Below are 288,358 nucleotides of genomic sequence, written 5' to 3'. Positions count from 1 at the left end.
TTCCATCACGAGAACTGATAAAGTTAAATATTTAGACATTACACTTACGAGTAACTTCAATTGGGAACCGCATGCTGGATATGTCTGTCGGGATGCGCTACAGAAATTGTCATTTTGATAAGGAAACTGCGTAGTATCCCTTCTGTAGTGAAACTAAATGCATACAGAGCACTAGAACGACCAAATTTGTAGTACGCATCTCCTATTTGGACCCCTTGCCAACTATACTTGATTAGTAAAATCGAAAGGGTACATAATTTAGCTTTGCGTTTTATTATTCTTTTTACTCACGTCACTCCAGTGTCAGCCATTTACGTAATAGGGCCAAACTACAACAACTTGTGCAGCGCAGGATCATATCTAGGTTAACATTTGTTTACCAATTTTGTCACGAGAAATTTAAGCTATCATGGGAACGATGCCATCAGGATCCTTTCAAACAATCTTTGAGAACGCATCACAGTAAAACTATTATACAGCCAGTCAGCGACATTAATCTTCACAAGTTCTTTTTATTTCCTCGCGCAATTTATTACTGGAATAGGTTATTTGAGGAGGCAGTGAACTCCGTCTCGTTGGAATCATTTGTTCAATGTATTCGTAATATCAGTTTTTATTTAATTCGAGTCTAATAGTAGGGTATACTCTGATTTGATGATATTCTCTTGTACGAGCATTCATTTTCGTCCAGTGTATTGCCATGTTTTTCCACTTTTGTATGTATCATTTCTTTGCTACTATGCCAAGTAATTCATATAAATTTACTTCTCATGTTTGTATTCTATGTATCCACTCCTGCATGTGCCGTGAGAAGGGCCTGTAGTATCCCTAAAAGAAACACGCCACGCTTTCAAACATTTCTGATCTTCCGCAGTGATGTATAAATAACATGCTTGCCTCTAAAGGACAACGCGTTCAAGGCGTCGCTTAATATATTTTAGGCATGCAAATGAAAGCAGGTAGTTGTTGATGCGTAGTTGCTAATGTGTAGGTAGTTGTTGGTGCACCAAAATTTTTCTAAAGACCAGAACTTTCACCGTTCGCAAACCTTTGACGTCATAAATATTGTAAGGATGAAGAACGACACATTAAAAGTCCCGTCGCCGTCGCCATCGATCACCTGACGCGAAATGCGGGAACCGCTGCACTCCCAACGGCCACAGCGCATGACGTCGCTTTGTTCATTCTCCATCACTTTGTTATGCGCCATGGCGCAGCTCGCGAACTCGTGAGTTAACGAGGGTGCGTTTTTCTCTATGAAGATGTAAAGTCACTTCTTCAATGCAACATACTACACCTCAGCGCCACCACCTATCTCCCCCCAGTCAAACAAATGGTCGAACGGAACGGTCCAACCGAACTCTCGACGACGTGCTGTCCATGTGTGTCGCCTCGATTCATACCAACTGGGACCTCGTTTTATCGTTCGTAACGTACGCCAATAACAACGCCAAACAAGCCACAACCAGATTCACTCCGTTTTTCCTTCTCTACTGCCGTGAAGCTTCCTGTAGCATCGACACAATTTTCCCATACATTCCAAATGCTATATACTGTGCTCTGGTTTCCACCGCCGCGGAGCATGCCGAGGAATGTAGGCAGCTCACCCACTCTCTCCCACCGCAGACCAATCCCGCCAAAAGCGTCGACGTGATGACGCTCAACCTGCTCCCACCTTCCCGCCTGAATCCTTCGTGCGGCTCTGGGTCCCACTTACCAGTCCTGGGCTCTCTTCCAAACGTATTCCGGAATTTGATAGTCCTTATCGGCGTCATTGCCCAAATCTCGCCCGCCATCTACATCGTCGCGCCACTGACGCCTGCGTGCTATCACCGGCGCCGTGGACATGAAATTGTTCACATAGACAGGTTCAAGCCTTATATGTCTCAAGGTGAGGTCTCCGGTTCAAGGCCGTTTCAAAAGCGCGTTGCCGACGCGAAATGGTCCTCTTAGGATAAGAGGCGATAAAGCACACAAAACCGCGATTAAGGGTGGAAGATGATTAAGCAAGCCAACTGAAGTGTTAATGGGTCTACAGAGAGGTGAATTAGGTAAATTAAGAGTGTATTGATGGCAACTTAAAGGGGTTTTGTTGGCTGATAATAGTCAAACAAAAGGTAATGATGAGATAGAGTGAGGTAAGATAATGAAAAGTAAATGAGAGTGAATTCAGAGTGAATGAAGGTGAATCAAATGGTGATGGGGTTAATCAAGAATGATGAAAGTGGAAATTTGGATCAATAGAGCAAACCAAGTGTGATGGAGGTAAAACCGAGATGATATAATGAATGAAGGTGAACCAAACAGTGGTAGAGTAAATTATGAGTGAATCAAGTGTGAATTAGGAGTGAATCAAGGGATTAGGGAGCGAAGGAGTGACTTGGCAAAACTTATGTGAGATTGAGGGCCCAAGTGAGAGTGACTCAGAAAAAAAGTGCCAAGTCACAGTTCGAGTTTGGCCATCTTGTAAATGGGTCCCGGACCCCGTCCAGCTGGTTCAAGGCAGCTTTTTGTCCCGGGCCTTTTTCTCTTGGAGAAATGAAAGGAATCTTAAACCATAGGAAGGGTGACTTGCAAAAAACATGATGACTTGCAAAAATTACTGTAAATTGTGGTATCAGAGTGATGACTCAGCAAAAAAATGGTCGTCATGTCATTGAGTTAGCGGCGCTCAGGCCTCCGCCTTGAAGTCGTCTTAGTGGTAGCATAAGGCACCCCTAGTAATTATTATGAGTCCGTTGTATCGTCGTTGCCGTACGCCGCCAGGATGGCTCTGTATTCCGGGCCGCCATTGTAACGAAGAACACTACATTAGAAAGTCCCGTCTGCATCACCTATCTAGCGACCAGTTCATACATCCAGCTGAGCTCTCGTTGCTTCCGTTGTCTTTCTGGCTGTCGCTGAATGACTCCAATTAGCCTCGGCGTATCGCAGTGGTAGAGTTGGAGGCGGGAAACATGCACGATGTCGCTTGTTGGTGTGACGGTCGATGACTTGGATGCCAACGGAGATACTTCATAGGTGGCCGATGTTACATGACGCAAGACTCGACAGGGCTCAACATAGCGCGACAGGAGCTTCTAGCAAAGGGCAACACGACGAGATGGGAGCCAGAGCAGGGCGAGAGATCCCGGAGGGAAGAAGGCACCTCTGTGTCAAAGATCACAAAGGGACATTTGCTCGGCCTGCGATGAGAAGAGCCTATCGCGGGCTACCGTGCGTGCGATTGCTGTGATGGAGCCATGAGCATATGAAGTGCTTGACGCATACTCACACGGAAGCATGGTGTCGAAGGGCAAAATGGGGTCACGCCCAAACAGAAGATGAAAGGGCGAGTCGTTTCATGACGCAATAGTGAAGTTGACAAACGGTAGCGTCCCAATCACTGCTATCGTCGGAAACATACATAGAGAGCATGTAGGTCAGTGTACGATTGAGGCGTTCGGTAAGGTCGTCAGTCTGGCCATGATACGAAGTGGCACACTTGCGATCATGCGCACGAGAAGAGAAGGTCGTCGACCACGCGAGACAAAAAGCAGCGACCACGGTATGTGAGTAGCCGATCAGGCGATACATGCTGAAGGATGATGTCGTAGAGCAACATATCATTGACATCAACTGCGCAGCTGGTCGGCAGTGCTCAATTGATCGCGTATCGCGTGGTATATTCCGCAGCGCCCGCAACCCGTTTCTTTCCCGTGCTAGATGTGGGAAGCGAGCCTAGCAAGTCGAGTCCCATGTGATAAAACGGCGCGGTAGGGTCTTCTTATGGCTGAAGGTGACCAGCAGGGAGTGTCGTAGGTTTCTTCTGACGCTGGCACCGGTTGCAAGTGGTAACATATCGATGAAAGGAAGAATAAAGGCCTCGCCAGAAAAAAAAAAACATGGTCGCGCGAGGTCATATATATTGTTCTAGAGAGGCCTAAATGTCTGGAGGTTGGAGCCTCATGAAATTCTGTAAGGACATCCACAACGAGGATAAGTTCCGAGCCATTGGTGCATCCCTGCCGAAGAATGTGCCAAGGTCGCGGGGATGCAAAAGGGTGACCGCTGACGGAGCTGGTGTGGACTGCGCAGACTCTCTCCAGGCACCGTCATGGGACAAAGGTGGCGTCCGCTACAGAGAACCAGGACCGGGTTGTAATGAAGCGTACTCCACACCTCCACCAAACAATGTTACGAAGAGTAGTTAATTGGCAAGAGCTGGTAGGTACTTATCAAGCTATACAACACAAAACCTAGGCTTCCGCCTAACTCGAGCATTCAGTCATTCCCACATAGTCGTCGTCGTCATCAATCAACGGTGACAATATTAGCGATGATATGGCTTTAAAAAAATTAGTTTTTCTTCCGCACCCTAATATACAGAACAATGTCGCCTGTGGTATGCAAAAGCAACGCCAGAACAGTCTGGCTATCAATATTCTTCCACGATAGATAGTATAAAAACATACTGTAATATAAACAAACAATTCCACACTGAGGATAATACCGCAAAATCAGTGTTCTTGTCGCTATCGCAAGCAGGTCTCATGCAAGATAGTTTATGTTGGAAAGTATATATGTTCACACTGGTGTTCATGTTTACCCTTGTAGGCCGAGGTGCTTCCGATGGAGTGCTTCTAAAACAGGCGTTTTGCCGATAGCGCTACTCATCTGAAAGCCGGTATGAATACTGAAAAAGTTGTGCAAGAACTATTGAGGATAGTTGTCGTTTTAAGCGTGTAGTCCCAGGCTTCTAGGACGCAAAAGAAATGGCGTAATTGAAGACGAATGTTTATTTCAGTCCAGATCTTTCGGAGGCATTTGTTATTTTATTGCTTAATTCCGTAGTCCAGCATGGCACGAAACAGTGAGGCATTCCAGAAGCGACACACGCAGCTTGTGTGTTCCAGGCAAACGACAGCAACTACTGTCTAATACTTAAAGGGACACTAAAGCAAAACAACAAATCAACTTAGACTGATAAAGTATTCTTCGGGAACTCTGCTGTCGTTAATTTCACTGCAATAGGTAAATTATTAGAACAGCAAATGAAGCTCAAAGCTATTTTTTTTTTATTTCTCGCCGGAATCCCGACGTCAGCACTTCAATGTGACGTCACGACTTCTAAAGTTATTTTTCGTATTTGGGCAGCATTGGCTCAGTCAAAGTTCGCGAAACTTGCCACATTCAGTCTTGGGATCCTTTGGAACACAATGTAGTCAATCTTTACCGCTAAAGAATTAACTGAGACCTAGAAGACGCTGTCAAAGTCCATGACGTCACGGTGAGCTAGGGCGGGAACTTCAAGGCGGCGTCCCCACTCGCCTCTGTGTTTTTCGTTTCTTTCTGGCTTAGTAAGCGGCTTCTCGCGGTAAGAGTGGTGTTTTCGGTATTGTGGAAGGGTAATCCACTGATACAGAAAAAATAATTTTTCCTTTCAGTGTCCCTTTAATCTTATCACCATCGGGAATAGTCGCGCTGCATTCGTCCTAGACACTCTTGCCATTGCGCAGCGACCTGCTACAATGAAGTGGCACAAAAAACTCGGCAGTTATTTATAAAGGCTCACATATAACAGTACCATATATAAAAAGTTGGGATCATTGTATCTTTCAGTATTTGCCATCAACCCACTGACGTTGCGAAGGGTTGGTGTGCTCTAGCGTTGCTTTATTCTCGGCAATGAAGATGCAGCTTCTCGTTTTATCGTCTTAGAATCAAGAATGCAGTAACATGCACGACCTGGCCTTTAGGCTTGATTTACTAGACGGAAAGGAGCGCCGATTTTGTCGAGGACGAACGCGAAGCGGTTGGGCTGCAGCAACTGACGCCGGTAGCACCTCGTCTCCGGTGTTTTTGAGTGTGGCGTGCTTCGGCGATTCAGCGCCGCTGAGATACGTGATGCTCATCTCTTCACCGGATCGGCAATCCATCCTGTCGTGTGAATCCCGCTTCAGTCACAAAACTTCGTTGCCATTGACAGCATGACTATGCGAACATCGAAGCAGTGCGAGCTAAAGTCCCTATATAAGAAAAGTACCGCCATCTACTCTTTCCTCCGCCGCCTCCTCTCCTAAAGCGCTTGCTTTTTCTTTACTATTTGCTTGCGAAAGCCAAGTCGACGGTGGCGCACCTAGAAAGTCCACGTTGAAGCTTTCAGGCCGGGCGCGCGCCGCCGCGGCCGCCGGCGACTGCGGCTGCGCAGAGGACTTTCAACATGGCTCTGAGGCGGAAAAAAAGAAAATATTCTTCTTTCTGGGGTTTTACGTGCCAAAACCAGTTCTGATTATGAGGCACGCCGTAGTGGAGGGCTCCGGAATAATTTCGACCACCTGGGGTTCTTTAACGTGCACTACAACGCAAGCACACGGGCGTTTTTGCATTTCGCCTCCATCGAAATGCGGCCGCCGGGGCCGGGATTCGATCCCGCGACCTCGGGCTCAGCAGCGCCACGCCTTAGCTGACTGAGCCACCCCGGCGGGTAAAAAAAAAAAGAAAAAAAAAGAAAAAAATGTCACAGTTTCGCCCTAAGGGCGAAGCAATGAATGCGATAGCAACACAGCAACGTCATACGAAGTAAGGTGAGCGGCTTTGGTAGCAATATGAATTGTAGTAAACATGAGCTGATTAAGTAAGCAGGTGTGCTGCGGCGTAAGTAGACCGACATGAAGAGAGACTCGATGACCACGAGAAGGCGCGTGTGAAACGGTGGTGTTCATGAGAAGCGCTTCCCGTGGGCAGCGCGTGCGAAGGGACACACCTGTAGCGCTGCACTGCCGATCCGGGCAGCATTGCGTGTGTAGCGTGCGTTGGAAAATGTGGCCCGACTATTACGAACTGAATGAACAAGCGTGGTGTGAGCGCGCACAAACACGAAGAGATCACACTGAATGACAGCAGACAACGATTGTCAAAACGCTGGCAGCAAGCATACGCCGCAGCAGGCGAAGGTACGTGCGGTCTATCGCTTCAACGGAAACTGAGCGGCGAATGCACTTAAAGGTCAGAGCCGTGTGGAGATAAGAGACGGTGCGAGCGAGCGACGAGCGCGGTTGTTGGCAGAGAAGTGCGCCCCCCCCCCCCCCCCTTGCTCCCTCCGGCGCTGGCTTCCTGCTTCCTTGCTTGCGCGTGGGAGATTGAGTGCGTTCGCTCTCCGTGACAGCGCGCGTCTCCGCACACTTCCTCTCGGGCATACGGCGCGCGGCGAAGATTTTATCTATAGGGGAACCTCACGGCGACGGCGATGGCGACGGCGACGGCGACGGCGACGGCGACGGCGACGACGACGGCGACGACGACGCCGACGGCAGAAATCCGGTTCAAGTGTCCATATAATTGCTATCGCAATAAAATATAAAGAAGTGAAAAGCGCGCGCTATCATCGTCCAATCGGAGATACAAGATAACACAGGAGAGAGCGAAGCGGCATTTGTCAAAGGATGGCGGTACTTTTCTTATATAGGGACTTTAGTGCGAGCGGGAGTGGCGGTGGGAGGAGCTGGAGCAGACGACGCGCCGGGCACACCGCCTATGGCTTTGATTGTGTCTGCTCAGCAGCACTTCACGAGGCGTCGGTGGTGGCGCCAAGGTAAATACACCTGGTAGCGCAGCTTCCATAGAAGCCCATATGTTCAATACATGGCGGCTTATCGGCAGTTCATAGGGAGCCTACATTAAACGGCGTTGCATGTAGGCTCCCTGGCGGTTCATACGCTAGGGCTCACACCTTGGCTCACAAAAAAAAAAAAAAACTTGGCTCACACCTGATATACAGAATGACGAACTTTTGCACGAACAGCAGTCTTTCGCTTTTTTCCGGCGTGACAGATGTGGTCGCCGGGGAGGCGGCGTGATGGTTCTTGTTAAGGGCACCCTGGTTTCTTCTCCTGTTGCAATCAATAGTAAAAGCGAAATCCTTTGTGTAAACATTTCATTGGTTCATCGCGCCACTACCATCATTGCCTGCTACCGGCCATCCGATTCTGATCGCTCCTTCATTGACAACCTAAGTACCATTTTACTTGATATCAAAAGCCAGTTTCCCTGCGCTAACCTCATGGTTTGCGGTGATTTTAACTTTCCAGACATTGATTGGGACAACCTAACTGCATCTTCACGTCATTCCAAAGATTTTTTCGGTCTTATTCTTTCTTTCAACCTCGCTCAAACTGTCGGAATACAAACTCGTTGTAGTAACACCCCTGACCTTGTCCTTGTGTCAAATCCTGAGCTAATTCAGTCATTGTCATCCACCGACGGTCTTAGCGATCATACGTTAGTGTTGTTCCACCTCGCAATTTCAATTCCTTCGCACCAACGTTCAGTAAAGTACATTCGCGACTACAGCAAAGCAGATTTTCCCAAAATTAATGAGGAAATGGCCAAATTTCCTCTAGTTTCGTATAAAGAAAAAATTATCTCTTTAATGGAATTCTATGTACCCCTCGTTTGCATTCGCGGCGATGCCGGGAAACCATGGTTTACGAACTCATTAAGAAAATTATGTAACAAGAAAAAGCGGTTGTTCAGGGAAGCCAAGAGCTCCAATTCAGCACTAAAATGGGAAAAGTACTTAGAGTGTCTGCATAATTATACGAAGTTGCTGAGGAGCACGAAACGGCACTTCTGCAACAAGGACTTACTTGACATCCTCCGAAATAACCCCAAAACATTTTGGACTTTGTTAACTCCCAATCGCAGTGGCTCGCATAACATCTCTTTATCATATCAGGATGGTTCTGCCGTTCCGAAGGAGCTTTGTTCTGACGTTTTGAATGCGTACTTCACGTCCGTTTTCACCCAGGAACCAGCTGCTAATATTCCTATACCACTCAGCTCAAATTTCCCTCAAATGCCACCAGTTGGTATCTCGGCAGAAGGGATCTGTAAAATAATTGACAATTGGAAGATATCCAGTGCCCCTGGGCCTGACAACATATCAGCTAAAATCCTTAAAGGCACAAAAGTAATATCCAGTCGCGTACTACAGATCATTTTCACGCAGTATATTTCCAGTGGCCAAATCTCGTCCGAGTGGAAGGTATACGCAGAGTTGCCCCGGTTTTCAAGGCAGGAAGCCGCTCCGATCCGTCGAATTATCGTCCTATCTCGTTAACATGCATTGCATGCAAACTTATTGAACATATAATTTATTCCCACGTGGCAAAGCACCTAGATAATAACTTTTTCTTCAAAAACCAACACGGTTTTGGTCTGGCTTTTCGTGCGAATCTCAACTTTTTGAATTCACGACTGACCTGCACTTAAACCTAGACTCATCCTTTCAAACTGACGTCATTTACCTTGATTTTTCTAAGGCTTCTGACCGTGTTCCCCAGCAGCGCCTCATGACTAAACTTTCTTGCCTTTCCCCGGACCCGCTGATATTTTCATGGATTCAATGCTTTTTAACTGATCGTTCGCAGTACACCGTCATTGAAAGTCATCCTTCTGCCTCTACTAACGTAATCTCCAGTGTCCCTCAGGGCTCTGTTCTTGGCCCGCTTCTGTTCCTAATCTTTATCAATGACCTTCCTGCTGAAATTTCATCATCCATCCGTCTGTTTGCGGACGATTGCGTTCTGTGCTGACGTATCTCTACTATTAACGATCAGTCATTGCTGCAGGATGATTTAACCTTAATCCAAAATTGGTGTTCGACTTGGCTCATGCAGTTAAGTGTATCAAAATGTAAGTTCATGCATGTGTCTCGTAAAAGATCTAACCTACACTTCTCATACACGCTAAACACTGCCGTGCTATCACAAGTGGAATCTTATAGGTATCTAGGCATAGAAATAACAAGTAATCTAAGCTGGTCAAAGCACATCACGTTGCTTTCTGCAAGCGTCTCTAAATCACTAGGTTTCATCAGACGATCACTCACTTTTGCTTCGCCCACGGTTAGACTAATCGCATACGAAACTTTCATCCGTACGAAACTTGAATACGCTTCCCCTATCTGGAGCCCCCATCAAGAGTACCTAATCCAGGCGTTAGAGGCAATACAAAATCGAGCTGCTCGTTTTATAACGTCCAAATATGATTCTCGGTTGAGCGTTACTAACATCAAAGCTTCGATTGGTCTAACCTCCCTAGCATCCCGTCGTAAGATAGCAAGTCTTTGCCTTTTTCATCAGCTGTATAATAATTTTCCTCATTTAGGTGAGAGCCTAATTCTGCCGCCCATGAGATCATCAGGCAGCCTTTTTATTTGTGACAGTGTTCAACGCATTCGAGGTTCAACTAACGCTTTCAATAAATCATTTCTGCCGACTGCCATATCGCATTGGAATGTACTTCCTGATGTTATCGTCAATGAAACTAATTCTGTAAAATTTAAACAGTTATTATTACACCAGTGTTGTCTACAGCCCCACTAATAAGCCCTTTTTTTCGGCTTTCTAATTTTCATGTGTTTACTGTGTTTACCTGTTTTTGCAACCTGTATTAATGTCTTTTTTGTTTTTGTTTTTATGTGACCCGAGGTTACCATTTGTTACGCCCCCCCCCCCCCCTATATAATGCCCCATCAGGGGCCCTTAAGGGCAAATAAATGATGAAATGATGATGATGATGGGGCTTAGCGCCATCTGTGTTAGGAGGTAACACTTCCGGCGGAAGAAAAAATAATTTGACGTCATATCTGATAAAAACAGAAGTGACGTCATTTTGTTCTCATAGGCGCGAAGTTTGTTTTTGGAGGCCTGCCGTTAGAGCTGTATATTCAAATGCCCCGCCATTCGACTTGATGGGCGTTCCGAGCTTTCAGCGCGGAAAGCGATGCAGGAAAAGGTCAGCCGTACGGGTGTCAAAACCGCATCACTACACAGAACATATATTCTTTGGAGGCCGACGAACGCTTTGGGCGTAGATTGCTCGTCCTTTCGTCGGACGCCAAGCTCGTCGGCCAGCGCTGTCGCACGAAAATAACTAAAGTAAACAAGTAACTGACGGTCGCAACTCACTACTTTTGACTGTACTGGTTAAGAAACAATAAAGCTACCCGCGTCACCTAATTCAGACAAACATCGACTTGCAAAACAACACAACATGTGAGGGGGGCGTATTGTAACAGGTGAACTTTACGAGTGCCCCTTCCTGCCAACTTTTAAGACCTGCATTGCATTGTAAATGATAGCGGCGTCAACGCCTGCCGCTATCGATGGGCACTGTCACGGTGGGCGCTGAAAAAAGGTATTTATTGATAATGATCAAGTAAAATAGAGTTGTATCTTCTTTTCTGGCCATGCGTATATAAAATGGATTAGGAATTTTATTTTCGTTGAATGAATATAACTGCGTCTGGCTTTGATTAAAAACATTTTTTTTTTCTTTCACAGTGGGCTTCTTCGATTTTCGGAGTTCTGGCAGCCCGCTGGCAGCCAGACGGCAGCCAGCTAGTTCCGGTTGTGATAGGAAGACACGTGAGCTGGGATCCCAAGACAACCCGGAGCTGCCCGAAGTTTGCAAAATTGAACGCCGGGACAGCGCTGGCCGCGGGATAAATGTAAACAAGCTACCAACATGGCAGCGACCGGCGTGGGCGGCGCACGCGCGGCGTAGTCGGTCCATTTCTGCGTTGCCACCGTGAAAATATACAGCTGTATTCGGGAAAACAATCACCTTTGCGAGATTTCGCGCGACTGGGCATCTCACTTTGCACAGCGCAACAAACGGCATGCGACGCGTCCGATGCCAAGACGCAAAATCGCACGTAAATAATCGTGCAAAAGCGATCGCTCGAGGATGCCTCGAGGAGGTCGGCCACCGGCGACATTTGAAGTCATTTGACAAGACACGAAAAAGCGGGTAGGTCATTACACGTAAAATTTCGTGCCGATCGACATGCTTGAATTCGATTTCAGAAAGTTTGTTTCGGTTGACAGCGCTCCTTTCAACTCTGCTCCTGTTCTGAAGGAGCTGGGGGCTGCGGCTGGCGCATGAAAATGCACGCCACCTGTGACCATCGAAAAGCTTTATCATGAGAGCAATAATTAACCTAATATACGTGTGGCTACTACTCATCTCAGTGCATTCCTTTAGCATCAACGGCAGTTTCGAGCTGCCACCCAAGCATACGACGGATAGACGGAGCGAACGTGGGCTATAGCTGCGACGCCTTCGCTATATAACTGCAGAAAAAATATATCGCCGCATATACGCGAGCGATGTGAAAAGGGATACCACTAGAGAGAGACGAACCGAAAAGGCACCGCGATGTGTGGGAATTGAGCGTCTACAACTTCGTGAACAACTTGCGCGGAACACGATGAAAATACCATGCAAGCATAATCGACAGCGCCCACGGTGACAACGCTGCGCGCGCTGTTTACGGCGGGGAAGAATAATTCATGGCATACACAAACACACACCAAAGAAAGCTTCAAATGGTTCGCCGCCGCTCGTATGGCACCGCCTCGCAGGGCGGAACGGTGCGTTAGAATCCTAGTAAGATAACGCTAGAAGTAACGCAATCAGCGATCCACGCACCGCGCCGACGAGTACGGGAGACGAAGTCCGAAACCACAACAACCGGGGCGGCACTCACTCGACGCAAGCCAGGAGCGAGGTGAAAGTCCTCAAGCGCCCGCGCTGCCATGCGCGCTGCAATCCGTCGAGTCCCCACAAAAATGGCGGCGTGCGCTCATCGCCTCTTTTTGTCATCTGCTAGCCAGAGAACTTCCAGAGAGCAGCCAGAACAAAATCGTCCTGGCAGGTTCTGGCAGCCCGCGGATAGCCAGAACCGTCCAGCCCGAGTAAGACGAACGCGCGGCGGAAGTGCGTCACGCGGTCGGCGGAGCAACCCGAGAAAAAGCGAAGGCGCGCTGGCTGGCTCTGGAAGCCTTTCTAGGCCCGCTGACGAATTTGGGGACATTGTTGCTATGCTCTTTTTTCTTTATTACGCGTGGTTTTGTTATAGCTTTCGTGTTTGCTTGTAGCATTGGTGTGATGTTTTTAAGAGGACGGTATTGACACGTGTACTTGTGTATCTTTCACCGGTGACTGCTTTTCACAGGCTAACCGCCGTATTCTTAAACACGCCTTCACTCAGCGCTTCTCCTCGACTCAGCCAAGTCGAGGCGACGAGCGTTCCTTCACTCAAGGCGCCGTTGCGTTTCATGAACGCTACTTCACTTTTCCTCCGCCAAGGCACGCCTTGAAAATGCGCCCTTGACTCGAGTGAAGTGCACCGATCGAGAAAAGCGTCTGATATCGAGGCTATCCTTAAATGCGCTTAGCAAAAGCCCAATTATTTAAGACAGATATGTGTTTCCGTTAATTTGGCTTCGTTATAAAATGAGAACACGGCGCAATGCACAAATTTAGCTCGGCAGCGCTGCCCCTGTTAGCGTTCGACTGATAGATCAAGGGGGAGCTGTGTTTGAGGTCTGGCAACAATCGCACCCCAGCAGCTGAGCATGGCGCATGGCCGAGAAATAAGAAAATTTGCGCCCGCATTTTTCTGCTGCTCATTGTTTCCTTGTGCTTAATTTGCGGTTCACTTTGCAGTTGTTAATCGTGGTTATTATGGATGATATTGTCCGTGTGTTTACTGTGATCGAGCCGGATTGACTTCGAAGGAGGCAACGCATGGAACGGCTGATGGGCAGCTTTGTTTAACTTCAAGACCATGTGCTGCTGAAAGCTTTCTGAAAGCAACAGGACAAAAAATAAGGGTGAGTGAGCAGTTTATGCACGGAAGCACATTACGCTGTTGCGGTTCTCGTGAAATTGCCACCGCGCTATCGATAAAACGTGTCCGATGTGTCCAAGCATGACTGGCTCCAGTTGCTCATGCTGCGGGCATTAGCACCCGAAGCATACTATTCGAGGCAGCATGAGATTTCGCGAGACGTTCCTTTTTTTCTTTTTTTTTGCATTGGAGCTTGTGGGAGATTCGGCGCGACAATCTGTTATCGGTTCAGTTGTTTAAACATAAATGCACAAGGCACCGCTCCGCGACTGTGTCCTATGATCGTTCCACTATCGCGTAAGATATCTATCAGTAGAGAAGAAGCAGTTGTAGTATACATGTTCCAGAATGCATATGGTTGAGTGCTTAGCTCCGGCGGTTTTAAGGAAACGCTTTTCAGTCCCGTACTTTATTTTAGAAGCCATGGTGGTTAGTCGGTTTGTTCAAATTGTAGCACATATCGTCAGTGAACCAGCTCTGGTGCCTGCATTTCCAGTGCTGCTTCACTTCACATATACGCTACGCAATCTTTTATTTTTCCGAAAATTCACTTCTCAGTAGTTCATTACCAGCATTAGTGTTTTTTCGTCTTACCTTTTTCAATGTGCTATGTCGTAGCATCTCCTGCACTTTCCATAAACTGTGCTTTCAAGTTCACGCAACGCCCGGATTTTTTTTTTTTTTAGTCGTGCTATGTTTTTTTTCATTTCAGTTGCTTAGCTGCACTGAACTTAGCGTGCGAACGCCCTATGTACATACCATTTTTGGCATTCTGCTGCAGGATGTGGGCCTTGGAAAGATCAGCTGATGGAAAAAAATCAACGTCAGTATTGCACGGTAGGACATGTGACTGACGGGAAAGCATCGATAGATACAGTGTCTGCCTGTTGGAAATGCACCATCTCGCTTCCCTGAAAGAACTTAGGTGCTGCGGAAATACTTGACTGATCAGCCCGGTAGTTAGTATGTGCTTATTTTTCATACTTATCATTAATAATATTGATGTTATGTCTGGCCACATTGACAAAATGGTGAAATGCACGCCGTGTTATTTAAAACCGTAAGCATGAAACAGCTATGCCACAATGAAATCAAACTAATATTTCATTCCTCTTTAACAGTCATATATAATTGTTTTGAAGAGCATAGTCATGATTATGATCTGCGAAGTCATGAGTTGCCCATATTGTGTTACGGTTGAGACGTGATCTTTTTACTGGCCACAATTTGTAATGCAGCACTTAAGTATTTAGTGGAATGTTGAAGCTACTTTTGCATGAGCAAGTGTACATCAAGAAATATACCGTAATTTTAATGGTTCATCTCATCTTTGCTGAACTCATGGTAGTAATGCGCTCTATACTGTATTTTTCAGCAGCCTGTTGTGGGATCCCACAAGACACGCTCTGTTCCTCGGTCAATTACTGAACTTCTGCAAGCCCCATGGAAGCCAACTGTGATCTGCATCGAATGGATCAAATTCATTGTTCCGGCCTTCATAATTAATCTTAAGTTGAAGTTAGAAACGGAGCTGAAACAGCGTATATTCTTAAGGATTTACCACTGCATACCGTCGGGTGGCCACACCCGACTGTATGCTATGGTAAATCCTGCTAGTCTCCTGCTAAATCCTGCTAGAAATCCTGCTAGAACACTGCTAGTCTACTGTCTAGAACACGAATGGTGTTTTAGTATAGCATAGCTTTGTCAGTAATACTACTGCTTGTATTTGTAGGATCAGAGTCCACGCTCTTTTTGCAATCCTATCAGAACACAAAAAGACGAGGATAATTCTAATTTATTGTTTCAGAAATTGACACTTGGACTGACAAGAAATAATTCAGTGATACAGACTGCTTTATTAACTATGAAAAGAAACCTGGATGAAAAATACAGACTTAAGCTGCTAGGTGCCTATGAAGGCAGATGTATGCAAAATGCCTTTAGTGGTGATGTTTGAGCTGTTAGGATGTCAGAAGAAAATTGAGGTTTTAGCCAAAATAGTGCGACAACGACTACAGTGTAGCAGGACACATTAACTGGAGCTTCACTCTTCTCCGCTTGCACACCAACGCAAGCGCAGCACCCTTGAAAAGGCAGTTTTTGTCTACCGTCGGCATCAGGGTACCCTACCAGACTTGTGCAATTTTATGTATCTGTTGTGGACCATGTGTTGCTGCGCAATTGTTGTGCTCTTTCTCTTATCTTGTTCTGTAATATTCTGTTCCTAGTTATCGAAAAAGAAACATGTTTAAATGGTACAACGTAAACAGGCAATGATCATGTTGGATCGCCTCCTACTATACCTACAATTTTGCTAATCGATGACGCTGTATTCGAAAGAACACAAATTTTTAAGGCGCAAAGATCAAGCATGTGTTGACCACAATGATACTTACAGCGTCTTCCAGAGTCCATGCAACACGAGGTACTAAGTGGCTTCTGTCGTGCCAGCAAAAAAAAAAAAACGATTTTACGATGAAGTACCTGGTACAATTTTATTGCGATAGCAATTATGTGGACACTCAAAAGCAGATTTCTGCCGTCGCCGTCGCAGTGAGGTTCCGTATGACGTCATTTGGAGAAGAAATCGTCGCCGCGCGCCGAACGCTGTATGTGCGAGTGAAAGGGCGCGAGGGGCGCGTCTTTCACGGGGAGTGAACGCACGGCGGAGAACAAACGCGCGTTCTGCGCCGTGCTCGCTTAAGGGCTGCAGAAGTAGGCGTCTCTTTTCTCCTTTACAATCACCATATATGTAGAGCAAACACGCCTTCTTCCGACGCGCCAAACGCCGTGGGGGGAGGGAAGGGAGGTGACGTTTAGCTGTGGCACCAAGTGCCTATTTATATCAGAGGCTCCGGCAACAGTCACCAACGCCGCACGCATTTTGTGCGAATGCGGGCAAAACGCCGACGACGTCGACAAGTTCTGCGTGTGGCCGGTGCTGCTGCATGTCCAAGTTTTATACAGCTGATGAAGCTACTATCATTACACCGTATAGCTCTCTACAAATTTGCTATCGCAATTGATGCTTCGCCTTTCAGGTGAAACTGCGACTTTTTTAGAGTAAGGTTAATTAAGGTGGAGGTAATTAAGGCACTTGAACCCACGACCTTTTCTGCGAGAAAGAAATAGGAAGTAACGCATTCGAATGAAAATGTCAAGTAATGTAATGAATGTCTCGTGAGCGCACAGGCGATAGCCTACATTCTTTAGCTTTAACATATGCTAAAGTGAATGTCAACTTTTTATCAATTCTTGAATTTAATTAAGAACTACAGATAGTCCCTCGATTTCCTTTTCTTCTCACTACCTACAAAGTGAGGGTCTTGATTCGGACAGCTTTGATACTTTCAGGTAGCGTGTGTGTGTCAATTGGCCAGTTGCTTACACCAAAAAGTGTACTATGTGGTGCCTGTTTTTAGATAGGATGTTCTAAAAACACGGCCATGTCCGTAAGTGCTACACTGGTTAACACTCCGACGGTTATTTCTAGTATACAGACGTAATTACGCGCCAGAAGTGGATCGGAAAAAAGGCGACGCGGTGGCTCACTTCGTACGAGCATCGCATGCGTATTGCGAAGACGTTGGTTCGTATCCCATCTGCGGCTAGTTGTTTTTTCATTCACATTCATTTGCCTTTATTTATCATTTATTCAATTCAATTAGGAACTACAAATAGTATCCCCTATGCCATCCTTTGTGTCCTTGTTTGTTTGCTGCTTTGATTTGGCTTGCAAAAATCGAGCTGCAAGGTTTAATTTCTTCATGTTCATTACACAGCGACGGTCTATCCCTTACAAAAAAAATTGTTGAAAAGTCATTGGTCAATGTCAACAAATAGCATTGAAAGCACATTGAGGCTTTGTTGAAACATTATTGAGGAAATTGTTGACAGGTGTTGAAAATTGACCCGCGACATTTTGTTGAAACATCATTGGGTCTGAAGCATAACTGCGAGTCGGCCTAGTTGGAACAGATTCATTTTCTTAAATTTTTGCGCGCAAACAATAAACATCAGTTGTTAGAAAGCGCTCGTCCTTGTGTCTCCTTTTCTTCGTCCCTGTTTGTTTGCGCGCAAAAATTTAAGAAAAAAAAATCATTGGGTCGTTTCAATTTGTGAAGTCATTGATGAATTGTTGAAACCATGTTGAATTCAAATATTGAAAGCCCATTGAAGAACTGTTGAAGATGTGTTGAATGTCAATATTGAAAACCTGTTGAGACATTGTTGAAATATGTTGAATGCCAACATTGAAACCCCATTGACATAATGTTGGAACTGTGTTGAATGTCAATATTGAAACCCCATTGAAATATTATTGGAGCAGCATTGAACATCAATATTGAAACCCATTGAGATATTATTGAAGCATTGTTGAACATCAATATTGAAACCCCATTGAAGTATTACTAGATGAGCGTTAAACGTCAATATTGCTTGATGGAGGCAAAATGTGCTACGTATCAGAAACGGGACACAAGAGGAAGAACACAGACAACACACGCGTTAAGCGCCAAACGTGTGTGTTGTCTGTGTTCTTCCTCTTGTGTCCTGTTTCTGATGCACTACACCTTTTGCCTCCATCACATTATACCAACAACCCCAACGTGCAATGTTAGTCAATAGTGCAACACCATTTAAATATTATTGGAGCAGTGTTGAACATTACTATTGAAATCAATTGAGAGCCCACTGAAATATGCTGCATGGTTAGTAGTGTTGAAAACTGCACTAGACTTTTCTTTAAATACTGCTGAGCTACGTTGAGTCTCATAGCATTACCATTGATGCCACATTGATGTGGTCCTTGCATACTAGAGGACAGGGGCAAACTTAAATGCAGGCACTTCTGCATTGCAGGCCTGGGTCACCCAGGGATCAAAACCACACTTTTAGATATAGCCTGTAATAAAACATATAGAGCTGCTAGCAGAACCATTATGCCAGTTTTTGATTTGGCTTAACACACAAAATGAATACTCCTTCACGAAATCAACCACTCAAAATTGATGTGGACAAAAAGCAGTTTTTTCTAGATGAATTGTTTATTGAAGCCAAACATTTGTTAACTGTACAGCCATGTGTGCCATGAGATCAAAAAATTCCTAATGCAATCTACAAACTGCCAGCAGCTTGATACAATAACGAAATTGAATACTGAGAGATGTAAAGTTTGCGTCGCCCTAAAGTAAAGCATTTCTCAAAATTGAAATAAATAGAAAATAAATAATATACAAGCATTACAGTAAACAACATTTAAAATGTACTTGCTTTCTCTATTGGCAGCCAGTAACTTAATAATCATGACACAATTTGAATGAGCCCACTGAGACTCTTATTTATTGGTTAAATGGTGTGTGCCCATTTTACTAAACGTTATCTACCTCTGAAACGGCATGGTAATTACAATAAGTTGTGCCATGGCAGCAGTTTATTGTGCTGCATTGCTTGTTGCACGATCCAGTTGCGTTTTCTGCCATGATTACTAGGTTCCTGGGCAGGTCATTACATACCAAGCGATTTATTCACTTTGACTACTTAAGATTTTTATCTGATAGACAGTTGCCATTAGTTACCTGCTGGAAGACTGAAATGGAACTGGCATGAGGAAATTTTTTTTTAATTTTTGAGTGCCGCAAAACAAGTTAGAATGAATTTGCAAGAAATCAGATTTCATGCGTACATGAAAGAAAGCACATCGCTGCCTTGCCCAAGAACTGTTGTTGCACTCTGAACTTAAGCATACTTTTACCTCTTAATTCTTACTGTTTTGAAATAGCAAAATAACCACTACTACAAACATATGTTAATATGTAGTTTTTCTTAAACAAAACCACTCTGACAATAGCACAGATTCCACTTTCCGGTGTATTTATGAAACCCAATTTTCTGTAAAATTTCTCACTGTGCCTACTTTTACTTTATCAAACAAACTTGAAATGGTGTGCTGTCATGCAAGTCTTGGCATGAAATGACCAGATATCTATGAAATAAAATAGTCAAGAAACACTATCTTTTGTAGAAATATATTAAAAGTTTACGTAAAAATGTACTAAAATACAAAGCGCAACACTTGTGCAATTAATTATTAATCACAACACAGTACTTGTCTGAACCATCCAACCTGGGCTTTTCAGGTGACTAGAAACGTCATAATAAAAAAATGTTGAGGGCTGCAAGTGCACAACACTTGAACTGTCCACAGACTTGAGCTCTTCTGGACACTTCAGGTCCCTTGCGAGAAGTGAGGCCAGAGTGTTCTTAAGGTAGGCCATGTTTGTCCCAGAAAACTTGTGACAGGTAAAGCCTGTAAAAAAAAGGAAAAACCGCATGACGTTAAAGATCAATGTTCCACATGCAAAAGTGCGACATACAGTACGCCCTGTTATAATGAATCTGTTTCATTTGTTTTGTTTATTCCAAGTTTTCACGAGTTCAATTCTAGAGAATGACCAGCTTTCAAAGTGGAGTGGCACCGGAGGACTCCACTTAGTACAATATGCAGAAGGCAAACAGGAAAAGCCCACTGTGGCATAATAACTTCATAAATATCCTTGGTGTGAAAATGTGAACGTTGCTTGTAAGGAACAAAATGGCGGAAAAAAGACTTCATGCTGTTGGTGAAAAAACTTAAGACTACTAGCAATTAAAGTTAGTACTCTCAACAATCATGTTCAAAATGTGCAGCACTTTATTGCACTTTTCCTTGCAGGAGTTGCTCCAAATACGGTTATGCGGCCAGAATTGAGTATGGTATATCTGAATTTGTTTTACGAGCTCATATGCTACTGGAGTGCACTTCTCGCATCGTGATGACCATTATTATGCCTCTCTGCTGACAACAAAATACTGCTTATAACGAGGATTTACTGCAGTTGCACGCCGACCTGGTTACACTAACACAAATAAATGCGAAGAAGAAATACGAACAAATGCTCAGTCTTACAAGAGAAATATGCAAGTGGACTGGCTCTGCTAATCCTTTGAGAGTCACTGCCATGCATGTAGAGTGTTGGAAATAAATCGTGTGGTCACGACCATAAATATGAGGCGGCGAAAGAACATATAAATAAGCATACCTTTTAAGAATGAAGTGTACCTTTTAAGAATGAAGATTCTGTAACCTTCTGTGACTTCTACAAAAATCCTGATTGTGCTGTTGCCCCTTGGCTTCTTCCAAAACTGATCTTTCTCTTTATGGTGCCCATCACAGCAGTAGTTTGGGAGTATTCACCTAGTTTAATGTTTTGTGAGTGTCATTACATTTAAAAATGCGATTATGATAGTTTGCCCTGCATGCTACAATAAACATGGTGTAAAACAGCAGACACTAAGAAAGCTTTGTCACTTTGTGACCTAAAAATTATTTACCCATTTTTTTTCTCGAAAGGTCACTCTGAAGAACAATCCAGAATAAAAATACAACGCTTAAATTGGGGGACGTATTTCCTAAAAATATGTGATCCTCAAAGGGTTAAACATGAACACCTACAAAGCTCATTCAATCTTCGATAAATATAAACCCATAGTACTTGAGCACTGGTTTATAATAATGCTGAAAACAGGCAAGTGCGTCCTCGAAGTAAGAAAGCAGGAGACATTTCCAACAATTTCAGAGTGGGAGCTGTGGACATGCCTCATCTTCTGTAAGAGAGAGAGAGAAATACGTTTATTCAGTCATAAAAAAAATAGAAAATTGTACTTGTATGAAAAGGCAACCCCAGTGGTTTTTCAGGTGAGGTGCCTAGATTAAGTTAATGGTTTCGCTTCTTATAAGGTAGGTGAGCAAGCTGTCATATATAGCTTTGCGGTGTTGAGGGGTCCCTCTAGGAAGGATCCAGTCATTGAGAGTGGCGACTGAGCTCTGCAGCCCAGCAAGGCAGATTCTTCGCAGTGATGACAGGCCAGGACATGTCCATAGCAAGTGGTGGGCTGTGGCTGGCGCACCCGTGGTGCAAGTTCCGCAGGTGGGGTCAAGCGACTTGTCGATGTATTGGGCTTTGAACGCAGGCGTGACTGCCGTGCCGGTGCGTAGACGGCGGAGTGCCACGCGTTCCCGGCGTGGAAGCTACTCATCTTCTGTAAGAAGCTTTATGTAGCAGCTGCCAAGGGCCTATTGAGTACTAATAAATAGGAACGTGAAGAAAAGTCAAATAAATACTTTTTTTCCACATCCTAGAATACAATGTGATTGGATCTTAATAGGTTGAGTGCCTAGAATGAATGGACATTGCTAAACATAGCAATGTTGACAATGAAGTTGGCAACTGTTCCAATTGTTGCTTTGATCGAAACAACCAAACAATTATGCCCCGTAACTTGAGCTCCCTCTGCTGAAAGGCCACTGTCTGCCACCACATGGACCTCCTTCAAGACAGGAGCAACTTTAATTCAATGTGCTCTGTTGAAATAGATGAAACCACTATGTTTTGCATTACAGAATCTGGAGGGCCATTTTGATTGCTGAAATTTGGTGGAACTGCTGTCCCGCGAGTTGAGCAGTAACTGCACTTGAGCATAGCTTCTCCACAATTCCTATATTATGCCAACACTTTCAGGCTACTTAAGCACACCCGCTATACCACCAGACTGGTAGCATGCTTCACAGATTGATACTACAGATTGGTAGTTGCTTCATTGCAACTATTCATTGCAATGACAGTCAAGTAGTGCAACTAATGTGCAAATACACCTAACTTTGTCAGTTGGAGCCACCAATCACTTCTGGCTGTTAAGGCTGGTTTTAAAATTTAGCACTTCATTCAGAATGGAGGCGTTGGAGACTTGAGATCAAATGAACATTCATTCCAAATAGTAGGCTATTGTAGCACGTAGTTGCAGACACAGGCTACTTGAAGGTCATTTGTTGTGCTAATAGCGAGCTGGTAAATCCAAGTACAAAATGTGAATTCAAAAATGCAATGGGAAAAAGGATGTGCGGTACTTGCCTATAACAGTGTTGACCCTGATAAGGCCAAGATACTCTTTTTGCCTATTGGTGGTGTTGTTTCCGAGAAGTGAGTGGCCCATGAGGTTCTTCTCTGTGAACACATGGTGAATGAAGGCCCTTGCAAACTTGCATGGTCCACCATGGCAAGCTGTGCCAGGATCATCTGAATGAGCACTTCTCCAACCTATGTGAAACGGCACGTTTACGTAAATATTAGTGAGGTAGTTTAAGGATTTTAAGCACATTTACACAACAGCCACACTCCAAATAAATCACAGAAATACTGCGTGCTCCAGACCTAAAATGTCAACTAATGTCACTTATAAAAATAACTAAAACTAATGTCATAGCTTGTTATGCTGTTAGGATGCCATGTGCTTCAGAAAAACAAGGATTCACCCAGTACAAAATAAAATAGTAAGCAAACCAAAGCATCGAAAGCTTTAATGCAAGTAGCATTTTTAGGATACTTCACATACTTTCGGGTGTATGTGTCTAACTATTTTGCAGCCAATTTGTTTCACTTGGTGGTCAATGGCCTAATGGATAGGGCTGCTATGTTGAGGGAAGTGGGTTAATAACCATCTGATGGACCTGCTTAGATCTCTGGGTATGTGACTCAGAGTATGTGCCACTCTTCAATGAACCTCTTTCACGCCATCTTGGGCAACTGCTGCTTGTGTTGGCAAGTAGCAGTAGCAGCTCAAACAGGAAGATAACGGTCGACGTTAATGCGATTACCACTACACATCAGATTCGCTTGCTGTGTCCCAGACCTACTCAGCTGAATGTGTACATAAGACACAAAGAGCCAACTGCCCACCTCATCAAATAAATGAATCGACTCGTCAATCAAAGGCGATGCAAAATCGCAAAGGAGACACTTAATGCTACCCTTTTTACTAAATCTTAAGGAGAATACCTCCCGGCAATACATTCTCCTGGCAACAGTGCATTTGATCATGGTGACGCTAGACTCCAGGCTCATTTTGATTCTGAAAACAGATGTCAGTATTAAAATGTGATGCCATGATAACTCAAAACCAACAATCAAAATATCTACATGAACGATTAGGCCGGCATAAATGGATGGATATAAATGACTGATTGAAAACATTAAAGCATGGCTGCTCTTGCCACTGGCAGTGTGAGGTGGGCAAATAATTTATTTGTCATTTCTCTCCTAAATTTTAAAATTATTTTTGCTCATCTACTGAACTGTTGCGGCCACATCTTAAAGGTAGCTCGTTCATATAAAACCAGTGTTGCATTTTTTTACTCCCCGTCTAACTGCTGCTACTGCAGTTTGCTTACTCTCTAAGTATTCCACAGAACTGCTCCACCAACAAACCATTGTTCCAAGCTTATGTCAAAGCATCATTTAGTTCACAAGGATACGCTCCCCTTTCAGTCTCTCTCCTCTTTAGTGTGTAAATTCATAGCAAAAATAACTTATTGACATAGCTGTCTACTTCTAACTCATCAAAAGCCTTGCTAATTTTTTTACATTTGTCGATAACGCCTACATGCCACTGGAAGCACAGTGGGGACGACACGGCAAATATGCCCAGGCATCTCGTTCCTTTACTGATTTTCGAACTTACTTAAATCAATCAGTTACTGAAGGGCCAAAGGCTGAAACTTCACACGATGACATTATTTTAAATGTTTCATCCCACTAAAGCAGAACATAGAATCCCACAGAATCTGCCTTTTCCATGAATATAGAGCGCCTACGCGAAGGCGTTAGCGCGATGTACTCGATGGCGTCGAAGGGAGATAATGGTTTTAAAAAAAGTTCACCGCGCGCGTGCCGGCGGAAAACAAACCACATATAACCTGATGATTTCACAGCATTCGCTCGCATCAGCCCATTTTTATCTCACATATCACATAGAATTACATATACGCCCTTGCAATTCTCCATTATTATCGCGCCAAAGCGCGTGTCTACCGCACGGCGTGTCAGCGGACTGTGGGCACTCGATCCTGAAGCGAACAGCGCAGCTGAATACATTCGAACGGCAAAACGCTCCGCGCATATTTTCGCCAATCCCTACACGCCATGTAGTAGATGCACGTCAATGGACGGCGTTGCTCGAACGAAATATACATGATTACAGTACAGTTCAGATTATTTCACGTCGCATTGTTTCCACCAAAACGGCAAAGCACGAGCGCTCATTAATAAGGCTAATTTCAATCCGTGCTGGGACACCGTACCAAAAATTGTGGCGCGAACAACACGCCCAGTTTTAGCTGGCTCCACATAGCTGCTTTACGTCGCCGCAAGCGCGCTGTGAAGTTAAATCAGGACAAAACTTCACTCTCAATATCACAAATCTAGTGCTGCACAACCAATTCTCGCAACGGAAGGATAGTACTAGCAATGAAAACGAGCACAGAGGCGCGTGGAAGACACGCACGGGATCTGTACGCACTTCTGCTGAAAGCGTCGCAATGAACGAGCAAGTGGAATTCGAAACACTCACTCACCTTCGATGTGGCTGAGTCGGAGGCAATCATGGTGATCTTCGAGGCAACGTGTAGCCCATAAAGAGCGAGCAACAAGTTGGAATATACCAAAGATGTCACAGCGAGGCAAAGGGCACAGAAATCGCAGCAAACTCATCACGCAACCCGCACACATACGCCGCACGCACAAAGTTCCGGAATGCGCCAAAGAGTCAACAGTGCAAGCGCGCATTCACACAAAAACGCGCTACAAATCCATGCTTTCATAGACATGAATTGCAATATTTGATAACAAATCTCGCAATATAATATGGTATTTACAATAATACGCAATACATTAATGGTATTTCTTAACAATTTCTGTGGTTTGCAAGAGCATGAAAGATTTCTGCTTAGGTTCTTTGAGGAACTATTTTCTTTATCGCGGCGCAGTGCGCCGGCCCGTCACGTACGAGCGCGCGGGAAATAGTGCAAAATTCAAACGTCACAAATGTCGCGCCCTGTGTACGCGCACAGTTTTCATCGTTTGTATTAAAAAAGAAATATTTATTTTATTACGTGAAGCAACCGGCGCGAAATGAACTACGGACCAGCAACGTACACAATTGTCGCTGTTCGTGCTTGTTAGTTTGACATCATGACAAACGGTAGACAGCATGCCGTCCCATTGATTAAACATTTGTACCTGTGCTTTTGCGCTACGATTTGCCACCGGCAAAGTATAACAGCGTAGATTGTGCTTGGTGGCCAAGCAGTTTCCAAGCACACTGGCCAGCACCCCGTTTCTACGTGTTACCGAATAGACCTAGGCTTTCATGTAAAATATGGACACCACGTCGCAGAGATCACCCAAACTTGTTTCATTCTATTGTGCGCTAAGGGCTAACAACTAAACAAAACGCACTCTTTGAAAAACATATTTATTTATTATGCTTACATACTACTTTTCCCACCATCTTGCCCAAATTTAACATGGTGGCAATGACGTTTTCTGACACAGACAAGGCACTGGCCACTTACAATAGAAGCCGATGAGAATCTAGGAGGTGCCGAATCATCGGTCATTGGTCACTGCTTGTCGGGACATTTGTCTTGTGCTCCAATTTTGTGTCTATATATATATATATATATATATATATATATGTGTGTGTGTGTGTGTGTGTGTGTGTGTGTGTGTGTGTGTGTGTGTGTGTGTGTGTGTGTGTGTGTGCATAGAGGGTAGTCATTTTTAAGTCTTACGGAATTTTTAGAAATCGCCTGTGGCAGGTAGCATAACTATCATTGAGCTGGGTTAATCGATGAGGCGGACGTTAGTCGCACGAGCAATCGAAACATAGATTCAACTAATTAACAAGAAATCACTAATTAACTTCTTATTTTATTACTTTACGACACATATTGCGATTTACGAATTTGAGCCGGTGAGCTTATCAGGCGTATCCCCTTGGAATGAATTTCCAGAATGACACCAGTTTGGAGATATGCGCCATCAAACTCGCCGTAAAAATGCACTGTTGTTACACTTACTTTGTTACCAAAATGCTGTTTTATACATTGAAGCACAAAAGTAACTAAAACGCCCATGTATTTCGTCCCACACTTTGGGCAATAATATCTCGAAACTGGTGTTATCCTGGAAATTAATTTCAGGTGGATGCGTCTTGCAAGCTCACCGGCTACAATTCATATATTGCAATATGTGTCGTAAAATAATTAACCTAGAAGGTCATTAGTTTTTTTGGTAATTATTAGAATATTAGTTTCAATTTCTTGTGTTACTAATGTCTGTTTCTTCGAATAACCAAGCTAAGCGATAAGAATTATGGTACCTGCTACCAGCGATTTTGAAAAAATTTTTGGAAAGCCTATATTTTGAACACCCAGTATATACATGGTGTCCCAACTTTCTTGCACCGACACTTAAATATATGCAAATGCCACGTAGCTGGACAGAACCAACGTAATGTTGTTTGCCGTCGCTTACAGATACTCAATTTTTTGCATTAGATAAATAATTAGATAATTATTATAATTATTCATTATTAATCAAATATTAATAAATAATTAGCTGCTCAGCTATTATATTTAGATGACAAGTGTCAATCAGAAAATTATAGAGCAACAGGAAAAACTGCCGATACAGCTTTCTGTTGCCCAATACGTGGTCATAAAAGTGTTTTTCCGAGCGTGAAAGAAGCCCGCGGATACACGCATAGTGTCTCAAGCAGCTAGTTGTGCGGCAATTTTGCGTGTATTCGCGGGCTTCTTTCACGCTCGGAAAAAAAAGAATAAGAAAAAAATCACTTTTATGTTGCACGTATTGAGCAATAGAAAGCTGTATCGGGAGTGTTTAGTGGCAGGAGCGTCGAGTGCCATTTGTTCTTTGGACAGTACTTCCGGCTCACCTCCTGAGATGATCAGGAGGCGAAAATAAATCGAAAAAAATAGTACAGTACAAAATTCACGAATTTCTTTATAGATATGATATCAGAGCATAAGTTTAGCTATAGGTTTAGTTACTGAAGTGTCTGGAATAATTAGAATTAATTAGCTGAGACGACCGGGGACGCAATCCAAGTAAATCAGAAAAATAGAAAAAAAAATGGTTCAGTTCAGAATTCATGAATTTCATTATAGATATGATATCAAAGCATAAGTTTTGTTGCAAGCTGATTTGCTCAAGTGTCTGGGATAATTATAACTAATTAGCTGAGACGAGATTAAAAATAAATCAGGAAAAAATAAAAAAGTAGTACACTGCAAAATCCATCGGTTTCTTTATAGACATGATATAAAAGCATAAGCTTAGTTCAAGTTGAGTTACTGAAGTGTCTGGAATAATTAATTGATCAGAAATCACTTATTACTGCTTACCAAAGCACAGAACACCAACGACGGGATGCGAGTGCCAAAAAGAAACACCTAAGTCAAAGTTTAAGGTTGCCTACTCTTTTAAGCATGAAATGCTTTTAGCTCCCGTTATCGGCGATGTTCAAGTGACCTTGAGCCAAAAGCCAAAGCTGTTATCCGGGCACTCAAAACGAGAACATGCCGGCAAGTTGAAAATGAAATTTAGCCACCCGTAGGCACAAGTACAACTGTGGTATGGACGTAGAGTGCAATATGGCGTACCGTACATGCAATACATTGTACTTGATATAAACGAAACATAGCAAACAAAATAGTAAATGGAGTCTGCTTGACACTGGCTTTGCCGCACATCAAAAACCACTATGACAAGTTGCGAGAACAAAACGAGATCATCCGAGCAACCAGTCAAACTTGAAAAAATGCGGTCTCTGGCACCAACCCTTTACTACACATGCTAGTTACTCTCCAAAAAAATTACAAAACAATTTCTTGCGAGTTCTCCCCAATGTTTCTTGACAATATCACTCAAGCTGTAACTTCTATTAAGCTGAAGTCTCATTGACATTTCCAATAGCGACGTTCCAAAGGCAGATAGATACAGGGATAGATAAAGAGGGCCGATCCTGGAGGCAGTGCAGAAAGAGTCTAAGAGCAATGGCACCCCTTTCATGTGGGCCGATCCTGGAGGCAGTGCAGAAAGGGTCCAAGCTCAATGGCACATATCCCCTGTGGGCACGGGGACCTGTAACGCTTCCTTGAACTGCCCTTGTCATACGTGGGACCCAAAGAGACAAAATCAAAAGCCCTTCCTCTGTCGAGAAAATGGAGTATATCCCTTATAAAAATGACTATTGTTATGTTGTTGGCATATTGTTGAGGAATTGTTGACACAATATCCTTTCAATAATGCCTCAATAGTTATTGAACGTACACAACAATACCTCAACAATATGGTTGTTGAGCGCTTCAAAACAGTAAAGTCATTGACTAATTGTTGTTGACATATTGTTGACTAATGTTGAGTATTATTGAGAATTGTTGAGCAATATTGATATTGAATATATATCTGAAAGCAAAGCTTGTCGGCGTAAGCATCTTACGTAAGCAAAGGCATATCATAGGTAAGCAAAGCTTGTCGTCCGATTCTGGTAAGCGAAGCTTGTCGTCCGACTCTAGAATGCTGATTCTAGCGTGACGGCTTCCGAAGCCCAAGCGAAACGTGAGCGAAGAGCCGCCGAACCCTGAATTTAGGGCAAACGAAGGGGAACGCCTGCGGCAGCGTCGTCTTGCCACAAGCTCCCCCAGTTACGACTCGAGAGATAGGCCTTTGGTTCAAGTTATGTGACACCCTATATATTTAGTGGTGATTAAGTGAACAATAAAACAATATGTGTAAAACACATACACGTCTACGTGTGTGTGTTTTCAGATATATATATTCAATGTCAATATTGCTCAACAATTCTCACTAGTACTCAACATTATTAAACAATATGTCAACAACAATTAGTCAATGACTTTACTGTTGTGAAGCGCTCAACAACTTTATTGTTGAGGTATTGTTGTGTAGGTTCAATAACTATTGAGGCATTATTGAAAGGATATTGTGTCAACAATTCCTCAACTATATGCCAACAACATTTCAACAGTCATTTTTATAAGGGATATACAATCAGGCAGGTTTGATGCCTTGAGATAGGATGTGTGGGTACTTTATTAATCAATTTCCTTCAACCTAAAGGTTCACCTACCACGTGATGTCTGTGGTAGGTAGGATGTTGTGCATCCACCGTCATGTCCATAACTGGTGGCACTGGCTAAATATCCCTACTAAAAATCCTATTTAATTTCAAACGGGTTTCATCAAATAGGATTATGGAACGGGACTCCGTTTGAACCTGTTTAGTTCAGACCAGTTTGTCCCCGTTTGAACCCATTTAGCCCAGACCTGTTTGTCCCCGTTTGAACCCATTTAGCCCAGACCTATTTGTCCCCGTTTAGTCCACTCCCCCGTTTGACCCTATTCGAACCTATTTATTTCCCTATTTGAGCCAGGTTTCATTAGACTGGTCCGATGTCACTTAACATAAGTCACTCTTTAAATCTATTTGGTGCACTTATGGATGTGATGATGTGTGGTGTTTTGTGGCGCAAGGGCCAGTTATGGCCAAAGAGCGCCATGCCAGTGTTTGTGAGTGTGCAGTAGAGCGATGAATTCTGAGAAGTAGATGAAGCGTGGCTGTAAAGGGGCCTAAAAATAATCGCTGTATAGTGCGTAAAATATACATGTACTAAAATCATGGCAATGACTAATGAGGTGTACTTTGCAATGAAGAATGCATTGAGAAAGAGTGACACGATATTTAAAATATTTAAGATGCAGTAATTGGAAAGAAGCACTACTGCCTAGACAGAGCCCTTGAACCACAAGGGCCTGGAGGCATGCGCTATAAAAAATTATCACAGCGGCATCCTCTGGAGAGAGGATGCGCTACGAACTAGTTGGGCTAATAACATGCAGGACCACATCGTTCAAAAAATCTACGACTGCTTTGAGATTAAAAATCGGTTCTTCGCCAAGAAACATAATGGGGTGAAGCGGGACATGATATCGGTACGCTTGTGAAAAATATTTCTTTCTGTTTCGGCTTCCCGGCACTCCACGAGGACATGGAGGACAGTCAGCCTCTCACCACATCTACCACAGGTTGGTGGTTCACTACCAGTAAGCAAAAAATTGTGGGTGCCATGTGTATGTCCTATTCTGAGACGACAGAATAGGACATCAGTTCGTCGTGTTTTCATTACGGGAGGCCAGAAACCTAACTGTGGTTTAATGAGGTGAAGCTTATTGTTTGTTTCAGCGTCCCACAAGCGTTGCCAGTGGCTTCGCAGTTTCTTTCGCAGGAAAGGCTTCAAATCTGTTGCAGGAACAGCAGTTGTAGGGTTAATAGCCTGAGATGTAACTGATGTGGCCATTTGATCTGCTCGAACATTACCCTCAATGCCTCTATGACCCGGCACCCAGCATATAATCACATGCTGGTTAGATAGATACGCTTTACACAGAATGGAATAGAGCTCATTAAGTACAGGGTTTTTGTGTTTACAGAGTGATTGCAATGCTTTCACAACACTTTGCGAGTCCGTAAATATAGTTGCCTTTTGAAGTTTTGATTTCATTATAAACTTTACAGCCGATAATATTGCATAGGCCTCAGCCGTAAAGATACTTGTCTCCGGGTGCAGTACACCGGATTCCGAAAACGATGGACCAATGGCTGCATAATAAACCCCGGCATGTGACCTAGAAGCGTCCGTGTAAAACTCTGCACACGAGTACTTGGATTGAAGCTCTAGGAAATGCACTTTAATGTGCGCCTCTGGAGCGTCTTTCGTGACCTCTACGAACGATGTGTCGCACTCTATGATCTGCCACTGCCACGGCGGTAACAATTTAGCAGGAGCCATAGGACGATGTTCAAGCACTCGAACACCCATTTGCTCACTAAGATTCCTTACACGTAAAGAGAACGGTTTCCTCGCTGCAGGTCGGTTATGGAAGAGTGCAGCGACGGTCATATCGTTTATGGTGGAATAAGAAGGATGTTCGTTGTTTGCTTGTACTGTCAGAAAATATACGAAACTGCTATATGAACGCTGCAGATGGAGTGACCACTGGTTCGACTCTACATAGAGACTCTGGATCGGGCTTGTTCGGAAAGCACCGGTCGCGAGGCGGATACCCAAATGGTGAATGGGGTCTAGTATTTTTAATGCACTTGGCGTTGCGGAGTTACAAACTATAGCTCCGCAATCAAGGCGTGAGCGAACAAGACTGTTGTACAAGTTTAGGAGGCATTTTCGATCACTACCCCATGTTGTGTGCGAGAGAATTTTTAAAAAGTTCATAGTCTTCAGACACTTTGTCTTCAGATATTTAAGATGGGGGATGAAGGTAAGCTTAGAGTCCAGAATTATGCCCAGGAATTTATGTTCACTGCTCATGGATAGTTCCTCTCGATTGATCGTGAGATTTGGTACCGGTGTCACGCCTCTTTTGTTTGAGAAGAGTATGCATGTGCTTTTCTGTGCGTTTATTTTGAACCCATTTACGTCCGCCCATTTAGTCAATTTGTTTAATCCAAGCTGCACCTGTCGTTCACAGATAGCGATGTTACATGATTTGAAACCTATCTGTACATCATCGACGTACACAGAATAAAACATGCTGCTCACTGTATGCAGGGAGTTCATTTTTACAATGAAGAGTGTGCAACTAAGTACACCCCCTTGCGGCACACCAGCCTCCTGGGTGAATGTTCTAGATAAAACATTGCCCACTCTTACGCGAAACGTGCGGTTAGACAAGTAGCTTTCGACTGTGTTTAACATATTTCCGCGGACCCCCATCGCAGAGAGATCTCGCAGAATCCCGAAGCGCCATGTCGTGTCGTACGCTTTCTCTAAATGTATAAATACAGAAAGTAAAAACTGTTTGTGAATAAACGCATCTCTGATGTTTGCCTCGATGCGAACAAGGTGGTCTACTGTCGACCTACCTTCTCGGAAGCCACACTGGAAGGGGTCTAGTATTTTGTTATTTTCTAGGAAACTGATTAAACGCCGGTTTATCATTTTTTCATACAGCTTGCACAGGCAGCTCGTTAGTGCTATTGGCCTGTAGCTGCTGGCTAAGGACGGGTCTTTCCCTTGTTTAAGTATAGGGATGACTATGGCTTCTTTCCATGAGGACGGGATACACCCAGCCGCCCACATGGCATTAAACAGAGATAAGAGTGTTTTCAGTGTTTCAAGGTGTAGGTATCTAACCATTTCATACATGATACGATCGCCACCTGGCGCCGAGTTGTTACAACAAGCGAGAGATGCTTTAAGTTCGGCTAAGCTAAATGGTTGATTGTAAGCCTCACTCGAAGAACTTTTGCGGTTAAGAGGCTGCCGCTCTTCGCGTTCTTTGAATTTCAGGAAAGTGTCTGTATAATGCGATTCACTTGATACATATTGAAAGTGTTCACCTAGACAATCCGCCTGGTCTTCCAGGCTATCACCTTGGCTACTTACTAAGGGTAGAGGATGTGACTCCCGGCCTATTAGTTTATTTACCCTATTCCAGACTTTTGTTTCGTCGGTGTATGAATTTATATTGGAAATGTACCTTTCCCAACTCTCTCTCTTTGCACGTCGACGCGTTCTTCTGCCCTGTGACTTTGCTTGTTTAAAATTCATCAGGTTTTCAGCTGTTGGGGAGTTGCGAAACAATCCCCAGGCTTTGTTTTGCTTTTTAAGTGCTTTCTGGCATTCATCATTCCACCAAGGCAGGCGACGTTTATTAGCTAGTCCATTAGTTTGTTGTATACACCTTTCAGATGCGTCAATGATAAAACCTGTTATATACGCCACAGCATCGTCTATGTTAAAAGAGGCGATGTCATCACGGCTTAAATATGTTATTTGTCGGAAAAGTTCCCAGTTAGCCAAGTCAACTTTCCATCGGGGAACGTGTGGCGAGCATCTATCGTGTTCTGTTAAGCCTAGCATAATTGGGAAGTGGTCGCTCCCAAACGGGTTCTTGAGAACAGACCACTCCAGGTATGGCATTAGTGTACTCGATGCTATACTTAAGTCAATGGATGAATATGTGTTATGTGTAACGCTGTAATATGTAGGCTCTTTCTTGTTAAGTAACGATGCGCGTGAAGAAAACAGAAAATTTTCAATCAGGCGACCTCTCGCATCGCAACGTGAGTCGCCCCACAAAGTGTTATGTGCATTGAAATCTCCGACAACTATGTATGGCTCCGGAAGTTCATTTATGTAGTTTTGGAATTCGGTTTTATGTAGTTGATAATTGGGAGGGATGTATATAGAGCTGACAGTGACCAGCTTGTCAAACAACACCCCTCGGACAGCAACTGCCTCTAGGGGCGTACGAAGTTTTAGTTCCCGGCAGGCAATACCTTTGTCGACTACAATAGCCACACCACCGGAAGACACGACTGTTTCATCGCGGTCCTTACGAAAAATGGCGTATTGTCGGAGAAAATCTGTTTGCGTGTGTTTGAGGTGTGTTTCTTGGACACACAGCACCTTTGGATTATAATTATGTAGGAGTTCTTTGATGTCATCGAGATTGTGGAGGAGTCCTCGGACATTCCACTGTAATATTTGTGTATCCATGTTGAATGTGGGTTTTGTGCTGTGTGTTAAGAAAGAGGAATTACTTCACAGAGCCCTTTCCGGGAGCCGTGATGCGTAGTTTTTCTTGTTTGGAGCGATCGCGAGACTCTCGCGGCTCCTTAGGCGCAAGTGGCGCCGTCTGGCTGGTTGTTGTGTCCATAGCCTCTTGCGAGGCGCTGGACACGCGCTCTTGCGAGCGGTTGGTTTGACGAGAAGGCCTCACCTCGAGAGACGAGGCCCTCGAGGCCACCAGCCCGGAGGTCGATGGCCCCTTCTTGTGAGTTGGCAGAGCAGCGCTAGCTGCACCTACCGAGGGGGCGGATGGCGTCGCCGCCGGCCCACTGCGCGTGTGCCAGACAGCCGCCAGGGGCCGATGTGGCGCTGCCCCCTGTCGCGCCACTTCGGCAAAGCTGGTTTTTGGCAGGTACGATACCCGCCTGCGTGCCTCCTTGAAAGTTATGTTTTCTTTTACTTTGATCGTGACTATTTCTTTTTCTTTCTTCCAAGATGGGCATGACCGCGAGTATGTGGCATGCTCGCCATCACAGATGACACAGTGTGGAGTGTTTTCGCACATTTCAGAGGCATGGTCACCGGAACTACATTTAGCACATGTTTGTCGGCCTCGGCAGTTCTGTGAACTGTGGCCGAACCGCTGGCATTTGAAACATCGTAGAGGGTTTGGCACGTATGGCCTGACACGAAGCTTGGTGTATCCGGCCTCGATGGTTTCGGGCAGAACACTTGAGTTAAAAGTTAGTATCAGGTGCTTGGTCTGGATTTCCTTGCCGTCGCGCCTCATCTTGATCCGTTTAACATTGATTACATTCTGCTCACTGAAGCCCTCTAGGAGTTCAGCTTCGCTCAGCTGCAACAGGTCTTCTTCTTCTTTCTGGGGTTTTACGTGCCAAAACCAGTTCTGATTATGAGGCACGCCGTAGTGGAGGGCTCCGGATTAATTTTGACCACCTGGGGTTCTTTAACGTGCACTACAATGCAAGCACACGGGCGTTTTTGCATTTCGCCTCCATCGAAATGCGGCCGCCGCGGCCGGGATTCGATCCCGCGATCTCGTGCTCAGCAGCGCAACGCCTTAGCTGACTGAGCCACCCCGGCGGGTAGCTGCAACAGGTCATCATCTGATACAACGCCACGGGTGGTATTCATGGTACGGTGCGGGGTTACTGTTACTTGGGTGTCCCCAAATGATACTAGATTGGGCAGTTTCTCATATTGTTTCACATCACGGAGCTCCAAGAGGAGATCCCCGCTTGCCATCCTGGATGCTTTAAAGCCTGGTCCAAAAATATCAGTCAAAGACTTCGAGACAAAGAATGGTGACATTGTTCGTACCGATTTGTTTGAGGTTTCAGAGTGAATAACATGAAAGCGGGGGAAGTTATGCGTTTGGCGTCCAAAAAATTGGAAAACATCTTCGGTGCGCCCTCTTTTCTGACGGCGATCATGGAGTGGGGGGAAAGGTTCAGCCATAAGTATTGGTGCATTTTTCGGCAGCGACGCCAGCCACCCACCATGGAGCCCAACGAGGGGACGCTGCAGAAACTGGAAAAGCCAGGTCCTGCAAACGCCAGCTGTACGCCACTACTATAACCAAATATGGAGTATCCAAGGTTGGCTACCCACACAAGGTTAACCCTAGGTGCCTGGGAAAACGGAAGTAAAAGGGAAGTGAAAAGAAGACAGGATAGATTGAAAGTGAGAGAGAAAGACGAAGATTTAAGAGGAGGACAGGAAAAGGCGACTGCCGATTTCCCCTGGGTGGGTCAGCCCAGGGGGGCCGTCTATGTGAAGCAGAGGCCGAAGAGGTGTGTTGCCTCCGCCGGGGGGCCTTAAAGGTCCGAACACCCGGCATCAGCTCAACCTCCAGGATCCCCCTTTCCCCAGACACGGCTAAGCCACGCACGGCTACACGCGGGAGGGTCCAACCCTCATGTGCTCGGGTACGTGGTGGCGCAACTCACCAAACGCCTGCTGAAGCAGACGCCCCTGCGGGGACACTTATCGATTTGAGATCAGCCTTGAACGAGTTTTGTGTGACCTATGAGTGCGCTTGACATGTATGACCTATAAGAGTATGCAACCTGAAAAAGATCGGTAGCTCATTTTCATATGTACTACAAGTATGCAAATGTAATTCTTGCAGGTGTACTGCATGCTTTATCATTTGTACTCATTTTACTGCAGTGTTGTGTTGCTGTAATGGTTTGTGCATAAAACAAATGTACAGCAAAGCGTAATTTTAAGTTGGAAAAACGTCGGGTGAAGAGGACTTGTAAAAGAAAGACATAAGTATACTTTACGTGTGTTTTTATGTACACCCATCCAAACATTAATGCTGAAGCGCTTTGATTTTAAGACGGGGCATGTCGCACATCTGACAAGCATAGTTTATTCGAAATTCTATAATGGTACTCTGACAGAAAACCAGTGGAATGTGTTGCTTTGGTGAGAGCTTGCAGGGCGCCCGAAAAAGTAAAGAAAAGCCAACAATTTCTTTTCACTTATGCAACAGGTTCACACAAAGGCAAAAGCAGTTTTGCGTATGTTAACACAGATAAGAATGGGTAAGCATTCAGTATAAGCGAGATACTAACAAATCTCATTCAAAGGTAACTGGTTTCAGGCAATTTGGCTATGATTCCAAGGGAACATGCATTACTGTGGTAGAATAAACTGTCACAATTAGCGGGCCACTGAAACAAGTGTTATAATCAAAAAGACATCACTTATTCAATTAACAATAGTATTGATGCAACAGAAGTAGTACAAGCATAAAATGCACATTTAAAAAGCAGCTTGGATACGTCACGCTAATAAATTACTTGGAAGCTACCTTTCTGCCAGCAATGTAAACAGCGTTGTGGAATAGTGGCTTTAGCATCCACCGTGTTCGGCTGGTTTATCCCATAGTGATAATTATGAGACTTAGATGGGCTAGTTGGTTGCTGGCTTGATGGAACATGTTATGATGGTGTTTGTAGTAAATTCTGCTTTTTCTACGCCACGATCTCATTGGTAATCCGGACAGAGTGTACCTCTGACCCCTGACAAAGTGCAATGAGCATGAGAAGGTACCGCCTCCTGCTTTTTAACTATATCGCACGAGAACACTATAATATGGTACTGCGTCGTCCTGAAGGGAACATCACGTTAGACGACTCTTGCACAGGAGGGTGTTTGGTGCACCTGAGTACTTCTGCCGGTCTCACTGCTTATTGTCCCTTAAAGGCACTAAAATGACGCGTGATGGACGCTCGCGCGATATAGCTAGAAATGGGGGAGGCTGTACACCTGGCCTCCAAAACATGCATGTTCATGTGTATGCATAGAGTTGTCAGCTTGCTTATTTCCTGTGCTCTGTGTGGACCTGCGTGCTAGGCCAAGCCACGGACTGTGCCGAATGTTTGGTATGTTATTGGTACTTTCTTCATTAACAAGTTCAGGGCCACGATCTTGTAGCAATGCATTTTCTGATGCCGTTTCTAATAGTGCTTCGTCAGTTGTCATAGTGACACTGTGCCCATGTTGTCAGTATGTATTTGATGGAACATGTTATAACGGTGCATGTCAGGACGGGACATAGAAAGAGTGCACTGAGGACAATTGGCGAGCTTCAACTGAGGTTTACTGCAGCAGTTCCTGCACAGAAACATTGGACAAAACACCGCCATGGCGCACATTGTCAGCGCGATCATAACAGAAAGCCATCATGTCATACAGCACTACAAACGTTCTCATCTGCACAAGATTAAAGACACATTTGTACTACACGTTATGCCCCATCATCAATTTACGCTCTTCAAACCCGCGAATTTGAAAAGCTTTTCTTGCAAATATATGTCTTTTGTTTTTGATAAATTAAATGACGCGATGTTAATGCAACCTTCTCCATTCTTTTTTATATGAAATGCCCCAAACAATTCTCTCTCTCTTTGATCCTTAAAACTTCCAAGTATACAAGTGTCGTCGTACACTGAAGTGCAAATACACCTTTGCAATGGTCAGCCAAGCGACCCCCCGCTACAAAAGCCTGCACGGATGCTCGATGCTCCCTCAAATGGTCATTAACGTATCTACCAGTTTGGCTGACATAACTGCCACAGGAGAGCGGGATGTGGTAAACCGCCTCCGTCTCGCAGCGTACGAAGCCCTTAACATGCTGTTTTGCACTCTTTTGTGAAGTGCGTGCACTGTTCACAGCATAGCACATTCGTGCCAGTTTTTCCGAGCGGAGGAGACTATGGGACTATTGGAACTCAAAACTTGTTAAGAGAGACATCGCATTGAACAGTATCAGATCCGCGCTCGAATGGTGATGCGAGCATCAGAAAGCTCGGAGTGCAAACAACCAAGAGGCTCAAGCAGGCGGGTTTTCCTGGTGAAACAATCGCTTCTGTTGTTGAAAGCCTATTTGGTGAAGTAAGGTCTGGTGTGGGGAGCAGGGGAGCCGATAAAGAATGGTCAAGGAAGCCGTTAATGGTGCCTTATTTGCACAACCTCTCCCACCACTTGAAAGCGGCCGGAAAGTGCGGCCTTCCCATAGTGTTCTCCGCTCAGAAAAACTGGGGTAATTTGCCGTGCACTGAACAGTGGACGCACTTCACATAAGTGTGCGAAACAACATGCTAAGGGCTTCGTACGCCGCCAGACGGAGGAGGTTTACAACAACCCGCTCTCTTGTGGCAGGTGTTATGTCAGCCAAACTGGTAGATGCTTTAATGACCATTTGAGGGAGCATCGAGCATCCGTGCAGGCTTTCATACCAGGGGGTCACTCGGCTGACCATTGCAAAAGGTGTCCTTGCACTCCAGTGTACGACGACACTTGTATACTTGGAAGTTTTAAGGATCAAAAAGAGAGAGAATTGCTTGAGGCATTTCACATGAAAAAAAGAAGGAGAAGGTTGCATTAGCACCGCATCACCTAATTTGTCAAAAAGAGATATATTTGCAAAAGAAGGTTTCTAAGTTGGCGGGCTTGCAGCGCGTAACTTGATTGTATAACGTGTAATCAAATGTGCCTTTGATCTTGCGCAGATCAGGATGTTCCGTAGAGTTGTATGACATGACCATCTGTTGTGATCGCGCTGACACAATGTGGGCCATGGAGGTATTTTGTCCAATGTTTCTGCGCAGAAGCTGCTGCTTATGTAATTTTTCTGCTGTAAACCTCAGCTGAAGTTCGGCGATTGTCCTCTGTGCATTCTTTCTGTGATCCGTTCTCACACAGCGCTGTTATACGATGTTCCATCAAACCCGTACTGATAACGTGGGCACAGTGTCACTATGACAACTGACGAAGCACGATTAGAAATGGCATCAGACAATGCATTGCTACAAGATCATGGCCCTGAACTTGTTAATGAAAAAAACACCAATAACGTGCCAAACATTCGGCGCAGCACACGGTATGGCCTAGCGAGCAGATCCACACAGAAACACAGAGCGCAGGAAATAAGCAAGCTGACAACTCTATGCGTACACATGAGCATGTATTTTGTGGTGCTCAGGTGTACAGCCTCCCGAATTTTTATCCATATTGTGCGAGCGTCCATCACGCATCATTTTAGCACCTTTAAGGCGCAATAATCAGCGAGACATGTAGAAGTACTCTCAGGTGCACCAAGCACTATCCTGTGCAAAAGTCGTCTAATGCGATGTCCCGTTCAGGATGATGCACAACCATATTATAGTGTTCTCATGTAATACAGTTAAAAAGCGGGAGGCCTTATCATGCTCATTACATTTTGTCAGGGGTCAGAGAAACACTGCCCGGATTACCAATGAGATCTCTGCCGGTCGTGAACAATGGATGACAAGAGTGGCATAGAATGAAGCAGAATTTGCTACAAACTTGCGATCTTGCAACTTTTGGAGATATCGCGGCTGCGTACAACGTATGGAAACCTTTGCGTGATAACATTTTCCCTACAGTGTTGCAGTCAAGATTTCGAGATACCCGGAGCACAGCACAGAAGCATTGCTAGATAAGAGGTCAAATATACATAAAGTCGATACCGAGCTACTAAAACATTTTCGACTTAACTGATATGTTGAGATATCAAAGCTTCAGTTAACAAGGAATCAAGAGATAATCCGGAGTCCCCTGCTACAGCATGCCTCATAATCATATCGTGGTTTTAGCATGTGAAACTCAAGAATTTAATTTTTTTAGAGCAAACAGTATATGCATAAGACCAAATGACAATATAGAATATGCTAACAGCAGCTACATAAATAAAAATTTCATACTTTAAAGAAATTGTCAGATGGTCTGAGCAAAGATCTACTAATGCCAAAATAATGGCCATTAGTTATAAATGGCCTATTCAGCAATACCTTCTTTACATTTAACTCAAATTATATGTGCAGTGTACACACATGGTGCTAACTACAGCTGAAAAAGATTGGCACTATTCCTTGAAGTAAGAAGTGCATGGTACCTTTTTACGCAATAGCAGCAGTTTGCCTTGCGATTGTTAGCCTATATGCAAATGGATTTAAAACTTCTTGACGTCCCTGTCCCCTGGACAGGTTCAATAGTCGCATTTCGCCTCCTTTCATCAGTTTTTGGCCACAAAGTCAAGCAGATAAAAACATTACCCTGAGTTTGAACCTGTTAATGCATTCCGTTTCATAATAATGAAATTGTGGTCATTGAAATAAAGAAGCTCAAGTTGCGGAGCAGAAACAGATTCCAGGGTTACACCATGGCAGCTACGCATGTGGACCTTTTCTTTTACTTCAGAAGGAGCTGACTGCAGGCATGTTCCACGGTGCAGGTTACTCTTGCCAGGATATCGTGAAGTATCCTGCAGTGTTGAAGTTCAGTCCTTTGCACAAAATGGCAGTTTCAGGTTTAGTGGGCTTGCAGGAAGACAAGCTGAAGTTAACTTCTTGGTTTAAACAGGCTTTTTTGTTTTAATATGTCAAGCTTTCTTGCGACAGTTTGCACAGGTGGTCCCTTAGCATCGCTGTGAAGTGGACATAGAGCTGCTCTAGTTGGCATCTTGCAAATGTGTCAGTTTTCAAGCCCTTGATTTTCTGTCAGCATTCTTGGACTCTTGCTATTAGTAATTTCTGCCCGGCTGGCCGAATTATCCGAAGGCTCCACACTGACGCTACTGATTTCGTTAAAGTGCCGACTTTTCAGGACAAGGTTCTTAGCTTTGTAAGTCTGGTTGAAGGAAAGGTGGCACTTATAGATTTCTAATGTGGACACGAGTAAGACGAACCAATGTGCCTTGGCTAAAATGTGTTATCCATAACTTCTGTAGGAAATTTTGTCAAAGCTTCAACGAAAATTCATCTAATCAGGTAACATGATGATGAAGATGTGGTCAATGACCAAGTTACTGCCAGCATGCTACCACTGAGAGCAATTTTCTCAACCCTTGACTAACTGCTATACACTATGGACAAGACGTAACCGATTCGCTGGCTTGTTTCAATAATGTCTAGAATAGGCACCTGTAAGTGCCACCTTTCCTACAACCACATTTGCGAAGCGAAGAACCTTATCCTAAACAGTCTGCACTTGAAGACATCGATAGCGTCAGTGTGGGGCCTCAAGATAATTCGGCAAGCCGAGAAATTACTGCCAGCACGATTACAAGTACACCAACAGAAAACCAAAGGCTTGGTAGACGATGCAATCTTCACAGCGCTAACTACAGCAGGTCATTGTTCAGAAGTTCTTGAATGCACAACTCTATGCCAACTTGACACCAATGCTACTGAAGCACCCATGCAGACAGTTGCAAAAAAAAAAGCTTGAGGCCCCAAGAGAAATGCGCCCACTCAAACCATGGAAGTTATGTGTAACTTGTCTTCCTACAACTACAATGAACCTAAAGCTGCTGTTTTGCACAAGGGAACAAACACCAACACTGGTGCCTCACTCAACCCGAGTGACCTGCTCCGTGGAAGGTGCAGTCAGTCAGCTTCCTTGTGAAGATGAGGCCCGCACCTGCACTGTCAGTGAGCTGTACAAATTACAGAAGCACAGCCTACAAGCTTATATGTCTTAGTGTGAGCAAGGAACCCGTATGGGCTCCAAAACCCATCGAACCATTTAACCCAACCCAATGAGCCAAGCTAGCTTCGTTCCGAGAAAAGTTGCAGCACGTAGGCTTTTCCTAGAATTCTTTCTCGACCCAGAACAAGCTTAGCTTGTTGTGTAGGCTCATAAATAATGAAAAGGCATGCATCGCTACCTGTGAAAAAAAAGAATGAAAAAAAATGCATGTACAGTACACAGGTGCAGTGTCTATCACATACCATTATTGTGCAGTAGATGCTACATTGGCTAAACAAGCCAAATGTATAAATGACAGGCTGCGTAACCACGCAAACTTGATGTGTGTGTCAGTTGGCATTAGTATTGCACTGCTCTCAGTGCAAGTGCACCCATACTTAAAAACCACTTGATTGTGGCAAAATATAAGGACCAGAGTGCTTCAGAGATATGTGAATCTTTCCTTATTCAAATGATGGGGAACCAGTGTGTTAGCTCCCTATCAATAGAATTATTAGACATTGAGACTGGTTATCATCACTGTAAAACAAATCGCGCTAGCCATGCCATGCGCCCGTTTTGTATTTGTGTGAGCAACATGCATTCAGATTGATCCATTCCACCCCTTTCGTCCTTGGCACCATATTGCTGTGCGAGTAAAAACTGGACTTTTTCTTAGTGAAAGAGTGTAAGTTTAACACACAAACTAGCTCCATGGCAGTTTGTAATAAAGGAGTATAAGCATCCTCTGAAAATATGCCCATAAAGAACAGTGCTAAAAGAGCTCTTTAAAAAAGAACATGACTGTATCTGTCATAAAGGCCAACTCTTGTGTCTTTTACTTGACATATTTTTCAATACCAATATTGAGGTGCAAGCTCACCATATTATATTACCTTGCCAATGAAGCAAATCACAGTGGTGCTTGACTGTCGTGGAAACAACTCGGATGTGAAGATTGGCACCAATTCGCAGCATAGCATGTTCTGCTTACACTTCATCACCAGGCCCAGCCATACCTATAGCAGCATTAAAACAAGTGAGCTTAGTGCCATAAGAGAAACAATATAGAAAGTGACACTGTGAACAAAGCAACCTTCATTAGGCATAAACATTAATAAAATGCAGACATTGTACCCATAGCTAAGTTGATTTTGAGCAACATAGCATGCACAGTAAGAAAGATCTGATGTATGAGCCATCTACTTTAAGATTATTCGAAAGCCCCTTTTTGCTGCCCCCCCTCCCCCTCATGCACGGATGGCTGTCTGGCTGAGTAAACCTGGTTTATCTCAGATATAGTGTATGCAAGCGTCACTTGGGGGGGGGGGGGCAATCCTAATATCATTGCAGAACATGTATTCTTACAATGATGCTAATGTTTTTGTAACGCTGGCCATGCTGCAGACCCTGCAACGTTATAGCACCGATAAGGCTAATTGCATTACCCGATAAGGCTAACCAGTAAGTGTCCCAAGAAGCATAACTCCGGATTTCTACCGGGAAGCATTCACTACATTTTGACAAATATGCTTCTATAGCTTCAACTCTATTTTCATCAACAAAGTACAAGCTTCAAGCATCTGCACAAACTTAATGCAAAAGGGTGCCATTAGGAATACCACAATAGTTTCCTACCAATTCAGCCTTTAAAATAAACACTGGCAAGTTATTTACTATGCCTAGAACAAATGAAGCTGTTCTGGAATTGAATAAGCCTTTTCCATACATGCGAAAATCACCACCACTATGACTTGCTAATGGGCATTTTGTAGACAAAAAACACCAAGCACAAGAGTTGAAGCTTGGGCAAGTCGCTAACTTCATTTTGGTGGTGCTCGCAATGAACACGTGAGGGAAATAAGCGACAGACAGAGAGTGAAAGCGTGCTGTGCTCTATCGCTCTCTGTTTTTCATCCCGAGATCTCGTGCTTAGAAGCTCAACGCCATAGCCACTAAGCAACCATGGCAGGTATGCAAAAAAAAGAAAGCATACAGTCAACTCCACAGATCAGGCTAGGTATAAATAAGCAACAGTCAACAAGCTGAACCTTTTCATGATTGCTTTGCATAATGGTTGAGGTAAAAACAATTGCCGAAACATTCCAGATGCACTCAACACGATTTGGAGAAGACAGCATATGAGAGTTAAAAATCTTGAAAGGGAAATGTTTAGAGTAGTGCTTTGCTGCTGCAATGGTTTTTGTCAGTGCGCCAGTGAGCACAGTACGACTGAGGCAGCTGCTGAAAATAATAGATCCTCTTTATGGCTTTTTAGGGACTGATTTGCATGGTTTGTTGCATGCCTCAGGAATTTACTTCTTTATTTATAAACATACCTCATAGGCTCCAGTTGGAGTATTGCGTGAGGTGGTAGGAAAAAAATTCTGAACTAAAAAGGAGAACATTCAACAAAAGAACTCAAACAAAAGAAGAAAAAAAATGTCACAGTTTCGCCCTAAGGGCGAAGCAATGCATGCGATAGCAACACAGCAATGTCATACGAAGTAAGGTGAGCGGCTTTGGTAGCAATATGAATTGTAGTAAACATGAGCTGATTAAGTAAGCAGGTGTGCTGCGGCGTAAGTAGACCGACATGAAGAGAGACTCGATGACCACGAGAAGGCGCGTGTGAAACGTTGGTGTTGATGAGAAGCGCTTCCCGTGGGCAGCGCGCGTGCGAAGGGACACACCTGTAGCGCTGCACTGCCGATCCGGGCAGCATTACATGTGTAGCGTGCGTTGGAAAATGTGACCCGACTATTACTAACTGAATGAACAAGCGTGGTGTGAGCGCGCACAAACAAACATGAAGAGATCACACTGAATGACTGCAGACAACGACTGTCAAAACGCTGGCAGCAAGCATACGCCGCTGCGGGCGAAGGTACGTGCGGTCTATCGCTTCAACAGAAACTGAGCCGCGAATGCACGCGGCGCATAGAGGTCACAGCCGTGTGGAGATAAGAGACGGTGCGGCGAGCGACGAGCGCGGTTGTTGGCAGAAGAAAAGTGCCCCCCCCCCCCCCCCCGCCCCCGCTTCCTCCGGCGCTGGCTTCCCGCTTCCTTGCTTGCGCGTGGGAGAGATAAGAGACCGTGCGGTCGAGCGACGAGCGCGGTTGTTGGCACAGTAGAAGTGCCCCCCCCGCTCCCTCCGGCGCTGGCTTACCGCTTCGTTGCTTGCGCGTGGGGGATTGAGTGCGTTCGCTCTCCGTGATAGCGCGCGTCCCAGCACGCTTGCGCTGGGGCATACGGCGCGCGGTGAAGATTTTATCTATACGGAACCTCACGGCGACGGCGACGACGACGACGACGGCGACGGCTACGGCGACGGCGACGGCGACGCCGACGGCAGAAATCCGGTTGAAGTGTCCATATAATTGCTATCGCAATAAAAACATACTCTCTCACATTGTGGCTGCAAATCAGGCAGCTAGCTTATAAAAACAAAGCAATTAGAAACAGTTTCATACTGGTAGTGCTTTAGGAGACAGAATGTTAAATTCTGAGCTTCGAACATTTTAAGCCACCTTTTGTGGCCTTTTGGTCTGAGGTCCCATTCTCGCTAGTATTATGGGAATCAATAACCCCGCTCCCCCCCCCCCCCCCAAATTTTAAAAAAATGTAATACACAATTAGGTGAACTTACAGAAATATAATTAAGAACACAGAATTTGCACATGCACATATGTTTGAAGAGAGAGAAACGGAAGTCTACGAGAATGCGTAATAACGAAGGTAACCAAAGCCCTGCTGCTTTTGTTGGGCAAATCATAGCAAGACATGAAAGGATATGCATGCCTCACAAGATGGTCCCTAAAAAAATTGCCACAATGCAGTCAGTAGGGAGCACATCATGCATTTCTACAATATCCTCCAATTACATTTAACTCAGAAGAGGCTACGTTATGAATACAGCATATTCATAGCAACAGTGCTGTACATTATGTCATACATGCCAACCTGTGAACTTTATATTTTGTAAAAATTCTGCAGACAAAAATTTTTTATTGGCGAGATAGCACACATTTTTTAAAGCTTCCTCTCAGCACCCAGACTGTTGCATTGATACACACCTAATTAACCATTATTTACCAGCACACAAAGCAGCAGCGAACTTGAAACACCAGAACTGACAACACTGTTTTATATCACCAGAGCACATTTTCAGTGTTCTTGCTGCTGCCGATTTAGCCTGTTTAAGAAATTTATCTGAACAAACTGGCCTAAAGCAAGTGCCCCCTCTGGTATACTCGTTAGAGATCTTCACGAAAAATTCAGGAGAGTTGACAGGTATGAATTATACCAACAAAACCTACAGCTTGTGTAAGTGGCAGAGATCGTTTTGTACACACCTTGTCGCAGCATGCAGATCAGATGCTTTGCCGTGCTGTTCCGGCTGCAGAAATGTCTGAAGTTCCTATGCGGTGTAGGAACCTATGTGTTCATAGGTGTTCCTATGCCTCTGGTTCACGAAATCTTGACATCCCTAAACAATAAGAAATGTTCAATTTACTGTAATCCCTGCTGAAACTGCAATCTTGCAAGTTAACAAGATCATGCTACATCAGGCGCGTAGCCAGGGGGGGGGGGGGGGGGGCTGATGGGGCTTCAGCCCCTCCCCCCCCCCGAAATTTTTTCGTGCCGGCATGCACCGCCGACCAAAACTACCACCGACACCGGGAATAATAATAATAACAATAATAATAATAATAATAATAATAATAATAATAATAATAATAATAATAATAATAATAATAATAATAATTTATTTCCCATGAAAAGAATTACATGGTGGGGTTCGGGATAAAAAGTTGCACGCTGGCAACTTGACCAGCCCAAAAACCCATCAAAGGCAACAGAGGGCGTCGGGCGCTCACATGTGAGTAAACAGATGGGAAGGCGTCAATTTACAAAAAAAATAAATGTGTATACGAGACAGATAGTAATACACTTTAACAATTAGAAAAACAAGTAGTCTGCATTAACAAGGGAATATTCAATTTATACATGAGCATTATAGATTACATAAAGAAAGTCTTATTATACACACAGGAAGAAATATAGGGAAAAAAACTTAACATAGCACTATATTCAATGCAGCATAAACTAAAGCAAATAAAGGGGGGAAAAGTCATACAGTATTGCATATGAACGAACTCATTACACAACAAGGATTAGTTTGACTGAAAGTAGTTGTGCAGGCTGCATAAAGACAGAAGGTCTATTTCTCGTAAGGCGAGGTTATTGAGTAAAGTCGGAAGTGTATGTCGAAGCATTTGTTGACCATAATTCGTTCTTGAATGCGGAATGTTCCATTGTTCAGGTGTCCTAGTGTCATAGGCTGCGGCATGTTCGTGTAGGCGAGCTATGTTCAATCATTCTGCATTCTGTCTACAATGTATTTTTCACGCTCGAAAGACATTTCGGCACGAACATTGCGAACTCGGGCTGGATTCATGGCACCTGGGGTGGATTTCGTGGCACCTGGGGTCACGTAACGCAAGGAGCCCCATCCGAGCACGAACTTTCAAGGGCTTATCGATAGCGTGCGGGCGCGTTGCGGCATCTGGCAGCGGCCGCGGAATCTACGGAGCGCATGGATTTCAATTCCTAAACTGTATGGGTGTAACGTTCTCATAAACTTTTGACGCGAAAGGTGCACTGACATTTCCAAAGGTGTGCTTTAAAAGATTTTAAATTCTGGAACTTTATCGGGTTAATGCTGTTATAAACTTGGACCAACATGCGTGCACTGGAGCCCTCGTGTCCAAGCCGTTCCAGAAATGAAAGTGACTGTGAGCTAGCAGCTGATAAATTTTCTCCAAACATTTTCAGGACGCGTGCCCAAGGTGATCGATCAGCTGGACCAGGGCAGGCAAAATAAAATTTGAGAAAACAGGAGAAAAGAAATGGCCTATTATTGAGGAAATTCTTTTTACGGGCTACAAGGTCTGGCTCTCGTTGGCCACAGGGACAGTGGTCCTATCGATTTAAGCATAGGCCCCGCTGAAAGTACAGGTATTTTCAGAGCGCTTCTTCGCATACGAGCTAATTGTGGAGATACATATCTGAAGAACCATTTGGAAAGTTGCCCCAGTAATGCTTCGTATTTAAGCCCAGATGCACAAAACCAAATTATCGAAATTTGTGGCGAAATTATCAAAGAAAGCCTAGTTGCAAAAGCAGGCTGCTTCTCCATACGTCCTGATGAAACGACGGACATCGCCGGAATCGAACAGCCTACTGTCTGTGCAAGGTACCTAAACAAGGATGAAAACAACTTCGAAGGAGTGTGTTTAGGTTTTATCACCGGAATAGATGCCCTCTCCCTTTGCGACTGCAGGTTCTATGTAAATGTGTACAAACTGTTCCAGATTCTAGTCACCCTTACAGTGACCACTGCCAGCGCAGAGAGAATATTTTTTAACAAGAGTTTACTATAAAAAAAGTTGCCGCAGTTTCACCTGAAAGGCGAAGCATCAATTGCGATAGCAAATTTGTAGAGAGCTATACGGAGTAATGATAGTAGCTTTATCAGCTGTATAAACTTGGACATGCAGCAGCACCGGCAACACGCAGATCTGATGTCGACGCCGTCGGCGTTTTGCCCGCGTTCGCACAAAATGCGTGCGGCTTTGGTGACTGTTGCCGGAGCCTCTGATATAAATAGGCACTTGGTGCCGCAGCTAAACGTCGCCTCCCTCCCCCCCCCTCCCACACGTCCTTTCAGGCGTCGGAAGAAGGAAACAAACGCCTACTTATGCAGCCCTTAAGGGAGCACGGCGCAGAACGCGCGTTTGTTCTCCGCCGTGCGTTCACTCCCCGTGAAAGCGCGCGTCCCTCGCGCCCTTTCACTCGCACATACAGCGTTCGGCGGCGCGCGGCGACGATTTCATCTCCATTGACGTCATACGGAACCTCACGGCGACGGCGACGGCAGAAATCTGCTTTTGAGTGTCCGTATAATTGCTATCGCAATAAAACTACTTGCGCTCTACAATGTCTGTGGAACGCATGGTTAGACTGGTGCTTCTATACACCCACAAAGACGTCGGCATCAACGTGTCCGAAGTCATTGACCGCTTCGCTCAACTTCCCCGCCGAGAGAAGTTTGTCCTTTAGATAGCGAAGCAGCAAAAATTAATGCAAGTAAAAAGCTCTGTTCCTTCAGGTCCATAATCTCGTAATTATGAAAACGTATGAGTGTTCGTTAGCTTTTAAAACCGCAGACATTTTAGCCGTTTATTCTAGCAGTTAGCATGATCAAAATTATCATGCGAATACGAAAATTACGAGCACATCAATAACCAATTTTGACCGACCTTGCTCATTGAAAGCCCGGCCCACGCGACATTTGCTAAAAACACACTCGGATATTGGGTAGTATAACTTGCCGCATCATCTGTGGCTTTAGTTTGGCTTTTTCTTTCCTTTTTTTAGCTACCTGATTTTAATTCTTTTTTGAACCGAAGCAATACCCAGTTTAATTTTGAGTGCAGAATATTTGTTGCTGCTGTGCATGCAGTTAAATTAGACATATTCGTACTGATTTCTGCATTATTCCTTTATTATTCTACCCACATGGCGCTGTCGCGACCGCCGCATGGCCCGAATACATAACGCGGTTTCTGCGATCATAGTTTTGTTCTAGCCTAGATCATCTGTCTTTCTGTACGCAAAGTTTACTATCTCTGACTCCGCCACGTGTTTTTTTGTCTTGTTTGACGCATAATATACAGTGACGTTTGCTTAAATACGTAGAATAATTGGAGACATAGACGTATATTTAAATATCTTGTTGCGAGGTGTTGTGTATACAAGCAGCGAACTTTGTTTCCAGCGACTCGTTTTTGCCCTTTAGCGAGTTGTATCTTCGCATTTGTATATTCCATTCTGTCTTCGCATTTCTAATGTATATTTTGCAGAACTCCTACTTTTATGTGACTTCCACAGATAGGAGGATGAGAGGATTGCCCTTCGGACGGCTTTGGGGCACTTATACGACAGGCCTTTTACGGAGGAAACGATCTTGGGCGCCTGGCCTCGTGCGTCTGCTGTGTGCAGGGCTACAAAGGCGCTGCTGTGTTTTTTGAAGTGCGCAAGCCTGTATGACCGCCTGTGACGAAACTCAGCGATGAACGCTTAACTTTAAATGTGCAACGTGTGAACTGTGAACTTTGCTCTTCCTTCTCTTTCAATCCCTTCTCCCCCTTCCCGCGTGCAGGGTAGCCTACCGGGCTCAGCATGGTTAACCTCCCTGCCTTTCCCTTATGTCTCCTCTCTCTCTCTCTCCTACTTTTTATTTGTACTCACTGTTGCGTGTATAATCTCGTTGTAATTACAATACACGACCGGTAACAGCTGCTCCTGCGCAATCTATTGTAACGACGGACAGCGTCATTGAGGTTTTTTCCTGGCCATTGCATATGTTCAAAAATGTAAACAAGGTTCTTGAATGACGAAGATTCATGAAAATATTTGTCCTCAACTTATTCATTTCATGGCCTTTACGTTCTTCATATCAGCTGTATACACTGCTTTGCTGGTTTCGAACTGATATAGTTCTAATGTCTGTGTAATATTTTCTTTCCTTATTAAATAGACAAAAAAATAAACGCGGCCGCATTGATATAAGTTATTTCTGCCAGAAATTTTAGAATCTGGTTGTGCAAACATCTGATTGTTACATCACAAGCGGTTATTTAACATGAAATGAAACTGCAGCAAACATAAATCTACTATCAAAAGCTTCACACAAACGCTCATCTGTAGGAAGTGAAATGTGAATTTTACTACGAAGAAAATTCCTTAGCACATGAAAAGCGTTCCAAAATCGAATTTCTTTATGCGGTGGAACAAAGAATTGTCTCGAAGGACGATGCACTGGAAATTACAAGAACAAACGCCCTATTTTTCAGCAGAAAAAAAAATTCGATGAAAAAGAAACACTGCTGTTGTAATCTCGGCTTCTCTGAAATAAACATTTACAAGCACACGAAAACACACAGGACACCCAACACAAGAAATACAGCCTGTCTGACGACACTATATGTAGTAGAATTCGCATACAAGCTAAAATCTGGCCATGCGTCAGACACAACAACTAGTACCACCTCGCGCAGCCGTTAGCTGACGTACAGCCTCCCGCATTTTTAACTATATTGCACCAGCATACTATGAAATGGGTGTGCGTCGTCCTGAGAAGAGCAGCTTAGCAGATGACGCTTGCGCTGGAGAGTGCTTTATGCGCCTCTGCTTACTTATGTTGGTCTCGCTAAGTATCGCCGTTGAAGGCGCTAAAATGGCCCATGATCGACGCTCGCGCAATATAGTTACAAATGCGGAAGGCTCTACTTCTACAAATACCTATACAGAAATTACGTACACAAGCAGTAACTTTCCCTGCTTGATTTTTTTCTTTACCATTCAGGTCAAACAATCACCGTTAGCATACGTTATAGCAGAAAGCAAATACAGGATAAACTCCTGGCAACGTCCAATACGTTTCAGGACATTTTTTGTGAGACTGTTCGCTAAATGTGCACTGCGACATGAACAAACATTCGAAAAACACATTTATTATTATGGTCGCTTTACTAATCATCTCGTGATCCGTATAACAATTCACACTTCACGAACCATTGACTACAAAACTGCGCGCACGAGCCGGACTTACCTTTCTAGGCGTAGTCGGCAAACGCTCCTTCATGTCAGGTCGCGGCGTCGACCGCACGACGATCCTTCCGACGTAAACACTGTTGAATTGCGGATGAACTACAGCACGTAATAGCTCAACAAATTCTTCTGTGCACTGTGATCCGATGCGATATTATCAGAGGCCGGGAACAAAGAAAGCGCGAGCGGGCCATAACTACGATAATCGACATCGGCGAGCGACACGAAAGGTACTGCGAGCTACGTTACGCGGTCCCTGGGGTTAGGTGATCATCAAAGCACACAAGGGGCACGACATTTTTTCTCGGCACAGCGTACACACGATTAAACATCCACATCCACCTGCCTCAATACAGCGCGCACGCACAGCAACAGGGAGCAACAGCAGAAGACGGGAAAATAATATCATCTGTAATTTTACCGGTCATGCCCCTGCGGCAGTGGCAGCGCCTCCTGGGGGCACCGAAAGCGACCGTGCTTTCGTGCTTTCGCCCACTTTCGGCCCTTTGGTGACCGCATGTATCGTGACGGCGTAGTATGTGGTAGTTTGTATGGTTGATCTGTGGTAGTATTTCGATATTATGCGTCTTATACGGCGTATTCCAGCCACGTTCCTTTCAACAGTGAGGACAGCAATCTACGGAGCTGCGAGGCTGTGTGGCCGAGTGGTTACGACGCTTGCTTTAGAATCTGCGGTACGGGGGTTCAAATCCCGCTTCGGCTTATTTTTTTTCTTCTTGTTATTATTAACCTTTTCTTTTTTTTCCTCTGTGTTTGGCGGCGCCGTCGGTGGTGCCCCGGCGCCGACGCGAAGCGGCTGTCGTTAGGGTGTTGCGGAGCGCTCGGTCGTGTGTACCAATTTCAAATCGAATTTTACCGTAAATCTGTTCAAGCATTAAATTGCATGGTATGACTTCATCCAGCATGACAGCTACATGTAGACCTTTTTGGTGCCAGTGGGACCAGTATGAGCCAGTTTAACTGGTTTACCTACCAAACGGGTCCCCTGTTTAGACCCATTTATGTGTCGGAGATTCCTGTTTAAACCTGCCTGCGGGCCAAATAGGCCCCTGTTTGGTGCCAGTGCCCAGTATGAACCAGTTTGTTCGCTAAACGGGGCTCCTGTTTAGACCTATTTCTGTGTGGGAGGGTCCTGTTTAAACCTATTTGCAAGCCAAACAGGACCCCGTTCAGACCCGTTTGTGTGTAAACGGGTCCTGTTTACACCCGTATGTTGCCAAACAGGTCCCTGTTAAAACCAGTTTAAACCTGTATAACCCTGTTTGAATTTAAATAGGATTTTTTAGTAGAGATATGCACTAGATAAATACAGACATAAATATGCCAGTAAGTAGATAGGAACAAGGCGCCTATTAGCTCAATTCGTAAGAGCATCGCACGCGTATTGCGAAGGTGTGGCTACTTGTTTTTTTCATCCACTTTCATTTCCATTTATTTATCGTTGCTTCAATGCAATTAAGAACTACAAATAAATTACCATATGCTTTCCTTTGCGCCCTTGTTTGTTTCTTTTGATCTAATAGTAATCGGGTCCTTCGATTTACTTTTTATTTCGTTCACTACACAGCGAGGGTCCCGAATCAGGCAGGTTCGATGGCTTCATGTAGCATGTGTGCGCTGATTGACCAGTTGCATTCACCCATATTGTTTACCTAGTAAGTGATGCATGTGGTAGATAGAATGTTCTTCATCTAGTACCATGGTCGGAAGTGGTGTCACCTGTTCTTGTACACAGAACGCCAGTAAGTCAATGGGAAAAAGCAACGCGATGGCTCAATTCTCAAGAACATCGCAAACGTATCACAAAGACGTGGGCTCGTGTCCCACCTGCGGCTAGTTGGATTTTCATCCACATTCACTTCCATTTATTTATCATTTCTTGAATTAGGGCGAAGCTAATCAAGGCACAGTAAATTAAGACACAGTTGATTAAGGCACTCGAAACCACGACGTTTGGTGGGAAGCAAACCCTCGATATTTGGTGGTACTGGAAGCCGTTCGATCTTTGGCGTTATTTATGGCAAAGTTAATTAAGACACAGCTAATTAAGCTTAAGGTTATTAAGGCACTCAAACCCTTTATTCATCTCTTGATTGCAGTTAAGAACTACAGATAATTTCCCCTATGCTGTCTCTTGTATCCTTGTTTGTTGGGTTCTTGTGATTTGGCTAATAATAATCGGGCCCAGCCATTTACTTTTCTTCTCATTCACTATACAGCGAGGGTCTTTATTAGGGCAGCTTTGATGACTTCAGGTAGCAAGTGTGGGTTTGTTGACCAGTTGCCCTGATGCTAAAAGCCCCATGCAACGTGGCGCCTGTGGCCGATGTAGTGGCGCTGGTTAACACTACCATGTTTAGTTCTTGTAGCCAGACATACATATATACCAAAGAAAGTGGATGGTAAAACAATGCCGCGTGAGCGTATGGCACGCGTAATGCGGAGTAGATAGATAGTACGTTTATTCATGTCGTACATGAATAATTATGAGCGGGCAGCTCGGCCACAGCTACGGAATGCCTCCCAAATGCTGTTTCTTGCTTATGCCAGGATTTTTTTCCTCGGAACCACTATCGCTGCTGTGGCCTTCACGCGGCTGACTCCGCCATCACCGGTGTAACGGCACGTGACTGAGATCGACGAAGTTGCGCAGGTCTGCACTATCGTTCATATTTAAAACAGCGCCAAAAAACACGGGACGAGCACTCACTGCCAACAACACCTTTATTGAAGCCTAACGAGAGCCGGAGAACACTGTGCAATAAGCAACATGTCGCCAAGCCTGGAGATTGCAATACCAATGCAGTGTATTCCATTCCCACCTCTTGGGGCTGCACTTACATAGGGCAAATGGCACGTTGTATTAAAGAACGCTTGCGGGAGCATGCATACTGTGTCAAGATTAAGACTGGCAGTAATCTGGCTGTTCAGTCTGCAAAGTATGGCTGTTCACCACTCCTGGATGACACAAGTGTGTTGGGAATGTACAGCAATCAGATGACCAGAGAAATTTTTGAGGTCCTTTCAATGTGTCAGTTAGGAGCCACCTGTGTAAGTGCCCATTCTATTGCCTATTTGTGATACTGAACTTCCTTAGAAGTTCCTTAGAATTTAATCAGTTTGGCCTGTCTCCACTGTGTGTATTGTTATATCTGTATTGTTTAATGTTTTTGACGCATGCGCAGCAGGAGTTGACAGATGATGACTCACCTTCCCTGTCCTCTTTTTTCTCTCTTTCTGCCCGTTGCGAATTGTATATATCTGCGAAAGCTTCAGTGAAGGTGTTGTTGGCAGTCAGCGCTCGTCCCGTGTTTTTTGGCGCTGTTTTAAATATGAATGATGCGTAACAACTAGCTCGCATCCTTCTGCGCCATCGCCTATGTGTGTGATGAGTGCGGGCCATCAATCCACTCATCTCTAAATGAGCGTATTGATACCGCCCTCAACATTGCCATTCCTGACGAACCAAACAGCAACCCTCCCAGCTCAGTGACATCATCAGGCAATGGTTTAAAAGCTCTGCGTGTGGTTCCCCTCATCAGTGGGCAGCTCGGCAACAGCTACAGAATTCCGCCTCAATGCTGTTTCTTGCTTATGCAGGTATGTTACCAAAAAAAAATGCTCATTGTTTCAAGTCCGACGATCGCTTTTTGCTGTTGCTGTGTTGCCCACAGCCACTTTTTTTCATGATGTATGCTCTGTTAAGTTGACGGCCCTCAGCCGCCTTCTCTTGAGCGGTGATATTGAGCTGAACCCTGGACCCACTACGACAACCCGGTCGACTAAATCTGCTAAAAGGGCTCGCGCTTTTTTGGCTCATTCAAGCCGCTCTGCTAATTCGCCGAGTGCTTCTAATCCTGCTCGAGAGCTGGTGGTTGAGGAAGCATTGTCGAACTCCGATAACCCTGTGCTTGTTTTGAATTAAATATTGTGTAACAATAAGGACATGACTCGTGCCATTGCAGAGATAAAACGCTCTGTTGGTATGCGCTTCGAGGCAGTTCAATCGCGCATTTCTGCTGTTGAAAAGGTATTGGCCACTCCTGCTTCGCAGCCTGAAAATGGTAAGTTACATAACTAAATAGGTGCACTGGAGCGTACGGTTACTGAGTTCACTGGAAAAAATGAGGATCTAGAAAATCGCTCTAGGCGGAACAACATTATTTTGCATGGCTTATTATAAACTATTAATCAAACTCACTGTTAGGTTATTTCCAAACTACCTGAATTATTTCAACAGTCTTGGCGTTCAATGCCCTCGCATCGAACTCGTGAAAAGAACTCGTGAAAACAATCCAGGCCCGGTAATTTTAAAAATCTTGATTTCAATGACTACCTTACTTTGCTGAAGAATCGTTTTAAGCTTACGGATTCCGGACTTAGACTTTCTGAGGACTTTTCTCCCAGAGTTCGTGGCATTAGGAAGAAAATTTCGGAGGCGTCCAGTCAGCGTCGCACCAATGGGTAAAGATTAGATTTGGCCACATTTTCAATGACAACATTCAGCTAACTGGGGCGATGCCACCAACTCTCTTGTTAAGGTTTCTAGTCGTCGCAACTTTTCTAAGACAGCAGGTTCTGCCTCACAGCCAGCAACAGGCTGACCCTCCTCCACAACTCAAAGAGATGTTACGATTATGAACATCAACGCTAGAAGTATAGCTAATAAATTTCTTTAAAAACAAGTTTATACAGCTGATAAAACTACTATCCTTACTCCGTATAACTCTCTACTAATTTGCTATCGCAATTCATGCTTCGCCTTTCGAGTGAAACTGCCACAATTTTTTCTTGCCCTTCTTTTGTCCTGTTCACCTGCCATTATTGGTATCAGCGAAACTTTGTTACATGCGGGTATTCATGACTCAGAGTTTACACCGCCAGGTTACGTCACCGTGCGAAATGATCGTCATAATCAAAAAGGAGGTGGTGTTGCACTGCTTTGTCGCTCGCATTTCAAATTCAAAGTCCTCTTCTCTCCACTAGACATAAAATAAGTCTGCTGTAGACTTTACTACGGTAAACAATTCTTAAACATATGCATTTTCTATTGGCCCCCTCATAGTTCGTGGGAAACTCTTGACAACCTGGACCAAGCAAGAATACAATGGAATTTAGCTTCCTCAAATTTCGTTTTACTGGGTGATTTTAATGCTCTCAGAATCGACTGGACGTCTCTCTCATTTTTTGATCATGCTAATGCATTAAACAGGAAATTTGTTAAGTTCGCATTATCTCTTGGCTTAAAGCAGGTCGTTCACAGTCCCACCCATGGTGACGCACAGTTGGACTTGATTTTTCTCAGCGCCGATTTTGCCAAAACGGGTTACAAGTACGAAATAATTGATCGTATCTCGGATCATAACGCTGTTTTTCTTTCTGTAAACTGGTCGACCCATAACCAAAGTTTTACGCTGTCCACGTTTCGAGACTTTACCAGAGCTGATCACGTCCGTATCATAGATGAACTGACCAATAATTTCGACGCATTTTTGGCACTTGAACTATCTAGTGACGTTGATGCGCTCGTGGCGTGTTTTGAAAGCATTGTAAAATAATGTATAGATCGATTTGTTCCTTTGAAAACTAAGAAACAACAAACAATAACCTTGCCTGGATGAACCGAGAACTGCTGCACTTATCGTGACGTACTGGCAGACTTGGCACTAAACGCTCGAAGAATCCTCAGGCATGCATTTTGTACGTTCAGGTAAAAAATGAACTCAAGAAAAAAACCACCTCGGCCAAAATTGTCTTCTATAATGTTCTGTTGCCGAAACTGCTCAAATCTAACCCCCGTAAATTCTCGTCTTTCATATCTCCGGGCTCTTCTTCCACATCTTTTAAAATGAACAACAGTGTTATTAACGATCCATGGGAGAATCCAGAAGCGTTTAATACATATTTTCAGTCAGTGTTCGCCTCGGAGGATTCCAGTCTTTCAACACTTACAACTAATTATTCTTATGCAATTGATGATATCAACATTAGCCTGGAAGGTGTTTTTAATCTAGTACTGCACTTACGATACTAAAAAGCCAGCCGGACCTGATGGAATTCCGAATTCATTTTTAGTACAATTATCGCTATGGACATCTAAATATCAGTTAATTATATGTCAAAAGTCTCGTAATAGTGGCATTGTTTCTTCTTTCTGGAAACGAGCTAAAGTACTACCTCTATATAAAACTGGGGACCGACACCTCTTATAGGCTTATTTCTTTAACTCCAACCTCGTGTAAGATACTAGAACACATAATCTATAAGCATATAATAATGTTCTTTGAAAATAATAACCTCTTGCACAGCTTTCAGCATGCGTTCAGGCGTGGTTTTAGTACTGTAACTAAAACCACGTACTGTAACCCAACTTACGGAGTTCACTCATGACCTTTCTCATTATATCCACTTAGGTAATCAGATTGACACGATTTTCATTGGCTTTAGCAAAGCTTTCGACATTGTACTACACCCTAAATTGTTTTTGAAGCTCCATAATATTCTAAATAACCCTCAATTGGTGTCTTGGATTTCCAGTTTCCTTTCTTTGTGTTCCCAACTCATATGCTGTGATTCTGCGGATTCCCCTGTTGTCGACGTCACCTCAGGGGTCCTACAGGGATCTGTACTTGGCCCTCTATTATTCTTATTGTTTATTAAAGACCTTCCAGACCATGTTACTTCAAAGATACGCCTCTATGCAGATGATTTTGTTATGTACAGCCCAGTCGGCTCACTCGCTGATCATCAGCGCCTTAAGGATGCCTTTGTTATATTTTGTGACTGGTGTGCTACCTGGAAAATGAGCGTCAATTCGGTAAAACTGTTATAATGTATTTTACTAACAGACACATGCCCGTATGTTTTGATTATATTTGCAACAGTGTACCACTAACAAAAGTTTTTTCAATACAAATATTTAGGCGTAATTTCTACGCCCACCTTGTCTCGGTCCAAACATACAGATTACATTTGTTGTAAAGCGTTAAAAAAACTTGGTTACATCCGTCGGACTTTGTCTGCTGCTCCGAAGGAGCATACAAAACACTGATTCGCCCAATTTTAGTATATGCTTCCTGCGTATGGAACGCATATAAGCAATGTGAAATTAATTGCATTGAGTCGGTCCAGAGGAAGGCTATTCGTTTTGGTGTACCATCGCTTCGACCGAGACTTGTGACCACCAGCTGCTCTTGCTGAATTAAACCTCCAGTTTCTTTCTAGACGGCGGCACGTAGAATCTCTTGAAATTTTCTTTTCATATAAGAACTCTCTTTGTCACCTCTCAGATCCCTACCTTTTAACTCCTGCTTGCCCGACCTCAACTAGAGCTAATTATGCCTCTAATATCAGACCGCTCCTCAGACCGCACTAACACTTTCAAATAAGGTTTTTTGCCCCGCATCATTAAACAGTGGAATTTGTTACCTGCCGAAGTTCGTTTGTTACCCATTTCTCAATTTTTATGTGCTATTGATGGCGTATCGTTCTTTTACATTTTTCTATTTCTATGTTCTTGTTTCTGCATATCATAATGAGTTTTACTAACATGTACACCCACTCCTGACATAGCCCTAACGGGCTACAGAATGTGTAAATACATAAATAAATAAATAAAAAATAAATAAATAAATGTCAGTTTCTTATTCATTCAATTCTTCAGTTCAATTAGGAACTACAAATAATTTACTGTATGCTGTATTTTGTGTCATTGTTTGCTGGGTTATCAGGATTTGACTAATATAATCGGTTCCCTCTTCTTCTCGTTGACTACACAGTGATGGTCTGGAATCCAGCACATTTGATGCCTTCAGGTAGCACGTGTGTTTACCCAAATGCAGTACGTGGCGCCTGTGGTAGATAGGATGTTCTACATCCGCTGCAATAGCCGCAAGTGGTTGCGCTTGCTAACGCTATCCATTTTAAAATATTTTTGTTGATGCTAAGTCGGTTGAATTTATAGAGTAACAAGGATTGTGAGACGGCATCAGAAGCTTTCGCAAGAACAGATATACAATCAACACCTGAAGAGCAATTTAAATGGGAAAATATATCATTAATGGACACTAATAGTTGTGTTCCAGAGGAGTGGTGTTCGTGAAAACCATGTTGACAATGTGACAATAACAAGTTGGATTTCAAGAAACCGACAAAAATTGTTTAGATCACGTGTTCAGGCAGTTTACATGGGAGAACGAGAAAAAATGATTAATGACAGGCAGGAAGGTTAACCAGGACTGAGCCCGGTTGTCTACCCTACGCTGGGAGAATGGAAAAAGGGAGAGAAAGATTAAGAGAAGAATAGAAAGTCCGCTGTGAACATCGCCGGCGTAGGAAAGTTAGAGAAATAGGCCTGTAGCTTTAGTAATGAAGAACGTCACTTGATTTATTCACTGCAGCCACCTGCCCTACCTTCGAGTCGTCAGGTAGCGTGGTGCATAGAATGACTGCGGAAATAAACAAGGCAACATCAGGTAATAGTAGATGCCAGTACATTTCTGTAATTAATGTCGTCAGCACGCGTAGCTGATGAAACTTAATCTCTTTCAGTAAGCTTCAGAAGTCCTTCGGAGTGAATTGATACTCGTTCTATAGCTGCAGAAGTTCGTATAATCTTTGTCAGGAGGGCTAGTGTAAAAATATAATAAAAAATTAGTGGAAAGCCATCGTTCAACACGATGCAACTAAGGTGACGTGAAACGATATGGTTATTATCAGATTGAGCTTTTAGTCCTTCTTTGCGGGCGTTGTAAAGATGCTCCAAGATATTCGCGCATGAGCGGCGAGTAAAGAAGGAAGTGTTTCATGAAAAAGAAGAATGCTTGGCAACGCTGAGAGCACGTTTGCAGTCAGCGGCAGTTGTCAGGAAAGTGAACCAACCATCAATTGTTTTACGCGCAATAATCCAGCTGAAGGACTAGAATTATGTTTGCTGCTACAGGTGATGTTTAAAAACTTCGCCAAACTTAAACTTGATCACCCGTTGTATGTATATACAAATATATATATATATATATATATATATATATACACAGCGCGCTTTATATACAGGGTGTTTCAGCGAACACTTTCAAAATTTATTTAAGGTTGCCTGTGGCAGTTAGCCCAATTCTAGTTAATGAGCTGGTCTACTCAAAGAGGCGGACATTACTTGCACAACAAATATAAATGCATAATCGACTAATGAACAAAAATTTACTAATTAAGTTTTTAAATACCTGATGGCCCATATTGCAATTTACAAATTGTAGCCGTGGAGTTCGCAAGGTGGTTCCACTTATAATTATTTCCCAGGATGACACCAGTTTCGAGATAATAATTCCCGAACTTTGCGGAGAAATGCATTGGCGTTCCAGTTAATTTTGTGCTTCAGTGCAAAAAGCGACGTTTTGTTGAGAACCTAAGTGGAATGCCAATGCATTTCTCCGCAAAGTTCGGGAATTAATATCACGAAACTGGTGTTATTCTGAGAATTCGTTACAAGTGGATCCGCCTTGCGAATTCCAGGGCTACAATTCTTAAGTTGCAATATGGGCCATCAGGTAATTAGTTAAAAACTTAATTAGTGAATTTCTGTTAATTATTCGATTATGCATTTCAATTTCTTGCGCAAGTAATGTCCGCCTCTTCGAGTAGACCAGCTCATGAACTAGAATTCGGCTATCTGCCACAGGCAACATTTAAGAATTTTTGAAAGTGTTCGCTGAAACACCCTGTATATATATATATAGTTCAAAAAATAGAAGCACGTAGGAAAAACATAACAGGACACTACTGACGTTTCGGCCGGGGTCCGGTGTTCATCGTGAGGCCGGACCCCAGCTTATGATGCAGGCCGGACAGGCACAGAACTATTTCTGTGCCGGCTCCTGGGATTCTTTGCTTCACTGATTTATATATATATATATATATAGACACGTCTACATGTTTATCTTGCACCGGTGGCCCCTTTCCCCCGGCTAACAAATGTTAAACATTATCGCGCGGCGTAGGACGCGCCTGCATCGGAAGTTTCTCGAACCTTATCGATGCTTCTATCCGTCGCCTGTTGTCACCGACGCTCAGGTAATCTGATTGTATGAGTGACGCGAATTGTCTAGAACTTTCTGGAAGACACGCGGGCACCAGGGATTAATCTGGAACCTTCGATAACGCACGTATAAAAGCCGACGTATTTACCCGCTCAGATTTCGACGATCGCCGACTGTGTTCACCGCTATCGTTCTTCTTCGAGTGCAACTTGCTTTTGTGGGCACAGGTTCGCCCAATAAAAAGTCAGTTTCGTCATTCACAGTTTTCCGACTGTTATCTTCCCCGTCACTACGACGTGACAATATATATATATATATATATATATATATATATATATATATTGTCACGCTGCACGGCGCAGCCAAAGGAAGAGGAAAAAGAAGGGTGCGCGAGAAGCTGCCGCTGCGTCCTGTCCCTTGCGCTACGCTAACCATCCATCATTTTTGTAAATAAATCCATCCCATCCGTTACAATTTGGTGGAAGGTGCTGGGTACATCACACTGGACGACCGAGCTCTACTACCCCTTCGACGCAGCAAGCGGTTGGCCGGGCTGCCACCGGGAGACGTCGACATGAGCGATTCGGACGGAGGTGACGTTCGCGAGGAAATCGCGGCAGAAAACATTCGCCCGAGGCAAGCTGGTTACTGGACACCTCATCGAGAAGCACGCACATTCTCCGGCGAAGCGAATGAGGACGTCGAGGACTGGTTGAGACACTACGAGAGGGTGAGCCGCCACAATGAATGGAGCGCGGCTGCGCGGCTCTCTAACGTTGTCTTTTTCCTTGCGGGAACTGCCCTCATGTTGTTCGATAATAATGAGGGCTCACTCACAACTTGGGACAGCTTCGTCGAAGAGATAAAGAAATGCTTTGGTGATTCGCTTTTGAAAAAGAAAAAGGCTGAGCAGACACTTTCACGACGAGCGCAGTTACCGGGAGAGACGTGTACCACCTATATCGAAGAAATCCTGAAGCTTTGCGGAATTGTGAACGCAAACATGTCGGACGAGGACAAGGTCGAACACCTACTCAAAGGAATTGCCGAGATATGTACAATTTTTTTATCTCTCGTACAATTTTTTTTTATCTGTCGTATGTTGGAGGCTCTGAAGACACGCCGCATTCTCCCGAAGTTTGGTTGGCTGGACAACGTGACCAACATAGCAAGTGTGGACATATCTGTCTCTAACGACCTGGCTGCTTTGGTACGGCAAGTTATTAGAGATGAACTGGGTCATTTTCAAGGCCCAGATACCAACCGCGTGTGCCACCAATGCTCCGTTGATGAGCGCTACTTGGAGGTGCCGGCGGCCTGGCCGCGACTTGCCTGCGGTGACCGCCCCGTTTCTGACAACGCCCATGCCCAGAGCACCATGATCCAGCCACAAGCAAAGAGTTTTGAACGGCGACATGGCAGACAGCCTCGACGTGGGTCGTCTCCCATCTACAATACGCCTTGGAGGTTTGTACCCAACATCAATGAAAATCGCAGCCCACCTGTGTGCTACAGCTGCCGGGCTCAGGGACGCATCGTGAGGTATTGCCGCCGTCGCCCACAGCGTGCTCCGCGAGATCGCGCGTGCGCGCCTCGCATGCAAGAAGCTACATCCTGGCAACCATTTGTCTCTTTCCGCCAGCCACATCGAGACTACACGTACATGCCAAGGAATGGCTCGCCCGTGTCCGACCGCAGCCTGACCCCACCACCGACTCGGACACGTCGATCGCCATCTCCACGTCGCCGCTCGCCTACGCCGCCCCAGCTGGGAAACTAGCTGGTGCGACCGATGGAGGTGAGGTCGCGGGACGGTCACTTTTTCAAATGCCTCCGTCTGTCGTCATGGTGAAGAACAAAGTGTGTGTTTGTGTCGATGATGTTAATACTGGTGCTTCGGTGTCTGTGATGTGTCTTGCGTTCAAGAATCGCCTTGGACCGAAAGTGATATTTGCTTGGGATGGAAATACCACGTTTCGCGGAGTAGGCGGTGAACTGTTACGTCCTGTGGGAGTATGTTCCGTTGTGATATCCGTTGGTGGAAAGGCATTTCGAACGGAATTTATTGTACTAGCACGCGCCACGCATGACATAATTCTTGGTATTGACTTTTTACGGGAGTGTGGAGCCACATTAGACTGCAGGGCTGGTAAAATTTCACTCAGCAGCGATACCACACCACCCGTGCTAGATGACCTTCCATCCGATCTTCAAGAAGTATTTTCCGTGTCCACTGATGTACTTTTGCCTGCGCAGACGGCAGTGTTCATCCCTGTGACCTCGTCGCGCGTCCCTACTGGTTCCTGCTGTGGATTAATTGAAGCTGAATACGTCAAAACTCTAAAGAAGAATGTACTTGTCCCTCGGTCACTGATCGAAGTCAGAGAAGGTTGTGCTCACGTTTGGACGGTGAATGTGTCCTCCGAGTGAGTTGTTTTGCCTGCCGGACTGAAGGTAGCACGCTTTGAAGAAGATAGTGTTGCGAGCATTCGTGCGGTTGCTATTTCTATGGACGCAAGCTCGTCACTCAGTGACCACTCTTCAAAATTTAGGAGCATGATTAATAAATCGCTCCCCTCTTCCCACCAACACGCGCTCCAAGAGCTCCTTGCCCGCTATGCGTCAGTGTTTGACTTTGCTCAAGAGCATCTGCAGTCACCGCCACACTCCCGCGTACATCACCGCATCAATAATGGAACAGCATCGTCAATACGACAGAAACCATACCGCGTCTCTCCTGCCGAGCGCAAAGTGATTGCCGAGCAAGTTACAGACATGCTACAGAAAGGCGTCATCCAGGAGTCCAATAGTCCCTGGGCGGCTCCAGTCATATTGGTCAAGAAGAAAGACAATTCGTGGCGACTCTGCGTCGACTACAGACGCCTAAACGCAGTAACGAAGAAGGATGTGTATCCTCTGCCACGTATAGATGACGCCATTGACTGTTTACATTCTGCCTCGTACTTCTCCTCTGTCGATCTGCGCACAGGGTACTGGCAAATGTCGATGCACCCGCCAGACAAGGAGAAGACTGCATTCGTAACGCCGGACGGACTCTTCGAGTTTAACGTAATGCCTTTCGGTTTGTGTAATGCCCCGGCGACATTCGAGCGATTCATGGACACCATCCTGCGGGGACTTGGATGGGAAATCTGTATGTGTTACCTGGACGACGTTGTCATTTACGGCGAGACATTCCACGAGCACAGCCAACGACTCGAAGTTGTGCTTGACTGCATACGGCGAGCGGGACTGATCCTAAACTCCAAAAAAAACACCGCATATACACGGGGTGAATGATGATGAGTGGGCGAAGCTCCGGAGGGAATCATCGGTAAACCGTGAATGTTCCGTGTAATTCGCGCAGTCTCGCCGCACTAAATCGAACGATTGACTTCCACCAATGACACGCGCCACATGTGACGTCATTCCTATTTTATAACAGCGCCCTTCATTATAATTGCATCATCTCCCGCTTAAGGGGACGCTAGCACAAACGCGTTAGAAACTTGCAGTACTCTCTAGTAAGGGGGAGAGGCCACAGCGTCTTACGCAGCCGTTTACACATGCCGGAACGTGCACCGCGTTTGCCGACGCCATCAGCGTTTATGAATACGGGGGTAAGGCGGAGAGGCCACAGGGTCTTACACCATCGTCTTACACGGGCCGTAACGCGCTAGCACAAACGCGTTAGAAACGCGTAGTCTTTCGGTAATGTTGGGTATTTATTGCCATCGTGGTGCTTGTGTCCATGTGCGCTTCGTGGCGTAGTGGTTAGCACCGCGCGTTCGGAAGCGAGGGGTCCCTGGTTCGATACCGCTCCGGACACAACTTTCGGATTTTTTTTTCTCATAAAAGTAGACGTGGCTACCTACTACGACGACGACTACTACATACTACAGAGGAGGGACAGACCTACGCCCTAAGGAGCTTCGCCCCTAAAAGTGTCACTTTGGCGAACGTCAAACGCTTGTTCTGGGTTTCCTCGTCGACAAAGAAGGCATCCGCCCAGACCCCCAGAAGCTTGCGGCAGTTCGTGGCTTCAAACAGCCGAAGACGGTGAAAGACCTCCGCAGCTTCCTGGGACTATGTTCGTACTTTCGCCGTTTCATTAAGGACTTTGCACGCCTAGGCCATCCGCTCACGTCACTCCTTCACAAGGACTCACCGTTTAGATGGACTACTGAATGTGAGTCTGCATTCAGTCAACTAAAATTTCTGCTCACCTCAGCTACAATTTTGCGCCACTTTGACCCAGAGGCCCCAACTGAGCTTCATACCGATGCTAGTGGTGTGGGTGTTGGAGATGTACTCGTACAGATACATAGCGGACACCAACAAGTCATCGCCTACGCAAGCCGTACTCTTACCAAGGCTGAGCGTAACACCGTAACAGAAATGGAATGCCTCGCCACCTACAAGTTTCGACCATATTTGTACGGCCGCCACCTCACGATTGTGACAGACCACCATTCTCTTTGCTGGTTGGTTGTACTACGCGATCCATCTAGCCGATTAACTCGGTGGTCATTACGGCTTCAGGAATACGACTTTTCTATCACTTACAAGAGTGGTCGCTGTCACACCGATGCTGAATGTTTATCTCGCCTTCCGTCAGCAAGCACGCGAAATACGGACGATGACTTAGATGAATACCTCCTTGCCATCTCCGCAGAGTTTCCTGATGCCACCGCCTTCAAGCGTGAGCAACAGCATGACCCTTCTATTCGAGCTATTCTTGACGCCGCTCGGTCACCTGCACGCGGCTCACCTTTCATTATTTTCGAAGATTTATTGTATAAGAAGAATTATTCTGCTGAAGGCGCTCCACTTCTGCTCGTGGTTCCCCAGACGTTGAGGCCTATGATACTTCACCCCATGCACGATGACATCACGTCAGGCCACCTTGGCTTTGCTCGGACACTTCACCGACTGCGCCAGCGTTTCTATTGGCCCAAGCTCTGGAAGACGGTGAAGCAGTACGTTTCCAGCTGTGCCATTTGCCAACGCCATAAGCAGCCAACGACGCCTCCTGCGGGTGCCTTGCAGCCAGTTAAACCGCCGACCGTGCCATTTGAAAAAGTTGGTGTCGACTTGCTTGGTCCCTTCCGCAAATCTACTTCCGGTCGTCGCTGGATTATTGTGTGTGTGGACTATTTGACCCAGTACACTGAGACGGCGGCGCTCGCTTCGGCTACAACAGCAGACGTTTCATCGTTCCTGCTGTACTCCGTCATTCTCCGCCATGGTGCTCCACGCGTTGTGATTACTGATCTTGGACGGCAGTTTACTGCAGACGTTGTTGAAGAACTACTACGTCTTTCTGGATCTGATTACCGGCATTCGACCCCTTACCATCCGCAAACAAAAGGACTCACTGAGCGCACGAATCGTACACTGACCAACATGCTTGCCGTGTATGTCTCCACCGATCACAAAAAGTGGGATTCAATCTTACCATTTGTTACATACGCTTACAACACTGCCGAGCACGAAGTCACTGGCTATGCGCCCTTCTTTCTTCTCTATGCTCGCAACCCCCAAAGCTTTATCGACACCATCCTTCCCTGGTCCCCACATGATGACTGCTCATTAAGTCAGACTTTATGTCGTGCCGAAGAAGCGCGTCGACTGGCCCGCCTCAGGACTCTCTCCTCTCAAGATCGTGCCAAGACTCGTTATGACGCTCGATATGTGCTCGTCACATATGCTCCTGGGGACTTTGTTTTACTTTCGACACCTGTGCGGAAAAAGGGGCTGTGCACGAAGTTTCTGTCTCGATACCAACCCATACGTTATACTGAAACGACTGAGTGACGTGACCTACGTCATCGCAAGAGTGACTTCCCACAACCGGCGGTCACGTAACGCGCAAGTCGTATACCACCATCGGGCTATGTAACTCGCTCGGAGAACTTCGTCTGCCCCCACAGAAATTGTCACGCTGCTGTGTAACTCGCTCGGCGAGCTTCGTCTGCCCCCGGAGAGATTGTCACGCTGCGCGGCGCAGCCGAAGGAAGAGGAAGAAGGGTGCGCGAGGAGCTGGCCGCTGGCTGTTGGGCTTGGATGACCGTCCTGTCCCTTGCGCTACGCTGACCATCCATCATTGTTGTAAATAAATCCATTCCATCCGTTACAATATATACATATTGTAAGATTTGCAGTCGAAGTTTACACAAGTCGAATAAGAGTGTCGCCCGTATTTACATGGCCGCCAATTCACAATTGTGACTGACCCTCATGCCCTGTGTTGGTTGTCCTCCCCGCACAATTTGTCCGGACGTCTAGGCCGTTGGGTCCTGCGTTTGCAGGAGTACGACTACGCTGTGACATATAGGTCTGGCTGACAACACCAAGATGCTGACGCTTTATCTCGCTGCCCGCTGTCGCCAAATGCGCATGTCTCACCTTCCATCCGCTCGGCACCGCCCATCCAATCGACCACAGCGATGGCCCCGGTACGGTTCCTGACCTCTGTAGACATTCTGTCATCAGGAGACCTCGCCTCCCTCCAACGCGCAGGTACATACTGCCACACAATTATCGAGGAGGAGGAGGAGGAGGAGGAGGAGGAGGAGAGAAAGAGAAGGAAGGGATGTTAACCCGAAATGTGTCTGGTTGGCTACCCTACTCTGGGGGACGGGAAAAAGGGAATAGAAAGATGACATAGAGGAGGAGGGGGGAAGGACACGGTGAGCTCGCGCACGCACGTGGAGGGCCTGAGCAATTCAAAGGCGTTTACATAGGCCAGTCGTCCTCAAGAAAGACAACAGTGCCTTCACAGCTTTGTGGGCCGACGAGCGATGGGGACGGTCTTCAAGGAGCACCTGCACGGACAACGGTCGATCGTCAAGTCGTCGCAATGCGATCGATAAAATTTGTCTTTCCAACTGAAATCGATAGCAGTGACACAATAAATGTTCTATGTTCTCTTTATTGCCGCAGACATCGCACGTAGCACTTTCGGTCATTCCAATCAAAGCACAGTACGCCTTCGTGAAAGCCACTCCCAACCACTGCCGGTATAGAATCGATGCCTCACGTCGCGGTCAATCCCGGGTGGAGGTCGGAGTTGGAGCGAAGGGTTCAGTTCGTGTAGCCTGGTGCGCCTTATATTTAGGGTGTTCCACTCTGTTAAAGAGAGCTTGCGTGCCAGATGACGAAGCTGCCTTCCAGCGTCTGTCCTGGAAAGAGGAATGGGAACACTGTGTTGTTCTTGATGTGACTCTCGGGCAGATTTGTCAGCGAGATCGTTTCCACTAATCCTGCAATGGCCAGGTAGCCATTGGAAAACAATTTCGTGGCCTTTCTGTTTGACGTCGTGGTGAAGTTTGACAATTTTGTACGTTAGTTCGTGAGCTCCACGTCGTGCATATTTTGTAAAGCCGGTCTCGAGTCGGAAAACACGGCCCGCGTACCAGGACTCTCTGCGTCTGTAAATTGAAGTGCACTGCGCAGAGCCGTGAGCTCTGCAGCCGTGGACGTCATGACATGTGAGGTCTTGAATCGCATTGTTACTCCTCTTGTCGGTAAAAACACAGCACCGCCAGAACTGGTCGATGTAGTCGATCCGTCCCTATAGACGTGCACGTGACTGCTGTATCTCTCGTACAACAGGAGTAAGCTCAATTGTTTTAGTGCAGACGGTGATAAATCGGACTTTTTTTGAAGTCCTGGAATTCTAAGTTGGACTTCAGGACGGCACAAACACCATGGAGGAGACACCAGCCTGGCCGGAGGTGCGTACCCCGATGTAATCGAGGCATGATATGCACTGACAGTCGTGCTATATGACGTGCGGGGTCTTTCTACGGTGAGTGCGGCGAGGTGGTGGCAAGGACTCGGGGCAATGTGCCAGACATGTGCACGTATTGCCAAGATAGCGATCTGCGTTGTGATTGAATAATCTTGAACAATGGCGATAGTTTCAGCTGTTGACGCACTGTGTGGTACTCCAAGGCATATCCTAAGAGCTTTAAAGAGAAAAGGCGGTCCCGGGTTCGAGTCCCGGACCAGGACGAATTTTTCTTCAACTGCGAGGATTTCTTTCGAGGAACCCGTATGGGTTTCCTTTGTTGCAATTGCTACATTTGGGTGGATGTCTTTTTTTCCCTTTAATTACTTCTCTCCACCTAGCGGGTTTCCGCTGAACTATTACGTCAAACATCCTAAGAGCTTGCGCCTGAATGCTCTGATTGTACGCAAATTAGTTTTCCAGGTGTTGGATATAACAGGTAGGCTGTACCGGAGGAACCCAACAAACAACACCCTGTATAGCTGTAACATGGATTGTGTGATACCCCCCCGTTCTTTCCTGCAAGGAACTTGAACAGATGACAAATAGGCGCTTTTTCTTTTGGTTGACCTGAGGAGTCCAGGACAGATCTCTGTCAATCACAACTCTCAAGAACCTGTGACTCTTGCTGAACGATATCATTTGTCGGCTGATTGGTATGCCGTATGCAGACATTGGCTTCTGCGTAAATGCCACCACTGCGCACTTTTCCCACGTCCCCTCCAGTCCTTGTTTACGAAGGTAGCTTGGTGTCGATGAGGCCGCCTTCTGGAGCCGAGCGCGAGGCTGAAGCCGTGTCACCCCCGACGTCCAGATACAGATGCTGTCAGCGTAGATAAAGAATCGAACGGTGCTTGGCAGGTTCTCGATTAGTCCAATAAGGGTCAGATTAAAGAGCGTCGGGCTTAGTACTCCGCCTTCAGGGACTCCGCGGGTTCTGCAATACGGAGGTGTCGGTATATCCCCGGTGAGCACGTAGAATGATCGCATCTCTAGGTAGCTGCGAACCCAGAGGTATGTCTTGCCACCAAGTCCTATTACTTCCAGCGCTTTAAGGATGGCTTCATGGGTGATGTTGTCATAAGCTCCTTTAACGTCTAGAAGCAAGGCAGCAGACAAGCATTTACAGGCCTTCTGGAATTGGACATACGTTACCAAATCGACAACGTTGTCTATAGATGAACGGCCGCGCCTGAATCCTGTCAACGTGTCTGGGTAAATTTCATAGTGCTCTAGGTACCACTCCAGTCGCGTTAGAACCATCCGTTCCATTAATTTTCCTACACAACTTGCAAGCGCGATCGGACGGTATGACGAAATGTCCAAAGGCGACTTGCCAGCTTTGAGGAGCGGAACAAGGCGACTTGATTTGCCATTCCCGGGGAACGGTGCCTGTCTGCAATGAGTCGTTCTACAGGAGCAAGAGTGCCATTCGAGCTCGTTCACCAAGGTTACACAAAGCGCGATTTGTAATGCCATCTGGTCCTGGGGCTGAGGAACGCCTACATAAAGCGAGCGCAGCTTCAAGTTCGTCCAGAGAAAAACGGCACACCATACGGGGATCACGTGAGGATGGTGAGTGGTCAGGAGTCTGCATTCCAGTGGAACTGGCTACACCGGCAATCCTCCTACAGAAGGATTCTGCGACTTCAATCTCGCTGCATTGTAGGTAAAGGGCGAGGGAATTAAATGGGTGGCGCTGTCCAGTGGTCGCACGGAGGTCCCGAACAGTTCTCCATATAAGAAACAAAGGCTTTCTGGGATCCAGAGACTCGCAGAAAGACGCACATCGTTGTGAAGCCAGCTTATTCATTCGACGCTGTATTTTCTTCTGTGTCGAAGTGCACGAAGTTTCTCTAGCTCGATGTCGAATTCGTTGCGTTTCGAGCTTATTAAAGTCGAATGTGTGGCAACCTGAGTGGGCAAGGCAGCAGCAGCAGCAACACGATGCTCACGCGGTGCTTCTTTATTGTGCAGTTCCTTGCCAGCCTTCTGCAATCCTCGGTGCACTGCCCGGACAGTGTGGTGGTCCGGAATGCGTCAACTGACGCAAACCAACTTGCCGATCACGGAAGATGCATGCAGAGCGCCCTTCCTGCCCTTCTGCCGAGTGATAATCTTGGCATGACTGCTGCGCCTGCGCTGTTTCCAAGCGTCTATGCTGACTCACCATTTGGTCAACCAGTAAAACACGTTGTGGGGCTAGTTGGTGCATAGCTTTCAAAAGATGGAGCGCCAACAGTGACAACTCACTAAGAAGGAACAAAGACAGGACAAGGCGCTACTTGCAATTGTTTATTGTAGTCAAAGGTGGCTGAATATATAGCCATGGGGAGAGGGGGGACGAAAAAGGGACTTGGTCAACCAGCCGTCGGCAGGGCAAACTCTGTGACGCCATCAGTATTGGATATAAATGGCTCCCAGCCACAGAGCAGCTTCAGTGGGCGAGGAAGCAGCAGCAGCAACACGATGCTCACGCGGTGCTTCTTTATTGTGCAGGTATGTTACTTAGACAACGCACATTGTATCCGTTCAGATAACCGTCACTTGCTGCTGTTTACTTGCCCACAAACTGTTGTATCTTTATATGTTTCCGTTTATGCTCGGCTTGTGAATTGTATGAGTTGCTTGTGTTTAAGTGGAGACGTTGAAATAAACCCTGGGCCAAGGGGACGTAAGGGTACTTCCGGTGAAAATTCTGGCACTGGCTCTGGAACACCTGCGCTGTTACCGAGTGGAGATGTGGGCGGTTCTGATAGCGACTCAGCATCCACGGATAGCGAACTTTCCGTTTCTGCCATGTTTTCCAGACTGTTGGCTGGACAAAATAAAATAGCACGGGATATTGCTGAACTTCGCTCTTCTGTCAATTCGCGCTTCGAGGCTGTTGAGTTGCGTCTCAACGCTCTTGAATCTGCCAGTTCTGCGTCTAGTGTACCTAAAAAAATGATGAATGAATTAAAAAGCACAGTTCGTTCTCTTAACGAGAAAGTTATTAAGCTCACGGTTCAGTATGACGACCTAGAAAATAGACTGCGCCGTAATAGTTTGATTCTGCATAGAATTTCCGAATTCCCAGATGATAATGGGGCATTGGTCTACTGGGTTACAAATTTTTTCACGGAAACGCTTAGCATGGACTGCCTACAAATTGAAAGGTGTCATAGAATCGGCACACGTAACACAGGCCGCTCCCGCCCCATTGTTTTGACACTTCTGGATTTTCGTGAGAAAGCGCAAATTCTTAGAAGTGCGTCTAAGCTGAAGGGTTCCGGTCTACGCATGTCTGAGGACTATTCAGTCAACGTGCTATCTATCAAAGGAAAGCTATGGGAAGCAACCAGAACTCACCGAAACAGCGGCTCCTCCATGCGCATAGTATACGACCACGTGTTTATTGATAACGTGCGCTACAATTGGGACGCGATGACTAACACGATTGTGCAGTCTCGTAATCGCGATACAAGGGCGTCAACTTCAGCTACTGCTACTTATTCTCGTTGACGTCCACGTGACTTTCCCGATAATCTCCGCATTTTATATATTAACGCCAGAAGTTTAGTCAACAAGCTTCCCTATTTATTGTCATTACCTTTGTCCTACTTCCCCCATATCATTGGAGTCACGGAAACGTGGTTTCGTGGGGAAATTTCTAATGCCGAAGTGTCGCTACCTGGTTTCAATGTTATAAGAACTGATAGAACAGAAGGTAGAGACGGTGGCGTTGCCTTATATTGAAACTCTAACTTAAAATTTTCTGTGCTTGATGCTCCCTCTCAAACAGAGTCGGTTTGGTGTAAAGTTTATTTTGAGTCATTGACTTTTGTTGTTGGTGTCTTTTACTGCCCATCTAACTTGATCGCAGACCCTATGATTTTCTTGAATGCATTCATTCAAGAATTAGCATCTCATTCACCAAATCTAATATGCATGGGTGATTTTAATGTCCCCGATATTCAATGGCCGTCGTTATCTCCTGTAGGCCATGATTCCCTACTGTACAGAGAAGCATTGAACTTTTCACTGACTACCGGCTTAAAGCAAATCGTCAGGGACGTCACAAGAGGCACGGCGATTCTAGATCTTGTCTTTCTTAGCCCTATGGTCTGCAATTATGGTTACGCATGTTCTGTTGTTGAAGGCATATCAGATCATTAAGCGGTATTTGCATCCATTTATTGTCCTGTTCCGAGAACCCGATATATTTATTCTACTTTCCGGGATATGAGCCATGCTGATGATGTGGTTATAATTGATGCACTTGGCGCTTCCTTTAGCCAGTTTGAAGCGATTAGTCTTTTTGACGATGTCGATACTTTAACTACATTTTTAGTGATTTAGTTACCTTGTGTATCACGCGTTTTGTACCGTTAAAAACAAAGAAGACGAATTCAGAGCTGCCTTGCATCACACGGTAAATTTTGCACCTGTCGCGACGACTTGGACGCTTGCGACGTGCTAAACGTACCGGTGATTCTGTTCTTACTGCACAATTCATTGCTCTTAAGGAGGAACTTCGAAGCAAAACTAATGCTGCTCGGGATTTTTACTTCCAGGTAACACTTCCAAGTTTGCTTAGAAATAATCCACGTAAATTTTGGAGCTCTGTTCTGCCAAAGCAATCCGCCGCTGATACTTTTGAAATAAACAACACAGTTACAAGTGATACTGCTATGATGGAAAAGCATTTAATACTTACTTTAAAACTGTTTTTGCACTTGATAACTCCGTTGTTCCTCCTTTTATAGAACCGACGCATACGTCTATTGATGACATCGTTGTTTCGAACCAGGGTGTGCTGAATTTGATTTTGAAACTTGATACAAAAAAGAAAGGTACTCCCGACAATATAGATAATGCATTCCTCATTAGATACTCTTTATGAACTAGTCGATATTTACCTGTTATTTTTCAGAAATCTCTCTCGACGTCTGTTGTCCCTCTTGCCTGGAAATCGGCTAAAATTCTTCCAGTATTCAAATCCGCCAATAAGCAGTCCTTGCTGAACTACAGACCTATTTCTATCACATCTCATTCTTGTAAAATACTCGAACACATCATTTACAAACATATCATTGAATTTCTAGAGTCCAATAATGTTTTATCGGATGCTCAACACGGTTTTCGGCGCGGATTAGCACAACAACCCAGCTCAGTGAATTCACCCATGACATCATCCAGGCCCTCGATGCAGGTGATTAAATTGACGCAATATTTATAGATTTTTCAAAAGCTTTTGACACTGTGTCACACTCCAAGCTGTTGAAAAAGCTCACTGTTATTCTTAACAACCGAGCATTAGTTAACTGGCTTTTTTCTTTTTTATCCAATCGATCACAGTATGTACTCTTTAGATCTTCTCAATCCTCCACTTGCAGTGTAACGTCTGGCGTACCTCAAGGTTCAATATTAGGTCCGCTTCTGTTTTTGATTTTCGTAAATTATCTGCCAAGCACTATTCCTGTTAAAATCCGCATGTACGCAGATGATTGTGTTTTGTACCATACGATTAAAACTCCTCGTGATCACTTGATCTTTAATGATTCATTTGTATCATTTCAATCATGGTGTGAGACTTGGCAGATGCAAATCAATTTTCAAAAAACTGTATCTATGTCATTTACCAAACGTTCTTTTCCTTCTCGATTTACCTATTCGTTTAATGGCTGCCCTCTAGGATGTTTCACAGTATAAATATCTAGGTATTCTATTCACTCAGGAGTTATCTTGGTGGCATCACATCGAACTCATGTGCAACCGTGCGCTTAGAAGGTTAGGCTACTCGCAATGCACATTATGTTCAGCGCCACTTAGCACACGACTCCTCACCTACAAAACGCTGGTTCGTCGAATACTGGAGCATGGCTCTGTCTTATGGAACCCGCACAAAATATCTGACATCAAGAAAATTGAATCTGTCCAAAAGAAAGCTGTACGCTTCATTTATCGTCACTTTGACAGGTATTCCTCACCCAGTTCCCATCTTAGTCTTCAACTTACCAGTCTCTCTTCCCGTCGTCACGTCGAATCTTTGAAGTTTCTTTATACTCTAATTAACTCCACACGATTCCCCTTTCTTAGCAAATACATCGCACCCGCTAGACCTACAACCACCAGACATCACCATGAGTTGAATGTGACCACTTTTCACCATCGTACCGATGCGTTTAAATACAGTTCTTTTAGTCCGCACTATAGAATTGTGGAATGCTCTGCCTGGTCACGCAAGATCTTTACCACTCGATGAATTTCTATGGGGGCGAAATGCGAAAACATTCCGAAAACATCACATTTAATTGCACGTTAAGGAACCCCAGGTGGTCCAAATTATTCCGGAGTCCCTCACTATGGCGTGCCTCATAATCAGATCGTGGTTTTGGCACGTAAAGCCCTATAATTTAATTTTTAAACAAGCACTCAAATCGCTTATGCATCGCATCGGGTCACTCAGCATTTCGTGGGTTCGTTGCGTGGTCGTTGGCTTTGGACTTTGACTTTGATTCAGTTTGCATGGGATAAAGCTTCGCGTTCGACCATCTTTCTTTAAGAAAGGGGCTTTGATTTTTAATAAGTATGCCTATGTTTATAAGTCTACACGGCCGATAAAACTACTATGCTTCCTTCGTGTAGCTGTTCGCTAGTTTGCTATCGCAATCGACGCTTCGTCTTGCGGTCGAAACTGCGACTTTTTGAAAGTAATGATTATCAGTATGTTGTATGCGTGATTCCAAAGAATGTATGCACTTTTCGCTTCATTGTGCTGAGTGCTTGAAGCCTTCTTCACCTCCTCCGGCGCTCAGCGCGATATTGCACAGCCTCTGGGATCGGCGCACATTTTTGCTAACGGAGGCGCGCACGAAAAAAATTGGAGGACGCTTAAGCTTTGACTTGAAGAATGGAACGCCAGAGTGTAATCGGGCCCCGTCGTAAGCTGCCTTTCCCATTGCAACAAAGAACGTGAGAAAGCCAGCTTACAAAGACCAAGCTTACACCAATCCTCTTAAAGTCGGCTGCACTTTTAAACAGAAATGCATTGCTGGGAAGAAGTTTTTCCACGGGCAATATAAGTCGTGTTATATTAAAATGTGAAGGCCCTACCACTTTTTTTATTATTTCATGAATTGTTTGCTTTGTCCCGACGCGCGCGCGTGTCCAAAACGCATTAGGCAGGCGAAGTCCCAATTTGACCTGATGATGATTATTTATTGGCATCCCCTTTGAAACGGGGCGGCGACAAATAGTCATCTAGCCTGCTTGATTTAATCAGGCATACTATACATGTTTTATCTAGCATTTTTGTATAGCTCTCATTATTTTTCTTTTTAAAAATTTAGCTTGTACCGCTACCTATGATTTTAAGAGATCAGGTCATATCCAGCTTTTCCCTGCCTTTTTTTCCACCAGTACTCTAATCGTCGCTTGCTTATCTCTACGGCTGATCTGTTGATGTTTCCTTCCACTTTAAACCGAAGCGCTTCTGGGAGTTGCACGTTACCAACGGTTCTCGCTGGGTGGATCCCGTCGCATTCCATTAGGATGTGCTGAGTGGTCTCTGGATCTTTACTGCAGCAAACACATGCCTCATCTAGTTTCGAATATTTGTTCCGGTATGTTTTGGTCCTTAGGCAACCGGCTCGAGCCTCAAATAGCAAGGCACTGCCCTTTGTGTTATGGTACAGATTTTCCCTTCTAATTTCTTTCTTCTCATTCTTGTAGATCTCCATTGTCCTTTTTATTTCCATTCTTTGCATCCAATTCATGGTCTCTATTTCTCTCACTTTCTTTCTGATGACTCCGGGTTGTCTATTTACAGTTTCGATTATCCTGTACTTGGTTGCCAACTTCCTTGACCTCTTCCTTCATTCTGTGTCCACGCTTTTCATGTAGAGATACTTGTGCACTTTAACCGCCCATTTATTTTCATCCATGTTCCTGAGCCTTTCTTCCAAACTAATTTTGCTCTGTGCTTCTCTGACTTCCAACCCATGTCACCTTGCACTGCCTCATTTGTGGTATTACCGTGGGCTCCCAAAGCCAACCGGCCTACTGATCTTTCGTTACCTTCTAAACCCGACAAGATATCCGATTTTAAGCATATAATGGCATTTGCGAATGTTAGCGCTGGCACCAATACTCCTTTCCAGATTCCACGCACCACCTGATACTTATTGTGGCCCCACAGTGCTCTGTGTTTGATTATTGCTGCATTCCGCTTCCCCTTTATTTCCAGATAATCTTGGTGGTTGCTTGTGTAATTGTTTGCCTCGTTTATGTGTACGGCGAGGTACTTCACTATTGGTATTTCTTGCTGTTGAATTGACACCACGAAGTTACTCGTCTCTTCATTAAATATCATAATTCCTGAGTATAGTGTGCTAAACTTAAGGCCTAGAGTTGTCGCTGCATTTCCACAGATATTCGCAAGCATCTGTAAATCTTTTTTATTGTCCGCTAATGTCGTCTGCGTACCTGCCGAGGATGCGAGCGCCATCTGGATATTCCTTTCGCAAGCAAACTACCCACACGCGCAGCTGTAGGTTTGGTAGAAATGCAGGAAAAGGGGTTTGTGTTTGCGTTTCCTCATGACAGAATTATGTTTGCTCGTACATTCAAGTTACAATCCGACGCCACCATGTCTGTAGGCTGTGGTTAAGTCGTACTTTATTGTTTTTCTGACGGATTTAACTGGGAGAAATTCAATTTTTGTTCACCAAAACCTTGCACCTTGTATAGGGTCTGCGCGGTTGGGGTGGTTTTCTCCACCATGGATGCAGACATCTTCTGCAACACGGGGCCATGTCGCGTTAAAATTCTGACCAACTAGGGGGCTGTAAAATGAATAATTGTGTAAAGGCGACATGTCACTGTGAACTTGAAAGGCACGGTAATTTCACGATGTTTCCGTTAATACCACATGATAAAGCATTCAATTGTGTAATAAGTAAGGTTCGATGATTGTAACATAAGGTTGCGGTTCATATAACCAGCCGCGCTGTATCGTTTGGGCCATATGCTTACCATTTCAACATAAAACCGCTCTTAATTGAACTTCACATTAAGCACCAAAAGACGCCTTGATTGTGACACAACTATGTTAATAGCGTGTAGCATTGCGCGCAAACAACATGGACAGAAGAGGGAACACGTATAACACACACGAAGTGCAACTAACTATGAGTATAACACACACAGCGCTTCGTGTGTGCTATACGTGTTCCCTCTTCTGTCCATGTTGTTTGTGCGCAATGCTACACGGTCTTAATGTAAAACCAACAAGCCCAAGAGCAAACCCTACTGCAGTATGTTAATACCTTCTCGAATGCAGCGCGTATCAAGTACAGTTCATCGGACAGACAGCAATGAGTTTCATAATTCGCTTTATTGACCATAGTTCTCACGCGAAGAAGATCCCCCACCTTCCATTATAGAATCACCTAAACACAACAGGGCACTCTTTCGACAGTCTCAAAGTAACCATACTAGAATGTTTTTTCTCCTCTCAACCCGATCGCCTAGTCCGTAATTGTTATTTAATACACAAATTCAATGATTTTTCAGGCGGTAATAACAAAAGCATAGAAAAATTAACGTGCCTTTCGAATTCACAGTGACATGTTTATTTATTCATTATGTTAACGCGACAGCGTTAAGGGCCGATGTCGCAGAAAATCCGGCGTCGGCGTGGATGTTGGCGTCCGTGGCGCAAAAAATCTTCCCCAACCACAACAACCGCGCATGCCCTCCGCGTGGCGCAAGATGTTAGCGAAGGAGAAAATCATTTCGAACCACCCCGACCGCAGGCTCTCCACGTGGTGCAGGGTTTTGGTGAGCAAAAGATGAATTTCTCACAGTAAAATCCGTGAGAAAAACAGTAAAGTACAGCTCTTGAAACTCCTCATTACAAGTCACAGCGGTTGTACAATCGGTTCAATTTCATGCCCATCTACGGAAAGACTCATTTAACTACTCCGCTCTTCCAAGAGCCATTCGTCTTTCGAAAGACCTTTCTAACACCATTGTTTATGCAAAAGACCAAGAAAATTTACGGCTTCTTCTAACAACGCATTTTTCAAAGAACTCTACATAACCTGACATATTATTCTTTCTCATTGCTTTTCCCGTGATCAATGTGCAACTACGCCTTAAATACTGTTTTGTGATAGCCTAATTATGTCGTGCTTGTTCTGTAATTCTGTTGACTATGTTTTACTGTGTGACATTTCATTGTTAAATGAGCTGTCGCGCCCAAAGCGTTCGGTTTGTTTTCTAGGTTACATTTCTTACCCTATATTTTTGTATATGTATTCACATATGTATTCTAACTATTGCATAAGTAATCATTTTTTATTGTACTCACCCCCCTTACACAATGTCAGGGGCCTGTAAGGTATCTATAAATAAATAAATTACATCCTACAGACATGGTGGCGTCGGATTGTAATTTGAATGTACGAGAAAACATAATTCTGTTACAAGGAAACTCCGCAGTCGGCAACCCACCTGACGCACGGTGGTTTTCCTATTTCGCATGCTACTAGCAAAGCGCAAAATGTAATACGCGTGCCTAAATGCGCACGTGCGTTTAGGCACGCTTTGTTTCATGGCGTTGACTTATTGTGGCAACATTTCTACCAACAGCGGCACGCTCGGGTAGCCTACTTGCGAAAATCTTATCCAGATGGCGCTCGCATCCTCGGCAGGTCAAATGCGGACTTGGCCTGCCTAATCCGTTTTGGACACGCGCGCGCATCGGGGCAATAGCAAACAATTAATAAAATACTGAATTAGGTTCTAGGACCGTCACATTTTAATATAAGACGACTCACATTGCCCCTGGAAAATCGTTTTCTCAGCAATGCATTTACTGTTTAAAAGTGAAGTCGACTTTAAGGGGATCGGTGTAAGCTTACTCTTTGTAAGCTCGCTTTCCTACGTTCTATGTTACAGTGAAGCCCACTAAAAGAAAAATGCGATGCGAACGGGGCCCGACAACGCTATCGCATTCCAATCTTAAAGGCGAAACTTGAGCGTCCTCCAATTTTTTCACCAACTTGGACAAATTAGCTCGAACACCCAGTTTTCTCTCATTGATATTGAAACTGAATTCGACTGGGTTTGAGTCTCGCGTTCGGTATTACGGGGAAGTTGCCGCTTAAGGTACTAAACAGCAGGTGGCACGCGCAAACGAGCATTTGCGGAACGCGCCAAGTCACGTAAGATTTATTTCGCACACTTCACTCGTACGACCGAAACTACATTACGCCTCCGCTGTCTGCAACCCGCTACAAGCACGGCGGTTTTACTATTTTGCATGCTAGTAGCAAAGCGCAAAAAGTAATGCGCGTCCCCAAATGCGCACGCGCGTTTAGGCACGCTTTGTTTCGTGGCGTTCACTTAGTGTGACTTAGTATCGGATTCTGGATACGCTTTTTAAATTCTCTAACATTTATTAACCCAGAGCAGAAAGGGACGCAGCTTTTTGTTGTACTCCAGGCAAACTTTCATATTTCTGGATTCGTAAGAGTAGATTTATATTCATTCCAAGGGGACCACTTCTGTGTAGTTTCGTTTCCGGCGAGATGATCTGATAAAATGAACTTTATTGCAACACGTTAGTTACCACAGAATAGCTGCACAAGACTTTCATGTGTGCAAGTTACGCTTGCAGAACATGGTGAATGACACAAAGAATAAGCTTGATTAGGCGCGTTACGGTCAACAGCCGCACTAGACCTACGGCAGGCCAAACACCTCGACTTCGGCGAGCTGCAAAACGTTCTTGAGCGGCTCCTGACAGTCGGTGCAATTCTGGGTGATCTGTATGCTGACGTAGCGCCCTCTGACGGGGCACGGCTTGCACTCGAGGAACACCAGCGCCTCGTCCTCGATGCCGCCCTTCTCGTGGTAGTGGCAGCGCGTGTTTCCTTTGAATGGCACGTCGTTGTGCTCAGCCGTGATGGGCAGTGGGCCCACACGCACGTCGAAGTCGTGCAGCCGGTCACCTGCACATTGTCATTATACTCGATCAAGTTTTATATATATATATATATATATATATATATATACAGGGTGCTTCAGCGAACACTTTAAAGGTTGCCTGTGGCAGAAAGCACAATTCTAGTTAATGAGGTGGCCTACTCGAAGAGGCCGACATTACTTGCACAAAAAATCGAAATGCATAATCGACCAATCAACAAAAATCCACTAATTAAGCTTTTCACTAATTACCTGATGGCCCATATTGCAATTTACAAATTGTAGCCGTGGCGTTTGCAAGGCGGATCCATTTGGAATTAATTCTCAGGATGACACCAGCTTCAAGTTATTAATTCCCGAACTTTGCGGTGAAATGCATTGGAGTTCCAGTTAGTTTCTTAACAAAACGTCGCTTTATGCCTTGCAACACAAAATTTACGCAAGCGGTGACGTATTATGTCGCCCTCTGATTCGCTGAGCGCAATTAAATTTGTGACGACACTGCTGCAGCGACGATTCTGGGGTGAGAGAAATTGAGGAAGAGATATTTGGTCTTTGTTTACGAATTTCTCCGCTAATAACTGCTATTTTTGCACCCAACAAAAAAACGTCACAGTTTCGCCCTAAGGGCGAAGCAATGAATGCGATAGCAACACAGCAATGTCATACGAAGTAAGGTAAGCGGATTTGGTAGCAATATGAATTGTAGTAAACATGAGCTGATTAAGTAAGCAGGTGTGCTGCGCCGTAAGTAGACCGACATGAAGAGAGACTCGATGACCACGAGAAGGCGCGTGTGAAACGGTGGTGTTCATGAGAAGCGCTTCCCGTGGGCAGCGCGTGCGAAGGGACAAACCTGTAGCGCTCCACTGCCGGTCCGGGCAGCATTGCATGTGTAGCGTGCGTTGGAAAATGTGGCCCGACTATTACTAACTGAATGAACAAGCGTGGTGTGAGCGCGCACAAACAAACATGAATAGATCACACTGAATTACTGCGGACAACGACTGTCAAAACGCTGGCAGGCAGCAAGCCCAAACGCCGCAGCGGGCGTAGGTACGTGCGTCTAGGGCACTTTTGCAATTCAAGTTAAACAAGACCATGAGAACAAATATAAAAACATGAGCAAATCTAATAGCGAGTCATGTGACCACTTACAGCAACGACTGCAGCTATTCTGGACGGTAACGAGTCGTAAAGTGATCGAACATATTCCCGATCGGCTTTCAGCCTTTCCCACTCGTTGCTGACTTGCGCCCACAACTGGTCCGAAGTCGCGGAATAAAGGGGCTTCCTTGCCAAAGAAGCTTTCAGACGGCCCCACACGTTTTCTATCACATTCAGGTCCGCTCCTTTCGGAGGCCATTCCAGTAGCTGCATGTGCTGCTCCGCCTGGAACTCCTTGACAGCCCGCGCCGTGTGTATCGGTGACCGGTCCTGTTGGAACAGGTAATCACCGTCTGGGAATAAACTGCTCGCATATGGCAACAGCACATTGTTCAAAATGTTGGAGTATTGTTCCGACGATAAGTGTCCACGTATACGTTGCAGGGGCCCTAAACCATATCTTGAAACAGCACCCCACACGTTCACACTCGATCTCCCACTGGCAGAAACACCTTGCACGTTGTCCGGGTCGCTCCTGCGTGGCATTGTGACGTTAACTAAAACAATTGCTTTTCAAAGCAGGAAGTTTGCCTCACCGTGTGCCTGGTAGTCTCCAAACACGCAATCTTTGGTCTTGTCGCGTCGAAAACGTCGACTCATCCGAAAAGATGACGCGACCCCACTCTTCTGATGTCCATGCTTCGTGCAGCTCAGCGAACTGCCGTCGTGCGTCCTTGTTTACCGCCGTTAGTAGTGGCTTCTGCGCTGCGACGCGACTGCGAAGGCTCGCAGTACGCAGGCGACGTCGAACAGTGGTGTCCGAAACGTCCAAATCCAAGTCCTCGCGTATTGCTGGGGCTGGCAAGAAAGGGTTACGAACAGCAGCTGCAACCATGAGGGCGTCTTCATCGTCTGTGGTAGCTTTAGGGCGGGGCGCGCGGGGTGCATCCTGAATGCGACCTTCATACTTGTAGGCTTGAATTATCCTGTTCACAGTCTTCAGGGGCCTATTAACTAAAGCACCATTATACCGCTGGGAATAACCTTTCAGGGAAAGATCGACAATTGAGCGCCGTTCATCATCGGGAACCCTAGCCATAATACGATCTGGCGACAGAATGAACGGCTGCGAAAGATGTTTGGTTGTTTTATATACGGCGTTGCATGCACAACAACATTGAAGGGAACGAATAGACACGCCCCCATAGATATACAAGTTTTTTTGTCTTGTTCTGTTCAAGCACAGATGTTTAAAGAAATCTTAAAATGCAGGATGCATGGGCTTAGAAAACAAAAATGCGGCTAGCAGACGACGAACAAGTGCATTCATGACGTCATGCGCGCGGTGGAACAATTATTTCGCGGAAGGCGTGATGCGCATGCGCGATGTTTCCAGTGATGACCGTAACGGGGCGCTGACAGTGCCGTCGGCCACGCGCTCGCGTGTTCACCCTAACAGTGCTCACCGCTGTACGTGCGGTCTATCGCATCAACGCAAACTGAGCGGCGGATGCACGGTGCATAAAGGTCAGAGCCGTGTGGAGATAAGAGACGGTGCGGACGAGCGACGAGCGCGGTTGTTGGCAGAGTAGAAGTGCGCCCCCCCCCCCCCCCCGCCCCCTCCGGCGCTGGCTTCCCGCTTCCTTGCTTGGGCGTGGGAGATTGAGTGCGTTCGCTCTCCGTGATAGCGCGCGTCCCCGCACGCTTCCGCTCGGGCATACGGCGCGCGGCGCTGATTTTATTTATAAGGAACCTCAGTCATCAAAGGCTATGACAACGGCGACGTTTTATTTATCAAAATAAATGTACGCAAGGCGGCGCCCTGAAGTTTCCTCTCGCGGTGCGAGTAAGCAGCGGAGTGAGGTGGAGTGCCGACGCTTGCGTCGCGCAAGCGGATGCCTGTGGCGCGCGCAACGCTATCGATGATATTCGGTCGCTTCTCAGCCAAACGAGTCGGGCTGAGTCACATGCGTTTCTTGAGATAGCGATAACGCGTCCTAGAGCGTGCGCTCATCATCACTGGTAGGTCGCGTATGTTGTCTGAAGCAAGAAAGCAAGCGCCAATATACGATCACTCATTCCGTTTCCCGAGGACACGCATCCAAGCTAATGAAGCAGACGACAGCTTGTGCGCATGCAGACGACGGAACCTAGAAACGATTTTGATGGAATAATCGTATGCTTTGAGCTAGCTACTTTAATTTTATTGGGGAGGAAAACTGTTTTGCCTTATAAAGAACGCTAGGTTCAATGCCTACATTACAGTTTCTTAGGCGAAACGTCAAATGTGCGTCACGTTGCGAAAGCAAATTGGGGCTATCGGCGCGATTTTGTAAGCGTCAGGCCTACGTCGCGCCTCGAAAAAAATGGCGGAATGTCCAGAATAGCGGCTCTAGTAAACATAAAATACCCAAGTTAGTGGACGAATTGATGGCCGTCGGCCAAAGCACAATTGGTAGTGCAATCAATGCACGCGTAATGCGGAGGTTGCGGGTTCGGCTCCCGCTGGCGACAAGTTATCTTTTCGTCCACTTTCATTTCCCTTTTCTTCATTATTTTCTACATTCCAATTGCAACCACACTGAATTTCCCCGATGCTTTCCTTGGCTTCATTGTCTGTTGGCGGCTTTATGTGGTTATGATTAACAAAATCGAGCCCCCCGGTTACCCTTCTCAAATATGCAGGGTGTTTCAGCGAACAATTTCAAAATTTATTTAAGGTTGCCTGTGTCGGATAGCCCAATTCTAGGTAATGAGCTGGTCTACTTGAAGAGGCGGACATTACTTGTACAAAAAATTGAAATTCATAATGGACTAATTACCAAAAATTCACTAATTAAGTTTTTAACTAATTACCTGACGGCGTGTATTGCAATTTACAAATTGTAGCTGTGGAGTTCGCAAGGCGGATCCACTTAGAGTTAATTCTCAGGATGTAACCAGTTTCGAAATATTAATTCCCGAACATTGCGGAGAAATGCATTGGCGTTCCAGTTAATTTTGTGCTTCAATGCACAAAGCGACCTTTTGTTAAGAACCTAACTGGAACGCCAATGCATTTCTCCGCAAAGTTCGGGAATTTATACCGCGAAACTGGTGTCATCCTGAGAATTCGTTCCAAGTGTATCCGCCTTGCGAACTCCACGGCTACAATTCGTAAATTGCAATATGGGCCATCAGGTAATTAGTTAAACAATTAATTAGTGGATTTCTGTTAATTATTTGATTATGTCTTTCAATTTTTTGTGCATGTCCGCCTCTTCGAGTAGACGAGCTCATGAACTAGAATTGTGCTATCTGCCACAGGCAACCTTTAGGAATTCTTGAAAGTGTTCGCTGAAACACCCTGTATATATATATATATATATATATATATATATCAGTGAAGCAAAAATCACAGGAGCCGGCACAGAAATAGTTCACAAAATAGAAGCACGTAGAAAAAAACATATAACAGGACTTTACTGAAGTTTCGGCCGGGGTCCGGCCTTCATCAAGAGTGCGATTGCAAGCACACAGTGCTCAATTAATACATTTTTTCCCGTAAGAGTGAAAAAATACAATAAAAAAATAAAAATACAAAGTTAAAAGAAGGAATGCAACACGTGAATGGAAACTTGCGCGTACACAGAGTGGCATTATTTAAAAAAAATGTCACAGTTTCGCCCTAATGGCGAAGCAATGAATGCGATAGCAACACAGCAATGTCATACGAAGTAAGGTGAGAGGCTTTGGTAGCAATATGAATTGTAGTAAACATGAGCTGATTAAGTAAGCAGGTGTGCTGCGGCGTAAGTAGACCGACATGAAGAGAGACTCGATGACCACGAGAAGGCGCGTGTGAAACGGTGGTGTTAAAGCCCCTATATTTATAAAAGTAGCGCCATTCTTAGATCTTGCCGCCACCGCGCTCACCCCGGCGCTTCCTCCTCGCCCTCTCTTAGCCGCCTCCTGTCGCCCCAGCCTCATCCGCTCCCCCATTGGCCAATACGTGTCACGTGGAAGTTCGCGTCGCGCTTTTGTATATTTTTTTTTTCTTTCCAGCGCGCTCCGACTGCCATTCTCGGGCCTGTGCGACGAAAGTGCTGTACGCACAAACGGATCAAACGTGTTATGGACAAGAACTTCGTTGTGATGGCATGCTGCTGCGCCTTAAGTTGCCGCAACCGACAAGGCGAGGGCAAAAGGCTTTTTTTGTTTACCATCCGGCGTGCGCAAACGCTTGCTGCACACTTGATATTTGCGCCGTCTCGCATCGTCGCGTTGCTACTTCCAAAACGGCATTATTAAGACCAGTTACTGACTGACGAAGCAAAATCGCGCCTCAAAAACGTCTCCGCAGGGCGCGATCGAAGTTTTCCTCGGATTTCCTCTGGTAGCGCGTTAGCTGTCGTCTGCCACGGCAGGCCCGACGCAGGCGGCGCCACTGTCGATATCGCGCCTCGATCGCGCTGGTCGCGCCGAGCGCGATAGTGGAACGGAGGAGGAGGGAAGTGGATGGCGCTACTTTTATAAATATAGGGGCTTTAGGTGGTGTTGATGAGAAGCGCTTCTCGTGGGCAACGCGTGCGAACCGCCACCGCCAGTCCGGCCCAACGAGCAGCTTGCGTTATCTCTTTGCTGTTTGCGGCGTTGGCCTAGCGCTTCAATGCCGGCGGGCCGCCGAATTTACTTCGTCATTCCGTCGGGCGACAGGTTGAGCTGTAGCGCCAACCCCACTCCTTGGGCTTTTAGATACTACAGGCACGGCGTCATATCAGTTTGTAGCGTCGACAGCGAACGCCGCGGATAGCAAGGAGATAACGCAAGCTGCTCGCGGGTCGGACCGGCGCCTACCTCGGAGACGTGACGAAAGGCAGGGGGGCGGCGACATCGTCGACAACGACGCTCTTTTTGCGGCCAGTTTCGGTTTCAAGGAGCCTGCCAGGCAGAACTAATTGGTCGCGTAGCTCGCACATGAAGTACGCTATTGAAAATTTGATCGTTGGGATAGGTAGTGTCGAGGACGGGCCCCAAAGTATTCATTTGCTGTAGTCACCTATTGATGATAATTAAAAAGTTAATTTGCGTAACTTCACTAATTACGCACGTAAGTGCCGAAATTGCTCTGTATCTAGAGGCCGCCAATCAGTGCACTCGAATGGTAAAGATAACGTGACCAAGATACATATTTTTCTCATTTAAAAAATTTGGTGCAGCTAAAAAAAAAACACCCTGTAGATCCCCTGAAGAATAGGTGACATACCGATGGTGCCTGTCGTACCGTGCTTTGGACCGGTCTTGCGAAGCCAGAGTACTTATGCGGGCAAAGCGTCGAGCTCCTTTAGCGAGACACAGAGTCTCGGCGATGGTGAGATTGTCGTGGGTGGAGAAAGAAAATATGGTGTCCAGTGTGTGACGCGGCGGACGAGCGTAGAGTAGTAAAAACGGGCTGTAGCCAGTAGTCTCATGCTTTGCTGTGTTAAAAGCGTATGTAATGAATGGCAAAATGTCGTCCCAGTTTTTATGTTCCGATACGACGTTCATGGACATGTTCACCAGTGTGCGGTTGGTACGCTCGGTCAGCCCATTTGTTTGCGGGTGATACGGTGTCGAGTGACGAAAGCTGGAAGCGCATAATCGAAGAAGCTCTTCCACGACATCTGCAGTAAACTGGCGGCCGCGGTCACTGATGATTACTCGAGGAGGGCCGTGACGGAGAATGATCGAATGCAGGAGGAAAAAGTAAACTTGGCTGGCAGTGGCAGATGGCAAAGAAGCCGTCTCGCAGTACCGGGTCAGATGGCCGGCACATACGATGATCCAACGGTTCCCTTTCGACGAGCGGGAAAAGGGACCCATGAGATCAATACCAACTTGCTCGAAAGGAGAGCTCGGAGGCGTCAGTGGTTGTAGGAGGCCGGCTGGCGTCGTAGTTAGGTGCTTGTGAGCCTGACACTGAGCGCAACTGACCCCATACATTTCAGTCGACCGACGCATTCGGGGCCAGTAAAACTGTTCTTGGGCACGATGAAATGTACGCGCTGCTCCGAGATGTCCGGAGGTAGGATCGTCGTGCATAACCCGCAGAATAGTGGAGCGTAGCTTCTCCGGAACTACAAGAAGGAAGCGCGCACCAGTGGTTGCGAAATTCCTCTTGTAGAGGAGGCCATCACGAACACAAAATCCTCGGCTTGTTGTGGAATCATGCGCGTTGAAAAGTGGCTCTAAGCTGAAGTCTTCTCGCTGCTCCTTCTCGAGGGTCTCTTTATCAGGAAGTGCAGGTGCCAAAGAAGCAATCAAATGATCAAAGTTATCGGCATCACAAAGAGTGGTGTTTAGCGGCATTCGCGAAAGGCAGTCAGCATCAGCGTGTCGGCGACCACTCTTATATGAAACTGTGAAGTTGTACTCTGGAGACGTAGAGCCCAGCGCGCGAGTCGACCACAGGGATCACGAATATTGACAAGCCAACACAACGAATGATGATCTGTGACGATTGTGAATGGGCGTCCATACACGTACGAGCGAAAACGTTGCACAGCAAAAATGACCGCTAGGCATTCCTGCTCCGTAACGGTGTAATTGTGTTCAGGCTTACTTAACGTACGACTCGCATAAGCAATGACATACTCGTTCCGGCCGCATCGCTGAACGATGATTCTACCGAGCCCCACGCCACTCGCATCGGTGTGGATCTCTGTTGGTGCAGCTGGGTCGAAATGCCGAAGGATGGGACCCGTCGTCAGTAAGAACTTCAGCTGACGAAAAGAAGCGTCGCACTCGTGAGTCCACTCAAAAACGGCGTCTCTATGCAGAAGACAAGTCAGGGGATAGGCGACATCGGCAAAAGCAGGTATAAATCGGTGGAAATAAGAGCAGAGGCCTAGGAAACTACGAAGCTCTTTAACAGACCGAGGAGGCTTAAACGCTTCAACAGCTGCTGTCTTTTGTGGATCAGGCCTGATACCTGTGATATGTGAAGTGCGCGAGTGCCGTGATCGTAGTGGGCAAGTGCCAGAAGTGAGCAACAAGCAAGCAAGCGACAGCCATCTTGAGAGAGATGGAAGAAGAGGGTGAAGATGTTGACCAGGGTGCGGGAGCAGCGGCCAGTCGAGATCCTGGCCCAAGGCCGCTCCAGGCTCCCACCTGGGATCGACACGACAACCAACTTCTTCCTGCAGCCTGCGGTTGGCGAACGTCGGTAGGGCGTCCGACTCAGGCGGCCCAGCGTCTCCAGCGCCGTGCCCGAGCTCCGGCTGGCGAACGCCGCAAGGGCGTCTAACCGTTACCCGTCTCTACTACGAATGTCTTCACAGCAGTGTCGATCATGGCTGCCTGACGATGAGGTGCTGCCCGGCATAAGAAGAAATGATCCCCTTGTACCGGTCGCAGACGTAAAGCCCTTGGACTTGGTGTCCGGTGACAAGACCTCTACCGTAGTAGGGTGACCCATCCAGGTTCCCAACGTCACAGCGAAACTTGCAGAACTTCCTCCTGCATTATTGGATCCCTGGTGTTTGCCTGGGGGTGACCAGGATTTTCTTCGACTGCTTCTAGTTTCGTCACCGCTACTTCACTTCGAGCTCCGCCTCTGCCGCCGCTTCTAGCCCATCCCACAGCTCCAGTGCGAACCACGAAACTTTAGGCCCCCTTCCGACTTTTATGCTTTCTTTCTGGACCTATTCCATTTTTTTGGTAATTAGGTTGCTGAGCTTCTTTTTCTCTTTTCGCTGTATTTTCGTTAATGAATGGCTTGTTGTGGTAACGAACGGCTTCGTCATTTCGTGCGCTGAGGCTGTGCCTCAGTAGCGAGTAATTTATTGAAAGAACATCACAATACCATCCTTGTCCACAAGATGGCCAAGCACCAATGTCTGCCGCTCACCGAAGTGACATTTCTTAGAATTGAGTAGTAGGCCGGCGTGTTCGATACAGTCTAAAGGCCAACCTCCATGCAGAGAACTTTCGAGACGATTTTGCCGTGACGAAAAATCCAGCGCGAAGCGCCGTCGCGAATTCGTCGCACCACACTCCATGTAACCAAGAGCCGGCGAACGCCGCCGACCATGCGGTCGACGCTGCCCGCGAGGAGTCATTGTGGCCAGACGAGATATATGCTACGAAACCGACGTTGGCGAATGAAAGCAGAAGACAAAACAACGCCTAAATTGCTGTTTTTACGCGTAAAATAAGGCACCTGACCTGAAAAAGTGCGTGCAATAAGTGTTTGCTGGTTAGCCGGAATCTATTTAGAGTGTCACTTTTTTTTTTGAATACGCGGAACATCGGTATTTCGCTGATACTTATCTCTTGTCTAACACCTTGTGTTTGTTTACGGTTCTGTCCGCTCACGCGCAGCTGAGTTTTTCTCACGTCAGCTTCCGCCTTCGAGCCTGCCCTGCCATCGAGGAAACACAGAAAGCTATTAGACAGTTTTAGTATAGCGTACGCTATACGCTATAGTACAGCGTACGCTAAGCAGCGCACGTTTATTAAAACAATTTTAGTTGGCCTGCGAGATATTTCGATCTCAGAGGCCATATGGCATCGTCACGCCTATCTCTCGACTTTACCTATAGGTGGCGATGACATATCTTGAAGGTTCGTTGAAGGTTCCGTACAATAACACAAAGGGCACTGCCTTGCTATTTGAGGCTCGAGCCGGTTGCCTAAGGACCAAAATATACCGGAGCAAATAGTCGGAACTAGATGAGGCATGTTTATGCTGCAGTAAAGATCCAGCGACCACTCAACACATCCTAATGGAATGCAACGGGATTTACCAAGCGAGAACCGTAGGTAACGAGCAACTCCCAGAAGCGCTTGGGTTTAAAGTGGAAGGAAACATCAACAGATCAGCTGTAGAGATAAGCAAGAGACGATTAGAGTACTGGTGGGAAAAAAGCAGGGAAAAGATGGATACGACCTGATCTCTTAAAATCATAGGTAGCGGTACAAGGTAAATTTTTGAAAAAGAAAAAAAGAATAATGAGAGGTATACAAAAATGCTAGATAAAGCACATGTATAGTATACCTGATTAAATCAAGCAGGCTAGGTGACTATTTGTCGCCGCCCCGTTTCAAAGGGGATGCCAATAAACCATCATCAGCCATCATCGGTTTCCCTCGTTAGGCTTCGTGTCGTTTGAAACAAGAAGCGATCTCGAAAAATCTATAAGGTTATCCAATACACTGTCGTCGAAGCAGCGTGAGACTAAGCGAAAGCCATTCACGCAGTCATTTGCTACGAACGAAGCGAATTCTACAAAAGCCACGCCAAATTCAGTTCGAAGCCGCAGTGGGGACCACCGCCATGTTTTAAGTACGTGGCTTGCGAGAAGGCTTTTTTGCCTCTTAAAGTAGCGAGCCGCTCATATGCCGCTCCTACGCGATGCTTTAGCTCGCGTTTTTCTCGGATGTACCAGTGAACTACACCTGTAAGCTTCAATCAAAACACCTCTTTCCAAAACACGGCGGTACGCAAGGCATCGTGTTGCGGGTATGCATGGGCAGAGAATCATCGGGAAGCGAAGCCTCTAACTACATGGAATACACAAAACAAGCCGTGACCACATATTATTCACAACAAGCAACAATGAGGTGAAACAGCGCTGGAAAACAAGCGTTTGAAACGAAGGTAGGAAATGGCCGAACAGTAGCCAAACGTCAACAACCAAACTCCCGTCGACGGGCGACCGACGGAAGTCAACCTTTGCGCTGTGGCCCGATTGGTCAACGCTCTCCGCCGCGCGCTACGACTTCCGGCGGCGGCGGTTCGCTGAGTTCTCATAGGGTGCCTCGATGCCCAGCGCCACCGTCCAGGGTGGAGACAACCCCGCTGGCGCCGCCATATTGTGTCACACGAGCTGAGACTCAGCTACGCTTGCGTTCATAAAGTCTCCTCGCGGCGCGCTTCCAAGTGCTTTGCCTTGATGAGGATTTTTTTATCGGTGTCCCATCTGCATATCTTTATAACCAATAGCCGTTAACTCGTCGAAGGTCGAAGACGTAAATGTATGGCGCCGGGAACATGCCCCAAATTGCCTAATTCAATCACATTTATTATGCCGTGTGTATGTTTAAAATACGCACTATTTTTTTTGCGCTTCGATGCTTGGTATATAAGGTTTGCGACCCCCTGTGTGTGGAAGTTTTTCTTTTTCGCTGTTGTATTTTGGTTTACACGTCACGCCTCCTTTACCGTAGCCAGCCACTCGCGCACGGCGGTTAGTTTCCCTTGCGTTGCGCGTGCTCTTCGCGTTCGTTGCAATTATTTGACGATATCTACGCGCAATTTTTGCTTTTTTTGCCCACAAAACTGTGTGCTGACAGGATTAAGCTGGTGTAAAAATAACTGCGATGTGAAAATAAGGTTTAGTTAGTGCTGTAGAGAAAAATGTAACGTAACTTGTCTGTGTCAATCTTGCGTAGTACACACAAGAAATCAAACGATGCACAAAATACATTTACTTATAATGTCTAGTACAATCAATCATGAAAGAGATATGTACATGAAAAATTATATGTACTGTGTGGCGCCTGAAGGTTATGTTGAAAGACGAGATAAAAAAATTAATTCGCAAGGTAGGCTCGACACACAATTCGGGATAGAGAAGAGTTTTTTTTTTATTTATTCATTACATGGGGGGGGGGGGTTCAAGTGAGTACATCAACCTTATTACACACAATATAAATCGAAAACAAGAATGCAAACAAGAAAACGCAACCGCGGGTAATATTAATCAAGACATCCAGCCAGATATCCAGCCAGAATACATACATCAGCTACCATCGAATACGTCGCATCAGCCAAACACATCGATGGCGAGTACAGAACATTTCATAAATAACCATTAGAACACTGATAACTACATTGAAAAAATAAACAACACTGCATACATATCACGTACAAATACCGTAAATGAAACTAAGACAGTCAAATACAGATTAGCAATGTTTTTCACTTCGAAAATATAGTCCATGATGATGTAGGGCTGTTGACTTTAACAGACGGCGCCCATCCTGTCGATTTCCCTCGTACTGGTCCTCTTCAAAGTGTTTCTAAGTACAGGTAAAACAACAAAAGTGATTATTGATATGAAAAGTTGCCTTGTAAATACAGAGAACCCATTACAGTGCTTAAAAATAAATTTTAGCAGAAGCAATGCTGTATTACCTCGCTTCACACGTTTCGAAGAAATGCACAGGCTACAACAGACACCATGCCAGAAAGCGCCGAAACATTTTGGTCCCATGATGCCCCTTAACTCTACTACACCTGGGCATACCGTGCACAGGTATTTAAAGACCGTCACAGTACCCACTACGATCGGGAATGAGCACGAATGACCATCGGCTTACGATCACCACGCTACAAATATGTAGAAGTCTAAAAAATCAGCTATGTAACCTAACACCCTGAGGTCCGCAAGATATCTCCTGAGAAATCAGAGAAAATCACAATGTTTCGCTTACCACGTACAAAACAGCCGCTCTCCCCAGACGAAGCACTGCGTTCTTTAGTCCCAAATAACCAGTACCGAAAAAAAAAGAAACAAGAGACACACACGATGTGTGCTTCCCGTGAAAAAGGAAAATAGGTGGCTTACGTGACGATTCGTAGCTAATGTAAGACTATTTCGCGGCTAAGCATCTTCGTCAGTCCTTAAAATAAGGGTACAGACTGCGCCCATCAAAACGAAAAAAGCCTATGCGACGCGCGCTCGCAAACCATACGCTACTCAGACAGCATCGGTGCAGTGCTTACTTTGTTCGTGAGCGAGGATCAGAGAATACTTTCTTATTTAAATGAAAAACACGGTGCGGTAGTCTAAACATTCTTGACACTTACCTTGCAAATGCAGGAGTTATCCGTTGCCTTCCAGTGATCGCGCTTTACTTGGGCTTCCCATCTCTTCCGTCGCTCTGGGTCCCGGGGGAAGCGAAAACAACGCAGTCCTTTACGCACTTGATAGCTTGTCAATCATGCGGCTGAACACTGTCTAGCAAGTAGAAGTGTCCGCGAAGCATCCGCGCGCACTGTGCCTCGAACTCAGCACCGGCACCAAGCAATCGCAACGGCTCGCTGTGACACAATATGGCGTCGCAGCGAGAAAGCGGCGGCGCGGGTACAGTGCATATTCTAGGCACTATAGCGCGGGGGCGGTCAAAGGTTGGCACCACCCTGAACGGCGGCGCTGGCATCGAGGCACCCTAGAGTTCTCAAACTGCGGAGCGCCGCCCGACGCCTTTCCGTTGCGCGCCGCGAGGGGGCGCGCACGACGGAGTTAGCCTAGAGTCACTGGAAAATTTTTAGAGTATCGCATTTGTTTTCCGCGCGCCGCCGCCTGCCGCGGCCACCGGTGATTGGGGCGCTCGTGTCACGTGACCTTTTGCCGCCATATCCCTTCCAAGCCCTTTCAGTTGGCACGTCGAACCCGTAGCGTACGCACCGCACACGGAGAGCACTTGGCCGTTCCGTTCAACGCTTGCGTTGCGCTTGCGAACACAGGCGTCAGAAATAATCCATCATCATGCCTGGTTGCTGCGCCTTCGGGTGTAGCAAGCGAACGGAGTCCGGGAAGGCATTTTTCTGTATTCCGTGCGGGAAGGACGACGGTGAACGACGTTGTGCGTGGCTCCATAGAATTGGCCGCAAAAACTTCGCGCCCTCGAAGAACACCCGCTTGTGCGAGGTAAGTTTCTTGAATAACTAGTTTGCTGGACAGTTATTGCTTTCAAGTGACTGTACTTGCGTGTGACCGCTAAACTTTACCTGTCCGGTTCACGCTCATCGCTCTGGGTGCGGCTATTGAACACTATGTAGCTAGCACACGTGGTTTTGAGTGAGCTGTTCTGTTCGCGTGGCTCGCTTTGCTTCACGCTATTGAAAATCGCCCAGTACCTATCTTTCAAGTAGGGTCTCTGGTTCGCGCGACCCGCTCTGCTTTGTGCTATTGATTCCAGTAAACTGTTCGGTTTGCACGGCTCGCTTTGTTTTGCGCTATTGAAAATCGCCCAGTACCTATGTTTCAAGTAAGCTCCTCTACTTAGTGCTGTTGAAGACATCGCAGTACGAACTTCCTAGCAAGCTCTCCACTGTTTCATTCGGTTTGCGAGCCGCGTTTGAAGAAAACGTACATACATGTCAAGCAAGCTGCAGTGCTTGATTCGCGCGGCTCGATGGAAACAACAAACATGCATTTCAAGTGAGCGTGTTGTGCTACAGAGTAAAAGGAGGCGGTTCCCATGAATAACGTGTTTTGAACAAGCACCAGGTCTATACAGAAAATGTTGCTTCAAAATGTCTTCTATAGCTTTCCTGACTCTGTTTTTTGCGACTATTTACAGTTTAGATATTTTGAGCACTGTCACAGGGTAGGGTTATTAACATTCCTATTTTTCTTTGTTTTCTCCATGGACAAACTATAGGACCATTTCATTCCTGATGATTTTGAGAAACCAAGAGTTGAATCGGAAGACCGGTATGCTGTTGTCATGCTTGACGAAATAAATTGTTGTTGTGACTATTGTGAAATAAATATTGTTACGGATGAGGCGTGTTTATTTACAGGTGATGGATGAGAGTCTAGGAAAGCAGTCCAGCCGCAGTTTCTTTCTGCGCTCCGCACACCAAAGGATTCGTCGTCCTCCTCTTCTTCCTTTCGCCTCAACCAAGGCGTTACATTCCCCGTTTCGCAGACGAAGCCCACCACGGGAGTTAGGGCTGAGCGCTGGAGTAATATCGCTTGAGGCGCGTAACATGCGCAAGTTGAGTAGCGCTAGAGCGGCGTCCTGGTGACCTTACAGGGGCGACCACATACGTTAAATCGCTAATGCGGTCGATGACTGTGAAGGGACCGGTATACTGAGCCAGGAACTTTTGGCATAACCCTCGTCTGCGCTGAGGGGTCCACAGCCACACCAAGTCACCTTTTTCGAATGACACTGAGTCATGGCGGCGGTCATACCGCTCCTTGGAGCGATCTTGTGATGCCAGAGTACGCAGTCGAGCAATTTGTCGCGCTTCTTCAGCACGGCACAAAGTTTCGGCAACTGAGTCCGCTGTATGGAGTGTAAAGGGGAAAATGGTATCCAGACAGCTGCGTGGTGTCGGAGCGTAGAGCAGGTAGAAAGGTGTGAAGTCCGTAGTTTCGTGCTTCGCTGTATTGTAGGCGTAGGTAATAAACGGTAAGATGTCATCCCAGTTCCTGTGATTGGATGATACATACATAGCCAGCATGTTGGTCAGGGTACGGTTGGTACGTTCGACAAGGCCATTCGTCTGGGGATGATATGGTGTTGAGTGGCGGAACTGCAACTTGCAGAGTCTATGCAATTCTTCCACGGCGTCAGCGACGAATTGGCGACCACGGTCGCTGATGATAACGCGAGGCGGACCGTGACGAAGGATTACGTAGCGTAATAAGAAGGCAGCGACGCAGGTAGCGGTGGAGGAAGATATCGCAGCTGTTTCCGCGTATCTAGTTAGGTGATCGACACAGACGATGACCCAGCGGTTGTTGTTCGAAGATCGTGGAAACGGTCCTAGCAGATCGACACCAACTTGCTCGAAAGGTGTAGTAGGCGGCGCTACAGGATGAAGAAGGCCTTGCGGAGCACTTGTCGGTCGCTTGTGACGCTGGCACTTGTCACAGCTCGAGACGTATTGCTTAGTGGAATGTCGCATCTTAGGCCAGTAAAACCGCTCCTGTATTCGATGTAAGGTGCGAATGAATCCAAGGTGGCCTGAAGTCGGATCATCATGCATGACACGGAGAATGTCACATTGCAGGCTTTGGGGAACAACCAGCAAATACCGCGCGCCACTTGCTGAATAATTTGTCTTGTATAACAGTCCATCGCGAAGGCAAAAGCGACCACTGGCCTTGGGACTGCAGGCATCGGCGAAAAGGGGGTCCAAACATAAGTCGTTGCGCTGTTCCCGCTGGAATACGGTGGCGTCAGGAAACGCGTGAGAGACAGCAGCAAAGCAGGTGTCGAGGTTGTCCGCGTTATCCTCTGTTGTCGACAGTGGAAGGCGAGAAAGGCAGTCAGCGTCGGCATGACGTCTTCCACTTTTGTACGACACATTGAAATCAAATTCTTGGAGCCGCAAAGCCCAGCGTGCTAGACGACCGGAGGGGTCACGGAGGGTAACAAGCCAACACAGGGAATGGTGGTCGGTTACAATTTTGAATGGACGCCCTAGAGGTAGCAACGAAACTTTTGAACAGCAAAGACAGCCGCTAAGCATTCTTGCTCCGTCACAGTATAGTTTCGTTCAGCCTTGCTGAGAGAACGGCTCGTATAGGCAACCACATACTCTTGATTATGATGGCGCTGAACAAGCACTCCACCGATGCCAATTCCGCTGGCGTCACTGTGCACTTCAGTAGGAGCAGACGGATCGAAGTGACGAAGAATGGGTTCTGAAGTCAGCAGGAACTTGAGTTGAGAGAATGCCGCGTCGCATTCAGGTGTCCACTCGTATGGGCTGTCTTTTCGCAATAGGCTTGTCAAAGGATAGACAATGTCCGCGAATCTGGGCACGAACCGTCGAAAGTAGGAGCATAAACCCAGGAAGCTGCGGAGTTCTTTTAGTGACTGAGGTGGTTTAAAGGCACTGACTACTTCTATCTTACGGGGGTCTGGCCGGACACCATCTTTGTCAACCAGGTGACCAAGGACTAATGCTTGTCGTTCGCCAAACCGGCACTTCTTGGAATTCAAAACCAAGCCGGCCTTTTCGACGCAGTCTAAAACGAGGTTTAAACGGGTGCTATGCTCTTCGAAAGTACGTCCGAAAATGACAACGTCATCTAGATAGCACAAACATACCTCCCATTTTAAACCACGAAGAATGGAGTCCATAAATCTTTCAAAAGTAGCGGGGGCATTGCAAAGCCCAAACGGCATAACATTAAATTGATAAAGTCCATCAGGCGTCATGAATGCAGTCTTTTCCTTGTCAGCAGGGTGCATAGGGATCTGCCAATACCCTGATCGTAGATCTAGTGAAGAAAAGTAGGAAGCCGAATGCAGACAATCTATGACATCGTCTATCCGAGGTAGTGGATATACATCTTTTTTTGTGAGCGCGTTCAATCGTCTATAATCAACGCAAAACCGCCAAGAGCCGTCTTTCTTCTTCACCAAAATGACAGGTGCTGCCCAAGGGCTGCACGATTCCTCAATAACGCCCTTCTGCAACATATCCTGAACTTGTTCAGCAATAACTTTCCGCTCCGAAGACGACACTCGGTAAGGTTTTTGTCGGACCGGATGAGCAGAACTTGTATCGATTCTGTGCTGAGCTCGAGAACAGGGTAAAGATGGTCGCTTCTCCTTTTCGCAGAAGTCAAATACAGAAGCATGTCTTTCCAATAGCTCAACCAATCTTTGTCGCTCGTGTGACCGTAGGTTCTTACTAACCATCTTCAGAATCTGCGACTCGTAGGAGCAACTGCATTCGTCTACGGCCAAGCGTTTTTGATCGTCGTCGTCAACGGCAGCGATAGAATTTCCGTTGACACCATCAAAGATGGCGAGCTTCATTCCTCGAGGAAGTATAACAGGCGCTGGCGAACAGTTAAGTGCCCACAAAGACGTTACTCGGTTGTTAATCGACACAATACAGCGAGACACTAAGATGTCTTTCTTAGCACACTGACCGGTGAGAGGTTGAACGATGGCATCAAAGGGAGATACGGCAGAGACGGAAGCGAACACGGCAACTGACCGCATGCACCATGGTGGCACTGTCAGTTCATCGGAAACAACCAGTGTGTCTTCCGCGGGTGGCAGCTCGTCACAGAGGGCAGGAACAACTTCACTGCTGACTGAAAGTTCGCCGGTGCCACAGTCGACGAAAGCGCCACACTCTTGCAGAAAGTCAATACCGAGAATAACGTCGTGCGTACACCGCTGCAGAACCAGGAATTCAGTTGGGAACACCTTTCCGGCCAACAAGACGTGAACGACGCAAACTCCCAGAGAATGAAGTATTTCTCCGCCGACACCACGAAATCTTGTAGATTGGTGCCAAGAAAACATAACTTTTTGACCAATGCGATCTTTGAAGGAACGACTCATAACAGAAATGGTTGCACCAGTGTCCACTAAAGCCGTTGCACATACTCCATCTATTAACACCTTTATCTTGTTCCTAAACATCGTAACTGGCGGAGGCATCTCAGGTAAGTCATTTTGTGCGACCTCACCTCCATCGGTCGCGCCGGCTAGTTTCCCGGCGGTGGCGGTGGTGATAGCCGCCGTCGCGGTGAAGGCGAGTGGCGTAGTCGGGCGGACGGAGGTGTCAAACTACGGTCAGAAGCGGGTGAACTATTGCGCCGATTCTCTTGCCGTGAGGTTCTCCTGGAATAGGCGGACCAGGGATCGTGTTGTGACCATTGCCGGCGCGAAGAAACGTTGATGGCCGATCGTCTCGGGATGTTTCCCTGCGCCGACGACAGAACCGAGCTATGTGTCCGGTAGCACCACAACAATAACACACAGGAGGTTGGCGATGTGCGTTGTACTCCTGAAAAGCATTGTCGCGACGCTGTGGGACAAATGCATCTTCACGCGGCTCCTGGTGTGTAGCGGCCGGCTGACGAGGATAGCTGAAGCGGCGTTCGTACCGCGACTCTGGGTAATGATTGGGCTGCGGCCTCGGTGGCGAGCGAGAACTGTAGTTGTAGTCTTCTACGCCCGTTGCAGCGATGGAAACATGATGAGCGGGGGCTGGGATTGGCGTAGCATCATAAGGTGTCGAGTTCACGTGTCGGGTGAGCTCTTCCCGTACTATCTCACGTATTGTAGACGCGAGATCAAGGGACGTGTAGTCGTCAACACTCGCAACGGTAGTCACATTCGGTAACCGACCGAATTTAGGCGTGATACGTCGCATCTTCAGGGTCTCGAATGTACGACAATGCCGTATGACGTCAGCTACTGTAGCAAGGTTCTCTTTGCCGATGAGAAAGTGGTATACATCCTCGGCAATTCCTTTTAAGAGGTGGCCGACCTTGTCCTCCTCTGACATGCGAGGGTTGACGTTCTTGCAGAGCTTCAATATAGCCTCAATATACGTCGTGCACGTCTCGCCTGGCACTTGGGCTCTTTGCAGCAGCGTTTGTTCAGCCTGCTTCTTCTTCGCGACTGAGTCCCCAAAACACTCCGTTATTTCCGACACGAACCGATCCCAAGTCGTGAGGGTGTCCTCATGGTTGTCAAACCACACAAGTGCCGTGTCCGTTAAGAAAAACACGACGTAGGACAGCTGAGTTGCCGCATCCCAATGGTAATAGTTGCTCACCCGTTTGTAGTGAGTGAGCCACTCATCCACGTCCTCGCCAGACTTGCCTCCAAATGTACGAGGCTCTATCAGGTGCTGACGCTGCCAGGGACCAGCCACGGCTGAAGCAGGTACTGAAGGGGCCGCTGTAACCAGGGCAGGGGCTGCAGCTGTAGGAACTGGTACAGTCCGGGTTCCGTCTTCACCGCGAGACATCTCGACCACCAGCGGCAGCGGCGGCAGTCCAGCAAGGCGGCGACTTCGGCGCAGATCAGGTGGTTGCAGAACCGTGTTGCGTGGTTGAGTACCCAGCACCTTCCACCACAAAACTGTTACGGATGAGGCGTGTTTATTTACAGGTGATGGATGAGAGTCTAGGAAAGCAGTCCAGCCGCGGTTTCTTTCTGCGCTCCGCACACCAAAGGATTCGTCGTCCTCCTCTTCTTCCTTTCGCCTCAACCAAGGCGTTACAATATGTTGCTTGCCTCCACATCTTACTTTGTGACTGCATGCTGTTCTGAAAATGCGAATTTTGCTGACAGCATGAAGCAATTCGGGGACAAATGGTATGGTGTCCCTTATACAGGGAGGCTGTAAAATAGTAAGTTTTATTGCAAACCGGCTACAGCATGATTACGAATGCTTGTCAACAGCACAGCACCTCTATAAACACTGGCACCGCTACAGCGCGTCAGCAGTCTGGAAGGAATATGGCCGCCGCCACCCAATGTTGCCAGCATGCCGCGTACCTTTGCGGTACTCTGTTTTTCCAGTGACTCTAAGTTAGCCTAAAGCCCCTTGATCTTGAAAGTAGCGACACTCTCCTCCGCGCGCGCGCTTTCCTCCTCAATTCTCCTCGCCCGCCGGCTGCGCGCGCTGCGCACGGCACGCTATTGCGCCTGGGCTCCCGCGGACGGGCCGCAGAATTCGATGGAGGCGCATTATTTTGGGCCAGTTGCGCGCCCCAGTGGCGTAGAATATTTTGAAAAATGTTGATAACAGCATGGAGAATGTTGAAGGCAACGTTTATGAGGAGGCTGGTTTTATCTTAAAGCCGTATGAATGACACACACTGATGTAAAAGGAGCTTTGAGGCGAGTTCTATACTCCAGTTATTTTTTCTGCCACACGATACGCTGTTTTACTTTTTGCATCTGGTCTAGTATTGCTTGTGGCAGATCGCTCTATGTTTGGCAGTTTTTTCTTGTATGTGTGCGCATGTGCACCGCAGGTATTATATTCAGTGTGCCTTCTTATAATGAATTACTGGCGAGAGCATCGTCCGTCCATGTGTTTGTCTCAATGTCAAAGTAGTTTTTGCGCTGTGGTTTCTGCATTGAATAGGACGGTTGCGCAATTTCAGTGCGATGAAACGGTGCGGGCAGCCACTCATCACCCACAATAACAGCATCAGAGGAAATGTATTTACAGATTATATTTTAGGCGTCGGGGTCAATGAAGCTTAAATATAATCGGTATACCTATGGGAGAAGGCATTCCATATTTTTAGGCAAAAGAAACGCCTCTGGAAAAGATATTTTGATGGTTCACACCAACATACCATTAAATTGTGTAGTAGGCGGATAGTTAAAATTATGATTTTGATTAGACATCAGAAAAACATTTATCACACAAAAAACAAAAAGAATGGTCAGTAAGATGCTTTATTTTCGTGCACGCGCAAAAAACGTTATTTGACAACATACAGATAACGTAGAAGAGTATCATATAATATTCAGAATGAGAAACAATGCTAGTGTACAAATATGTCATTTCCGATTGAATAAGAGTTGACGAAGTGCGAGGTGATGGAGTCCCAGCAGAATATTCAGCATTATGAGGAGAACCCCATTTTTATGCAACGTACAAATTGCCGCCGCAAAAGCGCTAATGAGCAGGCCGGAAGAATTGAAAAAATGCAGCATTAGGGGATGCTTTGATACGAGCAATGAGAAAGGCGCCTTACCTCGCAAACAACACTGTTCCTTGTCGGAACAAAGTTCTTCCGGCCAATGCTGTGCAGCCACTGCTTCTTGCGCAAGCCATCATGCTTTCCTTGCGGTATCGTAAAAACTGCATAGCCATCATCACGCTTCTTGCTGCAGTTATATGCGCAGCAGCACGGCATAGCGCCAGCAGACAGTGCTCGAAACAGCGTGCAATGTTAGCGCGCGACGTTCTCTATACGCCGAGCCAGCCGAGATGAGGCGCAAAATGGCGCGAACGAAAAAGCAAAACACAAGCAAAACGCAAGCTCCGCTCGTTTCCAAGCGCAACGGCAGGGAGACCAATCATCGTGCAGGAAAACGCGCCCAAGGCTGTCTGTCGCGGAGGGGACTCGCGAGGGGCGAGCAGGAGGCGAGGAGGTCGCGCGCCGGCGGCAAAGTACAAAGAGTGGCGGTACTTTCCTACATCAAGGGACTTTAAGTTAGCCTAAAACCCCTATATAAGAAAAGTAGCGCCATCCACTTCCCTCCTCCTCCGTTCCACTATCGCGCTCGGTGCGACCAGCGCGATCGAGGCGCGATATCGACAGTGGCGCCGCCTGCGTCGGGCCTGCCGTGGCAGACGACAGCTAACGTGCTACCAGAGGAAATCCGAGGAAAACTTCGATCGCGCCCTGCGGAGACGTTTTTGAGGCGCGATTTTGCTTCGTCAGTCAGTAACTGGTCTTAATAATGCCGTTTTGGAAGTAGCAACGCGACGATGCGAGATGGCGCAAATATCAAGTGTGCAGCAAGCGTTTGCGCACGCCGGATGGTAAACAAAAAAAGCCTTTTGCCCTCGCCTTGTCGGTTGCGGCAACTTAAGGCGCAGCAGCATGCCATCACAACGAAGTTCTTGTCCATAACACGTTTGATCCGTTTGTGCGTACAGCACTTTCGTCGCACAGGCCCGAGAATGGCAGTCGGAGCGCGCTGGAAAGAAAAAAATATACAAAAGCGCGACGCGAACTTCCACGTGACACGGATTGGCCAAAGGGGGAGCGGAGGAGGCTGGGGCGACAGGAGGCGGCTAAGAGAGGGCGAGGTGGAAGCGCCGGGGTGAGCGTGGTGGCGGCAAGATCTAAGAATGGCGCTACTTTTATAAATATAGGGGCTTTAAGTTAGCCTTGATGTTAGAAAGTAGCGACACTCTCCCCCACTCGCGCGCTTTCCTCCTCAATTCTCCTCGGATTTCTCCCCCTCACCGGGCTGGCGCGGCGCTGAACCCTCCAGTGGCTCGCTGCAGCCGCATTAGAATCAATGTGCACGCTTGTTTATTCGGCCCTTTGAAGCGTTGTATGGGAATTTATTCCTTGTGAAACTGTCCTGACGAAAGTACGTTTCTGATAGAACGTCGTGCCATTTTTTCAGGACGCTTCGATAAATACAAGCGGAAGCGCTCCGAAAAATTAAGTACCAAGCAGTGGCTGAGCTGTTTACCTCTACGTCGCCACTTGGGTTGTCCGTAACGCGGAGGTGTATTGGGTGCATACAATAAGCAGCGTAGAGTATAAACGAGAATTTCGTTCACTATCTTCGCTCTTAAAAGGCTCAGAGAAGGTAACCAAGAAGAAATGTGATAGTTTACTTGAAGTGAATTCGCCAAAATGAGTGGGCCAAGAGCCTTTGTACCAATGCCACTGTCCGAAATACGTGCTGTGTTTGCGAAACAGCCAACATAGAACTTTACACACGCGCCTGTATTCCGTCACTATGAAACGACGAGACATTACATTCCATCACCTCTGGGAGTAACCTAAGTCTCTCTCTCTCAAGAAAAAAAAAAGCTGATTGCTTACACGGAAACTGCTAAGACTGGCACTTGATAATTAACTTACAGACTTCAAGATGTCAAGTTTATCAGAATTGAGGGAGATTATCAGACGCGCGTGGCTTGTACTTAATGAGCATGCGCTAATAATACATAATACCACTTATCTACCTATATATTGCGGTTCATGCCTTCGCAACGTAAAGTACACAAAGAAAAAAAATGCTCGCAGTATTGAAACTTTGCAAAGATACAATAAGCACGCAATAAGAGTAAAATAGTTCCTTGGCTTCACAAGTATCAGGCGCAAGGATCACACGCACACACACACGCGCACACACACATACATGCACACACATACGCGCACACAAGCACGCACATACACAAACACGCACACACACACGCACACAACTACAAAATATTAGTTACAGGCATTAACTCACAAATTACATACATTTGAAAACTAACGCACGCGCGAAAACACAAAAAGCTTTGTCACGGCTCGAAGAGTCAACGAAAATTTCAGCCGACTCACTTTAAAAAAAACTATATGCACAGTTATCGGTGCTCTGTATTAAACTGAACGAAGAGTCCGGCTATGCGAAGAGCATTAAAATCTTCATGCAACTTCATCCACAAATATGAGGAAAGCTGCAACATTCACCTCGCAAAGAACGGCGTGCTTAGAAGGGGCGAAATCCCTTCTCCCGATGTTATGGAGCCACTGCTTCCGACGCACGACAATCCGTTCACCTCGGGGGATATAAAATAAGGCTTGCCCTTTCTCTGGCCTGCTGCTGCATTGAAACGCGCAGCAGCAAGGCATTTTCACGGAGAACGAATCTCACCCCCGTATTCAGAAATGCAACTTCGCTTCAAGTCCGTGCTTGACTTGAATTAAGTGACGCCTATTGTGAACATGCCCTGGACGTTCTTTGCGTTTGCTTCGGCGTGTTCACAATAGGCGTCACTTAATTCAAGTCAAGCACGGACTTGAAGCGAAGTTGCATTTCGGAATACGGGGGTAAGATTCCTACGAAAGGATGGAAAAACTTGGGAAACACACGTTCGGAGCGGCAGGGCGACCACCACTTGGACTGCTCATGGCGAGCGGGAGAAACTAAAGGCGCGCGAAAGCAAGTTTCGCGCCGTTTTCGTGACGTCAGGGTCACCTGACGGGGTAGTCTCGAGCGCCGCAGCCATTCAGCGTGGCGGATGCGCTGCCTCCGCGAAAGAGGGGAAGAAAAAAGTTGTCGCAGTTTCACCTGAAAGGCGAAGCATCAATTGCGATAGCAAATTTGTAGAGAGCTATACGGAGTAATGATATTAGCTTTATCAGCTGTATAAACTTGGACATGCAGCAGCACCGGCAACACGCAGAACTATTGTCGACGCCTTCGGCGTTTTGCCCGCGTTCGCTCAAAATGCGTGCGGCGTTGGTGACTGTTGCCGAAGCCTCTGATATAAATAGGCACTTGGTGCCGCAGCTAAACGTCGCCTCCCTTCCCTCCCCCTCCCCCCCCCCTCCCCCACGGCCTCTCGCGCGTCGGAAGAAGGCGCGTTTGCTCTACATATATGGTGATTGTAAAGGAGGAAAGAGACGCTTACTTCTGCAGCCCTTAAGCGAGCACGGCGCAGAACGCGCGTTTGTTCTCCGCCGTGCGTTCACTTCCCGTGAAATCGCGCGCCCCTCGCGCCCTTTCACTCGCACATACAGCGTTCGGCGTGCGGCGACGATTTCATCTCCATTGACGTCATACGGAACCTCACGGCGACGGCGACGCCGACGGCAGAAATCTGCTTTTGAGTGTCCATATAATTGCTATCGCAATAAAAGAGGAGGATGACCGCGCCGGCGAGGGCGTTGCGGCGTAGATCAAAGCGTGTCGCTACTTTCTAACATCAAGGGGCTTTAAGTTAGCCCGGCAAAGCGCAGCGTAACAGCACGTTATGGGCAGGTCGCCGCTGTGTGTGTAGCCGTCGTTTTGTCACGTTTGCGCTCACGCTCGCGTTATTTTATGTTTGTGCATTGCGCTTCCAATTGCTTGAACTATGCCACGCTGCTTCGTTCCAGGCTGTAAAAGCGGCTACGACTCCGCGGGATCCGTGGACGACAAGAGACATTTTTTCAGGGCACCTCGCAATGCTGAGCGCCTTCAACAGTGGGAGCGTGCCATACCAGGGCTGGACAGAAAGCTTTCAAGTTCGTGTTCCGTCTGCGACCTCCACTTCGACAATGACGACATTTTCAAGGTCTTCGAACACAACATTCGTGGTGAAATTGTGGTCATACCGGGCGACAAATGGACGCTGAAAGAAGACGCCGTGCCTCGCCTGTTTCCTAATTGCCCAAGTTATCTCTCGAAACCCACACGGAAACGCAAAGCACCAGCTCACAGACGATCACCAGCAAAACAAAAGCGGCAGAAGAAACATGGTGAGTGTGTGGATGCTGCTGTCGGAGTTGCCGACGACGAAGCGAGCTGGTCTACAAATGACAGCATGCCGGTGGAGAATGTGTTTCACGTACTCAGTCGCATGGCGAAAGAGGGACGAAAAATTCGAGGTTGGTCCCTTGACGTTGTTGATGCAATGGTCGTTTTCTACAAGCTCGGGATAAGAAAGAATATCCCGCTTGTAGAAATGTCTGTGGTGTTGTCAGGCAGCCTCATTATAATTGTCAGTGCAGATGGTCGAGTTGTGCCACGCAGTGTGTACGCCGGGAAGCAGACCACTGAGTTCAAGTGTATGGAAGACTTCACATGCCTCTTGCTATATGTGGAACAGCTGAAGTTGTGTAAAGGCTGTCCTGCAAAGAAGTACCCCAAAATCTCTTCGTCAGTGGTGGCATCAAAGTATGGTGAAACATGGATACGCAACACATGCAAGGTATTGAGTGTTAATGCTACATGTGCTCAGTGCAGGACTCTCGAGAAGCTTTTCTTGGAGCGGACGAAGCAGCAAAAAGATGGCAAGAAAAAGCAGGCTGCTCGCTTGAAGTTGCTGCGTCGCAAAGCCATTCGTGCAACCTCAAGGCGAGAAAAAGTGAAGGAAGAAGTCATTCTGGTGAAGAGAAAGCTTAGTGCAATTACAGAAGAGACCATTGACAGCTCTCTTCATATTCTTCCGGCCAGGCAGCAACTACCTTTCGAGACAGCTTCATGCCTGCAAAAGCCAAGTCAAAAAATCGGAAGCGATATGATGATGAATGGCTTATGACATGTTTGTTACTGCAAATCTCAAGCCCGAAGGCCTACACTTTACTTGCTGATATGCAGCTGCTACCACTGCCATCAAAGGCTCGCCTTCGCCAAATAATAGCAGGAATACCATGCAAGTATGGATTCAACCAAGTTGCATTGAACAGCGTCAGAAGCCATTTCAGCAACAAAAGTCACTTAAAACGGCTAGGTGTATTGCTCCTAGACGAGATAAAGTTGAAGCGAGGCGTCTCCTTCAATAAGGCCTCATGCAGAATGGATAGATTTATTGACTATGGTGAAGTCATGGCACCAAGTGCAAATCATCTTGCTGATCATGCATTGGTACTGATGTTCGTGCCACTGTTTGAGGACTGGGTGCAGCCAATAGCAAGCTTTGCTACAAAAGGAGCGGCTCCTGGAAAAGTTCTTGCAGAACTGGTAATGAGCGGCATCCTGGAACTGCACAAGAACAATGCGTCAGTGCTGGCTGTGATCAGTGATGGGGCTGGCAACAACAGGTTTATGTGGAGCCAGCTTGGAGTGTCAGGGAAAATGGATGCGACATGCCACTTCATTGAGCATCCCTGGGAACCTTCACAAAATATCTACTTTATTTGTGATGTTCCGCATATTGTGAAGTGCATACGAAACCACCTGAGGAAGCACACATATGGAATGGTAAGGAAAAAAATGTGTGAATTTTCCAAACAGTTCAACAATTTCTTTTTATTACTTCCAGGCTGGCGACCTTCGCATCAACTTTCAGCATTACGTGACCCTATACGAAACGGAAAAAAAAAGAAGCATGTACGGTGTTGTGCCAAAACTCACCGAAGCAAATGTTTCCCCTGACAACCTGCGCAAAATGAGCGTCAGGCTGGCTACACAGGTATAACTTGTTGCTGTCCAAGCATGTTGCCTTTCTGTTCGTAAATTAAAAAAATTCAATCTCTCTCTCTCTCTCTTTTGCACAGCTCTTTAGCCGTGGAACATCAATTGGATTGCGTGTGTATAGGGAAGCAAATGTCCTTGGCTTGAAAGACTCTGAAGGGACTGAGACATTCACAAGAATGCTGAACGATGTTTTTGATGCACTCAACGTCAAGCTTCCGTGCAGCGGAATCAGGCATCATTCCAAAGAGATACAGGCAAGTGGCCAAATCTCATCCTAGAACCGAAGCTTGACCTTACATATGCTGTCGTTTTGATTCGTATTAGCGTGAACATGTGAAAACTTTTTCCAAACCATGAAGCAGTTCCTAGATGTCTTGAATGTGACTGAGCAAAATGCAGTCGAGAAAGGTACAAAGCTGTTCGCGTCGCAATGACGACGGAGTCCTTACGTGTCACATTGTTGTCGACACTAGATATTATCAATTATCTGTTCAACAAATGAGCGCTTTATGTGCTCACTGCGAAGCTCAACCAAGACCCCTTGGAGGTACCTACCACAATAACCTTGTTTCCCTTTTAATATGTAATTTATAGATGTTTTACATATCCACTTTAATATGTATATTTTTCTTTCAGCGGCGTTTTGGTCTTGCACGATCATTTGGAGGAGATGAGTCACACCCCACCGTCATGAATTTCTCGCAGATATTTCGTCTGCTGAGCCTCTACACACCCATCAAAACAGCACTACGTGGAAGTGTACAAGGCGAACCAAATGCTGTACTTGTCAGTGTGGAAGAGGCTTTGTACACTGCTCGAGCAGTCCATCGCTTGAACAGAGCTAGTTTAAGAAATGAGATTGAGGCTAGACTGTTAGCAATTACTTCTGGTCCTTCAAGCTCTCTCGAGCGAATGGACATCGAACACAGCTATTTCAGGGGCGGTGTAGATGATGCTGTGACATACTACTTATGTGGATATGTCATACAGAAAATGAGCAAGCACACAGAGTGTGAGTTGTGCCTGCATGACATCAGCTCAACTGTTCCACTAGTTGGTTCCGATGCATACTTGACAACATATCGGAGCTTTAAGGAAGGGAGTCTCAAGCATCCAACAATCAAGATGCTACAGTTCATAAGAATTGCAAATGACTCCATATCATTTTCCATTGATCAGGCAGGTCTCTGTGGCGACCTATTTTGGAAAGCCCTGGATGAGCTAGAAAAGTGCAGTCTTGCTCGGCTGGGTTGCGATGAGCACATGTGCGCGCTCACGTGCCAAATACTGAACTTTTTTATTGCCACGCGAATGCATTTCTATTCGAGAGATGCGAACCGCCGCCTAGAAACACGAGAGAAAGTAGCCATCGCGAACAAAAAAACTCGTCTTTTGTAAAGCCACGCTCAATGCGGCTCCTGTAATAATAACCTTTAAACTCATTGAAAGAAGCAAAGCTCTTGTCTTAGTTCTTTCTTTTTCAGTTACTAGTAACTAGCCACGGCCGCTGGATAAAAAGCGGCCGTGCTCTAGCAGACGAAAACGGCGAGCGCAGTGAAGCGTGGCCCGTCGCAGCTTTGGACGCAAGTGCTTTCCTTGTTCAGTTGGCTAAGTCGTGGCCTTTTTCCAACTTCGGAATACGTCCGTAATAAGCTGCGAATAGATCGGTGACGCGCTGTGCATATTTGGCAATTTCAACTAAAAGAACGGCACTCGCTAGGCGAGCTACAAACGCTTCGCAGCGTAGGGCGCCGAGCCCGGCCGGGCTAACAGTAGCCGCCGCGCCACCTGTTGAGCGGAAACGAAAAGGGGCCACGCATCGACGGCCGCCGCAAGGGGAGTTTGACAACTGAAAGGATCTAGAAGCCTTGGTTCGCTGGGCGGCGAATATCTGAGAGAGTGGATCGGCGGCGAACTGTCATTTTTTATTGCGATAGCAATTATATGGACACTTCAACCGGATTTCTGCCGTCGGCGTCGTCGTCGTCGTCGCCGTCGCCGTCGCCGCCGTGACGTTCCGTATAGATAAAATCTTCGCCGCGCGCCGTATGCCCCAGCGGAAGCGTGGGGGGACGCGCGCTATCACGGAGAGCGAACACACTCAATCTCCCACGCGCAAGCAAGGAAGCGGAAAGCCAGCGCCGGAGGGAGCGGGGGGGGGGGGGGCACTTCTCTGCCAACAACCGCGCTCGTCGCTCCGCACAGTCTCTTATCTCTCCCACGCGCAAGCCAGGAAGCGGGAAGCCAGCGCCGGAGGGAGCATGGGGGGGGGGGGGGGGGGGCGCACTTCTACGCTTCCAACAACCGCGCTCGTCGTTCGTTCGACCGCACCGTCTCTTATCTCCACACGGCTCCGACCTTTATGCCGCTCAGTTTCCGTTGATAGAGCGCACGTACCTTCGCCCGCTGCGCGGGCGAAGGTACGTTGCGCTGCCAGCGTTTTGACAGTCGTTGGCTGCAGTCATTCAGTGTGATCTATTCATGTTTGTTTGTGCGCGCTCACACCACGCTTGTTCATTCAGTTAGTAATAGTCGGGCCACATTTTCCAACGCACGCTACACATGCAATGCTGCCCAGATCGGCAGTGCAGCACTACAGGTGTGTCCCTTCGCACGCGCTGCCCACGGGAAGCGCTTCTCATCAACACCACCGTTTCACACGCGCCTTCTCGTGGTCATCGAGTCTCTCTTCATGTCGGTCTACTTACGCCGCAGCACACCTGCTTACTTAATCAGCTCATGTTTACTACAATTCATATTGCTACCAAGGCCGCTCACCTTACTTCGTATGACATTGCTGTGTTGCTATCGCATTCATTGCTTCGCCCTTAGGGCGAAACTGTGACATTTTTTTGACGTCGGGCGGCGGGCGGCCGTCGCCGAGTGGCCGCCGCCGAAAGTTCGTCGCTTTTTCGCTGCATGGAGGTTGGCCTTAAGACGACTTTCAGGCGCCTGTTGTGCTCTTCAAAAGTGCTTCCAAAGATGACAACGCCGTCTAGGTAACACATGCAAATATGCGATTTGGGGCGTCGAAAAATGGTGTCCATAAATCTTTCGAAAGTCGCGGATGCATTGCAAAGCCCAAACGGCATGACGTTGAACTCACAAAGGTCATCCGGGGATATAAACATTGTTGCCAAGTTTGGCTATATTTAGCCAAATTGGGCTACAGGAAAAACATTTTGGCGTCGACTTGGACGAGTTGGCTATGTGGCTATATTTGGGCTACTGAAAATCTCCGACTTGGCTTTGTCTGGGTTATAAGTGGCGCCCTAATGCATGCTCCAGAGGTAGCTTTGATCGGGTAGAAGCAAATATCGAAGGCAATGTTTTAGCTGGCTGAGTCGGCCGCGTGTCTGTGCGTGTGTGCGTGCGCGAAATGACCCCTCCCCCCTTCCCTTCCCTCTCTTCGCCGTTGTCTGAGCCGGTGGCTTTGATCTTTGATGCACTTAAACTTACACCCTTCTTGACCGTTATCCACCCGATCCCCGGGCATCGGAATGAACCTGCGAGTAGTGGGTTTTTCACAGTGCACTGTACTAACAATACTATGCTTTGGAAGGGAGAGCAATAACATAGGGGGTCGGGGCCGTCGGGCGATCGTGGCGCCGACATGAAAGAATGGACGCACGGGTGGATAACATGCTCCAGCGTGTTCAAGCCCATGTCTTCTGGGTGAAGTATCGCGCCGGGCACAACTTTCGACCTACTCCACGTTTCTCGTGCGAAGCTTTACTGCCATTTTCCTTCTCCTGCTTGATGAATTTTTGTTCGTGCTTATATTCGAGATTCTTTCCATAGGTTGGACGTAAGATCAGATCCTCCTCAGAGAGGAGAATCCAAGCATGGGGAAGTGGGCCAAGTATGTGATAACGTATTAAAAATGGGAGCAAGACCCGAAGCCAAAGGTGGGTTCTGGTGCTTTTACTTCTAGATGATTTGCCCGTAACCTCACGGATGCAGATACTCATTCTGCTAATTCAAAACACGGTTGCCACAATGACATCAGTGCACCACGTCACATGAACTTCACCCACCGTATTATCTTAGCTTGTGAGGTGTGCTGCTGGCTCGATGACGCGGGTTTGATTCCCGGCCACGGCGGCCGCATTTCGATCAAGGCGAAATGCAGGAACACCCGTGTACTTAGGTGTACGTTAAAGAAACCGAGGTGGCCAAAAATAATCCGGAGTCCCCGGCTGCGTCATGCCTCCCAATCATATGGTGGTTTTGGCACGTAAGACCCCAGCAATTATTAGAGTTTTAGAATAGGGGCCTCAAACGTATTGGGGCCCCAAAGAAATTGCGTCGAAGCCGCTGCGCATGCGCAAGACGGAAACCGTGTTTTGGTTTTGCGTCGGACACGTTATTTCGTCGATTTAGTGGGAACCCCAAAAGCTTTCGTCTACAAACATTGCGGCGCCCATCGAAGCGACGGCTCTAACCTAGCACAAAACTGGGCTCGTAAGCTAGAAGTGATTGCGGTTATCGCTTTCTCTTAACTAACATGTGTAATGAAGATTGATTCATCATACGCAGCTGATTCCAAATTCAATTGTCGATTTCATGGCTCCTAGGCCTATCATAGATTGACTTGGCTGGTTGAAAGTACGTAAAGTTGGTTAGTCAAAACTAAGCGCAGCAAGCTGCAAGCTGCTAATTGAATAAGTTCTAAATTGTAAATAAAGGCGAAAACACGAAAGTCTAAATTACTTTTCTTATCATAAAATTGTGCATTTTATTTTAATATTTATAACAGTTTTTCTTTGATGCCGTAGTGACGCTGCAAACGCAACACGCTATCCGCAAACGCAAAACGCCTATTCCAAAACTCTTCATTCCTGCATGCCCCAACGCTAACACCCGCAAAGCTCTTTGGGGCCCCACATTTTAGGGGCCCCTATTCTAAAACATTATTGGCCATCAACAGGGTTTGCATTTTGACAGTAACCGGTTTTCACAGCATTACCACTGTTATCAATTTGTTGTTTACCATTGCTCTTTGTGCGCCGTCGCGGCTTTTACCATTTCGAGCGAGTTAGTTCGGGACGTGCTCGTGGCCGAAAACGACTGCGCGCTTCTTACACCAGTGTGCCGGTTTGCGCAGTAATCTTTTAAAGCTCCGCTTACACCGATACAGACAGTGAGTGGCATCTGTTGCCGGTCCCTTTTCTTAATGCATTTTCTTGGCGTACTAAAGACCTAAGACCGGCCAAGTTGATGTAAATTGACACTATATAGGTAGTGTGTGTCCCAGCTAATCCGGGCCAAGCTAATTGCAAATAAAAACAAAAAACGAGAAAACAAGATTGGACGATGAGACAAATAACGCGAGATATCATAGCGCGAAAGACTTGTTTTAGCTCATCAAAAAAGAAGCCGTAAGCACGTCGCCGTCGGAGATTGCTGGACAGCTGAACTTCTACACCGTAGGCAGAGATAACGTGAGAGATCGATGAAGCTGAACATTATTTTGTGTTCACAACAGCTAAAAAGCAGAGTTTATAGTTAATATTGGTGTAAATAACTAAAAGTAATAACTTAGTACTACCTGTCATAAAATAAAAGCACTGATTTCGCCCTCTGCAGCGATTCGCTGGAACTTAAGACCTTCCGGGGCCAACCAAAAAGTGTTCTGCGCAAGCATGATGTCGCTGTTGATGTAAAAGGACGACCGTCACGGCGGCACAGACATTTTGTTACGACGGGTTGTGCAAAAAAGGATTGCCGTAGCCGAATGTGAAAATGTATACACAAATAAAATTGCAAATAAAGGTGGCTATATTTGGCTACGAAATATTTTGCACTTTTTTTCTGTTTGGCTACATTTGGGCTACAACTTCTCTAGCTTTTGGCTACGTCGCCTCGTCGGACCTGGCAACAGTGGTTATAAAAGCCGTTTTTTCTTTATTTTCTTTATCCGCCGGGTGCATTGGGATTTGCCCGTACCCCGATCGCAAATCTACAGAAGAAAAGTTGGATGCTGAATGAAGGCAATCCAATGCGTCATCAATCTTTGGAAGAGGGTAAACGTCTTTCTTGGTAATGGAATTGAGACGGCGGTAGTCCACACAAAATCTCCAAGTATCGTCTTTCTTTTTCACAAGTATAACTGGAGCAGCCCACGGACTAGATGATTCCTGAATTACTCCTTTCTGTAGCATTTCGTGAACCTGTTTGTCGATAACCTGGCGCTCTGACGGTGACACTCTACAGGGTTTCTGTCGAACAGGCTGCCCCGACCCCGTGTTAATTCTGTGCTTGGTTCGAGACGCAGGAATGGACGGCGCGTTATCCCCCTGGGCGAAGTCGAAGATGCTTACGTGTTTAGTCAGGACGTTCACTAATGTACGGCGATCGTCCATGCTGATGGACTTGCTAATCATCGGCAGAATCTTCGCGTCTTCCGAGCAGACGTCAACTCGTGTATGTGGAGCATCTGTGAGCACGGCGACTGGCGTCGATCTGTGCTCTTTAAAGGAAGCAAGCTTCATGCCAGCAGGTACCACTGCGTTTTCGCCTGTAGGGTTGACAACCCATAATTTGGAGCGCCGCTGACGAACAGACACAAGACAATGTGGCAGAAAGATATTCTTCTTCGTGCACGTTAAATACGCCGGCTCTACTGTGGCGTCGAAGGCCCGATGAGTGGTAGTAGCGCAGCCCACCGGCACACACACAGCTGAAAAAGCAGGCACGAGAGTCTCCTCACAGGCATGAAATCCGCCATCCTCGTTCGGAGCATCCTGCATGAGCTCGTAAGAAATGTCACCACTCACAAACATCTCCCCTGTTCGGCAATCAACGGTGGCACCGCACATCTGTAGGAAATCAATATCTAATCATGTGAGGAACGGGGGAGGATTGTAAATTCAGTCGTGAAAACTCTACCACCCAGTGACACTTGTGCAGTGCAAAAAAGTTGTCGCAGTTTCACCTGAAAGGCGAAGCATCAATTGCGATAGCAAACTTGTAGAGAGCTATACGGAGTAATGATAGTAGCTTTATGAGCTGTATAAACTTGGACATGCAGCAGCACCGGCAAGACACAGAACTGTTGTCGACGCCGTCGGCGTTTTGCCCGCGTTCGCACAAAATGCGTGCGACGTTGGTGACTGTTGCTGGAGCCTCTGATATAAATAGGCACTTGGTGCCGCAGCTAAACGTCGCCTCCTTTCCCTCCCCCTCCCCCCACGGCCTTTCGCACGTTGGAAGAAGGCGCGTTTGCTCTACATATATGGTGATTGTAAAGGAGCAAAGAGATGCCTACTTCTGCAGCCCTTAAGGGAGCATGGCGCTGAACGCGCGTTTGTTCTCCGCCATGGGTTCACTCCCCGTGAATGCGCGCGTCCCTCGCGCCCTTTCATTCGCACATACAGCGTTCGGCGGCGCGCGGCGACGATTTCATCTCCATTGACGTCATACGGAACCTCACGGCGACGGCGATGACGGCAGAAATCTGCTTTGGAGTGTCCATATAATTGCTATCGCAATAAAACCAACAGCCCGCAACGAATCCCCGCTCATGCTACGAAATGTTGACACTTGGTTCCATTGAAATACCACTTTACGTCCTAATAACCTTTGGGAAGCGAGACTCATCACAGAGACAACAGCAACTGTGTCCACTAACGCCAATGTAGACACACCATCAACGAGGACTTTCACTTTGTTCTTCATAAACACAGGCGGAGGCATATCTTTCAGCAGCGAATCTCCAGCGACCTCACCTCCATTGGCCGCGCTCTCTAGTTTTCCGGCGGTGGTGATCTTGAACGACGCCGTGTTGAAGGAGACCGGTGCAATCGAGGAACAGGAGGTGGCGTCACGCTGCGATCGGAGGCAGGTGAGCGGTTCCGTAAGTTTCCTTGCCAAAAGTTGCTGCTAGAAAGCGATTGCGCCATAGAAGGCCATTGGGCGTTGGGCGCTGGGGCAGCAGGTTGATCGTACGGAGACCTTTGGCGATGAGGACAAAAAAATGTCACAGTTTCGCCCTAAGGGCGAAGCAATCAATGCGATAGCAACACAGCAATGTCATACGAAGTAAGGTGAGCAGCTTTGGTAGCAATATGAATTGTAGTAAACATGAGCTGATTAAGTAAGCAGGTGTGCTGCGGCGTAAGTAGACCGACATGAAGAGAGACTCGATGACCACGAGATGGCGCGTGTGAAACGGTGGTGTTGATGAGAAGCGCTTCCCGTGGGCAGCGCGTGCGAAGGGACACACCTGTAGTGCTGCACTGCCGATCCGGGCAGCATTGCATGTGTAGCGTGCGTTGGAAAATGTGGCCCTACTATTACTAACTGAATGAACAAGCGTGGTGTGAGCGCGCACAAACAAACATGAATAGATCACGCTGAATGACTGCAGACAACGACTGTCAAAACGCTGGCAGCGAGCCCATACGCCGCAGCGGGCGAAGGTACGTGCGGTCTATCGGTTCAACGGAAACTGAGCGGCGAATGCACGGCGCATAAAGGTCAGAGCCGTGTGGAGATAAGAGACGGTGCGGACGAACGACGAGCGCGGTTGTTGGCAGAGTATAAGTGTGCCCCCCCCCCCCCCCCCCGCGCTCCCTCCGGCGCTGGCTTCCCGCTTCCTTGCTTGCGCGTGGGTGATTGAGTGCGTTCGCTCTCCGTGATAGCGCTCCTCCCCGCACGCTTCCGCTCGGCATACGGCGCGCGGCGAAGATTTTATCTATAGGGAACTTCACGGTGATGACGACGGCGACGGACGTAGACGTAGCATGTCGCCGCAGACGTAGCATGTCGTAAGCGGACGGCTTCTGCGGTAGTCTTCAGAGCTGTCAGACACGTCTGCACGCCTAAGACGAATGACTGGGTCGTAACGCGGAGCATTGCCAGTGGTGGGGCGTCTAGAGGAACGTGCGTAACGAGGGCGAGGTTCGAATCGGGTATCCGAAGAATAGTGGCCTCTCGATGCCGGTGCGTGTCAGTACTCTGATACATTCGCGACGTTGACCGACGTTGCCATCCATTCAAAGTTGGAGAAGTCACCGGGGCTTGCGAAAAGGAGGCATCAGAGACATCAGGCAGGCGACGTGTCGTCTCGGTGTGCCTGTCCAGCTCTTCGCGGACGATCTGTCGTATGGTCGACGCCAAGTCAAATGAAGAGCTCGTACCGACGCTGACCACAGTGGTAACATTAGCCAATCGGCCAAACTTTGGCGTTATTCGGCGCATCTTAAGCGCCTCGAACGTACGGCAGTGCTTCATGACATCAGACACTGAAGCGAGACTGTCCTTGCCGATCAGAAAATTGTACACATCCTCTGCTATGCCCTTGAGCAGGTGCCTGACCTTGTCTTCCTCGGACATTCTTGCGTTGGCTTGCTTACACAATTTCAACATCTCTGATTTAGGCAGTGCAAGTCTCCCCTGGTAGCTGTGCTCTCTGTGCCAGGGTGTGCTCTGCTCGTTTCTTTTTTGCGTCCGAGTCGCCAAAGCATTCCTTTTGGTCATGAACGAAACGTTCCCACGTTGTTAATGTGAGGGGGTTTAATTGCAAAACAGTTAGGGCTACGCAACAGCCTTGGTTCAAGAGCGTCGGTCGCTGTCTCGCGCTTTCTGGGCTGCTGGACTTCGTCATCCTCTCTCAATGGCTGCTGACTCTCTTCCCCACTACATTGGCCCCGGCGGCGAAGAGGAGCCATCCTGGCGACTCAAGGTGATGCAAGCACCAGAGGGTCGTAGTAGGGCTTTAAGCGGCTCAGGTGGACTGTTTCACGACCATGGCAGCGTCTGTCGGTGGGGGGTGTCACAGGCTCGACGACGTAGTTCACCGGCGATGTGCATTCTACGATCTGGTAGGGACCTTGATATTTCGCTGCAAACTTGCGGGAGAGACCAGGGGTGGGGCATGGAATTGAGAGCCACACGAACGAACCAGCAGGGAAGGTAGGTGTAGGTTTAGCCGGGTCAAGACGCTCATTTTGAAGACCTTGTGTCACGGATGTAAATGAGCGTGCGAGTTGGCGGCACTCTTCGGCACATTGAGCAAATTCTGAGGCAGGGCGGTATTCGGATGCATCTGGGCGGTATGGAAGTATAGTATCGAGTGAGGAAGATGGCTCACGTCCGTATAGTAAAAAGAAAGGGGAAACTCCAGTGGTGGCTTGCGTGGCTGAATTATAGGCATATGTCACAAAAGGAAGCACCAAGTCCCAATTAGAATGGTCGGAGGCACATGGAGAGCATATCACCGAGTGTTCGGTTAAAGCGCTCCGTCAAGCCATTAGTCTGTGGATGATAACTTGCAGTGGTGCGATGAATGATATTGCACTCACTGAGAAGCTCTTGGACGACTTGAGAAAGAAACACGCGCCCTCGATCGCTAAGCAGCTCGCGTGGTGCGCCATGGCGAAGAACGAAGCTGCGCAAGATGAATAAGGCAACATCATGAGCTGAAGCTGTTGGAAGAGCGGCGGTTTCGCCATATCGAGTGAGATGGTCGACGGCCATAATAATGCACCGATTGTCCGCAGGGGTGGAAGGCAGGGGCCCGTACAGGTCTATGCCGATTCTATCAAACGGGCGAGCGGGACACGGCAAAGGTTGTAATGGGCCAGGCATGTGACAAGTTGTTTTCCGGCGTTGACACTCAACGCAGGAACGAATGTACTTGCGGACGTATGTGTACATTCCACGCCAGTAGAATCGCTGGCGAAGTCTATCATACGTTTTCAAAACGCCAGCATGCGCGTTTTGTGGGTCTGCGTGAAAGTGCGTGCACAGATCGGAGCGCAAATGGCGAGGTATAACAAGAAGCCACTTTCGACCATCGGGCTGGTAGTTGCGGCGGTACAACATGTCGTCCCGGAGCGCATAATGCGGTACTTGGCGACGAAGGGCACGAGAGAGTTGTGGGGTTGGTGTCGTCGTAGGCAGAGAGAGAACGTCGATCAGCGCGGCGATCCAGGGATCCTTGCGCTGTTCTGAAGGCATGTCTGTGATAGTGATGTTAGCGCAGGAAGTTGCGGAAAGGGAAACAGGCGCGACATCGGAAGGCAGGGCGAGCGGGAAAGTGCGTCGGCGTCAGTGTGCTTGCGTCCTGAGCGGTAAATGATGCGAATATCGAATTCTTGCAAACGGAGCTCCCAGTGTCCAAGTTGACCCGACGGATCCTTCAGTGAAGCCAGCCAACAGAGCGAATGATGATCAGTGACGACATCAAACGAATGGCCATACAAGTAAGGGCGAAATTTCTGCAACGCGCAAACAATTGCCAAACATTCCTTCTCGGTAACCGAGTAGTTGCAGTCTGCCTTGGTAAGGGCACGACTCGCATAGGCAACTACGTACTCAGAGAAGCCCAGCTTACGTTGGGCAAGGACAGCGCCAAGGCCGATCCCACTAGCATCCGTGTGCACCTCGGTCGGAGCGGTAGGGTCGAAGTGACGTAGAATGGGCGGTGAAGTCAAGAGACGACGTAACGTTGCGAAAGCCTCATCACTCGCCGGCAACCAACCAGACAGACAGCTATCGCCGGTGAGCAGCTTCGTCAGTGGTGCTATTATAGAAGCGAAGTTCTTCACAAAGCGGCGAAAGTATGAGCATAGACCTAGGAAGCTGCGCTTTCACGGTGGTAGGCTTCGGGTATTCAGCAACAGCACAAAGTTTCTGCGGATCGGGAAGGACGCCGTCCTTAGAGACTACGTGGCCCAGGATGGTGAGTTTGCGAGCTCCGAATCGGCACTTCTTGATGTTAAGCTGAAGGTCTGCGCGCGTCAAACAGCTCTGTATCTCGTAAAGCCGATGGAGGTGACTGTCGAAATCAGGGGAGAAAACGACGACGTCATCCAGGTAGCAGAGGCATGTCTTCCATTTCAATCCACGCAAGACACTGTCCATCATCCTTTCGAATGTGGCTGGAGCATTACATAGGCCGAAGGGCATAACATTGAATTCGTACAGCCCATCGGGAGTTACGAAGGCAGTTTTCGGCCTATCGGATGGTGCCATAGGGACCTGCCAATAACCGGACCGTAAGTCTAGTGATGAAAAGAATTCGGCTCTTTGCAAACAGTCCAGGGCATCATAGATGCGTGGCAGGGGATACACATCTTTTCGCGTAACTTTGTTCAATCGGCGGTAATCGACGCAGAAGCGGATTGAGCCGTCCTTTTTCTTGACAAGAACAACAGGCGACGACCAGGGACTGCAGGACGGCTGAATGATGCCGCGTTGAAGCATGTCGTCGACTTGTTCGGCGATAACATGACGCTCAGCATAGGATACGCGGTAAGGGCGCTGGCGCTGAGGCGTGTGTGAGCCGGTGTCAATCCGATGGAGAACAGTATGCGTGCGGCCTAATGACGTCTTCTGGAAATCAAACGAGCTTTGAAACTGGCGGAGGAGTGCAAGAACTTTCTCGAACTGCGCCTCTGCAAGTTCGTCGTCGATGGCGGAGTTGAACATACCCAAAGGTGGTGGATCAGGCGTACTAGCAGAAGGTGTCAGAGCACTAAGGTGCAAGGTGTCCACGTCGTCAAGGCAGAAGATGGAGGATACGTCGAATGCCTGAATTGTGCCGATACACTCCCCACGGAGTAAGGTTGAGGGAACCGGCAACGGATTCGTAACAAAAATGTCACAGTTTCGCCCTAAGGGCGAAGCAATGAATGCGATAGCAACACAGCAATGTCATACGAAGTAAGGTGAGCGGCCTTGGTAGCAATATGAATTGTAGTAAACATGAGCTGATTAAGTAAGCAGGTGTGCTGCGGCGTAAGTAGACCGACATGAAGAGAGACTCGATGACCACGAGAAGGCGCGTGTGAAACGGTGGTGTTGATGAGAAGCGCTTCCCGTGGGCAGCGCGTGCGAAGGGACACACCTGTAGTGCTGCACTGCCGATCTGGGCAGCATTGCATGTGTAGCGTGCGTTGGAAAATGTGGCCCGACTATTACTAACTGAATGAACAAGCGTGGTGTGAGCGCGCACAAACAAACATGAATAGATCACACTGAATGACTGCAGCCAACGACTGTCAAAACGCTGGCAGCGCAACGTACCTTCGCCCGCGCAGCGGGCGAAGGTACGTGCGCTCTATCAACGGAAACTGAGCGGCATAAAGGTCGGAGCCGTGTGGAGATAAGAGACGGTGCGGTCGAACGAACGACGAGCGCGGTTGTTGGAAGCGTAGAAGTGCGCCCCCCCCCCCCCCCCATGCTCCCTCCGGCGCTGGCTTCCCGCTTCCTGGCTTGCGCGTGGGAGAGATAAGAGACTGTGCGGAGCGACGAGCGCGGTTGTTGGCAGAGAAGTGCCCCCCCCCCTGCTCCCTCCGGCGCTGGCTTTCCGCTTCCTTGCTTGCGCGTGGGAGATTGAGTGTGTTCGCTCTCCGTGATAACGCGCGTCCCCCCACGCTTCCGCTGGGGCATACGGCGCGCGGCGAAGATTTTATCTATACGGAACGTCACGGCGACGGCGACGGCGACGGCGACGACGACGACGACGCCGACGGCAGAAATCCGGTTGAAGTGTCCATATAATTGCTATCGCAATAATAAGGATGTGGCGCCATTGGTCATGTCGAGAACGGCAAAAGGCAAGGTGAGATTGCACCGTGTTTTCTTGCAAGGTTGGCAATCCGCAGTCTCAGGAATCCTCATTTTAGATGACGTTAAGATGTCATGCACATTACTAGACCATCTGAGGACTACCCGTGGGGGTTCTGGAAAGATTACTTTAAGGTGATCACTCTGGTGCTATTATATTTAAATGTTTTTTAAGGATTGACGAGACATATGGAACCGATGATGAGTGGGTTAGAACGAGGGTACTTTGTGTCTGAATGGACGATTGCTTTTTTGGGCAGAACAAATCCTTCCGATACAGCGCATCGGCCATTTTAAAGGCATCATCCACAATATGACGTGGGTATTCTTGCTGGAATAAAGCTTCGCGAAGTTGTTCACAGTTTTCATAGAAGTCCGACTGTTCCGAGCAAAGCTTTTTAAAGAGGAGCGCCTGACTTATACTGGTTTTCCATTGTTTACACGTGAGAACTTTTAAAGTGAAGATAACGATGCCTGTCCGTCGGTTTTCTGTAAAGTTTAGTGGTTGGTTTGTTGTTAGATAGGGAAACTGTAACGTCCAGAAAGCTAATCGTAGAACGAGAATATTCATGCGAAAAAAGTAATGGATGGGTGGGAAGGATTTGTTCCGCGCAAAAAAGCAATCGTCCATTCAGAAACAAAGTACCCTCGTTCTAACCCACTCATCATCGGTTCCATATGTCTCGTCACTGAAGGTTCCATACTAATTCCATACTGCGTATTCCTATTCGAATTTTGGCTTGTCTCACGTCTACCGAGTCTTTAGCAATGAAAATAGGTAGGCATGCTTCTTCTTGAGATGTAGACGAGGCCATGATAGATGTGATTAGTAATGCGGTATAGATAGGTTGCGCGGACGTCATCGCAGACGCCATCTTTGGGTACCAGCAGGTCGAGAAGGGGCGTAAGCAAGGAACATGACAGCATGACAGCAACAAAAAGCGCGTCTTGCGTCGAACGTCAGAGCGATAACAATGATAAACCGGTGAAACAGCAACAAAAAGCGCGTCTTGCGTCGAACGTCAGAGCGATAACAGTGATAAACCGGTGAAACAGCAACAAAAAGCGCGTCTTGCGTCGAACGTCAGAGCGATAACAATGATAAACTGGTGAAAAACAATCGCCGTGAAAAAGCAAAACAGTTTGCGCGTGATAATACGTTGCACTAACGTCATCGTAATCGCCATCTTTGGGTACCTAGCGGTGAGATATGACTGCGTGACGTCACATGAATACTGATACGTATACATGTTTATCTTTCACCGGTGAAAGATAAACGTCTGAATCTCTTATAGACCAATTAACCAGCTGAATGTTGCTGCTTTGTGTCAACGACGTTCAAAAAGACAACAAAAAAATAAAAAGAAACTCTCTTCCTTACACCGCCGCAAGTTACTCGCATACACCAATTCGAGAAATTAACGTAGGGCTCGTTATCTATAGTTCAGTCTCTTACTAATCGCGTCAATGCTCCTTGCAATATATGCGCTCTATACTAGAAAGGAAGCAAACAAATGCTGAGCTCTGATGCTCGAAATTGCTGTTCGTAACAGAGAACGCCAGATATCCCCACAATAAACAAATTTTGAGGCCGTGCTTTCTACTCTTCACCCATGGTGTGGCTACAAGTGTGTTAGCCTATAAGTGCTGAAAATAGCAGAGAAGCAAGTGTACCTTGGTAAGCATTGGAAGTTAGAATCAACTCTTCTTCTTGGAACTTGCTGAACAAAAAGCAAGAGAAAGAGAAACTCGACTGCCTAGGCATCGGCGAAGCACGCACACACGTACGCACACACACTTGCACGCAGACAAACGCATATGGGCGCACACACATGCACACACACACGCGCAGGCACGTGCACACACGGTACGCACCAACGTACATGCACATACACACATATCACGCTTGTAACGAAGCAAAAAGAACAGAAATCTACAATTCTTATAAACGATGACAGAAATATTCAAGAAAAAAAAAGACTAAAGCTCGTTGCATATAAATTCTTCCATAGAAAGGTTATTGAAGGGTGTTCTGTAGTTTCCCACGTGTGACCCCACTCGCACCAACGCAAATGCGAACGACGTAAATAGTAAGTAAAACTGCTTGTCGCTTCCCTTATCAAGTGATAAATCACAGACTCCGTGCCCCTACCATGACTGATATGAACTGGAAGATGTATGTGCGGATCCACTACATAAAACAATGTTGACTGCATGAAGTATCATAAAAGCCTGACGCCTGACTCAAAGACACAAAATTCGCTTACCTAGCTGTTGTGTCCGGCTTCATAAACTATGTAAAGTCATTAAATGAAGACGCATGTTCTTAATAAGCAAGTTTGTCTGCTTCGGTGTTTCCATGCGATGTTTCCAACGATGTTTCCAGCGAGGTCACGAGTTGCGACCTCATTTCTAGGGGGCGAAATGCAAAAGTGCCGTGTACTTAGATTTCGGCGGTTAAAGAACTCCACGTAGTGAAAATTGATTCAGAGGCCTCCACTACTTCGGTGTGCCTATAATCATATTGTCACGTACTAGTGGAGGCGTCTGAATCAATTTTCACCACCTGGGGTTCTTTAACCACCTATAAGAGAAGACGCTCAACATGCGGACAAGGCAATACAAGCGCTGAACACTGGCCGCCAACAACATCGACGTTCAAGCACTTGGCAGCAAGGACCTGCGCGAGGCCATCACAGCGGTCGTTCGCGAGGAATTGCAGAAGCTCTTTCCCAGGTCGCAGCGTCTAGTGGCATCTATCGTCGACATCGTGAAAGAGAAGTTCAGCGCTCATTCGGAGTTCCCGATGTGCAGCAGCAATGTCCATGAACCCCAGCCGGAAGCGCTGACCTACGCCGCCGCCGCCCTTCGTGAAGGCCCCCCTCCGCGCTCGTGCCAGGGCCCCGTAAGGCCGCAGTTCCGTCGTCCACTGCCGCCGCCGCCAGCACTTCCGCCCGTCGCCCAGCGCAGCTACCAGAAGAAGACGAACATTTGGGGCACACCCGACCACCGCCCGCTCTGCTATCATTGCGGGGAAGCCGGCCATGTCTACCGCCGATGCTCACACCGCAAGATGGGCCTACGGGGTTCGCCGTCAACGAGCCACGTCCACAACTTGGCGAGCGACCACGTGACATCGCCGACTACCTCGCCGGATCCCAGTGGATACCACGACGACCCTCACGCTCGCCGTCACCGGGCCGCTACATCTCGCCGCATCGCCGGCTGTACGCCGGCCCAACCCGGGGCCGATCTCCCAGCCCTTACCCGGGAGACTAAAGACAGCAACCGATGGAGGTGCCGCTGCCGTACGACGCAATGCCGAAGATCCTCCACCGCCGACGAAAAATATTCGCGAATCATCACGACGAGGTACCTGCACGCTGCCTGGAAAGAGCCTTCACAACAACACTTCGCCGCCGAAAGAAGACCTGCCGACGCGACGTAGCTGCAGCGGAGCAAGCCGACGCAGCCGTTATCCGACGCCACGACTTAACCGAAACGCCAGACGAGGGTCTACCGACCTAGACGTGCTCATCGATGGTCTTAACGTCACCGCTCTCCTCGACACTGGAACCGACTTTTCCGTCTTCAGTGGCCCATTCGCCGCCAAGTTGAAGAAGCTGAAAACGGCCTGGCAAGGACCCGATATCCAGACAGCGGGAGGCCACCTAATAACGCCGGCTGGAATCTGCACAGCGCGAGTACGGTAAACAACCGCACTTACCCGGCGAGCTTCGTAATCCTGCAGCACTGCTACAGGGATGTCATCCTAGGCATGGACTTTCTAAACCAACACGGTGCAGTCATCGACTTAAGGTCCAAGTCGATAACGCTTTCAACGCACAACGCGATACCACCAGATACAAACATCAGTTATCATACCTTTAATGTTCTTTAAAAACAAGTTACCGTTCCGCCTCCCTCCAGCGTATTGATTTCCATATGTACCGAAGTGCCTGCAGACATGGAGGGCGTCATTGAGGGTGATCATCACTTACTTCTCGACTGTGAAATTTGCGTCTCTAGAGGCATAGCTGAGCTACGTGAAGGGAAAGCAAGAGTGATGCTCACGAACTTCAGCCATGAATAGAAGCACATTAACAAAGGTACCACGGTCGCCTACATCGACGAAATAGTACAAGCCAGCAGTGCTTTCGCCTTCACTGATTCTAGTGCACCTGCAACGACGACTGTAGCACCTGAAGCAACTTTCGACGTCAATCAGAACCTTCCCAGGCATAAGAAAGAAAAGCTAAAGCTCTGCTCCTTCAATAGAAAGACTGCTTCTCAACGTCCTCAAACGTTCGACAACCCCTGTCGCCAAGCACCGCATCATAACCGACGAATATGCCCGCCCACTCCGTCAGAGCCCGTACCGAGTTTCGGCGCGCGAACGCGAGGCCATAAGGCAACAAGTCGAAGAAATGCTACGCGACGACATCATCCAGCCGTCCAAGAGTCCGTGGGTGTCCCCCGTGGTGTTAGTGAAGAATAAGGATGCAACCCTACGTTATTGCGTCGATTACCGTGGCCTCAACAAAATCACGAAAAAGGACGTATACCCTCTCCCACGGATTGACGACTCCTTGGATCGACTCTACAACGCAAAGTATTTTTCGTCGATGGACCTCAAAACCGGCTACTGGCAAATCGAAGTCGACGAGAGGGACCGGGAGAAGACTGCCTTTATAACACCAGACGGACTGTTCGAGTTCAAGGTCATGCCGTTTGGTCTTTGTTAGGCACCTGCCACTTTTCAACGCGTCATGGATACAGTACTGGCAGGCTTGAAGTGGCAGGCTTGTTTTGTCTATTTGGACGACGTCGTTGTGTTTGCCTCAAGCTTCGAGGAACACCTCCGGCGGCTTGAAACAGTTCTTCAAGCAATCAAGACCTCCGGACTCACGTTGAAGCCAGATAAGTGCCACTTCACATACGAGGAGCTCTTGTTCTTCGGCCACGTCATCACCACGTCTGGAGTGTGCCCTGACACACAGAAAACGGCGGCCATCACTGACTTTCCTCCACCCGTCGACAAAAAGACGGTGAGTAGATTTCTTTGACTGTGCGCCTATTACAGGCTAAAGCTTAGTCAAGGACTTTTCACTGATCGCCGAGCGGCTGAGTTCAAGTGGGAGACGCCGCAAGTTGAAGCATTTGAAGAACTGAAGCGACGCCTGCAATCACCGCCAATACTTGCGCATTTCGACGAAAACGCCGATACCGAAGTCCACACCGACGCAAGCAGCATAGGACTCGGCGTCGTGCTTGTGCAGAGGACTGACGGTCTAGAAAGGGTTGTAAGTTGCGCTAGCCGGTCGCTATCAAAGGCGGAAGCTAATTATTTGACAACAGAAAAGGAGTGCCTCGCCATCATCTGGGCATAGCCTCCTATATTTTTAATATAGGAGGCTATGCCCAGAGAATGATCTGGGCTACATCAAAGTTTCGCCCCTACCTCAATGGCAGGCGCTTCAAAGTTGTGAGCGACCACCACGCCTTGTGTTGGCTAGCTAACTTGAAGGATCCTTCAGGTCACCTCGCACGATGGAGTCTGAGACTTCAAGCATTCAACATCACCATCGTTTACAAGTCCGGGCGAAAGCACTCTGACGCCGACTGCTTGTCTCGCGCCCCCGTCGAACCGCCGCCACAGGGCGACCAGGATGACGATACATTCTTGGGACCCATCAGTGCCGACCAATTCGCCGAACAACAGCGAGCCGACGCTGAACTAAGGAGCCTTGTAGACTACCTGGAAGGGAAAACCGTCATTGTGCTCAAGGTGTTCAGGCGAGGATTGGCGTCGTTTTTCTAGGAAAACGACATTCTTTTAAAGACGAACTTCTCGGCTCTCCGAGCTAAGTACCTGCTCGTTGTACCCTCGGCATTGCGTCCAGAGGTTCTGAACGCTCTCCATGACGACCCAACGGTAGGACACCTTGGTTTTTCCCGCACGTTCGCGAGGATACTGGCATCGCCTCTCTGCCGACGTCGCCCATTACGTAACGACATGCCGAGACTGGCAGCGACGCAAAACACCGCCGACAAGGCCAGCCGGACTTCTACAGCCGATCGAGCCACCTCGCCGACCGTTCCAGCAGATCGGGATGGACTTACTGAGGCCTTTTCCGATATCGACGTCCGGGAATAAATGGATCGTGGTAGCTACGGACTACCTCACCCGCTACGCCAAAACAAAAGTCTTGCCCAAAGGCAGTGCCACCGAGGTAGCCAGATTCTTCGTTGAGAACATCCTCCTGCGTCACGGTGCCCCAGAAGTCCTTGTCACCGACAGAGGCACGGCCTTTACGGCATTACTAACTCAAGCCATCATGCGATACAGCCAGACAAGCCATCGCCGGACCACCGCCTACCACCTGCAGACAAATGGCCTCACCGAGCGCCTAAATAAGACCATCGCCGACATGCTCGCAATGTACGTGGACGTCGAACGCAAGACGTCGGATGCCATCCTTCCGTACGTGACCTTCGCATACAACATGGCCGTGCAAGAAAGGAAGCACAAGCCGCCGTTCAACCTGGTCTACGGTAGGAACCCGTCAACGACGCTTGACGCTATGCTGCCGGACGTCACCCGCGAAGAAAATATCGACGTTGCCACCTATTTGCAGCGTGCCGAAGAAGGTCGACAGCTCGCCCGCCTGCGCATCAAGAACTAGCAGAGGACCGACAGCCGACACCTACAATCTTCGACGACGCTACGTCGAGTACCAGCCCGGCGACCGTGTTTGGGTCTGGACTCCGATATACCGACGAGGACTTAGCGAGAAACTGTTACGTCGCTATTTCGGACCCTATAAGATCATCCGACGTACTGGCGCACTGGACTATGAGGTCATGCCAGACAGCATTTCGCTATCACAGCGGCGCCGCGCAGGACCTGAAGTCATACACGTGGTTCGTCTACGCCCGCTGACGAACTTTGGCACTTTGTTGCTTTTCTTTATTAGGCGTGGTTTTGTTTTCGCTTTCACGTTTGTTTGTAGCATCGGGACGATGCTTTTTAAGGGGAGGGTATTGACATGTATACATGTTTATCTTTCACCGATGGCCGCTTTCCACCGGCGAACAAATCTTAAGCGTTATCGCTCAGCGCAGGACGCGCCTGCATGGGAAGCTTCTCGAACGTTATCGATGCTTCTTTCCGTTGCCTGTTTTCACCGACACTTATGTTATCTGGGGTGCGATCGGGCAAACAGCGCGCTTTCCGCACGTTCGGTTTGACTGCTACGTCACAAAGTGGGGAATCTGCGGTACCCCCCCCCCCCCCCCCCCCGCCGCTGTCTCTGACGGCCGCTGACGCAACCACAATTCTGATCAATCCAGAGAGGGCAAGCGAAGGAACGGAAAAGCGAGCTGTTTGCGCGATCGCACCCCTGATTATATGACCGACTCGAATTGTCGAACTTTCTGGAACACACCGCGGGTACCAGGGATTAATCTGGAACATTCGATGACTCATGTATAAAATCAGGCGTGTTTCACGGCTGATCAGATTTTCGACGATCGCCGACTGTGTTCGTCGCTTTCGTTGTACTTCGAGCGTAGCTTGCTTTTGTGGGCACAGGTTCGCCCAATAAAGAATCAGGTTTTTTTCGAGAGCAATTATATGGACACATTTTTACCGTTGGCGTCGCCGTCGCCGTTAGGTTCCGTACAGATTCCAGGGGCGATAAAATTGTCGCCGCGCGCCGTATGGCGAGCGAAAGCGCGCGGGGGACGCGCGCGCTATCACGGAGAGCGAACGCACGGCCGGAAGCAAACGCGACCGTCGCGTGGAAGGCCGTGGGAGTATGGGAGGGAGGGAGGCGGGGCGACGCTGTGCTCCGGCACCAAAGGCGTATCTTGCCATCGGGTGTAAGGGGAACTTGCCACTCAATCTCCCACGCGAAAGCACGAAACCGGGAAGGCAGCGCGGGTGAGAGGGGGGGGGGGGGGCACAGCTTCAACTCCGCCAACTCCGTTCGTAGTTTGCCCGCACGGTTTCTTATCTCCACACCGCTCTGACCTTTGTATGCGCTATGCATCCGCCGCTCAGTTTCCTTTGAAGCGATAGACCGCACGAACCTTGCCCGCTGCGGCGGCTGCGATTGCTGCTAGCGTTTTGACAGTCGTTGTCTGCGGTCATTCAGTGTGATATATTCATGTTTGCTTGTGCGCGCTGACACCACGCTTGTTAATTTATTTATTTAATTATTTCACATACCCTCAAGCACCAAGGCATTATAGAGGGGAGTGGGATACGTGCGAATAACGATAACAATGATTACTACGGATTTATATAATGCAAGTGACATGTGCAGTGGACAGAATCATTAAGAAATTAAATAACAAGAATACTATGATATTCAAATTATATAAATCTAGCGACATATGAATGGAACAAAATAAAAAATAAAAAAATACGGCGCGACAGCGCTCGGTGCAAATACAGGGCATGTGGCCACGTGCATGGTCACAATTGAAAAAAAAAAGCAAACAATGTTCGGCGGAAAAGTGCGCTGTCTTCGATTGACACGATAGCATCAGGAAGGAAAACCGAGCGCTGTAAAACCGAGCGCTGTCACGCCCTTGGTTTTCCTTCTTCTTTCCTTGCGCCATAACTCATTTGTTCAGGAAGGTGGTTCAGTCGTTCGTTGTAAGGGGAATAAATGAATATAAAAACCTGTTTCTGTGACAAAAAGTGCCTCTTACTTTATCACGGTGATCAACTCGAGATGAGAGATAAGTAGGTGCTAGAATGAGAATATGATGATGAAATACTTTATGAAAAAGGCATAAGCGAAAAGCCTTTCTGCGCAGTGATAAAGATGGTAGACACAAGTTGCTTTTCATAAGAGTTATGCTAGTACTACGATCGTAGTTTGAGTGAATAGAACGCGTGGAAATATTCTGAACCATTTCAAGAGAATTAACAAGAGTAGCATTGTAAGGGTCCCAAATGGCAGCAGCGTATTCCAGCTTAGATCGGACTAGTGTTTTATACAATAGTAGTTTCATTGATGAAGGGAATTAGCTAAAGTTTCGCCGCAAGTAGCCTAACATACGATTTGCGTTATTGATTATGGAGTCGATGTGACATTTCCAGGATAAGTCAGATGATATAGTTACGCCTAAATAACGGTAGGATGAAACATGTTCTAACTGGACGTCGTTAAGCATATATGCAGGCACACACACGTCGCGGCTTGTAACAGTTATCATCTTGCACTTCTTGGGGTTTAGTTCCATGTGCCAGTTTTTACACCAAGCGGCGATGTTATTTAGATCAGTCTGTAGAATTTCCTGGTCTTTATCATCACGAATTTCACGATACAGTACAGAGTCATCGGCGTATAAGTGAACTGAAGATGACACACAATCGGGCAAGTCGTTAATGTATATTATAAAAAGTAATGGACCTAAAACAGAGCCCTGCGGAACTGCTGATGCTACTTTAATTAAGGGTGAATCATGACCGTTGACAGAAACATACTGTCGGCGATTCATTAGGAAGTATTCAAGCCAGGTAAGTACATTATGGTCCAGGTTTAAAGAGGAAAGTTTCTGCATAAGCAGGAACTTTCGCAGTCGAATTCAGTTAGTAAGCAGATGTGTCCAAGTTCATGCAGCCGATAAAACTACTATCCCTACTCCGAATAGCTCTCTACTAATTTGATATCGCAATTGATGCTTCGCCTTTCGGGCGAAACTACGACTTTTCGTCATACACAGTTTTACGACTGTTTACTTCAGCGTCAGTACTACGTGACAGTACTATCTATATCTGAGTAGGCTGACTGGTACTATTACATGAAGTACGCCAACGTACCTACATTAAGTCACGGATCTGAGAGTGTCTCTGCTAAAGAAATATAAGTTTAATAATATGAGGACTGGTTATCCTTCTGTTAAGCAGTTGGAAAAAATACCGTGTACGAAGTTCTACTGTGGTTTAAATTGCAGCGTTATCAGCGCTTCCAAAAGAAAGTGACTGTAGAAGTCTATCTTTCTCGGGCGTTCATGCCACCTACACTCTTAGTCAAGTACCGTATAACGTCCGGCACATAGGCGGTATATTTTCGTTCCCGCGCAAAGTACTGCATATGAACGGACTTTCAAGCGAGATTAAGCGTGACACTAGCGGCGGTGGCAGGCTAGGCCCGCTATATGCGGCCTAGCCTGCCGCATATAGTGGGAAGCCTGCCGCATATATAGCCTGCCGCATATAGCGCATATATTTTGAAGTTTATACCAAGTGCTTTATGTGTTCGAAATGTATTGTTTGCTTGTTGGTTCATTATAGCAGCAAATGGAGCTTGAAAAGAGGCAGGAAAGGAGAGTGGTATGATCACGAGGCGCCCTTTGATCATCGCAGTCTCCTTTCTTGTCTCTCATCTCCGATACCGTTTGCTGCTGTTTTATGTGACTACTGTGTTACTGACCAGCTGTACTGTCTGTATTGCATATTCAAATAGCTTATTACGTGGTACAATAAAATATGTACAGAAAGCTACTTAGAATTAATGCTCCTTTATTTGGTTTGGGTTCTAATCGTGATGCTGTGGTTCCATATTCTTTATAGAAGCCACTTGCAAGTGTCCAGTGGTCACCAGAAAACAAGCTGCCTGTGTTTTCTTGTGTTGTTGAACCACTTTTTCATGGAATGGACATTACTGAGAGTATTCATCGTCGTCTTTCGAAACAACTTCGTCATGAGTTGATTCATTTTCTTGAGTAAGTAATACAAGTGTTACATCTGTATAAATACAGAACAGGGCACTCACATGAGCATCACAAATTTTTATAAATTAAACAGCCTCCCAGTTCATGAGAAGACGTGTAAACCGTGTCTTGCACAAGTTGCATCAAACATGCTCAATCATATCCTGTTTTCAGTGGAGATTCTATAAGTTTCTGTTCTGAAAATTTAAGTCGGTATTGAGTTAATTGCTACAGCTTTTTTTTCTGCTCACAGTTGAAATTTGGAACAACTTGGATGGTTCGCTACGCACATTGCCTTTTTCAGTTTATTGAGCATATTGACCATATTGCCTTTTAATCTGTTTGTATAATTTTAGGGTTTGTTCATTTGTTTGTGCTAAAATCTTGTACCCACTCCTGCTGTTTGAATTATAGACAGCAGTATTTGTAACTAAAACAAATGTCACAGTTTCGCCCTAAGGGCGAAGCAATGAATGCGATAGCAACACAGCAATGCCATACGAAGTAAGGTGAGCGGCTTTGGTAGCAATATGAATTTTAGTAAACATGAGCTGATTAAGTAAGCAGGTGGGCGGTGCCGTAAGTAGACCGACATGAAGAAAGACTCGATGACCATGAGAAGGCGCCTGTGAAACGGTGGTGTTCATGAGAAGCGCTTCCCGTGGGCAGCGCGTGCGAAGGGACACACCTGTAGCGCTGCACTGCCGATCCGGGCAGCATTGCATGTGTAGCGTGCGTTGGAAAATGTGGCCCGACTATTACTAACTGAATGAACAAGCGTGGTGTGAGCGCGCACAAACAAACATGAATAGATCACACTGAATGACTGCAGACAACGACTGTCAAAACGCTGGCAGCGAGCCCATACGCCGCAGCGGGCGAAGGTACGTGCGGTCTATCGGTTCAACGGAAACTGAGCGGCGAATGCACGGCGCATAAAGGTCAGAGTCGTGTGGAGATAAGCGACGGTGCGAGCGAGCGACGAGCACGGTTGTTGGCAGAGTAGAAGTGCGCCCCCCCCCCCCCCCCCAGCTCCCTCCGGCGCTGGCTTGCCGCTTCCTTGCTTGCGCGTGGGAGATTGAGTGCGTTCGCTCTCCGTGATAGCGCGCGTCCCCGCACGCTTCCGCTCGGGCATACGGCGCGCGGCGAAGATTTTATCTATAGGGAACCTGACGGCAACGGCGACGGCGACGCCGACGGCAGAAATTCGGTTGAAGTGTCCATATAATTGCTATCGCAATAAAAAGATGCATTAAGCAATGTCATTCAAGGCAGTCCGTCCAGAAATCGATAGCACGTACCCCAGTAGAATAAAAACGCGCTTATGGCTTGTTCGGAATGAGTATGATGGTGGCTGTACATTTATGTACGTTGTCTCATAGCATGCAAAATTTGTTGACAGTAGATGTCTAGCCTAACTGGTGCCAATAACCTACAACAAACGTTTATTTGTATGCATGACAGTCAAATCACAAATGCTCTTGTTCTTTCCATTTCATTTGCTACTATTTCAGAGTCTATTTGTATCAAGGCTTGAGGAAGCGAGGCGGCATAGGTGGCTACGACAGGCAAGGCGAAAGGCCGCAAACAACGAATCAGTTGAGGCTTCATTTAATGTGGTCATTGTGCAAGATGTTGATCCTGAATCTGCATTAAAAGAGCTGGCAGTTAGTTTTGTAGCAATATTTTATACGGTTTCAACAGCTAATTCTGGGAAGACTGAAGAACACACACAGCAGGAAAAGGGCAAGATTAGCCACAAATGCCTGAAGGTATTCCATGAATATTTACACTTACAGTGGCATACACTAAACACTTAGGTCAGGGAGTAATGCCTTCTCTTGGCAGTTGTCTAAGCATCACCTATATTCTACATGAGATGTTCTACTCATTATTATATTCAATGTGTACTGACCTGTAATTATTTGTTGAAAGTAACTATTTCAACAACAACAATGCTGAGCCTGGTAAAGTTTATTGAATTAAGTGATCCTAATTCATATCTAAAACTAGTGAAACCATCAGCTAGTATTAAAAGCGTCCAGTACTTTTTTTTCGCTAGGTGTCATTTTGTCTGCAAATACTGGTGAAAATACCGCGGCAGTGAAATGCAGACCAGCTTAGCACTTCTGCCAGAATCCGGCACATGTTGAAGGGAAGAGCTCCGTATTGTGTCTTGTGATGCAGGCAGCTGGGTAAATCCCTTGGGTTTAACACTTGTCAATTTTTGAATAGTCATTCATCGGAAAAAATGACTGAAGTTAAAATGTATTTGCTTTTCTTTCTTTTTATTTCAGTCCATAGAAAACGTCCTTGGTCAAAGCGGTCCTTTTGACACTGAAAGGGTTGCAGTTCTTCTCCACAGTACATTGAGTCAGCGTGAAATTGACCCTCCGCTTAGTCTACCACGCTACTTCCTCAACGAGGATATTGTGAGTATAAAAAATTTAGACAACCCACTTCACATTGAATGTTGTTAATGTGATTAGCATTGAAACAATGTAGCGACACATTGTATTGCCACATTATTTGCTTCTGTGTAGCCTACTCCTTTGATTTGATTTTCTATTAGCAATATCCTCACTTGTCTGTAGATCAACGCTCCTCGCAGAATGCACACTCTCGTCCCATTCTGTTCACTTCACTGTAGCCAACTTTTTCAATTTTCTGTTGCTGGCATTTTCTTCACCTCTTGCCTCTTGTTTTGCTGCTCCATCAGTCGCACACACCGATTTTCGAGGATTGGCCAAGAATGTTTACATACCTAGTGTCAGATGCCCAGTTGCACATGTAAATGGCTAAAGTCATCTATCCAGGCACATAGCCAGTGTCATGTGCTCTGTTGCATCTATGCAGTGGCCCTGTCGTCTATTTTTGCACACACCCAGTAATATATGGCCAGTTGGACATATGTAGTTTGCAAAGTTGTCTATACCAAAATTGTCTATTCAGTGGCCCAAGTCAGCATTAAAGAGGTTCGATTTGGACAACATACCGAAAAGTGTGCAAAGTGCCCAGACACTGCTAATTGTATTAATAAAGTTATGTGTGTACTTTGTAGACCCTAATGCTGAACTGCCTTTTTCAGCTTACTGTGGAGGCTCAGCTGAGATTCAGAAGACAATTGATGAAGTCATGGATATCCTCTGCAAAGTCAGGGAAATTATAAGTGAAATGTGTAACCACCAGATGGATTATATCGACATTGATAACTACCTGCATGGCAATCACGCTAAATCTTCACTCATAAGTTCAGTAAGTCACCTAGTGCTAAAAACATGGCGCACCATTTTGTGCCCACTTTCAGTTTTCAGAAAAAAGAACTATCTTGTGTCCCATTTGTTAGCCCTTTAACAGCTCTCATGTTTATAGGATGAAGTGCTCTGAAGGAATTGTGAGAACAATTGTCACGTGACTTGCATTTTAATAACGACAGCTAAAGCTCATAACAATCCTTTATGAGAAACTTTATTGGCAGAAAGGCAGAGAGGTTGGCCTGAGTGAAGGGCTTCTAGTCTGCTACTCCATACTGGGGAAGGCGTTGAGGAAACAACAGAGATAGGATATTTATGATGCAGCACACTTAAAACACAAGTGCACGCGCTTGAAAGTGGACATACACAGGCACTGGACTGCAACTACTGCTTTAATGATCAAAGGCCCGTCTTTTTGTAGTGTTGCTTGAGAAATGCACGCGCTCTGACAGCAGTGAGGCGTGAACAAGACCCAGAACAACAAATAGACAAAGATGACATTATTTAGATTCCTATTCTACATATAACCAAAGTCTAAGGTAGCAGCGCGCATTTTCATCCATAAATGAAGTACCGTCCTCCTTTCTTTTTTTCCCAGCATTTTGCAGATGTCCATGAGTCACCAGGACCAACGATTGTTTGGAGCACATCGACAAAGGCCATTTTTGTGCTGAAGATGAATTGGTCTCCTTGAAGGATGATTGCATGCTCGAGAAGGCCCTTTTGCTTTGCTTGACAGTGTACTACGTGAAAGATATCACTTGCCCATCTGCCTTTGCCCAAACTTTGGGACTTGTACAAAGTGTGTTGTGCAAAGAAGAAAGCTTTCCTCGTTGCTGGGCTAATAGTAAGCTGCTAAAGATCCTCGACAAACTGAAGAGCATTCTCTAAGTTCTTCATACAGCTTTCTTTCATGTTTTTACCTTCTAATATGCAAATTTTCTCATTGCTGGGCTAGCATAAGCTTCTCAGGATTTTCTGGTTCAGTTCATGTTCATGCAAATTTTTTTCAATGTTCTTTCACTATAGAATACCTGAGAAGGTACACAAGCAATGTAAGCTGTGATATATCAATGCAACATTTCCTTTTATTTATAGCTCATCGTGAACTTTTTCAATTACATAGAATTACAATAATGCACAATACATTGTTTCATTTTTCACGCAGTGCTTACGAACAATTTTATTATTAGGGCAATATTATCTAGCACTATTTTATGCTCAGTTGACGCGCTTTTGTGAAAACATTGTGCCATCTTATTAGCCACTTCAGCAAGAAAAGGGGCTTTCTCAAACTCTAGGCCTACTGAAGCTGTCCTGTTGAGGTAGATATACTAAAACACCGAGTCCTGTTATTTCTTTCTTATTATTTTTTTCTCCCCTCATCTCATCATGCTACTTCTATATACCTTCACTGAAACATAGGGTAACTGATTATCCATTTAAACGAGTCACCTATTAGTGATAAAATATAGTAGGCGAGCCATGTAGTCTGTGATATCAAACTAACAATTTATTTCACTGTGTATTCTTGTCTTGTAATTTAGCACCAAAACAGACAAAGGTGCAAAAAACATTGCGAGCTCTTCGTTCTTGTCTTTTTTTAGCGCTAAATTTTGTACATCAATGAAAACCAACTTGCTCACTTTACTCTCGTTATTATTGCAGTCAGTGCCATGTCGTTATATTTGTCACGCTGCGCTTAAGGAAAGTGTTACGATTGAAGTTGACATGTAGCTAGCTCCTGTCCTTTATGCTTAGCTGATGCATCTTCATGCAAATTTGTCACACACTCCACAAAAAAAGTGGTCTCCTCAATGTGAACGCCTACTGAAGCACATGCTAGTTCATTATTGATTCATTCTAGTCATCTGAGAAGGCTACAAATTCCTAAGGCATAGCAAAGCAGCAATCTGCTTTCAGTTTTTGTATTACTTGCTTAATTGTTTTTGTTTTTTAACTTTGTTATTGGACTCAGCTATGCATTCATAATTCTTTAAAGGTGTGAACGCCGGGTGTTTTCATGCTTGATTGAAAATAAACTACTTTTAATTCTAAAGGTGCTGTGTGTGTATTTTCAAAGGTGTGTACAATGGGTGTTTTCATCTATGATTGAAAATAAGCTACATTTCATTTTAAAACTAAGTGCCTTGTGTGTTAGTGTGCAGGCTCACTACACAAACAGAGGTATGTCACGCAGTCTGGGAAATGTCCAGTTCAATTAGGCAAAACGTTTATAGCTCTTACAACGTGTAGCGGTCACGTACGATGTACAGATGGCTTATGAGAACTCGAGATGCGCTGGCAACTTTAGAAGCATCTCCAAAGAATGTCCACACTTCTGCACTAATAAAATTGACCATGCAATAAGCCCTCCTTCCATTCTCGATTTGATTAGCCCCCTTCCCATGTGCCTTTTTGATGCTACCCTTAAAATGTATTGTATACAACGGGCTGTTCTTGCTAATCATTTGTAATCATTCATTGCAGAGCAGTCCAGGCAGCTGAAACACGGCTCTGGAGTAATTACGTCTTCTTTCCTATGCAGTGACAACTGCTTCGTTCTGCCACGTCGAAGTCACGAGGACCGTTTGTCGCTGGTAGATCTGCTGGGCTATCACTGCCTCTTGGTCTACCCTTGGAAACGCCCAATTTGACGCCTGCGCAGAAGCTGCTGACGTCCTGATCCTCGAGCTATAAAAGACAGCAGCTTCGGTTCGCCGTCATTCATTGCAGAGCAGTCCAGGCAGCTGAAACACGGGGCTGGAGTAATCACGTCTTCTTTCCTATGCAGTGACAACTGCTTCGTTCTGCCACGTCGAAGTCACGAGGACCGTTTGTCGCTGGTAGATCTGCTGGGCTATCGCTGCCTCATAGTCTACCCTTGGAAACGCCCAATTTGACGCCTGCGCAGAAGCTGCTGACGTCATGATCCTCGAGCTATAAAAGACAGCAGCTTCGGTTCGCCGTCATTCATTGCAGAGCAGTCCAGGCAGCTGAAACACGGGGCTGGAGTAATCACGTCTTCTTTCCTATGCAGTGACAACTGCTTCGTTCTGCCACGTCGAAGTCACGAGGAACGTTTGTCGCTGGTAGATCTGCTGGGCTATCGCTGCCTCATGGTCTACCCTTGGAAACGCCCAATTTTACGCTTGCGCAGAAGCTGCTGACGTCCTGATCCTCGAGCTATAAAAGACAGCAGCTTCGGTTCGCCGTCATTCATTGCAGAACAGTCCAGGCAGCTGAAACACGGGGCTGGAGTAATCACGTCTTCTTTCCTATGCAGTGACAACTGCTTCGTTCTGCCACGTCGAAGTCACGAGGACCGTTTGTCGCTGGTAGATCTGCTGGGCTATCGCTGCCTCATGGTCTACCCTTGGAAACGCCCAATTTGACGCCTGCGCAGGAGCTGCTGACGTTCTGATCCTCGAGCTATAAAAGACAGCAGCTTCGGTTCGCCGTCATTCATTGCAGAGCAGTCCAGGCAGCTGAAACACGGGGCTGGAGTAATCACGTCGTCTTTCCTATGCAGTGACAACTGCTTCGTTCTGCCACGTCGAAGTCACGAGGACCGTTTGTCGCTGGTAGATCTGCTGGGCTATCGCTGCCTCATGGTCTACCCTTGGAAACGCCCAATTTGACGCCTGCGCAGAAGCTGCTGACGTCCTGATCCTCGAGCTATAAAAGACAGCAGCTTCGGTTCGCCGTCATTCATTGCAGAGCAGTCCAGGCAGCTGAAACACGGGGCTGGAGTAATCACGTCTTCTTTCCTATGCAGTGACAACTGCTTCGTTCTGCCACGTCGAAGTCACGAGGACCGTTTGTCGCTGGTAGATCTGCTGGGCTATCGCTGCCTCATGGTCTACCCTTGGAAACGCCCAATTTGACGCCTGCGCAGAAGCTGCTGACGTCATGATCCTCGAGCTATAAAAGACAGCAGCTTCGGTTCGCCGTCATTCATTGCAGAGCAGTCCAGGCAGCTGAAACACGGGGCTGGAGTAATCACGTCTTTTTTCCTATGCAGGTATGTGTGCAGAACACATTTATTAAATATTAAGTTTCTTAGCTTTTCTATAGCTCCTGGACTGCTCTGTCCTACAGTTGTACTGACCTTGTACCTACGTGCAAATATTGAAATATGGGTGATAAAGCACCAACGACCATAAAAGAGGTAGCTAAACTGCTTGCCAAACTTTCGGCTAAGGTTGATGCACACAACAAAGGCCTGAAGAATGAGATGCAAGAGATCAATCAAGCAGTCCAGTTTATGAATAGCCACTTTGAGGAACTAAAGAAAACACTTGAGACGCTAAGAAAAGATAACGCAACCCTAAAGAAAGACAATGCAGCACTGCGTGAAGGCCTTGATGCAGCACGCAGTGAAATAATAGACCTAAAACAGTACAGCAGACAGCAAAATCTTGAAATCAAGGGACTCCCACTAAAGAAAGATGAAGACCTAACTAACAGTATTATATTACTTGCTGAAAAGTTCGCAGTACCACTATCTCCGGATGAGCTTGATGTCGTTCATAGAGTGCCCTCGAAAGACAAAACAAAACCAAATGTTGTTGTGAAATGTCGCTCACGCTCAACCCGCAACCGTATTCTTCAAGTGGTCAAAAAGAAGAAAATAACCCCAGCAGATTTTGGATTTGAGGGCGATGGAATTGTATATGTAAATGAGCATCTATGTCCCGAGAATAAGGTTTTGTTGGGGAAGGCAATCTCGAAGAAGCGTGAAAAAAATTGGAAATTTGTCTGGTTCTCAAACGGAAAAGTTCTTGCTAGAAAAGCTGAAAACTCCAATGTCATTCACATTCGCTGTGAAAACGACCTATCTCTCATTTGCTGAATCAAGAAGGTTTGTCTAAAATGAATGTCCTCATACAGTCATCCAGTCGGTTTGTAGAAGCTAATTCTTGCCATAGCCTCATACATTGTAATCTTCGCAGCATCCATAAAAACATGAACCATTTCTGTACTCTTCTATCCTCGCATCCCTTTGTGTTTAATTACATAGCAGTTTCGGAAACTTGGCTTAAACAGGATGAAACATAGTATTCCTGGTTACAATTTCTTTTCAACTACAAGACACACCTCCAATAGAGGTGGCGGTGTGGCCTTATTTGTAAAATCTGATATACCTTGTATCCTTCTCTCCAATTACTCAAAATCTTATTCATCAGGGCTTGAGCTTATTGTCGCCAAATGTAAAAATGAGGTTATTGTAGTGGTTTATCGCGCCCCCAATCAAAAGCTATCAGCGTTCACGTATCATTTTGAGCGTTTATTAGAGCATGTAAATGCGCTCAACCAAAAAACAGTGATTTGCGGGGACTTCAACATAGATAGCCTAAAAGACTGTCATTCAGACTACTATCACATGATGTCATCATACGGCTTTCATAATGTTATTTCTGCACCAACGCGTGTTACCCCAACATCGTCTTCTTGTATCGACCATATTTTATGGAATTTTGACACTGAAGGCAGTTGGTGTGCTATTTATGACGCAACCATAAGTGATCACTCCCCAACTGTAATTTTGTTTCCAGTCACAGAGGTCCAGCACATTAAGTCTCGGGGCACTCATGGTCGCATTATCTTTCCTGCTCTTCGGGAACGTCTGCAGGGCACTGAATTCATTCGTTCATTAGAACCTTTACAGTCCGCTGAATTATCTGTTCCAGATGTGAATGCCCTTTATTCTAAACTAAACAAAACCTTAAGTGAGGCAATAATGCGGTCCACAGAAACTCATGACAAGAGATATTACAAAACACCAATTTGCCCATGGATGAATAAACACATTTTAGAACAAATTAAGAAGAAAGACTTTTGGCATTCAAAAGTAAAAATGCACAAAAACAATGACTATTACCTACAGCAATTCAGATTGGCTCGTAATAAAGTAACATCGCTCATTCGAGTAAGAAAGAAAGAATACTACACAAACCTAATAATTAAAAATTCGGGTAACTCGCGAATCACATGGCGTATTATAAACTCTATTCTTAGACCGCCTGCAAACTCTTACACCATGCCAGACTTCGAGGCTCTCGGAGTATCAGTGAGCACCCTCGTTTTGACGTTTAATGCCTATTTTTGCACAGTAGGTTCTCGGCTAATGGCTACGGCTATCAACGAACAATACATTACATACCCACCTCGCAATCCTAATACATTTAAATTTACAGATATAACAGCTAGTGAAATTGTAACTGTAGTCAGTGCTATGCCAGTGAAATTTTCAGTCGGTTGTGACAACATACCTTCTTTGGCGCTCAAGGAATGCATCGATATCCTTTGTGTACCTTTAGAAAAAATATTTAACTTATCATTTCATACATCTACGTATCCGGACCTTCTTAAGTTATCTAAGATAATACCGATTCACAAGGCTGGGGATATCCCAGAAAACTACCGTCCTATCTCCATCCTAAGTACCATAAATATTGTATTCGAAAAACTGATAGTCAAACGAATCATGTCTTTCCTAGAGGGCCAAAGCATTCTTACGCCCTGTCAACATGGGTTTAGAAAGGGAAGGTCAACTGATACAGCCGTCTTGTCTTTATCTGAACTTATTAACTTCCACTTAAATAACAACAGAACAGTTGTAGGTATATTTCTCGACATTAAAAAAGCTTTTGATACGGTCAACCACAGCATATTATTAAACAAACTAGAATGCTATGGCTTTCGTGGAATGTGCCTAGAATTCTTTAAAAGTTATCTAGAAAACCGTAAGCAGGCAGTGCAAGTAGCTGATATCAGGTCCGAGTTCCTTGAAACAACTGTAGGCATTCCCCAAGGCTCAGTTCTAGGGCCAATATTTTTTTCATTGTACATTAACGACCTTCCTTGCGTAGTAAAAAACTTTTCAATATTTATGTACGCTGACGATACAGCTCTCATATGTGCCCAAGACTCTCCGGACCATACCTTTATTTGCGCGAATTCAGAGCTTAACGATATCCACAAATGGTTCTCTTCAAACAAACTAACGTTAAATACAGAGAAAACTAAGTATATTGTTTTTAATTCACCGCGCAAACTTCTGCAAGAACACTCACGTACACTTACACTAAATAATTCTGCGCTAGAACGAGTGAATACAATAAAATACCTAGGCGTTATTCTTCATGAATCTTTTAACTGGAAACCTCATATCGACGAAGTGTGCAAGAAACTCAGTAAAGCTTGTTTTCTCTTGCACATTACGAATAATTACGACATTACGACATTACGAATAATTTATTTCAGTATATTTCATACCCATTTAAATTACTGTTTAGTTACCTGGGGTCACACATACCGCACATACCTAGAACCTGTTATTATACTCCAGAAAAGAGCAATACGCTTTATTACAAATTCAGACTATACTGCACATACGCTACCACTCTTCCGAAGCCTAAACATCATGCTGTTAACCATTCTAATTGATTATAGAACTGCCCTAATGGTCCAAGCTAGTATTAGCACCAACTATCCAGTCAGCTCATCACAATTTTTATGTTCTCGCTACGAAAGCCGTAATAAAATAAAAGGCAACTACCTTACTCAACAAACAAAAAATATTTACGGTAATAGAAAACTTGCAGCTAATGGAGTCGCTGTGTGGAATAACCTTCCACTAGAAATAAAACAGAGTAGAAATTTCTCTTTGCATTGAAAAGACATTTTCTAAGTAATATATAGCCACCTAATAAGTTGCTAAGAACCCCCCCAAAATGTTTTTCTTTTCTTGTTTAGAACGTGTAACCATTTTCAAATAACTACCATGTATACTTGTGTTGTACGTTATTATATTTACGTATAAACCCTCTTACAAAGTGTTATGCTTATCATATACGCTCTACTGTTAATTGTACAATTCTAACAATATGTATGCTAATGTTGTGAAACTTACTTATATAAGTGCAGGAAACGTTTTAAATTATATTGCAGCGTGATAATCATGTTATAATTAGTTTTCTTTAAGTATTATAATGTTAGTAAACTATTTTGTTGGTATAATTATTGTTTCGTTGCGTGACATGCTCTTTTTCATAATTATACTTGAATGAATCCCAACTAGCCTCTGGCTAGGGATTCAGATGCATTATTGCAATTAAATTTTTTGTAAATTGTTTCATGTCAATAAAATTCAATTCAATTCAATTCAAATTCAATGTTATCTTAATTCAAGTGCCTTTAATTAAAGTGTGTCCCAATTGAAAATTGTTTAAGAATTTTGTTAAATTATCTATTTCAATATAATTGTTGCACTAATGTTTCCATGGGTCTCTTACAGCTGAGATAGAGTCTGGTTCGCTGAATTGTGAGACATACCTGATATGGTTGGTACACATATTGTGAATGGTTGCAGGAGTTAAACAAATTGAACATTGAGGGATTTTGAGGTATCAATGAAAATATGTCAGTAATGAAAATATTGAAGGAACTACCTGCACTTATGTATATCTACCTCATTACAAAGCATTGCCTAATATTGGACTGAGCAATTGATTTGTAATATTTTCTTCAGGATACACTGTTTACCTGGCATTATCCTAATTTAAATTGCACATTAGGCATATTTATTTATTTTATTTGAACATACTGCTAGCCTCGCATTTGAGACTGTTGCAGGAAAGGGGCAACATTCTAGTGATTTACTACTTACAGCGACTAACAAATCAAAGTGTGCTTGTCACTGTGACTCTGAAGCCACTAGACAACTGGCTCTAATAATTGAATACCTTTTCATAATATTGTTACGGGGAAAAGAAGCAAGAAATATATTTACACTGTATTTACAAGTATGGCAGCGGCTGACAAGATCATAGCTCGCGAAGTCCAGAGCGTCGTCTTCTTCAAGTCATGACCAAACGTCTTCTTCGTCGCTCCGTAACATGACCCCCGGCGGCTGAAGCACCGACCCGGTGCTGGTTAGGAGGCAGTCGAATGATACGGCTTAAGACGCGCCACGTGGACTACATCGGAACGAGGCTGAGCCACGGTGGGGTCAAGAGGGGCGATTTCGTAGGTGACGTCGGTTACTTGACGCAAGACGCGGTAAGGGCCAGAGTAGCGTGAAAGCAACTTCTCCGAGAGGCCAACGCGTCGCGACGGAGACTAAAGCAGAACCAGGGCGCCCGGCGTGTAGTGGGCGTCACGATGGCGGGTGTCATATAAGCGCCGCTGATTTTCCTGCGAGTCCGCAAGTCGACGTCGGGCAATATGGCGTGCCTCTTGTGCCTGGAGTATGGCGTCCCGGGCGTACTCTGATGTGAAATGCAGGCTATCAGGCAGAAGGGTGTCGAAAGGTAGCGTAGGGTCGCGGCCGAACAAGAGTAAGAATGGAGAGAAGCCTGCGGTATCGTGGCGAGAAGAATTATAGGCAAAGGTAACGAATGGTAATGCAACGTCCCAGTCGCGATGGTCAGCGGAGACATACATGGACAGCATGTCAGTAAGGGTCCGGTTGAGACGCTCGGTGAGACCATTCGTTTGTGGATGGTAAGCAGTAGCAAGTTTGTGTTTAGTCGCGCACGAGTGTAGAATGTCATTAACAACTTTAGAAAGAAAGCAGCGGCCTCGGTCGGTAAGGAGCTGTCGAGGGGCACCGTGGTGAAGGATGACGTTTTCTAGCAGGAAATCGGCGACATCGGTTGCACAGCTTGTCGGAAGAGCCCGTGTGATTGCGTATCGGGTGGCGTAGTCTGTTGCGACAGCAATCCACTTATTTCCCGAAACAGACGTAGGAAAGGGGCCTAAAAGATCAATGCCTACACGAAAGAATGGTTCTGATGGCACGTCAAGTGGTTGAAGGCGGCCAGCAGGGAGTGTGGTCGGCTTTTTCCGTCGTTGACAAAGGTCACACGCAGCGATGTAACGGCAGAAGTCACGGTAAAGACCAGGCCAAAAAAAGCGCCGACGAACGCGGTCGTAAGTCCGTGACACGCCAAGGTGACTGGAAGTCGGCACATCATGAAGCTGGGCGAGAACAGTCCGGCGCAGATGCGAAGGGACAACTAAGAGTCGGTCGGGGCCGCCAGGGCGCATGTTACAACGGTACAATATGCCATCGTGGAGTTCAAACATTCGAAGGGAAGGATCGGGCGTCGTTGAAGTCAGCCGGTGAATAAGGTCTTTTAAGAAGTCGTCCCGCCGTTGTTCCGCTCCGATATTGTCAAAAGCACTCAAAGAGAGAACGGTGACAGGAATTTCGGCCATAGAAACGTCAGGTGGGTCGACAGGATGGCGCGACAAGCAGTCCGCATCTTGGTGTAACCGGCCGGTCTTGTATACAACTGAGTAGTTGTATTCTTGAAGGCGCAGAGCCCAGCGGCCAAGGCGCCCAGAAGGATCTTTCAGGGAAGAAAGCCAACACAGAGCGTGGTGGTCAGTGATGACTGTGAATTGCCGGCCGTACAAATAGGGGCGGAATTTTCCCACTGCCCAAACGAGAGCCAGACACTCGCGCTCAGTGATAGAATATTTGCGCTCAGCAGGGGAAAGAAGACGGCTGGTGTAAGCAATAACACGTTCTTGTCCTTGTTGTTTCTGGGCCAGGATAGCTCCAATACCGTGGCCGCTGGCATCAGTACGGACTTCTGTTGGAGCTGATGCATCAAAGTGAGCGAGAATGGGAGGGGAAGTAAGCAGCCGGATCAGCTCAGTGAAAGCAGCAGCTTGCTCACGGCCCCAAATGAAGGCAGCGTCTTTCTTGAGGAGCTCAGTAAGAGGGCGTGCAACGTCCGCAAAATTGCGGACAAACCGACGAAAGTAGGAGCAGAGGCCCAAGAAGCTGCGAACGTCCTTGGAGCACGTTGGCACGGGAAATGCTTTCACTGCCCGGATTTTATCTTGATCAGGACGTACACCAGAGGAATCGACGAGATGTCCGAGCACAGAAATTTCACGACGACCGAAGTGGCATTTGGACGAATTGAGTTGTAGCCCCGCCCGACGAAAAACAGATAGGACCGTCGATAGGCGTTCGAGGTGCGTCGCAAAAGTCGGGGAAAAACGATCACATCGTCCAAGTAACAGAGGCAGATGGACCACTTGAAGCCGTGTAGGAGGGCGTCCATCATTCGTTCAAGTGTGGCCGGGGCATTACATAACTCGAAAGGCATCACTTTGAACTGATAAAGGCCGTCGGGAGTAATAAAAGCCGTTTTCTCACGGTCCATGTCATCGACGGCAATTTGCCAGTACCCGGAGCGAAGGTCTATGGACGAAAAATATTGTGCTCCATGGAGGCAATCCAGGGCATCGTCAATGCGTGGTAGCGGATAGACGTCCTTCTTGGTTACCTTGTTTAGGTGCCGATAATCTACGCAAAATCGCCAACTGTTGTCCTTTTTCTTAACTAGTACAACAGGGGATGCCCATGGGCTGCAAGAAGGTTCAATGATGTTACGAGAAAGCATCTTATCAACTTCGTGTTGGATGATGTCTCGCTCAGTAGGAGAGACGCGGTAGGGTCGCCGATGGATTGGACTCGCATCCCCGGTGTTAATGCGATGTTTGACAACAGATGTTTGCCCGAGAGGACGGTCTCCAAGGTCGAATAAGTCCCAGTACGAGGCAAGGAGGCAACGTAGTTCATTGGCACACTGGGGCGGAAAGTCGGGCGCAATCATTTTCGTTAGGGCATTCAAGTCTGAAGGGGCAGGAGGCACAGCAAGAGTTGCACACGAGGAGCCGTCAGCAGTTAAACTCGAAATGTGGTAGTCTCGGGCCGGCGTGATTTGCGCAAGTGATATGCCGCGCCGGAGAACTTGTGCACAAAGTCCAAAGTTCACTAGCGGAAGACAGGACGTGTTCTCTGTAATGGTAATGACGGTGTGAGGAAATGCGACGTTATGCGAGAGCAGGACATCCGGATTAGGGGTTACGATGTAGTCACCGTCTGGAACGGGCGGAACGGGTGAAACACCTATGTAGGAAACGGCAAGGTGAGGGAGGCGAATATGCTCTGTGGAACATAGCCGGATCGGAGCACTATCGAGGGGATCAATAGCAACAGGTAGAGCGAGTTGCACAACACCAGCAGAACAGTCTATCAAGGCGGAATGGGCTGAGAGAAAGTCAAGTCCCAGGATTAGGTCGTGAGGGCAGTGTTCGAGGACATAGAATAAAACAGAAGTATGATGATCGGCGACACTCACACGAGCTGGACACATGCCAATAACGGCCGGCGTTCCCCCGTCGGCGACTCGGAGCACAGGCGACGGGGCAGGAGTGAGGACTTTCTTGAGACGATGGCGAAGCTGAGCACTCATCACAGACACATGCGCGCCAGTGTCAATCAGAGCCGTAACAGGTACACCATCCACGTTCACTTTGATGAGGTTCCGATGTGTGGGCAGGGTCAGAAGAGGATTTTGGCGTCGGGTCGGTATAGCAGCATCACCTCTAGGTGCTGCACCCGTTAGTTTTCCGAAAGCGTGCGCCGGAAGGAGCTTGGGGACGGTGACCGACGCGATGGGGGCGAGCGGGAGAAGCGGCGATGTGGCGAAGGAGAGCGGCTAGAACGGGTGGGCCGAGAAGTGTCGCCAGGAGTTACTGGTTGCGTGTGCGGTGGGAAGCGAGAAGTAGCACGAGGAGGACGGTCGGATGGGAGATATGGCCAAGGGGTCGAATTCCATGAAGAGCGGCAGTGACGTGAAATATGACCGATACGGCCACAAGTGAAGCATATTGGCCTGTCGTCTGGAGTGCGCCAGTCAGCCGGGTTGCGATACCGCGGAGGGGCATTCACGTTTCGAGGGCGCATGGCAGAGGTGGACGAAACGTAGTCAGGCCGATTAATGGAGCAGACGTTGGTCAAGCCAACGTTGGCCAATTCCTGGCGTACGACGGTCTGGATCAGGGAAACGGTGGCCGGGCAATTGTCGGAGCCAAGGGTTGGGGTTGGCATAGGAGATGCGGCTTCGATTTCACGCCGGATGATGTGGACGATGTCATCAGAGCGATTAGGCGTAGGCAGACTGCTGAGGTCTTCGCAGGTGGACGTAGCAGCCGTGTAGGGGAGGCGGGGAAATGGGTGGGCAATGCGACGGCTCTTGGCCTCTTCAAATCGCCGGCATTCGGTAAGGATGGCTTGTACAGTAGAACAATCCTTAAACAAGGAGGTGAAAGGCATCATCTGCTATGCCCTTAATGACATGTGCCACTTTAGCAGCTTCGGACATCCTCAGATCCACTTTGCGGCACAGAGCGAGCACATCTTGAATGTATGTGAGGTAGGACTCGGTGCACGTCTGGACACGCGAAGCGAGACGCGTGCCGTCCCCGCGAGATAGAATATCAAATTAGCCAGCATGGCGGTCTGGTTCCAGTGGTTGCTCTTGCTCACCCGCTCATAAAGTTGAAGCCAATCTTCAACATCCGTGTTGTCAGTGCCGGAAAAGGAGCCGGGGTCACGCGGTTGTGCCAGAATGACGGTTGGCGTGGGGGCCGACGAGCCCGAAGCATCCTCGCCTTGAGCTGGCATGGTAGATGCAGCCAAGGAGCGCCCGCTGCGTAAATCCGTCTTGTCCTTGAGCCCGCAAACTCCACCAAAAATGTTACGGGGAAAAGAAGCAAGAAATATATTTACACTGTATTTACAAGTATGGCAGCGGCTGACAAGATCATAGCTCGCGAAGTCCAGAGCGTCGTCTTCTTCAAGTCATGACCAAACGTCTTCTTCGTCGCTCTGTAACAATATCAACTGCTCTTTCCACATTGATGCATTGTGATGCAGTGCTAAAAGGCATACAGTGTGTGTTTTGGTTAAAATGGATGACATGAACTAGCGCATAAAATTTTTTGTCATACCGGACAATAATGGGAGGGAACTATAGAGTGTTAGATTATATCGTGAAGAAAATCATTACATCAGCCTATATTTATGTCCACTGCAGGACGAAGGCCTCTCCCTGCGATCTCCAAATACCCCTGTCTTGCGCTAGCTGATTCCAACTTGCGCCTGCAAATTTCCTAACTTCACCAGCCCACCTAGTTTTCTGCCATCCTCGACTGCACTTCCCTTCTCTTGGTATCCATTCTGTAACTCTAATGGTCCACCGGTTATCCATCCTATGCATTACATGGCCTGCCCAGCTCCACTTTTTCCGGTTAATGTCAACTAAAATATCGGCTATCCCTGTTCTCTGATCCACACCACTCTCTTCCTGTCTCTTAACATTAGGCCTAACATTTTTCGTTCCATTGCTCTTTGTGTGGTCCATAACGTGTTCTCGAGCTTCTTTGTTAACCTCCAAGTTTCTGCCCCATATGTTAGCACTGGTAGAATGCAATGATTCTATAGTTTTCTTTTCAACGACAGTGGTAATCTCCCAGTCAGGATTTGGTAATCCCTGCACTATGCACTCCAGCCCAATTTTATTCCATAAATTTCTTTCTCATGATCAGGGTCCCCTGTGAGTAATTGACCTAGATAAACCTACTCTTCCGCAGACTCTAGAGGCTGACTGGTGATCATGAATTCTTGTTTCCTTGCCAGGCTATTCAACATTATCTTTGTCTTCTGCATATTAATATTCAACCCCACTCTTACACTTTCTTGGTTAAGGACCTCAATCATTTGTTGTAATTCGTTCCCATTGTTACTGAATAGTTCAATGTCTTCTGCAAATCAAAGGCTGCTGATATATTCGCCGTTGTTCCTCACTCCTAAGACTTCCCAGTCTAAGAGCTTGAATACTTCTAAGCATGTAATGAATAGCAATGGACAGATTGTGTCTCCTTGCCTTTCTTGATACGTTACTTTCTACTTTTCTTGTGGAGAACCAAGGTAGCTCCGGAATCCTTGTAGATGTTTGCGAAGATATTGATGTATGCCTCCTGCACTCCTTGATTACGCAATGCCTCTACGACTGCAGGTACCTCTACTGAATCAACTGCCTTTTCGTAATCTATGAAAGCCTGTATAGAGAGGTTGATTGTACTTCACACATTTCTCGATTACCTTATTGATGACATGGATATGACCCAGCGTAAAATATCCCTTCCTGAAGCCAGCCTGTTCTCTTGGTTGGCTGAAGTCAGGTGTTGTCCTGATTCTATTGGAAATCACCTTGGTGAATATTTTATACAGTACTGAAAGCAAGCTGATGGGTCTATAATTCTTCAATTCTTTAACATCTCCCTTCTCATGGATTAGTATAATGTTGGCGTTCTTTCATTATACTACTCCATGCAAATAGCTCCATGCAAATGGATTAAACTGTTTGCTTAGGGAAGTAAACAGGTGACTTATCAGGAGGTAGTAGGACTAGTAATAAGCCGAATGGTTAAAAACGTTGTCAAATTCATGAAATTGTGCATACCGGTTGGTGAGACTGAAATTCATAGCACATTTAGTGATCATTGATAGGGAAACTAAAAATTTCAACCGAATACTTTGGTATGTAAGCGCTGTGTCAAAATGGTAAATGCATTACAATGAGGCACTGATGCACATGACACTGTTTATACAGAAGTTTTTGACTATTGAAACATGTCTGATCAGTGACTGTTCCTCACTAGACTATAATGCCAATCACTTATTCCTTTACCTGAATATCAAAGAAGTTTTGATAGAAGTTCATGACATTCAGATTTCATAAAACAGCATCTCTGAAAGTCACTCCAGAAAAAACTAATGCAGAGAAACTCTGAGGGGTGCATTAGGTACATAGCTGCTTAAATAGAATGCCTTGATGTTGACCATTGTGGTATTCAGCAATAAGATATGTGACATATCATTTTGATACCAACAAAACTACTACTATCATTTTGATACTAACATAACTGACTACACCAAAGAATACAAGTACTTAGGTGTCTTTCTCACGCATAATCTCTCGTGGACTAGTCACATCACTTCGATATCAGCTAACGCTTCCAGGTCATTAGGATTTCTACGTCGAAACTTAAGAGCTGCGCATTCCCCACTACGAAAACTAGCTTATTTAACTCTAGTCCGACCGCAAATTGAGTACGCCTCTTCCATATGGAATACACATAAAAATTTTCTCGTCGACCTCCTGGAAGGCATCCAGAATAGGTCGAGCTGTTTTATTAGAAGCTACTACAGCAATCTGTCAAGTGTAACCAAAATAAAGCTCGAGCTCTCTTTGCAACCACTATCTACTCGCCGTGACATCGCTCTGCTATTATTGTTTCATACATTCATTCACGCGGCTGGTCTGTCATTACCAAACCTGGAAAAAGCATCCTCAACGTCACAACAGCTACATGATAACTTTAGTTACACCAGAGTTTATGGCAATACATACGCATTCAGTTTTTCAGCTTTGCCTCGTGCGATACGTTTATGGAACGCTCTCCCAGATGACATTGCCTCCCACTTAAAACGCAGTGTATTTCGTGATCTTAAATTCGAGCATTTTTTTGACGCTTCAGCCGTATAGCGCATTTTTGCTTTCTTGTTTCGCCTGAATTCTTCTGCGTGCTTATTAAACATTTCAAGGGATCATTTGGATTATCTAGACGTGCACTTAGTGGCATTAATCCCATGTGATGTGATCACCGTAATATCACATTTTGCTTCCTGTGTTTTTTCGGCTATTTCTGTTTATTTTTACTGCCTGTGTTTTCCCGGCAATTGCTGTTTATTTTTGTGTTATAATATTTCTGATATATTTACGCTGTTGTTTACATCTTGTTTTACTAATGCCTTTTTTTATGCTTATATGACTATGTACATCCCCCCTTATCCAATGCCTTCTTGAAGGCCTGTAAGGTACTGTAAATAAATAAATAATAAATAAATATATTTTAGATGAGTTGGTGAATTTGTTTACTGGACCACGTATTGGGGTTTAACCTAAAGTACCAGCACATTGAATGATCTTTTCTTGAGTGGCAAAGCTTAACAAAAGCTGAAAATACAAATCCTTGCAAACGAAAAACTACAAAACTCTTCGTGATTAGTTATGAATGAGGTTAATGTTGATAGCTGACGTGTCTGTTTGTGATGAAGATGAATCTGAATGCTTTCGAGGTTTGAGTGTTCTTGCGAATGTATTTCAGGCAGTGTTTTGGGGAAAAATGAATATTAAAAGTGCTGCATTCAGGGAATAGAAAGATTCTGTGGGCATGATCATGAAAGTACATGGGTACGTCCAAGTACTTCTCTGGCATGTATTTTGCAGAGAACATGTCAATGCAAGTGCAGTTTCTCGTAAGTGCAGTGCTCTAGTTCTTACAATGTGCCTAGTTAAATGTTCTCTCCTAATTCTTTCTCTTTCAGAGAACTTAACGCAGAAGCACATTCCATTGCAGTGATTACAAGTGCTGTATGATTATTTTGCTGAATCTGTGGTAAGCAGCATAACAGGTTCCTATGCTATTTAGTCACTTTACAAAACTTGCACTAAATACTGGCATGGGTATTCGAGGAAATGGCACAAAACGAGACGAGCAATAGCGGTAGAAAATGAAACGGCTAAGTGTCAGTCTTCTACCATTAGTCAAGTGAAGGGCACAAAGAATAGCAGAAGATCAAAGAAACAACAAGAGGCCTAAATTGGTCCCTCATGTACATAATTAGGGTGACCTACAGTCTGAAAAATATAGCAAGTCGGCACGGTGTCAACGGTGAACTCGGTGCCTGCATGTGCCTTCACATCAATGTGAGGGAGGTTGCCCATGAGGCAGTAGAAATGCTTTTTTTTATGAATTATAGCAAGAAGGTGACAAACATGTGACACATCTATATTATTGAATGTGTGCGATATTCTGTATCTCAGAGAATGCTTTTATGTGATGAATATCTTGAGCTTGCACTTGCACTAGCGGGGGAAGAGAATGTTGTAGACTAGTCTTGCACTGACTCCACCTAATAAAAAATCCTTAGTGGCACCTGTCCCGTCCTGACTATGGGTTGTCCTGTTTCATGCCATTTTCACGAAAATGAATGTGTACTAACTAGGTCAACAAGATGCTTTAGACCTGGCACTCCTTTAGTAGCCAATACTAGGCATACAAGAATAAGCAATACAAGAAAAGTAGAAAGATACCTATCAAGAAAGGGGTCAGGCAAGGAGACACAATCTCTCCAATGCTATTCACTGCATGCTTAGAAGAAGTATTCAAGCTCTTAGACTGGGAAGAATTAGGAGTGAGGATCGATGGCGAATATCTCAGCAACCTTCGGTTTGCAGATGACATTGTCCTATTGAGCAACAATGGAGAGGAATTACAACAAATGATGGAGGACCTTCATCGAGAAAGTGCAAGAATTGGGTTGAAGATGAATATGCAGAAGACAAAGATAATGTTCAATAGCCTGGCAAGCGAACAAGAATTCAGGATCGCCAGTCAGCCTCTAGAATCTGTAAAGGAATATGTTTATCTAGGTCAATTACTCACAGGGGACCCTGATCATGAGAAAGAAATTTACAGAAGAATAAAATTAGGTTGGAGTGCATACGGCAGGCATTGCCAAATCCTGACTGGGAGCTTACCACTGTCGTTGAAAAGAAAAGTGTACAATCATTGCATTCTACCGGTGCTAACATACGGGGCAGAAACTTGGAGGTTAACAAAGAAGCTCGAGAACAAGTTAAGGACCGCACAAAGAGCAATGGAACGAAAAATCTTAGGAGTAACGTTAAGAGACAAGAAGAGAGCGGTGTGGATCAGAGAACAAACGGGGGTAGACGATATTCTAGTTGACATTAAGCGGAAGAAATGGAGCTGGGCAGGCCATGTAATGCGTAGGATGGATAACCGGTGGACCATTAGGGTTACAGAATGGATACCAAGAGAAGGGAAGCGCAGTCGAGGACGGCAGAAAGTCAGGTGGGATGATGAGGTTAGGAAATTCGCAGGCGCAAGTTGGAATACGCTAGCGCAAGACAGGGGTAATTGGAGATCGCAGGGAGAGGCCTTCGTCCTGCAGTGGACATAAAATATAGGCTGATGATGATGATGACTAGGCATATGTTTATACAACCCTGTTCACTGGTACTTGCATTCGACGAACATTTAACTCCATTAGACATATCCAGAAATACTATATACTGAGAGTGATCAAGATGAGTGGGCGAGTCGAGATAATGCCTCACCAAACAGCAGCCAGCAGCCATGCCTATTCAGAAGGGCAGGCAAAGAGAGATTCACTTTAATATTACCATGGAGCAATGAGCTAGCAACCAAAGGAGACAATGAAGATAAGGTTGTTTTTTTGTACAGGAGCACTATTTATTGACAAGCAAGCCCAAGCAAAGAGCAACGAATGAGACATATAGAATGGCTAGTGCCATTAATTGCAAGCTGCTAAGAAGTCAGTTGATGCAGAAGACATATAAAGGTGCCTGGGCACATCCATCTCAGAAATGAACATTATTTTACAGGTATTAGGCAGAGTGTTAGAACTGGCAAGGGTTCTTTCCCCAAAAGAGCACCAATCACCTGCAATACCTGTAATGCTAAGGACGCTGCAATACAGCTGGTACTTCACCAGTAGTCACATATATAGGCTGTCCCAGCTAACATTAGCAAACCTATAAAAAATATTAAAAACTAAGATGCGAAATACGATTTTAAAATCTTTGGTGTTCGGGTGTCAGACCTCTGATGACCACACGCCTTAGGTTTTATAATTGTATCTTGCACCATGTTATTAAACGTTTTACTGTCATTAAACAGCTTGGCTAACGTTAGCTGGTACACACCGTATAAAGCTATGTATGTTGGAATCTAAGTGGTGTCTGCTGTGACACATTGTATAGTTAAAACTTCATGAACATGTATTCTAAGTGAGTGAGTGAGTGAATGAGTGAGTGAATGAGTGAGTGAAACAACTTAATTCGGTCCACAATAGACGCGAGTAAACTCGACGTCACTTGGCTAGGCCCACTTAGGAACCATCAGGTCAAACCTGACGGCCCTCTCGCAGGCCCTCTGGACTGCCAGGAATTGAGAGGTCTGATCCTGGGCCTTAATAAGCTTCATCATTTCCTCTTGGGCGAAAAGGGGACCGCCAGAGGCGCAGCCCCACAGGACATGTTCAAAGTTCACATAACCACCACACAGGGGGCAGTCCGGCTTTGGGAACAGTTCGGGGTACATTGTGTGCAGTGCAGCAGGGCTCGAGTAAGTGCTTGTTTGTAGAAGTCTGAGAGTGACTGCCTGGGCCCTGTACTGCGAGGAGTGCGGCAGAGGCAGGAGTCTTTTTGATAGATAATTATGTTTGCAGGTCTTGTTGTACGAGTAGAGAGGCTCGGGTTGATCAGGAGAGGATGCCTTACCCTGCGCACGGTAAGTCAAAACTCGTGCAGCCGAGTGTGCCTCCTCGTTGGCGTTGAGCTAGGCACCCTCAATGTTTCCAAGCTGCGCAGGGAACCATGCCAATGAGTGATGTTTGAGGTCTTTAGCGCTTTGGATATGTAGGGCCTGGGGAGCAATCATTTCTATCTGAAAGGCCCTGATGGCGATCTTGGAGTCTGAATAAATCGTGTCATGTACACCATCCGTCAAAGCAAGGGCAATGGCAACCTGTTCTGCAACGCTGGAACTATAAGTGCGGATGGTAGCGCAGCTGATGGTTTTGGAATCACAGTCGATGACCACTAAGGAGAAGGCTTCTTCTTGAGCGCACGAAGCAGCGTCTACGCAGCATGTTCAATCCTTATCCAAGCGGGCACTGGCGAGCAGAGCTTTACCCCTGGCTCGTCTTCGTCCTTCGTTGTAGGCCGGATGCATATTGCGTGGTATCCAGTGTATAGAAATCTTTGATCTTACGTCGTTAGGCAGCTTCACAACGTCGGGACCGACGACCGTGGGGTTACGTCCCAGCATGCCAAGTATGACATGCCAAGTATGATTTTATCCTTGTAAGCCTGGAGATTCTTTGTAAATGCAAAATAACACTGATGTGGCCAAGCAAAGATGAGTGAGCACTTCATAAATTGGTGTATTGACTGAGATCAACAAATTGATTTGTTCCTTTCTTATTTTAAGTTTGCCAATTTGTCATAGCCCACTCAACCATGTACAAAGAACTTGTCGTCGCACATCCAGCTTTACTGCAAGTTGCATAAGAGTTTGGCATTTGTTGTGAAAACTTGCAAACCAATTAACCTCATGCTATCAGGCAGACTCATCTATGCAGTGACTAAACATGGACAGGTGTAGAACAAAATACCGTACATATATTGCACACAGCTGTGCAGTATACTGTTGCTGTGATGAAAATTGGAGCCTCAGAATGACTGGGCGCAGGTTAGAGAGATTTTGAAGGAACGAAAGAAAAGCGTAGTTTCCATCAGGGCCCCAAATCAAAGCTCACATTTAGTTACGGAGCCTTATGTATGTGGATCACCCAATCGTAGTTCATTCCATTTCAGCTTTTGCTATTTCCTACCTTTCTATGGTCACAAAGTGTCGCTAAGCAGAAAATGTTCTCGGCCAAATGTGAGCGAATTCATATGCGCCCTTTCGCCACCGGTCACACTTCGCCATTTGTCAGAACCAAGGAGAACTTCGCTTGCACAAATAAACAACGATTGTAGCGAACCAGTCCAACACAAGAACGAACTTCGACCCGCCGTTCTCGATCTACAGCTGGGAACTCCGCGGCCTCGCCCGTCTGCGCGCCAGCCTCGAGCCCCGGGAAGTACTCTTTCCCCGAATGCTCCGTTTTTTTTCGCCTTTGACCTGCGTTTTTTCGCCTCAATGATGTCTTCTACCTTTTGGGGTCAACAGCCACCCGAGTGAAACCTGGCGCGTACGTCGCCCCGTTGGCCACTCTGCGGGGCGAGTGATATCGAAGGAATAAAATCGGTTATTATTTCTCAGCGTTTTTGATGAGTCAAATTCACGAGTCAGTTGCGAACTAGATTCTTCATAAACTCTGCACCATGGCAGCGCTCAGCTATATTACACGCACGTTCAGTACGTCAAACGCGTAAGCTGAGCAGAGCGTAAGTATATACGTTGCAAGCAATCAAACGATATGCGCTACATTGCATTGTTTGCATGAGATTCCTTGAGAGGACAGGCATTGGAAGACATTCATCATAACAGGGCACAGCAAGGGCGCATTACAAACATTGGAATGCTGCCAGCGTACCTGAATCGACGTGATCGATGTTTGCGAGTCTGTGGAAGACGTAAGAACTTCGCAGAGTGGAAGTGCTAGGATTTGCCAGCTTTACCGATCACCGATATCTACGTGTATTTTGACAACCATTATCGACATTTCGTTGCCGGCTGGTTGCTTATCAGCGCGCGATTGGTTATTGCTATGTAATGCCGGCACTTGGAAATGCCCTCGGGACGTTTCGTTCACCTGCACGCGTGTTGCGCACCAGGGGACGCAAACCGCCGTATGAAAGCACGCCAAAGAACTAGAAAAGGACTCCCAAGTGCGTGGCGCTTTAGTTGCCTGTCGGTGTACGCAAAATCTAAAACTCACGTACTTGGGACTGCTTTTCCTATAAATCCCCCACGAATGCGGCAGCTGAAAACGCGATCCTATGATGGGAATGTGTACAATAACTGCGAAAATGCCAGTAACGTCCTTTTGAAACGTCGAGTAACGGAAGTGCTCTTTTTATTTTTCCCCAAAATTTGCCCGTAGGGCCGTATATATTTGGGCCGCATATTTATGAGCCGCTTAGTATGCCGGAAAGGTTTGATCTAGAATCCCGCCTAACGAAATTATCGGTATGTGGCCCATTATTAAGCGGCCTTTACAAGGCAACGAAGAGGGCCATTGAAACAAGCCGCATATCGAGAAGCCGCATATGCGTGGGCCTCATAAATAAAGGCCGCTTATTAGTGGGCCGCATATACAGGAGACGCGCAAAATAGGCCACTTACTACTCGGCCGCATACGCAGTACGCTGCTTATTACTGGGCCGTATACGCAGTAGGCCGCTTACAGTGAGCCATTTATAAGCGCCGAAATTTTGATCTACTATCCGCCCTATATGCGTTGTTTTAAGCCGGTATTTGCTAAGAGTGTAGGTACCACCGCCTGACTCATGACCTTTATATCTTTAAATCTCCCCGATGACGTAAGTTACGTTGCAGAACAAAAATAAATACCGTTTCTAAGGAATGAACCATATCAGCTTCCCGACAAAGCGCGGTACGGTGGCGCAAGTCGTCATTTGTGATAACGATAAGAGCGCAGCCCGTCGTTAAAAATGACTTGTCACTCCCCGGTTTTTCTTTTTTAGGGGCGAAGCTCCTTATAGCGGCACCCGTTCCGTCCCCGTCGTCGTAGCAGTAGTGTGTAACCAGTCTGAGAAAAATGAGAAAAAAAAATTCCGAAGTTGTGTCCGTAGCGCCGAATCGAACCAGGGACCCCTCGCTTCCGAGCGCGCGGCGTTAGCCCACTACGCCACGAAGCGGACAGGGACACACGCACCACGATGGCAATAAATACCCAACATTAACGAAAGGCCGCGTTTCTAGCGCGTTTCTAACGCGTTTGTGCTAGCGCGTTACGGCCGGTGTAAGAAGCTGGTGTAAGACGCTGTGGCCTCTCCGCCTTACCTTCAACGCGTTTCGAACGCGCTGCCCAAAGCGGTGGCAAGTCAAGTTCAAGTCGAGGAGCGTTTATGAATACGGGGGGTATACTCTCTCAGCAGTCATGTGATGGCGTCGGCAAACGCGGTGCACGTTCCGGCATGCGTAAATGGCTGCGTAAGACGCTGTGGCCGCTCCCCCTTACTAGTGAGTCCTGCACGTTTCTAACGCGTTTGTGCTAGCGTCCCCTTAAGCGGGAGATCCGATGATTCCCTCCAGAGCTTCGCCCACTCATCATCATTCACCCCGTGGTTATGCTGTGATTTTTTTTCTCAAGGATACGACTAACCCGTACAAGGGTAACCCCTCCCTTGGCATTATGCTCGCGACCTTTCTGGTTCCGGAAGAGCGTGTTCTTTGTGTATATTTCAGGCGCTTGGCATCGAAAGGCCTTTACACAGCGAAAGGCTGTCACAGTCACTTCGGTAGCTGCACGGAAAGCGCGGACAATCAGTCCACTTTCAGCACACGTGCTATCAACCAAGACACATATTTGCGAGAAAGGGGTGCCTATATTACCCATATCGAGAAATGTATCCACAAATTACACCTCATTATCCCGATGTGTTTATGAGCCGCACTTTGCTGCTTGTATTCCGTATTATGACAAAAATATCGTTTGTGCAATGTCAGTAGGCTAAACATAAACAGGACACTGAATTCAACACATCAACTGTGATATATCATAAATTGAAAGAAAGAAAACTGAAACTGTACTTCACAATACTCGCAATGCAAACTTTGATGCATGTGATTCATTTGAATTTCCTGTCTGTCCCAGGGTAAAAATAGGCTGTTCAGATGGTAAACACAGTTTATTTTGCAAAATTTGATAAACATTTTGTCTCGTCCAACATATGTTCCTATTGGTCATGCACATTTCTCTCTATCAAATAAGTGGTCGAAACATCACTAAGTCGAGTGGGGTAATCCTTTAAAAGTTAAACTGGCTTCTCCACATAGGGGAAATGCCGTAGGAATTTGAGAATGTAATAATACATTACAATTTGTGTGCATAAACTTCCTTGCTATAGGCATGTAATGAAAAGCTCAAATGTATTACACGGCTTCGTCTTTTCGCAGCAATTTTATCCACTGTATTTATAAAACATTGTACGCTTTTTTATTTTAGCGCGTGAGTCCAAATAGTTGGAAAGGAAATGGTTATGCGCAAACAAAAAACACGGACACAGTACTAGACGCGGACGAGCGCAAACTTTCAACTGACTTTATTTTTTCCTGCGTTGTCAATATATACTCTCAATGACGTAGGTACAACAGCGGTGATCACATGGCACACTTCAAAGATTACAACGTGCCGCGCAAGAACATCATCTCAGTTTCTTTTAAAGAAATGGATTCTCTCCTGTCGAATCCCTTTACCCCTCCCCCGGTACAGGGTAGCCAACCGGAGATAATGTATGGTTAACCTCCCTGTCTTTCCTTTACCTTTTTTTCTCTCTCTGATGTATCGCTTATGCAGCCGTGTCCTTTTGACGAAATATGAAAGGCTTCCAACAGTTCACGGGCAGTAGTATCACGGCTTCTTCCCAAAATTTTGATGCCTCGGAAATTTGGTACACACATGCAATGCCGGACGTGCGCAGGCAAATGCACATTCTCATTAATTTTAATCGACAGCTCATGTTCCCTTGCACGAACGTTGACGCACCGGCCAGTTTGCCCTACTTACGTCTTTCCACATGATAGCGGAATTTCGTACAAAACGCCAGCCGCGCATTTTACGTAGGGTGGCTCGTGCTTTTTGCCGCAACCTCCAGGATTCTTCTTAACAGCACAAATCCTCGGGCAGAGCCCAGCGAGCTTACGCGGGGCTGAAAAAACAATTGGCACAGCGTGCCTACTCGCAACCTTCTTCAAATTATGAGAGGTGCGATGTATGTAGGGCAACACTTCAGGACGGCTCCAGCACTGCAGCCCAATTTTAGCACCAGCGCGGGCTGCTTTTGACCGCTGTTGTACCTACGTCATTGACAGTATATATTGAGAACGCAGGAAAAAATAAAGTCAGTTGAAATTTTGCGCTCGTCCGCGTCTAGTACTGTGTCCGTGTTCTTTGTTTGCGCATAACCATTTCCTTTGCAAGTATGAACCAACTCGCCCAGTAGAAAGTTTTAATGAGTCCAAATACACGTAGCAACTTATTTAACAAAGCGATATAAGTTTCAACAGCTCGTTGATTAGGTTGTCATTTGAGCAAAGAAGACGAGAGACTTTCATGCACAGACAAAATAAGTGGTTAAGGGCAACAACTGATATATAGTTTTTCAGAAGGAAAAACTGAGTTTAGCTATGTAGTTTTTAACTATGTAGCTTTAAATTATGCACATATTTTTTACATCGACGGACAGGGGTCATTGGAGATCGCTGGGAGAGGCCTTCGTCCTGCCATGGACACAAGATAGTCTGATGATGGTGATGATGATGATGAGGATGCTGATGAAACATTGCCGGAGGTGACCGCCCCTCATCCAAGAAGTACTTTTTTATAGTTTAATAAGTTATTTTCTTGCGCCGTCAGCACTCGGAGGCATTGCGGAAGGAAGCGTGTGGAGTAGGCTAAACAAATAATGCAATTATTAAAAATTAACTTTCTAATCATATAATTTTAGCTATTGGTACGTGGAAAAAACTGCAGTGCGAACCAGGAAGGCAGCTTTACAGTTAGACCATATTACCTGATCTTACAAAGAACTTAAAAAGAACACAGTAAGTAATTAAAAAATTCATATTACACAACGTACGCTAGTTGATGTTCCATGAAACTTGCGTTTATAAGTACTCTTAAGAATTTCTTTGGGGAGGCGATACCATTCAAGGGCTGTGCGAGGCCAGAAAGAGCTTTTTTTTTTATTCAAAATACCCCCAAAGGCCCTCATTATGAGGGTATTACAGGGGGGGGGGGGGTCACAGGCACTGGTCATAGATTATACATCGTATTAAAGAACAAGACAATATAGCAAAAATAATAATAGAGTGATACATAGGTAATTTACAAAATGAGTCACAATTATTTCAGAGAAAACATTAGTACATATTAGGAGAACATAAGGCAACTGCAATGAAAAGCAACACAGCAACAAACATCGAAACCACTGTAAAAGTACCAAGATAATAATAATAAGATTAGTTGACAAGTCGTGAGCAAATGAAATCTTGAAATTTAGTCAAGTCAGGTTCCGTGGCAATGTCTGATGGTAAGGCGTTCCACTCAGTTATTGTGCGCGGTAAGAATGAATATGCATAATGGAATGACTGGCAGTTATAGCGTTTGACTGTGTATGGCTGGTCACGACGTGGAAAGATAACTTGTGGTGACTGAAAGAAATCATCATGAAGTGATGGATGGTGATAAAGCTTATGGAAAAGTGATAGGCAAGAAATTTTACGGCGTAGTGCTAAGGTGTCCAACTCAGCATTATTCTTTAACGAGGTGACGCTGGTGTAACGTGAATAATCTGAAAAAATGAAACGCGCAGCACGGTTTTGCAAGGCTTCGATGTTACTGATGATATAAGTTTGTTCGGGATCCTAAATGGCTGACGCGTATTCTAGTTTAGGACGGATTAGTGTGGTGTACGCTAGTTTTTTAACATGCATTGGGGCTTCCTTTAAGTTATGTTTAATAGGTCCGAGAGAAGGGTTAGAAGAAGGAAGGGTAAGATTAATATGATTATTCCATGATAAGTTTGACTGAACATTGATGCCAAGGTACTTGTAAGTTGTGGCGAGTTCCACAGCGTTGTTATCAAGAGAGTAGGTGGTTGGAATTCGTGCCCTATTGGTGAAAGACAAGAGTTTAGTTTTGGAAATATTTAATGGCATTAACCAATTGGAACACCACGAACCTATTGCCTCCAGGTCAGTTTGTAGTAAATGATTATCAGTGTTACTTGTTACACATCGATAAAGTACACAATCATCTGCAAATAGTCTGATTTTGGATAACACGGAACTGGGTAAATCATTAATATAGATTACAAAGAATAAAGGTCCAAGTACGCTGCCTTGTGGAACTCCAGACGTAACATCAGCATAAGATGAGTTAGAATTGTTAACTGATGTAAACTGAGTTCTAGATGAGAGAAAACCGGTGATCCATGCAATTATAGTAGGGTGAATGTTAAGGTGTGAAAGTTTAAGTAACAACCTATGGTGTGGAACACGATCAAATGCCTTTGAACAATCTAAAAATATTGCGTCAACTTGAAACCCAGCGTATATCAGTGCATGTATGTCGTTAATAAATCCGGCTAGCTGGGTTTCGCATGAGTAGTCCTTGCGAAAACCGTGCTGATACTTGAAAATAATGTTATGGTCTTCAAGGAAGTTGATGACTTGAGTGTGTATTATATGTTTGAGTAATTTACAAATAGTACTGGTTAAGGAGATGGGACGATAATTGAGCGGACAATCACGAGCAGACAAGCTTAAGCAAGTTAATGTGACTAAATATGATGCGTATTTTGTACAGCTGATCAATACGATGAGATATATGTTTTAATTGACGGGGATACAGTCGTACCCGGATATATCAAACCAACTTATAGCGAATTATTCTGTTTATCGAACAGCTGTAAAATCCCTTTGAAGAGTCCATGCAAATATATCGGGCTGGTGCACGCGTATATAGAACGCTCGTTCACCAGCACCTTCGATATATCGAACGCGGTGCCACGCAGAAGACCTCATAGTGAACTTCTTGGTGCACTCTGAGGTATTCTTGCACCTGGAGGTGGAGAATAGTGCAGTCAATTGAGCCCCGCCGAGCTGTTCGGCTAGCCCGCACGCTACCTCGGACGTCAACATTCCTTCCATCCCATTTTCGAGGCGTCGTCGTGTCGGTTGAGTGCCTATTCACGAGTTTATTTTCCGCAAGCGATGGCCGTTAATAGTGTGAAAAAAAGAATCAGCTTGGACTTTCCAATGAAGCTGAAAGTGATCCAGCAATTTTTTCCAGCAACAATAAAGTGTTCTTGCTTTTTTCCCCGAGTTGTCTGCAGTAAGTTAGCGGCTCTAGGATGCACTAATCGGTAGGATAGGATAGGAATAAACTTTATTTGTCCAAAGGTTATGGCTGTTGGTGCCCGGGGCTAGGTTGCCAGGGGTCCATCGCCGGATAAAAATCTTTCTAGATCCTCGGCAATGGCCCTGGCCCGCTGGACGGCCCACTCCTGGTCCTCGGGTGCCTCGCTGAGGAGGGCGGCTTGCCATCTCTCAGCGAGGCGCCCCGTTTCAGAGAGTCCTGCTGTTGTCTTCCCCCTTCCTCTTGGTCCTTCTAATCGGTAAGCCACCGTTTACCTGAGGGCCTATTATTTTATATGTAGAATTACCTATAGAACGAACTTTTTTGTGATCCCCTTCAGACTTGATATATCCGGGATCGACTGTATCAGTTTTAGCGTTGCAAATTCAAGTTTAGATTTATTTGAGGTTAGAGTAGCTATTCGATCATAAGTTGAACATATAAAATGAGTGGACTAATTTTGAGTTCTAACGAGGTAATAAATATAATAGATTTTCACACATTGGATGCATGCTCAAATGTTGTTCCTATTAGTGTTTTCTATAGTAGTCACTTGAAAGGGGATGGTGGCATTATAAGTGTACCGGAGCAAATAACCCAACGTTCGATCCGCATGGCTACTAATGTCGATAAAGCAGGTGAGATTAGCGGTAATAGGTTCGCCAGGTAAGATTAGCGGTACTATGAACACGTAATTACTTTCATGAATATACAGGCTCTAAGTCTGTGTTGTTAAGTAAGTACGTCGAAGCGTTGTTTTGAATGGGAGTTGTTCAGATGATGTTGCTGCTACGTCTGGTGTGCCGTAAGGCTCCATGATGGGGCCGATTCCTTTCTATTTTTTTAATGCGAAAGCATTATATGCACCATTACGCGAAAATTTGATGTTATAGTCGACGGCATGACCGAATGACGCTACCAAAAATGGCCGACGGCACAGAGTAAAAACGCGTAGAAATGCTCGAATTGACGACAAATTTAGAAGGGGGGTTCATGTAAACAAAGTAAATTATTCCTTTTGAAAAGAAAAATATGTTAACTTTGATCTGGGTGCGAATCGAAACCGGGCCTCCGGGACGTGGAGGAGACCCGCTTCGTCTCTTGTGGAGAGCGGACGTGCTTTACATGCACTCCGCAAACGCCCCTACGACCGGATCAACTCATCCTAGCCATCCGAATTTAGTATCGTCAGCCTACGCTCCTCGCCTGGAACCTGCCGATACCGACATTTCCCGCGTTGGCGCCTCGACGGCGGCATGCAAGCAATTGTAGTAGAGGGAGAAGATATATAAACCTCGGAACTAACCTCTAACAACGGCTGGTATTCAGCGCACGACAAGAGAAGCTCGACTCGCAGCTCCCGCCCCACCACTATACTCCGCATTCCGCCGCTGCCGAGAAATGTAAGCAGCCATCTACGCCTCAAGCTCTGGCGGGGCACCGGCCCCGGCCGCCCCAACTCTCTGCCCTACGCCACCCCAAGCCACCAATCAACGATCACAAAATCCTCCTCCGTCCCCGTGGCGGCCTCAACCTTCGGACCGTGAACGGCGTTGCGCTTCGCGATGCCATTCTACAAGCAGCCCGCCTCGGTCACCAAGAGGCCAAGCCACACACCGTAATCATCAAAACCCTCCAACACCTCGTCCACATCAACACTTCCAACCCACAATGCCAACTCCACTACCTCGCCAGCAAGTCCGCACTCATCAAAGACACTGCCTACGACTACTCCTACCAAGCGGCCCCGAAAGACTACGCCCGCGTTGTGGTCCACGGGGTCCCTCTCGCCCACTCTTACGAAGACATTCAGGATGCCTCAATCAAGAGCGGAGCCCTCCCATTCTCGACTTTAGACTGTCTGTCTCTCTTTTTCTCATTTTCTCTTTCTCTCTCCCGAGGATAGCACGCGACGCGCGCACTCTCTCTCGCTCTTCTCTTTCTATTCAATTTTTAGCCTGGCATGTTTTGCGTACGACACGCAAATTTCCTTGGCTGGTATACAGCTTCGCTGTAAAAGGGGCTGCAGGAGGAGCCAAAGCTGTCGCCACACTATTCGCATCAGATGATGACGGTCGTTGCATTACGAGCCTGTCGCACCTGTGTTCGGAAGACGGCGTTGCAATGCGGCGGCTCTTGGCCTGCCCAAAACGATGACGCTCTTTCATGATGTCCTGTAATGTTGCACAATTTTTGCACACGAGCAGGCTGAAAGCATCGTCAGCGATCCCCTACGGTACAACTCCAACCTTGTCTGACTCGGCCATATCGCTGCCGGCTTTACGGCACAGAGCCAGCACCTCCTGGATGTAAGAGACGCATGATTCTGTGGACGTTCTTAGCGGCGCTCTTCCGCCCAGCGGGACGGCTCAACAAGTCGCTCAGCTTCGGTTTGCACGTGTCGCAGTCGTTAAGCTCGTGGTTGTCATACCACGCCTTCGCCGCGCCTGGTAGAAGACCAAGTTAGCCAACATAATCGTCGGATCCAATTTGTTGTGGGCACGCTCGTAGGTGGCGTCGTCCACGTCGAGGTGCTCGGTTCTGCAGAACGTTCCTGGAGGACAACCCTCGGGGTTTGAGGCGTAGATGCGGGCCACGCCATTTCGGGTCCTGTTTCGTCCGTCATGTTCTCTCCAGTCCGAGGTGACGACCGCTGCGGAGCTCCGTTGTTGTTTCTCGTGTGTACAGCGCACCTCCACCTATTTGTTTTTCCTTAAAATTAATATCTAGTCACACATTGCCAACTTATAGTGTGACAGGTATTTCCTTAAATTTAAGATCCAGTTACTCGTGCAATCGGATTTAATATGTGGTTATTGGCGACCATCACTCGTCCTGTTATACTATTAAACACGGCGTTTCTCAAGGTAGCCTGTTTGGTCCTTCGCTATTCATTATTTTAATAGTGATTTAATAGAAGTAGATAGTGATATTCAACATATTATATATGCAGACGACAGGAGCCAAACAAACGAATACCATCGTAGATAAGTTGCACTGTTGGTGTATTAAAAATTGTCTCACAAACTCCAACAAAACTAAAGTGACATGTTTCAGAGCTAGAGATCAAGCCCTCTCTGTCAGCGCTGCTCTTATCTTAGGAGGAAATGCCATAGAAATTACAAACTCAGTCAAAATGCTGGAAGCACATTTCAATGAATTTATTTAATGGAGTGCTCACACCGAGCGGCTGCAAGGTAAACTTGCCCGTATATTTGTAATCCTTAGAGAATTTCAACATTCATGGCCTCTAAAGGCAAAGCTTACGTTGTACCACGCATTACTTCAATCGCAAATCAAATACTGCATTTCGTGTGGGGCCGCACAACAAAGAGAAACATGATGAAGCTCTCAGTTATGCAGAAAAATGCGCTTAGAGCAATTGCTGCCGTGCGTTACAGAACACATTTTGAACCACCGTTTACCGCATATCGCATTATGCGCTTATCCATTACCGTCTTTTACAGCTACACAAATCGCAGATTGAACACGGCATAATATTTTTATCCGAAGTTGCTAATCTCCACACCAATATTAACTACTACCCTACACGACACCGTCAATACTAGTCTGTCTCGCCCATGTACGAACTACAGTTTTCAACGTCTAAAATATACTTTGCCTATAGTACTAAACACGTTTGACTTGACCCTACACCTCGATCCGTGAAATTTCTTGTAATTCCCTTCGAAACATCATTCGTTAATTCTCGTTTTTTCTGTGCATTGCCCTGCCACTATTCCTACCTTATTTACAATAAACGTCTTCAATGAGAAGTTATTGTATTTGTTGTATGGGTAATATTATGCTGCACCACGTGTTCTTTATTTTTCAATGCTCCTTGTTGCCCCATGCTGTCTGTTTTTGTGCATACCGCTCTACTAATTGGGGAAGGAGCACCTTTCTCTTCAGCCACGTATGCTTGTCTGCAATAACGGCTGAGAGTGATTGCTATTGCAATAATTTATGCGGAACCTGTCACCGACGGCGACGACAAATATTCGCTCGGGGTGTTCATATAATTGCTATCGCAATAATATCGATTCCTAATTACCGAGGCAGCGAAATTCCTTATCACTAAATTGTAACCCATTCTTAAGTATACAATGAACATGTTATACAAAAAGCACTAACGTGGAAAATAAGCGTAGTATGATGAAGAGTGTCAGACATATAAAAAATTGCGATATCTAAAAATTATTGTAAAAGTTCAGATGGAAGTGTAACTACTTTATTTACTCAATTGAGCATTTTGATTCCTCGTAGAAGTAATAGCTGCCTCACCGAGCAATTCAGACCAAGGGTTAAAATTATGCTAACTTCTACAAGCCGTCAAAAAAGATAGGTGCAGCTAGAAAAACACTTTATACAGGTTTATTTTCGAATGAAAAAAGTTTTAAACCTTGGAAACTGTTATATAGTGACGTTGCATGTCCATTTTATCGCTTATCACCCACGCAAGTAGCAGTGGCCTTATCACCGGTGCATCCATATACACATGTTATTGACGCACCCATCCCCATGTTATTCTTCTTTCTTTCTGGCATTTTACGTGCCAAAACCAGTTCTGATTATGAGGCACGACGTAGTGGAGTGCTCCGGATTAATTTTGACCACCTGGTGTTCTTTAACGTGCGCTACAACGCAAGCACACGGGCGTTTTTGCATTTCGCCTCCATCGAAATGCGGCCGCCGCGGCCGGGATTCGATCCCGCGATTTCGTGCTCAGTAGCGCAACGCCTTAGCTGACTGAGCCACCGCGGGCATTTCCCCATGTTATTGACGCACCCACCTATCTCGAAGTAAAGAAATCACCTGGACCGGACTACATACCTAATGCCTTTTTGAAAAGATATGCACAATGGACTTCTAAATATTTGTTTGTTTTATTTACAAGGTCCTTGTGTGAAAGTCAAATTCCGAGAGACTGGGGGACTGCCAGAGTGAAACCGCTTCACAAACGTGGAGACAAGCGATTGATCAAGAACTACCGCCCAATTTCGCTAACATCGACTGCTTGTAAACTACTTGAGCACATAACTCATAATCACATATCGAATGTCCTCGAAGCTAACATATTTTTGTACTAAATATCAGCATGGATTCAGGAGGGGTTACTGAACTTGTGCACAGCTAGTAGAAGGTATACATGATTTTTTTCTCTTCAATTAACAATAGAACACAGATTGACGCCATATTTATGGATTTCTCAATAGCTTTTGATAGGATCACTCACGAAAAGTTAATTTATAAGTTAGACACAATACTTCATAACAAACAATTAGTAAAGTGGATTTCAGCCTACCTTTTAAACAGAGAACAATTCGTTGTTTTTAACAATTATTGTTCTGACAGGCTTAAAGTTCATTCTGGTGTCCCTCAGGGCTCTGTTCTTGGGCCTCTATTGTTTTTCATATATATTAATGATATTGTGTCTAACATTCCTGCGAAAATTAGGCTTTACGCTGATGATCGTGTCATTTATACAGAAGTAAGAAGTGTCTCAGATCAAGTACTACTGAATATCGTATTGCAAAAAGTTTCTGCATGGTGTGAATCATGGCAAATGTCCAATAATTTTGAGAAAACTGTATTGATGAGGATTACTCACAAAATGAATGCCTTACCGTTAGATTACAGTATTAATGATGTGACACTTGCAGCAGTAACAGAATATAAATATCTAGGGCTCTGGGTCACTAACAATCTCACCTGGAACAAACATATTGATTTTATTACGTGTAACGAATTTCATAAATTGTTTTTCTTAAGACCGGGAATTGCGGATATCCACTCCATCTGCCCGCCTCCTTGCTTACAAATGTATTGTTTTGCCTACCTTAGATTATGCTGCTGTCATTTGGGACCCATTAACTAAGACTAACATGTAGTCAAGAATTCGACGAAAGTTCGTCTGGTCAGGTAACATGATGAGGAAGAAGATGCGGTCACTGACCAAGTCAAAGTAATACACAGAGACGTTTCGGGACCCGTACGGGTTCCTTGTTCACACTAAGCAGGCAAGAGCCGTAAGTCGCTTTTTATACTAAAATGTGACGTAATGAGCGGGTGTAACTGGCAGGGAGATTGCCATCTGTCCTGTTGATAGTGTCCTCCGTGGTCTGAATAAAAACTGATTCTAATAGTAGTCTTGTGGCCGGATTCTTCTCCTTGGCTATTATAGTGGCGTTATCCCAATTGATGCAGTGACCGTGATTATCGGCGTGCTCTGCCAGTGCGTTCGACGCTTTCTTGTTGTTGCAGACGTCCCTCCGATGTTCCTTTAATCTTCTGGTGAAGTTGCCAGTTTCGCCGATGTAACTGCAGCTGCAGTCTGCGCATGGTATCTTGTAGACAACACCAGGGTAGCTCTTCCTGTCTAATCGATCTTTCACGTTAACAAGCTGATTTCTCAGTTTGTTGGAGGGCATGTGTGCAACGCGAAGGTCATACCTTGAAAAGATACGGCTTAGAGCTTCGCTGACCCCAGGAACATATGGAACGCCGGCGCGTCTTCGGAACGACTTGCCCTGGGATGGCCTGGGATGGAGGACACGATCTTCATTAGTCTTAATAAATTTCTTTGGGTACCCGTTCGTCATTAATTCGCGATGGATTGTCTGAAGTTCTTTCCTGATTTCGTCGTCACTTGAACAGATGCGTGTTGCCCGCGTCACCAGAGAAGAAACAACGGATTGCTTGTGACAAGCTGGGTGGCACGAATTAAAATTTAGGTAGTGTCCGGTATGCGTCGCTTTCCTGTGCACAGCAAACGAGAGCTTATTTCCGGTTCGGCCCACCTGGACGTCGAGGAAGGGAAGGCCGCTGTCGCACTCGTATTCTGCGGTAAACTGTATTGCTGCCTCTATCGAGTTGAGAACACGCAGGAGCCGTGGGGCATCATTCTTATTTAGGATGCAGAAGCAGTCGTCCACGTAGCGGACGAATATCTTGGGCGCGGGAGCGAAGTCGGCAAGGGCCTTCTGTTCAACTAGCTCCATGACCAAATTGGCCGTAGTAACGGAGATGGAAGCCCCCATGGCAGTTCCGTGGATCTGCTTATAACACTGCTTGCGGTAGGTGAAATACGTGTTGCTTAGGCAAAATTCTAGCAGCTCGCAGACGTCCTGTACCTCCAAAGGTGTGCGCTCTGCGAGCGTTTCGTCCGCCAGCAGGACCTTCGTGCACGCCGCTACGGCCAAGTCGACAGGCACGGAAGTGAAGAGCGCTCTGACGTCGAAGGATACCATCACGTCTTCTTCATCCAGGGAAATGTCGCGCACTTTTTCCACGAAAGCTGACGAATTGGCAATGTGCGTTGCTGTTTTTCCGGCGAGTGGGCCCAACACTTGGTGTAGGTAACCCGAAAGTCGGTGCAGCGGCGACCTTGTGAAGTCGACGATACACCGACTAACATAAACAAAGTAACATAAACAAAGTAGAGAGGGTTCAAAAGAGGGCTGCTCGATACATATATAATAATTACCGACATACATCGGTAACACATCTTTTAATCAAAGCTGGTCTGCCGACAATAAATGACTGAAATCATTCTGCAAGATTTATATTTATGTACCAATGTTCATTTTCATTTATTTATGTTCATTTTCATGCTTGCGTTTAAATTTACAGAATAGGCTCGAAATCGGCAGTATTCGTAGCCTGAGCTAAGGGCCAAAATTGCTTTCGGAACCTCATGAATGTGAGAATGCCAGTGCCAGTGAACCATCCCACCGGGTGGCCGAAAATCAGCACCTCGAGGGCATCCCACTTCAAGTATCACATTCTTGCCAAGGAGACGACAACTGCCAGACTGAACTCAGTTGCGACGAAGAACAGCGCTCTTCTACGTATACGTTCAGCTGCGCAGCGAGTGATGATGACCCTTCGCGACCGTTGCCGTGCGACGACCTTCACACTGACAGGCGCACAAGGCTTATGCCAGGTCCTATTGTTGCGTCCCGAATAGGCCGGGCGCATTCTTTGATTGTTCCCTATCGTCATCAGCGTCAACCAGACGCCGACAGTGCCCGACACCGACGAGACTGGCAAACAAGCGCCCCAACTCGGCATTGTGCATTCTTTGGGTGCTTCCCCCGATGACACCCCCTTCATCAGCGACCTGGTGACGTGGCCCGACACCGGCAGTGACACGATGGCAAAGAAGCTCACTTAGAAGCGACCGACCACAACCGCCAGCCTTCGTTAGAAGCGGGGATTAGCGCGAAGACCATTCTCCCGACCCTGGCAAGATGACCGTCGGAGGGCAAGAAACTAAGCCACCGACTTTCGTGGAAGGAGTGTGAACTCCCTGTTTCCGGATTGCCTCGTCCTTGATTCGAAGGTGCAACATTAAAGGCGGAGTTCAGTGAACAATACGACCCCTCTGATTGGCCGCATCAAGGTCATCTGATTCGCAAGTCGGGTCAATTAGGGAAGACGAATGTTTTATAAGGAGACACCATGGGTGCAGTGGTGTCCTGACGTGTTCTGATATGTGCACAGTCATGTAGTCAGCTGAGACTTTCAAAGTGCTCTCCAATGGAGTGGGCTTCCATATTTGGAGCCACTGTAAATATGTAGAATAAACCCTCTTTTTCTCTCGCTATTACTCCCGGACGTACTCATCCCTTTGGCTGAAGGATCACCGGCCTAAACGCTACCCGAGTCCCAACACTATTCAACCGCGTTTGAATTGCTACTCGCAGAAACAAAGGGCGAACGGAACGCGAAAGTTTTGCGTGCGCTCGTACGACGAGTTTAACTGGCTGGAATAGAGCATAGAGGAAGACGCTGAGTTTTGCTCCTACTGTCGCACTTTTCCGCAGCAGAGTTCAGCGTGGAAGGGTCATTCAGATCCAGCATTCGTCTCCGTGGGCTTCCACAGATGGAAGAAAGCCGTAGAGAAATTTAGGCTTCATGAAAAGTCAAACAGTCACTTAAATAGCATCCTATACTGTAACTCTTACAAAAAAGAGGAAATATGTAGGTGAACTGCTAGATGAGAATCACGAGACGCGTGTAGTTAATTTTGAGAGAAGATAAACGAAAAAGAAACCGACAACTTTTACAGCGTTTTGTTGATGTTGTAATTCTACTCGCGAAGATTGGCAGGCCCTTTAGAGGCCATGACGAAAGCGAGGAAAGCACAGGAAAAGGTTTGTTCCTAGAGATCGTTAATCTCTTGAAGTAATATGATCCTGTCTTGCAAGCTCACCTTAATTCTGGACCGAGAAATGCTTTGTACACCAGCAATTTAACGCAGAACGATCTCATTGAGGCACTGCATGCTGTGATGAAGCAATCGATTATTCACTGCCTGGAAGGCAAAACTGTGTCTCTCATAAGCGATACTGTGGGACAGTAGCAGTTGTCTGTTGTAATAAGGCACTTCAGTGAGGACAATAACCGGCCCGTAGAAGTGTTCACCACACTAGAGCGACTTCCTAGTTTTGACAGCAGCTCAATATTCTCGGCACTGGAGCGAGTTCTAGGTGTTCTCAAAATCACGTGGACATCAATGAACTCAATGGCGCTGCTTCCATGTCAGGGCACATTTCAGGGGTGCAAGCCAAATTCAAAAAGAAAAACAACAGAATATTATACGTCCATTGTTACGCTCAATGTTTGAATCTGGCTCTCGTTGATGCCTGTTTGTCAAGGGCCGATAACAAAATTCTTTTTTATTTCTTCGGCACTTTGTTACAACTTCATAGAATGTAGCCCAGTGCGTCGCGCAATTTTTGAGCATATATCTTCGGCGTTAGGCACAGGTCTAACGACGCTGAAATCTTTGTCCACAACCAGATGGGCTTGCCCGGCAGAAGCCGTCAAAGCAGTGCGGGATAACTACTGCACGTTGGTAGACGCCGTAGAGGAAATCATGGAAAACACGCAGTATTGGGAAACGCAAGCAAAAGCAAAAGGACTTCTCGTGCAACTGGAAAGCTTCAAATTTCAAACCTGTATGGAAATGGCCCATCCTGTGCTGCAGATGGTCCTCAAGGTTAGCCGCATGCTCCAGGACCCAAAAATAAATCTTCTTACTGCGTTTCAGGGAGTGAAAAATCTCCAAGATGCTCTCAAGGAAATGAGGCTGGACGAGAGTGCAATTACAAAGGTGCCACAGAGATATGCCAGACTCGCGGGATCCTGCTGTGAGGAAAGTGTCTAGACGCGCAGATGTGAACTTCGCCAGTCAGTTTTTTCACGAAACAAAGGAGGAAGAACTCCGCGTTTTTTACCCCATGCCTGATGCTTTCGTTGAAGGAATTGAGGCAAGATTGACGCAGGAGACCGTCGTTCTCATAGCTGCGATAGTGAACATTCTGCGCCTCACTGCCAATGATAGACGTTGTCACTAAGTATTTTGACGTGGAGTCTGACAGCTTGCGGGATGAGCTCCGCTTACTGAAGGCACAGGTTAGCACAGAGCACATAAAGCTCGGTGTCTGTAATGAATGGCTAGACTGGTTGCAACAACACGGCCTAGGAGCGTTAGTTTATAAGGATTTTTTTTAATCCTTAAAGGCTTTGCAGTTGTCGCTGTCAGTAGCTGCTCATGCGAGCGCACGTTTTCAAAGCTCGCCATTGTGAAAACAAAGCTTAGATCAACTATGAGTCATGACTGACTTCGGTGCCTGGTTTTACCGTTCGTTGAGCAACAGACTGCATTGTCAACAAGTTCTGAGTCGGTAATCGAACATTTCGCGACAAAATTGCGTAGATTTTTGCTTTAGACTTTTCACGATGGGTGAAAAGTACTATATCTCCCACGTGCTACGCATTTTTAGTAATCTAGTCATAAGATATTTTTACCACCACGTAACATATCCATTAGTTTGTATAACGTTTTGAGCATGACATAATTCGTGCGTGTTATCTTGTGCAAAAAAGTAATTATGGCCATTTTTCTATTACATGTTTCTATGAAGCGCCAGAAAGTAAGATTATCGACTGTACATTTGGATGCTCAGAAGATAAAAATTGGCATGTCATAGCGTTTATCTTCACTAATTACTAAATATTGTAACTTGCTCTTTCTCGTATTTTTAAGCAGCGGTATATTCTCGTGCTTTTAAGCGTTGCCATTACGTTGTGTATTGGGTGACGTTTTTCGTCCTCTGGGTAACGTTGCAGACGCCATATGACAGCTTTCGCCATGTGTAGGTGCACCCATGCGTTTTCCCTGTATGTATACTATGTTTTCCATACTGGCAGAGTCGGGTTGAGGCAATATTTTTAAATATTCTGTGCTGTTAAAGATGGCATATGTGTCGTATCTTTCTCTGGTTTCGAAAGAATAAAACTTCTTTGTACGCGTGTTGTCTCACTGCCTTTCTTTGCGGACGTTTCACAAGAAACTGAAACCAACTGCTTAATAATATTTTGTTTATGTTACACTTCAATATTGTTGAAATAAACGTTTCATAACCATATCTCGTCTCAGCCCTACAATATGAGCGGAAGGACATCAGTGGGAGTGCGTTGATAGAAAGGGGGGGGGGGGGGCGCTCTGGGGAAACTCGCCCCCCCCCCCCCCCCCCCCCTGGCGAGGTTTGAAAAATCCTGCGCACGCCTATGACAACGGACGAGCAGAAGAGAGCAGTTCTGCTGAGTTATTGCGGCAAAGCAGCGTACGGACTCATCATAACCATGGTGAAGTCAGTAAGACCGACCACTGTGAGCGCTTGTGTATGTTAGTGCCCGTATTAGCTTTACTCATCATTAGCGCTACCTCCGGCATGACACCAGGCCGAGGCGAGGCCAGGCCTGGTGTCACGCTCGCTCTCTCGACGTAATATCTGCCCTGGGATGCATCAAGCTCTTGTGCGACCATTATGGACAGTGTACTAAACTTACTGACCACGGGACTTGGTCAATCAGACTGTGATGGGGTGTGAGCACCTGTATATGTTAGTGGCCGTATTAGCTTAACTGATCACTATACTCGGCGACAGCTTTTCTTGACAGCAGTGTGGAAGCTACAGAGCCAAACCGCCTGCATGCGCGCGCCAGGAAATAGTACCTATTTTATTTTCTGATTCTAAGAGTTACTTGGCCCGAATATATAAAGCTTTCTTAATTATAAATATAGAACAAGTATGGGAAGCTGTTCATGGAAAAAAGTTATCGTGCGCCTTAATTTTTTTTCTTTTTTATTTCTTGGACGGCACCACGTTTTCCGCACCGCCTGCTGGTTGCTCTCGCAGTAAACATGTCATCCCCGGTGCCGCCGGTACCGTGTGTGGCCGCAAACTCTCCTTTTCGTTCTCCGAGGAGGCATAACTCTAAATGTGACAAGAAGTGGGTCTCCAAACAAACCAAGCAGGTTATCTGCAATGTCTACGCTGGAGTAAGGCGCCGTCAGCCCGAGCTCTCGACGAATTCTGTGTGCCGGACTGTCGCCGAGCTCACCCGAGTGAGTATGCGAACGGTAACTCGAATCAAGGCTGAAGCTCTGCGGTCTCCACTCTCCTCTCCAAAACGTAAGAAACTGGATTTCTCGAGGGAAGCTGGGAAGCGCATGACCGCCAAGACGAGGCTGCTGCGTTACGACACGTTTGCGTTGGCTGCATTGCGGCGCAAAGTGCACAGTTATTTCATGCGCAATGAACTGCCTACGTCCGAGAAGCTACGCAACGAGGTGATCAGCAACCCTGACATGGACATGCCGACGATCAGCACTCGCACGATGCAACGAATGCTGAACGACTTGGGATTCGTCTTCCGAAAGAGAAAAGGAATTCCGCATTGCTCGAAAGAGATGACATCGTTGCTTGGCGTCGAAAGTAGCTCCGAACAATCCGAGAAATGCAGAGGCAGCAGCGGTAAGTTCTTGCGTTCTTTTAATTTATGCAAACTTTCGTTGCGCGTGCTTGTTGGTAAAGGTGTAGACGCGAATGTGTAGACCAAACGGTGAGCGAAAACGAGAGGTATGCTTTGCATCAGTGATCGCCAAACGTTTGCTGTTTACGCGAGTGATCGAAAGCCTTACATAGTCCTAACTTAAGTCGCAGCGAAATTCCCCATTAAAATAAGGTAGCTGTTCATGTTTGCGCTTGTACGGTGGAAAATAGTATCAGCCGAGGATGCGATGATCTGTGCCGAAGATGTAACTGAGCGTTTCGCTATTGCAGAATTTCCCGTCGCATTGTTTGGGAAGATTTACTGCCTTTTTTTCTGCGTAGGAGCAAGGAATCTAAGTGACTTAAAAGAATAGCTAATTTTATTCAGCGAATATGCTGTGCACATAATTGGGGATGTGGTTTCATCAGCTTTTATGAGCAGCCTGAAACCTGTTTTGTAAACATTCGCTTCAGTCTTTCTCAGGGGGAGTTTTGCCTGGTCATTTTTGTTATATGTATTCACATGGGTTTTGTCAGTGTATTCTTCGCGCTGTAACAGAGGCATAACCTTGAATCAAGGCCGCTGGTTTATTAATGGGATGTTGCCAGTAAAGGTAAGCCCTTAACTATACGACCGATTTCTTTTCTTTTACAGGACCATATACTACCTTGATGAGACCTGGGTAAACGCTGGCCACACTAAGGAGATCGTATAGACAGACACCAAAGTGATGTCCCGGCAAGACGCATTTCGTCAAGGCCTCTCAACAGGTCTCCGTGCACCGAGCGGTAAAGGAGGGCGCCTAATTGTTTTGCATGCTCGCAGTGCGGAAGGCTTTCTTGATGGAGCCGCCCTAGTGTTTCGTGCCAAGAAGGGTGCTGGTGATTACCACGCAGAAATGGATGCTCCGCGTTTTCAAAAATGGATTGTTGAACAGTTGCTACCGAACATCAAGGCACGCAGTGTGATTGTGGTGGATAATGCGTCGTATCACAGTGTTCAAGTTGAAAAGGTGCCAAGTTCATCATCAAGAAAAGCCGACATCCAGTGCTGGTTGAAATCGAAAAGTATCCCTTTTTCGGATGACCAACTGAAGAGCGAACAGCTGCAGCTCGTTAAACAGCATAAGCACGTGTTCCTTGTATACCAGATTGACACACTTGCCAGCGCTGCCGGTCATGAGGTTGTGCGCTTGCCTCCTTACCACTGCGAGCTCTATCCAATAGAGCTCGTGTGGAGCCAGGTCAAAGGCTATGTTGCTTTGAAGAACGCTGACTTCAAGATCGATTCAGTCGAGAAGCTGCTGCTGGAAGGAATTGCTGGTGTGACCCCGCAGAACTGGTTCCGAGACTGCACTCATGTGATAAGGCTTGAGGATGAGGCATGGCAGCGGGATGGCATTATAGACAACCAAAGAGAAAGTCTCATAATTTCTTTGGGCACAGATTCGAGTACTTCTGATGAGTCGAGAGCATGAGCGGAATTGGTGAACTGCCATGAGCACCTCTATGTGTGCTTTTTCAAAGCATCAACCAAAGGATTACACGCGTGCTTAACCAGAAACTGTGATAGTGCTATTGAGGTCCATCAGTCACTGCTTTTTATTTACACTTTTATTGCTTATTGACTTCATTTTAATTTATTCTGCTGATATATGTTTCGTTGCACTTCGTTTATGTTCTGGTTACGTTACCGTGATGTGATAATAATTGTTGGGATATTGTGTGCCAAAACGACGATTATGCGACATGCCATGCTAGAGGGTTGCACAAGTTTTGACCGCCCGGTGTTGTTTAACATGCACCGAAACATATGTACATGGGCGTCTGGCATTTCTGATCCATCGAAATGCGACAGGCTCAAACCTATGCTTTTTGTGTCAGCGGCCGTGTACTGTACTCTGTACTGTCACCTTATACATTATACGCTGCATCAGCGAGAACCACATTTCTTAGTTGAGGATTGAAGTGTTCAAAGTTGTGTTCATTTTTCAGTGTGATCTCATGCCAATAGTGTTTGATGCCTTGTTTCATTGCTGTCTCAATGGGACCTGAAAGTGTGATACCGCTTCTTGTCATTGTTTTGTTTGTCATTTACTCATTTCCTAATGTATTCTACCGTCTCATTCTTCGTTATCAATGTGTTCCTGCTCTTACCTATTTTGATTTGTTTATTATAAATGGTGCTTATGGCAAGCAATGCTAGCAACGAGTTATGGCTATCACGTTCTGGTCACAAGTGCAAAATGTTATGTCGACATGGAGTGCCAGCAAAAAGTTATGGCTATCACGTTCTGTGCCACAAGTGCTAAATGTTATGTTAATAATAATGGATGGGGTTTACCGTCCCAAAACCACGCTATGATTATGAGAGGTCGTAGTGGAGGGCTCCGGAAATTTTGACCACCTGGGGTTCTTTAACGTGCACCTAAATCTAAATACACGGTCCTGGAGAATTTTCGCGTATGATGCCATAAAAGATATGAACTGTTTTTATGCATTCTTTATTTTTTTTCTACCAATAACAATTGGTATTATGGACAATACCTGTTACATACTGCATGCACAGCAATGGAAAAAACATCGACGGCCATCAAACTACATGAAGGTGCTTGACCAGCGAAGCTCGATAAAAGAATCTGTATCAGTCTCTATTCAATCAATCGTAATCTCTCTTAAAATCTTCCAATTCATCGGCATCATGGTGCTTGCGTATTTTAGCTGCGGTGTGTGCTTGGCGACATTCGTCACCTTTCATAGTTTCCATAGCTATTATATTGTCACGGGGTCGTGTCGTTGACGAAGGCAGCAGTCGGCCCGTAAACGGAAAGTCAGATTACAGCAATACACACTGGCATTGATAGCGGCGAGTAGAGCACCGGCCGTGGAAAAGCTGATCATCGCTGGGACGCGCCGTCTTTTACACATCACGCATCGAACTTTCCAGCTTTATCACTGGTGGTCGCGCAAGCTCTGAAATAAGCTTGACTGTTCGCGTCTTGCGCGCAATCTTAACAAAACGATGTACTACAATTGTGAAGCTTCTCGAACAGTGAGGCGCAGTCTGCGCCGATCATTGCTGACAGTCTTTGAGGGCGTAAACCGAATACAGCAAAACTGAGACACGCGTGTGGCAGGATCGTGCCGCAACCGGCCTTCCTTTTTGCCTGTACCAGGGCTTAATACCGTAAACGTTAACATTCGATCACGTGTGGCGCGTACCCGTATATCCTGGGCTGCCACACTTTTTGTTGACTGAACACGGAACCTAAGCTTGACTGTTATAAAGGCTGAATAATGCTTGGAAACCCTTCTGAACAGCGCAAAATTTTCTGTGTACCAGTATATATACAGCACAGTAATTAGCTGCATGTATGCACACTCATCAAAGTTTAACTCTGACGTTTCCATTTTACATGCATACGTTTTGCTAAACACACTAGCGCTGCGAGCTAGCGAAAACCGAAACTGGAACTGAAACCGGCTGCAAGCTGCCGGACTACTTGCGTAGTAACACAAATGTGCGGAGGCCCCGCCTCCGTAGCCTTCGCTCCAATGTCGAGAAAAGCTGTCGCCGAGTGTAGCGCCACCTCAGGCGCCTCCTTTAGATCGCCACCATCCGGGCTGCTAGCGTCATGGACATGTTAAACATGAACGTTTGAGTGCGGTGGGGTCGCGCGGGGACCCAGGGGACCTGCGAGGTCCCAAATGCCCTGTCAGAATAAAGTTTTTTCCTCCTCCTCCTCCTTTACGCCCGCATGACACCAGGCCCAGGCGACGCCGGGCTCTTACGCTCGCGCGCTCTCTCTCTCTCTCTCTGGTTCCCGCCGCCGACGCGGGTGGTCGCGTTTCAGTTAAGCAATGAAATAAACGCGTTCTATTCAAGCAGTTGTCTCGTCTCGAGTTGCTATGCCACGCTACTGTCCGTAGCCTTCACGTCCGGCGCTCACATCTGGCGCATTCGACACCCGAGCCTCTGCTAAGCCACTCAGCTAGGCCAGTACGCAAACGACCCGGTAATAGAGCCCGCTAGTCGGTCTGCCATTGTCTCCTTCCTGGCCGACGCGTTTCCCGCCGTTCATTTGCTTCATCGTGCGCGCCTGCGTGCGCTTGCCTGTGGAAGCGCTTATATCTAATACAAGACAACAATCATTTCTCCGTTCAATCCTTCGAGCGCTAGTAAGTTTTCTCAAGTTCAAGGAACGCCAACTGTGTTTCGCCATTGAACGCCTGCGTAAGCCTACTTTACGGAATAGGATGCCTGGAATTGTATGGGAGCATCTCGACCCAGTGACGATGCCGCGCCTCGGCATCGACCTCATACGGGACGAATTGTCGCGTCGCCAGCTGGACACCTCTGGTTCGATAGAGGACCTACTTCAGCGATAGGAAGCCGACATTCGGCAGCAGCGTGAGGTAACCCCTCCAGCCGAATCCAAAGCGTCCGCTTCGACCGGGGCACCAACCATTGACCAAGCCACAGTACAGAGTCTTGCCTTGCTGTTTCAGCAGCTATTTCGCCCTGCAGCAACGGTGACTACAGTACCGGATTTGTCAACTTCCATCCCGCAGTTTGACGGCTGTCGCAACCACAGTGTTGATGCATGGCTTGATGACGTGCGATGAGTGCAGCAGCTTGCTTCGTGGGACGATGCCACCACACGCCTGATAGCTGCTAGCAAGCTTAAAGGTACTGCACGAAACTGGCATCTCGCGTTCTGGAACGAGTACGCAACCTTGGCCACGTGGAGCGCGGCCCTCAAGGACATTCTTTGCACAGAATTGTCCCTCATCGAGTGGCAAGAGCAAGTTATGAAAGTATCCCAGACACCATCCGAAAGCTTGTACCAGTATGCCTTTGCCAAGTTGAGAGTAATTGAGCGTTGCCCCGTCAAGCTCGGCGATGCTCAAAAGATCGACTATCTGCTGCATAGCTTACGCGAACAACACATCCTTGCCGCCATAGCAGTGAACAGGCCGCCCACGGTAGCTGATTTTATTACCACCTGCACTACCACAACAAGAGTGCACAGCATATCCAAGCTAACGTTACCCCGTCGCCTTTTGTCGGTTCTATTGAGCCGCCGCCGCAGTCATTTAGTACCTCTAAGCCTGTAGAACGTCAGCAACCTCACCCAGAATCATCGGCTCCACTATCCTCCCGAGGTGCAACATCAGAACCACGCATTTTAGATCTGCCCACGGATCAACAAGAAGCTACGTATGCAGATATTTCGGCACAGTACGGCGCCCCAGCCTTTCCTAGTGGCCAAGACCTAGCTCAAGCTGTCTGCTACCAATGTCATGGATTGGGACATCTGGCATCGAAATGCCGTACACGTGCAAGCCGCTTACCAAAGACACCATCGTCAACAACTCCAACCATGCCCAAAGCACAGCTGCATCTCCTGCTTTGCACAGTTCGCCCGTTACGCTCGACGGCTCGCAACAGCAGTGCCCTTTTTTTCCACGCAGCTGTCATGGGAGTCAGTGAATGCCAAGCGTTTCCTCACTCGGGATCCAAGGTGACACTGATATCTGAAGCCTGTGTGCCTGCTAGCATGGTCATCACGTGGACTGAGCCCCCTCTTGCTGTAGCCGGAGGAGGCACAGTGCTTCTTGTTGGTGCTGCGTTTTTAAAAAATATCCATTGGCCCAATCACAGGACTTGTTGAAGCTGCTGTTGTGGAAGAAAATGTACTCCCTCTCATTCTTGGTGAGGATTGGTTCTCGTCAGCACAGGGACGTCCCATCTGCGAACCACCAAAACAAATGCAGCTGCAGCATCCAGCCACGAACGCCACCATTACCGCTGGCCAAAAACTGGTCCCAAGAATGGCAAACGCTGTAAACCGTGGCTCGGTCAAGCCTTTTTCCACAAGCTGCACTCAATTTCAAAGACTGGTTGCAGCGAGATCCCTTGCCTTCGCCAGAACAGCCACCATGGCAAGCCTTAGCAGCCCAGACATTGCCCTCGAGTACGTCTAGCACATCAGATGCCTCCCTTCTAACCAGTGGCGTAGCCAGAACTTTTGTTCGGGGGGGGGGGGGGGTGAGGGGTGGCTCAGGTTGCAGCGCGGCCTCCTCCTTATAGAATATATCGAGGGACCAAATACATGAAAAATAACTGCATTGCCAATGACATTGTATATTAGATGCTGCAACCGCATTACTGAACGCTTCGCACTGTCAAGTAAAATATGTATTGTTTCATAAAAGAATATATTCGTATGGCAGAAGAAGAATATATTCGTGGCAGAAACAACTGATATCAATGCTGCCGCGTTTTTTTTGTCTATTTAATAAATAAAGAAAATATCACACGAACTTTAGAAATATATCAGTTCGAAAGCAACAAAGCAGGGCATGCAGCTGATATGAAAAACGTAAAGGTCATGAATTGAATAAGTTGATCGAGGATAAATATTTTGATGAATCTTTGTCATCGAGAACCTTGTTTACATTTTCGCACATATGCAATGGCCAGGAAGGAACCTCAATGACGCTGTCCCTTGTTTCAATAGATTAGGCAGGAGCAGCTGTTACCGGTCGTGTATTATAATTACACCGAGATTACACTCACAACAGTGAGTACAAATAAAAAGTAGGAGTTCTGCTAAATATACATTAGAAATGCGAAGATAGAATGGAATATACAAATGCGAAGATACAACTCACTAAAGGGTAAAAAAGAGTCGCTGGAAACAAAGTTCACTGCTTGTATACACAAAACCTCGCAACAAGATATTTAAATATACGTCTAAGTATCCAATAAATCTACGTATTTAAGCAAACGCCACTCTATATAATGCGTCAAACAAGACATATAAACATGTTGCGCAGTCACAGATAGTAAACTTTGCGCACAGAAAGACAGATGATCTAGGCAAGAACAAAACTATGATAGCAGAAATTGTGATATGTACTCGGGCCATGCGGCGGTCGCGACAGTGCCATATGGGCAGAATAATAGAGGAATAATGCAGAAATTTGTGCGAAAACGAGCATTTTAGCCGCCTGCACAGCGGCAACAATTACTATGCACCCAAAATCAAAGAAGGCTATTTGCTTCAAAAAATAAGTAAAAGCAGGTAGCCAAAAAGGAAAGAAAAGGACAAACGAAAGCCACTGATGATGCGGCAAGTTGAACTACCAAATATCCGAGTGTGTTAGTTGGGAAACGCCGCGTGGGCCGGGCTTTCAATGAGCAAGGTCGGTCAAAATTGGTTATTGATGTCCTCGTAATTTTCGTATTCGCATGAAAATTTTGATCATGATGCTAACTGCTATAATAAACGGCTAAAAGGTTTTAAGAGCTAACGAACAGTCATACGTTTTTATAATTACGAGCTTATGGACCTGAAGGAACACAGCTTTTTACTTGCAGTTATTTTTGCTGCTTCGCTATCTAAAGGACAAACTTTTCTCGGCGGGGAAGTTGAGCGAAGCGGTCGATGACTTCGGACACGTTGATTCCAACGTCTCTGTGGGCGTATAGAAGCGCCAGCCTAACCATGCGTTCCACAGACATTGTAGAGCGCAAGTAGTTTTTTAGTAAACTCTTGTTAAAAAATATTCTCTCTGCGCTGGCAGTAGTCACTGGAAGGGTGAATAGAATCTGCAGCTGTTTGTGCACATTTACATAAAACCTGCAGTCGCAATGAGAGAGGGCATATATTCCGGTGCTAAAACCTAAAACACTCCATCGATGTCGTTGGCATCCTTGTTTAGCTACCTTGCACAAACAGTAGGCTGTTCGATTCCAGCGATGTCCATCGTTTTGTCAGGAAGTATGGAGAAGCAGCCTGTTTTTGTAACTAGGCATTCTTTGATAATTTCACCCCAAATTTCTATAATTTGGTTTTGTGCAACTGGGCTTAAATACGAGGCATTACTGGGGCAACTTTTCAAGTGGTTCTTCAGATATGTATCTCCACAATCAGCTCGCATGCGAAGAAGCGCTTTGCAAATACCTGTATTTTCAGCGGGGGCTATGCTTAAATCCATAGGGCCACTGTCTCTGTGGCCACGGAGAGCCAGACCTTGTCGGCCGCAAAGAGAATGTCCTCAATATTAGGCCATTTACTCTCTTCTGTTTTATCATACTTTACTTTGCCTGCCCTGGTCCAGTTGATCGATTACATTGAGCAGGCTTCCTGAAAATGTTTGGAGAAAATTATCAGCTGCTAGCTCACAGTCACGGTGATATTTAGTATTTTCGTGTGTGTGGAAGATTGCGAGCGCGTGCTTTCATTTCTCGAACGGCTTGGACACAAGGGCTCCAGTGCACGCATGTTGGCCCAAGTGTATAAGAGCATTAACCTCATAAAGTTCCACAATTGAAATCTTTTAAAGCACGCCTTTGGAAATGTCAGCGCACCTATCGCGTCAAAAGTTTATCAGAACTTTACACCCATAAAGTTTCCTAATTGAAATCCATGCGCTCCGTAGATTCCGCGGCCGCTGCGAGATGCCGCAACGCGCCCGCACGCTATCGATAAGCCCTTGAAAGTTCGTGCTCGGATGGGGCTCCTTGCGTTACGTGACCCCAGGTGCCACGAAATCCACCCCAGGTGCCATGAATCCAGCCCGAGTTCGCAATGTTCGTGCCGAAATGTCTTTCGAGTGTGAAAACGACATTGTAGACAGAATCCAGAATGATTCCTGGCGTCGGTGGTAGTTTTGGTCGGCGGTGCAGGCCGGCACGACAAAATTTCGGGGGGGGGGGGGAGGGGCTGAAGCCCCATCAGCCCCCCCCCCCCCCTGGCTACGCCCCTGTTTCTAAGACGGTGTTCACACGCATTCATCCCGATATGGCACCAGCCCAAATTGGCAGCCAGCTCACTTGCAACCAGCGGTCAGTTATAAAATATACAGGGTGTTTCAGCGAACACTTTCAAAATTTATTTAAGGTTGCCTATGGCAGATAGCCCAATTCTAGTTAATGACCTGGTCTAGAGCACTGCACGGGCCGATTTTTTCAGCCCGGGCCCGTTTTTACGTTGGGCTGCCCGCCCGAGCCCGATAAAAACTTTTGTGGCAAGACCCGGGCCCGGCCCGGGCCCGAAAATAATCTACGTTACCCGCCCGGCCCGGCCCGCCACCCCTTTACTTTAGGCCCGAGCCCAGCTCGAAACCGGCCCGAAGCCGGCCCGAGACCGAAAAACACATGTTTTTCAGAGTTCAGACGCCCGAGAATAACTAGCTGCACGTTACGTGCACACCACCAGAAAGCCCGAACCCGGCCCGGGCCCGCGTCAAAAAACCCGAGGCCGGCATGGGCCCGGGTCAAAAAGCACACGCCGTGCCCGAGCCCGGCCCGAGCCCGTGAAAAAAAACTGCTCTACCCGGCCCGCTGGCCGGGCCGGGCCGGGCCCGGGCTTTCGGGTAAGCCCGAGCTTGTGCAGTGCTCTAACCTGGTCTACTCGAAGAGGCGGACATTACTTGCACAAAAAATAGAAATGCATAGCGACTAATCACAAAAACTTCACTAATTAAGTTTTTAACTAATTACCTGATGGCCCATATTGCAATTTGCAAATTGTAGCCGTAAAGTTGGCAAGGCGAATCCACTTGGAAATAATTCTCAGGGTGACACCAGTTGGAGATATCAATTCCCGAACTTTGCGTTGAAATGCATGCGTTCCAGTTAATTTTGTGCTTCAACGCATAAAGCGACGTTTTTAAAGAAATTAACTGGAACGCCAATGCATCTCCTGAAACACCCTGTATATTAGCTGAACACAACGCTGTTTTTGCTCGCCACAATGATGATTTTGGCCATTTCACTGGCATGCAGCACCGCATTGACCTACTACCCGACACTTTGCCATACAGTCGAAGCCCCTACCGGTACGCTGCAGAAGACAGGCAGTTCCTGCAAACAGGTCAAGAAGTTGCTCTGCCAAGGTTCGATCAGTGAGCATGGCTTACTGCGATTCAACGGCTCACCAAACAGCCTACGGCAACGCGGCCTACGGCCCCACGTCATACGGCACACTGGCATATGGCCGGACGGCGTATGGTCAGACGGCGTACGGCTTGACGACGTCCAGCACAGAGACGATTATCCTTAAAAACGGAGCTCCGCCGCGTTCGCAACTGTGGTGTGTGCCACCATAATCTTCTTGATACTGGTCAGCGCACTGATCACGATATTCGCCATGGGCTACGGTTTCATGTGACGACCGACACCGTGGAACCCAAGGTCATTTTTCGAAGTGGTGACGTTGACATGAGGGTGTTGTCACCCAACACTCCGACGACGCCGGTGGCAGCCACCAAGAAAACGACCACGACGACCACCACGCAGATAACTGAGACCCCTATTGCATCAACGGCCGCACCCTCGGAAATGATGGACTACCAGCCTTTGTTGTGCCTCAACTCTACGCAAATGTTCCCGCCGGACGGCCTGTGCGATTTCATCTTCTTAGACTCGTTGTACAAGCTGGGCCGCAACTCGTTTGTTGCACCCTATCTTTTCGAGCCCGATTTGCTTATCTTCATCGACGCCGCGAAGCTGCACCAGATCACGGCGTTCGGCATCGGCATCACCTTCGATGCTGCATATCACCAGGAGTTCTTCCTGAATCAGAGTGCTGCGGATTTAAAGCCGCTGCAGCCGTTCTGGGCTAACTCTGTCTACCATTTCGGTGGCCTGAACACAGCCACCGTGAGCCCGAGGGAAATGGACGTAATACCTGCCCTGGGATGCATCAAGTTCCTGTGTGACCATTAAGGACAGTGTACTGACCACGGGACTTGGTCAATCAGACTGGGGTGGGGTGTGAACGCCTGCATATGTTAGTGCCCGTATTAGCTTAATTGATTGTAAAAGAGGCGCCACCTCCGGCGCCTCTTTTACGCCCGCATGACACCAGGCCCAAGCGAGGCCGGGCTCCTACGCTCTCTCTCTTGTTCCCGCCGCCGACGCGGGCGGTCACGTTTCAGTTGAGTGATGAAGTAAACGCGTTCTATTCAAGAAGTTATCTTGTCTCGAGTTGCCATGCCATGCTAACGCCCGTAGCCTTCACGTCCAGCCCTCACATCAGAGCAAGTGACGACGAAATTAAGATGGCGGTTCGCAAGCACCTGCAGTTCGGAGCTGTACGCAAGGTTTTTGTGCTGCAGAAGAAACCAGGCGGCCGAAGAATCGGTGGCAGACTACGTTGCTGCTCGGCGAAGGCTAGCCGAAGAGTGGTTTTGGTGACAAGCAGTTACCGCTGGACGTGATGATGCCGGATCGTTTATTATGCGGCATCAAGAACGAAGCAGTCCAGCAGCGGCTTCTCGCAGAGCACAACTTTACGTTCCAAGGGGCGTACGACATGGCCGTGATAGCAGAAGCTACGGCAAAACAGCAGCGAGACATACGCAACCAGAGACGAGACAAAAGACAGTCAGGGGCTAATACAAACAACTCGCAGGAAACAAGACACCGCGGTGGACGATTGCAGTTGCCACTGCTACAACGGTAAGCACGCTCCGCATGTATGCAGTCTTAGAAAGGTGGCATGTTTTAAGTGCAAGAACGTTTTACACATAGCAAAAGCCTGTCATTCAAAAGACGAAGGTAGAACTTCTCAAAAGAAGGCTCTACATGAACAGAAGAGGAAAGCATGTAAGAGCAAGGGTGCCTACAAAATGAGCGAATTATTTACTCTCTGCGAAGTGAATGAGCATGAACAAAAGTTTATGGTAGAAGTACAGATTCACGGGCAAGATGTCCCGATGGAGATCGATTCCGGAGCATCGTGCTCAATTGTGAGTGAAGAGACGTTTCGATTAATCGAGGGAAAGCAAAATAAAATACCCCTTAAAGAATCAAGCGTAACGCTCGTAACCTGGTCAAAGGAAGCACTGACTGTGGTGGGTCACGCAAGCGTTGTGGTGGAATTCAAGGGACGGAAGGTAAAGCTGTCTTGAAGTGGTGAAGGTAGTGAAGAGGCCAGGTAACAGTTTGCTTGGGCGGGACTGGTTTTGGCCGTTGGGCATTGGGTTGCATGGAATTCAGCAAATGAAGGAGGACGAAGTTACTTCACGATTTTCCGAGGTGCTTCGTAGTGACCTTCCGCCGTCGCTTTAATGGACCGCCAGTTCACACCGAATTGAAAGACGACGCGAAACCGGCGTTCCTCAAGAGTGGTTCAGTTCCACCTGCACTGAAAGACGACATGACCAAAGAAGTGGACCGCTTGTTGCAACAGGGAGTCTGGGAACCAGTCGACTACTCCAAATGGGCAACGTCACTGGTAGTGGTAAGTAAAAAGGACAGAACCTTACGTCTCTGCGGTGACTACCATAGCAAGGTAACCAAGACAGTTAATACAAGCGGGTATCGTTTGCCCACTACCGTGGAAATACTCTCGACCCTTGGATCAAGCAAGATATTTACCGAGAGAGAAAGAAAGAGAAAGAAAGACAAGGAGGTTAGCCAGTGTAAATACCGGCTGCCTCAAGCTTATCAACAGCTTAGTCTGGATGATGTGTCGGCGGAGGTGCTCACTGTTAACACCATAAAGGGGCTGCATAAGGTCAGGCGGCTGCCGTTTGGAATTTTAGTCGCGCCATGGGTGTTTCAACGAGTCATCGAAATGTTGATGGCAGGAATTCCTGGCGTTAAAGCTAACCTTGGTGGTATCCCGATGTCTGGACGTAACGCGGAAGAGCACGCAGAAAGACAGGAGACTGTGGTGTCGTGTTTGCAAAGGGCACAGTAAGAGTCAACAAGGACAGGTGCGGTTTCAACCAGACGAGCATTGAATTCTTGGGACACAGGATTGATGACACGGATGCACCTCTCCCGAAGCAAGACTGACGCCATGCAGCAAGCGCCAACGCCTACTAGCAAGAAGGAGCTGCAAGCCTTTTTGGGGCAACTGAACTTCTACAGCAGTTTCCTCAAGGGCAGAACTGAAGCGGCGGAACCTCTAGCGGACCCTGAGCACCAAACGTTTGACAGACTGAAGAGGCTATTTAGCTCCGATGCCATACTCCTTCCCAATAACCCCAAGCGTCTCTTGATGCTGTGCTGTGATGGATCCCCAGTGGCGGGGCTGACCCAAGGGTAGCTGACGCGAGGGAGCAGCCCATAGCTTATGCTTCACGAGCTCTTGTTGCAAGTGAGCGTAACTACGCCCAAATTGACAAAGAGGGTTTAGTCGTCGTCTTCGGTGTAAAAAGGTTTCATCGGTACCTCGCTGAGCGAGAATTCACGGTGACAACAGATAACAAACCACTTTTGGGTTTGTTTACCACGGAAAAGCGAGTGCCGGAAGTACTGTCGCCTAGAATGCTTCGGTGAATTATGTTGTCTGCTTATAATTATCGCACCCAGTACCGGCGAGGCGAACACAACTCCAACGCCGATGCATTCAGTCGCCTGCCAGCCCTCCGGGACGACGACGAACCACAGCCGCCGGGAGATGTGCTTCTGCTGGAAGCTGTCGAGTGTGCACCGTTACAGGCAGCGGACATTGTCAAGCTGATCAAGAAAGACAGCGTCTTCGCCACGGTAAAGGACTGGATCCACAGTAGCTGGTCGTCGGTACAACTACACAGCACATTTGAGCCTTACGAGGTGTCGAATACTCAGTTGTAGCACCGGGATTGGAAATCACGTGGTCATTCCCGAAGCCGCACGAGAACGAGTGCTCCATCTTCTGCATGCAAATCACCCGGGGATGAGCGCCATGAAAGCAGCAGCTAGCGGGCTCATGTGGTGGCCACAAATGGACCACAAAATGGGAGAGAATGTACGGTACTGCTAGTATGTCTGAGTAACCGGCAAAGCGACCCCAAGGCTCCCGTTCATTTTTGGATCAAGCCAGACCAACCTTGGAGTCGTCTGCACATTGCTTCCGCAGGCCCAGTCAAGGGAGGTGTATTCCAAGTACATCGGAGACTTCGTCATTCTTCCTGAATGTTCAAAGGACCTTATGCACGGCATGGATTTCCTTCATGCGAACGGTGCCATCATCGACCTGCAAGAGTCTATAGTCAGCTTCGCTACTACGCAAGCCATAGCGAACAGTAATGACAACAACCGGGACATCACGCTTCGCGTAGCCGACGATCACGTCAAATTGCCACCCAAGAGCAGCGTGCTTACCGTTGTCCGATGCGAAATGGAGGACAACGCCGACGGAATTGCTGAGGCAAACATTCCCTTGCTTCTTGAACGCAACATTTGCATAGCTAGAAGTATTCTTCTGGTGTGAAACAAATGTTGAATCGTTTTGCTAACAAACTTTAGCAACGACAATCGCCTTTCTTCGCGAAATCATTGATGTTACTGACATTGGTACATTGTAAATCGCATCGTCTCAACAATATGATTTACCCAGCGTAAAAGAACGGATTCACGTTAACGATGCTCTGCCAGACCATCAGAAAGACCGTCTACTGAGTCTCGTGAAAGAGCTTTTCGACATTTTTTTCAACGTCGTCCATTGTACGGCACACGTCCATCACAAAGCACCGCATTATTATGGATGAGTCAGCACGTCATTTTCTCCAGCATGCTTACAGAGTGTCTCCAGTGGAAAGGGAAGCGATCAAGCAGCAGGTGAAAGAGATGCTCCAAGACGACGTGATCCAGCCGTCCACAAGCCCGTGGACCTCACCTGTATTGCTAGTAACAAAGAAAGACAACACGCTATGCTTCTTTGTAGATTACAGAAAGTTGAACCGTGTCACCAAATGATCCATTGCCACGAATCAACGACGCATTGGATCGTCTACAACATCCAAAGTTTTTTTCTTCCTTGGATCTTAAATCTGGGTATTGGCAAATCGAAGTTGATGGACAGGATCGTGAAAAAACAGCGTTTCTGACATCTGACGTGCTTTATGAGTTCAAAGTTCTCCCCTTCGGATGGATGGATGGATGGATGCTATGAGCGTCCTCTTTGAAACGGGGTGGAGGGTTGCTTCATCAAGCTCTTGTTCTTATTTCGCCTAATGTCCCATCTTTATTTTTGAGAAACACACAAATACAAAGAATTTCAGGCACCAACCTTTTTGAACCATTACTGGGAACTCTGTTTCTGTACGTCTCCGTTGTTTGTGGTCTCCCTACTTTTCTCCCACCAAACCTCCAACCACCTCATACTAATCTCTACAGCTGACATGTTTACTTTGCCCGTGCTATCCCCGAACCCAAGGACTTCAAGGAGGTCGGAGGAGCCTAGACTTGCAGCTGGGTAGATTTCTTCACATTCCAATAAAACATGTTCCACCGTTTCTCTAGCCTTACCACAGCAAGCACATGCGGCTTCGTCCTTGGGGTACTTCGCTTTATAACTGCGCGTTCTAAGGCATCCGGATCTCGCTTCGAAAATTAAGGAGCTTCCCCTTGAGTTATCATAAATTGTTTCTTTCCTGATTTGCCTTTTTTCTTTGAGGTAGTTAGCCATAGAAGATTTCTTTTCCATTGCCGCCACCCATAACCTTGTCTCAGCCTCTCTCACTTTGCGTTTGATGTTCTTTGTTGCCATGTTGCTGGCCATACCGGTCGCATATTTGCTGGTAAGCTTCCTAGTTCTTTTGCTCCACTGTGAGTCAATGTTTTTTGCCTGTACAAATACCTGAATACTCTTGCACCCCATCTACTTTCTTCCATTCTCTTCAGTCGTTCTTCAAACACAATGTTACTCCGAGCCTCGCTTGCTTCAAAATTTGTCCAGCCCATGTCACCCTCCACAGTTTCATTAGTAGTCTTCCCGTGGGCGCCTAACGCGAGGCGTCCCACTGACCTTTGGTTGCCATCCAGTCCTGATTGTAGTCCTGACTTCAAGCAAACAAACGCATTTCCAAATGTAAGCCCTAGAACCATTACAACTTTCCACATGCTCCTGAGCACCTCGTACCTATTGTATCCCCATAGCGCCCTGTGTTTCATTATGGCCACATTTCTCTTCCCTTTTGCTGTTGTTGTTTTCTCCTGTGTCTTCAGATATCTATCGCCTTCGTTTATCCATATACGAAGATATTTGTATTCTTTTACCCGAGGCATTTCCTGGCCCTGAATCAAGACTGTCTGTTCACTGTTTTCATTGAATACCATAAAACCAGATTTTTAACGCTAAATTTTAATCCTAACTTCTCATATTTTTCAGATATCAGCCAGACGTTGCATATCACTTCGCATGTTAGCAAGCAACACACTGTCGTCCGCATAAAATAAACCTGGAAGCTGCTGCTCAACTGTTGTGCCCGCTTGTTTCTGTTTATATCGGGTTAAACCCGATATTGATTCCTTCTAGCGCTCTTTCCATCCTTACCACGTACATCATAAATAGCAGCATGGATAAAGGGCAGCCCTGTCTCAGTCCCTTGTTGATATCAACTTTATCCTCGCTCGTCATCTCTTCCCATTCAACGCAAACAGTATTTTCTCGGTAAATGTCCCTCAATAGCTGTATACAGTCGTTGCCTATACCTTCCCCTTCTAGAATATTCCACAAAATGCTGCGATCTACGTTGTCATACGCTCCGGTAATGTCAAGAAAAGTCACATATAGTGGTCTCCTTTCTTTTCTGGATAATTCAATACACTGAGGAAGGACAAATAAGTTATCATCGAGCCACCTACCGATTCTGAAACCATTCTGAAGTTCTCCGAATATGCCGTTATTCTCTGCCCATGCTTGCAGCTTCAATTTAATCGCCTGCATTGCTAACCTGCATATTACCGATGTAATGGTCAGCGGTCGATAAGAGTGAATTTTATCTTTTTCCCCCTTACCTTTACAAATGAATTTCATCCTACTTTGTCTCCAACTGTCTTGTATTCGCGTATGTTGTAAGCATTTTGCTACTGCTTTCAACAGAGCTTCCTTACTTTTTGGTCCTAGCTCATTAATCAGTCTAACGGGAACCTAGTCTAAACCTGTGGCTGTGCGCTTAGGAAATTTCTCTTGAGCTTTCTTCCAGTTGAAATTACTCAGCACCAACTCCTTTTATGTCTGGTTTTCGTTCATTCTCTTTCCTCAGAAACCACCTCAGAAACCACCTCGCTGGTCTCTGTGCCGCACCTGCCACCTTTCTGTGGATGATGGATACCGTGCTTGCTGAACTCAAATAGCAAACCTTCCTTGTATACTTGGACGATGTCGTCGAGTTCTCGAGCACGTTTGACGAACATCTTGCACGACTCGAGAGCGTCCTCGCTACGATCCATACTCCCGACCCCATCATCAAGCCTGAAAATTGTTATGTCAGGTTCCCAGAGCTGGCTATATCGTTGGTCCTAAAGGCGTCCGACGAGACCTCGACAAGTTAGCTACCGTTGCCAAGTTTTCACCCCCCGCAGTCAAGAAGGCTGACCAAGGCTTCCTTGGTTTGTGTGCATATTATAGGCGCTTCGTCGCGGGATTCTCGAGAATTGCTGAGCCTCTGGCTTACACGCGACGATGTGCCTTTCATTTGGGCGAAAGAGCAACAGCAGTCGTTGAATGAATTGCCGCCAGCGTTTGCAAGCTGCCTCAATACTCGCTTATTTCGACGATGACACTGACACAAAAATTTATACTGACACCAGCAATGCGGGTCTCTGCGCAGTTCTTGTCCGCGCCATTGCTTATGCGAGCCGCAGTCTCACCAAGACGGAGAAAAACTACTCAACCACTGAAAAAGAATGCTTAGTGGTTGTGTGGGCAATTAGCAAATTCCGACCCTACTTCTACGGTAGACCCTTTAGGGCTGTCAGCGATCACCACGCCCTGTGCTGGCTTGCCAACCTCGAGGATCCTTCAGGCAGACTAGCCCGTTGGAGCCTGCGCTTACAAGAATACGACATTACCGTTGTCTACCAATCTGGAAAGAATCACGGCGACGCTGACTGTTTGTCACGCGCACCAGTCCCTACGACATCATGGGACCCTGACCATGATTTACTATTTGTCGGTGTTGTCGATGCCGTAAAGATGGCTGAGCACCAGTGCGCTGACCCTGAGCTACCGCTGCTGATCGAGCACCTTGAAGGAGGTGAAACTGTTTTACCTCGCTCGCTCGTGCGCGGCTTATCCGTCATACTGTTTGCACAGCAACATCCTTTACAGGAAAAACTGCGGAAGTGATCCAAATAGGTACTATCGACCAAAAAGTTTACGGACCAAGAGATTTAACAAAAATCTGAATATCTCCGCAGCCTCAATGCGCAGCCTGGTATTCTCATTTCCAGCCTGTACAGGTATATGCGAACAACATTGTGATGTACGGTTTTACTGGCTACTTTTAAAGGCTACTCTAATATTTAGCATTTTCTGAGATACCGTGGTCCGTAAGCTTTTTTGGTTGATAGTACCGCCTTATATATCGTGCCGTCGGCGCTGCGGCAAGACATTTTGAAAGCCTGCGATGATGAGCCAAGCGCGGGACACCTGGGATTCGCTAAAACATTAGACAGTTTTAGTATTGCGGAAATGGCACCACGCTAAGCGCAGAAATATTGCGGGGTAGAACTGCGCATGCTGAGAAGGCTATTTCAGTTTTGCGCGTAGCGTGCGTCCGCTATTTTTCGAATTTAGTGGAGACGCTCAACGCTCGCCAAGTTTTTAGCGTTGCAAACATGGCGGCACCCTCGGAGTTGACAGCTACCCGCTTCGCAGAAATCTGCTCGTCCTGCGGACTTGTAGGACTTGTTGATATACAAATAAATGGTGCAGCTGGTTTTCGCTTCGGGTATTCTTGCTTTGGTAACGGTCTACGGACGATAAGACAGCGTTGTTTTTGCTGTCGATTAAGCACACTCCACCCGCACAGCGAAAGCGGAACTCTGCCTGTAAACACTCGTCATACTGAGGCAAGAAATCTTACAATTATTGCTGCCCGATTTATTTTCTTAATAATTGTTTACGTGCTTCAATTTTTTGAACTTACTAACAGCGTCCGATCTGTCTCAAAGTTGTTACCGATTAATTTCCGTGCCCGAGCGCTTGACCATGCAGACCCTTTCCAAGGATTGGCGTGGATTCAAACGGCTAGTTTGGTTGTCGAGCTGCTCAGTTTGCTGCATTGAATACTCCCAGCTAGATGGTGCGGCGAAGTGTTTTGCGCTTAGCAGCGCATCGTTGTCTTACGCTATACTAAAACTCTATCGAACAGCGTTCCTCAAAGATTTAGCGTGCGTAACACGGTAACGCTAACGCAAGCATTTTCCGCAATACTAAAGCTCTATATTTGCAAGGATACGACAGAAGTATTAATTTTTAACAGCGGAGCTGCTTATGCCGAGCGTCGCCGTCAACACAAAATGTGGGCCGATCCTCGCGGCAGTGCAGAAATGGTTCAAACCCCTGTAAACTAGGGAAGCTGAGCCTCGCTAAGTCTAGCTAAGGATGGTTGGGACTACTTAAGCTTAGGTAGTCACGGATAGCCAATCGATAGCCAACGAATTGATAATTGATCAATAATCAATAAATTCCGGGAAATACTGGGGATGACTTGGTAGTGCTTAGCCTGGCCCAAATACGTGGCTAGTACCTTGCGATAGCTAATCAATAGTTAATCGATAATCTATCAGTAATCAATAAAGTCCGGAAAATGCTGTGGATGACTTGGTAGTGATAGCCAGGTGCCCATCAGTTGCGCTCTCTCTTTAGTATTGCGCCTCCAGTGCAAGCTACGCTAGTTTTTTTCTTCTGTGCAACGGTACGTGAAGACCTGCCGCGATTGTCAGGGCCGCACGAAACCGCCCGTTAAACGGGCTGGCTTTCGAGGATGGTGTGGCGAAGTGTTTTGCGCTTAGCGGCGCATCGTTGTCTTATTCTATAATAAAACTATATCGCTTGAAGAGGGTCCACTCTTCAAGAACCATTACAACAAATAGGAATGGATCTACTTAGTCCATTCCCAGTGACCTCCTCGCGCAACAGATGGATAGTCGTCGTTACCCACTACTTAACCCGATGCGCCGAAACGGAAGCTATCAAACTCGTATGAAGTGGCCACGTGCTTTATCCGCCACATCGTTCTACGACACGGTACACCATCTGTCCTCATCACCGATCGCAGTACAGCATTTACAGCCTAACTTATGCTGGACCTTCTGCATTTGTTCCATTTGTTGGAACAGCTGACGCATAGCTCTCACCGCAAGAGCAGTGCGTATCATCCTCAAACAAATGGATTAACGGAACGACTCAACAGAATGCTGGCTGATATGCTCTCCATGTATGTCGACGTGCAGCACAAGACGTGGGACGAGATTTTGCTATATGGGAAATGCACCCATAACAATGCTGTACCACACAGTTTACGCTGTTCGAACAGGAGCGCCACGTCACGTCAACACTTGAAGCCATGCTACCGGTGGCTGATAATAGTCCCACCAGCGAACACGTGTTCGTACCAAGAGCCCAAGAAGCACGCCAGCTTGTTCGGCTTCGTATCCGGAGCCAACAGCGTACCGACACTCTTCGATGCAACCAGGGCCGACGCGACATCCCTTACAATACCGGCGACTGCGTGTGGGCTTGGACGCCCATCTGGCGCCGTGGACTATCGGAAAAGTTGCTCCGCTAGTGTTTTGGTCCCTACAAGGTTGCACGCCACCTCAGTGGCGTAACCTACGAAGTCATCCCCTGCAGTTCTGACCACGGTTCGCTCCGTCGTCGTCCTCGCGTTGAAGTTGTTCATGTAGTGCGCAATATAGCACGCCGCCTGTCTATAATTCACTGCAAATAAAATGATTTCTCTGTGTAACTGACGGCTCTTTAGTACTAATATTTATGCCTCGAAAACCACACAAACATGTTTCGCGCTCCAACAACACCGAATGGGGTTCGCTTTACGTCAACGTTACGTTTCTGGCAGTGGCAGCGGAGAGGCATGCACACTGTCTAAACCTGCTACGACCTTCTTGCAGATGCTGCCTGATCAACTGTTTCGGAGCCGGAACTGCTGCGCAGCCTCAGAAGACCTACGGGAGATTGCTCGTCTACGTCAACAACCACATGATTGCCGCTGCGACGGAAGCGCCGAGGAAGCCAAGGCATAAAAAGGCGTCCCCACAAGCTTGCCGTCATTCTGGCAGTGCCAGCGGAGAGGCATGCACGCTGTCTAAACCTGCTACGAAGTTCTTGCAGGTTGGTTGTTTATATTTTACTGTTTTATGTAACAAAACACTCATGTTGGCCTACTCCGCCGCTGCTGCTGTCACGCTGGTTCTTTGATGTTGAAGTGCTCTTAGCCGTTGCCCTTCCCAGATTGTTTTTCTGTGTACAGATAGCTGTGCTCTTAAATTGCCATGAGCGAACTCGGCGATGAAACGTGTGCGAAATACGCGGAAGATATATCAACTTATTCTCAGCACATGACGTGCTGTGCATGTTCGGGGCTTTTCCATTTGGGCTCTTGCTCTGGAGTCTCAGAGAAATCTTTTAAGTCGAAAGGCGAAGATTACAAGAAATCTTGGAAGCGCCCACAATGCTGAAAGGCCGAATCAAATGCACAATGTCTCAAGGATGCTGATGATACTTCTGTCGCTGCTCTGCTTCTCGAGATGAATAGAAAGCTTGACGAGCTACTACCTCTGAAAAAGATGGTTCACGACCTGGAAGCATCGGTCAAACTCATGTCTGACAAATACGACGTCGTGCTTGCTGATGTAGTTAGGCATGATGGCGAGATTAATTTTGCCGACAAGGTTTCAAAGCTCGAAAAAACGGGTGGCTCAGCCGCCGAACTGGAGCGCACTGCTTCTTCTGTAAATGATCTCGAGTATATGAGCAGAAAGCTGAACCTCGAAGTTCATGCGGTTAGGCATGTTAGAGATGAATGCCTGCTTACCGAAATGAATGCTATCGCTTCCAAGCTCGATATAGACATGCTGAACGATCGGTCGATATCTGCAATCCACAGGTTGCCAGCTAGGGCGGATAAAATTCCTGGTATCATCATACGTTTTGCGAACCAAATGGTCCGAGATAATTGGTTAGAAAAAAACATTATTCCCTACAGTTTAATCTGGCCTATACGTGATGGAAAACTTGACAACATATAACAGGGTTCTACTTAAGAAGGCTAAGGAATGGGCGAAAGCAAACAATTTTCGTTTTGTCTGGCACCGCGGTGGAAAGATCCTTATTAGGAAGGAAGAAGGTAATACGGCTCATGTGGTAAAGAATGCAGCTGACCTTAACAATTTGAAATGATGAGTCAACCTGCCTGTCATCAGTTCACCATGTCTAGTGCAGATTGGGTATCTCCCACAGAGTTTCTAATTACACCGGTTCGGAACACAGTCTATCTCCTAAATGTTTTCACTTAAACTGTCAATATGTTCGAAGCAAACATAATGAGCTAGATGTGTTCTTTAGCAGCCTTAATTTTCAGTTTGACTTCATTATGTTATCTGAAACATGGTACAACCGTGGTTCACTTGTTTGGCATCTACCTGACTATCAATGTTTTAATCAATGCAGGACAACCTCTCGCAATGTTGGTCTTAGCTTACTTGTTCACGACAGTAATAATGTTGACTACATCGAAGAATTCTCATGCATCACCGATGATTACGAGGTCCTATCGTTTCTTTGTGGCAGAAGCGTTTACTCAGTATTTTATCGTCCACCAAGTGGTAATATCCAGAGTTTTTTCTGTTTCCTCGAAAACTTTTTTATGTATGTTTCCATGTATAAGTATGACTCATCTGGGGTGGCGACTTTAACATAGATATGTTAGCTGACACTCGCTTGACTCGGGAATTTCATATCTTGCTTCAGTCCCATGGATGCTCAAGTGTTATCTCCGTGCCAACGCGAGCAACCCATGGCGCGTCTACTTGCCTGGATCGTTTATAACTAATGTTTCTACAGTAATCACAAAGGCCGGCGTTCTTTCGTGCAGCCTGAGTGACCACATGCCCATTTTTTTCTGTCTTAAACGACACACAAAAAAGAAAACACAGCGTCTTTCACTCAGACAACTGATTAAACCAAATCGCCTTGAATCTTTTCGCCCTCGGGTCCAGTTACTCAACTGGAGCGATGTATACGTCACACGGTGTGCCGAATCAGCGTATGAGGAATTTCTGTGGATTTTCAGCACGTGTTACCAAGAAAACTTTCCTCTGCGAACGAAACGCAAACGATCTTCGCATATTCGTAAACCAAGGATCACAGATGACCTGTTTCGCAAAATAAAGTTCAAGAACATGCTCTTGAATAAGTTTGTTAAGTAGCGTAATATAACTGATCTGCACATATTTAAACGCTACAGTAATAAGCTAACAAATGAGCCTCGGAAAGCTAAAACCTCCTATGAATATGAATATTTCATGTCTTGTCAAAACGATAGTCACAAAACTTGAAAAAAAATAAACAGTATACTGAATCGTGCATCGTCCTCATATGCAAGTATTGAGATTTTGAGAGACGGAATTAGTAACGAAGTACTACCCGATTGTTTTAATAATTATTGTATCAGTGCAGCTGCCATATGTGTAGATAAACATGCCGACCACTATATTCAGGTCCGATGCTCCGATAGCATTTTCTTATATCCCACTACTGATCCTGAGTTAATTCAATTATTTTCAGAGTTACGTAATACAACATCGTGTGACGTTGACGGCATACAGATTACACCTGTAAACACGTCTTTGAAACTATCGCATCTGTTTTGGTATACGTTTACAATCTCTGTCTGGTATCTGGGGTATTTCCTGCAAAAATGCAGATCGCTAATGTAATCGCACTGTTTAAAAAGGGTAATAAAGCTGAAATATCTAATTACAGACCTATCTCTACACTTCCAACATTTTCAAGGGGACTTGAGAAAATAATATTTCGGCGTATCTCATATTTCTTAGAAAAACACAGCCTGCTAACAGACTGTCAGTATGCTTCCCGAAGTGGAAGGTCAACCCAGCTTGCCTTACTAGAGCAAAAGGAATTGATATTGAGAAACATTGAATTAAAGCAACCCACGCTCGGTATGCTAATCGACTTAAGTAAAGCGTTTGACTCTGTTGATCATGAACTTTGATTAAAGAAGCTAGAGTACTACGGTGTTCGCGGTATTACGCTAGATATAGTCAAATCTTATTTAAAGCAGCGGAGTCAACTTGTTGAAATTTATGGCATCTGCTCCCAAATCAAACAAGTTGGAGTTCCCCAAGGGAGCATACTAGGCCCCCTTTTTTTCAACGTCTATGTTAACGACCTTGTTCTCGTAGATAGTGAGCCATCGACGCAGACGATACTACGGTGCTTTTTTCGTCGAACAATATTGCAAGCTTAACTTCAACTGCAAATTCTGTCCTTAATAAAATACATAGATGGTCACAGGATAATGGCTTAAAAATTAATACTGACAAAACCAAAGCTATTTTATTTCAAGCCAAGAATAAATCCTTCAACTTAGTCAGACATTTTTATAGGCTCTTCAAAAATTGAGCTTGTCCGGTCTGCGAAAACGCTTGGTGTGTTTTTTGATAGCCGTATGTCATGGAATGATCACATAGACTTCCTTGCAGGTAAACTTGCCCAAGTAGATGGAATACTGTTCAGTTTAAAACCGCTACTATGCAAGTCAAACTTGTCTTATATAATGTTCTTTTTCTGAGTCACATACACTACTGCTGTCTGGTGTGGAGTATGCTTTTCAAATGTTACATCATCGCTTACCACGCTTGTTAAACACACTCATGCGCAATAACATAGATGTCATTTCTTGACCTGTTTCGCGTTTGTATGAGTTTTTCAGTGATATTTGATCATGATCAACTTTTTCACCGTTTTTGTTTGCTCATGTATAAAACTTATTTTTTCTGTTTGTGGTGTTTTTTTATATGTTGATTTTTTATGGCATAAGTTTAAGCCAACGTTGCATTGTATTCAAATGTATTTTTGCTGTCAGTCCTGAATTAGCGCCTGTGCCTGCCGCTGCTGCCCTCAGACTGGGTTTTAAGGCCCGTCTAGTTGCTGTGCGCAACTTTTTCCTTAAATCTCCTATAAATTGTACATTTATGGAAATAAAGGCAAATTTCAAATTTCAATTTCAACCGGCCTGCCGCGGTGGCTATGGTGTTGCGCTGCAAATCCCGATGTCGCGGGATCAAATCCCGGCAGCCGCATTTCGATGGGGGCGAAAGAAAAACGCCCGCTTCCCGTTCATTGGGGGCACGTTGAACATCCCCTGGTGGTAAAAATTACATTAGTGTTGAGGATTGGGCGATTTGGTGTCGCATTCTCAAACAGAGCGCTCTCTTCCTTCTTTTGGCCGGCTCGGCTGTTTCTTGATTGCCTTATTGCCCCGGACCAGTTCGAGGTCAAAATAATCCGTGTCCCCCATACTACAGCGTGCCTCATATTAAATCGTGAATTTGGTATGTAAAATCCCAGAATTCAATTCGTGGATGTCAACTTCAGTTGAGTCTGTCTGTTCTTCGTACAGCGAACCTTTATATGGGTAGGGTTCCATGTATGTTTCGCGTCTGTGCATGAAAAAAGTTGTCGCAGTTTCACCTGAAAGGCGAAGCATCAATTGCGATAGCAAATTTGTAGAGAGCTATACGGAGTAATGATAGCAGCTTTATCAGCTGTATAAACTTGGACATGCAGCAGCACCGGCAACACGCACAACTGATGTCGACGCCGTCGACGGTTTGCCCGCGTTCGCACAAAATGCGTGCGGCATTGGTGACTGTTGCCGGAGCCTTTGATATAAATAGGCACTTGGTGCCGCAGCTACACGTCGCTTCCCTTCCCTCCCCCCCCCCCCCCCCCAAGGCCTTTCACGCGTCGGAAGAAGGCGCGTTTGCTCGACATATATGGTGATTGTAAAGGAGGAAATACACGCCTGCTTCTGCAGCCCTTAAGTGAGCACGGTGCAGAACGCGCGTTTGTTCTCCGCCGTGCGTTCACTCCCCGTGAAAGCGCGCGTCCCTTGCGCCCTTTCACTCGCACATACAGCGTTCGGCGCGCGGCGACGATTTCATCTCCATTGACGTCATACGGAACCTCACGGTGACGCCGACGGGAGAAATCTGCTTTGGAGTGTCCATATAATTGCTATCGCAATAAAAACAAAAGATGACCGCGGGCCTACCCCGGAGATTGTGCAATACCGCGGGCCAACCCGCGGCGGAGGTGAAGCAGGTTTTGGCGTTGGCGTTCCAGTTACTTTCTTAACAAAACGTCGTTTTATGCATTGAAGCACAAAAGTAACTGGAGCGCCTATGCATTTCTCCACAAAGTCCAGTAATTATTATCTCGGTACTGGATTCATCCTGAGAATTGTTCCCAAGTGGATCCGCCTTGCGAACTCCACGGCTAGAATTTGTAAATTGTAATATGGGCCATAGGGCAATTAGTTGAAAACTTAATTAGTCGAATATGCATTAGATTTTTTGCGCATGTCCGCCTCTTCGAGTAGATCAGCTCATCAACTCGAATCTACCACAGGCTACCTTTAAAAAATTTTGAAAGTGTTCGCTGAAACACCCTGTATCTACACCATGCCACTTACGCAAGTTTTGAATCCTGTTCCCTGAGCACAAAAGCACGACGCGTTACCCAGACACCCAAATTTTTGGGAAAAGACTGACATGGAGATAAACATTTAGCTTCGACAAAGTACCCTAAGAATGCTGATGTCATACTCGTATGGCTGAGTACCCAAATGTGCCTAATATAGAAGGGAAGAAACAGTACCCCACTCCTTGCGGTTCCGTATGCGTATGCCGGTGACGGTGATGTCCTGCGCCAGATCCACCATCCACCAGGGGAACAGCTCATTCCAGTAGGAGTCTAGCGTATGGGCGAAGTAGGGTGGCTTCAAGCCATCCGTGTTGTGCGATCCATCGACCGCTTTGTCCGACGTGTACTGGATCCCGTACAGCTCGTACGTCGAACTCTGCTGCGTCTTCTTCTTGTACGCGTAGTTGGTACCCGTGCCGGTCTCTGTAAAGCAGACGAGACCCCATGCAATAGACGCTCAGCAGTATTTGTGGCTGCAACCTAGGTTTCGGCGTAGCTGCACGCTTGAAGCACTCAAATAGTTTAAATGGCTGCTTTCATGATTTTCTCAACAAAATTGCTAAATCATGATTTTCGGCACTACGAGGCTGCAACGCCTACAAAGCATCCCCGCTTCCTTGGAAGGACCACAGACGGCAGCGATTGTTGATTCATTGTCGCTTGAGCTGTTACCTGGTTGTCGACGTAATGAGGCGACACATAAGAGCTCGCTTTTCGACATAACAAACTGAAGCGAGAGGTTCCGGGGTGGATTCTATAAATTGTGTTTTGCTTCGTTGTGCGTCACTCATTACGCCATGACGGGTACTGCTTAAGGTAAATACGCCTCACATGAAGAGGGCACAGGACGTCTACAAGGTATGCACTGTGGTGTGCTTTTATAGATTTAGTCGGATGTTACATGTGTCAAAATTTTCATCTGATAGTGAGACAGGTTCCAGTGGGGGTCTCTGGCTTAGATTTTATCCTGGGGGGTTCTTTATAGTTTAACAAAAGCATCTTCGCATTTTGTCCCCACAGAAATGCGGCCGCCGGGACACGCATCGATCTCGCGATCTCAAGCTCAGCAGCGCAACACCCGAGCCACACGGCTACCGCTGCGGGTACGCGTGTGCTTTTTCGCGCATTGTGTTGTACCGAGGACACAAGGTTCAATATAAAAGGCACAAGATGGTCGGCAAACACTAAGCGTAATCAAATGAAAGCTATTGCAATTAATAAAACACTGCTAAAAATAACGCCACAAGATTTCTTATATTTCTTTTAGAGATGACGTATCTTTATTAGTGTTTCTACCTATTGATGCGCCTAATGTGCCCGTGACTGAAGCCATTCACCGTAGGCAAACATGTATTAGTCAAGCATCATATAGTGGTTTCTTTATACTGTGCATTTGCATTGTACATTTTGTATTAGCTTGTTTACCAGATAAAAAGGCGAAGTATCAATTGTGATAGCAAATTAGTAGAGAGCTATACGAAATAAGCATACTAGTTTTATCGGCTGTATAAACTTGGACACATTTGCTTGCTGACTAAATTAACAAGCATGGTGTCAGCGTGCACAAGCAAACATAAATAGATCACACCATATGACCGCCCACAACCGCTGTCAAAACGCTGGCGTGAGCAAGCGCAGCGGCAGCAGCAAGCGAATGTTCGTGTGGTCTATCGCTTCAACGGAAACTGAGTGGTGAAGCTATGAGCCGTCTGCAGATAGCTTTCAAGATACGGTGCTAGAGCACTGCACGGGCCCGGCCCGGGCCCGTTTTTACCTTGGGCTGCCTGCCCGAGCCCGACAAAAAGTTCTATGGCGGCGACGCGGCGGCATAAATCCGCTTGAAGTGTCGATATAATTGTTATCTCAATAAGAATTTACTTGAACGTAAGGCATAAATCTCATATGCGCTCGTGCAGATCTGGCGCAGCGCATGGCCACTGGAGAGGCACAGCGTGAATGATGCGGCTCTGCATTTCAAACAATAAATTAAGCAGAAAAGACACCCTATGGCTGTGTCTCCTACAAATGAACTTCATACACTCACCGTTGTACAGCGTGTCCTTGTAGCGGTTCTGAAAAAAAAACAAAAATGGATAATTCAGTCATATACCCTTTAATTAATGGCATTTAGGGCGCTGATTTTCTGCCCTGACTATCCAGCGGCACACGTAGATGAGAAGAATTGTGGATGCCTTCGGATCACTAGTCAGGAGTATCACGGTCAGAACCCGTCTGACCATGACTCTCAATGTTAATAGGATTACAGCGACACCGTGGAAAAATATCCCGTCGCCATCTAGCGCAACCACCAAGAAGCCTGGGCCTCCGAAATGCTGGGCGTACCGGTGCACTCAAACGGTGAAAACACGCAATGCGGCAAACAGTCTTTGTGACACGCTGCGCTATCTGGGGACCGCACCGTCCACGCGTGGCCTTCAAGACCTGCGAATGCTGAGAATAGATCTTCCCGTACGCCCAGTGACCGGTCTGGCGGTTGGTGTACAACTCTGCGCCTTAAGCACAGGTAGGGAGGAAACATACATCGATATCCGTCAAAAAGTGCCTGGGAGACCCTAAGAATGCACACGCATTAAAGCAATATTGTTCAATTAACTCATTCCAGCCGCATCGCATTAGGGCGCTGACTTTCCAGCTCGACCATAAGCCACGTTTACATGAATGCGACAGTGGCGCATCGCATTTCTAGCGCATAACATCCATGTAAACAGTGGTAATGCGCTTAGGCGCATCACATTAGTGCACGGGCGGGAGTCTACTCACGCATGTGGCGCTACCATCTCGGGAGTCATGTAAACGGCGTCGCATCACAAATGCGCTTGCAAATGTGCTTCTGTCGCATTCGTGTAAACGCGGCTATATAGCGGCTTAAATGGGTGGACGTGATAATAGATGCGTGGGCTTCGCTGGAGAGAAACATAATTCCAGAAGCCTCATTTGGTTCAAAACGAAACGCAAATTTACCAGTTTTATTCTATTTAGACCATAACGACGCCGGCTGATGCATAACCAAGTTTCTAACGTGAGTTGATGCGAAGGGTAGCGCGATAAATGAGTATTTATTATTGCAGCGTCGTCGATAAAGCACACTTGTGCACCCGAGTTCCTTATTAGCTACCAGCAAGAAGTGATATGCTCGGCCACAGCGGGTGTCGCTGCTCACGTGTTTTTCACTTACTTAAAGTTCAAGTGCAGAGCAATAAACTGCGCAGTATTCTTGTCGTTACTGTGTTGCGTCCTCTCAGTGGTGACGAGGATGGGATCGAGGCCACCCGAGTTTGACGAGACAATAAGCAGTTGGGATGCCTAACATGTTCGCCTGGAGGCTTACTTCGAAGGCAACGATATTAAGGACTCATCGAAGCGCCGGAAACTCTTGGTAGCATCGCACAGTGACAACGTAGTTCGAGTTCTTCAGGGACGATGCCCGTCAACGCCCGTGAACAGCTTAGAGTACGACGAAGTTGTGAAGGTGTTAGAAGAGCACTACAGCCCACAAGTGAACGAGACAGCGGCAAGTCACGCATTCTTCATACGGAAGAAAGAAGATGGCGAGACAGACTTTGTGACCGACTTACGACGTCTTGCGAAAGATTGCAACTTCGGCAGTTTTCTGGACAGAATGTTACGAGACTGGATCTGGGCCGACGACGCCAGGTGGTTCCTGCTAACGCAAAGGAAGCTGACTCAGCAGGAAGCTGAGGAATTCGCAATGTCTTCAGAAACCGTAACGTTAGTTCCATGACGAATGCAGACGGCGAGAAAGACGCTGGCAATGTGCTCTTCGTTCAACGGCGTCGTGGCAGCAGACGAAATACTGACAGCGGGTACGATAGACGAGACCAACGCCCTTCGTGCTGCGGCTCAAATCACACGGCACACGAATGCCAACATGCCGGGAAAGCGTACAGAAAATGCGGCACTAGAGGACACTTGGCGAGAATGTGCCAGCGCCGGCGCACCAACCGACAGGGATCATACGCGCTCAACGAACTTTCCGATAGGGAAGACAACGAGGAACAAATGCTTTTCGCCCTAATTACCCAGAACAATGCTGACCAAGCGAGGACGCGACCAATGGAACCCAACTTGGTCTGCGGCGGCAGCACACTACGGATGCTGATCGACACAGGGTCAACCGTCAACGTTATTCCTAAAAAACGTCTTTAAGAGGCACCGCCTAGGCTAGAAAAAACGCCACTTTGATTGGTCTGCTTCTTGGGGCCTCTGCCAGTGGTCGGCCGAGTCGCCATGAGTGTGGAGCACGGCAAGACGCAAGTGGACAGTTCGCTCGTGGTAGTCGACTGGGATGGTCCACTACTGTGTGGTAGAAACACAATTCACGCTTTCCGCGAAGCTGGCTTGTCACTGTTCGAAGAATAGGCTCTACCGGGCGTTCATGCGATGCAGTCTGAAGACGGCATAAAAGAGCTGCTTGATGAGTTCTCAGACTTGTTTGAAGACCGGCTGGGCTGTTGCAACGGTCCGCCAGTGAAACTGCACCAGAAAGAAGGTGCGATGTCACGGTTTTTGAGGGCTAGTTCGGTGCCGTTCCCGCATCACAAAGCCGTGTCCGCTGAAATTGACCGCCTCGTTCAGCAAGGCGTTCTGTCGCCGGTGAGTGTTTCCGAGTGGGCTGCGCCTGTTGTATCACTGGTGAAGAACAATGGGAACATCAGGCTGTGTGGCGATTTTAAACTCACCGTGAACCCCGCCACTCACCTGGAGCAGTACTCTTTACCAAAGGTGGATGAAATTTTCGCTGCGCTCTACGGGGCAGACTGGACTTGCGGAATGCTTATAACCAGCTCCCGCTTGACGAATACGCTAAAAAGATAACCGTCATCAACACGCACCAGGACTTATACTCGTAAAACCGATTAGCCTTCGGCATCTCGTTTGCTCCCGCACTGTTCCAACTGCGCATTGAGTCGTTATTGCGGGGCTTACCAAGAGTGCGCGTATACTTGGACGACATCATAATCGCCGAGAAACAGCGTCGACGCGTCGACAAGTGTTGCAGAGACTGCGGGACAGTGGCCTCCAGCTGAACAAAGCCAAATGTTGGTTCCGAGAGAAAGAAGTGCAGTTTCTGAGCACAAGATTATCGGCCTTCACCCGCTGCGTGACAACCTTGAAGCCACAACAGCTGCACCAAAAACCAGAGTCGGTGAGCCAAGGTCGTTTCTGGGGCTAATAACGTATTACTCAAAGTTTTTGCCTAATTTGGCTTCGACCCTGGCTCCGCTCTATCGATTGCTGGCGAAAGGCGAACGCTGGAACTGGAAAGACGAGCATGAAAGAGCTTTTGAGGACGCAAAGCGTGCCTTGTTAAAGGCCAATTTTCTGGTTCACTATGATCCGCAGAAGAAATTGCGGCTAGAGTGTGACGCTAAATCAGACGGTTTAGGCGCAGTATTATCTCACCGCATTGTGGGCGTGGACCATACGATAGCATTTCGTTCAAGAACGCTGACGTCAGCAGAACTCAATTATACGCACATAGAGAAAGAAGCGCTTGCCTTGGTATCCACAAACCCTTAGCGTCCACAAACCATACTGTCTGAAATGATTCACCATAAACAGGCTAGTCATGTAACCAATAGATAGCGCTCACACTTTCTAATGCCATATATATTTCTATTTTGCGCTATGTCGTCACGAATGTTACGATCCGAAATTATTCTATAAGAATTGAGTAGCGCAGTAGCATGTACATAGCACTCAGATTGTCCCCTCCTCTTTTTATTTCCGCATCACACTTAGAGTCCGCAATCCCTACTGTCTGAAATGATTCACCATACACAGACTAGTCATGTAAGCAATTGATAGTGCTCACACTTTCTAATGCCATATATATTTCCATTTTGCGCTACTTCGTCACGAATGTTATGATCTGAAATTATTCAGTATGAATTGACTAGCGCAGTAGCATGTGCATAGCACTCAGATTGTACCCTACTCTTTTTGTTTCCATATCACGCTTAGCGTCCACAAACCATATTATCTAAAATTATTCACCATAAACAGGCTAGTCATGTAACCAAGAGATAGCGCTCGCCCTGTCTAATGCCTTATGTATTTCTACTTTGTGATATGTCGCCATGAATGTTTTGATCTGAAATTATTCAGTATGAATTGACTAGGGCAGTAGCATGTTCATAGCACTCAGATTGTCCCCTCCTCTTTTTATTTGCATATCACGCTTAGAGTCCACAAACCCTATTGTCTAAATTGACTCACCATAAAGAGAGTAGTCATGCAACTATTAGCGCTGACCCGGTTTAATGCAATATGTATTTATACTTTGCGCTATGTCGCCATAAATGTTATGATCTGAAATTACTCAGTATGAATTGACTAGCGCAGTAGCATGTGCGTGGCACTCAGATTGTCCCCTCGTCTTTTTGTTTCGGTATCACGCTTAGAGGCCACAAAACCTATTGTCTGAAATGATTCACCATAAACAGGCTAGTCATGTAACCAATAGATATCGCTCACATTCTTTAATGCCATACATACTTCTACTTTACGCTATGTCGTCACGAATGTTATGATCTGAAATTATTCCGTATAAATTCACTTGCGCAGAAGCATGTACTTAGGACTCAGACTGTCCCCTCCTCTTTTTATTTCCATATCACGCTTAGAGGCCATAAACCCTATTGAATGAATTGATTCAAAATGAACAGACTAATATTAGCGCTCACCCTGTCTAATGCCATATCTATTCATCCTTTGCGCTATATCGCCACGAATGTTATGATCTGAAATTATACAATATGAATTGACAAGCGCAGTAGCATGTGCATGGCACTCAGATTGTCCCCTCCTCTTTTTATTTCCATATCACGCTTAGAGTCCACAAACCCTATTGTCAGAAATGATTCACCATAAACAGACAAGTTATGTAAACAATAAAAGTGCTGGCCCTGTCTAATGGCATATGTATTTCTAGTTTGCGCTTTGTCTCCTTGAATGCTATCATCTAGAATTATTCAATATGACTTGAGTAGCGCAGTAGCATGTGCATAGCACTCAGATTGTCCCCTCCTCTTTTTGTTTCGGTATCACGCTTAGAGGCCACAAACCCTATTGTCTGAAATGATTCACCATAAACAGGCTGGTCATGTAACCAATAGATATCGCTCACACTCTTTAATGCCATATACTTCTACTTTGCGCTATCTCGCCACGAATGTTATGATCTGAAATTATTCCGTATGAATTCATTGGCGCAGGAGCATGTACTTAGCACTCAGATTGTCCCCTCCTCTTTTTATTTCCACATCACGCTTAGAGTCCACAAACACTATTGTCTTAAATGATTCACCGTAAACAGACCAGTCATGCAACCAATAGATAGTGCTCGCCCTGTCTAATGCCATATGTATTTCTACTTTGTGATATGTCGCCACGAATGTTATGATCTGAAATTATTGAATATGAATTGACTAGGGCAGTAGCATGTGCATGGCACTCAGATTGTCCCCTCCTCTTTTTATTTCCACATCACGCTTAGAGTCCACAAATCTATTGTCTCAAATGATTCACCATAAACAGACTAGTGATGTAACCAATAAAATAGCTCACCCTGTCTAATGCCATCTGTGTTTCTAGTTTGCGCTCTGTCTCCTTGAATGTTATCATCTGTAATTATTCAATATGAATTGTGTAGCGCAGTAGCATGTGCATAGCACTCATATTGTCCCCTCCTCTTTTTATATCCATATCACGCTTAGAGTCCACAATCCGTATCGTGATAATTGATTCACCATAAAGAGACTAGTCATGCAAATAATAATAGCGCTCACCCGGTCAAATGCCATATGTATTTCTACATTGCGCTATGTCGCAACGAATGTTATGATCTGAAATTTGTCAGTATGAATTGACTAGCGCAGTAGCATGTGCATAGCACTCAGACTGTCCCCTACTCTTTTATTTTCATATCACGCTTAGAGTCCACAAATATATTGTCTGAAATGCTTCACCATAAACAGACTAGTCATGTAACAAATAAAAGTGCTCGCCCTGTCTAATGCCATATGTATTTCTGGTTTGCGCTTTGTCTCCTTGAGTGCTATCATCTGAAATTATTCAATATGACTTGAGTGGCGCAGTACCGTGTCCATAGCACTCAGATTGTCCCCTCCTCTTTTTATTTCCATATCACGCTTAGAGGCCACAAACCCTATTGTTTGAAATGATTCACCACAAACAGGCTAGTCATGTAACCAATAGATATTGCTCACACTCTTTAATGCGATATACTTCTACTTTGCGCTATCTCGTCACGAATGTTATGATCTGAAATTATTCCGTATGAATTCATTGGCGCAGGAGCATGTACTTAGCACTCAGATTGTCCCCTCCTCTTTTTATTTCCACATCACGCTTAGAGTCCACAAACACTATTGTCTTAAATGATTCACCGTAAACAGACCAGTCATGCAACCAATAGATAGTGATCGCCCTGTCTAATGCCTTATGTATTTCTACTTTGTGATATGTCGCCACGAATGTTATGATCTGAAATTATTCAATATCAATTGACTAGCGCAGTAGCATGTGCATGGCACTCAGATTGTCCCCTCCTCTATTTATTTCCACATCACGCTTAGAGTCCGCAAACCCTATCGTCTTATATGATTAACTGTAAACAGACCACTCATGCAACCAATAGATAGCGCTCACCCTGTCCAATACCATGTGTATTTCTACTTTGCGCTATGTCGCCATGAATGTTATGATCTGAAATTATTCAGTATGAATTGACTAGGGCAGTAGCATCTTCATAGCACTCAGATTGTCTCCTCCTCTTTTTATTTGCATATCACGCTTAGAGTCCACAAACCCTATTGTCTAAATTGACTCACCATAAAGAGAGTAGTCATGCAACTATAAGCGCTGGCCCGGTTTAATGCAATATGTATTTATACTTTGCGCTATGTCGCCATAAATGTTATGATCTGAAATTACTCAGTATGAATTGACTAGCGCAGTAGCATGTGCGTGGCACTCAGACTGTCCCCTCGTCTTTTTGTTTCGGTATCACGCTTAGAGGCCACAAAACCTATTGTCTGAAATGATTCACCATAAACAGGCTAGTCAAGTAACCAATAGATATCGCTCACATTCTTTAATGCCATACATACTTCTACTTTACGCTATGTCGTCACGAATGTTATGATCTGAAATTATTCCGTATAAATTCACTTGCGCAGAAGCATGTACTTAGGACTCAGACTGTCCCCTCCTCTTTTTATTTCCATATCACGCTTAGAGGCCATAAACCCTATTGAATGAATTGATTCACCATGAACAGACTAATATTAGCGCTCACCCTGTCTAATGCCATATCTATTGATCCTTTGCGCTATATTGCCACGAATGTTATCATCTAGAATTATTCAATATGACTTGAGTAGCGCAGTAGCATGTGCATAGCACTCAGATTGTCCCCTCCTCTTTTTATATCCATATCACGCTTAGAGGCCACAAACCCTATTGTCTGAATTGATTCACCATAAACAGGCTGGTCATGTAACCAATAGTAGCGCTCACCCTGTCTAATGCCATATGTATTTCTACTTTGCGCTATGTCGCACCGATTGTTATGATCTGAAATTTGTCAGTATGAATTGACTAGCGCAGTAGCATGTGCATAGCACTCAGATTGTCCCCTACTCTTTTATTTTCATATCACGCTTAGAGTCCACAAATCTATTGTCTGAAATGGTTCACCATAAACAGACAAGTTATGTAACCAATAAAAGTGCTCGCCCTGTGTAATGCCATATGTATTTCTAGTTTGCGCTTTGTCTCCTTGAATGCTATCATCTTAAATTATTCAATATGACTTGAGTAGCGCAGTAGCATGTGCATAGCACTCAGATTGTCCCCTCCTCTTTATATTTCCATATCACGCTTAGAGGCCACAAACCCTAGTGTCTGAAATGATTCACCATAAACAGGCTGGTCATGTAACCAATAGATATCGCGCACACTCTTTAATGCCATATACTTCTACTTTGCGCTATCTCGTCACGAATGTTATAATCTGAAATTATTCCATATGAATTCATTAGCGCAGGAGCATGTACTTAGCACTAAGATTGTCCTCTCCTCTTTTTTTTTCCACATCACGCTTAGAGTCCACAAACCCTATTGTCTGAATTGATTCCATATAAACAGACTAGTCATGTCCCCAATAAATAGTGCTCACCCTGTCTAATGCCATATGTATTCCTATTTTGCGCTATGTCGCCACGAATGTCATGATTTTAAATTATTCAATATGAATTGAGTAGCGCAGTAGCATCTGCATAGCACTCAGATTGTCCCCTCCTTTTTTATATCCATATCACGCTTAGAGGCCACAAACCCTATTGTCTGAAATGATTCACCGTAAACAGACCAGTCTTGCTACCAATAGATAGCGCTCACCCTGTCTAATGCCATATGTATTTCTACTTTGCGCTATGTCGCCACGAATGTTATGATCTGAAATTTGTCAGTATGAATTGACTAGCGCAATAGCTTGTGAATAACACACAGATTGTCCCCTCCTCTTTTTATTTCCATATCCCGCTTAGAGTCCTCAAACCCTATTGTCTGAAATGATTCACCGTAAACAGACCAGTCATGCTACCAATAGATAACGCTCACCCTGTCTAATGCCATATGTATTTCTACTTTGCGCTATGTCGCCACGAATGTTATGATCTGAAATTTGTCAGTATGAATTGACTAGCGCAATAGCTTGTGCATAACACACAGATTGTCCCCTCCTCTTTTTATTTCCATATCCCGCTTAGAGTCCTCAAACCCTATTGTCTGAAATGATTCACCGTAAACAGACCAGTCATGCTACCAATAGATAGCGCTCACCCTGTCTAATGCCATATGTATTTCTACTTTGCGCTATGTCGCCACGAATGTTATGATCTGAAATTTGTCAGTATGAATTGACTAGCGCAATAGCTTGTGCATAACACACAGATTGTCCCCTCCTCTTTTTATTTCCATATCCCGCTTAGAGTCCTCAAACCCTAGTGTCTGAAATGATTCACCATTAACAGGCTGGTCATGTAACGAATAAAAAAGCTCACCTTGTCTAATGAAATATGTATTTCTACTTTGCGCTATGTCGCAACGAATGTTATGATCTGATATTTGTCAGTATGAATTGACTAACAGAGTAGCATCTGCATAGCATTCAGATTGTCCCCTCCACTTTTTATTTCCATATCACGTTTAGAGACCACAAACCGGTTTGTCTGAATTGATTCACCATAAACAGACAAGTCATGTAACCAATAATAGCACTCACCCTGTATAATGTCATACGTATTTCTACTTTGCGCAATGTCGAAACGAATGTTATGATCTGAAATTATTCAGTAGGAATTGACTAGTGCAGGAGAACTTTATTAGCACTCAGATTGTCCTCTCCTCTCTTTATTTCCATATCACGCTTAGAGGCCACAAACCCTATTGTCAGAAATGATTCACCATAAACAGACTAGTCATGTAACCAATAAAAATGCTCACCGTGTCTAATGCCGTATGTATTTCTACTTTGCGCTATCTCGCAACGAATGTTATGATCTGAAATTTGTCAGTATGAATTGACTAGCACAGTAGCATGTGCACAACACTCAGATTGTCCCCTCCTCTTTTTATTTCGCTATCACGCTTACAGTCCACAAATCTATTGTCTGAAATGATTCACCATAAACAGACTAGTCATGTAACCAATAAAAATGCTCACCGTGTCTAATGCCGTATGTATTTCTATTTTGCGCTATCTCGCAACGAATGTTATGATCTGAAATTTGTCAGTATGAATTGACTAGCACAGTAGCGTGTGCACAACACTCAGATTGTCCCCTCCTCTTTTTATTTCGCTATCACGCTTACAGTCCACAAATCTATTGTCTGAAATGATTCACCATAAACAGACTACTCACGTAACCAATAAAAGTGCTCACCCTGTCTAATGCCATATATATTTCTACTTTGCGCTATGTCGTCACGAATGTTATGATTTGAAATTATTCAATATGAATTGAGTAGCGCAGTAGCATGTGCATAGCACTCAGATTGTCTCCTCGTTTTATTTCCATATCACGCTTAGAGTCCACAAAGCCTATTGTCTGAAATGATTCACCATAAAGAGACTAGTCATGCAACTAATAATTGCGCTGGCCCGGTCTAATGCCATATGTATTTCTAGTTTGCGCTATGTCTCCTTGAAATTTATGATCTGATATTATACAATATGAAATTAGAAGCGCAGAAGCATGTGCATAGCACTCAGATTGTTCCCTCCTCTTTTTGTTTCCATATCACGCTTAGCGCCCACAAACCCAATTGTCTGAAATGATTCACCATAAACAGACTAGTCATGCAACTAATAGTAGCGCTGACCCGGTCTAATGCCATATGTATTTCTACTTTGCGCTATGTCGCCACAAATGTTATGATCTGAAATTTGTCAGTAGGAAGTGACTAGCGCAGTAGCATGTGCATAGCCCTCAGATTGTCCCCCCCCCCCTCTTTTTACTTCCATATCACGCTTAGAGTCCACAATCCCTATCGTGTGAATTGATTCACCATAAACAGTCTAGTCATGTAACCAATAAAAGTGCTCGCCCTGTCTAATGCCATATATATTTCTAGTTTGAGCTATGTCTCCTTGAATGCTTTCATCTGAAATTATTCAATATGACTTGAGTAGCGCAGTAGCGTGTGCATACCACTCAGATTGTCCCCTTCTCTTTTTATTTCCACATCACGCTTAGAGTCCACAAACCCTATTGTCTTAAATGATTCACCGTAAGCGGACCAGCCATGCAACCAATAGATAGTGCTCGCCCTGTCTAATGCCATATGTATTTCTACTTTGTGATATGTCGCCACGAATGTTATTATCTGAAATATTTCAATATGAATTGACTTGCGGAGTAGCATGTGCATGGCACTCAGATTGTCCCCTCCTCTTTTATTTCCACATCACGCTTACAGTCCACAAACCCTATTGTCCTAAATGATTCACCGTAAGCGGACCAGTCATGCAACCAATAGAGAGTGCTCGCCCTGTCTAATGCCATATGTATTTCTACTTTGTGATATGTCGCCACGAATGTTATTAACTGAAATTATTCAGTATGAATTGACTAGGGCAGTAGCATGTTCATAGCACTCAGATTGTCTCCTCCTCTTTTTATTTGCATATCACGCTTAGAGTCCACAAACTCTATTGTCTAAATTGACTCACCATAAAGAGAGTAGTCATGCATCTATTAGCGCTGGCCCGGTTTAATGCAATATGTATTTATACTTTGCGCTATGTCGCCATAAATGTTATGATCTGAAATTACTCAGTATGAATTGACTAGCGCAGTAGCATGTGCGTGGCACTCAGATTGTCCCCTCGGCTTTTTGTTTCGGTATCACGCTTAGAGGCCACAAAACCTATTGTCTGAAATGATTCACCATAAACAGGCTAGTCATGTAACCAATAGATATCGCGCACACTCTTTAATGCCATATACTTCTACTTTGCGCTATCTCGTCACGAATGTTATAATCTGAAATTATTCCATATGAATTCATTAGCGCAGGAGCATGTACTTAGCACTAAGATTGTCCTCTCCTCTTTTTATTTCCACATCACGCTTAGAGTCCACAAACCCTATTGTCTTAAATGATTCACCGTAAACAGACTTATATTAGCGCTCACCCTGTCTAATGCCATATCTATTTTTCCATTACGCTATATCGCCACGAATGTTATGATCTGAAATTATACAAAATGAATTGAGTAGCGCAGTAGCATGTGCATAGCACTCAGATTGACCCCTCCTCTTTTTATTTCCACATCACGCTTAGAGTCCGCAAACCCTATCGTCTTATATGATTAACTGTAAACAGACCACTCATGCAACCAATAGATAGCGCTCACCCTGTCCAATACCATGTGTATTTCTACTTTGCGCTATGTCACCAAGAGTGTTATGATCTGAAATTATTCAGTATGAATTGCCTAGCGCAGTACCATATGCGTGGCACTCAGATTGTTCCCTCCTCTTTTTATTCCCAAATCACGCTTATAGTCCACAAAGCCTATTGTCAGAAATGATTGACCATAAACAGACTAGTCATGTAACGAATAAAAATGCTCACCTTGTCTAATGAAATATGTATTTCTACTTTCCGCTATGTCGCAACGAATGTTATGATCTGATATTTGTCAGTATGAATTGACTAACAGAGTAGCATCTGCATAGCACTCAGATTGTCCCCTCCACTTTTTATTTCCATATCACGTTTAGAGACCACAAACCGGTTTGTCTGAATTGATTCACCATAAACAGACAAGTCATGTAACCAATAATAGCACTCACCCTGTATAATATCATATGTATTTCTACTTTGCGCAATGTCGAAACGAATGTTATGATCTGAAATTATTCAGTAGGAATTGACTAGTGCAGGAGAACTTTATTAGCACTCAGATTGTCCTCTCCTCTCTTTATTTCCATATCACGCTTAGAGGCCACAAACCCTATTGTCTGAATTGCTTCACCATAAACAGACTAGTGATGTAACCAATAAAAGAGCTCGCCCTGTCTAATGCCATATATATTTCTAGTTTGCGCTATGTCTCCTTGAAATTTATGATCTGATATTATACAATATGAAATTAGAAGCGCAGTAGCATGTGCATAGCACTCAGATTGTTCCCTCCTCTTTTTGTTTCCATATCACGCTTAGCGTCCACAAACTCAATTGTCTGAAATGATTCACCATAAACAGACTAGTCATGCAACTAATAGTAGCGCTGACCCGGTCTAATGCCATATGTATTTCTACTTTGCGCTATGTCGCCACAAATGTTATGATCTGAAATTTGTCAGTAGGAAGTGGCTAGCGCAGTAGCATGTGCATAGCCCTCAGATTGCCCCCCCCCCTCTTTTTACTTCCATATCACGCTTAGAGTCCACAATCCCTATCGTGTGAATTGATTCACCATAAACAGTCTAGTCATGTAACCAATAAAAGTGCTCGCCCTGTCTAATGCCATATATATTTCTAGTTTGAGCTATGTCTCCTTCAATGCTTTCATCTGAAATTATTCAATATGACTTGAGTAGCGCAGTAGCGTGTGCATACCACTCAGATTGTCCCCTTCTCTTTTTATTTCCACATCACGCTTAGAGTCCACAAACCCTATTGTCTTAAATGATTCACCGTAAGCGGACCAGCCATGCAACCAATAGATAGTGCTCGCCCTGTCTAATGCCATATGTATTTCTACTTTGTGATATGTCGCCACGAATGTTATTATCTGAAATATTTCATTATGAATTGACTTGCGGAGTAGCATGTGCATGGCACTCAGATTGTCCCCTCCTCTTTTATTTCCACATCACGCTTAGAGTCCACAAACCCTATTGTCCTAAATGATTCACCGTAAGCGGACCAGTCATGCAACCAATAGAGAGTGCTCGCCCTGTCTAATGCCATATGTATTTCTACTTTGTGATATGTCGCCACGAATGTTATTATCTGAAATATTTCAATATGAATTGACTAGCGCAGTAGCATGTGCATGGTACTCAGATTGTCCCTTCCTCTTTTTGTTTCGATATCATGCTTACAGTCCACAAACCCTATTGTCTGAAATGATTCACCATAAACAGACTAGTCATGTAACGAATAAAAATGCTCACCTTGTCTAATGCCATATGTATTTCTACTTTGCGCTATGTCGCAACGAATGTTATGATCTGATATTTGTCAGTATGACTTGACTAGCAGAGTAGCATCTGCATAGCACTCAGATTGTCCCCTCCTCTGTTTATTTCCATATCACGCTTAGAAACCACAAACCGTGTTGTCTGAATTGATTCACCATAAACAGACTAGTCATGTAACCAATAATAGCACTCACCCTGTATAATGTCATACGTATTTCTACTTTGCGCTATGTCGAAACGAATGTTATGATCTGAAATTATTCAGTAGGAATTGACTAGTGCAGGAGAACTTTATTAGCACTCTGATTGTCCTCTCCTCTCTTTATTTCCATATCACGCTTAGAGGCCACAAACCATATTGTCTGAAATGATTCACCATAAACAGACTACTCATGTAACCAATAATAGCGCTCACCTTGTCTAATGCCATATGTATTTCTACTTTGTGATATGTCGCCACGAATGTTATGATCTGAAATCATTCAATATGAATTGACTAGCGCAGTAGCCTATGCATGGCACTCAGATTGTCCCCTCCTCTTTTTATTCCCAAATCACGCTTAGAGCGCACAAACCCTATTGTCAGAAATGATTCACCATAAACAGACTAGTGATGTACCCATAAAAATGCTCACCGTGTCTAATGCCGTATGTATTTCTACTTTGCGCTATCTCGCAATGAATGTTATGATCTGAAATTTGTCAGTATGAATTGACTAGCGCAATAGCTTGTGCATAACGCTGAGATTGTCCCCTCCTCTTTTTATTTCCATATCACGCTTAGAGTCCACAAATGTATTGTCTGAATTGCTTCACCATAAACAGACTAGTGATGTAACCAATTAAAGAGCTCACCCTGTCTAATGCCATATCTATTTCTAGTTTGCGCTATGTCTCCTTGAAAATTATGATCTGATATTATACAATATGAAATTAGAAGCGCAGTAGCATGTGCATAGTACTCAGATTGTTCCCTCCTCTTTTTGTTTCCATATCACGCTTAGCGTCCACAAACCCAATTGTCTGAAATGATTCACCATAAACAGACTAGTCATGCAACTAATAGTAGCGCTGACCCGGTCTAATGCCATATGTATTTCTACTTTGCGCTATGTCGCCACAAATGTTATGATCTGAAATTTGTCAGTAGGAATTGACTAGCGCAGTAGCATGTGCATAGCCCTCAGATTGTCCCCCCCCCCTCTTTTTACTTCCATATCACGCTTAGAGTCCACAATCCCTACCGTGTGAATTGATTCACCATACACAGACTACTCATGTAACCAATAAAAGTGCTCGCCCTGTCTAATGCCATATATATTTCTAGTTTGAGCTATGTCTCCTTGAATGCTTTCATCTGAAATTATTCAATATGACTTGAGTAGCGCAGTAGCGTGTGCATACCACTCAGATTGTCCCCTCCTCTTTTTATTTCCACATCACGCTTAGAGTCCACAAACCCTATTGTCTTAAATGATTCACCGTAAGCGGACCAGTCATGCAACCAATAGATAGTGCTCGCCCTGTCTAATGCCATATGTATTTCTACTTTGTGATATGTCGCCACGAATGTTATTATCTGAAATATTTCAATATGAATTGACTTGCGGAGTAGCTTGTGCATGGCACTCAGATTGTCCCCTCCTCTTTTTCTTTCGATATCACGCTTAGAGGCCACAATCCATATTGTCTGAAATAATTCACCATAAACAGACTATTCATCTAACCAATAGATAGCACTCAGCATGTCTAGTGCCATCTGTATTTCTACTTTGCGCTATGTCGCCACGAATGTTATGATCTGAAATTATTCAATATGAATTGAGTAGCGCAGTAGCATGTGCATGGTACTCAGATTGTCCCTTCCTCTTTTTGTTTCGATATCATGCTTAGAGTCCACAAACCCTATTGTCTGAAATGATTCACCATAAACAGACTAGTCATGTAACGAATAAAAATGCTCACCTTGTCTAATGCCATAAGTATTTCTACTTTGCGCTATGTCGCAACGAATGTTATGATCTGATATTTGTCAGTCTGAATTGACTAGCAGAGTAGCATCTGCAGAGCACTCAGATTGTCCCCTCCTCTGTTTATTTCCATATCACGCTTAGAAACCACAAACCGTGTTGTCTGAATTGATTCACCATAAACAGACTAGTCATGTAACCAATAATAGCACTCACCCTGTATAATGTCATATGTATTTCTACTTTGCGCTATGTCGAAACGAATGTTATGATCTTAAATTATTCAGTAGGAATTGACTAGTGCAGGAGAACTTTATTAGCACTCAGATTGTCCTCTCCTCTCTTTATTTCCATATCACGCTTAGAGGCAACAAACCATATTGTCTGAAATGATTCACCATAAACAGACTACTCATGTAACCAATAATAGCGCTCACCCTGTCTAATGCCATACGTATTTCTACTTTGTGATATGTCGCCACGAATGTTATGATCTGAAATCATTCAATATGAATTGACTAGCGCAGTAGCATATGCATGGCACTCAGATTGTCCCCTCCTCTTTTTATTCCCAAATCACGCTTAGAGTGCACAAACCCTATTGTCAGAAATGATTCACCATAAACAGACTAGTGATGTAACCAATAAAAGTGCTCACCGTGTCTAATGCCATATGTATTTCTACTTTGCGCTATGTCGCCACAAATGTTATGATCTGAAATTTGTCAGTAGGAATTGACTAGCGCAGTAGCATGTGCATAGCCCTCAGATTGTCCCCCCCTCTTTTTACTTCCATATCACGCTTAGAGACCACAATCCCTATCGTGTGAATTGATTCACCATAAACAGACTAGTCATGAAACCAATAAAAGTGCTCGCCCTGTCTAATGCCATACATATCTCTAGTTTGAGCTATGTCTCCTTGAATGCTATCATCTGAAATTATTCAATATGACTTGAGTAGCGCAGTAGCATGTGCATACCATTCAGATTGTCCCCTCCTTTTTTTATTTCAACATCACGCTTAGAGTCCACAAACCCTATTGTCTTAAATGATTCACCGTAAGCGGACCAATCATGCAACCAATAGATAGTGCTCGCCCTGTCTAATGCCATATGTATTTCTACTTTGTGATATGTCGCCATGAATGTTATTATCTGAAATATTTCAATATGAATTGACTTGCGGAGTAGCACGTGCATGGCACTCAGATTGTTTCCTTCTCTTTTTCTTTCGATATCACGCTTAGAGGCCACAATCCATATTGTCTGAAATAATTCACCATAAACAGACTAGTCATCTAACCAATAGATAGCACTCAGCATGTCTAATGCCATCTGTATTTCTACTTTGCGCTATGTCGCCAGGAATGTTATGATCTGAAATTATTCAATATGAATTGACTAGCGCAGTAGCATGTGCATAGCACTCAGATTGTCTCCTCCTCTTTTTATTTCCATATCACGCTTAGAGTCCACAAACCCTATTGTCTGAAATGATTCACCATAAACAGACTACTCATGTAACCAATAAACGTGCTCACCCTGTCTAATGCCATATATATTTCTACTTTGCGCTATGTCGTCACGAATGTGATGATTTGAATTTATTCAATATGAATTGAGTAGCACAGTGGCATGTGCATAGCACTCACATTGTCTCCTCCTCTTTTTATTTCCATTTCACGCTTACAGTCCACAAACACTATTGTCTGAACTGATTCACCATAAAGAGACTAGTCATGCAATCATGCAACTAATAATAGCACTGATCCGGTCTAATGCCAAATGTATTTCTACTTTGCGCTAGGTCACCACGAATGTTATAATCTGAAATTTGTCAGTATAATTGACTAGCGCAGTAGAATGTGCATAACACTCAGATTGTCCCCTCCTCTTTTTATTTCCATATCACGCTTAGAGGCCACAAACCCTATTGTCTGAAATGATTCACCATAAACAGGCTGGTCATGTAACCAATAGATAGTGCTCGCCCTGTCTAATGCCATATATATTTCTATTTTGCGCTATGACGTCACGAATGTTATGATCTTAAATTATTCAATATGAATTGAGTAGCGCAGTAACATGTGCATAGCACTCAGATTGTCCCCTCCTCTTTTTATTTCCATATCACGCTTAGAGTCCACAAACCCTATTGTCTGAGATGATTCACCATAAACGGACTAGTCATGTAACCAACAGATAGCGCTCACACTCTTTAATGCCATATATACTTCTACTTTACGGTATGTCGTCACGAATGTTATGATCTTAAATTATTCCGTATGATATCATTAGCGCAGGAGCGTGTACTTAGCACTCAGATTGTCGCCTCCTCTTTTTATTTGCATATCACGCTTAGAGGCCACAAACCCTATTGAATGAATTGATTCACCATGAACAGACTAATATTAGCGCTCACCCTGTCTAATGCCATATCTATTTATCCTTTGCGCTATATCGCTAAGAATGTTATGATCTGAAATTATACAATATGAATTGACTAGCGCAGTAGCATGTGCATAGCACCCAGATTGTCCCCTCCTCTTTTTATTTCTATATCACGCTTGAAATGATTCACCATAAACAGACTTGTCATGTAACCAACAGATAGCGCTCGCCCTATCTAATGCGATATGTATTTCTACTTTGTGATATGTCGCCACGAATGTTATGATCTGAAATTATTCAGTATGAATTCACTAGCGCAGTAGCATGTGCATAGCACTCAGATTGTTCCCTCCTCTTTTTATTTCCATTTCACGCTTAGAGTCCACAAACCCTATTGTCTGAACTGATTCACCATAAAGAGACTAGTCATGCAACTAATAATAGCACTGACCCGGTCTAATGCCATATGTATTTCTACTTTGCGCTAGGTCACCACGAATGTTATGATCTGAAATTTGTCAATATAATTGACTAGCGCAGTAGCATGTGCATAACACTCAGATTGTCCCCTCCTCTTTTTATTTCCATATCACGCTTAGAGGCCACAAACCCTATTTTCTGAAATGGTTCACCATAAGCAGACTAGTCATGTAACCAATAGATAGTGCTCGCCCTGTCTAATGCCATATGTATTTCTACTTTGCGCTATGTCGCCATGAATGTTACGATCTGAAATTATTCAATATCAATTGACTAGCGCAGTAGCATGTGCATAGCACTCAGATTGTCCCCTCCTCTTTTTATTTCCATTTCACGCTTAGAGTCCACAAACCCTATTGTCTGAACTGATTCACCATAAAGAGACTAGTCATGCAACTAATAATAGCACTGACCCTGTCTAATGCCATATGGATTTGTACTTTGCACTATGTCGCCACGAATGTTATGATCTGAAATTATCCAATATTATTTTAGTAGCGCAGTAGCATCCGCATGGCACTCAGATTGTCCCCTCCTCTTTTTATTTCCACATCACGCTTAGAGTTCACAAACCCTATTGTCTTAAATGATTCACCGTAAACAGACCAGTCATGCAACCAATAGATAGTGCTCGCCCTGTCTAATGCCATATGTATTTCTACTTTGTGATATGTCGCCACAAATGTTATGATCTGAAATTATTCAATATGAATTGACTAGCGCAGTAGCATGTGCATGGCACTCAGATTGTCCCCTCCACTTCTTGTTTCGGTATCACGCTTAGAGGCCACAAACCCTATTGTCTGAAATGATTCACCATAAACAGGCTAGTCATGTAACTAATAATTGCGTTGACCCGGTCTAATGCCATATGTATTTCTACTTTGCGCTATGTCGCAACAAATGTTATGATCTGATATTTGTCAGTATGAATTGACTAGCGCAATAGCTTGTGCATAACACTCAGATTTTCCCCTCCTCTTTTTATTTCCATATCACGCTTAGAGTCCTCAAACCCTATTGTCTGAAATGATTCACCATCAACAGACTAGTCATGTAACCAATAAAAGTGCTCACCCTGTCTAATGCCATATATATTTCTACTTTGCGCTATGTCGTCACGAATGTTATGATTTGGAATTATTCAATATGAATTTAGTAGCGCAGTAGCATGTGCATAGCACTCAGATTGGCCCCTCCTCTTTTTATTTCCATATCACGCTTAGAGTCCACAAACCCTATTGTCTGAAATGATTCACCATAAACGGACTAGTCATGTAACCAACAGATAGCGCTCACACTCTTTAATGCCATATATACTTCTATTTTGCGCTATGTCGTCACGAATGTTATGATTTGAAATTATTCAATATGAATTGACTAGCGCTGTAGCATGTCCATAACACAAAGATTGTCCCGTCCTCTTTTTATTTCCACATCACGCTTAGACTCCACAATCCCTATTGTCTGTAATGATTCACTACACACAGACTAGTCATGTAACCAATAGATAGTGCTCACACTTTCTAATGCCATATATATTTCAATTTTGCGCTATGTCGTCGCGAATGTTATGATATTAAATTATACAATATGAATTGAGTGCATGTGCATAGCACTCAGATTGTCCCCTCCTATTTTTATTTCCATTTCACGTTAAGAGTCCACAAACCCTATTGTCTGAACTGATTCACCATAAAGAGACTAGTCATGCAACTAATAATTGCGCTGACCCGGTCTAATGCCATATGTATTTCTACTTTGAGATATGTCGCCACGAATGTTATGATCTGAAATTTGTCAGTATAATTGACTAGCGCAGTAGCGTGTGCATAACACTCAGATTGTCCCCTCCTCTTTTTATTTCCACATCACGCTTAGAGTCCACAAATCTACTGTCTGAAATGGTTCACCATAAACAGACTAGTCATGTAACCAATAAAAGTGCTCGCCCTGTCTAATGCCATATGTATTTCTAGTTTGCGCTATGTCTCCATGAATGCCATCATCTGAAATTATTCAATATGACTTGAATAGCGCAGTAGCATGTGCATAGCACTGAGATTGTCCCCTCCTCTTTTTATTTCCACATCACGCTTAGAGTCCACAAATCTACTGTCTGAAATGGTTCACCATAAACAGACTAATCATGTAACCAATAAAAGTGCTCGCCCTGTCTAATGCCATATGTATTTCTAGTTTGCGCTATGTCGTCACGAATGTTATGATCTAAAATTATTCAATATGAATTGAGTAGCGCAGTAGCATGTGCATAGCACTCAGATTGTCCCCTCCTCTTTTTGTTTTGATATCATGCTTAGAGTCCACAAACCCTATTGTCTGAAATGATTCACCATACAGAGACTAGTGATGTAACCAATAGATAGTGCTCACCCTGTCTAATGCCATATGGATTTGTACTTTGCGCTATGTCGCCACGAATGTTATGATCTGAAATTATCCAATATTATTTTAGTAGCGCAGTAGCATCCGCATGGCACTCAGATTGTCCCCTCCTCTTTTTATTTCCACATCACGCTTAGAGTCCACAAACCCTATTGTCTTAAATGATTCACCGTAAACAGACCAGTCATGCAACCAATAGATAGTGCTCGCCCTGTCTAATGCCATATGTATTTCTACTTTGTGATATGTCGCCACGAATGTTATGATCTGAAATTATTCAATATGAATTGACTAGCGCAGTAGCATGTGCATGGCACTCAGATTATCCTCTCCACTTTTTGTTTCGGTATCACGCTTAGAGGCCCCAAGCCCTATTGTCTGAAATAATTAACCATAAACAGGCTAGTCATGTAACCAATAGATATCGCTCACACTCTTTAATGCCATATGTACTTCTACTTTACGCTATGTCGTCACGAATGTTATGATCTGAAATTATTCCGTATGAATTCACTAGCGCAGGAGCATGTACTTAGCACTCAGATTGTCCCCTCCTCTTTTTATTTCCATATAACGCTTAAAGGACACAAACCTATTGAATGAATTGATTCACCATAAACAGACTAATATTAGCGCTCACCCTGTCTAATGCCATATCTATTTATCCTTTGCTCTATATCGCCACGAATGTTATGATCTGAAATTATACAATATGAATTGACTAGCGCAGTAGCATGTGCATAGCACTCAGATTGTCCCCTCCTCTTTTTATTTCCATATCACGCTTAGAGTCCACAAACCCTATTGTCAGAAATGATTCACCGTAAACAGACCAGTCATGCAACCAATAGATAGTGCTCGCCCTGTCTAATGCCATATTTATTTCTACTTTGTGATATGTCGCCACGAATGTTATGATCTGAAATTATTCAATATGAATTCACTAGCGCAGTAGCATGTGCATGGCACTCAGATTGTCCCCTCCTCTTCTTGTTAGCCTCCACAAACGTCCACAAACTCAGCGTCTTCATACCATATTGTCTGAAATGATTGCCCATAAACAGGCTAGCCATGTAACCAATAGATAGCGCTCGCACTTTCTAATGCCATATATTTCTCTATTTTGCGCTATGTCGCCATGAATGGTATGATCTGAAATTATTCAATATGAACTGAGTAGCGCAGTAGCATCTGCATGGCACTCAGATTGTCCCCACCTCTTTTTATTTCCACATTACGCTTAGAGTCCACAAACCCTATTGTCTTAAATGATTCAGCGTAAACAGACCAGTCATGCAACCAATAGGTAGCGCTCACCCTGTCTAATGCCATATATACTTCTACTTTGCGCTATGTCGGCACGAATTTTATGCTCCAAAATTATTCAATATGAATTGAGTAGTGCAGTAGCATGTCTGTAGCACTCAGATTGCCCCCTCCTCTTTTTATTTCCATATCACGCTGAGAGGCCAGAAACCCTATTGTCTGTAATGATTCACTACACACAGACTAGTCATGTAACCAATAGATAGTGCTCACACTTTCTAATGCCATATATATTTCAATTTTGCGCTATGTCGTCGCGAATGTTATGATATTAAATTATACAATATGAATTGAGTGCATGTGCATAGCACTCAGATTGTTCCCTCCTAATTTTATTTCCATTTCACGCTTAGAGTCCACAAACCCTATTGTCTGAACTGATTCACCATAAAGAGAGTAGTCATGCAACTAATAATAGCACTGACCCGGTCTAATGCCATATGTATTTCTACTTTGCGCTATGTCGCAACGAATGTTATGATCTGATATTTGTCAGTATGAATTGACTAGCGCAATAGCTTGTGCATAACACTCAGATTTTCCCCTCCTCTTTTTATTTCCATATCACGCTTAGAGTCCTCAAACCCTATTGTCTTAAATGATTCACCGTAAACAGACCAGTCATGCAACCAATAGATAGTGCTCGCCCTGTCTAATGCCATATGTATTTCTACTTTGTGATATGTCGCCACGAATGTTATGATCTGAAATTATTCAATATGAATTGACTAGCGCAGTAGCATGTGCATGGCACTCAGATTATCCTCTCCACTTTTTGTTTCGCTATCACGCTTAGAGGCCCCAAGCCCTATTGTCTGAAATAATTAACCATAAACAGGCTAGTCATGTAACCAATAGATATCGCTCACACTCTTTAATGCCATATGTACTTCTACTTTACGCTATGTCGTCACGAATGTTATGATCTGAAATTATTCCGTATGAATTCACTAGCGCAGGAGCATGTACTTAGCACTCAGATTGTCCCCTCCTCTTTTTATTTCCATATAACGCTTAAAGGACACAAACCTATTGAATGAATTGATTCACCATAAACAGACTAATATTAGCGCTCACCCTGTCTAATGCCATATCTATTTATCCTTTGCTCTATATCGCCACGCATGTTATGATCTGAAATTATACAATATGAATTGACTAGCGCAGTAGCATGTGCATTGCACCCAGATTGTCCCCTCCTCTTTTTATTTCCATATCACGCTTAGAGTCCACAAACCCTATTGTCAGAAATGATTCACCGTAAACAGACCAGTCATGCAACCAATAGATAGTGCTCGCCCTGTCTAATGCCATATTTATTTCTACTTTGTGATATGTCGCCACGAATGTTATGATCTGAAATTATTCAATATGAATTCACTAGCGCAGTAGCATGTGCATGGCACTCAGATTGTCCCCTCCTCTTCTTGTTAGCGTCCACAAACGTCCACAAACTCAGCGTCTTCATACCATATTGTCTGAAATGATTGCCCATAAACAGACCAGTCATGCAACCAATAGGTAGCGCTCACCCTGTCTAATGCCATATATACTTCTACTTTGCGCTATGTCGGCACGAATTTTATGCTCCAAAATTATTCAATATGAATTGAGTAGTGCAGTAGCATGTCTGTAGCACTCAGATTGCCCCCTCCTCTTTTTATTTCCATATCACGCTGAGAGGCCAGAAACCCTATTGTCTGTAATGATTCACTACATACAGACTAGTCATGTAACCAATAGATAGTGCTCACACTTTCTAATGCCATATATATTTCAATTTTGCGCTATGTCGTCGCGAATGTTATGATATTAAATTACACAATATGAATTGAGTGCATGTGCATAGCACTCAGATTGTTCCCTCCTAATTTTATTTCCATTTCACGCTTAGAGTCCACAAACCCTATTGTCTGAACTGATTCACCATAAAGAGACTAGTCATGCAACTAATAATTGCGCTGACCCGGTCTAATGCCATATGTATTTCTACTTTGAGATATGTCGCCACGAATTATATGATCTGAAATTTGTCAGTATAATTGACTAGCGCAGTAGCGTGTGCATAACACTCAGATTGTCCCCTCCTCTTTTTATTTCCACATCACGCTTAGAGTCCACAAATCTACTGTCTGAAATGGTTCACCATAAACAGACTAGTCATGTAACCAATAAAAGTGCTCGCCCTGTCTAATGCCATATGTATTTCTGGTTTGCGCTATGTCTCCATGAATGCCATCATCTGAAATTATTCAATATGACTTGAATAGCGCTGTAGCATGTGCATAGCACTGAGATTGTCCCCTCCTCTTTTTATTTCCACATCACGCTTAGAGTCCACAAATCTACTGTCTGAAATGGTTCACCATAAACAGACTAGTCATGTAACCAATAAAAGTGCTCGCCCTGTCTAATGCCATATGTATTTCTAGTTTGCGCTATGTCTCCATGAATGCCATCATCTGAAATTATTCAATATGACTTGAATAGCGCAGTAGCATGTGCATAGCACTGAGATTGTCCCCTCCTCTTTTTATTTCCACATCACGCTTAGAGTCCACAAATCTACTGTCTGAAATGGTTCACCATAAACAGACTAGTCATGTAACCAATAAAAGTGCTCGCCCTGTCTAATGCCATATGTATTTCTAGTTTGCGCTATGTCGTCACGAATGTTGTGATCTAAAATTATTCAATATGAATTGAGTAGCGCAGTAGCATCCGCATGGCACTCAGATTGTCCCCTCCTCTTTTTATTTCCACATCACGCTTAGAGTCCACAAACCCTATTGTCTTAAATGATTCACCGTAAACAGACCAGTCATGCAACCAATAGATAGTGCTCGCCCTGTCTAATGCCATATGTATTTCTACTTTGTGATATGTCGCCACGAATGTTATGATCTGAAATTATTCAATATGAATTGACTAGCGCAGTAGCATGTGCATGGCACTCAGATTATCCTCTCCACTTTTTGTTTCGGTATCACGCTTAGAGGCCGCAAACCCTATTGTCTGAAATGATTAACCATAAACAGGCTAGTCATGTAACCAATAGATATCGCTCACACTCTTTAATGCCATATGTACTTCTACTTTACGCTATGTCGTCACGAATGTTATGATCTGAAATTATTGCGTATGAATTCACTAGCGCAGGAGCATGTACTTAGCACTCAGATTGTCCCCTCCTCTTTTTATTTCCGTATAACGCTTAAAGGACACAAACCTATTGAATGAATTGATTCACCATAAACAGACTAATATTAGCGCTCACCCTGTCTAATGCCATATCTATTTATCCTTTGCTCTATATCGCCACGAATGTTATGATCTGAAATTATACAATATGAATTGACTAGCGCAGTAGCATGTGCATAGCACTCAGATTGTCCCCTCCTCTTTTTATTTCCATATCACGCTGAGAGTCCACAAACCCTATTGTCAGAAATGATTCACCGTAAACAGACCAGTCATGCAACCAATAGATAGTGCTCGCCCTGTCTAATGCCATATTTATTTCTACTTTGTGATATGTCGCCACGAATGTTATGATCTGAAATTATTCAATATGAATTCACTTGCGCAGTAGCATGTGCATGGCACTCAGATTGTCCCCTCCTCTTCTTGTTAGCGTCCACAAACGTCCACAAACTCAGCGTCTTCATACCATATTGTCTGAAATGATTGCCCATAAACAGGCTAGCCACGTAACCAATAGATAGCGCTCACACTTTCTAATGCCATATATTTCTCTATTTTGCGCTATGTCGCCACGAATGGTATGATCTGAAATTATTCAATATGAACTGAGTAGCGCAGTAGCATCTGCATGGCACTCAGATTGTCCCCACCTCTTTTTATTTCCACATTACGCTTAGAGTCCACAAACCCTATTGTCTTAAATGATTCAGCGTAAACAGACCAGTCATGCAACCAATAGGTAGCGCTCACCCTGTCTAATGCCATATATACTTCTACTTTGCGCTATGTCGGCACGAATTTTATGCTCCAACATTATTCAATATGAATTGAGTAGTGCAGTAGCATGTCTGTAGCACTCAGATTGCCCCCTCCTCTTTTTATTTCCATATCACGCTGAGAGGCCAGAAACCCTATTGTCTGCAAAGGATTCACCATAAACAGACTAGTCATATAACCTATAGATAGCGCTCACCCTGTCTAATGCCATATGTATTTCTACTTTGCGCTATGTCGCCACTAAGTTTTTCATCTGGAATTATTCAGTATGAATTGACTAGCGCAGTAGCATGTTCATAGCACTAAGATTGTCCGCTCCTCTTTTTATTGCCATATCACGCTTAGAGCCCACCAATCCAATTGTCTGAAATGATTCACCATAAACAGACTAGTCATGTAACTTATAGGTAGCGCAAAGTAGAAATACATACGGCATTAGACAGGATGAGCGCTATGTCACCACGAATTTTTTTAACTAAATTATTCACTATGAATTGACAAGCGCAGGAGCATGTGCTTAGCACTCTGATTGTCCCCTCCTCTTTTTATTTCCAGATCACGCTTAGAGGCCACAAATCCTATTGTCTGAAATGATTCACCATAAACAGACTAGTCAAGTAAGCTATAGATTGCGCTCACCCTGTCTAATGCCATATGTATTTCTACTTTGCGCTATGTTGCCACTAAGTTTTTCATCTGGAATTATTCAGTATGAATTGACTAGCGCAGTAGCATGTTCATAGCACTAAGATTGTCCGCTCCTCTTTTTATTGCCATATCGCGCTTAGAGGCCACAAATCCTATTGTCTGAAATTTTTCACCATAAACTACTAGTCATGTAACAAGTAGATAGTGCTCACCCTGTTTAATGCCGTCGCGATGAACACGATGCCTGTGAGGCTCATATAACGGATCCGAATGTTGAATATAAATGCTTGCAGTGTCAAAAAAAAATGTCGCAGTTTCGCCCGAAAGGCGAAGCATCGATTGCGATAGCAAATTAGTAGAGGGCAATTCGGAGTAGGGATAGTAGTTTTATCGGCTGCATAAACTTATACACATTGGCTTACAAACTGAATTTACAATCGTGGTGCCAGCGCGCACAAGCAAACATGACTAGATCACACTGAATGACCGCAGCCAACGACCGTCAAAACGCTGGCGGCAAGCGCAGGTTCGCGCGGTCTATCGCTTCAACGGAAACTGAGCTGCGAATGCACAGAGCATACAGAGGTCAGAGCCGTGTGGAGATAAGAGACGGTGCGGGCGATCGGCACCGCCGGGCAAAGGAGAAGTTGTTGGCAGAGGAGAAGCTGCCCCCCCCCCCCCCCTCTTCCCGTTTCTTATTTTTGCGTGGGAGATTGAGTGGCAAGATACGCCTTTGGTGCCGGAGCACAGCGCCGCCCCGCCTCCCTCCCTCCCATACCCCCACACCCTTTCGGGCAAAGGTTGCGTTCGCTTTCCACCGTGCGTTCGCTCTCCGTGATAGCGCGCGTGGGAGTTCGCCATCCGTGATAGCGCGCGTCCCCCGCGCTCTTTCGCTCGCGCATACGGCGACGACGACGGCGACGGCGACGCCGACGGCAGAAATCCTGTTGAAGTGTCCATAATATAATTGCTATCGCAATAAAACAAACCGAGACCTGAGACACCTTGCTACTTCTACACGATCCTCATGTAACTGTTTTAACAGTGACCTGGCTGAACGAGGAAATATGCGATAACGACATTTTTCCTCCTCCTCATAAAGTTTATCGTAAGGACCAGCCCACTAGTGGTGGTGGTGTAGCGTTTTTAATTAAAGATAGCGTTCAGGCTGTTTTGCTGGATGACCTTACCGACCTCGAATGCCTGCGCGGTAAAATCTCTTACTGGGGTCATAGTTTTACGTTATACGCTTTTTATAGACCTCCGGATGCCCCACCAGATATATTAGAGAGACTGAATATTGAATTGATGTACCAAGATATTGTTAACCGCGTGTACCCACTCCTGTCTTGGCTACCAAAAGGCGGCCGGTAGTATTGAATAAAATAAAATAAATAAATGTCCATGCCTGAAAGAAGCAAAATATTTATGCTTGGGTGACTTTAACCTGCCGGGAGTCGATTCGGAGCGCCTTATTGCCAGTAGTCAACATAACAAACATGTTAACCTTATATTTTGAAATTGTTTTACGATACAACTTGGTGCAGGTAGTGCGAGAACCAACTCGTGTACAAAATGCATCAGTCGAGATTTTTCTGATTATAATGTGAAAGTCGAGCAAGGGCTCTCCAATCGCCATCTCGTAAACATATCGCTACCGCTAGTAGCGATATGTTTACGACACTGATATTCAATTACTTTGGAATAAGTTCAAGGAAATATGCCATTATTGTGTGGTTAACTTCATCCCAAACAAACTCAAAAAATTAACAAACAAACGCCTTTGATGAATTCGAATATGAAACGCAGAATAAAAAGATTCAAAAACAAGCATGCGCAGTGCAACAAAATAAAAGAGATGCAAGACAACCTCGCACGTGCAGTTCACACCACGAAAGATTGCTATTTCAAGATATCGCTTCCTAACTCCATAAAAAAATGACCCTGCTGAGTTCTGGCAGTACGTATAAGGAAAGAAGAAACCAGTTTCGCAAATATGAGTTGACGGTAATGCAATGACAGATCGGAGTGTTATTTCTCAGCACTTCAAGAATTACTTTCAAAGTGTCTTCTCTGGTTCAACGGTGTGCGCGTGCGACGTCACATTGCCCTACTTAACAGAAATTTTATATCTTATGCTGGTGTATCTAATATGCTGCTTAGCTTGAAAACGAAGACCGCATGTGGTCCGAACGAAATTCCTAACGCATTTCTCAAGCGATATGCTGAACTACTTGCCAAATTTCTTGTGATTTTATTCCGTGTCTCACTCATGACAGTACAATTGCCAAATGACTGGAACACTGCCCGGGTTGTCCCTGTGTATAGAAAGGTGACCGGTTACTTATGCAGAATTATCGACCGATATCACAAACCTCCCAATGCCGCAAACTTGTAGAACATAATATTGCTAATTGTAAACACAAATTTTTGTAAAATAATGCTGCATTAACGGCTTTCGAAAAATCTATTCTACGGTAACCCAACTAATAACGGTACTTGACTCGTTGGCTTTATCTCTTGATCGTAACGGCCAAATAGACGTAATATTTCTTGACTTTAGTAAAGCTTTTGATAAGGTCCCGCATGATAAAGTAATTTTAAATCTTAGAATCCTTGGCATCCCTGAAATCTTTAGCAACTGGATTTCCGCATACCTGCCTAACAGGAAGCAACACACTGACATTGGAGGACAACTTTCTGGCAATCTCCCAGTCACGTCAGGGGTACCACATGACCCCCTGCTCTTCTTGGTTTATATTAACGATATTGTAAATGTTATAACTCCTGGTGTGCAAATCCGGCTGTTTGCAGATGACTCCATATTGTTAAAAGAAATTTTTTGTCCCGATGATCAAATTGAGCTAAATAAGAACCTGAATACCATATTGAAGTGGTGCAAAGATTGCGGGATGGTTGTTAACACCGACAAAACTGTATTCCTCCCTATAACACGTAAAAAAACACCCCTGTCTTTTACACAGAGACTTGCCCCATTGTCATTCGAAAAAGTTAAAAATTACAAATACTTAGGTGTTACATTAACAACTAACTTATGCTAGAATATTCATGTTAGCAATATTTGCTCATCTGCTTTTCGAAAGCTCTGCTTCCTAAAACACAAATTTCAAACCCCATGCAATGTTAAACTACTATGCTATTATTCCTTAATCAGACCGAAATTAGAATACGTCAGTGCATTATGCGACCCATACACTCAAATAAACATTAAATGTCTTGAAAGCGACTCCCTCTGTGGTAGTTCAGGATTGCTGAATACTCGGGGTCAACTGAGTCAGGGTCATCTGCAGTCGGCGTGATGAGTGCTCGGTTATGTGCAAATTCTCGAGCTGCTCTGTCGGCATACAGGTTACCCATGATGGCAGCGTGGCCCTTTATCCAAATGATGGTTTGGCTGGTGTTGTCGTCAGTGTCCTCCTTGGGCATTTGGGCTAGGACTTGTGCCGCAGGTCTTGCGATTCTTCCCTCTAGGAAGTTGCGGCAGGCCTGCTGGGAATCCGTGAGGATCGTCAGTGGTTCGTTTGCGTGTTGGCCTTCGCGGATGGCTAACGCGATGGCCAGCTCTTCGGCTTCCGTGATCGTGCAGGGGCGGGTCGATGCACTGGAGGTGACGTGGCCTTGGCGGTCTCAGACCACTGCCACTGCCCCCTTATTCTAGCGGCGTCCGTAAAACGGGCCGTGGTATGGAAGCTGAATGTACTGGGCCCTCGCTTTCCGCCTTCTGGAGTGTCGGTTAGGGTCCATGTTGCGTGGTATTGGGGCAATGTGATACCTGTGCTGGACGTGACGATGTATCGTGCAGGTTTCTCGGGTTCGTATTGTGGCTTTGAAGCCCAAGATTTGTAGGACCTGCCAGCCCGTGTGAGTCCGCGCAAGTCTCTGTTGTTGTGAGACGTGAAGGGCTTCTGTGAGTTCGCTGAGGGTATTGTGTAACCCCAGCGCTATAATTTCTCAGTCGATGTACTCATCGGCAGGTGGAGAGTGGTCTTGAAAACAATCCTGAAGAGCGTGTCGGCCTGTTTCGTCTCGGATACTGTGAGATGGTAGTAGGGCAGGCTGTATGTGATTCTGCTCACCACCAGGCTTTTGACCAGTCTGAGGGTGTCCCCTTCCTTATGCCTCTATTCTTGGATGTAACACGGGATATCATGCGTGATATCGCCTTGACAGTGGTTTTGAGGGCAGTAGCGTGTACTCAGGTTGTCCCCACCTCTTGTTTATTTCCATAGCGCGCTTAGAGGCCGCAAATCCTATTGTCTGAAATTGTTCACCATAACCCCTTGTTGGGCACAACGAGGAAACAATTGTTATCTTGTGTGAGAGATTTTTAGCGAGCTATTGATCACTTCTTGATTCCATAAAAACCAATCCGAATGCCGAAAAGTGTTTTATTGCGAAAAAAAGTGGGACCTATATGTCCCACTTTTCAGTTAGGTCACTTTGATCAAGTGGGACTCACATGTCCCGCGGTCCGCTTGAGGCGGTTCAGATTTTTTGTAAAATGGTGCGAAGCAAATTACACACAGAGGAACGTTGCACACACTGCACATGTACTTCGTGAGGACTTTTTTTTTGCTCGTTGAGCACCAGTAACACCGTCATCGCGTGCCTGTCAAGTTTGGCTGGTGAGTGTTTCCGGAGAATCGATGCTTCCGGAGAACCATCCTGAAGGTTCTCCGAATGATGCTCATCATCACTGTTGTTAGAGTTCTCTGGCAAGCTCCAGAATTATTAAAGTGCTCCTTGCGCAGTGAGACGCTTCTTCTTATCTTTACGAAAACATAGAAGCAATCAGTACGGACCGAACAGCCCGCACGCTATACGCTAAGCCTAACCTGGAACAGGTTAATAACACTGGTTTTCGTAAAAAACGTTCCGTTTATCTATGCACGCTAAACATCACAAATTATAGCTGACAGTTTGTTTGTAAGTGGTTACTGTAGTGCAAGAAACACAAGATTTACTCACTAGACATTTTTTTCTTGCTTGAAAGTAGCTCACAAAAACACAGAAAAACGGAAAAGCGGACATGAAAAAACAAAAAGTGCTACTTGTCTTGTTGCGTGCTTCCACTTAGCGTAAACGGTATGAAAATGCACACAGAATGTTGTGGTATACTCAATAGATAGAGTTAGTGGCTTGTATGTGGTATAGCGAGCTCTCTTAAGGAGCGACAGGACCGAGAACGTGGAATGGAAAGTGGGACGTATATGCCCCGCTGTCCAACAAAGGGTTCACCATAAACATAATATTCATGTAAGGGTTAGATTGCGATCACTCTGTCTAATGCCACATTGATTTACATTTTGCGTTATGTGGCCTACGGTCTGAAATTCGTATGGAACGACAGGCTCAATAACAGTTACATTGCGCTCACCCTGTCGAATCTCATATTTATTTTCTTTTTATATTATGGCGTTCTAATGAGTCCCAGCGAGCCCAAGTGTTCCGTCCAGTGTCAACGCTGCTTACGCTCTGGGAAGCACTGGAAGTTGCTGGTTCTTGGAAAAGGGAAGTCAGAAATCTGTGCTTCTGTCAGTCTGTTCAGTCATTTTCGTCATCTAGTGTGTGCGCCCAAACCCGCCGCCATGAATGTATACTAGGCCAAGACATTAAATCCCAGCTTTCTTTTGCCAAAAATTTCATGCGTCGTGGTGGTCCTCACTTACCGCTGCGTAGTAAACGTATCCCTTTGACATCAGGGGCTTGCCGTGTGGGAAAGGTGTCAGCAGGTCGCATGAGTATTTCTTGCTGTTCGATATCCTGCGCAACATAATGCACCAATCCGGCAGTGAACGCAAGCGCGTGCAACCAACCAACATTAGTTGTGGCTCGCAGAGAAAGTTTTCGTGCTCAATGCGTTTTCTTCGATATGGGGCACGTGCGCAGTAAGCTTTGAACACTTCAATATATCTTTTAAGTAGTGCCCCGGGAAAAATATAGCGGCCAATTTATCCTTAGTGTCTCCAGCGGCCAGCTTCGCTATAATCTTAGGAGCCTTTCCCTGAAAGCTCTGTCGTGCGCGTTTTTTTCTTTTTTTTTATGCCACATGATTTTTTCAGACCAACAGGCGCAGTAGGTGTAAATTCCTCCCTGCAGAAAGAATCGGGAAAAATAGAAGTGGCGCTATGTTGAAGAAGAGGTTTCTGCTGTGCTATTGGTGCATATTTCCGAAACAAAAAACAGCAAATAGAAGGGACAAGAATGTGAGACAAGCCTAACGCTAACTTACAATGAAATGCTTATGTTGCACGACGCCAAATATATCTGCACTGAAGCGAAGGGGGAAGGCGTAGAACAGAGACAACGCCACAACAGATAGACGGGGGTGGGAGGGGGGTAGTAAAGAGAAAAGATTTCTTCAGACGACCAAGACGACTATACATAAGGCGCTCTCCGTTGGAAGGTAACGGAAAATAAAGAAAAATAAAAGAGAACAGGAATGTTCGTGGCCCGCCGCGCCATTCCGAACCTTGACGGATGGCTGAAAGAGTTGAAGTTACCGACCTAGGACTGAGAACGAAGAGCGAGGCTAAGATTAAGGAGAATACAGGAAAATAGAATGGAAAAAAATAAAATGAGCGCTACTGGATAAAAATCTAAGCTACTGAATAAAAGGAATTTCTGATTAAAATGTAAAACCAGCGTAAAGAAAAAAACTGCTAAATTATATATACAGTTTTCAAGTAGGTGAACTCTTTTTGTGAGAGCAACAGAGATTTTAATAAATTGTTCGCTGACGTTTGCATCTTATATCAGCTAATCAATAAACCTATTGTTGTTTTCCCTTTGCAAAGAGGCATACATAAGCTTCCTTATTCCTTATTAAATTCACACTCCCACTTACAACCTCAACGACACACCTCTGGTAACTTCTTCCTCGTGTAGATATCTCGGTATGCACATCACAAACAACATTTTTGGAATATGTTTGTTAAGTTTTCAATTTACCAATGCCAACCGCATGTTTCGTTTCTGGTTCCGAAATTTTCTTCATGGGAAGCTTTTATTTTATAAATCCATGGTGGGGTCAATCTTCGAGTACACCAGTTCTGTCTGGACATGGGCGGATGCAGGTTTTTTCTCAGAGGGGGGGGGGGGGGGGGGTGGTCAGCTTCTGTCACTGATGATGATGATGATAGTAGCCTTTCTTATTTACCGAAATTCACCGTTTCTGCTCACGACAAACCCGCGTTTTATACGGCTAGAGCAACACCTGTAGCCCGCCGTGGTGGCTGAGTCAGTTCAGGCGTTGCGCTGCTGAGCACGAGATCGCGGGATCGAATCCCGGCCGCCGCGGCCGTATTTCGATGGAGGCGAAATGCAAACACGCCCGCGTGCTTCCGTTGTAGTGCACGTTAAAGAAACCCAGGTGGTCAAAATTAATCCGGAGCCTTCCACTATGGCGTGCCTCATAATCAGAACTGGTTTTGGCACGTGAAAAAACCCCAGAAAGAGGAAGAAGACCTGTAGCGAAGCCAGGTATCGGTTTCTCCGAGCTTATAGGAAAAGGACGTTACCCAATACAGCCATGTGCATGGCGGCTGTGCGTGATAATACAGGGTGTTCAAAACTAAGCTTTATGGTTTTCTTAAAATTAGGCACTGGGAGGCACGCGAAGACCACCGGTACAAATAAGTTATGTGGCCAGGGGAGAACAAAGTGAGATGATAATTATCGCTGTGAGCAGCCCAATTACCTAAAATTGAACAATTATTTTTTGTAGACTGCAGTAAGTCGGTATGGTTGTATTGAAAACTTAGAGGCAGTCATGTTTCTACACAGTATCAGTCGGAAGAATTATTCTAGCGTGTCCGTGCTCCGATATATCCGACTCCAAATTTCAATTGTTGTACTGCGCAGAGTTATCGAGTCGACGCGAGAGCGGTTTATGCTTTGTGTTGCTGTGGAAGGGAGGCATTTTGAACATTTTTAGGGCATTCACATCTTGATGGGTGAAGTGTTGTCATGAGATTTGTGCATGACAACACCAAACTTAAAGCGGCAGTATGAAATATTCGTTAGCATAGCTAAAAAGGTTTCTGCTGTTGATGGTGCAGTTGGTGCTCTTGATTTCAATAAAACTTACCATACTTGAAAATCAGCAGTCACTTTATTTGCGTAGCCCAGGCAAGGACCATGCCCGGTCGTCTAGTCACCATTACGCACACGCACTGCCCTCCGGCTTCTCCGCTCGCACCATTATCTCGGCATGGCAGCTGCCGCCATATTTACAGGCTGCGCGGTCACGTGTTACAACAGCGGTTACGGGTTCTTCGATATTTTTTTTTCATTTTGCCAGCCGTGAGGGGAAGGGGGACAGTTATTATCTTTGCCAATGCCTCCACCCCGTTGTCAGACTCAACGCCTCACGCAACAGCCGCGTCAAATCAGGGAGGAGCTTTGCGCCGATCCTCACTCTCTTGCAAGTTGCATGCGTAATCGTGCGGACAATTAAAATTTGGAGTTGGATATCTCGTAGCACAGACACGCTAGAAGAATTCTTCCAAGTGAAACTGTGTAGAAACATGACTGCCTCTAAATTTTGAATGCAAACATACACACTTACTGCAGTGAATAAAAAGTTAATTATTCAATTTTAGTTGATTCGGCTGCAAACAGCAATAATTATCTTCTCACTTTGTGTCCCCCTGGCCACATAACTTATTTGCGCAAGTGTTCTTCACGCGCCTCCCAGTGCCTAATTTTAAGAAAACCATAAAGCTTAATTTTGAACACGCCGTATATCTAGCCTGTATTGTTTATTAAAATAAAATTTGGGATGATCTGTGGCAGGTTCGTTATAAATGCGTAAGCACGCGTCCGTTTTTGGAGTTGTATTGGGATACCTTGATTTCCTTAAGAAGATCCTTGTGTTCGGCTGAGACACCTTCGTTTGCTTTGGAGGACTAACTACCCTATTCTGAAACAGCCCTCGACTCTAAGCTATTCCTGCACTCCACCTTGTTGAGCACAGCGCCGCCTCTCGACTGATAAAGACGCGACAATTCTAAAGAATTCCCGTGAATGGTCATGAAGCTCAGTGACTACTTCTTTGGAGGGATGGCGGTGCTATCTTTCCTCTTGAGTCGAGGTGCTGTGTTGACTAGAGGAACGTTCTTGAATACGGGCGTAACGCCCCGCTCCAACGCGGCAACCACTACGCTGGGTGTTTACGATATGCGAATCACCGCGTATGAAGACTCACGACGCCACCTACAAGAAGAAGGATGTGGCGTGTTAGCCGAGAGCGCGAGCCAGCGTCTTCATGTTTTGTTTCCCACTCGACGTCATCCTTTTACACAAGGTGCGCATCTGCTCCTGTTTCTCTAACCACGCGACGCCATCCTAGGCCCACGCGCTCGCGTTGGCCGTTGACGTCACGCTCGCGCGAGAACGCTTCGCCCATGCTCCGCGAGAACGCCCAGTCAGATAAAAGGATCCGGCGGGTTTGAGCCTCCTATTCTTAATGTACGACAATAAAACTGCGAAGTTACAATGAAAAACTTGTAGCGTACGAACGGTACTGTCCTCGTGCTGGATATTGTCAACGTGTAACTGTGATCACAGTTTAAAGAATGTTGCCTATCAGTAGTTCTTAGTTTAGCTGTTAGTTGTTATTATTTATATATAAACACTTCAGCGAGAGATCTCTTTCATTAAGCAGGTTGGTCGCGGAACCGATGACATCCAATGAGGCAACCGATGACTCCCCGAGGGGGAGCTAAGTTAATCAGGTGCGAAGGCGCTCGCGCGCACATCGGCGTGCTTGGCAAAAGGGACGTTCACTCGTTCATTCGACGCACGGCCGGCGCCAGGAGGTCCAAGGTGTTCATGAGAAAAAATAACTACGGCAACTTCGCGACACCACACCCCTACGGAATACAACTAAGCTTGTGAGTGAGCTAGCTTTACTTCTTCATGGCTGCTACCACTGGTACTCGCAAAAAATACTTTTGAAGAATGCTGGTGGCCATATTTTTTTTGTGCGACAGGGCCATCCCCCTGTCAGCGAGGGGGCGATGCAGAAATCTGAGGGGGGGGGGGGGGGGTCAGGTCATCCGGACATCCCCCTGGATCCGCGCCTGTGTCTGGAGTTCCTTATCGCAAGTTCTCGAAAGTGTCCAAAACCTTGCCGTCCGTGTTTTGTTACATACAATTACTCACGTGTAGCCAGTGCGTCTTCTATAACATCATCGCTTGGTTTACCTTGTCGCCGTATGCGATCTCGATTCAGTTAGTTTATTAGCATTTATTTTATTACACCCGCTGCTTAAAGGACATATTTTTCTACCTCCCACCTACGTTTCTTCTCGCAGCGGCCACGTTTGAAGCTTTCCAATGCCAACCGCACGTTTGGTTTCTTGTTCCGAAGTTTTCTTCATGGGAAGCTTTTATTCTATAAATGCATGGTGGACTCATTCGAGTACACAAGTTCTGTCTGGTGATCACGCCTAGCGCGCGTTGACGGCCATGACGCGTCGAATGGAGGTGTCCGTACGTGTGTCCGCATGTGTGTCCGTACGTCTCCTTCTTTGTCCTCGTCCTTACTAAGCGCTGAAATACAGCCTTCACGAATGGAGGAGCTCGACATTTGCATTGCCGCAATCAACTGCCCGCTTTTTTAATGTAAAGCCTTCGGGCTTCGACATACTAACATAATTAAGTAAATTATTATGGCGAACTTGAACGAGATTGTTGTACTCGCTTTTTGGGCTTCACTTATATGTTATGCGCCACGTAAAATATTGTCGGGAGGTTTCTTAGATACGGCTGCCGCTGCTTTGTATCTATCCATTTTTTTCCGTAGGGGGAGGTTGTATTATTTAACTAGACGCAAGGAAGTGATGCTGTGCGCCGGACTACCCCTTTGCGGACACGTTGTCTTGGTCTACCGTTCTCCTGGGATAAGCAGCGCAAAAAATAACAATGAAAACATTCATTGATCACTTTGAGTTGTTCTACAGGTCCATTTGTCATGTTTTACATTTCAGCTGTAATATATAATGACACGTATACATGTTTATCTTTCACCGGTGGTCGCTTTCCACCGGCGAACAAGTGTTAAACGTCATCGCTCGGCGCAGGACGTGCCTGCATCGGAAGCTTCTCGAACGTTATCGATGCTTCTATCCTTCGTCTGTGGTCACCGACGCTCATGTAATCTGATTGTATGAGCGACGCGAATTGTCTAGAACTTTCTGAAAGACACGCGGGCATCAGGGTTAAATCTGGAACCTTCGATGACTCAGGCATAAAAGCCGACACGTTTCGCCGCTGATCAGATTTTCGACGACCGCCGACTGTGTTCGCCGCTTTCGTTGTGCTTTGAGTGTAGCTTGCTTTTGTGGGCACAGGTTCGCCCAATAAAGAATCAGTTTCGTCATACACAGTTTTACGACTGTTTCCTTCAGCATCACTACTACGTGACATCTGGTGGAGGTGCTTTTGTGTCCAAGCAGCGGACGCCCCCGAAAAGCCGTGATCCAAGCCCGAACCCCGAAGAGAGCACCAACGTTGTCCCGGAGCATCGAGCTAGCATCAGGCTACAAAACCAACCCCCGGAGTACGGACCTCTTCCCGAGAAGACCAAGAGGACAAAAGTCACGACCTCGGCAGCAGCTACCATGACAGCCCCTGCGCCAACATCTGCAATCTTATGCAACAACCCAGGGAGCCGCCGACTTTCCACGGTTCGCCATGTGAAGACCCCGTAAGCTGGCTGGAGGCATACGACCGGGTCGCTACGTTCAACAAGTGGGACTGCGACGAGAAGCTGCGCCATGTTTACTTCTCGCTTGAAGACGGCGCCAGAACCTGGTTCGAGAATAGGGAGCGTGCACTAACAACCTGGGAACTCTTCCGAGCCGCATTCCTGGACACCTTCACTACCGTAGGCCGTAAAGAAATAGCTGCAGCCTTGCTGGAAAACCGTGTACAGCTCCCGAATGAGAGCATCGGTATGTACACTGAAGAAATGACTCGATTATTCTGGCACGCCGACCCCGCTATGCCAGAAGACAAGAAAGTTCGCATGCTCATGCGGGGAGTTAAGCAGGAGCTATTCGCCGGACTTGTGCGGAATCCACCAACGACAGTCCAAGACTTTCTCTCGGCGGCTACGACGATCGAGAAAGCGCTGGACATGCGCAACCGGCAATACAATCGCCATTCGACGCCACAGTACGCCGAAGTCCTAGGACTCTCCCATGACCTGCGAGACACCATCAGGGCGATAGTACGCGAAGAGCTGCAGAAGTTGCTACCGTCGTCGAAGCCTCAAGTTGCTTCCATCGCCAATATCGTGCGGGAGGAAATCCACCTATCGCTAGGACTTCCCGAATCGCCGCCACCCCAGCCGGAAGCGATGACCTACGCCGCCGTTGCCCGTCGTCAAGGCCCCCCTCCGCGCTCGCGCCAGGGCCCCGTAACGTCACAGTTCCGTCGTCCACCGCCGCCACCGCCAGCATGCCCACCCGTCGCCCTGTACAGCTACCAGAGGAAGACGGACATTTGGCGCGCCCCCGACCACCGCCCGCTCTGCTATCCCTGCGGGGAAGCCGGCCATGTCTACCGCCGATGCCCATACCGCGAGATGGGCCTACGAGGGTTCGCCGTCAACGCGCCACGTCCACAGGTTGGCGAGCGACCAGGCGACATCGCTGACTACCTCGCCGGAGCCCAGTGGCAACCACGACGACCCTCACGCTCGCCGTCACCAGGACGTTACCTGTCGCCGCAGCGCTGACCATACACTGGCCCAGCCCGGGGCCGGTCCGTGAGCCCCTATCCGGGAAACTAAAGGCAGCAACCGATGGAGGTGCGGTTGCTGTACGACGCAATTCCGAGGATCCTCCGCCGCCGACGAAGAAGATTCGCGAATCTTCACGACGAGAGATCAGCACGCCGCCTGGAAAGAGCCTTCACAACAACACTTCGCCGCCGAAAGAAGACCTGCCGACGCGACGTAGCTGCAGCGGAGCAAGCCGACGCAGCCGTGATCCGACGCCACGACTTAACCGCAACGCCAGACGACGGTCTACCGACTTAGACGTGCTAATCGATGGTCATAACGTCTCCGCTCTCGTCGACACTGGAGCCGACTATTCCGTCGTCAGTGGCCCGTTTGCCGCCAAGTTGAAGAAGGTGAAAACATCCTGGCAAGGACCCGATATCCGGACAGCGGGAGGCCACCTAATAACGCCGACTGAAATCTGCACAGCGCGAGTCACGGTAAACAACCGCACTTACCCGGCGAGCTTCGTAATCCTGCAGCACTGCTACAGGGATGTCATCCTAGGCATGGACTTTCTAAATCAACACGGTGCAGTCATCGAAATAAGGCCCAAGTCGATAACGCTTTCAACGCACAACGCTATACCACCGGTTCAAGCATAAGTTACCTTGCCTTGAATGTGCTTGAAGAACAAGTCACCGTTCCGCTCGCTCCAGCGTAATGATTTCCGTCGGTACCGAAGTGCCTGCAGACATGGAGGGCGTCATCGAGGGCGATCATCACTTACTGCTCGACCGTGAAATTTGCGTCGCTAGAGGCATAGCTGAGCTACGAGCAGGGAAAGCAAGGGTGATGCTCACGAACTTCAGCCCCGAATACAAGCACATTAACAAAGGCACCACGGTCGCCTACATCGACGAAGTAGTACAAGCCAGCAGTGCTTTCGCATTCACGGATTCCAGTGCACCTGCAACGACGACTATAGTACCTGAACCAACTTTCGACGTCAATCAGAACCTTCCCTGGCAAAAGAAAGAACAACTAAAAGCTCTGCTCCTGCAATACAAGGACTGCTTCTCGTCGTCGTCAAAAGTTCGACAAACCCCGGTCGCCAAGCACCGCATCATAACCGACGAAAATGTTCGTCCACTCCGTCAGAGCTCGTACCGAGTTTCGGCGCGCGAACGCGAGGCCATAAGGCAACAAGTCGACGAAATGCTACGCGACGACATCATCCAGCCGTCCAAGAGTCCGTGGGCGTCCCCCGTGGTGTTAGTGAAGAAGAACGATGGAACCCTACGTTGCTGCGTCGATTATCGTCGCCTCAACAACATCACGAAGAAGGACGTATACCCCCTCCCACGGATTGACGACGCCTTGGATCAACTCTACAACGCAAAGTATTTTTGGTCGATGGACCTCAAAACCGGCTACTGGCAAATCGAAGTCGACGAGAAAGACCGGGAGAAGACTGCCTTTATAACACCAGACGGACTGTTCGAGTTCAAGGTCATGCCGTTTGGTCTTTGCTCGGCACCTGCGACTTTCCAACGCGTCATGGATACAGTACTGGCAGGCTTGAAGTGGCAGACTTGCCTCGTCTATGTGGACGACGTCGTTGTGTTTGCCTCAAGCTTCGAAGAACACCTGCGGCGCCTTGAAACAGTTCTTCAAGCAATCAAAACCTCCGGACTCACGTTAAAGCCCGAAAAGTGCCGCTTCGCATATGAGGAGCTCTTGTTTTTGGGCCACGTCATCAACAAGTCTGGAGTGCGTCCTGACCCTCAGAAAACTGCGGCCATCTCCAACTTTTCTCCGCCCGCTGACAAGAAGGCAGTGCATAGATTTCTTGGACTGTGCGTCTATTACAGGCGCTTCGTGAAGAATTTTTCACGGATCGCTGAGCCACTGACGTATCTCACGAAGGCCGACGTCGAGTTCAAGTGGGAGACTCCGCAAGTCGAAGCATTCGAAGAACTGAAGCGACGCCTGCAATCGCCGCCAATACTTGCGCATTTCGACGAAAACGCCGATACCGAAGTCCACACCGACGCAAGCAGCGTAGGACTCGGCGCCGTGTTGTGCAGAGGACTGACGGACTAGAAAGGGTTGTAAGTTACGCTAGCCGGTCGCTATCGAAGGCGGAAGGAAATTATTCCACAACCGAAAAGGAGTGCCTCGCCATCATCTGGGCTACATCAATGTTTTGCCCCTACCTCTATGGCAGGCCCTTTAATGTTGTGAGCGACCACCACGCCTTGTGTTGGCTAGCTAACTTGAAGGATCCTTCAGGTCGCCTCGCACGATGGAGCCTGAGACTTCAAGCATTCGACATCACCGTCGTTTACAAGTCCGGGCGAAAGCACTCTGACGCCGATTGTTTGTCTCGCGCCCCCGTCGAACGGCCGCCACAAGACGACCAGGACGACGACACTTTCTTGGAACCCATCAGTGCCGAGGAATTCGCCGAACAACAGCGAGCCGACGCTGAACTAAGGAGCCTTGTAGACTACCTGGAAGGCAAGACTGTCATTGTGCCGAAGGTGTTCAGTGGAGGATTGGCGTCGTTTTTCTTGCAAAACGACATTCTCCTAAAGACGAACTTCTCGCCTCTCCGAGCCAACTACCTCCTCGTGGTACCCTCAGCATTGCGTCCAGAGGTTCTGCAAGCTCTCCATGACGACCCAACGGCTGGACATCTCGGTTTTTCGCGCACTCTCGCGAGGATACAAGAAAAATACTACTGGCCTCGCCTCTCTGCCGACGTCGCCCATTACGTAAGGACATGCCGAGACTATCAGCGACGCAAAAAACCGCCGACAAGGCCAGCTGGACTTCTACAGCCAATAGAGCCACCTCGCCGACCGTTCCAGCAGATCGGGATGGACTTACTGGGGCCTTTTTCGACGTCGACGTCCGGTAATAAATGGATCCTCGTCACTACGGACTACCTCACCCGCTACGCCGAAACAAAAGCCTTGCCCAAAGGCAGTGCCGACGAGGTAGCCCGATTCTTCGTTGAGAACATCCTCCTGCGTCACGGTGCCCCAGAAGTCCTCATCACCGACAGAGGCACGGCCTTTACGGCAGAACTAACTCAAGCCATCCTGCGGTACAGCCAGAGAAGCCATCGCCGCACCACCGCCTACCACCCGCAGACGAATGGCCTCACCGAGCGCCTAAATAAGACCATCGCCGACATGCTGGCAATGTACTGTACGTCGACGTCGAACACAAGACGTGGGATGCCATCCTTCCGTACGTGACCTTCGCATACAACACGGCCGTGCAAGAAACGACGCACATGGCGCCGTTGAACTTGGTCTACGGAAGGAACCCGGCAACGACGCTTGACGCCATGCTACCGGACGTCACTGACGAAGAAAATGTCGACGTTGCCACTTATTTGCAGCGTGCCGAAGAAGGTCGACAGCTCGCCCGCCTGCGCATCAAGAACCAGCAGAGGACCGACAGCCGACACTACAATCTTCGACGACGCTACGTCGAGTACCAGCCCGGCGACCGTGTTTGGGTCTGGACTCCGATTCGCCGACGAGGACTTAGCGAGAAACTGTTGCGTCGCTATTTCGGACCATATAAGATTATCCGACGTATTGGCGCACTGGACTATGAGGTCGTGCCAGACGGCATTTCGCAATCACAGCGGCGCCGGGCACGACCTGAAGTCATCCATGTGGTGCGTCTTAAGCCTTTCTACGCCCGCTGACGACGTTAGGTACTTTGTTACTTTGTTATTGTTTTTTTTTGTTTTGTTTATTACGCGTGCTTTTGTTTTCGATTTCGTATTTATAGCATCGGGACGATGCTTTTTAAGGGGAGGGTATTGACACGTATACATGTTTATCTTTCACCGGTGGCCGCTTTCCGCCGGCTAACAAGTGTTAAACGTTATCGCTCGGCGCAGGACGCGCCTGCATTGGAAGCTTCTCGAACGTTATCGATGCTTCTATCCTTCGTCTGTGGTCACCGACGCTCATGTAATCTGATTGTATGAGCGACGCGAATTGTCTAGAACTTTCTGGAAGACACGCGGGCATCAGGGATTAATCTGGAACCTTCGATGACTCAGGTATAAAAGCCGACGCGTTTCGCCGCTGATCAGATTTTCGACGACCGCCGACTGTGTTCGCCGCTTTCGTTGTGCTTTGAGTGTAGCTTGCTTGTGTGGGCACAGGTTCGCCCAATAAGGAATCAGTTTCGTCATACACAGTTTTACGACTGTTTCCTTCAGCGTCACTACTACGTGACAATAATAAAATCAGCACAAGTGCTACTGCTCGTTCAGCCACAGCAGCTTCTGCAAAAAGAAGAAATAAATAAATAAAAGAATAAGGAAACGTGCGCGTGTCGTTCTTCACCACTATCAGGCGATGTCATGTCAGAGCACCAAGAATGTGTTTCACTCTCATCACTTTTTCCCTCCGTCCCCTCGCTTTGCATTGTCGAAGGTATGCACTGCCTATTATGCGCACAGCCGAGCCTGAACTGCTACTCTGAACCGGATGGGTGCACAAAGAAACGTGAATGATGCCCTGTCAAATTTGTTGCTCCCTGCGCGGACCTCGCCCGCTGTCAAACAAAAACAAATTGTCGCAGTTTCACCTGAAAGGTGAAGCATCAATTGCGATAGCAAATTTGTAGAGAGCTATACGGAGTAATGATGGTAGCTTTATCAGCTGTATAAATTTGGACATGCAGCAGCACCGGCAACACGCAGAACTGTTGTCGATGCCGTCGGCGTTTTGCTCGCGTTCGCACAAAATGCGTGCGGCGTTGGTGACTGTTGCCGGATGGATGGATGGAGAACTTTATTTGGTCCTGCAAGGCTATGGGGTTACCCATAGAAGGGCTAATCCCATGTCGGGACCGGAAGACTGAGCTTCCAGGCCGCGTCGTGGGCTTGCTGGACTGCCCAAAGTTGTTCAACCAGATCCGGACTGCGAATGGCAGCCTCGAACCTGGCCAGGTCCTGAGTGTAATCGGCACTGGTAGTTCGGTCGCATGGCCAGCGCATATGTTTGAGGTCAAGTATATCATTAGAGTTCGCGCACTGTGTACAGGGGAATCGTTCCGCCATGTGGTAGTGTAGGCGTTTGGGTGTGGGGTATGTATTGGTTTGAAGTAGTCTCAAAGTGAGTGCTTCTGGTCTCTTGAGTGTGGCATGTGGTGTAGCAAATTCCCTTCGGCTGAGGTAGAAGTGTTTAGTGATCTCGTTATATGTCAGTGGGGCGTCCCTGTTCTCTTGGAAATGGTCCGGACCCGTGAGGGCGGCGCTGCGGAGGGTTAGTTCTCACGCGCTCTTATGGGCCATCTCGTTGAGATTCAGGGGAGCCTTCTCTATGTTTCCCAGGTGTGCAGGGAACCAGCAGATTGAATGGAAGTGGATTTTGCTCTTTTGTATGATATGCAAGGCTTGCTTCGAGATTAGACCTTTCTGAAAGGCTCTGACTGCACTACGAGAATCACTGTATATGTATGGCTCCCGGGTATCCGTTAACGCCAAGGCGATTGCTGTCTGCTCGGCAATCTCTGGGTTGTTTGTTATAACCGTGGCTGAGTTGACGGTCTTGCCTGTGTTGTCCACGAGAGCTACCGTGAAAGCTTTTCTGTCTGTATGTCTTGCTGCATCGAGAAAACAAGCGCTCTGCTTTTCTTTATGAATTTTGCGGAGAAGACTAGCGCCCCGGTATAGTCGCCTTTCTGTGTTGTGTTCCGGATTCATATTGCGAGGTAGCGGTTTGACTTCGAAGCGTTTACGCGTGTCCAACGGGATGTCTGTGTTTAGTGAGTTGATTTTAGGATCGTCGAAGCCTAACTCCTGGAGCAGGGCACGACCCGACCTGGTACCCGCCAGTCTAGCCAACTGAGCTCTTTCCTGTGCCTCTGCGATCTCCTCAAGTGTGTTATGTGTGCCAAGCTGCATTAGGCGTTCCGTGCTCGTGCAACTCGGGACACCCAGTGCCTGCTTGGTGATCTTTCTAAGTTGGATATTTAGCTTTTCTTTTTCACAGGATTTCCATTTGTGCATCGCCGCCACATATGTGAAGTGGCATAAGGCGAATGCATGTACGAGCCTGAGTAAATTGTCCTCTTTCAGACCTTGTTGTCTATTGGCGACTCTTTTGATTAGCCTCATGGCGCTGTCTGTCTTAGTGATAAGCTTCTTCATCGCCTTGGTATTAGCGCCATTGGCCTCAATTGTGACACCTAGAATTTTGATTGACTCTACTATGGGAATCACTCCTCCGCTTTTAGTGTGAAGTTTGATGTCGCGGTCTTTGGCGTAGACCCAGCCCTTTGGTTTGGGTCCAGGTCTAATTGGTGTATAAAGGAGAAGCTCTGACTTCGTTGGGGAGCATTTAAGTCCCGTGGGCTCTAGGTAATCCTCGATCGTATTAAGAGTACTTTGTAATGCCGATTCAATGTGGCCGTCACTGCCACCGTTACACCATATAGTGACATCGTCAGCATATATTGTGTACTTGATGCCTTCGATGGCGCTGAGCTTCCTGCCTAAGCCTATTAGCGCTATGTTGAAGAGGGTAGGAGAGATAACGGACCCCTGTGGTGTCCCCTTGTTGCCTAGCGTTAGAAGCTGCGACGTTAGTCCGCCCGCTCGAGGTCGAGTCCTAAGATAGCTTTCAGGTCTCTGGAATTGCTGTCGATGATTTGGTGCCTGATGAGCTTCATAGCATCCTGTGTCGATAGCCCTGCCCGAAAGCCAATCATAGCGTGTGGATAGATCCCACTGTTCTCTAGGTGTTTGGTAAGGCGGTTGAGAATGGCATGCTCCGCGACCTTACCAACGCACGATGTGAGTGATATCGGTCTTAGATTATGTATGCTGGGGGTTTTGCCGGGCTTGGGTATTAGGACGATAAGGGATGTTTTCCACTCGGGGGGGATGTTGCCCTGCTTCCAAATTGAGTTGATTTCTTTGGTGAGATATTCGATTGATTCTGTGTCTAGATTCTTAAGTGTTTTATTACTAATGCCATCGGGGCCAGGGGCTGATTTACTATTGAGGTTGTGAAGGGCAGTACGAATTTCCTCCACCTCAAACTCTCGATCCAGTTCCAGATTATCCGTGCCCATATAGGTCGGGTATGAGCCGTTGCTGTTAGCCCCAGCCAGCGATAGATATTTGTTGGTCAGCTTGTCAATGAGGTGTGTAGGAGTGGAGTTCTGCAGCGCCACATGGATTGCCTTATCTATGACGCGATGCTGGCTAGATTTGGTGCTAGTGCTGTCTAGAAGGTGTTTAAGCAGGTTCCAGGCGCCATTGTTCCGCATTTGACCATCGATAGAATTGCAGACATCGTCCCACTGCTGCCTGGAAAGCTTAGAGCAATATTCCTCTATTTTCTTGTTGAGCTCCGAAATCTTTTTTCTCAACCTGCGGTTAAGACGCTGTCCCTTCCACCTAGATGTGAGGGACTGTTTGGCCTCGAGCATGTGGGCTAGGTGGCTGTCTACGCTGTCTATTGGCAGGTCTGTCTCTATGTCCGAGGTGGCAGCTTTGATATCATCCTTGATCTGTTTCACCCATTGTTCTAGTGTGGGTGTTGGTTGGTCCTTGAGCCAATGTTCTCTGATTTCTATGAATTTTGCCCAATCTACGAAAGTGTGAACTTTAGGGATTCGTGTGACTATTGGGAACGTTAATTCGTTATGCAGTGGTCACTGCCTAGATCTTCGAGGAGATTACGCCAGCGGAATTCAGTGGCGTTCCTGACAAAGAACAGGTCTGGTGTCGTATCTCTGCACGTAGAGGTACCTGTTCTGGTAGAGAATGCCGGGTCTGTGGCGAGTGTGAGATCTAGTTCGGTTGCGTTTTGCCACAGATGATTGCCCTTAGTTGTGTCATACTTGTAGCCCCAGATGCCGCAGGGAGCATTAAAGTCTCCGGCGACTACAAGCGGGTTATCACCTGCTTTGCTACATGCTTTTTTCAGGATTAGTTTGAATCTCTGTACGTGGTCCTTGGGGCTGCTGTAAATGTTAAGAACGAATAGGCTTTTAGCCTTGCATTTCCTAGGAATTATTTCGGTCATGATACGTTCCAGATTACTAGAGGGTACGTTGAGGTCGTGTTGAATGTGAATTAGTTTGCTACTGATTAGCGTAGCTATCCCGTTACGACCACAGGTTTTTGCTATGGTGCCATATCCTGTAAGTATAGGGTTAGCCCTATTGATTTCCTGCAGGAGAATTACATGTGGTGCATCAGCTGTGGCGCGAATATATTGCTGTAAGGATGCTTTTTTGCGAGCATATCCCCTACAATTCCATTGCCAGATTCTAAAAGGTTCAGAGTGATTGGCCATGTTGTTGAATGTTTGTGTCGTCAGGTGCCAAAGGTTGAACCTGACGCAGAGGAGCTGTGGGCGGTCTGTTTGGTACCACCGAGATTTCTGTTGGTTGGGTGTTCGTTTCCATGGAGCGCACCCTTTGGTCTAGGTCAGCGACTGTGCCACGGATGTGTTCCATTTGCTCTATTAATTTATTCTGCCCAGCCATGAGTGCGGCGAAGTTTTGAACTAATTTGTCTAAGGTATCTGTATTATCTGCTCTCGCTTTGGCTGCCTTGGTGTGCTGCGTAGCCGAGCTCGCTTTCCTTTTAGCCGGGTTTGACGCTTGTTCGACTACCGGTATGTCCATTGTTTCAATTTCTGAGTTGTTTTCTTTGGCTGGTGCAGCAAGGGAAGCGCGAAGTTGCTTAATTTCATCCATGAGGCTAACGACCAATTTCCTGAGTTCTAGGTTGTCGTGCTCTAGTCTTTTGATTGTGTCGGAATTGTTGTCACGCTCTGGCGGTGCGACCGAACCTACCTCTGTCACTCGTTGTGATTGAAGTCGCTGGGCCCAGGTGGCTCCGGCTCCCCCATCCTGGCTCGCCGCTACGTGGCCATGTGGTCCGTTGGTCCGCCCCCGGACGTCGAACGGGGTCTTGGTCCCGTGCTTGTTCTTATTGGGTCCTCGGGAGCGTCTCCGGGGTCCCCTGGATTGGCTGCGTGATGATCCTCTAAGGTCCTTGGATTTGTGTCTTGATCCCGATCTTCCGCGGGATACGCTGCCACTGCTTGGTTGAGACTGCGTGAGCTCAGGGAAGTGTTGCTCGTTTAGCCAGAATGTGCTCTCTTGGATCCCTTGATTCGAGGTCAGCGTTGCTCTCTTCTCGATTCTACGTTTTCTAACGACGTAGGGAAGCTGGAATCGTTGCCTGCATTCCTTACCAGCCGTGATATGTTCCTCTCCGCATAGGGAGCATTGTGGGGTGCAGTTATGTGCTTCCGTGTGATTTGGTGTTCCGCAGCCCCTGCAGATGGGCTCATCTGGTGATGGGCAGACATCCACTCGATGTCCCAGTCGTCCACAGGCATAGCATTTGCCTATCTGCTTGCGGTGTAGCGCGCAGCGTATGAGGGCGTTGCCGTATCTTATGTAGTTTGGAACTTTATAGCCGTCGAAAGCAATGATGACCGTATTAGTCTCTTTAATTCGTTTGGCTGCCAGGGTCAGAGGATTATGCGCATTAACGATTTTGCGGTTGAGTGCGTCTTCGTTCTCGCTGAGCGGGATGTTTCTAATAACGCCTTTACAGGTCTCGTGCGGTGCCGCCCTGTATGCGGCAACCTCATGGGTATGGTCATTGATGATAATATCTCTGATGGTGGCATACTTGGTTGCATTCTCTTCGAGTGGCGTGCTGACCACAACTATGTTCTGTTGCAAGTTAGGGCATATTATATCATTCTCTCGCCCAGACGTCTCAATGCAAGCTGCCGTTGTTATTGCGTCAGCCACTCTTGTGATGCCCAATCTGGCAATATTAAGTCCTCCAAGGATCCTGATGATGATCTTAATATCGTCTTCAGGTAATGGAGGCATTTTACTCTGTCTCACAATGCTTTTTCTAACAGTAGAAGCTTTGCCATTGCTTGCCTGTGGTGGTGGTGTCCCTGTAGGGGTAGTATCCTTGGTTAAACACGCTCCCTTGCCGGTCCTACTGGCCCTGGGTGCAATGATTTTCCAGCCGGCGATCTCGTTGCAATCTTCAGGGTCGATGTCTTCTCCTTCGACGGTGGATCTCATGTCGCCGGAGGGGGGCGCCCGGCGCGTCGCCGGAACGCTAGATGAGGTCCGTTTCCTGGTTAGGCCTACCGCCGTGGCCGTACAAGTTGATAGGAATCACAAAAGGGCCATAAATTAAACAAAAAGTCACTCACACACATAAGAATGGTGTCCACGCGTAGCAAGCAACCTCACGCATCAGGTCATCACAAAAGGAGGCACCAATTCACAAGATGTACGTGCGAAGAATGACGAAAAAGCGGGAGGCGATGTGAGTGCGTCCTACCCTTCCGCACGCAGTGAGAGAGAGCCGACTGTTGCCGGAGCCTCTGATATAAATAGACACTTGGGCCGCAGCTACACGTCGCCTCCCTTCCCTCCCCCTCCCTCCAAGGTCTTTCGCGCGGCGGAAGAAGGCGCGTTTGCTCTACATATATGGTGATTGTAAAGGAGGAAAGAGACGCCTACTTCTGCAGCCCTGTAGGGCGCACGGGGCAGAACGCGTGTTTGTTCTCCGCCGTGGGCTCACTCCCCGTGAAAGCGCGCGTTCCTCGCGCCCTTTCACTCGCACATACAGCGTTCGGCGGCGCGCGGCGACGACTTCATCTCCATTGACGTCATACGGAACCTCACGGCGACGGCGACGGCGACGCCGACGGCAGAAATCTGTTTTGGAGTGTCCATATAATTGCTATCGCAATAAAAAGTTGTCCCAGTTTCACCTGAAAGGCGAAGCATCAATTGCGATAGCAAATTTGTAGAGAGCTATACGGAGTAATGATAATAGCTTTATCAGGTGTATAACCTTCGACTTGCAGCAGCACCGGCAACACGCAGAACTGTTGTCGACGCCGTCGGCGTTTTGCCCGCGTTCGCATAACATGCGTGCGGCGTTGGTGACTGTTGCCGGAGCGTCTGATATAAATAGGCACTTGGTGCCGCAGATAAACGTCGCCTCCATTCCCCTCCCCGCCACGGCCTTTCGCGCGTCGGAAGAAGGCGCGTTTGTTCTACATATATGGTGATTGTAAAGGAGAAAAAAGAGACGCCTACTTCTGCAGCCCTTAAGGCGCAGAACGCGCGTTTGTTCTTCACCGTGCGTTCACTCCCCGTGAAAGCGCGCGTCCCTCGCGCCCTTTCACTCGCACATACAGCGTTCGGCGCGCGGCGACGATTTCATCTCCACTGACGTCATACGGAACCTCACGGCGACGGCGACGCCGACGGCGACGCCGACGGCAGAAATCTGCTTTGGAGTGTCCATATAATTGCTATCGCAATAAAATGCCAGGCCTGCGTGGCACACGCAGCACAGTCACGAGCGTTTCGACCGTATTATCTAGTAATTTGAGTGAATGCGTTAGGAACACGCTTGGGAGGCCGTCGCGTGTGCAAGTCGACGCGTTCCATCGCCAATGCTTTGCGCCGTTCAGCCCAGCCAAGCGGCCGACAATGCCACTACGGCTACAGCGTACTAGAATTCTATACACTGTACTACGGCTGTCACATTCGCTCCCATTGCAACGCGCCCGACGCGGCCTGCTTGGGACGCCGTCGCGCGTGCAAGCCGACGCGTTCCATCGCCAATGGCTAGCGCCTTTCCCGCTCTCGGATTGCAAGCGCTTGCGTGGCTCAGTGGTAGAGAATCCGCCTCCCACGCAGCGGGCCTGGGTTCGGTCCCGGCGAACAGCGAGTACTTTTTAGGGGCGAAGCTCCTTATAACGACACCCGTTCGTCCCCGTCGTAGTAGGTAGCCACGTCTAGTTTTATGAATTGCTCAATAGATGGCGTTGTGTGTCCCTATATGTATGTATACCCATATATACATATATATGTATATGTATAGTATAACCGGAAGCCGACTTCCGCTTCCGGTTCCGCTTCCGTTTCCACTTGCGGTTCCACTTCCGGTTCCGGAAGCCAGCTTCCGGCTTCCGGAGAACGCGTTGAAGGCGGTGGCAAGTCAAGTTCAAGTCGAGGAGCGTTTATGAATATGGGGGTTATACTCTCTCAGCAGTCATGTGATGGCGTCGGCAAACGCGGTGCACGTTCCGGCATGTGTAAACGGCTGCGTAAGACGCTGTGGCCTCTCCCTCTTACTAGAGAGTACTGCACGTTTCTAACGCGTTTGTGCTCAATCAAGGGCTGCAGAAGATAGCGTCAACATTTCCCTTCCCACATGAACCACTTACTAACGCGTTTGTGCTAGCGTCCCCTTAAGCGGGAGATGGTGCAATTATAATGAAAGGCGCTGTTATAAAATAGGAATGACGTCACATATGGCGCGTGTCATTGGTGGAAGTCAATCGTTCGATTTAGTGCGGCGAGACTGGGCGAATTACACGGAATATTCACGGTTTACCGATGATTCCCTCCGGAGCTTCGCCCACTCATCATCATTCACCCCGTGGATATGCGTAGATTTTTTCGCATGCGATAGCGGCTACGGGGCGGCGGCGGCGGCATCATTGCCACCCGAAACTGCTATTGGAATTAGCCCATAACAGCTTACGCTGTAAAAAACGTGGTGACTCTCGGTCTCTCGGAGGACGACTGGAACCGTACGCATTCTGCTTCTGCCTGCGAGCTGTCGTTGCCCACATTGCTTGCACCATGTTTTGCTTGCGAAGCACGCATCAACTTGTCCAGCAACGTGTTCAGTACCAGCGACTTAACCTTCGCCACTACAAGGTTGGTTCCACACTGCTATCAGGTGAAACATCTAGCCACAACTAGCCAAACGCCAAAAAACTGTATTTGCTGCGAAATAAACTCGATTATCGCAAGGTAAGTACAGTTGTCTTATTTTTATTCTGAAGTATAGTGTTTCAGCTAAGTGTATTGCCTAATACGTGTTTTTTTCCAGGGATTACGTACAGCCACTTTTTACTACGTACGTAGACGGTGCTGCACCGCTTCAGCGTCCGCTGAAACACACTGTCTGTTTGAAAACACGCAGCACGGCACATTTCGGCTGTTACACTCAAGAAGACCAAAGCTGGATTGTCGTAATTCTTACTCAGAAAGTACATTCTGCGAGCTGACTGGTGTTCAGAACTTCCTGCAAAACTATAATCTGTTGTATTGTAGCTTGCTTAGGCGTTTATCATGAAATAATGCACCCTTTCTTTGCTACCTCTGTTCTAAAAGCTTACGCATTGCCAAAGGCTAAGTAAAGCTACCCACAAGCACTTACGAGAAGTCTTGTGATGAAGGCGTAATTCATCATAATTGGCTAGTTAGAACAAAAATCACATATTTTGATGCAGCGGCATTTCCTACCTAATTATTGCATATTTCTGCTTCTTTTTTCAGCTTCAACAACTTCTTTGAATAGAGCAATCATATCGGTGGGAGGTTGCCTTCAATATAATGAACGCCATCATGGGTCATGCAGTTCAACTTCCGTACAGCTTGCATGGGAATAAAAGCAACAGACTGTTTAACATACCGCTATGCAGAGTGGGAACAGGTGATACGCATTTAATTTCTCAGTTTTGTGCCTCTTGTTTATATTATGCACTGCTGGCAGTGTTGAGATAATATAGGTATATGTATTGTATGCAGATGGTGCCTCAGAGACGCAGAGATCGACATCAATCAAGCGCAAGACTTCATAAGAAAGTGGCTGCCAGGCGCCGTCGACTGAGCTAATAGCAGAAGGCGGGGTTACGCCGAAGTGGCTCAACCCGTTCAGCATCTTCCAAGTCACCCTTTTGCGAGCCCAGCCTCAACCCCCTGTAACGTCATAAACAAAGCTTTCGTAGGTGTGCCACATGATTAGGGATACGAGCGACAATCTGTATCAACCTATTTTAACACCAATAAAGAAATTATGTGTCATTATTTGGTGAATTTATAGTAGATCATGGCATGTTGCATCGAGCTACAGTGCAATATTTGCGCAATTTAAAATCGTAGGAAATAACGGCATCCCCCACATACATCACAGTCTGCCAATATGGTCATGCCAGTGGGTAATGCGGGACAATAAATTGACTAAAAGCGGCAGAGCCGGCTATTGACCAATACCGGTGCAGCCAGTAGGCAAGGTGGGACACTAGAATGGCAATAAACGGCAGAGCTAGCTACCTGTCCGTATTGGCGCTGCCACATGACGGCCGAAATATGCCCTTTAGTGGCATGCCCGCACTGGGCATTCCCGAGGGGGGTAGCGCTGCCAGTTTCGGGCCTATATTTATGCCGGGGTTTGCCGTGATATTATCGTGCTGAAGCCAGCCTGTTTGTGCTGCCTGGGACCTGATATACATGGATGGGGGCATGCAGTGCCTGTAGCGTATTACGAGTGCCCTGCGCACGGTACATGGCCGTGGTGGTGGCGCATGTACGATAATTTCAAGACAGACGAATTTTGCCCCGTTCGCGTCGGATATTTGCGAAGCTTTTATTTTGAGGCTAAATAACGTGAGACTGCGTGTGCGAGGCGTATTCAGTGTTTGTCATAAAAAATCATGAATTTGTCTAAACCTATAGCTGCTCCTATGTACGATGCTTGAAAGAGACACCACAAAGTGAGACACCACCATTGAGACACCGAAACTTACATAAGACGTGTCTTATTTCTGATGCTAGAGCGGGACATTTGCCGAAGCAGCCAAGTGACCTGGCTGCACAGTTCTCTGGAGAATGGGCTTATGGAATTCAAGGAAGGACGTTTTGATATGCCTATACAACAGTGTCATCGATTAATCCCAATTTATGTTTGACCCAATCACTAGCCTGCTATTACAGCATTTCACAACAAAGCTCTCCAATTTCTGTTGTGTTTGTACGTATCTAAATAGTTAAGAAAATCCGACAACAGTCAACTGTAGTGATAATCTGTCTACACAGCTCTCGCTTCCTATAGCGAGCTGCATGAATTAAATAACGCGTGCATGAATTAAATAACGAATTATACAGGGTGTCTTTTTATGTCAAATATTTTTAATGGCTGTTGCAAATACCAGCTTTCCGCTTCTTCATCTGGGTTACATTTAACAGGTAGACATTTCTTTTTATTGCGATAGCAATTATATGGACACTTGAACCGGATTTTTGCCGTCGCCGTCGTCGTCGCCGTCGTCGTCGCCGTCGTCGTCGCCGTCGCCGTGAGGTTCCGTATAGATAAAATCTTCGCCGCGCGCCGTATGCCCCAGAGGCAGCGTGCTAGGACGCGCGCTATCACGGAGAGCGAACGCACTCAATCTCCCACGCGCAAGCAAGGAAGCGGAAATCCAGCGCCGGAGGGAGCAGGGGGGGGGGGGGGGGGGCACTTCTCTGCCAACAACCGCGCTCGTCGCTCGTCCGCACAGTCTCTTATCTCTCCCACGCGCATGCAAGGGAGCGGGAAGCCAGCGCCGGAAAGAGCGGGGGGGGGGGGGGGCGCACTTCTACGCTGCCAACAACCGCGCTCGTCGTTCGTTCGACCGCACCGTCTCTTATCTCCACACGGCTCTGACCTTTATGCGCATTCGCCGCTCAGTTTCCGTTGAAGCGATAGACCACACGTACCTTCGCCCGCTGCCAGCGTTTTGACGGTCGTTGTCTGCAGTCATTCAGTGTGATAAATTCATGTTTGTTTGTGCGCGCTCACACCACGCTTGTTCAATCAGTTAGTAATAGTCGGGCCACATTTTCCAACGCACGCTACACATGCAATGCTGCCCGGGTCGGCAGTGCAGCGCTACAGGTGTGTCCCTTCGCACGCGCTGCCCACGGGAAGCGCTTCTCATCAACACCACCGTTTCACATGCGCCTTCTCGTGGTCATCGAGTCTCTCTTCATGTCGGTCTACTTGCGCCGCAGCACACCTGCTTACTCAATCAGCTCATGTTTACTACAATTCATATTGCTACCAAAGCCGCTCACCTTATTTCGTATGACATTGCTGTGTTGCTATCGCATTCATCGCTTCGCCCTTAGGGCGAAACTGTGACATTTTTTTTAAATACCTAGTAGTGCAGAAGTTTGTAATTCAAGAAATCGTGCCAGTTATATTTCGGATTAATAACTTTAGTCCACGTGTTGCGATGGTGGAAATGAGCTCGTTAACATGCAGGGCATATTCAGTTTCAACCAAGTTTGTAACCAGTAGCCGTTTCAAGATATACGTCAAAGTGTGCCGCAAAAATGTCTTGGTGTCATATCTATTTTCTTCCTTCCCTGCGAATATATGCAATGCTCGAGGGAAGTAAATAGGTCACCAACTCAGGTTGCTGACTTCGCCTTCCTATATCTCGAAATTGGTGCTAGTTACAAAACTTGTTTCAATTGAATTGGTCCTGTATGCTGACGGGTTCGAATTCCGCCATTACAACATGTGCCCTAAAGCGATAAACTCAAAAGATAATTAATGCGATTTTTTCTGTGAAATGCGACCTATGCACTCGCGACTTATGCAAAGTGTAATGTCCACTAGGTAAAGTAACCAAGTTGAGGAAGTGTAATATGCTGGTACCTGCGACAAAAGACCTTATCTGCGACAAAGGACCATGGACATGAAAACCTCCGGGTTTGCGTGACTAAAGAAAGCACCTAAATATGATTACCGATGAAAGAACGCTGGCCGCGGACAAGCCACGCTGTTGCTGTCGTGGGGAAGTCGTGTGTCGGCCGAACGCGGCCACGTAACCGGCGATCACGACGCCGGCCCGGTGTCGTCGGCCGACCGCCTGCCGGTGGTGGCCAAACGGGCTGGTCACTTGCACCAACCAACCGCCGCCAGTCCAACATGGCCGAGATCGGGCCGTCTACTTTTTAATTGGTAATAGACGTCGCCCATCTTCAACAAAGCTCATTTTTTTGCTTGGGTAGACAACCTGACTCATACTGCCACTGCAAACAACTCGAGTCTTGCCAGCGAAATTTCCTTAGCCCTTGCGCCCATAAAATCCATAAATCAATCGAAATTTCTTAAGAGCGATTGTACCTTTGTCGATGAGTAAGTTCGCTCATTTGCTCTTATCGGAGTATCCTGATGCTATGTATGCTGCTACTCTGTACGCAATTGGACCTGCATCTGAGAAAACATGTATCTGTTTAGAGTGAAATCAACCAGGTCTTGAAGCTCTCCTGCTGGCTTCGTAGTGGGTCGTCCATTTTAGTTTTGGTATCCAAATATTCTGTAGCAATTACTTGGCTGTATGAAATTAATTGTTCCATGAAAGCTCGTCTGGTCGGAATTGCTCATTAGTAAAACAAGCACCAACAAAAATGCATGAGCCATTCAACTCTGTGAAGGTGGATGACCAGCGAAGCTGTTTAGCGCACGATACAGAGGTGACAGAGAATTCTGAACAATGCTACGAACTCGCCCCGCAATCCGTAGATCCGCCTGAAGCCTCCGATGACACGCCTGCCTATATACTCTCGCTCTCCGCCTTAAACCACATCCATGATGAACAGCTGCGTGATCCTATCTTACGTGAGCTTATACAGAAGCTGGATTCCGTAGCACCTGATCGATCGCTTCGCCTCTTCGTGCTTGAAAATGGCACATTATACCGCCACAACGTCCTTCCTGAGGGACGCGATCTGTTGCTCGTCATTCCTACGCATCTGCGCTTGAGCGTTCTCGGCCAGCTCCATGACGCCCCGACCGCTGGTCACCTTGGAGATTCCCGGACCTACGACCGCGTTCGGCGTCACTTCTGGCCCGGTCTTTACCGCTCTGTTCGCCGCTACGTTGCTGCTTGCGAACCGCGCCAACGCCGAAAGAAACCGCCAGTGCTTGCTGCTGGCCTCCTTCAGCCCCTTGAAGTCCCGTGTGACCCCTTCTTCAGAGTTGGCCTTGACATCCTCAGTTCCTTCCCTGCCTCTACTTCTGAAAACAGATAGATTGCCGTTGCTACGGACCACACCACCCTATACGCAATTGCACGCGCCCTCTCTACCAGTTGTGTTACGGACATCGCTGATTTCCTGCTACACGATATCATCGTACATCACGGAGCCCCTTGTCAACTCCTCACCGACCGTGGCCGATACTTTCTCCCCAGAGTTATCGATGGCTTGCTTCGCTCCTGCGCGACAAAACACAAATTTAAGACGGCTTATCACCCACTAACCAACGGCTTGACAGAACGCTTCAATTGGACGCTAACTGACATGCTTTCTATGTATGTCTCTTCTGACCATCAAGACTGGGACGTTGCGTTGCCCTTCGTTATATTTGCCTACAATTCTTCCCGTCATGATACTGTTGGTTCTTCACCCTTTTATTGCGATAGCAATTATATGGACACTCCAAAGCAGATTTCTGCCGTCGGCCTCGCCGTCGCCGTGAGGTTCCGCATGACGTCAATAGAGATGAAATCGTCGCCGCGCGCCGAACGCCGTATGTGCGAGTGAAAGGGCGCGAAGGACGCGCGCTTTCACGGGGAGTGAACCCACGGCGGAGAGCAAACGCGCGTTCTGCGCCGTGCTCCCTTAAGGGTTGCCGAAGTAGGCGTCTCTTTCCTCCTTTACAATGTACAGCAAACGCACCTTCTTCCGACGCACGAAAAGCCTTGAGGGGGGGGGGGGGAGGGAGTTGACGTTTAGCTGCAGCAACAAGTACCTATTTATATAAAAACGTTGTGAGGCGAGAAGGTGGTAAAGACTTCCGACGCTGCTCGATGAGTGTCCCGTTCTGGCCTCACCAGGCGAGACAGAGCCACCTTGCTGCGACTCCGGACTGGCTGCATATGGACAGCAGCTAGGCTTCATGCCAAAGGCCGCAGCGCCTCCCCCTCGTGCCAACGATGCGGTGACGCCGAGACACTCGAACACCTCCTCTGCGCCTGTCCAGCCCTAGCACAGGAACGTTCAAAGGTCATCCGAGCCTATAGACTGCAGGGACTTCCTGCTGACACACTGACCAACCTGCTGTTCCCATCCCGCTACCATCTCCCCGCACTACACAGCCTCGTGGAGTTCGTGGAGGCGAGTGGGATAGCAGCATACCGCTGAGCGTACCTGCCCTTGCCGGTCCCTGCCGCCTCTGCTGCCTACCCATGTGCGGACGAGCCCCCTGAACTATCTCTCTTCTCTTTTTCTTTACCTCCTACTCCCCCTATCCCCTACGACGCTGCGCCCTGCTCCCTTATGGGCTGCAGAATAAAGCGTCTCTTCCTTATGTATAATAAACACCATGCGTTTCATTGGAAATTTTTCGAAGATGGCGGAGCCGCTGACTCACCTCACGAGGGACGATGTTTCGTTCTTGTTGACCTCAGTTCAAGAGACTGCTTTCACCGAGCTTCGACAGCGCCTGGTGTCAGCACCAGTTTTGGCCCACTTTGACGAGAAGGCGGACACGGAAGTTTATACCGACGCCAGTAATGTTGGTCTTGGTGCAGTACTTCTACAACGGCAGGAAGGCATTGAAAGAGTGATCGCCTATACAAGTCGCACAGTATCGTGTGCGTACCACCACAGAGAAATAGTGTCTGCCGTCGTATGGGCGCTGGCCAAATTTCAAGCTTACCTCCACGGCCGCCCATTCAGAGTTGTAACCGACCATCACTCGTTATGCTGGCTTGGAAACATGCGGGCCTTCTGGACGACTGGCACAGTGGAGTCTACGTTTGCAGGAATACGACATGACCATCGTGTACAAGTCGGCCGCATACACGAAGACGCTGACGCACTCTCGCTCGCCCCTATCGACACTACCGACCAAGACATTGAGGATGACGGCGCTTTCCTTAGGGCCGTAAGCGTTACTGATTTGTCCACATGGCAGCGTGCGGACGACGCACTACGACCTATATTCGAACATCTAGAAGGAAAAAAACCCATCAATACCCCGAAATATTGCTCGAGGATTGTCGTCTTGTTGTTTACGACATGGCGTCTTGTACAAAAAGAACTCAGCGGTCAATAGCAAGACCTACCTTTTGGTCGTTCCTGCGGACGTCCGTGCCGAAGTTTTGTTCGCCTGTCATGACGAGCCTCCGTCTGGTCATTCGGTTTAACGCGAACGCTTGCTAGAGTGCGCAAATCCTACTACTGGCCGAAACTTGCCGATTGTGTTAAGCGGTACGTTCAAGCCTGCCGTGAATGCCAGTGCAGAAAGTCGCTAGCTATGAAGCCAGCGGGATTGCTCAGTCTGATTGACCCACCTGGCAAACCTTTCGACCAGGTCGGCATGGATCTTCTGGGCCCGTTTCTACTGTCATCTTTTGGCGACATGTGGATAATCGTCGCCACAGACTAGTTAACGCGGTATGCAGAGACAAAGGCGTGACCTCGAGGCACAGCTTCCAAGGTTGCCCAGATTTTCATACAGAGCATCGTGCTACGGCATGGCGCCCCATCGCAAGTCATCACAGACCGAGGCAAAGCCTTCACAGCGCAGCTCATTGAAGACGTTTTTAACTCAGCTGCATTTCCCCTCGAAGGACAACTGCCTATCATCCGCAGACAAACGGCTTCGCCGAACGACTGAACAAAACGATCACTGACATGATGTCTGTGTACGTAGACGCAGAGAACAACACGTGGGACGAGATACTCCCTTACGGCGCATCCCTGGTAGTAATAAAAAAACAAGTTGACGATATCCGGACGCTTGCCGATCAAAATGCAAAAGATATCGCATTGATTAAGACCAGGCTGGATGACTCGGAAGACCGCGCACAACGCTCCAACCTAGTATTTATTTATTTATTTATTTATTTATTTATTTATTTGAATATGTACTGCAGGCCAACTTGGCCCAAGCAGGAGGGGCAGATACATGATAATAGAAACAATGATAAAATGATACATACAACGGTACAATATTCAAGTAATAGATAACAATACGCTCTAAATACAAAGCATGAAGGACAGAAAAAAGCTACAATGAATACATATTAAGTAATAACGCATTATCACGTACTTAGTCAAACCCAACATCAGCAGGAAAAAAAAACCTCACAACTAACATAAAATGTGCTCCTCCGGAGACTTATGTAAATGTAGACTTATGTAAACACACACATATGTAAATTTGGCGACATTATTACTGATTCTGGAAGTATATTCGAGTCCTGTATAGTTCTCGGAAGTTAACTGTTTTGGAATGCTTTAGTTCTGGCAAAAATTGGTTGCAAAAATTAGCTCGAGTGTGTCTTGTTTGACTTGCTGTTAAAGGACGAAGGTATGGAAGATCAGTTAACTTCGTGTAACCAATCTTTATAATATGAAGAAATTTCATGCGATGGAATTTCCTTCTAGAATATAAGGAAAATGTTTTGTTTTATTGCGATAGCAATTATATGGACACTTCAACCGGATTTCTGCCGTCGGCGTCGCCGTCGCCGTCGCCGTCGCCGTGAGGTTCCGTATAGATAAAATCTTCGCCGCGCGCCGTATGCCCCAGAGGCAGCGTGCGGGGACGCGCGCTATCACGGAGAGCGAACGCACTCAATCACCCACGCGCAAGCAAGAAAGCGGAGCCCCCCCCCCCCCCCCCCTTGCTCCCAGCGCCGGAGGGAGCAGGGGGGGGGGGGCACTTCTCTGCCAACAACCGCGCTCGTCGCTCGTCCGCACAGTCTCTTATCTCTCCCACGCGCAAGCAAGGAAGCGGGAAGCCAGCGCCGGAAGGAGCGGGGGGGGGGGGCGCACTTTTACGCTGCCAACAACCGCGCTCGTCGTTCGTTCGACCGCACCGTCTCTTATCTCCACACGGCTCTGACCTTTATGCGCATTCGCCGCTCAGTTTCCGTTGAAGCGATAGACCGCGCGTACCTTCGCCCCCTGCTGCGGCGTATATATCCGCTCGCTGCCAGCGTTTTGACGGTCGTTGTCTGCAGTCATTTAGTGTGATCTATTCATGTTTGTTTGTGCGCGCTCACACCACGCTTCTTCAATCAGTTAGTAATAGTCGGGCCACATTTTCCAACGCACGCTACACATGCAATGCTGCCTGGGTCGGCAGTGCAGCGCTACAGGTGTGTCCCTTCGCACGCGCTGCCCACGGGAAGCGCTTCTCATCAACACCACCGTTTCACACTCGCCGTCTCGTGGTCATCGAGTCTCTCTTCATGTCGGTCTACTTACGCCGCAGCACACCTGCTTACTTAATCAGCTCATGTTTACTACAATTCATATTGCTACCAAAGCCGCTCACCTTACTTCGTATGACATTGCTGTGTTGCTATCGCATTCATCGCTTCGCCCTTAGGGCGAAACTGTGACATTTTTTCTTCATTATTTTACTTTGGATTAACTTTGGATCATTATTCTTTGGATTAACAGATAGTGAACGTGAAATGCGGGCCGAATCAGAATCGTTAATAATAGAACTATGCCGTAAAGAATTAAATATAACTGTTCAGTCGGTGGACATTGAACGCGCCCAGTGTTTGGGCAAATTCAAAGTAAACAACAATCGGCCGATTATTGTTAAACTTTCTCATTTTAAAGTAAAGGAACAAATTCCTTCACAAGGCAGGAAACTGAAGGGCACTGAATATAGAATTTCAGAAGATTATTCTCCTAACACTTGTAGCGCCGCGAAACGGCGCTTCCGTGCGCACTGCCAAGAGCGCATGCGCGAGGAGCCACGTGACTTTTCTTCGTAAGCTTCGGAGTGAATAAAAGTTCAGTTGTTGTTTGGGATGCGTGTTGCCTGTACTCGCTTGGCTCAGCCTTGCAGCGCGTCCTAACATTGGTGACTCGGAATAGTGGTGCAGCCACCGGGGTTGAGCATCAACGTCGCTATGATTTCGACGTCGACGACGGACTCCACGACTATGACTTCGACGTCCACGACGGACGCTACGCCGACAGTCTCTTCAGTCGACGGTAAGCTGCCCTCCTTTTGGACCGCAGACCCCGCACTCTGGTTTATTCAAGTCGAAGCGCAGTTCGCAGCACGACGCATCACAGCAGACCTTACCAAATACCACTACGTCGTAAGCAGTCTCCCGCTGCCCATAGCCAGTGAAATACGGGATCTTTTACTCGACCCGCCTGCTAAAAAAGCATACGCAAAGCTAAAAGAGACCCTCATCCGCCGTGTCAGGCCCCCCGAATCGCAGCGACTACAGCAACTGCTTCGCGACACGGACCTCGGCGACCGTACTCCCAGTCAGCGGTTGCGGCACATGCAACTATTGTGCGGGGAAACAACAAACAAGGTAGACGGAGCATTATTCCGAGAACTTTTTTTTGCAAAAGCTGCCAGCTGCCGTCAAGTGTCCGCTTGGTTGTCGCTGCGTCAGAACAGAAAGACCTAGCTGCAGTCGCCGAGCTTGCTGATCGGCTCATAGCGATCACCACGCCCACATCACTGGCTGCCGTGCGAGCACAACATGCTCAGGACGAACTTCAGCAAATGCATGACATTTCTCGACTCACCGCAACGTTATCAGCTTTGCGCACAAGCAGGAATGCACCAAAGTTTAGCGAGCCAAACACGTCGCTATCGCAACCTCAGCGGGAAAATATATGCTGGCATCATCGGCGGTTCGGAAATGCTGCGCGTAACTGCGTTCCACCCTGCGCGCGCTCGGGAAACGACAGCGGCAAGCACTGAGGGCGACCAGTGCTTCTACGTTGCCTTCTAGTCGTCCCTCGGTATTTTTTGTTACCGACCACAACAACGGGGCTCGTTTCTTAGTCGATACAGGCACCGAGGTGAGCGTGATACCCGCGTCACAAGCCGAAAGGAAGAATCCTTGTACATCGCCACTCCAAGCCGTCAATGACACGGTAATACGAACATACGGACATCGTTCGCTCACGCTGAACTTCGGTTTCAACAGAACGTTCAAATGGGTGTTCATAGCCGCTGATGTCAAGTTCGCCATATTGGGCGCTGACTTTCTGCAATACTTCGGTCTGCTGGTTGATGTTCGGAACAAACGGCTTCAGGATCCTGTATGTCGTGCACTGGTACAAGGCAAGCCGTGTTGGCGGCCTCCTCACAGCCCGACATTACTCCGTCCGTCCGGAGAATCACGCTTCACCACCCTAGTACAAGAATTCCCAGAGCTGACGCGACAGCAACAGGCATTCGCCGAAGTGAAACACGATGTTCAGCATCACATAGAAATCACAGGACCACCGGTCTACGCGCGGCCACGGCGTCTTTCACCCTAGAAGCTACGGCTAGCCCGACAGGTGTTTTCGCATATGATGGAACTCGGCATAGTACGCCCTTCGTCCAGCCCATATGGGTCGCCTCTTCACATGGTCCCCAAATCAACAGGCGGCGACTGGCGTCCTTGTGGGGATTATAGGGCACTAAACCGTGTGACTGTACCGGACCGTTACCCAGTGCCGCATATCCACGGCCTCACCTCCTGCCAGGATGGCGCTAACATCTTGTCAAAAATAGATCTGGTGAGAGCATATCATCAAATACCTGTAGCACCAGAGGTAGTTCCCAAGACTGCAATAACAACGCCATTTGGAATGTTCGAATTTCTACGGATGCCTTTCGGCTTACGGAATGCAGGCCAAACTTTTCAACGGTTCATGGATGGCGTTGTCCGGGGCCTCGACATCTGCAAGGTTTACCTGGATGACCTGCTGATTGATAGCCGCACGCCCGCAGAGCACGAAAGTCATCTACGCTGCGTACTACAGCGACTTGCAGAGCACGGGACGTTATAAATATGGCCAAGTGCGTGTTCGGGGTACCGTCGCTACCATTTTTGGGCCACAGCATTTCAAGCGCGGGAGTGCAACCAAATCAGGACAAGGTCGAAGCAGTACGACAGTTTCCACAGCCAAAAACCATCCGCCAGCTCCGAGAGTTCCTGGGACTCGTAAACTTCTACCGTAGGTTCGTTCCGAAGTGCGCCCACATCCTTCACCCGCTGCACATCCTACTAGCAGCATCGGGGACTAATGCAAGCACCATTCAGTGGAACGACCAAGCCGTTGAAGCGTTCCTGCATATTAAGGAGGCTCGCGCAAATGCCGCTCTGCTCGTGTACCCACAGCCCGGGGTTCCGCAATGCGTAATGGTGGACGCCTCCGACGTAGCTATTGGAGCCGTATAGCAGCAGAAGTCGAGCGGAAGGTGGCGACCGATTTCCTCCTTCTCCAGAAAATTGAGCCCGTCCGAACGATGGTACAGCACCTTTGGTAGGGAGCTCCTGGCCATATACGCTGCTATACGACATTTCCGCCACTATGTAGAAGGGCGAGAATTTTTTGTACTCGCGGATCACAAGCCGCTGACTTACGCATTGCGCGCGATCAACTCAGACACGGGTGCACACGTGGCACGAGAGCTCCGCCAAATGTCGTACATCGCAGAATTCACGACTGATATACGCCATGTCAGCGGGAAGCACAATGCAGCGGCAGATGCTCTTTCGCGCAGCACAGTGAACGCCATCAGCCTACCAAACGGCATTGACTTCACCGCACTAACGACCGCTCAACACAGCGACAGGGAGTTGAAACACCTACTGAAGTCCACAACCAGCGCCTTGAAGCTGCAATGGGTGGATGGACCGACAGGATCTGTATGCTGTCACATGTCCACAGGTAAGGCCGATAGTTCGTGCCCCATGATTTTCGCCGCAACTATTATGAATTGCTGCACGGCCTCTCGCATCCGGGGATTCAAGCCACTCAACGGCTGTGCACATCTAGGTTCGTGTGGCCCGGAATGAACCGGGATGTCCGAAGTTGGACACGCGAGGGCCTATCATGTAAGCGCTCCAAAGTTCAGCGCCATACGGTGACCTCCTTAGGATCCTTCCCCGAGCCGGACACTCGATTTTCCCATGTGCATTTGGACCTTGTGGAATCATTGCCTTATTGCCAAGAGCAAAACTACTTACTAACTTGCGTCGACCACTTCAAGCGGTGGCCGGAGGCGTCCCCATTCCAGATATGACCGCCGACACTGTGACCCGCGCTTTCATCTACCACTGGGTAACGCGATTCGGAGTTCCATCAACAGTGACAACGGATGGCGGAACGCAATTTGAGTCTGCCCTAATCGGGAACATCACGCGGCTCCTAGGAATCATGCGCATCAGAACCACGGCCTACCACCCCATCAGCAACGGTATGGTGGAAAGGTTCCATCGCCAGCTAAAGACTAGCCTGACGGCAACTTCAAGTCACAGTTGGGTAGAGGCGCTACCCCTGGTTTTATTGGGAATTAGGACAGCTCTGAAAGCGGACATTGGTTGCTGCTCGGCTGAACTCGTATACGGCACAACACTTCGCCTTCCGGGGGAGTTTGTCGCTGACAGTAAAAACGCAAACGCCAAGGCCAACAACGATTAGGCCCTGCGACTGCGGGACATTGAGCAACCTACGCGCTGTCCCTCCGCGTCTGCCAGCACCACGGCTTGTCCACGTCCACAGTGATCTCTCCTCCTGCTCTCACGTGTTTCTAAGGCGCGACGTCGTACAGCGTCCACTCCAGCCCCCGTATGATGGGCCGTTCAAGATGGTGAAACGAGGAGAAAAGCACATCACGATCGACCAAGGTGGCCGTCACGACGTGGTTTCGCTTGACCGCGTAAAACCAGCGCATGTGGACAGCAACAATGACGTGCGTGCGTCATCTCGACAGCCACAAGGACTACCAGCAGAACAGACTGAACCGGCTCAACGAGTCGTCGAAAGGTTCACATGGAGTGGACGGCGCACAAGACCTCCGTTGCGAATGAACTTATGAACTGCAGGTCATTGTGGACCCATCCACTAGGGGGGGCGTATTCTAGCGCCGCGAAGCGGCGCTTCTGTTCGCAATGCCAAGAGCGCATGCGCGAGGAACCACGTGACTTTTCTTCGTGAGCTTCGGTGTGAATAAAAGTTCAGTTGTTTGGGATGCGTGTTGCTTATACTCGCTTGGCTCAGCCTTGCAACGCGTCCCAACACACTCTAACAGCTAGAAGGCGTTTAGTCGAATTCGCCAAAAAGACACAACAGAAGCCGTTCAAGCTCCGGCACGACAAGCTAACTATTGGTAACAAAGCTTACACGATTGATCGTAACATCCAAAAGATTGTCCCTCGTACTTTAAATGCCTAGGCCCTGCAGCAATGCCAACTCCAAGAAGAATTTCTTTTCGTTTGTTTTTGTTAACATTAGAAGCATTTTACTGAAGCTTGACGCTCTCGGTAATCTTGCCAACACAACAGTCTGATCTAATCGTAATTACTGAAACATGGCTTAACTATACAATAGAAGACTCTGAAATACTGGCATTTTTTCCTAATTTCAATATCTTCAGGCATGATCGAACTAACAAACATGGTGGTGGCCTATTTATTGGCGCACATAAGGACCTTCAGTGTACTGAAATTAAGACATCGTCCTCCCTAGAAATTCTCTTCATCCTGTGTAGCGCGTCTTACCTACCCACAATAATTGCAGTCTGCTATCGCCCCCCTGGTAATGATCCTAACTTTGTTGCAGATTTCCACGAAACATTGCGTTTGGTAACTGAATTACATCCCCACTCTCCGATGTTACTGTTCGGTGATCTTAACTTTCCCACAATAAACTGGACTAACCTGGCATCAGCAACGTTCCCATACAAAAATACTTCCTTACTTTCTTTAGAACTCTTACCAACTTTCTATCAACTTTAGTAACATCGTATGTGCTATTACTTTCTATTAACATATGTTACAAGAAAGTTGGTAGAATCTCTTTACTTCGGTTTGAAGAAAGCTTGTTTAAAGCAACATTAAAGAAAGTTGATAGGCTCCGTTCTTGTTTTCGCTTGAAGCAAGTTTGTTTAAAAAAAGTTTAAAGAAAGTTGGTAGGCCCTGTCCTTACTTTTGTGTAAAGGAAATCATAACAATTGTATTTGTTTCATTCATTTGCTCAATTAACACTGCAATAAAGAAGCATAACACGCAATATTGGTCATAGAATAATTAGTACGAATAACCTGAGTCTCATACTGATAATTGCTTCCTGCAGTTTAAGGGAAAGCGAGGAGAGAATAACTTTTGCTATGACGCGTGCATATATAATTAGCAGGTAAAATAAGGTAAAATATATTGGCCTGCCCCAGTGAAATTGTATATTACGTGTTTTCTACATAAAAAAAAGTTTGTCACACATTGGTACTCGAACCAGGGACTTCTGCGTGAGGCAGAGACGCTACCACTGCTCCACGTATTACATTAGCTATTGCAGTACCAATGCATTGACTAGACTTTCTGACACGTCGTAAGGCCGTTTATTTGTTTTAGCAAGGCAGTGCGTTGGGCGAGTTAGTGCATAGCTAAACAATTTGCTAAACATAGCTAAACAAGTTTGGTGCCCTATCCTGTCTACCCTTGGTTTTCCTTTTTCTTTTCCTCGCGCCACAACTCATTTGTTTAACCGTTTATTTGTCTTCACGACGCTTACCTTTTTTTCGGAATTCGGCTTCTTGAGAAACCTTTCCTTTACTATTTTATGGAAAACTATACACAAAGCTTAGCGTTCTCGCAAATGCAGTACCTGCGGTCGCTGTTAAAAGAGCCTTTCTTTTCGAAACTGCGGGTGATCGCTGTGTTGATGTACTGGCGGAAATCGTACGGCAGCTTCGGTAAATGCTTGCTTGGGCGCACAAGTGCATAATTTACGATTGTCAGTTTACTGAGTACTCAGTTGTGTACCTGGCGTGGCTGTATCTGTTTGTTTACGCGTGCGTGCAAGCGGTACGCCTGGTGCTCTTCAGCCGAAGCTTCAGCTGCTGTAGCACGCCAGCCATCGTCATGTTTTGTGACCTTTATTCCTGACGCTAAGAGAAAATATGGTCTCACCAATTCAAGATGAGGGCACATATTCTCGAAAACACTACACTTGGCACCATAATTAACGTGTATATGGGCGGTGATCATGAATATGTGCTCGGTAAGTGTCATATTAGCCCGTAGGCCGTCCGCCATTTTAAGCAGACGGAGCCGCGCGGGCGGCGCGGGGATTAGCTCATGCTTCAGCTACGACTTCCCCTGAGTGACAAATGCGAATCTCGAAGGCCATGCTCCTGAAGCGATGCGAATCAAGGAGGCAAGTTCCCCTTCGTTAACCGCAGTGTGGCGCTGCTGAAGTGTTTTGTTGTTCACTCTCTCGAGTGAAGCCGAACAGGACGGTCATGGCCGAGTGGAGCTCAGCGCAGCAGGAGCAGCATACCAATGAATAAGTTCAATTTTTGTTTATATTTATTTGGTTGATAGAAGTGTTAGGGTACCCGAGCTATCTATATATTGTTTTTCATGCTTTTTGGGTTTCTTGGTTAGTTTGGTAGGACGTTAGTAGGTAGCGAATAATTCTATTTTTTTGGAAGCGGGTTGTGGCGCACGTGTTGCATGGTGAAAGCAGTGTAAAGCGGCAGTATTAAACCGCGTTAGGGAAGCTAGCCGAGGTAGCCGGATAGCGAGTTTACTGTACGGCTTACCGTGGGGCTTTGTTGAGGTATTTTGGTGGGCTTTCTCGTTAGGTGGTTGGGTGGACAATGGTGCGGCAGGCTAGGAAGGACAGGGGTGATGACGAGCTGGTGCAGTGCGAGGAGTGCAAACGTTGGTGTTATTTGGACGAGACGCACTTCGCCAGTTTAGCCGACGCTGCGGAGGCTAGCTTCGCGTGCAGGTCGTGTGCAGGATTTAAGGGAGCTGTGCGGCGGATGGAAGGGGAATGGGCAATCAGTGTGGAAGAGCTAAAAGGGGAGCTGAACGTGGAGCGAGAGCGGCGAATTGAGCTCGAAACTCGGATCGGCGAGTTGCTTCAGAGGGAGGGGGCCGAGGCCGTCCTGGTAAAGCGAATAGCTGGCGAGCTACAAGAAGAACGGGAAAAGCGGGTCGTGCTGGAAGAGCGGGTGGAGGCGCTAATGGCACAGGCGGCGCGTAATCCCGGGTTAGCTCAGGAGAGCAGCGGGGACAGCGCGGAGACTCAGGCAGAGGCATGCCAAGAGAGCCGGGAGGGACGCCTAGGGGCCGTTGAACAGCAGGCTAGAGCCGACGGCAACACGGTGGTTCCACAACTCTACAGCGAGGTAGCGCGGCAGGCTTTGGGTGGGAAGGGACGGACGGCAGGGAGCACATCGTCACGTGTCAGTGGCGCACGGCGGGTGCAGAACCAGCTAGCGCCAACTGGAGGACGACAATCGCAGGCGGGAGACAAACGTGTCGAGCGAAGGGTCCTAGTGGTGGGGGACTCCAACGTAGCTAGGGTTGAGGAGGGCGTCCTTATAACAGTGAAGGCTGATGGGCGGGTGAGGGTGGAGGCCCAGTCAGGGAAGGGCATGGTTGACGCAATGGCAAAATCTCAGAAGGTGGTATTGGACAACCTGGAGCATGAACATCTGGTCGTTATTCATGCTGGTCTCAACGATGTGCTGAAGGGAAGGAGCCAGAACCTAAACAGACAGTTAGAGGTTGGGTTGCGTAAACTCAGAGAAACCTCTGCGAAGGTGCATGTGACCATATGCACAATCCCACAGGTCGGGGACCAGGCTAGCGGGATGCAACGGAGTGTGCTTGAGGCTAACCGGGTCATTAGGGGTCTGAGCCGACCACTTGGGTACGGCATAATGGAGGTAAACCGGGAAGTGTGCCAGTCTGGCTCCCACCCTCTTGCACAGGATGGCATTCACTACAGTGGTGCCACGGGCGGGAGGGTAGGCAGTAGGATAGGGCGCCAAGCTACGGCTTTTTTGGGGGGATCCAGAGCCCTAAGACCACCAGTGTAGACGAATACGGACCCAGAGAGGCCACACGATTCAAGAAACGTAGAATCGGTAGGAGAAGAAATAGACGTAAGCACCAGGGGCAAGGTCATTCTGACATAGGGTACATTAACATGCAAGGTGGCAGGAATAGGCTGAATTGGGAGGAGATAGACGAGCAACTAAGGCAGGGAAAGCTGATGGTATACGGGTTTGTGGAGACATCTTAGGGACATGGAGCAGCCTCCCTGTAATCCTGACTATGCATGGGAATATTGCAGTAGAACAGAGCGCAGCAGAAAAGGGGCGGAATTGGTGCATTCATTGATAAAAGTATGAATTGGCAAAGGGTCAAACAGGAATGCAAGGAGCATTTATGACTAAAAGGGAAAGTTGCAGGAGAGCAGACACTCCTTGGCTTTGTATACCTGTGGACAGGAGCAAATGCCAAAGAGGAAAACAAAAAAAATGCTGGAATGCATATCAAGTGACAATATTGAGCAAGGAGAAGGGTACGAGATTATTATACTAGGAGATATGAACGCACACATAGAAGACATGGACGGGTACACAGACTCAACAGGCAACATGATGCTGGATATGTGTGAAATACATGACTTAGTTGTATGCAACAGTACTGAGAAGTGTGAAGGGCACATAACGTGGGAGGTAGGGAGCCTGCAGTCGACGATAGATTATGCACTAATGTCACATAATAAGCACGATAGGCTAAATGTAATAAGCATAGATGAATATGGCTCCAGAAGTCTAGGTAGTGATCACAAACGTATTAAGGTGAGTTTTATAAGAGAAATGAAAGTAGGTAGGAGGCAACATGAACAACCAGGTGGGATATTTTACTCGGAAAAGCAGCTTGAAATAGCAACCCAGCAAATTGAGGAAGCAATTTCAGAGGATACAAAAACAGAATGGACATATGCAAATTTAACAGGGCTATTTGAGCTAGAGCTTACTAAGGTACGAGTCATGACAAAAGGGAACAGAAGACGTAAACCCAAGAGCTGCTGGGATGAGGAGGTTAAGAAGGCCATAGAGAAACGTCAGGAAGCATCCAGGGAACACAGATATTCAAAGCAGAGGGGTGAACCAGAAGCTGATGTAGGCAGAAAATGGAATAACTGTTTAAACTGTAGGAGGGAAGCATCCCATTTGATCAATGAGAAGATCAGAAGAAAGGGGAGCCAATGCTTTTTTTTTAATTTTTGTGCGCAAACAAACAGGGACGAAGAAAAGGAGACGCAAGGACGAGCGTTTTCTAACAACAAAACAAAAATGCTGGAATGCATATCAAGTGACATTATTGAGCTAGGAGAAGGGTGCGAGATTATTATACTAGGAGATTGTTAGGAGAGTTGTTAGAAGGCGCTCGTCCATGTGTCTCCTTTTCTTCGTCCCTGTTTGTTTGCGCACAAAATTTAAGAAAATGAATCTGTTCCAAGTAGGCCGACTCGCAGTTATGCTATAGGGAGCCAATGGTTGTCAGAAGTAAACAAAAAGGATAGAAAAGCAGCGAAGAAATTTTGGAAACATCTCAACTCCTTGAGTAATAAGACTAGCCTAGACCAGAGGTTTATAGTTACAGCTCAGGGTGTTCGACTAGAGGGAGATGAGGCAATGGAACATATAAGAACAATGATGACAGAAAAAATTAAAGAACTAGACATAGCATGTGCTCAATCAGGTGAGGATGGACTAGTCAGTGCAGTGGCTCCACTGGCACAAAGCGAGTGGGAAAGGGCAGAGAAGAGGGTTCCTAGTAGCACGTCGACAGGTCCTGATGGCATCCCAATCATGTTGATAAAGACATTGGACCCAAAATCTAAGAAAGCATTAAGAGAGGCAGTGAGCAAAATGATAATGGACGGTAAAGCCCCCGACGGGTGGAGACTGAGCAGGATGAGCATGATATATAAGGGAAAGGGGGACAAAGCCGACATAAACAACTACCGTCCCATAACAGTGACGTCAGTGGTTTACAGGGGGGTGATGCAGATTATAAACGACAGACTGCAGGCATGGGTGGAGAGCGAGGAGGTGCTGGGGGAACTACAAAATGGGTTCCGGAAACAAAGAAGGTTAGAAGATAATCGGTTCTCATTGACACAGTGTATTGAAATAGCAGAAATAGAACACAGGCCCCTATGGCTTGCATTTCTGGATATCAAGGGAGCCTATGACAGTGTAATCCAACAGGATTTGTGGGACATACTGGGCACTCTAGATGTGGAAGATGGAGGAAGAAATCTTTTAAAAAATATCTATAAAAGTAACAAGGTGCTTATAAAATGGGAAAACAAGGTATCTGGGCCTACAGAGATACAGCAAGGGCTTAGGCAGGGGTGCCCTCTGTCACCTCTGTTATTCATGCTGTATTTACAAGGATTAGAGAAAAAATTACAGAGGAGCGGACTTGTCTTCAAGCTTTCCTATTTCAAGCAAGGAGAATGGATTAAACAGTCATTACCAGGACTGATGTATGCGGATGACATTGTACTTATGGCTGACAGCAAGGAAGACTTGCAGAGATTAATGGACATCTGTGGTAAAGAGGGAGATAGCTTAGGTTTGAAGTTTAGTAAAGAAAAATCGGCAGTCATGACTTTTAATGATAATCAGGGCAGCGAGCATAGGATACAGGAGGGTACGCTGGAGGTGGTGGATAAGTACTTGGAGTGTGGATAAACAATGGGGCTGAGTACCTAACGAAACATGAAAAATATGTGACGGCTAAAGGTAGCACAAATGCAGCTCTGATGAAAAATAGGGCACTGTGGAATTACAATAGGTACGAAGTGGTGAGAGGGATTTGGAAAGGGGTGATGGTCCCTAGTTTGACTTTCGGCAATGCGGTCCTGTGCATGAGATCAGAGGTTCGAGCAAGGTTATAAGTTAAGCAGCGAGGGGTAGGTAGACTGGCTCTGGGAGCACACGGAAATACACCAAATCAGGGGGTACAGGGCGACATGGGATGGACGTCATTCGAGGGCAGGGAAGCCAGCAGCAAGATAGAATTTGAGGAGCGATTGAGAGAAATGGCAGCAAAGTGGTGGGCAAGGAGAGTTTTCAGTTATTTGTACATGAGGAATGTTGATACAAAATGGAGGAAGCTGACCAGAAAACTGTCAATCAAATATTTGGACTGCAGGAGGGGTGCAAACCAGGAAACAGCGGTTAAGAAAAAGGGTAAGGAAACAGAGAGGGGTCTGTGGGAAACAGGTATGCAGACGAAATCAGCACTGGGAACTAGAGCCCTGCACGGGCTCGGGCTTACCCGAAAGCCCGGGCCAGGCCCGGCCCGTGAGCCGGGCCGGGCCGGGTAGAGGAGTTTTTTCACAGGCTCGGGCCGGGCTCGGGCACGGCGTGTGCTTTTTGACCCGGGCCCGGGTCGGGCTCGGGTTTTTTGACGCGGGCCCGGGCCGGGCTCGGGCTTTCTGCGAGTTATTCTCGGGCTTCTCAACTCTGAAAAATATGTATTTTTCGGCCTCGGGCCGGATTCGGGCCGGATTCGGGCCGGTTTCGGGCCGGTTTCGAGTCGGGCTCGGGCCGGGCTCGGGCTTAAGGTAAAGGGGTGGCTGGCCGGGCCGGGCGGGTAACGTAGATTATTTCCGGGCCCGGGCCGGGCTCGGGTCTCGCCATAAATGTTTTGATCGGGCTCGGGCGGGCCGCCCAATGTAAAAACGGGCCCGTGCAGTGCTCTACTGGGAACATACTGAACTATCAAGCAAGAAATTGCCCAAGAAAATATCTACGATAATTCTAGGAGAAGCTCTTTGTTGTTTGAAGCCAGGACGGGAGTATTGCGGACAAAGATGTACCGAGTCAAGTACCAAGGTATAGACACGTTGTGCTGTGCGTGTGGAGAAGAAGGTGAAACGGCTGAACCCCTCATACTTTTCTGTAAAGGGCTTCACCCTACAGTGCAAAGCAACGGGGCTGATTTTTTCAAAGCATTATGGTTTAGGGACAGCGGGTAGAAATAACCAAACAGAGGTTATCTGATTGGTGGGTAAAATCAAAGCAGGGGTGAAATTTCACCCACCACAAAGTACAAAATATGTTAATAGTCATGGCTAGGTGGCGTATATGCCACCGCCCGGTTTAAAGGGTTCAGCCTGATCCATCCATCCATCCGTCCATCCGTTGCCAATAAATCCAATGCAAGTTGCTGTAGTGTATGAACCACGTTGCTTGTGCGCGAGGGCTCGTTGCAGTGAGGCGGTAGTTGAATTTTATATTAGAATTTAGAAGTGCCTAGAGAAAATGTGCTCCTTATCGTGTGCGTTAACCATCGCACAACCTCTGGACTCGTGAAATGCCGTCTGTTCGCCATATGTTTCGTGCGATGCGCCAGTGTCAACAGCGCCCGTCCGAGCTGCCTTTGTTCCCGCCTGCCCGCGCTCTCTCGTAAAAAGCCTAGTACTGGGGCTTCGAATCACAGTCTATGGAAGAATTTATTGAAGGTTGTTCTTTCGTGGTGCTGTAGTTCATCGGCAGTTCTAGTGTTTGCGCCCGAAAGAGAGTTGGTGCCACGGTACCTGTGAGACGAAGGAGCGTTTGCTGACTACGTCTTGAAAGGGAAGCAAGTTTGGTGCTTGTGCGCGTTGTTGTAGCTTATGGTTCACGTAATGAGCTTTGTGTAACTAGAGCAGAGCGCATTCTGAGCGTAAGTTGTCCATGTTTCTGTGTACATTTTGTAAGCAATTTTACGAAAGTTTCCATTGATGTTATCGTGTACTAGCATTTTCCTGTGAAGTATGCTACCACATCTGATTGCTATGACTGAATGGGAACACAATTACGGAAACACTGAAAGGTACTGTTTGTTGGGTAGTTTCCCGGCAGAAAATTATTCCTTACATGGGCATTTCCGCGAGTACACTGCAGGTTGTATACGTCGATGTGTCATGGGGTTCACACGTGGGCACAGGATAGCTATGTTTGACGCTTGCGCACATATTAGCTTGTATGAAGATTTTTTTCTATACAGTTCACTTGAAGGCCCGCGTCGCCAGAACATGTTTGTATTCCATGTTGAAATATAGAACCTGTCGTGTTCTATATTGCAGGGCAGATATACGCCAATATTGGGATGACGAGGTTTCTTTTTAATCGAGACATCCCAATCAGACGCTGGCTTTTACTATATATACACATTCATCTAAAGAACAGTATGTCAGCTCTTCCAGTCATAGGTAATAACTGTGCCTTGCAGTAACAAAGTAAGGGCTGCGATTTCGTAGCGATACTCTGCGCTCGATCTTACGTCACTCTTACCACCCACCGTGAACGGCCGGCTATTCCAGTTCATAACACGGGCGGCGCGTCGGTCAAACCTCTGACGAAGAGCGAGAAGGAATACCATCGCTATACATACACGGCCTAGGGCTCAAAAGACTTTTCATGTGCTCAACAATTTGTTCATAATCCAATGCTCTTTTGTTTTACTACATATTTGAGTTTCGGTGATTTTCCTGGTAGTCTTATGCTTGCTGCATTCCCGCCTGGAATCTCACTTGTTACAAAATAACCGTGTAACCTCCTCAGATATAATGATGAGATATTTGTACGAGACACACATTATTTAGCTGCTTGTGTGAGGCTCTTTTCTAATTCAGTATTACACTGGTATGACCGGTTTCCAGATTCACATTGCAATAAATTATTCATTTCTTGCAGTTGAAGGCTATGCGGATACTGGAGGCAACCCGCAGCACTGCTGCAAGCTGGAGAGCACCACGATGAAGCACCTGATATGCGTGCCTTCACAAAAGTGCGTACAAAACTGTCACTGCCTTGCGTGTTGTAGGATATGTTTGTGTAATATGCAATCATTTTACTGTGTTTGCCATTTTCATGACTTCTAGTGGCAAATCACTTGCATTTCACTTTTGGTCATCTGTAGGGCCCTCAGTTGAATGAACTTACCTTTAACTAGCCTCCTGTGAGCAAAATACTCTATATCATGCAGTTACTCTGGCTTGAGTAACTGCATGATATACTCTGTACAGACAGTATATTAATCTAGTATTGCATTTTAAAGAATATAGTTGAGAAGCATGAGGTCTCGAGATGTGTATCTTTTTGTCATTTTTATTATGCAGTCTTGTGAGGCGCACTTCTCACACTATTGCCTGTGCGCCTATATTGTTCCCTCTAATCGGTCACACTTAAGTATTGCATACCGTACTTCATCTCCTAAAATTAGCAAACAAACAGAAAGATTTTCTTCTTTATTAGGTAGCTGCTGCATCCCTATCCACAATATGAGAAGGTGGTTCATCAAGCATATAACAGACCATTAACCTTTTTAATGTGACACGTTCAATATGCCCCCCAAGTGAAGGTTGGCTTCAGGATGGAAGCTGGTCTCCTTTGTATGTTACAGAAACTTGCGGTGGTAACGCAAACTGCTAAATCATAACAATCCGCCCAGTGCAGTAGTTGTAAGCACCACGACAGTGCAACTGAACGCTGAGCGTTCACCATTACATTGCCACTTTTTTTTTCTGTGTGCAGTAGTTGCAAGCCACGACAGTGTATCTGAACGCCGAGCGTTAGCCTTTACATTGCCATTTATTTTTCTGCGTGTCTCTGCCCTTCTCCAGTTAACGTTGGATAAAGCTTGTTATTTGCTGTCACTTATCTGAAATGCAAACAATCATATTTACCTTCTCTTTCTTATTACTGGTCAGCTGCCTAATACACAAGCGTTGACATGGTGACATGGTAATGGTAACAGTGCTGACTACTGCCCAGAACTGATGTGTGTGTCTGTGGCTTGTGGTACCACATGCTCAGTATCTCGGATTTACTGAGATGTCACAAGGAAGCTTGCTTCATGCTCAAGCTGCCCTGCACTAGGTGTAAATATTGAAATGGTCACTTTTATTGCGATAGCAATTATATGGACACTCAAAAGCAGATTTCTGCCGTCGGCGTCGCCGTCGCCGTGAGGTTCCGTATGACGTCAATGGAGATGAAATCGTCGCCGCGTGCCGAACTCTGTATGTGCGAGTGAAAGGGCGCGAGGGGCGCGTGCTTTCACGGGGAGTGAACGCACGGCGGAGAACAAACGCGCGTTCTGCGCCGTGCTCACTTAAGGGTTGCAGAAGTAGGCGTCTCTTTCCTCCTTTACAATCACCATATATGTGGAGCAAACGCGTCTTCTTCCGACGCGCGAGAGGCCGTGGGGGAGGGGGGGAGGGGGGGGGAGGGGGAGGAAATGGAGGCGACGTTTAGCTGTGACACCAAGTGCCTATTTATATCAGAGGCTCCGGCAACAGTCACCAACGCCGCACGCATTTTGAGCGAACGCGGGCAAAACGCCGACGGCGTTGACAGCAGTTCTGCGTGTTGCCGGTGCTGCTGCATGTCCAAGTTTATACAGCTGATAAAGCTAATATCATTACTCCGTACAGCTCTCTACAAATTTGCTATAGCAATTTATGCTTCGCCTTTCAGGTGAAACTGCGACAACTTTTTCATATAATAATTTGTTGTGATTTTAGCAAATTGAGTTTTCAAACTGTGAATAATGCGCACTAGAGGGTCCATGAAAATGTTTTCTACCACCTAAAGACATGGTTTAGGCAAAAAGTGATTCACGCATGTCGTCGCATTTATTGAGTTTGGCATATCTCGCTGAAGCCATTCTAAAAACTTCGAGTATCTTTACTGCAACTGATTTACAGCTACTTTAGACAAGTGTATGATTCCTACATGTAACACGTGCATATTCTGTGCAGCAGTACTGCTTCAGCAATGTTTCAGTCACTTTTTGGGTGGCGTTCTAATACCCACAAGGACGTCGCCCAAAAAGAAGCTTTGCACCCCAGAGGTGTGAATGCCATTCTAAGTATGTGTGGCAAGGCAGTCTGTTGAAATCTTCGTTTTGATTGTGGGTCATTTGAAGTCAAATTCTTGTGGATGAGTGCATGATGCTATCTCGTATACGTACAATTCATAAGGCTATTCTAACTATTATTGCATTTTTCCTCCTTTAGGCTTGCAGCAAGGGGGATATCAAGAACACGGGAGATATCAAGACCACATTATATTCACTGCTTGCTTGTGGCTTCTGAGAGCATGTATGAAAGGGTTGGAAAATAAATGTCAGCGTTTGAAAAGATTGGTGTGTTGTGCTAACAGGTACATACTTTTATATCCCACTCATGTTCAAGGCTACATCAGAACACTACCAGAAAAAAATTTAAAATGCTGGAAAAAGTGCGTAAATGTCACCAGGATGTTTCTAGGGCAAGCAACAGAAAGTTGGAAAAAGTTACAAGGATGTTTCTAGGGTGAACGCAAAATGTAGGAAAAAAGTTACTTGGATGTTTCTAGGTCACGCAACAGAAAGTTGGAAAGAAGTCACAAGGATGTTTCTAAGAAGTATAAAGATGCCCCGCTTTTAATGTTTGAAGGATGTTCATTTATCGTTTAAAGAAAGATTTTATATAAAATTTTATTTCAATATCGGTAGCCAATAGTCGACAGCATGTTGGTATGAAGTATTTAGGAAGTTTAAAAACGGTTTGAAAACTTTCAATGGACCGTTGGTAGGTTCTAGTAACATTTCTCTAAAAAATTTCGCAACACAGTACCGAAAGGGATTTTCTTAACTCATGCCTAACCTTTGGATTAACGCAACTTGTCACTGAACCTACACGCCAAAGTTTTAATTCTAATATACTCGACCTCATTTTTGCTTCTGATTCTGACAAAGTATATGCAATAACGCATCTGCCTGCTCTTAGTGATCATTCCATAATCCACGCATTGTACTGTCAGCTTACACAACCTACAAAGATAACCAATGTGATCAGACTGTATGACAAAGGGAATTACTCTGCAATTAACTCGGAACTCGCGCATTTTGCTGCTTCATTCCACACCAGTTTTTTTATGCGTTCTGCCGACACTAACGGGCTGCTTTTTAAAAACAAAATGCTTGATGTGTTCGCAAAATAAGGTACCCGTTATCACCCTAACCGAAAAACAGTCATCCCCGTGGTTTCGCATCACACTAAAGCGTTTTAGCAATAAAAAGAAAACGCCTTTTCGCTCGGCTAAACGGTTTAACAACGCAAGCCCATGGAATAAATATTACCTTGCAGAGAAAGAATACGAAGCTCTAACCAGTAAAGAAAAACGCACTTTTTTCGCAAACGCTGCCGACTATGTTAAGAAATAACCCCCCAAAATTCTTGAAGGTTATTAACCCTAATAACTCCCAGCCATTAGCTCTGTTTGATGAACTATACCATCGTATTCCCGATCGCGAAACCGCTGAACAACTTTACCGTGCTTCTTCTTCCGTCTTCACAATTGAACCTGTTAACATTAACACAATTACCTCGTTTCCCTTTTGTGGATCATGCAGTTATGCCTGATATTACCTTTTGTATTTACGGCTTTGAGAAACTAATTGATTCATTGAAACTTACATCATCATCAGGTGTCGATGAAAGAAATGCTAAAATGCTGAAAAACACCAAAGCAAATGTGAGCGCGATTTTATGTGCTATTTTTCAGCAGTCACTGTCATCAGGAGTGGTGCCGGAAGACTGGAGAGTAGGCAAGGTCGTTCCAGTCCCCAAAAAAGGTCCTCCATCGTTGTGCAATAGTTATCGTCCCATTTCACTCACCAGTGTCTGTTGCAAATTAATGGAACATTTTATTTAATCTCACATCGTAAACTTTCTAGTATCCAATACCCGTTTTCATCCTGCTCAACATGGCTTCCGTAAAGGTCTTTCATGTGATACTCAACTAGCTTTATTTCTTCATGATCAAGTTCTAACCTCGACTTCAACGTACCTGTAAATGCCATTTTCTTAGACCATGAAAAGGCATTTGAAAAAGTTCCACACCAACGGCTACTCCTAAAACGTTCCCGTCTCAACATTAATCCGTTTGTACTAGACTGAATACGTAGCTTTCTCACGAACCACCAGCAGTTCGTATTTGCTAACACGCAGTCATTTAAACGATCTTCTGTACTTTCGGTTGTACCACAAGGCACAGTTCTCGGACCACTACTATTTTTAATTTGCATTATTGACCTTCCTACTGAGATATCTTCTAATATTCGTTTGTTCGCCCACGATTGTGTAGTTTATCGACGCATAACTAACACTTCAGACATGTATTTGCTTCAAAATGACCTAACACGCATTGAATTATGGTGTAACGAATGGTTGATGTCTTTAAATACTAAAAAAACCTCACTAGTTTCTTTCCATTGCCGACACCAATCAGGGAACTACACCGTATACGGCTCCGAAGTGTCATCCGTTGACTCGTATAAATACCTCGGCATAACCTTTTCAACTTGGTCACATCATGTCATTAACATAGCCAATGCCGCGAATCGAACCCTCGGTTTCCTACGCCGGAACCTAAGACTTGCTCCCCCATCAGTAAAATTATTAGCTTATGTTACATATGTCCGCCCTAAGTTAGAATATGCATGCTATGTCTGGGATCCTCATCAACATAACCTACCTAATACACTTGAATCAGTTCAAAACCGTGCAGCCCGGTTTATTTACTCTGAATATTCTTATCATGCAAGCGTGTCTGAACTAAAAACCCCTGCTGGAATCTAGAATCACGACGTCATATTCCTCGACTGTGTATTTTTCACAAATTTTATCATTCACCACTCCAGGTTTAAGCTATATTACCAGCTCATCGTCGGTCCAGCCGTATTAACCACAGAGAAGCCATGTATCCTCCCCCGGCGCAGACTACCTCCCATCTACGATAATTTTTTGTGAAAACTGCAAGGGACTGGAATGGTCTGTCTGCCGACGTCACGCACCACTCCGACGCACATCACTTCAATGCTGCTCTCGAATCAATATTTTGTTAAACTAAGCCTCGTGTAATATCCCATCTGTAGGGCGTTTGAGGTATAATAAATAAATAAATAACTAAAAGGAGGTTTATTTGACGAAAGGCCGATGACGGATCGAGCGTTTCACAGAGCACAATCTCTAAGCTCGAGCTTCGGCGTCACACGATGCTGAAAATCACGCGACGCCGAAAATCTACTTGCACTACTACGTTCAGGCTTGTCAATTATTCTTTGCACCATTGAATCAGCTGACAGTTCGTTAAGTTCATGTCGTGTCTATTCGATGTGCTTGCCAAGCTCCACAGCGTGGCTCAGCGTAACGCTTGTTCCCTCAAAAAGCAGACGCTCACGTATTTGTTGCGATGCCGACCCTTCAAGTAGCTGGTCCCGTACGGCCTTTTCCGTTTGATCACCGAAATCGCAGCTTGCGGCTAGCTCGCGCAGTGCAGCGGCATAAGCTTCGAAGGGCTCACCCGGCAGCTGACGACGCTGTCGAAAGCGGTGTCGCTCCATCAACTCGTTTACGCTTGTTGCAAAATGCTTGTC

The 288,358-nt window shown here is 46.3% G+C and overlaps 1 protein-coding gene and 1 pseudogene across 1 annotated transcript; one reads left to right on the top strand and one right to left on the bottom strand.

Moving 5' to 3' along the window:
* Window positions 1-81,319: 81,319 nt before the first annotated feature.
* LOC119441323 (uncharacterized) lies at window positions 81,320-256,334 on the bottom strand. The gene is made up of 7 exons (XM_049661106.1): window positions 256,185-256,334; window positions 255,072-255,332; window positions 253,636-253,775; window positions 239,152-239,245; window positions 206,513-206,540; window positions 204,643-204,891; window positions 81,320-81,748 (listed from the first exon to the last, which is right to left on the bottom strand). Exons 1-7 carry the CDS (start codon window positions 256,332-256,334, stop codon window positions 81,480-81,482), a joined length of 1,191 nt encoding a protein of 396 aa, XP_049517063.1. The 3' UTR covers window positions 81,320-81,479.
* LOC119441322 (uncharacterized) lies at window positions 106,851-110,360 on the top strand (annotated as a pseudogene).
* Window positions 256,335-288,358: the final 32,024 nt, after the last annotated feature.

The sequence above is a fragment of the Dermacentor silvarum genome, chromosome 2 (genome assembly GCF_013339745.2).
Source record: "Dermacentor silvarum isolate Dsil-2018 chromosome 2, BIME_Dsil_1.4, whole genome shotgun sequence".
In the NCBI taxonomy this organism is placed as follows: Eukaryota; Metazoa; Arthropoda; class Arachnida; order Ixodida; family Ixodidae; genus Dermacentor; species Dermacentor silvarum.
This window is presented reverse-complemented; position numbering and strand designations above follow the sequence as displayed.

Coding starts and splice junctions, on each gene's coding strand:
- LOC119441323 (XM_049661106.1), bottom strand. CDS start 256,334: ATGAGATCCACCGTCGAAGGAGAAGACATCGACCCTGAAGATTGCAAC. Junction 253,776..255,071: donor AATCACAACGAGTGACAGAG/GTAGGTTCGGTC, acceptor TGGGTGAAACAG/ATCAAGGATGATATCAAAGC. Junction 206,541..239,151: donor GATACGTTTACTACGCAGCG/GTAAGTGAGGAC, acceptor TTTTTTTTTCAG/AACCGCTACAAGGACACGCT.